Source organism: Microtus pennsylvanicus, chromosome 13 (genome assembly GCF_037038515.1).
Source record: "Microtus pennsylvanicus isolate mMicPen1 chromosome 13, mMicPen1.hap1, whole genome shotgun sequence".
Lineage (NCBI taxonomy): Eukaryota > Metazoa > Chordata > Mammalia > Rodentia > Cricetidae > Microtus > Microtus pennsylvanicus.
The window spans coordinates 32,636,814-32,925,171 of record NC_134591.1 but is presented as its reverse complement, the minus strand read 5'-3'; the positions used below and the strand labels follow the sequence as shown (position 1 = coordinate 32,925,171).

Here is a 288,358-nt window from a genome sequence, read left to right as displayed (position 1 = left end):
AGACCTGTGAATGCATTAATTCAGGAGTGCATGATTTTTAGTGGCATTCAACCCTCTTGTATTTTCATATTTCTTGTGTTTCTGTGCCACACTCTGTGTTCCCTTGGACACTCTTCTGGAGTGTGTGCAGATAGCAGTTGTGGATGTTTTGACTTTATTATATTTTGGGTTCATAATGCTTCCAGAGAGAATGAATCTGAAGCACAGAAACTGGTCCTTCAAAAGCTCATTTTTTTCTCTTGAAGACTTTCTGTTCCTATGCATGGATTCTCCATAATGTACCCCAAAGTGGATTTATTTTTACTCATCTCCATATCTGTTTCCTCCTCAAATTCAGGGCTGCCATCACTAATAACTGAGAAATTAGTTGGCATGAATTACCTGTATGAAAATAGGCATAAAGAATGAGATCAGTTGCATTTATTTCCTACACTATTTTGTATTCTGTGTTTTAGCTCTTGGTCATTGTAGTCCAAACCTAGCAGCTCCATTATTTTGCTTCCAGTACACAGAGTCAGGGAAGTCAGGGGAGTCCAGTAAGTACCAGGCTCACTTCTAGGTGTGTGTATCAAAGTGAAAAAAATATTAGAAGGGAGTTAAAGGTGGAAGAGAGTGATAATAAACATTCTTGGAATGACTGATTATATCAGACACTTTAATGGACAGCTGCAAATGTTTACCAAATTTTCACCATGATCTTTCACATAGAAAATGCTGCAATATGGTGTCTGCAAGTAGACACAGATGTGTCAAAGAAAAGATAGACAGTAGTCCACCACACATCTGTGGAATGCTTTGAGTATCTCTTGCCTTTCAGTGTTTGAATACAGGGAGACCCCATTAGCACATGTGCGTTTTCCATACTATTAACATTGTTGTTCTCATTATTATATCTGCTACAATTCATTATAACCAGAAGGAAAGAGGTATAAGTCACACCCATGTCTGTCTCATTTTAAATGTTGTTGATTTTACATTTTGTTATGCACTACAAATTTTATAGAAACATCCATCACAATTAGCTATAATTCATTAAAAATTGCAGTCTTACCATAAGGGGTTTAAACCACGGTTGGGTAATCAGGATGTGCAGTTATTTGTACAATATATATTACTGGTAATTCCCCAGAGAGAAAATAAGTCAGAACAGAGAAATGGAAAGATGAAAAAAAGTGCCTGTTATTTTAATCAGGTAAGGGATCTGTAAGGAGACTTGAGCAATGATTTCATGAAGTGAGGGACAGGGCTATAACTCTTTCAGCAACATTTTCTTTTAGACACGATGAATAAGGGCCTAAGACAGAAATGCCCTCAGTTTGGTCTCAGGAGTTGCTCTGGTGGGAGTGCCTAGAGAAACTGGGACAATCATGAAGATCTGGGGGTTCCGACTCACAGGGCTTACAGGTATATAGTTATATCTCTGACTCTGAGTCTAGAGACCACCCGTGAATATAGAAAGTCACAGGGTCAAGCATGTGGTTACATTGATAAATATTTTTTCTGGAAATTATATGCAAACTAAGCTGTAATAGCATTAATAGTATAATCAATAAAAGTGTTGAATGCGCTCCTAATATCCAGAGAGAGATGGTGTTATGTAGCAGATAACAGGCAGCGAGGCTAGAAAGAAGTGTTCTGAAGCTGAATACACTTTGCACATCAGAGTAGAACTATTTTGGAGGTAAATGAGATGGAAAAGAGAAGCTGGCCCCACAATTTCACAGTAAGAAAAAAAGGGAAACACAAGACTATAGCTTTAAACCTTGTAAAGTAACATCTTGGTGTCCCATTGACTGCGTTGTTTTTCCCAATCAGCTCTACAATATTTTCCCATGGATAATGAAATATCTTCCTGGATCACACCAAACAGTGTTCAGACACTGGGAAAAACTGAAATCGTTTGTTTCTTCTATAATTGACAATCACCGGAGAGACTGGAATCCTGATGAGCCAAGAGACTTCATTGATGCTTTCCTCACGGAAATGACAAAGGTCGGGAAGATGCTCCTGTGTCTTCTTCTTAAAGACAATGTAATGGTTTAATAGTTGTCAAGTGATCAGGCAGCAGGCTACCACAAAGTTAGTGCTTTAACATGACACAGCTTTATTCTCTTACAGTTCTCATGATATGTTCTTCCTTTCGGCACATAACATTCTTTAAAAGACTGTGGGAACTATAAGACCCTGTATTTCCAAGCTCCTAAAGCTGACAACAATTTTGGGTGTTTGCTTGCTTGCTTACATTTTTCTTTGTTTTTTTAAGACAAGTTTTCTTTATGTAGCACTGGCTGTCCTGCAACTCACTCTGTAGACCAGGCTGGTCTTGAGCACACAGAAACCCTCCAGCCTCTTCCTCTTGAGTTCTGGGATTAAAGATGAGCACCACCATACCTGACTATGAGGGCACTGATATCTTTTGCTTTGGTTCTTTTTCTGTCTTCAATTCCAAAATTGTAGCATCTCTTTTCCTCTTATCTACTTGATTGTGTTCCTCAAGCACCTTCTCTTAAAGATAGTTTCAAAATAATTGTACCCTCTCAAATTACCTACACAGCCTATTTTAGATTTTCAAGAAGCATGTAAATGTTCCAAAAATGAAGATATAGACATCTTTGTACATCATTGCTTCACATACCCTACCCCCTGTGAGTGAAAATAGTATTAATATTAACTCAGTGCTGTCATTAGAAATAAATGGTTTCCTGCCTGTAAATGGTAGATACTTACCTTTCATGCCTCTCATTGACTTTTACTCTTCTTTTGACTTTTATTCATGTAGGAATTACATACAAAGTGAAAGTAGCAATGTTAATCAGAGTTCTGTTTTTGATGATTTCTTCTAAGGCCAATCATTCACTCCCACTCAGCCCCAACTGTAAGACACAGGCAAAGTTCAACTGAATGCTAGAGTCTGGGTGGGTCATCTGCCTTTCCATAATCTCCCATCCTATCATACCCAAGCACACAGAAAGCAGTTGAATGGATTTATTTGATACATTTGCATCTTGTGACAATAATAGGCAGAAGCATTTTAAGAGGCTCATGGTTTATTTTGTCTCATATTTTCAAGGGGTGTTGTTCCATCATGAAAGAGAAAACATGAGAAAAAGATGTGGTTGTGCCTGTTTGTGTCATGGTAGATCAGGAAGCAGAAATTAGGCAGGACCCAGGGCTTTGATACAACCACAGGCTTTCTAGTGACTTATTTCCTCCAGCTGAGCCCCACCTGCCAACGTTCCAGCAACTAGGAACCTAAAAGATTACCAGCAACTAGGAACCAAGTAATCAAAACTTGAGCATATGGTGATCAGTTTAGAACCAAACTATACCACTATTTTTAATGTTCTGATCTCAGTAGACTCCTAGAAAATACACACCACTAAATCCTTCCTATGAACTTTGACTCATTAGATGATGGATTCCTTCTCTGCCCAGGGGAAATCCATTAGTAAAATTTTTCCCATGTTCTAACACAGTTCATTCTCCTGGTATAGTATCAATAGTAGCAATATTATATCTCAAGGAAAAGGGGCAAATAATTCACTACATGGAGTGCAGGTGTGAGACCATCAACATAATGAGTATTATAGAGAATGATGATTATATAGAAAGTTAGTGAAGATGGAATTTTATCCCAAAGAATAATTGATGGAATAAACAATGTTTTGCCTATGAAAGATTAGTGGGGCTATCAAATACTAAATAAACACAGATAATTTTTTCTTAGATCAACAAAAAGCATTTGTAGAGTATTTGATATGTCTGCTGTATCTCCTACAGTTTGACATGGCATGTTAAAATATGAGTATTATTCTCTTCTTATAAACTGAAGCAGATAAAGGTAATGTGAACCTCTTAGGTCACAGAGTGACTTAGTGATGTGGCTGATACTGGAAGTTAAATATGTGTGTTTCTTTATCCTGTTCTGTTATCATCCTCCTAAAGCTTTTGCATAGAAAAAGTCACAAGAAAATAGTTGTCTTGCTATTCATCCACCTGAGTACCAGAAACTTTTGCTTAGCCTCCAGCACTTGGAACAGGAAATGCTTTCTAAGGAGATCACAATAATATCATTTGAAATGTGTCCTATTGAACTCATACGTCAGGGTGACGAAGACCTGATCTGCTGGTGTCTGTATTGTTGCACTGGAAACAATAGATAGCTCGTGAAATAGCTACTGGCTGAGAAGGTCAAGGGGAATATCATTTTAAATGCCTTCTTCAAATATGATCACTAGCATCAGAAAGCATGTATTGAGAAATCACAAATCTTCTGACTAAACAAGGACACGCTGTCTTTTCCAGTACCCAGAGAAGACTACAAGTTTCAATGAAGAAAACCTCATCACGAGCACTCTAGACCTCTTCTTTGCTGGAACTGAGACAACATCCACGACCCTGCGCTGGGCTCTGCTCTACATGGCGATCTATCCAGATGTCCAAGGTGAACATGTAGTGACCTCATTGGACAAAGCAGAATTCTGGAAGCCATGTCTTAAATGGCACCAGAAGAGAACATGTTGAAGTGAGAAGAAGGGCCATAGCTGTGAGGCAATGTGCCCTGGGTAACGGGCATGTGCTCTCCATGTTCTCTCAGGACTGAGACATTTACAAAGTGCATCCATTCAGGTTCCTCTTCCAATGTCAGTAGGCCTTCCCATTTCCCCTGAATTCTGTTCAAACTCTGTTCTGGTGTTCAGTGCACTGTGATGTCACCTTTCTGCCTTTTCACTTCAACCCCACCCACCCTGGGTGGTGCCCTTCTTACACTCTATGTCCTCTCTTGGCCCTGTCCTTATTCTTCTAATTCTTGCCTCGGAGCCATGATATCAAGAGTGTTCTATCACAGTCTTTATTCATTCTAGAAGAATCTTCTCAGGTACTACCTCCTGAAGTCATTTCAGATCTCTTCATGCTTTGATAACTGGAGAATTACTGTTGTTTTCCTACAGACATGACCAGATACTCTTCCATGTCTATGCTGTATGCATTGTTCCTTTCTCCAGTGACTGGCATTCATCAGGGAGAATGTTCCATGCTATTATGTGTATGCATTCAGATTCTAGAAAAGTTTAATGATCTGAGGGTAGGAACAGTTTTCTTGTTTGTTCTGTTTTTTTCAACTATTGAGTAACAGTTTATCTATGAGGTATAAAATCAAGTTAGTTAATACAGGCCAATGGTTTTTACAGTAAGATGAAATTTGGAAAGAGAAAATCAGAGTGGTTCCCATGTGGTAAAGAAAAATTTGTTCAAAGAACTTCCCCTTCGTGTGTGTGTTTGCATGTGTGTATGCATGTGTAGGTGTGTGTGTGTGTGTGTGTGCATGTATGTATGCATGTGTGTGTGTGTGTGTGTGTGTTTGTACATGTGGAAGCCATAGCACAGCTTCAAATTATCATTCCTCAGGGACTATCCAATTTGGAGACAGGGTCTCTCATGCACCAGGAGCTTCTCAAATAACCTACACTGCTTGATCACTAATCCATGGGGATCTGTCCGCCATCAACTCTGTAGTGCCCTGGGATTAGAAGTGAGTGCCACCATATCCAACTTTTTTACAAGAATTTTAAGAATCAGACTCAGGTCTGCAAGCTTGCTTTACTGACTGAACTATCCTCCATGCCCAAGTATTTTTCTTTTTTTATTCAAAATGTATATGTGTACCTCTATTTATTTATATGCATACTGAATTTCACTTAAAATATGTATATGGCTGGAGAATAATCTTTTTAAGTATTAATACTACTGAGTTAGAATACATACTTGACTTCTAGAATAACAGCTTCAAAATATCCAAAATACCATTAGGAATCTAGGAGATTGACTTCTTAGCTGGATAACTGATTAAGCTCCATGAGCATATTGGAAGAAAGATAACAACCATTATCAATCCTTATTATGATTCTATCTGTTCATATAAATTCCAAGACATCCTTAAGATAAGGCTCAGTTATTCTCATTAATCAGATGAGGAAACTGAAATCTAAAGGATTTCATTAGCAATGTTGTGCAGCGACTTCTTGCTATCCACTGCCCATGCTGATGTTTCTCCTTGAGAAATGAGAGCCTACATATGTGCTGTGGTCTGAATGTTCGTGTGTTCTCTATGAATCCACTTGTTGCAACTTAATTACCAGTGGTATGTTGTTAGGAGGTGATTGTTCCTATGAAGGGAATAATCGCCTTTAAAAGAGGTAGCAGAGAAGCCAGAGAGACAGCACAAGAGGTAGAGGATCTTGCTACTTCACCATTGTCATGAGTGCAGTTCTCAAAACTCACATGGTACAAGATGAGAAACATACATCTCCCCCTCCACTCTTGTGCCGTGAGACACGCTCCCCTGACAGAAATATACTATTATAGAAGTATTAACTTTTTATAAAAGAAGAATCAGAGACTTATTTCTCCCTATGACATGAGGATTCAGTGAAGCTTTCTCATCAATGAGACAGAAACTTGTTCATACCAGATAAGAAACATCTTGGGGCCCTGCACTAAGCATCCTCAGGCTCTAGGACTATAAAGCATGAATGTGAATTGTTTGCAATACATTTTGGGAAAGGAACTTACTCATACCAGACTAGGTACTTCCCTGAGGTTAGCCATGTTAACACAGCTATTCCATTTAGGAAAGTTAGGATTATGTTGTAGGCTCAGAGAAATATCACTGAATTGTGGATTTGTCCTTTAAATCAATGTTTTAAAGGGTTAAGGAAACATCTATACAGCTAGGTTACTAAAATAAAATCAAAGCAAGACTGCTTCATTTTTTTTGCTTTTTTTTTTGCCTTTTTTAAATTGATTTTTATTGAGCTCTACATTTTTCTCTGCTCCCCTCCCTGCCTCACCCCTCCCATCTTCAACCCTCCCCCAAAGTCCCCATGCTCCCAATTTACTCAGGAGATATTGTCTTTTTCTACTTCCCATGTAAATTAGATCTATTAGGAAGAAATAGCCAAATTTGAAAATTAATAGGATCTCCTGTTTTCTTTCAGAAAAAGTTCAGGCTGAGATTGACAGAGTGATTGGCCAGAAGAGACAGGCAAGCCTGGCCGACCGAGAGTCCATGCCCTACACCAATGCTGTCGTCCATGAGGTGCAGAGAATGGGTAACATCATCCCTATGAATGTTCCCAGGGAAGTCTCAAAGGACACCAGTTTGAATGGATTCCACTTTCCAAAGGTAACTATGCTCTCCCAGCCTTGGATACCTCTGACAATTGTTTACCTCATCCTAAAAACCTAAACTAAATGTGACATACATTCTTTGATCAAGAGATTATTTAAATTGCCAGAAAGATAATAAACCTGCTAAAATACTAGTTTTCCTCCAAGCATCTAAACAGATATCTACATATACAGTGGGGAAAGAAGAGTACTTGCCCAAGTTTAGGCAAAGCCTGGCTTTGTTGGCTCAAGGCATCCTAGCATCTCCCCATGCTAATGTGATTGGCAGTGCTCTGCTAGATGATATCTGAGAAGCAGCTCTCAAGACGAAAGGCTTGGGCTAGAACATGCTGCTACACAGGCCTTGAAAGACTGAGTTAGAAATGAGAACGAAACTTGAGGCACTTGTGCTACCATGACAGTGAGACTGTTGCTTATAAATCAGTGAACCACAGGCTTATAATTTACATACAAATGATTTCTGTCAAATGAGGGGAAAATGCAATATTAGAAAGTGACAGAGTGTCAACAGTATCTAAGTGACATTTGTGTGCTGTTGACTCTTAAATCTTTTACAAGGTCTTATTCGCTGTTCTGAATAACTATTCATTTCATGTTTGAGATTAGAAAGTGAGGCTTAAGTAAATTAGATTTACATCAAATCTCTCTACTATTAAACATAGTGGGGAATCTGGGACCAAACCTGGTCTGATTTTTCTGATCAGCCTATGCTTCCTCCATAGGTCTTGCAGTATTTTGACATTTAAAAGATGTCCTCTAATGTTTCTCTATGAATCTTTGTTAAAACCCCTCTCTTTATAGACTGGATCCCCATCACATCTCCCAGGAGTCTCAAGATCTCTGCATAGGGTTTCCTGAAACATATACCCTCCACACCACAAAAGACGGTTCTATCCCCATTTAAGGAAATTCTGCTGCCATTTTTTGATTAACTCTGGATATGTGTTTACAGATACTAGCATAAGATGATGAAAGCATACTATAGAGTGTGTAATATAAGAGGTGACAGAGTCATCACGTTCATGGCACACTTCACTGTTAGCTGTGTAGCAGACATGGGTCTAAAATGCACTAACGTGGTTCTTGGAATCAGGAATGGACATGACAAAGTCAAGAGAGATCGATGAATGGGTAAAGTCACTGCTAGGGTGGGTGATTCAGTGTGATAAAAGGCACACTCTGGAGAGCCCAAGCACCATGCCAGGAAGCCTGATGGAATAAGCTTGCAAACACTGCTTTCTTGAGGCCCTCCTGACCCAGAGAACTGGGATCAGACTCCCACACACTGAGGGTTGAGAATGGAAAAACAGAGAAGGAAGGCTCATAATTTCCTTGCCCAGGTCCTGACAGTAAGAGGTGCCTCATTATTCTTTGGACGCTAACATGTCTTTCCCTAGACCTGTACAAACTTCTTCCCATACACTTGTATTCAGCATTAAAGAGCAACCTAATGGACTAGAATATCCCCAGAAGGCACTCACAGTCAATGCAAAGTTATCTCAACAAAGGAGAAGGTACTAAGTGGGGAGAGTCATGCATGAGAGCTCAAGAAGTATCTGCATTTACCTCCATTAAGGTCTGTTCCATATATCGAAGCATGACTCTTTACCATCATTTTTAGGGTACCATGCTTCTAACAAACCTGACTGCACTACACAGTGACCCCCAAAAGTGGGCCACTCCAGAAACTTTCAATCCAGAGCACTTTTTGGAGAATGGACAGTTTAAGAAGAGAGACTCCTTCCTGCCTTTCTCAATGGGTGAGTTTTGATGAGCAGGAGAGGGTTCAGAGCTCCACCCAGCCATTTCCTCCTCTCATCCCATAATGTTCTGTTTTAATGAAAACATCTCCAGATTGACCAGTGTGACTCCATTTTGTGTTTGGTTGAAGTCCTGCATTGCCTGGCCTTGTCCCCAATTCAGAACCCCATTTCCCTTAGCTGGGTGTTTCAACTTTCCTCATTTTTTCCCCAAACACTAAGAACAGACATGAATAATGTGCTCCCTCTTTTTTAATGTGTGTATGGAACTCCTTCATAAGATTTTTCAGTATCCCAACTTATTTTCAAAGGATGCACGACCACAGTCAAATGGAATTGATTTAAAATGTGATGCTGAGGAGAAATGCATCCTGGGAAAATTAGAGAGATCCTGTCTTAAATGCTTAAAAGAGATAAAGTGGTGTAGCTCAGTGAAGGCATACTTTCTAGAATATGCAAGACCCTAGATTCAGCAACTATCAGGGAGCAAGAGGAGAGAGAAAGAAAGAGAAAGAAAGAGAGAGAGAACAAGTAAGGAAGAGGAAAAAGAGAAAAGGGTAAGAAAGGAAAAGAGGAAATAAAAAAAGAATTTTTTCTTCTCTAGTGTCAATTCTGACACCAGCATCCATACTGGTTGGTATTGTCAAGGGACAGACTTTGTACACTTCATGTGCTACTAGTATTAGTGTGATTCACAATTACTCATAGTGCCAAGATGACCTTTAACAAGTTGGAGAGTAGGAAAAATGGAAATCAATGCCACTCAAAAAAGCTTTTGCCCAGAACCAGTCTGTGCGTCTCAGTAAACTTCTTCTTAGTCAGAACAGCTATTCTGAGGCTTTTAACTTGGCTTCCGATTTTACACTATTACTCTTGCTCTTTTCTTTCTCTCACTCAACATGTATGATTTAGGAATAAAGGATTCTAGTAACAAGTTACTCAAGGTACCTAACATAGTAACTCAGCTGGTAAATTGCTTGACTTATGAGTATAATGTCCTGATTTGATCCCCAGAAGCCCCACAGAAACCTGAGTATGTCAGCATATGCTTGTTCTCATTCTGCTCGATGGCCAGAGACAAGAGGACCCTGGCATTCACTTACTCACTGGCCTGGTTGCCCGGGACACTGCCTCCAAAATAAATACATACATAAATATATTGGATGGCACTTGAGCATAAGCTCACATTGCTGGCCACTAAAGTCTATACATATGTGCACACCTGTGTACACACAATGGGCACACATACACACAAACACATCTACACAGATGTGGGCTTAAAGATAGATTAGATACTATGTGGAAATCTGCAATGCTGTTGGGGTACATGGTGAGGATGCTCACTGAGGGAAAAAACAGTGGTGTCCTAGGGTTGTCCTGGACCGTCAGGGATTACCTGTGTAAACATACCTATTCACTAGAGAGACTGCCCTGTAAATACACATCTATAGACACATGTAGATAAATACGCCGTGTGCAGGTGTGTATGGTGTGACATGACCTAGAGCAAAGGTTTCCAGAGTTATGTGAATGCTTCCTGCCGAGGTGTTACCATCACATTAATCAATGCAAGGGAACAGGATACCTGGGAAAATGGCAATGTGAAAATACAAGTCTGGGACATATTGTTGGGCCAAGGTCCAGAAATGCCACCTTGAATGAGGCTCTAATGGCCAAATCAGGAAGGTGGTAGACATAATCAGATGGACACAAAGCTCACATTCAGCTCATTATTTGCAGTTAAAAGCTGTGGACATCAGTCCCTCCATGCACTAAAATCAGCTAAGAAAGTGACTCATTTTCTGTTTTGGTCCCACAGGAAAGAGAGCCTGCCTGGGAGAACAATTGGCCAGGTCTGAGCTATTCATTTTCTTCACTGCTCTTTTGCAAAACTTTACCTTCAAGCCCCCAGTCAATGAGAAGCTGAGCCTGAAGTTCAGAATGGGCCTCACGCATTCCCCAGTCAGTCACCATCTCTGTGCTGTCCCCAGACTGTGATGCTGGAGAAGGAAGGAGAAAAAGAGAACAGGAAGAAATGGTGGATGTCCTCAAGCTTGCGGGCCTCGCTCATATGAGAAGATAGTGGTGTCAGAGAATGAAGTGAAGAAATAGTGAAGGAATTGGACTTAGAAAACTGATTCAAATTTCGAAACAATTGACCCTTAATTTGGTGGTGGGAAAATCATTGATGAGCTCAGAGGCATATCATTTTATCTAAAAATTGCAGGGGAATGATGATTCCTCCTATAAAGAAAATGCGCTGAAAACAAATTGCTAATTAAAAATGCTAAGTGCATCATGAGTCACGTCTCAAGGGTTGTGCCTTCGATTTGTTTCCACCCTCCTTTCATAGACATGCACTTGTTTCTGGCACATTGAAATGTTAGTCTAAAGTGGTACAAAAGGACAAGAAGAATCAGAATTTACTTTCTGGTTGCATCCATAGGAAGAGGCCATGAAGACTCTCCCAAATGACAGATGTGTCTCTAATTATGTAGCTCTACCTCCAACTAGGCCTGAAAGTCAACTCTTTGAGTTTCCTCTCTTGTGACTTTTGTTTAGATCTGTACCCCATGTTTAAATTAGGTTTTTGGACATCGACTCTCTGAGTTCTTTATATATTTTGGATATGAGATCATGAGTTGGTAAGTATTTTTTTCCCATTCTGAAGGCTTCACGTGGTGCTTTCTCATTTGGTAAAATTCTATTGCTTTCCTAATACCCACATATATTCATGGTGACTCTCTAAATGTGGAAGCCAAATGATTGGAATCACTTCCTCCACTTGGTAAGAATAAATGCAGCTGGACTTAGAAATCAAGGATTATGGTGACATGTTCAATTTTTATTAATTTTATCAATATTTTACATCATATATCAGTGGTTAATATAAGGAGTTTCTGGCCTTACCCTTTCAGAGTAGATAACCTATTCCTGATGGAATTGGGAAAAAGGGAGAACAAACTCACAAATATATTGATACTAGTGTTCTCAGCTTAAGAATGAATTCCCAGACCGGGCGGTGGTGGCACATGCCTTTAATCCCAGCACTCAGGAGGCAGAGGCAGGCGAATCTTTCTGAGTTCGAAACCTGGCTGGTCTACAAGAGCTAGTACCAGGACAGACTCCAAAGCCACAGAGAAACCCTGTCTTGAAAAACAAAAAACAAAACAAAAAAATAAAACAAATACAAAAAGAATGAATGCCCAAAATAAACATTTGAAAACATGTACAGTTCTAAACACCTCTCCTCACCTCCATATCTGCACAGCACATGAATGCTGTGGGGATGGAATTATTTCTGAAACTTCCCAGCAGTGATTTCTGTGTGTTATGTGACAGGTGCTTCAGCCTTACACATCCTGCCCCTTGTGTTGTTAAGTTTCAAACTCAGGACAAATGGCTGAAGAGCCTATTTACATATCAAAGCAGACCTGGCCTCAAAGTACTTACTCTCAGATCATCCCTCAGCCCCTACATGTTACCCTGTCTCATACCCTCAGCTCTCCAGCCCTGGGTGCCCTTCCCTCAGAGACCCCTCCTAAATAATCAAGACCTTTTGTTTACCCACCCCTTTTTGTATCTTTGGCCCTTGTTTACAAACATGCCACTTGCCTACCTGCTTTCCCTTTTTCTTTCTCCCTTCCCATCCCCCTCTCCACACATGATCCAGTTCAGTCTGGTCAGGTCCAATCTGAACCCTCACAGACAATCCTCTCCGACATCTGTAATAAATATTCTCTTCCACAATATCTAGGAGGAGTCCTGTCCTTTATTCTTCATTCACCCCACCCCCATACATGCCACACACAAACTCTCTCCTCTGATAAAATTCTGCTTAATGATGAGAGCTACAGCCTACTGTGTAGTTCACAGCTTTAATTCCAACTCTGTGGAGGCAAAAGCAGGTGGATCTGTGAGTATATGAACACGTTGCCTGCATGTATGTCTGTGGATTCCAAGCAGGCCTGGTGCTCACAGAGGCCACAAGTGGGCATTCGATTTCCTAGAAAGGGAGTTACAGAAAGTTGTGAGCAGGTATGTGGGGGCTGGAAATAGAACCCAGAAGATCTGGGAAGGCTGCCTTATCACTCAAGCATCACTCCAGCTGTGGTCAATTTTCCTTTTGTCCTCTTTTTAAATTATTTTTCTTATTGACTTAATGATGCAAAGAGAAAAACATGCTCTGCCAAATCACATCTTCTGAGACATCTTTTGGGTCATCTCATCCACATGCAACAATGGCTGACAGAACTGATTGATATAGTTCAGAATCAGAAGGACAGATTTTAGAAGTAATTTGACCTGCTCATTTTAATATGGTTGGTAACAACATAAAACTTAGTGATATAGTTCCGCAGAACTAGAAGGCTATATAGGCAAAGGGTTGATATAAATGGAAAAAATCATTCACCTAAGTACTTGGCTTCTGGATTCTTCTCAAGTTGAAGCACAGCTGGGTGGTAAACATGGCCACTGAGGAGGCATTAGTTTCAACCAAGATTTCTGTTGCTCCTAGAGCTTCTTCACTGGGCATTTTTAAAAAAGGAAATTAGAAATTTACTTGATTTTTATGAATAAATCACTGTTCTCTTAAAATAAAAATACATTTGCTTAATGGCTCTGTGCTTATGACCAAGACAGGAGAGACTGGCTGATGTTAAATGCAGTTATTAAGGGCGATGGGTAAAGAATAAAGGGGAGACTGAGACTAAGGTCTTTCTTTAATGTGGGTACCAGGTTCTCAGATGAGACCAAATCTGGACATCTGGTTTGACACTGTACCTATAGGTTCAGGTCTCAAAGTGGTAGGCTGTCAGGATATGAAATAGGGTACAGGCAGTGTGAACCAAAGATGTCTAAAGTAATTGAACACTTCTATTTGATACCTCTGTTGCTAGATACTAATCAAGATATGACTTGTTGGAGAAGAACCATCTAGAGAAAAGACAAAACTTGAGCTATGTAGTTCTGACTCTGGAGCACACATGAGGAAGGAACATTGATACTTATCACCGTTGTCATTCAAATCAAATCATGTTTTGTACAGTGTGTTTTCTGCACACTCTCTTTCTCCCCCAAACTAACTCTTTATCCTTATGACCACTTCCCACACTCTACCTTCTACTAACTTATGATGTCCTAGGTATATCTCAACATTGATGTGTTTGTCTTCAAACCTTACATGTCGGGAAGCTTTGCTCCTCCAGGAAAAAGCTTTATTGGACCTTATTATTTCACATACTATTGCCTTTCCAGAATGGTGAAGAATATCCTAATTACAGTAAAACAGTTATAAAGAATGAAGAAAGTCAAAAGCATGCTATGGTTATTTGAATATAAATGGAACCCATAGCTCCATAGGGAGTGGCTCTATTAGGAAGTATGGACTTGCTGTAACAGACGTGGCTTTGGTGGAGGATGTGTGTTATCGGGGGTGGACTTAGAGGTCTCACAAGTTCAACTAGGCCCACTGTGACTCATGTCACTTCCTACTGCCTGCGGATCCAGATGTAGAACTACCACCTACCTCTCTAGCTCAGTGTTTGCCTACATGTCACCATGTTTCCTTCTGTGATGTTAATGGACTAAACCTTTGGAGAGTAAGCAGGCCCTAATTAAATGTTTTCCTTTAAAAATGTTATGGTGTCTCTTCACAGCAATAAAAGCATAACTAAGACACATAGTAAGAATTCAATCAGTGAGTGCAGTTATCTGGGACTGGTGAGTTATTGTCCTGGCTCTCACCATGCATTTTTGTTCATGAGCCTTTGAACACAGAGCTCATTCATTTATCAGAGATGCAGTGGGTGGCTGGGTGCTGGAACCAAACACAGTGCTTCTCACCATCTTGTTCTCATTCTACCCCCAAGGAATTCCTTGAAGGAAGAATAATTTAAAACTGGGGATCTAAGGTTTAAAAGTGAGCGCCTTCCCCAAGAGCCCACAGTTAGTGAACTGTAGAATCTGCATGTTTATACCACTCCAGGTCTTCAGATATATAACGACTCAGAGCCTATTGCGTCTCCATATCTGCTAATGCAGTGGCTCTCAAACTTTCAGTTGCAACCCCTTTTGAGTCACAGATCAGATATCTTACTTTCGTTGAAACACTTACATCTTTATGATTTAGTCTAGGGAAACTTTGGTGCTCACTCTTGTAGAAGGAGCTGCGGGCCGTTTCCTGTCACTTGTTTCCCAGCCACTGGCTAGCTTTACAGCCGAAATAACAACACGAAAATTGTATTCTTTTAAACACTGCCTGGCCCATTATATCTGGCCTCTTCTTGGCTAATTCTCACATCATGCTTTAACCCATAGTTAGTAATCTGTGTAGCACCACGAGCTGGTGGTTTACCATGAAAGATTCAGCATGTCTGACCTGGTGGCTGGCTCCATTGCATCTGACCTCACTACCCTACTCCCCAACATCCTGTTCCATTTATTCCACCAACTAATGTTCTGTCATATCATAGGGCCAAGGCAGTTTCTTTATTAACCAATGAAATCAACACAAAACAGAAGACCCTCCCACATCACATTCAGTTCTTAAATAATTCAGTTGGTAAAGGTATGAATGAGAGTCTATGAAGAAATATCAAATTCTAAAGGGAATTGCAATATGGTGAAGAAAAAATATTGAAACATTCCTATTACAACACTGTACCATTCCCACACACAGGTGCATGGATTCCCCTCAGTGCTATTCTCATTATTTGCACATGTACATCCCATGTCTAGCACATGCAGAGTAAACAACATTATCCTCTGGATAAAATGATATTTGATTTTTTAAAAAGTCCAAACATGCTGTAAAAAAATTCACAGTCCTTCCTCAGCACTTGTAAGGTCACATTTGTGTGTCTCATTCTCTGCCTTCGGTGGACTTAGGATGCTTCAGGTAGAGACCTTGTTTATTATTTGTCACTTACATCCTTTTTTGTGCCTTTAGGGTTACACACTAGATGCCTACTTAATTCATAATGACCTATATTAATGATTTTTATACAGTAAATTGCATTTTTAATGAATTTGAATTTCATTCAGAGGAGGAGAAAACCTTTTTCTGATATGATTTCAACATGCCCGTGTATTCGTATAGTACCAATTCACCTCCAATAAATTAAAAGGGTGGCATTCTCTCTACAAACAGTAAATCAATCATCAGTCTGTGCTGTTAGGATGGTGACAGACACATGGTGTTTTTCATGTGTCCCCCCCCCAAATCCACAGTCATCTGTCACCTTCATTATAGAGTCAAAAGCTTTATAAAATAAAGAAGAACATCATACTAACATGGCTAAAAAAGCATGATATGAATTATAATTGATCTCTGGACTTGAAATTTTCTAATCTAATAGAGGGATATTCATTGACAACTTTATCAGATGATCAGCCTTGTAGACAGTTCAATATAAGGTATGGTTTACCTATGCCCTGTGACTAAACCCAGTCAACACATTGATTTGACAAGTGTGACGTTAGTAGAGCAGTACTTTGTTCTCTCATTGCTGTCCTTAATATGCTATTTTTAGTATATCGTGCTTCAATAAATATGGATATGCATTTATCTTTATTGCATATGACTCTTTTACTTCTTGGTGGATACCCAGGTGTTGACAAGCTAGATCACACAGAAGTTCTATTTTTGGCTTTTTAAGGATCTCCTATACCTGTGACCATATAGGGTGTGTTAATTATTTACATTCATTATCACAAACAATGATTAAAGTTTCTAGAACTTCAGATACAGGAAAATCATCTAAGGGGCAAAAGTGCACCCACAACTAGATTGGTTATGAAACTATTGAGATAATTGTCCCCAAGGGATTGGCATTTCCTGCAGAAAAGTCATGCAGGGAAAAGCAGAAGGATGAAGAGGAACTTATACCACTTCTGACTATTTCACAGGAGACACTGGTCCAGACATCTATACTTAATCATAGGTGGTGTTAAAGCACGGCCTGCTTAGTTGTGAGAACTTCTTGTCTTCCAGTTAAACCTCAACCTGATGTTAGGAACAAAGATGTATTTGGATGATCACTGGACCTCTTTACTCTTCTTCCCACCATGGCTCCAATGAATGAATCTCCTTTCTCTGCGTCTCTGCTTAATTGTCAGAGGCCAGGTGACCAAGGGTAGAGTCTTAAGGTTGACAGAACTCCAGTGCTAACAAATCCACTGACAGCTCATCACCAGCATAGGCTGCTGTTGTTTTAGAGATGGCAGACTTTCTGACTTGGGCACGATGGTGTCTCAGTGTAGCTGTCATTTGTATTTCCTAGGGATAAAAATGTTGACAACTTTTCCATATATTTATTAAGCACTTGTATCTCTTCTGAGACACATTAGTTGGTTTGTTAATACTTTATATAGTCTGGTCATTAACCTCCTGTTAAATAAATAGCGGAAAAAGTTTTTTTTCTTACATTGTCCCTTTACTAATTACTTATTTTTTTGTTGCATATTCTACCAATATTTCTGCCAGTGAAAAATATATTCAAAAGAGAAACCCATGCTTTTCTCTTTAAATATCAGATTACTGTAATGATGGACCTCAGAACATTAGAAATAACCCAGGAAACTCCTACAAGGTAAGACAAATCTCTGGGAACTGGCCAGGGGAAAAACTTATCTTCCAGAAAAGGATCCTGTCTCCTGGAGAAGGATTCACAACTTGTCAGTTTAACTTCCTGAGAGATATCGATCTCAGACAAAGATGGTGAAACTACATCATGGCTAATGCTTAGTTACACACACCTCTTGCTTCATATTTAAACATTAGTTTCATTTCAGGACCTCAATAATGAGTGTGGAGTAGGAGTTGCCTCGATCACTCTGTTTCTTTTCATTGTTACCAAATTAAATAAATCTGGTATTTTCCACATTTTACTCTCCCCACTTATTGCTATTATTTATGTTTGCCTGCTTTTTGTTTTATGGACATGGTTTCTCTGTGTGCTAGCTTTGACTGTTCTGGAACTCACTTTTTGATCAGGCAGGCCTTGAATTCACAAAGATCCACCTACCTTTGATTCTCAAGTGCTGGATAAAGGCATGTGACACCACATACCTTGTTTTTTATTATAAATTGGTTTGTTTAACTGGCTTATTCAGGACATGTAGTCAACTGTAGCATGTTGGGGCACATGCCGTTCTTTACCTGTGGATTTATTTTTGTGTATTCTGTTCTGTTCTCTTCTATTATATTGTCCCAAATAATGCTTGTTTTGCTACTATGGCTAGGTAGTATAATTGCACTATGATACCTTCATTAAGTGCTCTTCTATTCAGGATTGGTTTGACTTACTGGAGCCAATTGTGCTTTCATAGGATTTTATGATTTTTCCCTATATCCATATGGGTATTATTGGAATTTATTAGAAGATCACATAGATTGATTTTGGTAATATAACAAGTTTCAAAATACTTATTATTCTAGCTCATGATCTTTTCACTGTCTAGTATTTTTTTTTAATTTCTTTCTTCCTGTCTTTGCAGCTTCTTCCCTATCATTCCATGACTGTTTTTTTTCCTAGGGGTTTGTCTGATTGCTACTGGTGTTAGTGTGGTTGGAATGATCTTCCAGCACCAGCCTTTCTATATTAAACAATTGCCTTTTGGAGACAAGCAGCCCCTTAGTCTTTCTCCTTATTCAGGTTGACCTGGTAGGCTATTGCTCTTTAACAGACTTCCTGTGGTTATGCAAAGAGCAACAAGCCTCCCTTTAAAGTGCTAACTATTAAAACTATATAGTTATATCATAACTATTATCGCCTCTCATTTAGCACATGCCTTGACCCTAAAATTCAGCTTCCTAATATTCTTTTGCTCTTTAAACTACATTTTATATTTATTTCTGGGCTATTTCATCCAACACAAAATGAGCTCAATAGTGTTTTTATATAATGTTTTTTTCTCATACTGCTTTTTGAGGCATTTTTTGTGTTACTTGTGTTTTGCTTCTATATTGGGTTCTGATTTTTTTTTATGGACTGTGTGTGTTTGCATATTTGTGTGTCTGTAGTAGTAGTAGTAGTAGTAATGGTAGTGGTGGTGGTGGTGGTGGTGAGAGGATGCATTCCTGCAATACTCCTACAATTGTCTTAAACTAATCACTTAGTTCTCCACAGACTTTGACTGACTCAAAGTTATTTTTATTGGCAAATTAACAACTTGCATTTTACCGATTATACATCACTACTGGCTGAAAGTCTCAATGAGCTGCAGGCCGTGGTAAATAGTGTGGTGGAAGTCAGTGAAAATCTCAGCATGAAAGTAAACATCGAGAAGACGGGGATACAACACATGGGAAGGGTAGACAAGGATTTTAACATTGTAATAAAGAATCAGAACCTCAAGCAAACAGTCAACTTTGTTTACTTGAGAGAAAACCTAAGCTCAAAGGAGGGAGCTATTTCAGACATCAAGAGGTAGATAGGGATAGTGAGGGCTGCATTCTAAACACTAGGAAAGGCTTGGTCAGGAAGATACATAACAACCACAAAATTACAAGTATATGAAACACCTGTCTTGAGCTGCCTTCTTTACAACCCCGAAACCCAGACAATAAAACACGCTTCAGAACAGCGGCTGAATGTGTTTCAGATGGCATGACTCAGGAGGATTCTAAGCGTCACACGAAGAGACAGGCTGTGAAATGATGACATTAAGAAAAATCTCCATCTACAAAAGGAAGTAAATTACAGGATACAGCAAGGGTACTTTGACCTTGTTATGAGAATGACTGATGGCAAATACCTAAAGACAGCAGTGTTTGGAGGAGTACATGGGGTAAAGTCAGAGAAAGGAAAGCAATTTATAAAGCAATCAAAAATGAAATAATCTGACACGGCTATTCTGATTTCAGATAAAACAGATATTAAATCCAATAGTCAGAAGTGATAATGTCATTGCATGAGGGCAACAGTTAATAAATCACAACAAGTGTAAGAAATGTTATACACAAGCACACTCTTTTACATTTCTGATACACACATAATGGAAGGAGAGGACCTATTCCTGAAAGTTGTTCTCTGACTTGTGTGCATGCACACACACTACATACAATGCCGTGACAATGTTTTAAACACACACAAGCATTCTCCAATATGTAAACACACATTCTCCAATATGTACACACCACAGTAGTATGGACCTTGTGTATCAGGCTTAGCAGAAGGAAACACCTGTTTTTAAATTTATTTATTTATTAAAGATTTCTGTCTTTCCCCGCCACCGCCTCCCATTTCCCTCCCCCTCCCCCTATCAATTCCCCCTCCCTCTTCAGCCCAAAGAGCAATCAGGGTTCCCTGCCCTGTTGAAAGTCTATAAATAATGTGCCCATGAATGCTTAAATATTGACGGGACACAAATGATGCTGATGTTGAGTGTGTTTCTTGAGATTTAAAAAAAGTTTAAAAATTTTGTTATGTTTTCTTTTTATTTTTGCCTGTTTGTTTCCTAAAGATAAAAAAAAGGCATTGAGTTAGATGGGTGGGAGGTGAGGAGGTTCTGGAAGGAGACAGAGAAGGGAAACTAACAATATAAATTTTCAAAATTAAAGGTGTAAATGCATTTAAAAATACTGAACTATATTGTCTGAAGTGCTTAAGTTGGTTTACTTTATGCTTCATATATTTCATTAGGCAACTAAAACAGTGGACATTTACAATATTTTAACACAAGCTAATACTTAAATAAGCCTTGACTTTGCCCAATGTCTGATAAAATTAGAGGTACAAAGAGTATGAAATACATTTTACTTTTGATTTGTTGAATGGTATGTATCTCTGTTTCTTTGTTTATCTCTCTCTTTCTCTCTCACTCTGTTTGTGTGTGTGTGTGTGTGTGTCCATGTATGTGAATAATTTCTAACACTTAGGTCTCAGAGATCCAGTTCAAGTTGTCAAGCCTGGAAGCAAGTGCCTTTACCACTGAGCCAACTTCCTAGCTTCTAAATTCTCTTTTAAAAATAGATTTTTTACTTATTTAATTAAAGAATACAAATATTTCAAGTCTACTTGCTGTACATATAAAGCAGAGAATATTCCTTATAAATAGCAATTTTGGTGTGGCCAACCTATTTACATATAATTCCATTCTTTTAAGATTTATTTTTCTGTAAGCCTTATCAATTTCTTTTTGTGTAAGAGACAGATAGTGAATGGCATTTATAGGTATAGCCAATATGTATTTGGTAGAATATCTGAAAACATAGGTAAAAGGCTTACTACATTTTGTCCTGCTACATCTGTCACCATAACACAGATTATTCTGTATGTTATTTTATATTTATAACATGTACATATAAAATATTAGAGATTTCACAAGAAAATTTTCAGTTGCAAACACAATATTCTTTTTAATGATGCAATGAAACAGAGAACCTAACACTGCATTTTTGTGATACTAGTTTTATCTTGGTAATATTACAAGTTGTACACTAAGTTAGATGTTAAAATATCGACTCATAACTTTATTTACAGTGAAAACAACATTCCCAATTAATAATTGTCTCATGTATTACAGACAAAATATATATTAATACAGACAAGATATATGTCCAGCTCATCTAGACAAGAGCCCAGAAATCATATGAAAGTAGCTCTACACACAGGCTGATTCTAAAATTTCTCTTTAAAATTTACACATTAAGTTTATCAAGCAGTAAACATTTTAGAAATGATATTCCTTCCATTTCTTTTGCTGAGACAGAATACTCTGACCCTCTAAAACATTGATTTAGAAAAGGATTTGTTTTGCCTTATGCTTCCAGGGATAGAGTTTGTTCTAAGAAGGCATTGCACTGGGAGTGTGAGACTCAGCCCCTATGCAACAGGGAGGCAGCCAGGCCATATTTCATCTTCACACAAGAAGCTGAGAGAAAAAACAGGAAGTGAGGTCAAGCTAAATTAACTCAAAACCACCTAGAGTTACTTACTTATTCTAGCAAGGGTTTACCTCTTAAATGACTCCAGAAGTACTCCAAAGCATTCACACACACACACAATTTTAGTTTCAGTCAGGTATGCCCAAAATAGCAATTTAAACAATATTTTCAAAAATCAATGCAGCGATGAGTTGCTAGAGTGTTGTTTGTTGTTGCAGGAACTCTAGGGGAGGATTCTTTTCACATAAAATATTTTAGGAATCATCCCAAATTTACAAAATCGAATCTGCTATAATTCATGGGTACCAAGACAAAGAAAAAAGCAATATTTTCTATGATTGCACAAATGTCAGGAGAGAGTTCCTCAATGTACTGGTGAATGGGTGTTCCTCTAACAAACTTTCCTGTCTGCCTCTTCTGCAAGGCTGATTAACTGATTAGAACTGCAAAAATCATGGAGAGGTTAAAGTGCTGCAAGCCCGGGCCAGATACAGATGAAATTTAGTGCCCTCCATGGTCACTAATAACCTACCTTTATAAATGACCTAAAGTGAAAACTTTGGGGTATATTAATTGAACAGTCTAGTGACTTAAACCAACCTGAAGGTTAAGATTATCATCACATAGCAAGAACCTCTGGACCTCTATCAGGTATTTCTATGGTTGAACATCAACATAGTTGAAGAGTCCCATGATTTATGACTTCCTTTATTCTTTTACAATAACACTTCGTGCAATTGTTAGAACATTGGAACATGGAGTTTATGGTCAGTTAAATCTGTTTTCCTGGGCCATGCTAACTCATACTTATGTCCAGAATAAATTGGATCTTACTCTTAGAGGTAAAATTTTTGTTTTGTATCAAGAGTTACAGTGGCCTAATAAGCCATTTTACACTGGATGAGAAAGATACTAATATGGGTCCCCTCTATCCAAACTGCCAGTATCATCCCTATAGGTGGATTTTGGTGAATGCTTTGTGTCGCTCCAGCCTCTCTTGATTTGGTCAACAATCAAAGACATGTAACTATTTTCAGACTCATGCCTCGTCTATAGTCCTCTAACAGTGCCTCATCATTCTTTATCTCCAAGAGGAGCAAAGTCACTGTTCCAAAGAGGAATTGTTCATGCCCTAATTTAAGATAAAACAAAATAGAGATCACCCCATGGTATTCTTAAAAATCATGAATGCCACGGCCTCCTGGGAAGCTCTCTATCTCACCTCCATTTGAATATCTTGGACCTCCCTTCAGGAGCTCTCTTTCTCTTAACCCTCATGCTTACTTCCGTTAAAAGATTTTTTAAACTATACTGCAAGTCAAAAATCTTTACTTGGCATAAATTGGGTCCTGGAAAGTCTAGGGGAACTCACCAGGCTGCTGTAGATGACAATGAACAGCTGTGTCTCTGTCCCAACTAAGGTTTGTAGATGCTCATGACAGACTGCATCTTGAAGCATTGTTAGTGAGTTTGCCTAACTACCACTCAGCTTTTCTTCCTTGCTAATCATGGCTTGAAAGTTACCTTAGGTTACCACTTAGGATTGAAAGGTACCACTGGCAGCAAGGATAGAAGTCTAGACTCATCTAAACCCCCATTCTTGAGTAGATGAAATAATATGTGACTTATCTAGGGGACATCTTCAGAAAGGTTATGCTCTCAAATGTCCTAAGCCAGTATCTGCCCTACAAGAGAGCATCCAGAGACACAATTGCGAAAGCAGTACATTCTGAATTCAAATTACGTGAGGATGGTTATGTCTCCCCTAAATTATTCAACGGCCTTTTTGCTCCATCTCTTCCCTTCATGTCTTCTCTGTTTGTAGATAGTTAATTATTAGACAAGGGAGACTCTGTCTGCTTCCACACCCCATGACTTCTGAGAAGGGGCTGACTCAGATTGTTTAAGGCTAACATAGGAGAAATCAGACTCAAGTCATTTTGATTTCTTAAGAGGCTGAAACTTCAGCTGTCTTTAGACTTTGTACTAGATGGGCATTAGGATCTTATCATGGTGGGGAACTTAGCATATGTTCCCCAGATTATCAATAGATGGAATCTTTTCTGATCTATGGGGACACTCAGGATATCTCGAGGAAAAAGTAACCACCTAAGCATTTGTAATGATTAAATGCCAGTTAAATGTGGGACAGATCATCTTTAAGTACAACAAGATAAAATACAGGTGAGAGTCGTAGTAAGCAGGGAGCCAATCCATGATGCTGTGCTTAGAGTTAGTTTTCCTTCTTTCATGTAGATATGGAGGCAGGCATGGGAAATGGACTTCAGCCCTACTACAAATCAAATAGAGATTTTTTTTTACCTAAAGTAACATTGAGGGTGATAGTTTTATCTGTAATGACGTTTTATCCTCAGAGAGTTTGTTCTAAACATAGAAACGGATGTTGCCTTAAGTCCACATAATAAACTTAACCTTTTGTTCATTTTACTCAGCCTTCCCCATGCCATAAAGAGATAAGGATATCTGAGCTTTCTGCTTGGATATTATATTGTGCACACTTGCAGTGCATGTAATTGTGTCTAGTCTGTCTATGGCATTTATTTCCACATGTTGTTTTGTGTCCCCCACAAAAACTAAGTGACAAATGCAGTGACCACTTCAATTTTTATTTGCATTGAGTACTGATATGTCTGTGCTCTCTGGCTCCTAGAGTCTCTTAGGGAAATGAAGGGGTGTGATAGGAGGTGAAGAGGAATAGATTATCTGAGGGCCCTATAAGATTAGCAGCCCTGAGCCTCAGCTCAGACTCTCATTCCTCTGAAGAGTCTACTAGGATACCAACCATGCTCTCAGCCATGGGCTCCCTGGTGGCTGCTGTCTGGGCTGCACTCCATCTCAGGACTCTGCTGCTGGCTGCGGTCACCTTCTTGTTCCTTGCTGACTACCTCAAAAACTGATGCCCCAAGAACTTTCCACCAGGGCCACGATGTCTGCCCTTTGTGGGCAACATATTCCAGTTGGACATGGGGCAACCACACATAGCAATCCAGCAGGTAGGAATGGAGAATGGTACCTGATTTTGCCCTCACGTAATCCTGAGATTCTAAATCTGGGACTTCTGAGAATAGGCCACGGGGTCAGGGATGGCTCCAAGGCTCCTGCTCACAATTGCTAATCCCAGGCCAAAGAGTTAACTTCTAAACTTGTGCTTTTAAGAAATATGAAGCTCAGTAGGGCAATAGTGGTAGATCTCTGTGAGTTTGATGCCAGCTAGTCTACAGTTCCAGGGCAGCCATGGCTATACAGAAAAATCCTGTTTGTTAGAAAGAAGAGGGGGAGAGGGAAAGAGATGGAAGGAGGGAGGGAGGGAGAGACAGAGGTAGGGACTGAGGGAGAAAGAGAGGAAGGAAGAGAGAGAAGGAGGGATGAAGAGAGGGAGAGGGGGAAGGAGGAAGGGAAAATAGAAGAGAAAGATACAAAAATTGGAGAATTTCTTATCTTTCTATGATATACTTTCAGGGTGATTCTGTTGTGGTTAGAAAACACACTGTATGATTTGGATTCTCTAAATATGTCCAGGTCTGTTTGTTGACCTAATAGTAAATTATGATAGAGACAGATATGTCCTGCTGCTTTAAGAAGTGTGTGTAAATCCCTGGCCTCAGCTTACTTCGTTAACATGCTTCTCCAAGAAAAATTAAAAAGTGGTGTGTGTGGGGGGGGTGTTGTACTTCTCTAGATTGGGATTTTTAATAGGTGTTATCTCTCTCATACTGAGCTGTAACAGGAGGAGCTATCTTACACCTGAAATAATTACACAGAAACTGTATTCATTAATACACTGTTTTGTAGCGGTTTAAATAAATGCAGACAGATTGTAAAGAAATATATATAGTTTTAATGAAGAAACAAACTCACAGAACCGAGGTTCCCGCGCAGCACAGGAAGCAGGAAAAAGGGGGCACGCAGGCTCCGCGTGCCCGATTTATCTGTCAACATTCGCCCGAGGCAAACCCGCCCCTAAGAGGCTGGCTTAACCCTACACTGTTTGAGCCATGTTTTAAAATATCTCTTATTGGCTAATTCTCACATCTTGATTTAACACATTTCTAATTATCTGTATATAACCATGAGGTCATGGCTTACCGGGAAAGATTTAGCATGTTTGACCTGGTGGTTCTGCTTTCTTCCTCCCAGAATTTAGTTCTGTCTTCTCTGCCTACTTAAGTTCTGCCCTATCAGGCCAAGGTAGTTTCTTTATTGACTAACTAATGAAACAATGCATAATCAGAAGGAACTTCTACACCACTGAGTCTTAGTTTGTCTACATCCTTGCTGACTGCTCACCTACTGATGTTATCAGTTACTAAGAAAGACTCCTAATTTATAAATTGTTATAATTACTTTGTTATTTGTTTTGTTGACATGTTTATTCATGACAATGAACCTAAGGTTCAAAGATTTGGAAATAGATACAGAAAATATCACCAATTTTCTCCCAAATAACACGTATGGTAAGAATCAGAATTCAGATTAAAGCAGGTCAGATACCTCCCAATCCAATGTCTTGAGCCCCAATGAGTCATCTTTCTTAGAAAAACTCTTTCAAATTTCTTGACTGAAATCAAGGGAGTTCACTTTATACACACTATACATGTTGTACTGATAACCTAGTTAGGATATATTTAAGCTATACTTTTTTAGTTATTCCAAAAAATTGAAAGTTATTTATATAAATTTAGTCAATAAATTCTCATACAGCTTTAAAACTCACCCTACACTAATCAAAATGAATTTAGCTTTTTTTTCATTTGTACACATCTATTACCAACAACTGTTAAAGGAAAAGGCATACACTTGTTGCCTTTTCTGGTTTTCTGTCTTACAAACAAGAAAAGACAGATTGTGCTACAACCAAATGAAGTTAGCAAGGACTCTTGATAAAGAACTAAAGAAGCACAGAGTTTATGGCTCAATCTGTAATGCGGGTACAAGATACTGGAATTAGATCAAATCAAACCGTTTGTTTGGACAGGCTCCACAAAGGTCCAAGGTTTTGTGATTGATAAGATACGGCACAGGTCAGTGAAGGTAAGAGTAGGGAAGGAGTCCACAGATACCTGGGGGAATTTTACCCTCTTTTTTGGTACTACTGGCAAGACTCGGGATAACAAAAGCAGAGCTGGGTCAACACGGGACAGATTTGTGAACACACAGATGGAAGGATATTTGAAAATGATCACATACTCTCATCCACCTTTACAACACCTTGTGTTTTATGCATTTCTCTCATTTTTTCCAAGTCCCTCTTCTTGACCTCCTAAACTCTGTCACTCACTCGCTCATGCATATTCCCCACTATACCGGCCACTAAACTCCAAGTATCATAGAGATCTAAAGGTCATATTTCTCTGCAGATGTACATAACATCTGGAAGAGTCCCTCCACAAGGCAAGAGACATTTGCTAGGCTACATTCCTTCATTAGAAATTGATTTCCTCTTTACAAAGATCATGAAAATTCTACTTATAGTAGAACAGTTATAAGAAAGGAAGTAAATCATAAAGCATACTGAGTACCCATTCAGTGAGTGCAGCTATCTGGGACTGGTGAGTTATTTTCCTGGCTCTCACCATGCATTTGTATCCCCATGCTTTGAACAAAGAGTTCATTCATTTATCAGAGACGCAGTCGATGGCTTGGTACTGGAACTGAACAGAATGTTTCTCACAGTACCACTTTCATCCTTCCCCACAGAACTCATTGAGGGGGAATAATTTTCACTCTGTCATAGCTGGGAGTCTGAGATTTGGAAGACAGCACCTCTGTCAAGAGCCCAGGTAGTGAACCATAGACCCCACATGATTACATCACTCCAGATATACAGAGATGTATCCATTGCTATCCTCAAACCTTTATTGTACAGTTCATATCCAGCAAGGTTTTGTGAAGACTGGATATTGTGATTACCTAAGGATTCCATGGTTGCTATAGCAGCCTCATACACATACATCTTAATCTTTTTCTGTACTGATGTCTTATATTTTCTGTCTCACTGGATATCAAAATGTTTCAGAAGATCACACTAAGGAACCTCTTCCGTATACAGATTCACAGAGTTCCCTTAGTGTTTGTCCAATTCATCACACATGTACATCCCATGTCTAACATGTGTTGAGTATGGCCATTTTTTTCTGATAAATCACTTTGATCTCCTAGGAAGCCCATACAATCTGCACCAACATCAAACCTATACTCACACTCCTTGATCTTTGTCAGGTCAAATGTGTCACATGTTCTCCTTTTATTAGATTTCGGGATGCTTCAAATCAGCGATTTTGTTTCTTTGATGAACCTTATATACTCATACCTTCCTTTGGTTGACATGTAGTAGATGCATAGTCAATTCAAACAAACATATTAATTAACTTTTATACAGTAATTTTTTTTTCTCATGTGGAATTTAGTTTAGTGCTGTAGAGGAAACCACAACTTCGAAATATTTCCACAGACAATGGTACATCTCCTCACTCACAGAAACCTCTCAACGTGGTCCCATTAGCTACACACATGCCTGCCAACCCAGGATACAGAGAAATAGCCACACTAAACAATAATTCTTGCTATATTTTTCAGTTTGTGAAGAAATATGGGAACGTTCTTAGCCTGAATTTTGGTAACATAACTTCTGTGGTCGTAACTGGACTCCCCTTAATCAAAAAAGTCTTTACCCACATGGAACAAGACATTTTGAAATGCCCCATCACTCCTATCCAAGAATGTATCTCTAAGAACAATGGTAAGTTTAATGAACAACATGGAGTGTGTATTATAGTATTTATGTATCGTTAAATATACCTGTATCTAACTTTCTAACACTCCCATAATCAGTCCCATCACTAATTGCCATGTTTAAAGGAAGAGGGATGCCATATTTTCTAAATGAAAGCACCCATCATAGGACTTAATGGTGTCATCCCTAATAGACATTTAAAAAAAAACACATGTCTTGAAAAAAATAATCCTAAATGTGTGGTGAGAAGAAACTACAGCATCCAGCCACAACTAGAAACACTGTGTTCTTCCTTCCCTTTTTACATGGCCATGCTCTGTCCTAGGAAAACAGGTGTAAGTCAGCTTTTTCCTGCTGCTGTTCTGCTTGTTTATTGCTTCTTATACTCCATTACTAATGTCATGCACCACAGGCACCTCCGGCCTCCTAGACAGGGTTAGACTAGAATAACATGAATACTCGGTATTGCCATTATATCAGGTTGCCTGTTTCAAAGTTGAAAGCAGAACTTCAAGTGTATTGTCATATCAAAGTGTCAGTTTAGACATTTCCTAATTATTCCTTGAGGCAACCAATCATTAATTGTACATAATGAGCTATGTTGTTCACTATAGGGAGCACATTGCTAGGCATAAGTGACTCATGGTGCATATAATAGACAAAATATCCATGTTTACATAACATATACTCCATTAAATGAAAAATGCTACGTCAATTTGCTAATTAAAATCACACAGGACTACAATGTTAAGGGGACAAGGAATTTTTTCAGTAGTAGCAATGTTCTACTGTTATTCACGGGAAAATTCTGTAAGTAAGGACACTAATTTATTAACATTGAAATACAGTCAACAGGAACAGAATACCCATGAAATAAGAAAGAAAACCAAGACCTCATGAAACAGAAAGATGTCCAGTGTGGCAAGCACAGTAAGGAAAGGATAACTAAGTAGGTACAAACTGATCACCTTGCCTAGGAAGAGCCGAGGTCTTGATTTGCATCCTAACAGCAAGAGTGATTCTGAGTAGAGATGATCACACACTGCACATTCTGAGGCTCATCTATGCTCAGGGATGGAAAACAGCTTGAAAATATCTTTGTGGGTTAAAGAAGGTGGGGCTTGGAAAATGCAGTCAAAAAAACGACAGCTGATTAGACCGTGAGAGTGACATTGAAGACACAGACTGAAGTCATTCAAGAGCAAAACCATATGACATAGCCTAGAGGGCAGGCCAGAGAATGAGTCTCACATGGGACTTCCATAGGAATGGGCGATGCAAAGAGGACAATGACAGCTGACAAGGCGACAAGGCATTTTAATGGTGCTAGCTTCTTTTGGGAGTTTCAGAAATACCAATAATATTAACTGTCCCAGGTATGCTGAGTTTCAATGCTGGTAACTTGCAAAGGCAAGTAGTCATATACATGGTTCTGGGGTGTACACCTGTAACATCAGGAGATATTCAAATTGTAGAAATGATAAGATTTCCTAAATATGCAGCAGGCAGAGAGGTAGACTAGATTTGAATAATTCCAGTTTCAAAAGTTGGCAGAAACAAGCTGGCAAAAGTTGTGGGAAATTTCTGACAAACAATTAGGTTGAAACACTGAAATGACAGGATCCCAGGGGCTACTGGCAAAATGTTTCAGGAAGGAAGTATCTCAGTTGCTGAACCAGCAGGCTGATGATGTGGAAAGGGCCACCTGATGATGTGTGGGAACTAGAGAGACGAGGGCTTATGTGTAAAGAGCTGACGATTTCTCTGAAAGTTAAGAAATTGACTTGCACACAACATTACATGTGCCATGAAAGGTGGTAGATGCTGAACAGACTGGAATGTTTGTCTCTTGTTCTTTCTCTGTGGAACACTGATGCTTCTTACCATATTGATTATTTTTTTTCACCTTTTAAAGCTTGTGTTGACAAGGAATTCTCTTAAGAGCCTTTCATACCTCTTTAACTTCTGTGCCTTGTGTTACCCTTTAGTCCATTCCTGTTATTCAACTTAACACATCTAAGTAGACTTTTGGGTCAACCTTGGAAACAAGGTCATTTGAATTTGAACACCAAAGGGTCAAAAAACTGTGCTCCCTTAAAAAGTTTGTTTTTTTTATATATTCCCCCCCTTTTTTTTTGCAGCAGTGGGAATGGACCTGTTGCTGCTTGTTAATAAACATGCAGTGTTCCTTAAAGAGTAAATTACAAACGCGGTGGTGGCACAAGACTTTAATCCCAGCACTCGGGAGGCAGAGGCAAGCGGATCTCTGTGAGTTCGAGGCCAGCATGATCTACAAGAGCTAGTTCCAGGACAGGCACCAAAGCTACAGAGAAACCCTGTCTCAAAAAACCAAAAAAAAAAAAAAAAAAGAAAAGAAATATTAGTGTGTGATGCTGCAGATCACCAGGACCTTAGCCATCTTGATTCTTGCTTTGGTGTATTCTCTCTAGACAGTTACAAAAAGCCCTTATTGTCCCATCTTTTCCATTGCACATGTCATCGAGTTCATGAAGACTTTTAGACCAGAATTTCAGTGTCATAATGTTGAATGTCTTCTTTCCAGGAGTGATCTTCTCCAGTGGCCAGACATGGAAGGAGCAAAGAAGGTTCACTCTGAGGACCCTGAGGAATTTTGGGTTGGGAAAGAAGAGCTTAGAGCAGCGCATACAGGAGGAGGCCAGCTATCTTGTGGAAGTCATAAAAGAGGAAGAAGGTGGGTATTTCACAGGGCAGGGGTGGGAGGCTGTGTCCCTCTCATTCATTGAGCACATTTTTCCTAAATATCTAAGTGCTTGCCCTTAGCAAATTGAGGATGAGGCAGTGAACATGTAGCCATGACCATGAGCTGGGAGTTCTGCGGGTAAGCACACAGATGGTCATTAGATGCACTGCTGCACCTAAGGCCTCGTCATCAGTTGGGTTTCCTGTGTATTAGCAGAATCCCTGGAACATGTCAGTCTTTATGTAGTATGCTCTGACCAGAGCCTCTTCCATGGATCTCTGCAATGTGAGTTCCTCTGTCATATCAAGTTAATTTAGTGTAGGAAATAGAAACAAATGAATAACTTTGAAGGACTCATCCCTCCCTCTCTCCACTCCCAGGACAGCCTTCAGTATCAACAATGCAGTTTCCAATATCATTTGCTCTATCACCTTTGGGGAGCGCTTTGAGTAACAGGATAGTCGGTTTCAGGAGATGCTGAGGCTACTGGGTGAGGCCTTGTGTTTGCAGGCATCACTGATGTGCCAGGTAAACATTCTTCTTTGCATGTCTGTGAAGGGTATTGCAAGTAGCATTTTGTAGCTAATATGATAACATTTGAAATATTGAGTTTGATCCAAGTACCTTTTAAGTCCTCCTCTTGACTTTAATGGTTTTTGTTAATACAAGAAACTTACTATACACAAAACACTTCTATTATTTATTTGAACTATTTTGATATTTATATTGGTCTATAGACATGCCTATGGGAATGCTGGTATCTTTTAGAGAATGGAAATTTATTGTTTACTTGGACTCTTGTTCCCATGCCACTCTCTTCCTTCCTCAGAGTCACCTTCAGAAGGAACTTTCTAGCACATCTTCTTATATTGAGATTCTTTTTTTTTTCAGTTCTGTCTTTAACATTTTTCATTTTCAAATCTATCATTAAGAAAAAAGTAAACAAAAGTTAGGTCTGTTGCAAATTTTATGATTTTTCTTCTTGTTTGTATACTGTTACTTCTTATCCTCACACTAGCAGTGCACTATCTGAATTGTTGTTGGTTTATCTATAGTTAGATAAATGAATTATACCTAGGTTTAGGGTGTTATGAATAAAAATTCCATATCAGTGTCCATGTGAAACTATCATTTGTCCTATTTTTGCCTCTGGATGTTTGAGATAACTAAAAATTCACTGTGTCCATTCCCATTAACGTGAAGCATCAGTCTAATGGTAGAAAATATAAACTTCTAGGGTTCAAATGTCACCCCCAACTTTATCCCATTTTCTATGTCTATTCCTTATAGTTACGTTCATGAATATGGAAAACAGTTGTTTGGTGAAGTTACCCACAAGGGCTGGATTTTTTTCCTAAAGGTGTTTCCTTCTACTAAGCCTGATACAGTAGTCCCACACTACTGCGGTTTGTACATATTGGATAATGTGTGTTTACATATTGGAGAATGCTGTGTGTGTTTAAAACATTTTCACTGCATTGTATGTAGTGTGTGTGCATGCACATGTGTAAGTTTGTTACATGTGTGCATGCACACAAGTCAGAGATCAACTTTCAGGAATAGGTTCTCTCCTTCCATTATGTGTGTATCAGGAATGTAAAAGAGTGTGCTTGTATATAACTTTTTTTTTACAATTGTTATGATTTATTAACTGTTGCCCTCATGCAATGACATTATCACTACTGACTATTGGATTTAATATCTGTTTTATCTAAAATCAGAATAGCCATGTCAGCTTGTTTCACTTCTCTTTGCTCTATAAATTGCTTTCCTTTCTCTGATTCTTAATTTTGTCGTTATCTTTTTTTAATTTTTTTATTGATAAAAGGAGAATAAAGAAAAGAAAAAAAACAAATTTCCACCTCCTCCCACCAGCCTCCCATTTCCCTCCCCCTCCTCCAACTCTTCTCCCCCTCCTCCCACTCTTCTCCCCCTCCTCCCACTCTTCTCCCCCTCCTCCCACCCCTCTCCCCTTCCCCCCATTCCTCTCCCCCTCCCTTTCCAGTCCAAAGAGCTGTCAGGGTTCCCTGCCCTGTGGTAAGTCCTAGGTCCTCCCCCCTCCATCCATATCTAGGAAGGTGAGCATCCAGACTGGCTAGGCTCCCACCAAGCCAGCACATTGCGTAGGATCAAAACCGCATGCCATTGTCCTTGGCGTCTCATCAGCCCTCATTGTTCTCCATGTTCCGAGAGTCCAGTTTTATCCCATGCTTTTTTTGGTAACAGTCCAGCTGGCCTTGGTGAGCTCCCAGTAGATCAGCTCCACTGTCTCAGTGGGTGGGTGCACTCCTCGTGGTCCCGACATCTTTGCTCATGTTCTCACTCCTTCTGCTCCTCATTGGGGCCTTGGGAGCTCAGTCCAGTGCTCCAGTGTGGGTCTCTGTCTCTATCTCCATCCATCGCCAGATGCAAGTTCTAGGATGATATGCAATATATTCGTCAGTATTGCTCTAGGGTAGGGTCATTTCAGGTTCCCTATCCTCAGCTGCCCAGGGAACTAACTGGGGACCTCAGCTTGGGCACCTGGGAGCCCCTCTAGGGTCAAGTCTCCTGCCCACCCTAAAGTGGGTCCCTTAACTAAGAATTGTGGTTCCGTGCTCCCCTATCCAACCTTCCTTTATCCCGATCCTCCTGTTATCTTTACCAGTAAGATTTGTTTCACAGAGACAGCACACACTTTGCTCTAGGATTTTAATTGGTCAGCTAGTCCGTGTCTCTCTTTGATAGAGCCAATTATATTTAACATGATTATTGAACTATACAAACTAACTACTGTGATTATGTTATTTTTCTTCTTGGCTAGTTTATTTATACTTTACTTTCTTTTCTATTACTACTGAAGATTGCTTGTTTTTTGTGTTAGACATGATGGATGTTTCCCTAGCACTCATCCGCTCAACCATACTTTTCATGAAATTTATTTTTTCCTATGTTCTCATCACTAGGATTCTTTTTATTCTGTGTATAATAATCCTTTAAACATCTTTAGTCTTCTTGGATTAATGCTCCTGAAATGCTTTGATTTGCACTTTTCCTGAAATATCTTTGTTTCTCTGTCAATTTTAAAAGATACCAATTTTGGGAATAGAGTTCAGAGTTGATATTTATTTACTTTCAGAGCACAAACTGTGCCATATCATTTCTTGGCTTGGGGATTGATGATGAACGATTTGATACCCTAATTTCTATGACTTTGCATGTGAGTTGATGTTATAGGATTTTTGTCTGTTTGTTTGTTTTACATCTTTAATATATCAATAAGGCTCTTTCCTCTGGTCTGTTTATTTTAAGGTCTAAAATCCTCTTGGATTTGAAAATCTATTTGTTTCTCTACGTTTGGAAAAATGTCTGCTATATATTCATTCAATTGATTCTCTATGAATGTTTATCCCAGATATTTGATTTTTATCTGTGACCCTGCGATTCTGTGATCACATAGATCTAGTTTCTGATTGTATCCCTGAGTTCTTAGACTTTGTAGTCATGCTAATTATTCCCTAGTGGGTGTTGAAATGAAGTGTGTCCTCAACATTGGGCTCCATTCCTGATAGTCTTCTCTATAACTTAGTCTGTTGCTAATGGTTTTTACTGTGTCTTTTTGAATACTGTAACTATTCATTTTCAACATTTCCACTTTTTATCAGAACTTCACTTTCCTTCTGCACATGTCTTCCATTTTGCTGATCTTTTCAACCACATTGCTGATTTAGTCATCCATTTAACTGACTTTTCCCTTTCTATTGTTGACTTTCCTCTCCAGATCCTTTATTGAATCCATCTGCTTGCATATATACTCCAAGACACTGATGAATTTTACTAGAATACTTTGGCAGGTTTGATGTAGTATTGTACTTGTTTCAGTACCTATCAATTCCTTGATTCAGGAGTTCATGATTTTTACTGGAATTCACCTGGCTCGTATTTCTATATTTCTGTGTTTATGTGTCACACTGTGTGCTCTCTTGGACACTCTTCTGGAATGTGTGCAGATAGCAGTTGTGGATGTTTTGACTTTACCATACTGTGAGTACATAATGCTTCCACAGAGAATGAATCTGAAGCATAGATAATGGTGCCCTCTTCTGGCCTGCATGCATACACACAGACAGACTATTGTATACATAATAAATAAATAAATAAATAAATAAATAAATAAATAAATAAATAAATAAATAAATTAGTAGTAATATTAAATCTGGATCATTATTAGAAATAAAGGGTTCCCTGCCTGTAAATGAGAGATACTTCCCTTTCATGCCCCTCCTTGTCTTTTATCCTTTATTTTCTCTTTATTTATGAAGAAATTGAATATAAAGAGAAAATGGCAATTAAACATTAGAGCTGTTTTTAATGTGTTTGTCTAAGGCCAATTATTCACTCCCTCTCAGCCCCAACTACAAGACACAGGCAAAGTTCAACTGAAAGTTGGAGATAACTTATAAGGTCTGGGTGTGGCGTCAGCCTTCACGTGATGTCTTATAAACACTGTCCAGCCATACTCAAGCAGACAGAAAGCAGCTGGATGAATGTATTTAATACTTCTTTATTTTGTTTCAATAACAAGCAGAAACAATTTAAGAGGCTGGAGGTTTATTTTGTCACATATTTTCAATGGGTGTTGGTCCGTCATGGAAGAGTAAAAGTGAGAAAAAGAGATGGTGGAGCCTGTTTGTGTAATGGAAGAGCAAAGAGCAGAAAATAGCCCAGACCCAGGGCTTTGATATCACCACAGGAATCCCACTTCCTACGACTGACTTCCTCCAGCTGAGTAGCACCTGCAATGTTCCATAACATCTTAAAATTGCCCTAGCAGCTAGGAAACAAATATTTAAAACTTGAGCCTGTTTAAAATCAGTTTAAAATCAAACTATAACACTATTTTTAATGCTCTCACCTCAATAGACTCCTGGTAAATACACATCGCTGGATCCTTCTTATAAGATTTGACTCATTAGATTATGGATTCCTTCTCTCTTCAGGGGCCCAATAGTAAAATTTTTCACTTGTTATAGCACATTTCATCCTCCTGGTATAGTATCAATAAAATCAACATTTTATTCCCAGAATAAAAGGCAAATTATTGACTTTATATTGCAGGTGGGAGACTATAACATTATGAGCAGCATAAAGAATGACGATTCTACAGGAAGTTAGTAAAAATAGAATTATATCCCAAAGAATAATTAATGGAATCAGCAAGATTTTTCCTATTAAAGATTAAAGGGAAGATCAAAGAATCAACAAACACAGAGAATTCACTTGATTCCTTCTGAGATCAGCAAAAACATTTGCACAGTATTTGATATGTGCCTGTGGTATCTCCTACTGATGATATGGCTTGTTAACATATGTAGATTGTTCTTTTTTTTATAAGCAGATAAATGTGATGTGAACCTCTTAGGTCAGAGAGTGACTTAGAGATGTGGCTGATGCTGAAAGCCAAATGTGTGTGTGTGTGTGTGTGTATGTGCGCACGCGCGCGTGTGTGTTTATCCTGTTCTGTGACCGTCCTACTAAATCTTTCCCAAAAACATAGTCAGAAGAAAATAGTTGTCTTGCTATTCATCCACCTGAGTACTAGAAGCTTTTGATCAGCCTCCAGCACTTAGAACAGGAAATGTTTTCTGAGGAGATCACAGTAATATCTTTTCTAATGAGTCCTATTGAACTCATACCCCAGGGTGACGAAGACCTTGTGTGCCAGTGTGAGTCCCTAGAGACACAATATTGCTCTTGATAAAGCTGTTTGCTCAGGAAGTAAAGAGGAAATCACTTTAAATGCCTGCTTCAAATGTGTTCCCTAGCATCAGAAAGCAAGCATTAGGATACTCACAAATCTTCTGTTTAAACAAATGCACAACATCCACGACCCTGCGCTGGGCTCTGCTCTACATGGCTCTCTACCCAGAAGTCCAAGATGAACGTGTAGTGGCCTCACTGGAGAGAGCAGAATTCTGGAAGCCATAGCTTAAATGGCACCAGAAGAGAACATGTTGAAGTGAGAAGAAGGGCCATAGCTGTGAGGCAATGTGCCCTGGGTAACGGGCATGTGCTCTCCATGTTCTCTCAGGACTGAGACATTTACAAAGTGCATCCATTCAGGTTCCTCTTCCATTGTCAGTAGGCCTTCCCATTTCCCCTGAATTCTGTTCAAACTCTGTTCTGGTGTTCAATGCACTGTGATGTCACCTTTCTGCCTTTTCACTTCAACCCCACCCACCCTGGGTGGTGCCCTTCTTACACTCTATGTCCTCTCTTGGCCCTGTCCTTATTCTTCTAATTCTTGCCTCGAAGCCATGATATCAAGAGTGTTCTATCACAGTCTTTATTCATTCTAGAAGAATCTCCTCAGGTACTACCTCCTGAAGTCATTTCAGATCTCTTCATGGTTTGATAACTGGAGAATTACTGTTGTTTTCCTCCAGACATGACCAGATACTCTTCCATGTCTATGCTGTATGCATTGTTCCTTTCTCCAGTGAATGGCATTCATCAGGGAGAGTGGTCCATGCTATTATGTGTATTCTTTCAGATTCTAGAAAAGTTTAATTATTATGGGATAGGTACATTTTTCCTGTCATAGAACAAAGATTTTTCATGTTTGTTTTGTTTTTCAAATTGTGGGAAACAGTTTATTCATGAGGTATAAAATCAATTTAGTAGATATGGGCCAACTATTTTGCCTTAAAAAGAAATGGAGATGGAGATAATCAGAGTGCTTCCCATAAGGTAAATAAATATTTGTTTAAAGAACTACCCGTGTTTGTGTGAGTGTGTGTGTGTGTGTGTGTGTGTGCGTGCATGCACACACATGTGGAAGCCATAGCATAGCTGCAAACATCTGCTACCATTACTCATCAGAAACCATCCACTTTTTGGACAGAATCTCTCGTGCACCTGGAACTGTTCAAACAGTCTACACTGCCTGGACACTAACTCACAGGGCTGTGTCTGCCACCACCTCCCTAGTTGTGTCCTGGTATTAGATGCCCATGTCACCATACCTAGTTTTTTTTTTACATCAATTATAAGTCTTAGGTCCTTTTGCTTACATGGCAATCACTTTACTACTTGAAATATCCTCCATCCCCAAATATTTTTCTATTTAATTCAAAATGCATATGTGTATCTCTATTTATGTATATGCTTGTGCCATGAGACACCCTCCCCTGACAGAAATATACTGTCCTAAAAATGTATTATCTCTTTATAAAGAAGTATTAGAGAGCCTTATTTCTGCCTTTGAGATGAGAACCCAGTGAAGCTTTTTAATCTATGAGACAGAAAATTGTTCCTACCAGATAAGAAACATCTTGGTGCCATGCACTTAGTATCCCCAGGCTCTAGGACTATGAAACATGAATGTGAATTGTTTATAATGCTCTTTGGGAAAGGAACTCACTCATACCAGTCTAGGTACTGCGCTAAAGTTAGCAATGCTGATCACAGCTGTTCCGTTCGGGAAAGTTATGATTATGTTGTAGGCTCAGAGAAAAAAATCACTAAATTGTTGATTTGTCCTTTAAATCAATCTTTTAAAAGGTTAATAAAATGTCCTTACAGCTAGAACACCAGACTGAAATGAAAGCAAGACAACTTATGAGGAATAACTAAATTTGAAAATTAATAAGATCTCCTGTTTTCTTTCAGAAAAAGTACAGGCTGAGATTGACAGAGTGATTGGCCAGAAGAGACAGGCTAGCCTGGCCAACCGAGAGTCCACGCCTTACACCAATGCTGTTGTCCATGAGGTGCAGAGAATGGGAAACATTGTCCTTTTGAATGTTCCCAGGGAAGTCTCAAAGGACACCAGTTTGAATGGATTTCACTTGCCAAAGGTAACTATACATTCCCAGCCTCAGATATCTATTTTTTTGGGGGGGGGGAATTTTCGAGACAGGGTTTCTCCTTAGCTTTTGGTTCCTGTCCTAGAATCAGATATCTATTTTTGACCTCATCTTAAGAACCTAACATATAGAGCCATATATTCCTTCATCAAGAGATCATTTAAATTGGGCAGAAAGATAGTATGTCTGCTAAAATACTAGTTTTCCTCCATGCATCTAAACAGATATATACATATACAGTGGGGAAAGTGGCGAAGCCTGGCTTTGTTTGATAAATGCATCCTAGCATCTTCCCTTGCTAATGTGGGCTAACACAGTCAGCAGTTCTCTGCTAGATGATAGCTGAGAGAGCAGCTCTCAAGACGAAGGACTGCAGGCTTGGGCTAGAACATGCTGCTACACAGGCCTTGAAACTATGAGTTAGAAATGTGGATGAAACTTGAGGCCCCTGTGCCACCATTATGGTGAGACTGTTGTTTCTAAAGCAGTGAACCACAGGCTTATAACTTTCATACAAATGATTACTGTCTCATGAGGGTAACCTTTCCAAAAATTCAGTATTTGAAAGGGACAGAGTGCCAATAGTTACTAAGTGATATTTGTGTACTGTTGACTCTAATCTTCAAAATGTCTAATCAACTTTTCAGAATAACTCTCCATCTCATTTTTGAGATTAGAAAGTTGTGGCCTATGGAAATTAGGTTTGTATAATATCTCTCTAATATTAAAGAAAGAGGGAAGTCCAGGAGCAAACATGTTCTGATAATTCTGATCAACATATGCTTCCTCCACAGGACTGTAGTATTTTGATATTAAAAGGATCTCCTCTGATGTCTCTCCATGAGTTCCTGTTAAATACCCTCTCTTTAAAGAGGGAATCCCCATCGCGTCTCCCAGTGCTCTCAAGATCTCTGCACAGAGTTTCCTGAATCTTTACACTCTACATGCCCCCAAGCAGTTATAGTTTCTTCTCTTCTTCTTTTGACCATGTATTATCAGATCTCAAAAGTTTCTTGGCTGTGACGAAATACACAAGGTTCAGCATGACAAGAAGGGGCAAACGGGCCAATCAGATCACATCGTGGGGGCTAGGAACTAGAGAGAAAACCTGTGAGAGGTTCTTCATCCCCATTTCCACCATTTTTATTCCATCCAGGTTGTCAGCTTGTGGGAGAGAGCTACCCACAGTCAGGGAAATTCTGCTACCATTTCTTGTTTAACTCTCGAAATGTGTTCATTATAGCATAAGCTGATGAAAGCATACTACAGAGTGTGTAATAAAATCATGGGAAGAAACACAGTATTCAGTCAGGTTCATGGCACACTTCACTGCTAGCTGTGCAGCAGATGTGGGACTCAGATAGCAAGGGGCGACCTGTCCTAAGGTGGTTCTCAGAATCAGGGATGGACATGACAAAGTCTAGAGAGATAGGAAGGATGGGTAAAGTCCCTGATAGGATATACGATTCAGTGTGAAGTAAAGGCACACTCTTGAGAGTGTGCATGGTTCCAAGGAGCTCAGTGAACTGGGATTGCCTACTCTGCTTTCTTGATGTGCTCCTAACCCTGAGGAATGGGATCAGAGTCCTCCACAGTGAGGCTTAAAAATGGAAAAGCACAGATGGAAGTCTTATCATTTCCCTTCATAGATCTGCCCATGTCCTTAAAGTAGGAGGAGGCTGATTTGGTCTTTACTCTTGCCTGCATCTTTATTCTCCTTTGGATACTAACATGTTTCTCCATAGACCAGTACAGACTTCTTTCTATAGACTTGTGTCCAGTATTAAAGAGCAACATAATGGACTAGAATATCTCCAGTATGTAATCACAGTCAATGCAAAGTTATGTCGACAAAGGAGACGGTACCAAGTGGGGAGAGTCATGCATGAGAGCTCAAGAAGTATCTACTGTTATTTCCTTGCAGGTCTGTTCTATATATCAAGCCTTGACTTTTTGCTGCCATTTCTAGGGCACCATGCTTCTAACCAACATGACTGCACTACACAGTGACCCCAAAGAGTGGACCACTTCAGAACTCTTCAATCCAGAGCACTTTTGGAGAATGGACAGTTTAAGAGAGAATCCTTTCTCCCTTTCTCAATGAGTTAGTTGTGATGAGAGGACAGAGTTCAGAGCTCCACCCAGCCATTCCCTCCTCTCATCCCATAATACTATGCTTTAATTAAAACTTCTCCAGATGGCCCAAGGTGATTCCACTTTATGTTTTGATGCAGTCCATCCCTGGACTTGGCACTGCTTAAGATCCCTCTATTTTTCAGTCTTCCATGACTTACCCGGGTATTTCAGCTTGCTTCAATTTTTTTTCTTAAAACCCTAAGAATGGAGACCTATATACAGACTCTTCACTAAGGCGGACATCTGAAAACTTCATAAGATTTTTCAGATTCTCAAGATATGATGAGGGATAGACTCTTAGAGGTAAATGGACTTGATTTGAAGTGCAATGGTGAGGAGAAATGCATCCTGGGAAAACTAGGTAGATCCTGTCTCAAATGAAATAGTTAACAGCTATATAAACAGGGATGATGCTCAGAAAAAGTATGCTTTCCAGAATATGCAAGACCCTAGACTCAGCAGTTCTAGAAAGATAAAGAGAAAGACTCAACAAGTGAGGAGGGGAAGGCACAAAAGAGAAAAGGATAGGAAATGTTGGCTTAAAGATGGATTAGAGACCTTGTAGAAATCTGCAATGCTGTTGAGATACATGGTGAGAATGTTCACTGAGGGAGAGAACAGTGGCATGCTAGGGATGTCCTGGCCATCAAAGAAGAATGGTGTGAACCCAGAAATTTGCTACAGAGACTGACGTGTAAATACATGTGTCTATTTACACAATTTGATAAATACACCAAGTTCATTGTGTATGGTGTCAGGTGACCCAGAGAATGGCTTCCAGAGTTGTGAGAATGCCTCTTGTTTAAGTCTTTCCTTAACATTAGTCAATGCAAGGAACCAAGACACCAGGGAAAATGGCAAGATTAAAATACAAGTCTGGGACAAATGTTAAGTCAAGATCAGAAAATGCCAGCTTGAATGGGGTTCTAATGGCCAAATCAGAAAGACATTAGACATAATTAGATCGACACAAAGCTCATGGTCAGCTAAGTAGTTACAGTAGGAAGTTGGGAGCATTAGTCCCTCCATGTACTAAAATCAGCTGAGAAAGTGACTCATTTTCTATTCTTGTCTCACAGGAAAGTGAGCCTGCCTGGGAGAACAATTGGCCAGGTCTGAGCTATTCATTTTCTTCACTGCTTTTTTGCAAAACTTTACCTTCAAGCCCCCAGTCAATGAGAAACTGAGCCTGAAGTTCAGAAATGGTCTCACACTCACTCCAGTCAGTCACCACCTCTGTGCTGTCCCCAGACTGTGATGCCAGAGAAGGAAAGAGAAAAAGGAAGAAATGGTAGATGTCCTGAAGCTTGTGGGCCTTGCTCAGAAGAGAAGGGTGATGTTAGAGAATGAAAGTGACTCAAAAAATAGTGAAGGAATTGAGCTAAAAACATTGAGTCAAATTTCTGAACCGTTGAAACCTAATTTGGTAGTAGGAAAATCATTTATGAGCTCAATGGTGTACCTTTTCATCTAAAAGTTGCAAGGGGAATGATGATTCCTCCTATAAGTAAAATGCACTTAAAACAAATTGCTGAATTAAAAATGCTAAGTACATCATGAGTCACGTCTCAAGAGTTGTGCCTTCAATTTGTCTCCTTCCTCCTTTCATAGACATGCATTTGTTTCTGGCACATTGAGATGTTGGTCTAAAGTGGTACAAGGAGACAATAAGTATTAGAACTGAGTATCTGGTTGCACCCACAGGAGGCCATGAAGATTCTCCCAAATAACAGATGTGTCTCTAACTATGTAACTTTACTTCCAACTAGTCCTGGAAACCAACTGTTTTAATTTCCTGTATTGAGACTTCTTTGTTTAGATCTGTACCCCTTTTGTTAATTAGGTTTTTAAATTTTTTTGACATTGAGTTTCTAGAGTTCTTTATACATCTTGGATATTGGTCTTCTATTAAATGTGGAGTTTGTAAAATCTTTTCCCATTCTGTATGCTGCAGCTTGTTGTTTCTTACTTGTTAATACTTACAATACTCATGGTGCCTATGTAAATGTGGAAGTCAAATGATAGGAATCAATTCCTCTACTTGGTAAGAACAGATGCAACTGGATTTTAAAATTAAGGATCATGATAATATACTCAATATTTATTACTGTTTATCAGTAGAATATTATTCATCATATATCAGTGGTGAATATGAGAAGCTGCAGGCCTTACCATTTAAGAGGAGATATTCTATTCTTGATAAAATTGGGAAAAAGGAATTAGAAACCCACAAATAAATCAGCATAAGTATGCATTTACTGTATAAAAAGCAGATATTAAATTCATGGGTAACTCAGAAGAGAATCACCCCAAAGATTGGAAAAATTTGGTAGCAGCAATATTAGAAGTTGATTCTCAGTTACAATGTCAAACGTGGTAGAAAGAGGAAGTTAATGCCACAGTACAATAAAATACGTATACAGGTATTTATATTTCCCAAGATCAGTTCCTAGATGAAGGTTTATTGATTTACAAAGGCTGCTTGAAATTGATGAACATGACATGATGCTATGTCATTTAGAAGCTTTAAATACTTGGGATAAGGTTGAAGAATCAGAAAAGAGATTTGAGTCATTTACTAAAATTACACAAGGTCCAAAAGAAGTCCTCGCTGATTGTTTTTTCTTTTGCAAAGATTGACTATAATTGTAAACAGAATAGTATCAGAACCAGAAGTTAGGTAACTACTAATCAAATCTTTGACTTTTGAAAATGCTAATTCACAATACAAAAGGATTATTGGCCTTTAAAGGCAAGATCAGCATCAATAAATGAATGGATTAGAAATACAGCTAATTTTGGATCTCACATTTATGATGCTACTCTGATAGGAAAAGTAATATCTAAAAGTTTTAGGTAAATTTAAGTGTCAGATGTTTTAATTGTAGTAATCGAGGTCATTTTAAAAAGGGTTGTAGGCAAGGCATTCCTAGAAACCGTATTTTTTCCAAGAGAAATTAAATACTGGAGTATACAACCTTCTGGCGTATGCAGAAGGCGTGGCAAATGTTGGTATTGCACTAATGAAATGCAAATCAACAGGGACAGGTAAAGAAACCCTTTCCCATAAGGAAACACCCTAGGGGGCCTCCTTAAGGCTCTGATATCAAATTTGATTCAGTTATTCCCTGTCAGTATTAGAGAGAGTCATTCACAGAGCAATTAAAAGATTAATTGCCTGTTTTTAAAAACCATACTGCTCTGGATGAGAGAACAATTTCAGTAGATTGAAAAACACTTAGGAGCAACCAGAAAGCATCTGAAAATAATGAAATGGTGGGCAAATTAACATCATGTTTAATTAAGACTAGAATATTAAAAATTTCCAGGGAACAAACTCAGAATAAATCAAAAACAGTGATAGATAACACGTTTGAAAAGCTTTAAAGTTTATACATAACACTAAAAATTAAGGAGAATTGGAGACCCAAACAAAACCAGGACAACTCTATGGGAATAGCTATTATAGGGAATCTCCATAGCTACGTGATGGTTCACAACTTTAAACTCAGCACTTGGGAGACACACACCTTTAATGGCAACACTGAGGAGGCAGAGGCAAGCACATAAGAATTACAGTAATTTAAATTCATAAAACATTTGCAAAAGGCAGGCTAACAATTGAAGTGCATGTCCTTTGTGATCTCAAAATAAAAACACTTAAACCTTAAATTTATATATAAAGAGAAAGGGGAATATAAGTATATTTATCCACACATGCTAAAGTATATTTCATTTCAAAATCTTTTTTGTTGAGGTATACATTTTTCTCCGTTCCTCTCCCTCCCTGCCTCTCCCCTCCCCTTTAACCCTCTACCATGGTCCCCATGCTCCCAATTTACTCCGGAGATTTGTCTTTTTTTACTTTCCATGTAGAATTGACTCATGTATGTCTCTCTTAGGGTCCTCAATGTTATCTAGGTTCTCTGGGATTGTGATTTGTAGGCTGGTTTTCTTTGCTTTATGTTTAAAAACCACTTATGAGTGAGTACATATATTTGTCTTTATGGGTCTGTGTTACCTCATTCAATATGATGTTTTCTAGATCCATTCATTTGCCTGTAAATTTCAAGATGTCATAATTTTTTATGCTGTGTAGTACTCCATTGTATAAATGTACCACATTTTTCTTATCCATTCTTCGGTTGAGGGGCATTTAGGTTGTTTTCAGGTTCTGGCTATGACAAACAATGCTGCTATGAGCATGGTTGAACACATGTTCTTGTGGCACGATTGAACATCCTTTGTCTATATACCCAAAAATGGTATTGCTGAGTCTTGAGAAAGAGTTCTTATCTCCAAAATATACAAAGAACTCAAGAAATTGGTCATCAAAAGAACAAATATTCCAATAAAAAAAATGGAGTACAGACCTAAAGAGAGAACTCTCAACAGAGGAATCTAAAATGACTGAAAGACACTTAAAAAATGCTCAACATCTTTAGACATCAGAGAAAGCAAAAACCAAAACAACTCTGAGATTCAATCTTACACCTGTCAGAATGGCCAAGATCAAAAACACTGATAATAACTTATGTTGGAGAGGTTGTGGGGTAAAGGGAAGACTCCTCTATTGCTAGTGGGAGTACAAATTGGTACAGCCCCTTTGGATATCTGTATGACAATTTATCAGAAAATTAAAAAACAACCTTCCTCATTTCAAAATTTAAAGAAAAACAATTAATTGAAAGAGACTACCTTTTCTGTTGTCAAAAGAAAATTGCCCCAGGAAAGATATAACCTGCCAAAAAGGAAACCCCCCGCTATATGTCCCCAGAGTTAGGATCATGACAAGGTTTTGATTTTATCTTTCCAGAGGAATAAAGGCATTCAACTAAGGAATACAAAAAACATTTGATAAGTGAAACATCTGAAAAAATGAAGTATGAACCATCAAGAGAAACTGTTCCAAAAAAAAGAGCAAATTGGCCAATGGTATTGCCTGTCTCCAGCTGACCTGCCTGAAATCCCCACTCGGATCCCCAGACTAGAACATTCTTCCTACTTCTGCCACCAGGTTCTGTGTAAAACGTGGACACCTTTGCGTTGACTGCTGTCCTCTACCTAGCCATGATTGCAATTAAGTTGACAATACCACCCGAAGATCAGCTTCAGAGTACAAACCACTCAGGATATCCAAATTGCTGAGTTCATATGAGACTGATACAAATATTTTACAGAAATTTGAACTCATAAATACTTATTCATAACACTACCAAGTACAACAAAGTTGGACATTGTGGAAAGGTTGACAGAAATACCTTCATTATTGTAAAAAGTTTTACTGCATTGGAGTTAAAACTTTCCCTTTTTTATGTAAACAGGGGGAAATTTTGCAGGATATTTAATCACACTGTGAAAGCAAAAATTATGTTATTACTGGAAATGCCCGTTTCTAGTTATGTTGTGATTCACCCCTGGCATGACACTTTAACCCAAGAGTTTTCTGCTTATTGTAAACAGGATTAAATAAAAACAGCATTCCATAGGTCAATAGGTGGAGCAAGCGACCAGCTGATAGGAAGTAACTATGGAGAGTAAGAGGGTGTCAGAAAGATGGATAGAGAGATGTAGAGGAAAGAGCAGAGAGGGACCATCAGTTTGGTGGTCTTTTTGGTTTGAGACAGCATAGGAGAGTGTGCTTTTTCTCAGGTATCAACTGAGAAGGAAGCAGCTGGATGCATTCTCTGCCTCTCTGAGATACCAGGTTTTTACCCCAGAATTTGACTCTCTAGTCTTTATTGATAAAATAAATAGAGACTTAGTTTTTAAAAAAAACCACACACACACACACACAAGACTGAACGTTTTATACAATTTTGGGGCCCTTGTCCTGAATATTGCTTTATACACTGTGATAGAATATTTTAAACTATACGACATTGGCAGCTATAATAAGCAAGGAGTCAAAATCTGCTTGTAAAATGCAGTCTCTCAAGTAAAAGTGTATTCTAAAATAGCATGGTTTACATGGCACAGAGTAACTTAGAAGGGTTCCACTTGACCTGAACACACAAAATACAGTAATATTTAATGAAACACAGAAATGTTAGTATCTCAATCTGAGCCCTGAATGCACGCGGTTCTCAGGACCAAGTTCTATGTTACCATAATGAACTAGAAACTTTGGGAGTGACTGTGATATCTACTGGAAATTTTTATCTATAAAGCGTGTTCCTTATTTCTCAAAGTTTGCTGAAAATGCAGAAAGAAAGAAAGAAAGAAAGAAAGAGAGAGAGAGAGAGAGAGAGAGAGAGAGAGAAGAAATAAAGGAAGGAAGGAAGGAAGGAAGGAAGGAAGGAAGGAAGGAAGGAAGAAAGAAAGAAAGAAAGAAAGAAAGAAAGAAAGAAAGAAAGAAAGAAAGAAAGAAAGAAAGAAAGAAAGAAAGAAAGAGCAGGCTCATTCCCTTTCAAGAATGATACCAGAGACTCATTAAAGAACTTTTTAAGGATAATTTCTCTCTTGCTTTTGCAGTTCCAATACCCTTCACCTCCTCATTTCTTCCCGGCATCTATTCTACAAGGCCTGTGATAATAAAGCTGGGTGTTTTCCAAATGGGATCTCCAGCTGTTGATCCTCTTCCTTTTTCCTCCAAAGAAACATAGACACAGGCATGCTGCAACAAAAAATTAAAATAAATAAGGAGCTATGACATCTCCAGAGACAGAGAAAGGCATTGCAACGCCCTGAGTTTGAAAAAAGTATGTCTGGATTACATAGCTGGACTACATGAACCATGGGGAGGTCCCGGATATGACAGACCTGAGATGAGGTCTAGCCTGGTAAAGACTGCTTCCTCTGAAAAGAGGCATCTCAGTCACAACAGAAAACTCCAGAGCTCTACTCCTACGGTCCTTCCTTTGTCCTCTTGTGTTCACTTAAGCTGAATGATCCAAATTTTGTGTGAAGAACAAAAGAAGAAACATGAGGAACATTTGTGTGAAGCACCGCGTGGGTTATGTGAATTCAAGAAGATGTTTAAATTTGCAAGCTTCTGTTTCTCTCCTCTAAAGTGTGGTGTGCGAGCAGAAATTTCACAATCTAATGGAATGAAGAAGATTCGGATGTATGAAATGTTGCCCCTGTAATACATTTGAGGACACAGGACTCAATAAGGAGTGAAACAAAGGTTGATGCATTCCTACTATGCCTGTCTCCTGAAGTTTATGAGGAGCCATAAGAAACTATGTCTATTCAGCTCAGACTTGGAGGGTACCAATAGGTCACAGAAAATGGATACAGGTTGATGAACCAATAAATTTCTTGGTGGTACTTACAAGACCATGTATGTTCCAAGGACAGCTTATCAGCAACAAATTTCCTACTGATTCTCAGGCAGCTGAACAAATGAACAGTCTCCTTCCCTTCCCACCACCTAGTAATTGTCTACCATCCATGTAACCTTTGCAAGGGGCCTTATCAACATCATGAACCTTTCTTATCTCTCCATGAGGCAATGTCAGTAGGTTCCATGCTTCAAAGATATCAAGCAGGTGATCACAACTGCTCTGTCTTGTCACTGAAATGGTTTTGTCATTTTGGAAGAAAATGCTACACAGCATCACCACCTCACTCCAAATAATGTAGTTACTCTCTACATTATTTAGATTCCTTGAGATAAAATGTTTAACAAAACTTTTGTTCTCAATATTGTTTGTTATATTTATTATTTGTTATTCTTGTATATAATTGTATTTGGTTTAGTTCTGTCTTATTTAGACAAAAGGGGGAGATGTAGGGATAAGCCCAGCCCATTAGGAGGCATGTTCGCCTCGGGCTAATGTTTGCATATAAATCTGGTGAGCATAAGCCCCACCGGTCTCTTTTTTTGTATTTCCTGCTCTTCGCTGGATCGCTGGTGTTGTAAGATATCCCTTCATTAAAATTTACTGTTTCATGTTAAACTAGCCTGGTTATTACGCCGCCTAAGCTTGGTATTCTGAAGTCTGAATAGTACATGGAACCATTTTACCCAATGAAGGAGATTCACATCCCTGTTCTAAAGAGATGGGAGGGGCACCTGTAGAAATGGCTGTACTTGGAGAGATGGCTCAGCATTTAAGAGCACCTGTTCTTGACAACCTGGGTTCAATTCCCAGCACCCATACAGCAGCTCACAAATGTTCTTAACTCCAATTTGAGCAGACCTCTTCTGAACTCAGAGGGCATCAGAAACACATATGGTACACAGACATGTGTGCCAGAAAGACACTCATATACATAAAAAATCTAATAGAATTTTAAAAGAGAGGGAGAGATGTAAATGAGCTGTCATTTGTTGTATTGATCTTAACTATCCTGAAAGGTATAAGAAGGAATCTCAAAGTAGTTCTGATTTGCATTTCACTGATGGCTAAAGTTGCTGAACAATTCTTTAGGCCTTTCTTAGCCATTTAAGTGCCCTGCATTGAGACTTCTGTTTAGATATGCACCTCATTTTTTAATTGAATTATTTGGTTTGGGGGAATTTTTTAAATTATTTTTTTCATTTTGCATACCAACCCTAGTTTCCTCTTCCTCTCCCCTTCTCTTCTCATCCCACCGCCCCCATCCACTCCTCAGATGGTATAAGGTCTCCCTTGGGGAATCAACAAAGTCTAGCATACCAAGATGAGGCAGGACCAAGCCCCTCTCTCTGCATCAAGTCTCAGCAAAGTATCTATCAGATTTCTTGAGTTATTTATGTATTTTGGATATCAGCCCTCTTTCAGATGGGAGTTGGTAAAAATGTCTTCCCCTCCTGTGAACTGAAATTCATAGTAGTTTCTTATTTGGTAAAATTATATTGCTTTCCTAACACCCATATATACTCACACAGAAGCCAAATAATAAGAATCATTTCCTCTATTTGGTAAGGGTAGATGGAACTGGACCTTGAAATCAACAATCATGACATTATATTCAATTTTTGTTATTATTTATCAATAATTTATTATATATAGATACAGTGGTGAATATGAGAAGTTGCAGGGTCTTTCCTTTCAGAATATATATTCGAGTCTTCATGGTATTGGGCAAAAGGACTACAAACACACAAATAAATTAACATTAATGCTTCCAACTTGAGAACGATTATGAAAACAAGATTTTAAAAACCCATACAGCTCTAAATAAACACCTTTCCTCACCTTCATAACTGTACAGTACAGTTCATGGGGAGGGAATTGCTTGAGAATCTTCCCAGTAGTGACCTCTCTCTGCTATGTGACAGCTGCTGCAGTTTTAGAAATCTGGCCATCCCTTCCCCCCCACACACACACACACAATCTCTCTCCTCTGATAAGATGCTGCTTACAGGTGAGACCAGCAGCCTGACGTGTGGTGCCCACCTTTAATTCCAGCACTGGGAAGGCAAAAGGCAGGTGGATCTCTGTGAGTGTGAGGGGAACCTGGCCAACATCGTAGTTTCAGGGCAATCATCACCAGTTAGTGAAGCCCTGTCTCAAAATAATAAGTAAGTAAGTAAGTAAATAGAAATGTTGGATCCCTTGCTGAAACAGCCTTTCTCTCCTCATAGCTCTCACGAATGACCAAATTGCTCTTCTTTCTCTGTGTAAGTGGCCAGAGGTATGGAACATCCACCACTTTTTAATTATTTTGCCTCCTGGCGTAGAACCTCCAAGTTTATCAGAACCTTTAAGAATGGACTGCTCTTTGTTGGAGGGTACTGACTGCTCTCTTAAGACCCAGGCCCAGAAAGACTATTATCACATGTACTCACTCATAATTGGCTTTAGACATAAAGCAAAGAAAAGTCAGTCTAAATTCACAATCCCAGAGAACCTAGACAACAATGAGGACCCTAAGGGAGACAGACATACATGGATCTGATCTACATGGGAAAAAGACAAGATCTCCTAAGTAAACTGGGAGCATGGGGACCATGGGAGAGGGTTGAAGGGAAGGGGCGAGGAAGGGAGGAAAGCAGAAAAAAATGTAGAGCTCAATAAAATTAATAATCATCATCATAATAAAAAGAATGGACTCTCTTTGCTGGTGGGTACTGACTGCTCTCTTCAGAACCTTGCCATGTTGTCAGTGACACAGATAATTCTACAAAACTCTCACCTGCTGAACAGTTAGTGTCAGGGACTCTCCCAAAGCTGCCACCTTTCCTCTAGGTGCCTAACACACACACACACACACACACACACACACACACACACACACACCATTTTGTTTTAAAATTTATGTTTTGTTTTAAAGAGAAAGCCCATGAAGTTCAGGTGGGGAGGTAGGTGAAATCAGGAAGGAGTTGAGGGAGGAAAAAGCATATGATCGAAATATATTGTCTGGAATTCTCAAATAAGCTAAAATAGTTTAAATGTGTGAAAAGTATGTATAAAAAGGACCGAAGGAAGAAAAGAGGGGGCTGAGAGCTCAGTGAGAGAGGCCCCGGGCAAATTGTCAGGGGTGCTGTCTATAGGAGTCTTCCTCTCAGGAAGGTTGCCAGCTTTGGGGAAAGCTCCTTTATAAACCAGGAGTCTGCTGGGACGTAAATCACTATTCCCAGAGCCACACAAAGGCTTCAGAAAAACAAATTTCTGAAATAGCAACCACTCTTAGGCAGCCCTTTTAAATCCCATTGGGGACCAGTGCTGAGAATACAGTGCCTGGCACCTAGGGGTGGAGGTTGAGTACCTGCAGGTAAGCAGGACTTGGGAGATGGGGCAAAGGAAAGAGAGCCAAGGCAAGGATTAGGAGGGAGTGGACTGGGTAAAAGCGCAGAGTGTCAGAGGCCTCTGTGGAAGCCTGCAGCATTAACCAGTACTGATGAACAGGGTACTGGCTCCCAGGCAGAACACAGAGATGGGGCGGGGCCAGTGGAGAGGGCAGGAACGACGCACAGGGCAGGGCTCTGGTAGGACTGAGAGGGCGTGGTTTGCAAGAAGCAGGGTGGAACTTAGCGGAGGGACTGTCTCTGCCGTCAGCACCAGGCAGAGACTCAGGGAACCGGCCCCAGCTTTTGCCATGTTTGTCACTGAGGGCTCCCTGGTGGCCGCCATCTGGGCAGCGCTCCATCCTAGGACTCTGCTGCTGGCTGCTGTCACTTTCCTGCTCCTGACCAACTTCCTAATAAACAGGCGCCCCAAGAACTGCCCTCCAGGGCCCTGGCGCCTGCCCTTTGTGGGAAACTTGCTCCAGTTGGATTTGGAACAGTCGCATCTGGCAGTTCAGCAGGTGAGAAAGAGTGAGGGTGTCTGGCTGTGCCAAGACCCAATCCGGAGCTGCAGGAACAGGGATCCGGGCACTGGGGGCGGGAGGATCTGGCTGTAGGCTGATGTTGGTTGCAGACTAACCCAGCCAGTAGAACTAGTTTCTAATCTGTGCCCTAACTTATGGCACATGATGCTTTGTTGCCAAAAAGTTGCTTTTAATATCTTTCTATAAAAGATCTCCATTGTTACCCCATTATGATCTGACAAACACACTATGTATGATTTCATTTCTCTTAAGTATGTTAAGTAGATGGATGACAGAATAGCTCATTGATAAAGAAACAGAATATGGGTTTCTTGTGCCCATTAGGAAAACACACACACACACACACACACACACACACACACACACACACAATCTCACTGCCCAATCTTTTAAGAATTCAGGCTAATAACCTTTTTATTTACTCCTTATGGGAATGTTAATTCATTTTCTCTCTGAGTGACACTGTTTTGTTCTTTCTTAAGTCTAAGAACTTTGATATAGTGGAATCTTTCTCAGGCTGCTCTTCATTGCTAGGTGTCTAGTCCCACTAACCCTTGGAATGAAATTTCTTTTTCTTCTAAACATTCCCTCTGCTGATCCTTCTTTCTTTACATTTACAGATCTCATTCCTACTATTGATGTCCTGTCCTACTGCTTTCCTTAAATATTTTATCTCATATTTTAATCCATTGTTCTAATTTTTTCTATTATTAGTCCCAGTTTTAATCCTGTTTTAGCCTTTGGGACTAGCTTATATTTAAAAATTATGTATATGAATATTTTACTCTCATGTATGTCTGTACATTGCATATGTGCCTGGTGCCCACGGAGGCCAGAAGAGGTATTTGATCCCCTGGAATAGGAGCCACAGGCCATTGTAAGCAGTCATGTGGGTGCTGGGACTAGAACCCAGATCATCTGGAAGAGCAACTTTCCTCCCCACTGATCCATCACTCCAGCCATGCCCTATCTTTCTATACTCTTTTAAAATTATTTTTTTATTGACTTAATGTTTCATATTGAAAAACATGCCCTGTCTTATGACTTATCCTAAAACATCACTTCAGTCATTTAATCCACATGAAACAATTGAAGACAGAACTGACACATTTGAGAATCATAAGGCTAAAAATTCAGAGGCCGATTGACTTGCTGATCTTCACTTAGTTGATACCAATATAAAGCTTATTACTATAATTCTACTAGAATTATACATAATCAAAGAGCTGATAAAAATGGGAAAAGGCACCAGGCAGTGGTGGCACACACCTTTAAACCCAGCACTCAGAAGGCAGATCTCTGTGAGTTTGAGGCCGGTCTAATCTACAGAACCAGAACTAGTTCCAGGATAACTAGAGCTGTTACACAGAGAAACCCTGTCTCAAAAATCCACAAAAGAAAGAAAGAGAAAAAAAGAAAGGAAAAGAAAAATGGAAAAAGTTATTTACTTCAGAACTTAGCCTCTGGATCCTTCTCAAGTTCAAGTTCAGCTACAAAATTTAGGCGGTACACACTGCCAGAGAGAAGTAATTTAGCTTAAACCAAATTTTCAGTTGTTTCCAGAACTCCTCTATTGGGAATTCAAAATGAAATTAGAAATTTACTGGATAGCCATGCATCCAATACTGATAGCTCTTAAAGTAAAATACATTCACTTATTGGTTCTGCGCTTATGACCAAGATAGGGCAGACTAATTGAGGCTGAATGAAATCATTAAGGCTTATGGATAAATAACAAAGAGATGACAGAATCTAGGCTGTCTTCAATGTGGGTGCAAGATTCTCAGATGAGCCGAAATCATGACATATGTTTTGACACTGTTTCCACGGGTTCAGCTCTTGCTCTCAAAGTTAAGGTTAGGGTGACAGTGCATAGACAGAGCAGAAGACCACAGATAACCTGAAGGAATTGAACCCTTCTGTTTGACACTACTGTTGCAGCTAGACAAGAGTTAGAGCTTGGCTCTACATAATTGAGAACACAGGTGGAAGGAGCTTTGATATTGATCTCATAGCGTCATCCAAACCAATGTTTTCTACATTAGGCCTGTGATAGGAACTCTCCTTCTCTCCTAAACAACCTCCTTGTTTTCATGGCTGCTCCTTAAGCTACCTTCCACTAAACTCTAAGGCCCTATGGACATCTCTACCTTAACGTGTTTGCCTACAATCCGATATATGAGATTACTCCACCTACAATTTATTTGCCTTTTCAGAGTGGTGAAGAAAATCCTAGCTACAGTGGAACAGTTATCCATAACTAAGTAAAGCACAAAGCATACTGAATCCCCGCTCAGTTTGTGTGGCTGTCTGGGATCAGTAGGCTCTTGTCCTGACTCTCACCATGCATTTGTATCTGCAAACCTTAGAACACGGAGCTCATTCATTTGTCGGAGATGCAGTGGGTGGCTGGGTGCCTGGAACTAAACAATGCTTCTCATAGTACAACTCTCATCTTACCCCACAGAACTCTTTGAGTAGGGAATTTTTTACTCTTTCATAACTGGGAGGTTTGAGAGTTGGAAGAGAGCACTTGTCCCAGGAACCCAGTCAGTTAACCATAAAGCCTACATGCTTCCATCACTCCAGATTTGCAGAGATGCCTCCACTCCTTTATTGCATTTTTCATATCTACTAATGATTAAACCGAGAATATTCCCTTTCCTACACTGATACTGTAATTTTCATTCAGACTTCCATGCTTCCTACAACAGACTTTTACATAGACAACTTGAACTCTCTGAGGAGCAATGACTTGAATTTCCTGCCTTCACTAGATTCCAGGTTAGAGCCCTTGCTTTTTAAAAACACTTCCAGAGAAACAATGATGCTCACTCAGTGCATATTGGTGAATGCATGAATGAAAGTGTAAGAAGACATTTCAGACTCTGAAGTGAAGTGGAGTTTGGTGAAGTGAAGATAAAGAAAAAAGTGCTAAACATTCCTTTTATATCAAGGTACCTTTTCCACACACAGGTGCATGGGCTGCCCTCAGTGTTAGTCTCATTGTTTTACACACGTACATCTCGTGTCTAGTAACTGTGTGAAGATGGCATTATCCTCTAATTAAAAGACATTTGGTTTTCTAAAAAGTCCAAGCAAGCTGTAAAAAAAACATGGGCAGACCTTCCTCAGGCCTTGTCAGGTCACAAGAGTCTTTTACTTTTTTAAAAATAAATTCTATGTTTTTATTTTTTAAAAAAAGAAAACAAACTATCTTTTTCCATTATACATACAAATTTAGGTTCCCAATCCCTCCCTCCTCCCATTCCCTCCACTAGCCTCCCAATCCACCGCCCACTCCTCAGAGACGGTAGCGCACATTGCTTTGGGGAAGATCCAAGATCCTTCCTACTATATCAAGGCTGAGCAAGGTATCCATCCCAAAGAGAATAGGTTCCCAAACAGTCAGTACAAGTAGTAGGAATAAATCCTGGTGCCACTGCCAGTGGCCCCTCAGTCTGCCCCAGTCATGCAACTGTCAATCACATTTAGAGGGACTAATTTAGTCCTATGATTGTGCCATCCCTGTCCAGCTGGTGTTCCTGGTAGCTACCTGGTTAGCTCAGGTAGACTGTTTCAGTGGGTGTATCCACTATGATCTTGGTGCTGTGCTGGTTCCTCCCTGTCCAGCTGGAGTTGGTAATATTCCATTGTCTCGGGTAAACTGTTTCAGTGGGTGTCTACATCATGGACTTGACTTCTTTACTCATATTCTTTCTTTTTCCACTCTTCAACTGGACATTTGAAGCTCAGCCCAGTGCTCTGCTGTGGGTCTCTGCCTCTGCTTCCATCAGTTGCTGGATGAAGGTTCTATGGTGACATTTAAGATATTCATCGATTTGACTACAGGAACTCTCTCCTTCATTGCTGAGGATCTTAGCTGTGGTCATTTCTGGGAATTTCTCTTGCTAGTCAGGTTTCTTGCTAGTCAATCAAAAATATCTCTTTCCTTGTTCTCATCTCTGTCCTTCCTTCATCTCAACTATCCCATTCTCTCTAGTTCTCTTCCCCCCTTTCCCTTTCCCCTTCTTTCCCCTTTCTGCCCTCCCTTTCCCCCTACCCCCATGCTCCCAATTTTGTGAGGTGACTTTGTCTATTTCAAATTTCCAGGGGGCTCTATATATGTTTTTCTTGGGGTTCATCTTGTTACTTAGCTTTTCTAGGGTAGTGGACTATAGGCTCATTATCCTTTGCTTTATAGATAGTATCCACTTATGAGTGAGTACATACCATGCTCATCTTTCTGGGTCTGGCTTACCTCACTGGAATTTTTTCTAGTTCCATTTACATACAAATTTCAAGATGTCATTGTTTTATTACCTCTGAATAGTACTCCATTTTGTAAATATACCATAATTTTTTTATCCATTCTTCAGTTGAGGGGCATGTAGGTTGTTCCTAGGTTCTAACTATTCCAGATAATGCTGCTATGAACATGGTTAAATTTTCTTTGGTATGACTGAGCATGCCACATTACCAAAAGTATTTATCAGCTTTAGGAGATCCCTGGTAGAGTTTTGGGGTTCACTTATGTATACTATCATATCATCGGCAAATAATGAAAATTTGACTTGTTCCTTTCCAATTTGAACCCCCTCATCTCCTTTTGTTGTGTTATTGCTCTACCCAGAATGTCAAGAACTAGGTTGAATAGATATGGAGAGAGTAAACAGCCTTATCTTGTTTCTGATTTTAGTGGAATCGTTTTGCATTTTTTCCATTTAATTTGGTGTTGGCTGTTGGCTTGCTGTATGTTGTTTTTATTATTTTTAGATATATTCCTTGTATCACTGAAGTCTCAAATTCCTTTATCATAAATGGGTGCTGTATTGTGTCAAATGCTTGTTCAGCATCTAATGAGATGATTATGTGCTTTTTCCTTTCAGTTTATTTATATGGTGGGTTACAATGATACATTTTCATATGGTGAACCATCCCTGCATCTCTGGGATGAAGCCAAATCGATCATGGTTGATGATTTATTTTTGCATCTATGTTTATGAGTTGGATTGTTCTGTAGTTCTCTTTCTTGGTTGAGTCTTTGTGTGGTTTTGATATCAGGGTAACTGCAGCCTCATGAAAAGAGTTTGACAATGTCCCTTCTCTTTATATTATAAGGGCCTCTTTGAGGAGTATAGATATTAGGTCTCCTTTGATGTTCTAGTAGAATTATGCACTGAAACCATTTTGGTCCTGGGCTTTTTTTTATGAGGCTTTTGATGACAACTTCGATTTCCTTGCAATTTATAGGTCTACTTAAATTATTCACCTGACCTTGATTTAAATTTGGTATGTAATACCTCTCCATAAAATTGTCCATTTCTTTTACATTTTCTAATTTTGTGAAGTACAGGTATTTGGATAACAGATGTTCAGGATTGAGACTTCATCTTGATGGATTATTTCTGTTATGAGAGTAAAGTGTGCTTCTCCATCTCTTCTGATTGATTTTAGTTTGAAGTCTATTTTGTTAGATATTAGGATAGCTACACCTTCTTGTTTTTTAGGTCCATTAGATTGGAAAAATCATTTCCCAACCATTTATTCTGAGGTAATGTCTGTCTTTGTGGTTGAGGTGTGCTTCCTGTGCACAGCAGAAGAACGAATCATGCTTTTATATCCATTCTCTTAGCTTGTATTTTGTATAGGTGAATTGAGTCCATTGATATTAAGAGATATTAATTACCAGTGATTGTTAATTCCTGTTGTTTTTTGATGGTAGTGTTTGTGCATTTCCCTTTTGGGGTTTGCTGGTATGATGTTATGTGTTGCCTGTGTTTTTTGTGTGCAGTTAGCTTCCTTGAGTTGGAGTTTTCCTTCTATTACTTTCTGTAAGGCTGGATTTGTGAGTAAGTATTGTTTAAATCTGGTTTTGTCATGGAATATCTTGTTTTCTCTGTCAATGTTAAGTGAAAGCTTTGCTGGGTATAGTAATCTGTGCTGGCATCCATGGTCTCTTAGTGTCTGCAGCACATCTGTCCAGGACCTTCTTTCTGACTTTCATGGTTTCCTTTGAGAAGTCAGGTGTAATTCTGATAGGCCTGACTTTATATGTTATTTAAGATTTTTCCTTTGCAGCTCTTAATATTCTTTCTTTATTCTGTATGTTTTTCATTTTGATTATTATATGGTGAAGGGACTGCGGGTTTTTTTTGTCCAGTCTATTTGGTGTTCTGTAAGCATCTTGTACCTTCATAGGGATATCCTTCTTTAGGTTAGGAATGATTTTTTCTATGATTTTGTTGAATATATTTTGTTGAAGTTATTCTCCTTCTTCTATCCCCATTATTCTAAGGGTTGTTTTTTTTCATGGTGTCCAAGATTTCCTGGATGTTTTGTATTAAGAAGTTGTTGGATTTAATGTTTTCTTTGACTAATGAATCTATTTCCGCTAGAGTATCTTCAACACCCACTATCTCTTGTATTCTGTTTATTATACTTGCCTCTATAGTTACTGTTTGTTTACCCAGCTTTTCCATATTTAAAATTCCCTCAGTTTGTGTTGTCTTTACTGCCTCTATATCAGTCTTCAAGTGTTGAACTGTTTGCCTCATCTTTGAGATATTTTTTTGCCTTTTCCTTCATTTCTTTAAGGGAATATTTCATTTCCTCTTTAAAGGTCTCCTTCATCCTCATAAAGTGATTTTTAAAATCTTTTTTTCTGCTGCTTTTGGGTTAGGATCATCAAGTCTTCCTGTCCTATGACCACTGGGTACCATGTTGCTTTTGGGGTTGTTGAATGAACTCTAGCATTAGTGCCTACTCATCTCTTCCTCCAATTGGTGCAGGCAGTGTCTTTGCCTCTTGATCCAATCCTTGTAGTGGCTGTCTGTGTCTTTAGGAACTGTTATTGATCTGCCCTTCACTGTTGTTCCTTGTGTCTCAGGGAACCACTGAGGTCTCTCTTGGCCTACTCTCTTGACCTGCTCTCTTTGTCTGCTATCTTGGTTTACTCTCTTGGTCCTCTATGATAGTTGCAGCTTGTGTTTCTGAGTTCCACTGAGGTCGCATGGGATAGGGAGGTTTGGGGGTGGAGTAGAACTTGTAGCTTACAGGGTCCCATCAATGAGATGGGGATGTTGGAGCAACGTACCTGAAGGAAGCTTGCCTACTGGCTGGCTAGAGAAGCTGAAGCAAGTGGTGAAGGGCTCTGGAGTTTTGCCATCGTATAGAGGACCTAGAAAGTGAGGTGTCCCACCAGGTGGGTGGTCTCTTACCTTTTGGCCCTTTCTGTGAATTTGCAGCCTATGTTTCAGAGTTCCATTGAGGTTACAGGGGGAGGGGGAATAGGAGGGTTTGGAGACAGAGTCAAGACCTTGCATATTATTTGACACGTCCATACTTTTATATTCCTTTTAGTAGTACATTATAAATGCTCATTCAGTTCATAATGTCCTTTATCAATGATTTTAATAGAGTAAATCTCAGTTATAATTGGATTTGAATTTACTTCAGAGGAGGAGAAAACCTTTTCAGAAACCAAAGAACAGTGAGTCCTTCAATTCATAGTCACATAGAGACCTCTCTTTTTTATTTTATTTTTTTTGAGACAGGGTTTCTCTGTAGCTTTTTTGGTTCCTGTCCTGGAACTAGCTCTTCTAGACCAGGCTGGCCTCAAACTCCCAGAGATACATAGAGACCTCTCAACATGAGTCCCATTAGACAAACACGTCTGCCATCCCTGACACAGACACACTTGACCATGACTATTGAAATGTTTTTCAGTTTGTGAAGAAGTACGGAGACCTAACTAGCCTGGATTTTGGTAACATCCCTTCAGTGGTCATAACTGGACTACCCTTAATCAAAGAAGCTTTCACTCACATGGAACAAAACTTTTTGAAACGCCCCATTACACCTCTCAGAAAACGTGTCTTTAATGACAATGGTAAGTTTAACTGGCAACACTATTAACTGTAGATGGTATTTTTTTTAAAAAAACACATGAATTTTGATAGAGGATGGGACACATATTAAGAGAGATTCCTGAAAGAGTTTTAGAAAGAGTGGAAAAGGAATATGATCAACCGGTATTGCACATGTATAAATTTTTTTTTAAAAGTGCATATAACATTGTTTCTAGTGCAGTGTAAGGTGTTTTATGATGTGATGAAGGTGCCTTTATATCTGTAATTTTACAACATTCCTATAAACCAAACCCTTCATGAAATGTTATCTTCAAAGTCAACTAGATGTAGTATATCCTAGATGAAAGCAACCATCAGAGGACTTGCACTGTATCCTGTAAGACAGACTTGGAGAAACCATGTGTCCTGCAGACTAACTCTAGATGCATGAATAGGTAAGGACAGCTCCTTCCACAGCCAGACAGGCTGAGCCCTCACTTCCATTTTTCCACTCCAGTCCTCTGCCCTAGGAAAATGGGTATGAGTGAGCTTCCTCCTGCTACTGCTCTTTTTGCTTAAGACTCCTTAAACTACGTCACTGAAGCCATGCCACACAGGAATCTCTAGTGTTCCAGACAGTGTGAGAATAGACTAGCATGAGTATGCAAAGTGATCATTAAATCAAGTTGTGTGTTTGAAAGTTGAAAACAGACTTCCTCTCTATTAACCTGTAAAAGTTCTGTTTTAGCCATTTCAAATTGCTCCTGGAAAAGATCAACCACTAATGGCATGACTTTGACTACATTGTCTGCTAGGAGAAGCAGAGTCATTGGCCTAATTGATTAATACTGATCTGAATAGATAAAATCATTCTTCTATAACACATAATTCATCTAACAAGAAAGTCTGAATCACTTAACTATACTGATTAAAATATTATCATGATACAATAATAAAGCATTTATCAAAGACATCCAAGTTGTCCTAAGATTCAGGAAAAGCTTTTGAAATAATGGTATTCATTGAATAGTATAAAAAAAGTACTCAATGAGATGGAATATCCTTGAAGGCACAATACAACAGGGATCTTGAAAAACTGCAAGGATCCAGTGTGGCAAGTATAGTATTTGAAGGGTATATTTAAGTGGACATAAAACTATTGAGTTTGATAAGAAAGAGCCCAGCTCTTGGTTTTCATCATAACAGCAGGAGAAGCTCTTAAATGGTTTTGGTTAGGAGGAAAAGATCTAATACTGCAGCATGTTCCTCCTCTCCCACACCCGTGTGTGTGTGTGTGTGTGTGTGTGTATGTGTGTGTGTGTGTGTGTGTGTGTGTGTGTGTGTGTGAGAGAGAGAGAGAGAGAGAGAGAGAGAGAGAGAGGAATACTCATCCTTAACTTCTTGAGTCATTTTGTCATCTTTCAAGTCTGTCTTTGCTAGAACCTCTCCTATAGTGCCTTTATTGTTCTATAAGTAATGTGTGACTTGTCTTATCCATGAGTGCATTCCTGGTATGCATTGTGACATAAATGGACATATTTCTACTAATCAATTTGGGGCTTTAGAACCAGGGAAACTTGAATGCCTGGATGTCCATCTACTTGTTCTTGATCAAAGATTACTTTAGAATTTATTATCATACCTCAGTTTTCACCAATTGAAACAGACCTTTGCTAGTTGGTAATAAACCTGCCGAGTTTCTATCAATACACAATTATATATGACAGAAGAAGTACTTACTAAATTATGTGCTGTTGCAAATCACCAGAACATGTTAGTCACTTGCACTGAGATTGCCTCTAGACAGCTATCAGTTCCCATATTGGGCTTTCTTTTCCTCTGTATACATGCCTAATACAGTTTTTCTGGTACTTTTAAGTTCAAATAGCAATGTCATAATGCTGATTGTATTTTTTCCAGGATTGATCATGTCCAATGGTCAGACATGGAAGGAGCAAAGGAGGTTTGCACTAATGACACTCAAGAACTTTGGATTGGGAAAGAAGAGCTTAGAGCAGCGCATACAGGAGGAGGCCCTCCATCTTGTGGAAGCCATAGGAGAAGAGGAAGGTGGGTCTGTCACAGGGAAGTGCAGTTGGCTGTGGCCCTTTCATTCATTGAATAGATTCTTATTGCATAAATTTTAGTCTTTTCTCTGCAGTGTGCTAGGCACTGAGAACTGATCAATGAACATTTAGTAATTCCCTTGCCCAAGGAGTTCTACAGCTAAGCACACAAATGGGTCATTAAGCAAATTGTAGCACTTAAAGTCTGGTTTTCTATGTGACTTCACAGATATTGACAAAGTCCTTAAATTGTTCTAGGCTTCTTGTAGAGCGCTAGAGCTGGAGCTTTTCCTATCCTGCTCTACTGTGCATATTTTATGTCATATAGTGTGGAATCTTTGTAAAGAAAAATAAAGAAAGAAGGAAAAGAAAGAACAAAGGGAGGGAGGGAAGGAAGGAAGAAAGGAAGGAAGGAAGGAAGGAAGGAAGGAAGGAAGGAAGGAAGGAAGGAAGACAGAGGGGGTAGGAGGAACAGAAATTACCCAATATTACCCAATATCTTTTAAAGACATATGCCCTCTCCCACCTTCAGGACAGTCTTTTGACCCTCACTTCAATATCAACAATGCAGTTTCCAATATCATTTGCTCCATCACCTTCGGGGAGCGCTTTGAGTACCATGACAGTCAGTTTCAGGAGATGCTGAAGCTACTGGATGAAGTCACGTGTTTGGAGGCATCAATGATGTGCCTGGTAAGTTTTTTGACTTCACATATTTTGGAAATAATATTGGATTGTGACTGATTCAAAAACAGATAATTTTTTTTATTTTAGTTTTAGAGATTTTTTGGAAACTAATATATTGAATTTGATACAAACCTATTTGTAATATAAGAGCTTAACATATAAAAACATTTCTAACATTTACATTGGCACATATACAAGTATTTGGAAATTTTCTTTTTTAAAAACATAGCAGTCTTATCATTGACTATGATTGTCTCCTTCGGTGCCTCTCTTCCTACCTCAGAGTCACTTTCGAGCCCACCAGGTTGTTTTAAGATTCCTCTTTGTAGGCAGTGTAGTGTCTGAATGTGTTGGCATTTTTTCTGTGGTTAGGTATTTGATCTGTTCCTAGGTTTGGGATATTAGGAATAATATATTCATGAATATTATGGTGCCAGTGTTCAAGTGAACACATCCACTCATTTGGATCATTTTTAGTGTGAATCTTTAAAAAGTTATTTATTATATTTTTAAGATTACAACATAATTATATGATTTTTTCCTTCCCTTTCTCCAAATACTTTATTTTTTCTCCAGATACTTTAAAGTAACCCTCTTTGCCCACTTTCACATTCACAGCCTCAATTTTTCATGAATTATTGATTCATATGCATATGTTCTAACATATATATCTGTAAATACATAATACAACAGGCTTAGTCTTTATAAACTTGCTTATATGTATGTTTTTAAGAATGGTCATCTGGTGTTGGATAGCCAATTGTTGGCATCTTCTCTGGGAAGATGTTTTCTCTTATTCTCAGTAGCCCTTAGTTGCCTATAGTTCCTTGTGTTGGGTTGGTATCTCTTCAGTATGTCTATTGCTATTGTCTTTTTTCAGCTCAGATATAGCTTTTCTTTCTTTTGTATCTGGTAAGAGTTCATTTGTGGTATAGAATGTATTCCATTTTAGAAAAGGTTCTATATGTATGCTTCTGTTGGAAGAATTACCCTCTAGCTATTTCTCAAGGCAGTTTTATCTACACTGTAATTTGATTTTTTCTTTACTTTTAATTTTCACTGTGGAGGAGCTATCTAGAGATGACAGAAGGTTACTTAAATCACTCTGTATTACCTCAGGACTCCTTTGACATTTTATTTTTATTATTGTTGATTGCATGAACTTAGAAGGCCTGAATTTGGTCTGAGTCATATTTAGATACAATTGTCCTGACTGAATGGTTGTTCTCTTTATTAATTTATAGTGGCGTTTTATAAGTCACTTTCAGCTATTTTGGAATTGAAATCTATTTCTCAGATACCAGGATAGCAAGAACTGTATGTTTTAAGTTTTCTTTTGCTTGATAGTTGCTTATTTTCTCTCTTATTACTCTCAGTCTGTGGGTGCTCTTGCCTGTACAGTATATCTCTTAGAAACAACTCTTCAGTTTTTGTTTATTCCTCTAGTCTATGTCCTTCCCCCCCCCCCTCTCTCGTGTGTGTGTGTATGTGTAAGTTTGTATGTTGGCCATTGACATTAAAAATTGGTATTAAACAATCCACACCAATTCCTGTAATTTTGAGGTGGTTTTCTGGTTGGTTAAATTCATATTTAGTCTTTGTGTTCTTCTCTATTACTGTTACAGGTTGACTTGTTAATTCTCTTAATCAAAACAGATTCCTGCATAGGTCTCACTAGTTCAGCCACTCTATGTACTTCTGTCTGTCCTTTGTCTGCATGATTTACATTGCTTTTGATCCTCTTCTGTGTATAATACTGCTGCAGTGACCTTCTCCTTGCTGGTTTAGTGTACTTGGGTACACAAGGGTTCCAGAGAGAATGGATCTGAAGCACAATTACTACTCCTTCAAAAGTTCCCTTTCCCTTTGCAACCTTTTGCTTCTATACATCCACATCTCTGTAATATATTTATTCTCACTTATCCTCTTCCCACGGCACTTTCTCTTCAAGTTCAGTGATGCTCTCATTAAAATTTGATGAATTGATTAGCATATCTTATAGACAAATGAAGCACAAAGAAATTGATCTGTTGTACTTAATTGTATTCTATGTTCCTTGTTTTAACTCTTAATTGTGGTAGTTACAAGTTCAGCAGCTCCTTTGCTTTCCATCTAGTAAGCAGAACCTAGGAAATCAATAAAGTTCAGCGAGTGCCCAGTCAACTTAATATAGATTATGTATCAGGGAGGGGAAATATTAGAAAGAACAGAGAGATAGGAAAGAGTGATAATAAACATTCTTGACATAAAACATTAAATGAAACACTTTGATAGATACTACAAAAGCACATGTCCATTAATTCTCACAATGGCTCTCTACATATAAAATAATGAAACATATGTCTGAAACCTGGTACAAAAGTATTCAAGCAAATGTAGACAGTAATTCACCACACCTCTGTGTAATGCTTTTTGTGTCATACCATTTGGTATGCAGAGAGAGTGACATTTCACTGCTAAAGAGTACAAAGTTAATATTACTTAATAATATTAAACACTGATATAATTTAACAATATAAATGATATTAAATATGTACATGCTTTAGTGTTATCAATAATATTGCTGGTATCAATAAATATTAGAATACTTTAATATTATTAAGAATATTAAAATTATTCATATTATTAAAACTATTATCAAACCTAAAGGTAGCAGAAGTAACAACTAGACATTTGCCTCATTTTAAGTATTGTTGATTTTACACTGTGCTATGCTATCTGTTTCCCACTAAATATTATTGAAACTTTATTCATCATCCACTTTACTTCAGTCAAGATTTCTATCTCACCATATGGAAGTTACATTAGAGACACCTGCCTACACAGCAACCCACACAGTACACATTAGCGGTAATTTTCCTGAGAAAAATAAATCCTGAAAAAGGATTAGAAAAAAGCCTATGTCTATAATCAAGTATCAGAGCTCCAAGGATGTGACTTTTGAGTATTACTTTCATGAAATGAAGGACAGGGGTCATGTTCGATTCAGAGATATTTTCTAGTCAGCGTGAATACTAACTGCTTAGACCTGAAAAAGAAATGTCATCAGTATGATCATAGCTGTGGACATGACTGGAGGGTGGAGAGAAACATGGATAATGATGAAGGCTTGAAGGCTTCCATATCTGTAGGGCTTACAGGTGCAACACACCATACCCAATTATGAGTACAGTGGATGGTTTCACAAGTCATGTGATGAAATTGGTAAATGTTCTCTCTGGGATCTATTTGCAAACTGATCTGAGAAAGCATGAATAGTAGAATAAAAAACAATTGAATAGCATGCAAAAATTCAGATAGGAGAGATGATAGTGTAGACCAGGGAGCAAGGAGCTGGGCTGGTGAAAAGTAGCCTGGTTCTTCATATATTTTATATGTCACAGGTAAACACCTGTATATGCAGTGGTGTCAAGGAAGCCAGAAACTAAAATGACCCCAAAGTTTCACTAAATGAAACAGAGGGAAGGACAAGATTCTTCAGAAATATAGAAAAATGACTCTACTCTGTCTCTAAGATATTCTTATTTTTCTTTATAAGCTCTACAATGTCTTTCCATCCATAATGAAATATCTTCCTGGATCACACCAAACAGTTTTCAGAAACTGGGAAAAACTGAAACTGTTTGTGTCTCACATGATGCACAGTCACCAGAAAGATTGGAATCCTGCTGAACCGAGAGACTTCATTGATGCTTTCCTCACAGAAATGTCAAAGGTGAGGAAGATGCTGCCTGGGTCTTCTTAAAAACAATATGGTGGTTTAGTAGTTTCTATTTGATCTTGTATCAGGTTGCCATGTGTTTAAGGGTGTAGTATTGCACTGATTCAGTACTAGATGAATCCCTATTCCTACTGGCCAGGTGAGCTTCTTCTGAGGTTTATAGAGACTCCAACACCATAGAGACTCCAGGATCAAGGTCTCAAAGGGCACTGATATCCTTTGCATGGCTCACTCTTTCCTCCACCTTCAGTATCAATCTTGTAGCATCTTTCCTCTCTCATTATCTGCTTCTATCTTTACATCTTCTCTCTCTGGTTCTTATGCTCAACCCTCCTCTCATAAGGATAATTCAGTCTAATATTCCTCTCTCAAATTAATCACATCTGCAAAGCCTATCTTAGCTGATCAAGTACCATACACACATTATAAAATGAAGATCTGGGCATCTTTGTAGGTAAATAATTAACACGCCATGTAAATATAAATTATGAATAGTATTTTAGAAATGCATGAGAGCATTATGCCAGGAATATTATTAGAAGTAAAGACTTCAAAGTCCAGAGTGTTAACCATTACAGCAGGGAAGTAGCATAGTTTTGCAAATCCTACTTGGAATCTCATACAGATGTTAAACACCTACAGTGAAGTGGATGGATACAAAATAACCCAAAAGAATCAGTAGCCCTCTGATATACAAATTAAAAGTAGTCTGAGAAGGAAGTCATGGGAAAAATATCCTTCACAATAGCTACAAATAATAAAAGATATTTGGGATAACTCTAACAAAGTAAGTGTAAAAAAAAAACTGTATGACAAGAACTTCAAGTCTCTGAGATGGAAATTAAAGAAGATATCAGAGGATGGAAAGCTCTTCCATGTTCACGGATTGGTAGGATTAACATAGTAAAAATTACTGTCCTACTAGCAATCTACAGATTCAATGCAATCCCCATCAAAATCCCAACACAATTCTTTACAGACTTTTAAAGAACCATACTCAGCTTTATATGGAAAAACAAAAAATTCAGGAGAGCTAAAACAATTGTGCAGAATCAAAGAACATCTGGAGGTATCACTATTTCTGATTTCAAGCTCTCCTATAGAGCTATCGTAATAAAAATTACATGATATTGATATAAAAAGACAGGTTAATCAATGAAGTCAAATTAAAGACCCAGGCATAAACCCACACACCCATGGACATGTAAATTTTTACAAAGAAGCCAGAATAATAAAATGGAAAGAAAGAAAGCATGATCCATAAATGGTGCTGGTCTAAGCGAATATCAGCATGTAGAAGAATGCAAATAGATCCATATCTATCACCCTGCATAAAATCCAAGTTCACATGGGTCAAAGACCTCAATATAAAACCACTGGACCTAATAGAAGAAAAAGTAGGGACTAAGCTTGAACCCACTGACAACTGTTCTGAACCAAAAGTGCAAACACTAATATCAACAATTATTAAATGGGAGATCATGAAACTGAAAAGTTTATGTAAAGCAAATGACACCATAAAAAGGACAAAATGACAGCCTACAGAATGGGAAAAGATTTTCATCAATTCTTCATATGACATAGGGTTAGTTTCCAAAAATATATAAAGAAGCTAAAAAAAACTAAATGTCAACAAATCCAATAGTCCAAATTTTAAAATGGGGTGCAAATCAAAATAGAAATTCCTCAACAGAATAATCTCAAATGGCCAAGAAGCACTTAAAGGACTGTTCAACATCCTTAGTCATCAGAGAAATGTTTATCAAAATGACTCTAAGATTTCATCTTATACCTGACAGAATGTCTAGGATCAAAAGCACAAGTGACAGTTCATGCAGGAGAGGACGTCGAAAAAGAGAAATAATCCTCCCTTACTGGTCGGGGTACAAACTTGAACAGTCCCTTTGGAAATCAATATGGTAGTTTCTCAGAAATATAGGAATCACCTTGCCTCGAGAACCAACTATTCTACTCTCTGGTATATACCAAAAGGATGTTTAATCCTATCACAAGGACACTTGTTCAACTATGTTAGTAGCATAGCAGTTTTATTTGTAAAAGCCAGAAACTAGAAACAAGATACCACTCAACCAAAGAATGGAGAAAGAAAAGACTTCATTTACACAATGAATTATTACTCAGCTGTTAAAATAACATCATGAAATCTGAAGATAGATGGAACTAGAAAAAATCAACCCAAGTGAGTAAACCCAGACCCAGAAAGACAAACATTGTATGTATTCATTCATAAGTTGATATTAACTATAAAGTAACGAATTTTGCAATCCACAGTCCCTGAGAGGGTAAGCAACAAGGAGGGCTCAAGGGGAAGTATGAATCTTCCTGGGGAGGGGAAATAGAATACATGTTACAGGTAGACTGGGGGAAGGTAGGGATCGGAAAAAGTGGTGGGGTGGGGAGGATGGAGAGAGAAAGTACTGGGAGAGACAACTGAAACTGGGAGGCATCTCAGGGATGAGACAGAAACCTACTGCAATGAAAACTCCCAGGAATATTTGAGGGTAACCATACCTAAGATTCCTAGCAATGGGAGATAAGTAACCAGGCAAGACTGCCAGTGGGTGCAATGAGACACCAACCCTCAACACAATAATATCCTAAACCTACCTGCAATATGAGCTGAATAAAAGTGGTACAGAAATTGTGGGCATGGCTAACCAGTGAGTGGTCTAGCTTAAGACCAATGCCCAGAGAAGGAGCCCACCCCTGGCCCTACATTGAGGGCTAGGGACAAGAGGCTGGATAAATCAGAGACATAGAATATAATCAAAAACAACCAGATAACAGTCAATGAAATGATTCCTAATGCTCTTCTGTTGTACTCGTAAATAAGGGCCTAACAAAATCATAATCAGAGAGACTTTATCAAGCAATTGATGGAAATAGATACAGGACCCACAGGTGAAGATTAGGCAGAACCCAGTGAATCCTGTTGGAGAGGTAGAGGAAGCTTCCGAAGGACGTATAATGACACCATAAGAAAACCAACATAATCAACTAGTGGACTTATAAGACCTCAGAGAGACCAAATTACAGGGATCCTGTAGGGGTGTGACCTAGGCCCTCTGCATAAAGTAGCTCAGTCTTCTCGTGGGGCACCTAACAGTGGGAGTAGGAACTTGTTGAACTCTTTCCTCTTACTGGATTGCCTTGTGCAATCTCAATATGAAGAGAGGTGCCTAGCCTTATAACAACTTGACATGTCATGTTTGGCTGATATCCCTTTGAGGCCTGCCCTTTCCTTTAGAAAAGGAAAAGGAGTGGATAGGGTAGGATGTGTCTAGAAAGGAAACGGAGTAGAAACTTCAGTTGGGGTATAATATATGAAAAAAATAACAAATAAAATTTTAATAAAAATCAAATAAGGGATCCACTGCTGTTTGGCATGAAGCCCTGAAAATGGAAGATATTGGCCCTTTTTGCAACTCCTGGGCCTTTACCCTTAGGTAAGAAATAATAAAAGTTTCAATTAAACTTCTTAGCTCTAATTTTTAATGAGCTAGTCTACAAGCCAGTCATCCACTCCATCTCAATCCCCACTGCAGAACACAGGCAAAGTTTAATTGAATGCCAGAGTTTAACTTCAAAGTCTGAATGGGGCCTCTGTCTCCCTCTGACCTCATTTCAAGACTCCAATTACTCAGAAATCTAGAAAGCAGCTGCTTGCATGTAGGAGTTGCTTCTTCTGCATCATTGTGAAAATACTCTCAGAAACAACTTAAGAGAGTGAAGACGTATTTTGTTTCACAATTTCAAAGAACTTAGACCCATTATTACAGGAAAAGAATGGCAGAGATGCTTAGCTCATGGTGGCAAAGGAGTGTGGTGGAGTCTGCCCATCATTATCTACCAGGAAGGAGAACCAAGGGCAGAGTGCAGGGCCTTGTTATAACCTTGGTTCTGTCCCCAGTAATGGGCCCTACCTCCTAATTCTCTTGAAGCTCTAAATTAGTCACAGAAACTAGGAGCCAAGCATTCAAAACCTGAGCCTTTAGGGGCTGATTTGCATTCAGACCATAGCATTAACTGTACTTCTGAAATCTCGGTAAGCCTCTGGCTAGTACACATCATTGCATCTGTCATAGAATCTTTGACTCACAGGATTCCAGGTTCCTCCCCTGACCAAGTGTACAATGGTAAATGGCTTCCCACCGTCTCTTTTAATTCATCTTCCTGGTGTAATATCAGTAGAAGCAACATTATATCCCTGGAGAAGGAGGCAAATTTTTTACCATATGGAGTTCAGGTTTGAGACCATCAACATTAAGAACAATATTAACAAACTTCTAGAGGAAGTTAGTAAAGACAATATGGTATTCTAAAGGACAACTGTTAGGACCTGAGAGATTTTGGCATGATTTTGAAATGAAAGATTAAATGAGAAAAAGGACAACCAGCAAACATGGAGATTTCACTTTATTATTTATGTAGGGAATAAAAATATTTGTTCAGTGTTTGCTATATTCCCATTTCATTTCTTACAATTTATCATGATAAGAGGCATTTTGTATTATTCAGGATTTTCTAGAGTAAAAGCTGATGGCTGTTTTCTCTTAGACAGACATTGTTGAATTCGGTGAACCACAGCCTGTAAGATATTCTAATGTGTATGTGAGCTTGCATGCATGCACACACACATACACATACACACACATACATATCTGTGTATATAGATATGTTTATGTGTGTATATGTATATGTGGGGGATTTATTAGAGTGTGTGGTTCTGCAAGTTCAACAATGGCTGTCGACCAACAGAAAGTATGAGAATCCAGTAGTTCTGTTCAAAAGGCTGGATTCTCAGGTGATCTTCAGGATATGCCAGAATCCTAAAGAAGTAGGCTCTAAATCCAGTGAAAGCATTGACTTCCAGTGATTTTAAGGACAACCAGGTGAAGGGAAAACGCTTCCTTTATAGTCTGCCACCAGAAGGTGTGGCTGATATAAGGCGGACCTTCCCACCTCAAAATATCTGGTTAAATGGGGGCCTTTTCACCTTAAAAGATTGAATTATATATTCCTCACAGGGGCACCCAGTCACGTGGGTTTTAGATAATTTCAGATATATCAGGCTGACCCCAAGAATAACCATCACAAGTGTTATTCTTTTTTTGTTTGTTTGTTTTTTTGATTTTTTGAGACTGGGTTTCTCCATAGTTTTTTGGTTCCTGACCTGGAACTAGCTCTTGTAGATCAGGCTGGCCTCAAACTCACAGAGATCTGCCTGCCTCTGCCTCCCGAGTGCTGGGATTAAAGGCGTGTGCCACCACCGCCCAGCTACAAGTGTTATTCTTTTGTCATGAAACTGAAGCAGAGAAAAGTAACGTAAGGTAAAGAACACTCTAGGCCATGTCATGACTTAGTCATATAAGTGATACATGAATCCAAGTACTCCTTTGTTTCCAAAAATCTTACATTTTACTAAAAGCTTTTTCAAAAGAGTAATCACAAAAAGCTATTGTCTCGGTTTTTATCCACTTAAATGTTTTTGATCAACCTCTCTCACTTGAATGACAACAATACAAACCAATGAGGTCAAATGGAATATCATTCTGAAAGATTCTTTCCAAATTTGTTTCCTAGTTTCATGACTCTGTTCTTCAGATAGTCACAAATCCTCTAACTAAAAAAATATATACACACTGACTTTTCTAGCACCCAGACAAGACTACAAGTTTCAGTGAAGAAAACCTCATCTGCAGCACTCTGGACCTCTTCTTTGCTGGAACAGAGACAACATCCACGACCCTGCGGTGGGCTCTGCTCTACATGGCTATAGACTCAGTAGTGCAAGGTGAGCGTACACTCAGTACACACAAACACACATACACATTGGGCAAAGCACAATGGTGCTTCTGGAAGCTGTTGCTTAGCTAGGCCAGAGGCTAGAATAGTGAAATGGAACCCACGGAGCAGCTATGAGGAGAGGTGTTCTTGGGAAAGGGTGTTTGTACAACTTTCAGGATTATGATAATTTATAGGTGTAGGCTTGCCTTGAAATCTATGCCTTGAAGAATCTTTAGGTCTAGGGGGAAATAGAGAAGCCAGCTTTCAATGAGGTAGGTTTCAGTAAAAAGTGACACTGTCTGATTAAAGCCCATGCAGTCCCTCCTTCCTTTTCAGCAACGCCTTCCTATTTCATCCTGAATACCATCTGGATGCCTCAGTAAGATACCTGACATCCTGTTGATGTTATCTCTGTCTGTCCAGACTGAACCACACACACTCTGCATGGTGTCTCCCTGCATTACATTTTCTCCATTGGCATTGTTCTTATTCTTGCCTATAAGCAGGGTGTTGGACTTCCTTCCTAAAAAAAGAGAGCTATCTCAGTTTTTGAGCTTTTAGAAGAATGTGCTCAGACACTACCTCTTAAAATTGTTTAAATTTTACCAAGAATTGACTGCCTGGTAAGGATCAGGTATCTTTCTCCTTTGGCAGTTACATGGCATTTCCCTGACTCTGCCTTCCTTCTCCCTGCATTCAGTTTAGTTTTAGCACCTAGCTCTATTCTGCCCTTCCGTAGGACAAAGCAGCTTCTTTGTTAACCAATGGTAATAAAACTATCCACAGCATTTGGAGGAGAATCCCACATCATCTCCTCTTTTCTGTCTAAATTAAAGGAAGGTTTTAACTTTAACATAGTAAGATTACATATAACAAAACCAGTATCAAGCAATAATTATTGTTACAATATTTAATCTATTTGTATCTGGCAAAATTTAAAAAATATTCTATCATCTAATTTATCTTTGTGAGTCTAAAATTTCATATCTAATTTATCTTTTATCACAACTAAAGAAAACTATAACTGTAACTATCTGTCTTCAAATCCATCAAAGACCCCCAAAACACATAATATTACCCAAGTAAACAAGAAGTGCACTGTAAGCAACTTCCAAAGTTCTAGAAATGACAGAGACATCTTGATACCTAGACAGTCACTCAAAGTTCTTTTGTAACTCTGCACCATCCATATTCAGCCTATAGGCTTATAGTATCTGGCAGACTTTTCCATGAAGCAGGATTTAAAAGACTGTTTTACCTATTTTGGCAGTTTGTCAGACACTTTCTTCTGTGTCCTGAAGAATGTCTGGCAGTTTCCTCTGTGAAGCAAGAACCCTAAGAACCACCCCATCTTTTGGAAAGCTCAGCAGTCACTTTTCTATGGGTCCTGCATATCCAGTTCATATAGCATAATATTAGGCAGTCCAAGCAAGAGCATTTTCTTGCCCAAATGGCTAGCTTTGTCGCCTTGAAGGCAAATTCCATAATGAGTTTCTTCAATGTCCATCAACCTCTCTGAAGTAATTGGTGGTACCGGAAGCAGACATGTCTTACTGTCATAAAAAAGTCTAAGTTCTTAAAACATTGTAAATGCCATATTCTGTAGGTCTTAGAAAGATTTGGAGAATACCTATCCATCTGAAATATATCTCTATAAATCTGAGAAATCTAACATGAATACAGTTTAATTATTAATTTTTGATTATACATTACATTTTCAAATGAGCTACATAGACACAATACCTTAAATAAGAAGATATATATATTATATATATATATATATATATATATATATATATATATATATGTGTGTGTGTGTGTGTGTGTGTGTGTGTGTGTGTGTGTATACACACACACACATATGTGTGTGTGTGTGTGTATATATATATATATACAGTGTAACAATATCAACCTTAATGTTGTAAGAATAGACCAAGATCCATACCAATGCAAGTATTCACCTTTATATTATATACCCCTATAAATTAAAACAAACATTTATAAACAATCATTTTGGGAATTTGGGCATTGTTTTCTCCAAACTGTTTTTTGCTCTTGGTTGAGCAAACTATTTATAAGGTTCATGGAGACCTTTTGCATGATCTTCGTCTATCAAACCACATTAGCCTAGAAGGATCCACAGTTTCTCATCTTCTGTGAAAACAGAAGCAGAATCTCTTTTTCAAATTAACATATCTTTAGACTCAATTTTTGAAGTCAAGATACCTTTAAAATATACATGTGGGTTTAGCTTAGCAGCCCATGCCGTGATATGTCTCTCTGTACTTAGCTCATTCCAGTCAAAAAACTAAAAGAAATCCAGGAAATTAAGATTTTAGCTGGATAGCAGTGCAATCACTATTACTACAGAAAATTGGAAGCTATATGGGGACAGCTAGAAGGTTCAATTATTTCTTATGTTAATACAATTTCAAGTAATTATTAAAACATTCTCAAACTAAGGTCTACTTATTTTTAGTGGACAGATAAGGAAAGCGAAACTGGAAGAATGTGTGCAGCTTCAGCAGCAACAAAGATCACAATAGCTTAAAATGTACCTTCCACTCTGGCACATTTCCTTAAGAAAACACAGTCTACAGTATTCAGTGAGTGAAAGCTTGTATCACTTATAAAGTTTTTCTTGAAACCTAATTACTAGTGGAGTGGGTTTAGTGGGTGTTTATCGTTGTGAACTGCATTAGTGCCTTTAAAAGAGATACCAGACTGGCCAGAGAGATGGTTCATCTGCTAAAGGTACTTTCCGCAAGCCTGACTATCTGAGTTTAATCCCCAGCAGGCAGAGAGCACAGAAGAGAACCGAGTCCTACAAGCTGTGCTATGGACTTCACTCTTGCACTTGGAAACATGTGCAAGCACACACAAATAAAAGCCATGGAATATTTTCTAATTTTACTTTTAAAAATGGGAATCAAAGAGATTCCTTTTTTCTTATGACACTAGAATACAGCAAAGCTTTGCTGTCCACGAGACAGAAAACTTCATCCTTTTTAGACAGGAAATGTCCTGATGCCTTAACTGTAGGTTTTCCAGACCATCAAACTCTGAAAATTAAGCTTTTATTTTTTACAAACCACTAGGTAAAAGAAAACAATTTGCAAAAACTTGCCCACATGGATATCGCTGTGAGCTTAGCCAAGTTGATGACAGCTATTCAGGTCAAGGTCAGTGGAAAGCTATGGCTATGTTGTAAGAACAAGAAAAGTTACAGAATTGACAGTTTTCCAACACTGGTTTCTGAGGAGTTGAGGAACATGGTGTCTCTTTGTAGACAAAACAGTAGGTGAAATGTCAGGAGATAACAGCTTAGAGACAACTTCTCTGGCTTCAGAAGAAAGCACTAAACTTTGAAACCAGCTGAGTTCCCCCCACTACCCTGTTTTTTGCAGAAAAAGTACACACTGAGATTGACAGAGTGATTGGCCATGGGAGGCAGCCAAGCACAGCTGACCGAGAGTCCATGCCCTACACCAATGCTGTCATTCATGAGGTGCAGAGGATGAGCAACATCATCCCCTTGAATGTTCCCAGGGAAGTGACAGCTGATAGCACACTGGCTGGATTCCATCTGCGTAAGGTAACTTTGCACTCCTGGCTTCCAATGCTCCTCCAGTCCATCCTTGTTATTATCTGAGTAATCTAAATCTAAAACATAGCATGCATTTCTGCCTCCAAAAAACAATTAAACAGAGACAGATATTATTCCTTTAAAAAAAACAAAAGAGCTTTCCTCCAATGTGTCTAAATGCTGTTTATGTGCATAAAGAGTAGAGAAAAGGTTTCTTGGTGGAATCTACTTTGATTTTAGCAAATAATGTAAATTTGGCTTTAGCAGCTGAAGGCTATCCTAACATATTCCAATGCTAATGTGACCTTACAGGAGTTAGTTGTTCTTGCCACGTCTGTGCTCACAGGTGTTTTCCAGCTTTGCATACTCTCCCATTGTTGAGAACTACGTATCTCACCAAGAAACCAGTCAAAAAAGAAGCAGTAAGTATAAGAAAAAAAGAGATAAGAACAGATGTTTGCCAAACATACATGTGCTGAGGGTGCTTATTATCCCCTTTTCATAGTGATTTGGTCCATACTCTAAACACTAGACAGTTGAGACTCTGAAAATTAGGATTACCCAGATCTCTATACTACAATGTCAAGCCTCAGAAGAGTTTAGATCCAGAACTACTTAGCTTATTTGTACTACCCAGGACTTGCTACCTTAGACATTGAAAGATCTCTCTTATACTTTTCTGCATGGAACCCTCTTGCGTTCCCTCTGTTCACAGACCAAGTGCACAGCCCACCTTAGAATCTCAAGATTTCTGCAGAGCACGCTCCTCACCACATCACACTCCTTCTGTTCAAGGCACAATTTTTTCTGTTCTTTCTGTTTGCTTTATACTGAAAAAAGGTCAGACACTTCTTGGCAGTGACATGTAGTAATAAGAGCGGCGGGGCTGCGTCCCCAACACCCCAGCTGCCTGCTCGGCTAGCTTTTGCCCCGAAATAACAACACACAAACTGTATTCATTTAAACACTGCTTGGCCCTTTAGCTTTTGCTCTTACTGGCTAATTCTGATATACCGATCAACCCATCTCTAATAATCTGTGAGCACTGGTCTTACCGGGAAGATTCTAGGTCGGAGCTTCATCGCGTGTGTCTGCCCGGGAGCGGGGCATGGCGTCTCTGCTGAGGCGTCTGCTCCCGAAAGGAGAGCTGTCGGGTCTGAGCTCACTTCCTCTTCCTCCCAGCGTTCTGTTCTGTTTACTCCTCCCACCTATCTTCTAACCAATGAGGACCAAGCAGTTATTTAACCAATGACCTTCCTCCATCAGTGACAAAATAAATGCCCAAGGTTTCAGTTCAACATGACAACAAGGAAGTGACTCAGAAGATCAGTCCTCATGATGGTAGTCAGGAAAAGAAAAAAAAGCCTGCAGGAGGCTAACCCCCACCCCATTTATACCACGCAATACTTGAGCATGGGGAATGGTGACACATAGTCAGGGAAAGTCACCCTGCCATTACTTAACGATCTTTAAAAATGTCCTCATGGCTAATCTCAGTGGTGATTTTTGTAATCACCTAGACAATTATCAATTGCCAGGATCCAGAATCAAGATGTCTGCCAGAGGAGGCCTCTATGGATCTGTAACACTTTGTCTTAGTGCCTTAGAATGTATTGCTCCCCTGGAGAGTTTAAGTCTACTCTGTAAACACAGATACAATTCATTCATTTAACCCCAGAGACAGGTTACCTCTTCACATGTCCTTGGAGGAAGGAGCTAGGTTCATAATTGTTAGCCCATGTCCAGTTATATTCCCATGGATGGTACATGTTGTCTCCCTAGACACATACTGGCCTGTTCTCACAGCCCTGTATTCTGTACTAAAGAGCAGACTGATAGGCCTGGAACAGCCTAAGGACACACAATCCATCATGGATCTGGACTAAGAACAGGATTTTTCATGGAACTGTCGGTGTGAAAAGTAATGGGAGCTTGGGAACCCCATCCCTTGTCTGGGTCTCTTCCAAGTATCCAGCTTTGACTGTTTGTTGTCTTCCTCAGGGGACCATGGTCCTCACCAATTTGACTGCACTGCACAGGGATCCCAAAGAATGGGCCACCCCAGACACCTTCAATCCAGAGCATTTTCTGGAGAATGGACAGTTTAAGAAGAGAGAATCCTTTCTGCCTTTCTCAATGGGTGAGTGGTAATGGGGAGGAAACAGGTCAAAATCCTGCCTCACCCCTTCCCTCCTCTTCTCCCTAGAGAACTCTACTCCCATTTGAATATCTCCATACAGCCACACTCAGTGCAGCTGTAAGGAGCTGTTGCTTGCAGGCCAGTGTTCTCAGACAGAACACAGCTGCAGGCCACTCCTGTCACTCAAACTCACCCTTGCCTCTGACTGAAATTTTCGCTTCCCTTGTTTGGTTTTCACAGCACTAGAGATCCAAACCCTGCCTTCTCTTCAAAAAGAAAACTGAATACATGATGTCTTTTCAAAGTGTAATGTCCATATTACTTTTAAGTGATAGGCTCTCAAAGGTTAATATATCAGACTCGTAATGAGATGGGGAGGAGGCATGGAGGGTGGCTACCTACTCACTACAATGAAAATAGAAACAATAATTTTAACTGTCATTTACATAACTGGATTAGGTTCTACTCAAAAGAAGAACACCTTAAACAAGTAAATCTTTAGTCTTTTAAGATATTAAGCATTCTTAAAAATTCTAGTTTGATGTATTTCTGTTGTTCCACATGATCAGGGAAACGATGTAGTGATGATCCTCTCCTGTGTTTTACCCAGCCAATTGTGAATGAATATTGTAGCCTTACAGTTGTTGAATCCATAACAAAATGCCCTAGTATATTACAGTTATTGGTTTCTATGCATTGTACATGCGCTTTCAAATAATTCTGCAGTTCCTTAGTTCGATAAATATGTACCAAGCAGGAATCAGCGAGCCCTGCAGAGAAAAGGACACAGATGTAGACAAATGTGCTGCAGCTAGAGCTCGGTGTCCACCGGGTTTCCTCACTCTGAAGCTTGTGTTTCCTACCGTGTCTGCAGGAGGTGACAAAAGCCACACAGAAGTCGCACTACGGAAATGTGGACTTCACGGATGGTGTCCAGCTCGTTCTCTTTCCCTTTACCCATGCTTCGGGGTCAGCTTTGCTGATCCTTCACATTTTACTGTAGTAGGAAAGCTGACAAAACTGCGGACCGACAAAACAGCAGACATCTCTCCCGTCTTCCTGATCACCAAACATTGCAAAGCTCTGATTTATGACTCAGAATCTCAACTATGTGTTTATATACAGCAATTATTCTTAGTTATTAAATCAGATCCTGAAAGCCTGGAAGAGACTCTTTATACAGTCCACATAAGTGCGTTATGTGCCGATTCCTAGAGCTGCGGTGAAAAGCCTGTTGGTCGATCTCCACGGCTTTCATAGGGAGATGATGCTTTAGGCAAAATGAAGGCTGCATATAGGCATTCTCTTCATATTGCAAAATCTTTCCCCATAGGTGATTTATGTCTCATTCAGTTTAAAATGTTGGTGGCACATGCCTTTAATCCCAGCACTTGGGAGGCAGAGGCAGGAAGATCTCTGTGAGGTGGAGGCCATCCTGGTCTAAAAGAGCTAGTTCTAAAACAGGCTACAAAGCTACAGAGAAACCTTGTCTCCAAAAACAAAAACCGAAACAACAACAAAAAATGTTCTCCTATCCACACTAGTTCTGAAATGAAAAGAGAAACACACAGAGACTCATTGGTACTCTGGTACTAAGAATTGTATTACTTAATTAGAGGGTTCATTAGCACATAAATTATCTCAGAAAATCACCAAAGTAGCATAGTTGTTAGTAATCCAATAGGAAAAGGCCTTTCCACTTTAGGATTCCCTGAGTTCATCGCCTATCCTATGTATTAGTGAGAATCTTGCTGTAAAACATCCAAAACTATATTATTTACAAGAAACATATTATCCTCACAAGTTTCCAGGTCAGATCACTGGCTTAGCAAATCTGGTTTGTTCTGCCATACACCTTAACCTGGGCTTTCATAAGGTGTTGCTTAAGATCCCAAGAAACAGAATTGAAGCACATGAAACTGGTAAAACGTGCTGGGACTGTCACCTCAGGACTCTAGTGAACTCTAAAGCCACCAGGCAAGTCCCAGTCACAGTAGTGGTAAAAGACCTGCAGTCTTTGGAATAGCTGTGGAGTCCCAGTAAAAATAGCAAGGATCCAAAGGAAGAGGAAACCCAAATGTTTTGCTTTCAATGTTTCTGATAGAAGTGAATGAAATTCAGTTACCTGGAGATGCCATGAGGACCGAAAGAGGCAGATCTGAAACACCCTCAAAGTTGACAAAACAACACTCTGGATTGTCTACCACAATCCTATCTTTGGCATGTAACTGCTTTCCTTCAGCATCTCTAGAAATCAAAGACAACACCCCTGTAGATATTAGCTTTTCTTCTTTTGGAAAACATAACCAACTGTATAATTATTTTTGTTATCACAGAAGATAGAAAATTAATTCATACATTCCCATGGTCTCCTGATTTATGCTCTCCTCTTTTAAAGTCAACAAATTAATAATCTTCTAATCATTAATATAATTAATTTCAATTTATATAATTATATTGATATAAGTAATATTAATGTAGTATTTACAAGTTTATAATATTAAAATAGTAATTTCCAAGGGGTGTCATAGAACATAAGGCAGGGTAAATGACGTCCACTTTTGATACTCTAGGTCAACCCTCTTATTTCACTTCATAGGTCATATTTCTGTTTGGCTTTTTCTTTTTTATTTGGTGAAATAGAAAGTGTATCAGTAGCCTTTAGCACAGACTGTCCATTTTCCCTCCCTGAAGCAGTATCTGAGATGAACAACTTCTTAAGAGGAAGCTTTGTTTGACTCACAGTTTCAGAGGTCTCAGTCAGTGGTCAATTGACCTGCACCCAAGGTATGACTGAGCATCTTTTGGAAGTACATGTATAAAGAAATTGACTGCCTCATGGTGGCCAAGAAGCAGGGAAAGGAAGCAACCAAATTTCAAATATCCAATCAGGGCATGGCTCAGATAGCCAACCTTAGGCAGACACCTACTTAACTATCCATCATTTCCCAATAGTGTCATGGGTGGCAACCAAGCTTGCTGATGAAGTCCTTGCCAACAAATGAACAATAGCTAAATTCCATACATTCAAGTTACACGGCCTAGGTGAACGCTGTCATACCATTCACATTTTTCACCTGGGTGACTGTCATCTCCAGGTTAAGAGCAGATCTGAGCACAGACAGTGCATCTTTGAAGACATGTTCCCTTTGCTGACACTATGAGAGAAGTGGTAGTGATGGCTTCAGCTTATGCACCCCCTCCCAGGTGGGGGGTGATGACTGTAAAGGAGTAGGTTTTTCCCTACAGATTATTCCAAAATTCCAATATTCCTCAGTCATTGAAATCCCCTGTCTTAGTTTGTTGTCTATTGCAGCAATGAAAATCATAACCAAAAGTAACTTGTGGAGAAAAGGGATTATTTCACTTGGGTTCCTTATCACAGTACACCGCTGAAGGAAAGCAAAATAGGCACTCAAGGCAGAAACCTAGAGGCAGAAACTGAAGCAAGGCCATGTAGGGGTTATGTTTATTGGTGTGCTCCCATGGCTTCCTCAGTGTGCTTTATTATAACACCCATGATGATGTACTCAGGGGTAGAACTTCCCATAGTTAACAGGCCCTTAGTAGAGATAAATAAGAATTGAGAGAGAGCAGTAAAGGGAAAAATGGAAAAAGAATGTTTTTCTTCGGTATCATGAGCTCTGATATCAACATGGAACAACTCTGCCAACAGTGTATTAATATTACTAGTTTTATTTACAAAGTCACAGGTACACGATGACAACATGCCCTTGGCAACTTGGAGAGGAAGAAAAATAGGTAACTAGTGGCTTCCAAGTCCAAAAAACCTAAAAGTCTAGCAATAAAAAAGGACTTAGGAAGCATCCTGTGCCTGAATATCTGAAAGTCTCCTGCAGGGATGGAGAGAGCTGGACTGTGAAGGTCATGAGCAGACACAACAACACAGTCACAGGGGCTCAGGAAGAGTCAGGCTTACCAAGAGCCAAAGGCCGACCAACTGGATGCTATCATCCCTGCTCAGGACAGATCTTTCTTCTCACTTCAATGACCCTCATGACAGGCATCTCTGAAATGACCTCACAACAAACTTGGATTTTCTAGGCATCTCTCAATCAAGATGGTCACTGGCTTTACTACTGTACTGTTGTTGTGAAGGCACACCATGATCAAGGCAACACTTATTTACTTATTTATTATTCATTTTACATTCCAACCACAGTTCTCCCTCCCACCCCCGTTCCCACTTCCCTACCCCCATCAACACTCCCCCAACTGCCCACTCCTCATCCACTCCTCCTTAAGGGCAAGGCTCCCATGGACAGACAATAAAGCCTGGCACATTAAGTTAAGGCAGGACCAAACTCCTTCCCACTACATCAAGGCGGAGCAAGACATCCCACCATAGCAAATGGGCTACAAGGGGCTGACTTCTGTACCAGGAATAGAACCTGCTCTGCCTGCCAGGATCCCCTCAAATAGACCAAGCTACAAAACTGTGTGCCACATGCAGAGGAACTTGTTTGGTCCCATGGATGCTCCACAGCTATTGGTGTAGAGTTCATGATTTTCCATGAGCTAATCTACAGAACAAGGCAGTTCTTACAAAAGAAAGCAGTAGATTACAGAATCAGTCCATGTTCAGCATGGCAAAAAGCACACAGAAATGGCCTTGCTGGAGTGCCTGAATGCTTTACATCCTGATCCACAGGGAGACAGAGAAAGAGAGAGAGACAGAGACAGAGAGGTTGGACTGATAAAGTTTTTGAAACTTCTAGGCCCATCCCAGTGACACACCTCCTCCATCAAGACCACACCTCCTAATTCTTCCCAAAAGACTTTCATTCCCTGGTGACTAAGCATTCAAATGCATGGGTCTATCGAGGACATTATCAATCCAGCCATCACAGTAATCAAGATTATCCATCACATAAGCCAAGCTTTAAATCACATGCTCAATGCTGAACAACTAATTCACAACTGCCAAGCCTTACAGATGGAAGAAAGAGACTGTTTCACAAAGCTGCCACATGAGGAAGGCTTAGCTTCTTGACAAAGAGTGCTTTAGTCACGGTCACATAGGAGAGCGCAGACAGGTTAGGTTAGTAAACCAGAGTCCAAAGTTTGCATGTCACGATATGTGGATTCTTACAGGAGAGTCTTGAGGATTTATGAGCTGTTATCCATAATATTCATGGTAGGCAACAGGAGGAGCATGTGGAGGACATAGATAATTGAAACATGTTGGCCAAAAAAAAAAAACAGATGTTGCATAAGATACAGACATCATCATAACACATTTATGCTTTCTAGGCAACTTTTGAGGTCTGCTTTTGTTTGATTTTTTCAACACCCGGTATTAAGCAAGTAACAAAGTAGAAACAGATGACCATCAGAAATTAATCAATTATTAATATCAGTAAAAGCAATGCAGTTTCTTATACATTATCCTGCAGAGAGTGTCATATGTTATCATTCCTGTGACGATGTCCTTGTTGGAAACCCCATGAGGTCAGGACAATGGAAAATGTGTCCAAATAATAATAATAGTTTTGTCTGAATGCTAGTCTAAGAATTTTTTTTGGTATGAGTGGTTTGTCCTGGATCATCAGAGATCATCCACAGAGATTACACATGTGAAGATATTCAAGAGAGATACAGATTGTAGATAAGTAGACAAAAATGTATGTATCTGTACACACACTGCGATATATATATATATATATATATATATATATATATATATATATATATATATATATATATATATATATCATGTGACATATGTGTGATGTGAGGTGACCTAAAGCAATGGTTACAGAATTATTAGAATGCCGCCTACTCAGGACTTACCATCTACAAATTATTCAATGCAAGGGACCAGGACACCCGAGAAAATAACAATATCCTGGGCTGGGGAAAGTGTGGGGCATTGTTGGGCCAAGGTCAGGAAATGCCACTTTGAATGGGGCTCTAGTGGGCAAATCAGGAAGATGTTCGACATAATCAGATGGACACAAAACTCATGGTCAGCTCAGTATTTGCAGTAGGAGGCTGGGGACACCAGTCCCTAGGTGCACCAAAGTCATATGACTTCTTCTGTTTTTGTCTCACAGGAAAGAGAGCCTGCCTGGGAGAACAATTGGCCAGGTCTGAGCTCTTTTGCAAAACTTTACCTTCAAGTCCCCAGTCAATGAGAAGCTGAGCCTAAAGTTCAGAATGGGCCTCACCCTTTCCCCAGTCAGCCACCGCCTCTGTGCTGTCCCCCGACTGTGATGCTAGGGAAGGAAAATGTAAAGAAAAGAAGAAGGGGTGAAATGCACCTCAATCTTACTCCACACACAGGAGGAGAAATGCTGAAGGCAACTGAGAAAAGATGGGAGGAGTTGGAGTAAGGAAACTAAATCAATTTCCTAGACTGCTTGACCCACAAATTGATGTTGGTCATGGAACTTATGAGTTCAGAAAGGTTTCTGAAGGAATAATGACTATTTCTATTATATGTAAAATGAAATAATTTATTACATGCTATTTAAATCATAATTCACATCATACGGGAGTGCCTTCAAGATTTTTCCTTCTTCCTGTTGTAGACATGTATGTGCTTCTGGACTGTTGAAATGGGTCATTTGAAATTAGTAACAAGAGAGCATAAGAGTTAGAACTGGGCTTCTGGGGGAGCCACAGAAATAGGACTTGAAGACTATCCTGTTTAGAAGGTCTATAGCCACCTTATCTTTCTCTGCCTCTAAGTGCTCCTGGAAATCGGGTGGAAAAGGATGGCTCAATAGACACACAAACAAGGTAAGCAAGGTAGAGGCAATTTCTATGACATATATTATTGATGAATCTTGACATCTGACCCAACACCAGGTAATACATAGTTACCAAAAAGCAAACCCTAGAAGCAAGTTTGGATGGAAAATTGTAAATATTTTTTATCTTCAGATAGATAAGGAAATCTGAGACCCTTGGGATTGTTGGGAGTTATTTGTCTGTTCCTTGATGCTGTTGATCTAGGTGAAGAAAGTATCACTTTCATCATAAAGGGAATAAGAATTAGTTTATTCTGGATCCATTTTGAGTGATCATGGCCCAGGAACACAGGTTATCACAAATTCTATGTTCCAACACAGAAGTAGTTTCATTAACTTTTACAGTTTTATAAAACAAAAATGTCAAAAGAGGTCTAAAATATTATGTAGTACATCACAGAAGTGATTACAGCAAGATGGGGAGGTTTCTCTGATTACCATCAATGCTAACTGATGACATTCTTCACTTTTAAGTTGGTTGGAAGCCAGTGGGTCTGGAAAGTCCATAAATAATAAACATTATCCATTCATTTCAGGAAGTGAACAATACGCAGAGCTTAGCAAGGAATGGCTGGATGTTGTTGGAGCTTAAAGCTTGTTCAAGATAAAGTAATTAGTCTTGGACCTGTAACATTCCAACATCTCTCAAAATACTGAACTTGGAATCGATCAGTCTCTGCAGACACAGCTTATTGTAGGAGGTTTTGTTCACAGTGTAAATACTATGAAGTTAAATGACAGGCCAGTGGGGTTCTCACCATCATATTGGTGGAGTCTGTCTTGATATGGTGTCCAGATGAGGAAGTTATAACTCTCCCTTGGTCTCATTTGTCCAGTAGATTTGGGGCTTGCTTTTCTGATATGATTTCACCATGCCCACGTACCCCGACACTACTAATTCAGCCCAATAAGTTAACAGGGTGACATCCTTTCTACAAGCAGTAAATTACTCATCATTCTGTCCTGTGAGGGTAGTGACAGACACATGGTGCTGTTCATGTGTCCACCCAAGTCCACAGCCATCCTCCATCCTCAAAATAGAATGAAAACTTGCTTGTGAAATGAAGTCTTTCTAGGCAACAAAACCATTGTTTTTTTACAAGGTATGAAGTATGAGATCAGAACACAACCTAATCAAAACACACTAAATATGATAAATATAAAAATATTGGGGCCTCTGCCTGACTCCAGAAAGCAGTGAAACTCAAGATGAAGTATCATGTCATGGAATTAATCAGAACCTTTGGGAAGGCATTCACTGTGACTCATGATGAAAATTTCCACCCATAAAATATTACTCCTTTTTTCTAAATCCATTGGCTGTTATAAAGAATAAATCTCTTTCCCATTCAACAATTACACAAACATTTTGTGAACACAATATATAACCATCATTCTTCATTTATTTTTGGACAATGGTGGACCTCTCTGCTCTTCTCTTCCACCTGATCTCTAGTGTACAAAGTTGTCTCAAAAGTAAATCTTCTCACCACCACCCTCCTACAAGGTGCCATAGACCAACCATGCTACAGTGAACATTTAAATAAGGCAAGGCCTTGAAAGTCTTAAAATACAGAAGTCAGTATATGTGCCTAAACATGGATGGATGGGTTGCTTGTACTAGGCAGAGGTCTAGTATATCACAGGTTTGAGGCAAAGCTGAATTGGTAACTCTGTAACAAAGAAGCTGAAAGGTCTTTTTCTGGGAGCCAACCTTTGTCTCCTTGAGTTCATTCATGCCTGAAGGGTCAACCTATGAACTGTGCACCAAAATAGAAATTCTCATGATGTTGAATTCCCCTCTGTCTGCTGTGATTACCACTGATTATCCAACAACAATCTTATCATGGTATGCTCAAAGAATCTCACACCTTTTGTCAAACAATCAAAACCAGTGCAGTACCTTCTGGAAACAGTATTGTAGCCACTACTCCCAGACTTTCACAGGCTTCTTCCACCATGCAGCTTTAATTCTCTATGTGCTCCTAATCTTGGCATCCAGGAGATGTGGCAAAGCACATGTACAGCTATCACCTGGTGGAGAAGCTCCATGCACCTACTCTATACCTACCCTACTCTACACATGATTTGGAAGATTTAAATTTCCCTTCTGACATTTATAGGGATTATTTAAAACATAACCCACAAGGGATACAGGATCTTCCCAGCCTCATGTCATCATTAGAAGCTGACTGACTTCCATATTACAAGAAGGTCAATATTTACTCCAGAGGTGTTTTTTTTTTTTTTTTTGATGGTTGGTCTTGAACAGATAGGCTAAAATTATTCACACAAAATTTAGAAAGGTTTGTCTGGTTAGAGGATATTAACGTCTTTGTCACTACTGAGGGAGGTCAAGAAATAAGAAAGAATTCAGGGAATAAGAGGGATTAGACCAAAAGCCTTCTTTCCATTTTTCATGAGGGTAGGATGGATGATGAAAAATCTTCAAAGGTTGCTCTGGAGTGGAAGACATTGTGTTATTAAGCTTGTGGATGACCACTTATGCTCCAAGTCAGGTTTGCCCACCCTACCTATAAAAACCAATAAAGAGTATTAAATGAAATGCACAAAAGATAAAAAGGGTATATATTCTTTTTTTTTTAATTTATTTATTTATTAAGGATTTCTGCCTCCTCCCCGCAACCGCCTCCCATTTCCCTCCCCCTCCCCCGATCAAGTCACCCTCCCTCATCTGCTCTAAGAGCAATCAGGGTTCCCTGACCTGTGGGAAGCCCAAGGACCGCCCACCTCTATCCAGGTCTCCTAAGGTGAGCATCCAAACTGCCTAGGCTCCCCCAAAGCCAGTACGTGCAGTAGGATCAAAAACCCACTGCGATTGTTCTTGAGTTCTCAGTATTCCTCATTGTCCTCTATGTTCAGCTAGTCCGGATTTATCCCATGCTTTTTCAGACCCAGGCCAGCTGGCTTTGGTGAGTTCCCGATAGAACATCCCCATTGTGTCAGTGTGTGGGTGCACCCCTCGCGGTCCTGAGTTCCTTGCTCGTGCTCCGTCTCCTTCTGCTCCTGATTTGGACTTTGAGATTTCTGTCCCGTGCACCTCTGTCTCTGTCTCCTTTCATCGCCTATCATACAACAAAAGTATATGCTCAACTATGTTCATGGCAGCATTGTTTGTAATAGCCAGAACCTGGAAACAACCTAGATGCCCTTCAACTGAAGAATGGATGAAGAAAGTATGGAATATATACATATTAGAGTATTACTCAGCAGTAAAAAACAAGGACTTCTTGAATTTTGCATACAAATGGATGGAAATAGAAAACACTGTCCTGAGTGAGGTAAGCCAGACCCAAAAAGAGGAACATGGATGTACTCACTCATATTTGGTTTCTAGCCATGAATAAAGGACATTGGGCTTATAATGCATGTTCCTAGAGAAGCTAAGTAAGAAGGTGAACCCAAAGACAAACACATAGGCATCCTCATGAATATTAACCTTCATCAGGCGATGAAAAAAGGGTATATATTCAATGTGACCATATTGGAAAGAGGGACAAAGAGATCCAGAAAAATCCCTGAGTCATCCTCAGAGACCGGTAGAGAGATTAATGTTTAGCTAGAGAGCCAAGTATGTGCAAATGCAAGCAATCCAAATCAAAGGGTGGTGAAACCCTCTATCTTCATTTTTGCCAGGTCTATTATAGAAGGAGATTTGGAAAATGTTCCAATATATTTTCCTTTAGTCACAAAGTCAGGAAGGAAAACACCCCTAGACTCTTTCATCTTGACCCAAACCTTAAAATAGAAATGCATGCTGTTTTTCTGCACTGAAATCTAGTCTAATCTCAGACTTGGGGATAAAAAGTGTCCTGTAATAAAAAATACCAGGGAAGACATTCACTCATTAAGGTTTCAGATTGTGTGCCTCCACTTGCAGATAGTCTGACTGTGGGTTTAGACTTTCAAAAGTCGGTCCTCAGACCCACACTAGTCAGAGATGATCTTGGGTTAGATCTGGATAAAAGCAACTACTTCTATCATTTTGTTCCTCCTTGATTGTGAGTGTCAACTGTTACATACTCTTGACCTTACAATGTTTAAAGCCCAATAATCACACAGATTTGACAAGTTGGACATCATTAGAGCAGTACTTTGTTCATCCTTTGCTGTCCTACATCTTCTCAGGAAAAAAAATGTAATGTCTTTGTCTTCATTTTCTTCACAAAATATAGTATAATATCTTTATTAAACCTTGGCCAAGCCTGTTTAGTAGTGAGCACTTCTTGTCTTCTACTTAAAACTTAATCTGATGTTAGGAACAAAGATGATCATTTGATCTCTTCACCATTCTTCCCAGCATACCCACATTGAATGAATCTCCTTTTTCTGCATGTCTGCTTAATTGTCCTATTTAAGACAGGTGACCAAAGCTAGAGTCTTAACGTCACCAGAGCCTGGGCCTCCAATGCTCACAAATCCAGTAACAGCTCATCACCAGCAAAGGTTGCTTTTGTTTTAGAGATGGCAGACTTTCTGACTTGGGCAAGATGGAGTCTCAGTGCCGCTGTCATTTGTATTTCCTATGGTTAAACATGTTGAAACTTTTTCAATATATTTATTAATCATTTGTATTTCTTTTTTAGAGACACATCTGCTCAGTTTATTGGGTTATTTTTTGGTTTATTAATACTTTATATAGTCTGTTAATTAACCCACTGTTAAATGAATAGCAGACAAAGGTTTTTTCCTGCACTGTCCCTTCATAGGTTACTTATCTCTTTGTTGCACATTCCACGAATATGTCTTCCAGGAATAAATATATTCAAAAGAGACACTTATGCCTCTGCCATTGAATATCGAAGTATTGAAACCATGAACCCCAAGACATTAGAATTAGCCAAAGAATGGCCTACTAGAAAAGACAAATCTGAAAACTTAAGAGTCTGTCCAGGGGAGAAATTTAGCTTCCAGAAAATGATCTCATCTCCTGGAGAAAGATTTACTACTTGTCAGTTGAACTTACTGAGGAACTTCAACCTGAGACAATGATGGGTGAAGCCATATCTTGGCTAGACACTTAGCTAGCCACATCTCTTGCCTTGTATTTAAACATTAGCTTCTGTTTAGTACCTCAATAATGGATGAAGAGTGGGAGTTACAAAGATCTCTCTGTCTCTCTTTCATTTGTGACCAAATTAAATAAATCTATTTTCTGCTTTTTACTGTTTTCTGATTGCTTTTTTACTCTTTATTTGCTTTTGATTTTAATTTTTACAGACATAATTTCTCTGGTTGACAGCCCTGACTGTCCTAGAACTCGCTTTTAAGACCAAGTTGGCCTCGAACACACAGAGATCCACCTACCTCTGCCTCCCACGTGCTAGGACTAAAAGCATGAGCCACCACTCCCACCTTGCTTTCTACTGTCAATTGCTTTGTTTAACTGACTTATCCAGGACATGAAGCCAGCCCTAGCATGTTGGTGCCTATGTCATCATTTGTCTGTAGCAGTGTGGATTTAGTTCTGTGTCCTCTATTCTGTTCTATGTTCTACATGAAGATTTTGGGGCAATACCATGTTTATTTTGCTGCTATGACTCAGTAGTATAATTGTACTATGATACCTTTATCAAGTGCTCTTATATTCAACATTGGTTTGATTTACTGGAGCTTTTTTGCTTCCACAGAATTTTGTAATTTTTCCCCATATATCCATATGGGTATTGGAATTTTCAAGGAGATCACACAGATAATTTTGATAATATACCCAATTTCAAAACACTTATTTTTCTAGATCATGAACTGTCTTTCCACTGCGTAGTAACCTCTTTAATTTCTTTCTTCTTGGCTTTGCAACTTTTTCCCTCCTTTCCGTGACTGTGTTATTCTGAGGGGCACGTCTGATTGCTTCTGGTGTTAATGTGGTGGGAATTATCTTCCTAAATTAGCTCCACCTTTCCTTGTTAAGAAATTGCCTTTGGGAGACAACCAACCTCTTAGGCTTTCTACTTACATAGGTTGACCAATTACTAGATGGTCTATTGTTCTCCAACACCCTTCCCATTATTTAAGTGTAGAGCAACAAGCCTCTCTGTTAGAGTACTAACCTTATCTATTACAGCCTCTCTCTCTCTCTCTCTCTCTCTCTCTCTCTCTCTCTCTTTCTCTTTCTCTCTCTCAGCAAATGTCTTGAATCTATCATTAAGCATCCTAATGTTCTTTTATTCTCGAAAATATTTTTTTTACTTATATCTGGGCTAGTTAATCCTTTTCATGATATATAAATGTAAGAGTTGTCAGTAATACAGTAATATCCACAGACTCAAAATTGTGCTGTTGGGAAATCTTTTCTTTCAGAAAAATAAATCCATTGATTTTAAATTTAGGTTCATACAAGTTCTTATGACAAGGGCAGATGGCAGCCAAATTCTGACAAAATATACAAATGGCCTATAACTCAGCAGTAGTTACATACTCTGGTTCCCTTTGGAACTCCTGAGCTAAACCACCACTGTATATTATACTCAGGACTACAGTCCTCTAGGCTCGTACAAGAATGGTTTCTTGCCGGGCGTTGGTGGTGCACACCTTTAATCCCAGCACTTGGGAGGCAGAGGCAGGAGGATCTCTGTGAGTTTGAGACCAGCCTGGCCGACAAAAGTAGTTCCAGGACAGGCAAGCTGTAAAGCTACAGATAAACCCTGTCTCGACAAACCAAAAAAAAAATGGTTTCTTGAGCTCTAATTATAGTAATAAATCATTTTCCTTTTTACAAGGTCCAATATTTTCCACAAATCTCCAAAAAGAAATGAATGTACTTCTTATCAAAAGTCCAAATCCAGTATCAATATTAGTTACTTTCCCATGTTGTAACAGAACTCTGTGGCCAAAGACAAATTACTCATTAAATAGTCTATTTTGGCTATATTTCTAGAGGGAGTCTCCAATATTATAGGGAAGACATAGCAGCTGGAACCAGGGCAAGAAATGGAGAAATCATAGTTTCATCAACATGAAGGAAACAAAGAGAACAAAGTGGGGTGGACCAAGGCTATAAACTTATTCAAAGTCCATCCCTAGAGACATTCTTCACTCAGCAAGTCTCCACCTCCTAAAGGTTTTATTACTTTCCCAATCACCACCACCAACCAGTATTCAAATATGTAAGCCTAAGAGAGCTAGTTCTCATCTAAAGCACCACAGATACCAGTAGTGCCCAAGTATTCTCAGCCTGCCATCCTCTGATAATATTTCTGCCCTGCATGTTTCTTCAGATATTAGATGACACAGAGTATCCTAGGGGACTCCTGATCTGCATGTAGTCCAAGAATTGACCTGCATTTGGATATCTTGGTCTCCCTTTGAGGCAGTGGCGGGGAGGAGGCAGAAATCTTTAATAAATAAATAAATAAGCTACAAAAATCAGATTTTACGACAAAGAATCCACCTTCAGTGACAGCTTTGTGCATCTATGGACTCTCTAGAAGCTACTTGGATTTTTAAACCCTGTACATAGTACCAAAGTAGTTTATTAATAAGTACAAATTGTAATTACCAAATGAAACCCAAATTCTTCTCAGCGCCTAGTGTAACTGTTATTTGAAGGGAAAAGCCACAACTCCAAAGGTCTATCTAGTTAAGCTTGCAACAGAGCAGGGCAAAGAGCTCTGACCATTAGGAGTAGGACCTGATCCAACTGGAGGGAGTGGCTAAGCCCTCTAATTACAGAGGGAGCCTTGGCCTATAAAGGCGGGGTGTCTGTGCTCTCTGTGTCTTAGGGCCTCCAAGGGATATGATGGAGTGTCATTGGAAGAGGACTGGAGTAGATTATTTGAAAGCGCTATAAGATTAGGAGCCCTGAGCCTCAGCTCAGACCCTCATTTCTCTGAAGAGTCCACTTGGATACCAACCATGCTTGCTGCCGTGGGCTCCCTGGTGACCACCATCTGGGCAGGGCTCCATCTCCGGACTCTCTTGCTGGCTATTGTCACCTTTCTGTTCCTGGCTGACTACCTCAAAAGACAGCACCCCAAGAACTACCCGCCTGGTCCGCAACGCCTGCCCTTCATAGGCAACTTACTGCAGTTGGACATGGAGCAGCCGCACATGGGGATCCAGCAGGTAGGAAGGTACAAGATTGTTTGGCTCTGAGCTTACCTAATCCTGAGCTGGTGGATCTGCAATGTCTGGGAACTGGGGGCTGTGGGCGGGCAGGCAGGGCTCCAAGGCTCATGTTTCTGGTCCCTAAGCCCAGGACAAATACCTTCTAAACATGCACTTGTAAGAAATATGCAGCTCAGCTGGGCAGTTGTGGTGGCTCTCTGTGAGTGTGAGGCCAGCCTAGTCTACAGCACGATTCCAGGACAGCCTGGCTACACAGAAAAACCCTGTCTTACAGAGAGGGGGTATGAGGGAGGGAGAGTTAAAGGGAGGGAAGGAGGGAGGGAGGGAGGGAGGGAGGGAGGGAGGGAGGGAGGGAGGGAGGGAGGGAGAGAAATAATTGGAGAATTTCTTCTCTTTCAATGACATACTTCCTAGATGATGATTCTGTTTAGATTAGAGAACACATTGTGTGATTTGAATTCTTTAAATATATCGACGTCTGTGTGATGATTTAACAGTAAATGATGATAGAGACAGATAGGCCCTGCTGCTTTAAGAAGTGTGGGAAAGTCTAGGTCTCATCTTAGTTGATTAAAATGTTTCTCAGGAAAAAAAAAAAATGGAGTGGGGGGAGGGGCGTGTTCTACTCCTCTTTACTGAAGTTTGGTTTAGGTGTTGCTCTCTCTTACTGAGCCTTAGTTTTTATACATCCTTGTGACTGCTCACTTACTGATGTTATCACTAAGAAAGCCACAAGCAAGTGTCGAATTCCCCTGGAAGAGTGACCATTTCTCCACTCAGTTCTGGAAGCTCTCCCTGATTAAATTGGGTAGTTTGTTCTGTGTAAACAGTGACATTTGAGATTGGCAGGCATTATTTGATGACTTAACCGTGGCTTTGTAATTTTCCTCCTTATCCAGAGTAAAATTGTTTTTCCTGAAATTTCTATGATCTTTTACACCCTGCAACCTCCCCTTTGGTCAGTATGTGAAAGGCTTTTTCTTCTCAGTTCTTTTATTTTTAAAGACATGTAATACTACAATTGCATTCATCTGGACTGCATATATTTGAGCAATTATTTTATTATTCAAGTATCATCTATTGGGAGAGATAGAACATGTCTGTTTACAATTTACATGTAAGCATTTAAACTCAATGTTTTATTGTTTTGTGGTTTGTCTGTTTGCTCTGCCTTCATTCTTTCATTTTTGGTTTCCTATCCTGCCACACGGGTTTCTTGGACACTCTCCGAGTAGATGCCTTTTTATTCATCTTCTCTCTCTTTACATCTCTACTATTGTCCTCCCAGCATCTGTTCTGTGTTACTCAATACACACACACAGCTATGAGAGTTTGCTAACACCATTTTCCGTGTGAAGTGCAGCGACTACAGACATGGGGGAGCCCTCTCCCCTGTATGATGCACTGCCCCAGGTGCTGTCCCCACTCACTGAGACACACATCCCACACTGCCTGCTCTGCAGTGTCAGTGCAGCTGGGACTCAAAGGCACAGGAGTCTGTTGTCTTTGCCCCTTATCATCCTCCCATAGCTGTCTTTTCTCTGACCTTTCAAGTTCATCATTTCCTTTCTGACCTCAAGCACATTCTTCTTCCAACCTTCAGAGGAGACAGTAGCAGAAGGAAACCTCTTAGCTGTGCCCCTCCTCAGAATGCCTTTCCCTTCCTCCCACGCTGTCTTTCCCCTATTGTAGACAACTAGGTTGATGATCAGAGGCACTCACAATTTCAGATGTTCTCCTACTACTTGCTGGCCTTTGTGGTTTCCCTATAAGTGTTAAACATTTTTTGTTTTGTTTTGTTTGTTGTTTGTTTGTTGTTGTTGTTTTGTCTCTCTACTTTCAAGAGATTCAGTTTCCATATTGATTGTGGTGGCTTTGTATTATTTTGGGCTTTATGCTTTTGGAATCTACATGACCTGCATTTTGCCAGACTAGGAAGTTTCCATCATTTTCCAACTGTTGTCTCATCTACATATTCCTGTTTTCAGGACATTGGTGCACAGCCATGACATCTATGGTGCTGGGTCTTGCTGTTTGCCATCGGCTTTCTCTGTGCTGTGCATGGGAGAGCTGCCTCTCCCCTCTGCACTGCTTCTCTGAAAAGCTCTGCTGTGCAGATCTCCACAGAGGCCATGGCAGCTTCTGTCCTCAAATTGATGCCTTTTCATCTTATCTTTCTTTTCTCTGTTAATATTTCCCAATATTTGGAATAATTTTATAATAGCCATTTTGAAATATTTATTTCTTCCCCTCTTTCCAACATCTGTGCCATCTCAAAGAAATTGAGTTTCTCTTGGGTCTTAGTGAATGAACTAAGCAATGTCAGACTGGACATTGTGTGTCATGTGCTGTAAACTGATGTACACACTAGGACCATGCTCTACTTGTCCAGCTAGCTTTAAGGCTCCAGGGCCTCACTTATGTGAGTAGAAACTCAAATGGAAATTTCAGAGTTTTCATTGTGAATCAGAATAACCCCAGTGTGTGCTTGGCACATTTGCCTCCTTAATCTTAGCACCATGAGCAAGAAGGAAGATGGCTGTAAACTGAAGGGCCTCATCAGTATAGTGCAGCTGCAACTCACTACAGGAGGGTAAATGCCAGCGCTCTTCCAGTAATTGTCCCATAGGGAAGGAAAGTCCTTATTGCTGCAAAAGAAGGGTGGGAAGCAGAATTCTCTCCCAGGCTTCTTTGGAGAGTCTCTTCACAGCAGTTCTCACACAGACTCAGCCCAGGAGAGACACATAGCAAGTGACAAGATGACATCCATGAATCTCACCACTGTAACAACTTGATTGCCCCCATTTGATTGTGTTCGACAATGGGACTTAGAAGCAAAAAGTTAAAACAATCTCTGGCCTTTTGAGAATTACTTTTCTTGTATTTGGCCAAAACAAAGTAAATTTTGGTGTAGGTTTACTTCTGGCAAATTCTATCATAAGTTACAAAAATAAAAAGACATGCTTTTATTTAATCTTGTCAGGGTAAAAATATTAGATCTATGTCTTGCTACACAGTCATGTGAGGTTGGGTGATATGTCTTATGTCAAAGAATTAGGTCATGGTGATCCTAAGGCTGGAAACATCATGCCAATTCAATAATTTTTCATTTATTTATTTTGTATTACCTATGGGTTTACCATTTGATATCTGTGTATAATCAAATGAGGTTAAATGATGCAACTTAGGCATAATTAAATTTTAATTCTTGCCATGAGGAAAAAACCCCACAAACTGATGCATGGCTTTCCCTTTTGTGTTTATGCTCCCTTCATTCAGCCACAATGACACGCAAACACGAATTCACATTAGCAATCATCTCTTAACATTCCATTTTCCACTGTTGAAGAAAGTGGTAATCTGATTTCTCCAGGTTGTTCAGTGGGGTAATGGCAAAATAAGTTCTTGAACCATACATGATTTGACTCAATGCAAAAACTCAGTATATATAGAGAGAATAAAATGACCTTTAATAACTAGATATATTTCTTCACCGACTCATTCACTCAAGAGACACTAAACAAATGCTTAGCATGACATGCACAACACAGGACAATCTATGGTCCAATAAGTCTTATGTTCTGTCAATCATGTGATATCATATGAAATCTAGACGGATGGGCAGCTCTGGGCCTAGCCTTTGATAGAATGATGCCACCAGTTGTGCTGTGCCTAGAAGGAATGTTTAACAAGCATCTAGTGAAGATGGGATATTTTATATCCATTAAAGTGACATCATTTAAAACAGGATGAGGAAAGTGAAGAAGGTGGCTCCTTGTTGAGCATGTGGGGACTCTACTTCCCTCCATCTCATAGACTCTTAGCTTTCTCTGTAGTAGTTCACAGAACTATTACAAGAATATTACAGAAGTAAGAGAAAGTCTTGGCAGGCTGAAGTGGGCTGTGTTATACAACATGGATATTAGCATGTGATTCAAGTTAGCTGTAACAATGGGACCCCAACATACAATTGTCCTGAATATGCCTCTTATGATCGTTGTATGTATAAAATTACTCAATAAATTCCAAATCACTGTTAAGACGTCTTCTATGAGTTGAAGCTCATTCCATTTTCTTTCTTTTCCTTTTTTTTTCATCTTTTATATATTATCAGAGCAGACTCCTGAGAACCCAGGTCAATTTTTGCACATTAGCCAGGATTCTGTGACATGAATGCTGCATGAGCCCATCAGCACTGTCTCTGGGTTCTGCCCCTCCATCTTTTTGTTGCTTCTATTGTCAGAGCCCTCTTCTAAATCACATTCTAATATTTAAATAAACAGTTATTTTGCTATTGCTTCTGTTATCATAGTATTTATACAAAAAAGCCATCAACAGATATTTTCATTTACTGTGAATTCCATGCTTGCCGGCCATCGAGGTAATCTGAATTTGATCACCTCACCCACATGGTGAGAGGCGAGAACAGACTCCCCAAAGATGTCCACTGACATACTCTTGTGCAACACCACCCTTCACATACAAAATACACAAACACACAGACACACAAACACAGACACACACACAATGAATGCAAAAATATTTTTTCCTTATTTTGTCTTACCTCCAGCAAACCCACACAGACACACTTTGGTCTTTACCCAGTGGCATACACATGTTCTGCCTGTCCTAGACTGCAGAATGAGGAGTTAGAAAATTTGCTTATTTGCTAAAATCTTTGTACTAAATTCTTCATACAGAGATACACACTATAATATCATCCACTCATTGATCCCTGTTAATGAATTTGTATTGGTGAATCTTATTCTTGAAGTTGATTAGCGTTTAGCACATTTCAAAGAAAATAATATCAAATTCATTTCAACATACAAATATGTACCATTCACAAGGAAATAAAGACTTATCAATATGATTACCATTTGCTACACATCCAGGGATGACAGACATATGTCTGAGCACACTCGCCACTAACTGTTGAAATATGTTTCAGCTTGTGAAGAAGTATGGGAATGTTATCAGCCTGGATTTTGGATTCATGTCCTCAGTGATTGTAACCAGTCTGCCTTTAATCAAAGAAGCCTTTACTCACCTGGAAGAAAATTTTATGAGTCGCCCTCAATTTCCACTGCAAAGTCTTGTCTTTACTGAAAATGGTAAGACTTTTATGTGTTGTCAGATATGCATTGTAATTTTTAAGATACATAAAAGGCTCCCATGTGCCTTATGTATCCATAAGCCAATACCTTCATGAAATGCCATCATTAATTGGTGCTGGGTACCACATTGCTTGAATGAAAGCACCCATAAGATGGTTTATAGTGTGTCCTAGTAGAGACCAGGTAAATCACATATTTGGAAAAACTAATTCTATATACTTTAATAGGAAGTAACCACAGCACACAAACACAGCCAGAAACTGTGCTCACTTTCATTTTCCCATGTCACCCATAGGAAAATGGATGTGAGTCAGCTTTTTCTTTCTACCTCATCTTGCTTATAGCTGCTTATGCTGTATCATTAAAGTAATGCAGATGTCTAGGCTCCTAGCCAACATTATAATTTGTTAGTATGACTATGCTATATTATTGTGAAATAAGTCATCAGTTGAACACAGAATTTGAAATCTATTAATCCAACAAAACAGCATCTTAGGCCCTTTCTAATTACTCTTCAGGATAAGTCTAGGTCAATTCACTGTGCTGTCTGTTGTAAGAACCAGAATGCTAAACATCTGTCTTAGGGTTACTTTACTGTGATGAAATACCATGATCAAAGACACTTGGGGAGGAGAAGGTTTATTCGGCTATGCTCTCATATACACTGTTCATCCAAAATGAAGTCAGGACAGAAACTCGGGGCAAAGACCTGGAGGCAGCAGCTGGCACAGAGGCTGTGGAGGAGTACTGCTTTCTGTCTTGCTCCTCGTGCTTTATTCAGCCTGCTTTCTTATAGAAACCAGGAGCACCACCCAGGGTTAACAGCAACCACGTGGGATGGACCCTCCCACACCAAACATTCATTAAGAAAACGCCCTACAGCCTTGCCTACAGCCCTATCTTCTTATGTAGGCATTTTCTCAATTGAGGCTCCCCCTTGTAGAACAATTTTAACTCATGTGCCATTGATACAAAACCAGTCAGCACAGTAAAAGTTAATGCCAGGGATTAAATAGTAAAGCAGTATCAATGCAGAAGGTGTTTAGTCAAAGATGTCTAACATTGTATGAGGATTCTGTAAAGTCTTCTCTGAGTAAATGATACTCATTTAATGACCTGAAAGAATAATTAGTCAAGGGGATATTATATCCTTGAATGGACGAAAAGGAGAGATGTCTTGAGGAATGGAAAGACATCCAGTGTTGCAACCATGGTATTCAAAGGACATAATTAAGCGCTCTTGGTACTTCTGACCTCCATCAGAAAGAGCACAATACTGATTTTTATTCTAACAGCAAGGAAGACTTCTCAGTGGTTTAAAACAGAGGAGATCTTAGGATATCAGATTGAGAGTGGAGCAAAGACATTAAGAAACATGTTTTAGATATGAAGGGTGGAAGATTACACACTCCAGTTGCTAAACTAGATTATGAATTAGACCAGGGTGATGGCATTAAAGCCTTACAAACACAAGTCCAGGCATGCCAAAAGGATATCAAAATGACCCCATGATCTAGATACCAGAAGATAAGGATGCTGAGAAAACTTCACTAGCAGTTTGATGGGTAAACTTGGTTGTCAACTTACCTGCATTTGAAATCAACCAAAATCATCCAAATTGGGCAAACAAATGAGGAGTCTTGCTTCTTTGGAATTCTAAAGTGAGAAGAAATACCCTAAATCTGCATCACTGGAGATCAGAACACCCATTCTAAATTTGGGCCACACCTTCTGCTGGTAGCCCACATAAAAGGACATGGAAAAAGGAAGCTTTTGCCATTTGCTTTTCTTGGGCTCCCTTTCACTGGCAAGTTCAGCTATCCTGCTGATGAAGAATTCCTTCACTGGTATGAGAATATACTTTTTTAGGATTCCAGTGTATGCAGAAGACTAGCTGAGATATCCAGACTCATAGATTGAACAATCATAGCATTATTGGCCTTTCCATTGACTACCTTATACACCAGTCTAATAAATACTGCTTTAATGTCTCTAGATCCATTCTGTCACTTCTAGTCCTTAAGAGAAGTGGTTTTCAACCTTGGGGCACCACGCCCTTGGCCATTGAACAACCCATTCAGATGCTCACTAGGTTGTTGCTATACCAAATATTTACAATATGACTCAAAACAGTAACCAAACTACAGTTGTAAACTAGCAACAAAAATAATTGTATGGTTGGGGGTCAGGACAACATGAGGAACTGTATTAAAGGGTTGCAGCATCAGAAAGTTGAGATTCACTGCTTTAGAGAACCACAACTTGTACAGATTGTGATAACAGGACTGGTTCCTGGCATTTTGCTTGATATAGATAATAAGACACACCAACACAGAAACATATGTGTGTGTATGTATGTATGGGTGTGTATACATCACACCCATACATATTAAACCCAAAGTGTAGATGCTTTGGTTCTGAGGAGAATTGGATTTCATCACCTCATTAATACCTAGTTACCTTGGTCCGTAAAATTTTTACTTTGCCCATGCATCTCTTTTTTCTGCATATTGTAAGAGATCTGGAATATTCTGGCAATAACTTTTGTGTTTTTCTAAATTATTAAAATTGAAGAATATATTAAAAATACTGACAAAACAGTGATGCTGTAAGCCACCAGGAGATGCTAGCCACTATGCTCCTTGCTTTCTGCTATTGTTTCTCTCTAGACAGCTGTCAAGTCCATTATTGGCCCTTCTTCTTTACATCATACATGTGACCAACCCGTTTGTCAGATAGTTTTAAATCAGAATCACAATGCCATAACGCTGTATTGCTTCTTTCTAGGACTGATCTTCTCCAGTGGTCAGACATGGAAGGAGCAAAGAAGATTCGCTCTGATGACTCTGAGGAACTTTGGGTTGGGAAAGAAGAGCTTAGAGCAGCGCATGCAGGAGGAAGCTCAACACCTTGTAGGGGTCATAAAAGAAGAGGAAGGTGGGCATTCCACAGGGCAGGGGTGGGAGGCTCTGGCCCTCTCATTCATTAAACAGAATCCACCTAAGTATCTAAGTGCTTGTCCTGGACTGTGCACTGTGCTGAGCACTGAGCATTGAACAGTGAACATGTAGCCATGACCTTGCCCCAGAGTTTGTAGCTAATCACACAGATGGTCATTAGATTCGCTGCTGCCTTAAGGCCTGGTCACCTGTCTGGCTTCCCAGATATGAACAGATTCTTTAGTGCATGTTAAACCTCATATCAAGCTAATCCAGAGCCTCTTACATAGCTCTCTAGTATGTATGTTTCTCTGTCATGTGGAATTAACGAACCAATATCTTCAAAAGATGCATCTTTTTCTTGATCTACCTCTAGGACAGCCTTTCAACCCTCACTTCAAGATCAACAATGCTGTTTCCAATATCATTTGCTCCATCACCTTTGGGGAGCGTTTTGAGTACCATGACAGTCAGTTTCAGAAGCTGCTGAGGTTACTGGATGAGGCCATGTATTTGAGTTCCTCAAAGATGGTCCGGGTAGGCATTCTAGTTTCTTTTATATTTGGAGAAAATTGGACTGGGGCTAATTCAAGTACAAATAGGTTTTATCTTTTTCTTTTTAGAAGTGGAAACAAACTTTTCTGGCAAAAATATTAAATTATACATACACACACACACACACACACACATATATATATAATATAATTAAAATCATTGTTAGTTCACTAGTACATCTCTGTTGAAATGCAAATGTGAAGGCTACTATGTAATTTGCTATGATGACAAAATTATTTAAGATAAGCCAGAAACAGTAAATAAGTGAGATAAAAGGAGGAGAGCAAGAAACGGAGAAAAAGATGAGAAGCAAGGTTCAAAAATGAGGAAGTGGAAAGAAATGTTATGAAGGAGAAGAGAAAAATATAAGCAGCTTAAGGGAGGCATCAAATATATTGCTCAGTAGTGAAAAAGTTGAGAAATAAAATTAAATAAATATAAGAAAAGACTCACAACTTTTGCAAATCTATAACTCCTGCCTTCAGAAATTCAGGGCTTCCTGAGTAACAATCCCTATGCTGCAGGAATATCCTACTGCATGTCACATACATACCTGGAAAATCAGAGTTTCTAAGTTCTACAGCAATGAAACACCGAAGGTTAGCGCCATGATCCATCTCATAATCTTAGACTCAGAAATATCAAATTCTGGGGTTAATTTCAGTTGATAAGCTCAATTTGTAGCCACTGCAGGTGGGAGTATCTCTTCTTATCTATGATTCCCAGCTTGTTCTCAGTTCCTGCCGCCTTCATCTTTTGACCCTTCAGTGTCTTTGATGACATTAGAATCAGAATTAGGACAGCTACTGAATGTTATATCAGTGTATGTCTTAGAGTGAAAAGAATTTGACCAGTGAGAAGTGGTCAGAGACTACCTTATGTCCACCAATGGGTCTGAAGAAAAACAACAGTCCAGATATTCCCACAGTTCCAGTAGAAGATCAAGAGGAAAAGTCTACACTATCTTGAAACAGAAAGTGACTTTATATTGTCTCCATGATCATGTTCTTCTCCCTAATTAGTTGTATAACATTTTCCCATGGATGATGAAACATCTTCCTGGAACACACCAAACAACATTAGCTTCCTGGAGACAACTGAAATCATATATATCTGATATAGTTGAAAATCACCGCAGAGACTGGAACCCTGATGAGCCAAGAGACTTCATTGATGCTTTCCTCACGGAAATGACAAAGGTGGGGAAGACAATGCCTGTATCTTCTTACAGAAATGGTGGTGTTGAATAGCTTCCAATTGATTGAGAAGCAGGCTAGCCCAAAGGTAGGGATTTAGCATAGCAGAGATTTATTCTCTCATAGTTCTAGATCGGTCCTGTAATCCTGCCAACCAGGCAGCCAACTTTGGGAACAATAGAAACATCATTGCCTTGTGTCTCCCATCTCCTAGGGGACACTGATGTTTGTTGCTGTGGTTCTCTGCTCCATCTTCAGTGCCGAGATTATATCACCATTTTTTTCTGATCTTTTTACATCTCATTTCTCCTGTTCTAACCCTGGAGGCCCCTCTCCTAAGAATAACTCAGGATAACCTTTCCTCCTGAAATGGATCATATTTTGAAGATCTATTTTTGTGCATTGAGTAGCATTCCATGGTGGCAAAGATGACAAGATGAACATCTCTGTAGATCCTTCCTTAATCTAGCTTTTTAAGGAAAACACAGGAGTGTAGTGATGAGGCAAGCAGGCCTGCTTTTAGTCCCACCCAGCTCCCACATGACTAGCTTAGCCCCAGAATAATTACACAGAAACTATATTCTTTTAAACATTGCCTGGCCCATTAGTTCCAGCCTCCTATTGGCTAATTCTCACATCAGGCTTTAACTCATATTTAGTAATCTGTGTAGCACCACGAGGTGGTGGCTTACTGGGAAAGATCCTAACCTGCGTCCATCTCGGGTCAGAAAATCATGGTATCTGCCTCATTGCCTTCTTCCCAGCATTCTGTTCTGTCTACTCGGCCCACTGAATTTTCTGCCCTATTTCTTCCCCTATTAAAGAAAGGCCAAGGCAGTTTCTTTATTAACCAATGAAAGTAACACATAGAAAAAACACTCCTACATCACAGGAGTAACGTTTTATAAATGTATGGTAATATAACTTTGGTTTGTTGGAAGTTTTTAGAAATTAAGGGTTCGCCACCCTTAATTTGGCTAGAGATTCTGGAAATGCCCAGATTCTTCCTTATAAATTGCTTCCTTGGTCCTTCTCCCATATCTGAAAAAAGATAGATGTGAAATATAAGTAGCAGTTAAATTTCAGAGCTTTATTTCATTATACATTGGTCCAGGACTGGTTACCCTCCCCAACTCAAACCACATTGCAACATACAAACTTCAGCTAAGTAAGTGGTAGAGTTTATAATTCATATAGACACACTGGACTCCATATGAACACTATTCAATAATAGACCAAGGCAAGAAGAAACTGTGAAAACATATTAGTGAATTTTGGATCCGTGTGACAACATTATATGGCAGCACAAAGAGAATAAAGCAAAAATGTTGTCCAGCCAAGTTTCAAAACATTTCAATTCATCAAAGTAAGTGGCAAAGCAGCTCAGCTTATGGGGCAGAAAGCTATGGTGGAGACTTACACATCACAGTTCATTAGGAAACTGCAAGCAAGGAAGGAACCATGGGTAGGGTGTAAATCTAGGAGCTACAATCCTTCCCATCAGCTGGATGCTGTCTTACTATTTCTAAGAACTTCCCCAAATACTACCAGTGCAAGGGACCAGTATTTAAAACATGAGCCTGTGGGGGAACATCTTGAATTCAAATCACATTGTAAAATGTAGAATCCTATTAGTCCGAGTAGGCCTCTGGCAAATACATATCACTGAATCTGTCATAGAAGCATCAATTCACTGGGTTATGGGCTCCTTTTCTGCCTCGGTCACAGTGTGTGTGTGTGTGTGTGTGTGTGTGTGTGTGTGTGTGTGTGTGTGTGTGTGTGTTTATTATCTTTTCTCTTATTTCATCTTCCTGGTATAATATTGATTTAAACAAATTTATGCCTGGAGGAGGAGGTAAATCCTTTACCATATGAATGAAGTACAGGTACTAGAACAACATTATTAAGAGCAATATTAGCAAACTGATGTTTCTAGAGGAAGTGAGAAAGGTGATGTTTGTAATAAAGAACTAGTGATGGAATCAGTGCAGTTTTGACTTTGCAAGATGATGCAGATTGGAGAATCATGAACACAGAAAATTGATATTCATCTTTCTGATATCAGCAAAGTCAGCTGTTGAATATCAAAGACAGCCTCATTCTGAATGACTTATTGTAATTCATTCTCAGTGGATCAGTGTTACAACACAGTCAAAAATCTTATTATTGAACAAATACACACTGTCTTTTCTAGCACCCCAACAAAACAACTACAAGTTTCAATGAAGAAAACCTCATCTGCAGCACTCTAGACCTCTTCCTTGCTGGAACAGAGACAACATCCACGACCCTGCGCTGGGCTCTGCTCTACATGGCGGTCTACCCAGAAATCCAAGGTGAGATGTGGTGACAGCATCTAACCAAGGCAGAATGGGTTCAGAAGACAGGATGGGGGAGTGGGAGGAGGAGGAGCGTATGTGAGGGGATGTGCACTCGGGAACCAGCACATCCTGCACATGTTCTGTGAGGACTATGATTGTTTCAAGAGTGTAGATATTGCAGTCTGTACCTTCAACAAGCTTGGAGTCCAGGAGAAAGGAGAGATGTCAATTTACATTGTAGTATGTATTAGCAAAGAGTGGATTACCATACAACATTGATTCACACCCTTCTTCCATTTTTTTCTTTTTTTCTTGATTTTTATTGAACTCTACATTTTTCTGCTCCCCTCCCTGCCTCTCCCCTCCCTCTCCATTGCTCCCCCAAGTTTCCCATGCTCCCAATTTACTCAGGAGATTCTACTTCCCATGTAGATTAGATCTACATAAGTCTCTTTCAATGTCTTCATTGTTGTCTAAGTTCTCTGGGATTGTGGTTTTCTTTGTTTATGCACCTTGACCAAATGGATAAGGAAAATGTGGTACATTTACACAATGGACAGCAAAAAAATAACAACATCTTGAATTTTGCAAAAATGGATGGAGCTAGAAAGCATTATTTTGAGTAAGGTAACCCATACACAGAAAGACAATTGTCACATGTACTCACTCATAGGAGGTTTTTAAACATAAAGCAAAGAAAACCATCCTTCCTTTTTTATTATCTAAAATGCCTTTTGAATGAAAGGTGCATTTTAAAGAAATCTTACAGCCTACTGTGTCACTGTTCAGGCTCATCTCTAAAACCAATATTCCAGAATATCAGTATAGTTTTTAAAAGCTTTTTGAATTATATTTTTAATTTGGTCTGTGTATGTGTACACTTGCATGCTCTCTTCTCCTGTGTATATGATGAGATCAAAAAGCAATTTACAGAAGTTGGCCGTTCCCATAATATGGGTTCCTAAGGACAATCACATTATCATCAGATTTCGTCATAAGTGCTAAATCATCTCATCATCAAATATATTAATTAATAGTCATTTAATTCATGTTCATTTTGTAGCATTAACAGCATTGAAGAGTTGGAAGCATCAAGGATACCAATGGGCCATGAGTAAAGTTTAGTACAGAAGTTCAGCCCTCAAGGAAAACATCTTGATGTATGAATATGGAAGCCAAAGGTTCTACAGACTTACCCATACAAATTCTCTAGAGTAGTTCAATTTGTAGACATAGAAGATAGAATGCAAGAGGAATAAACAAAGAATTATGAAGACGTAATTTTTTTTTGCAAGATCCATTGGTCCTGCCATTACTTACACAACAATAGATAAATGTGTTGTTTCAACTTCGGCACAGTAGCTGCTCCTCAATCTACTGCCTTTACAGCCAGCAGATGCAATTCAGTTACCTTCCTGCTTCTGTGTCAGTAGCCCAGCCACTCAGGGCACAGCCTGCAGGAATTCTGTTCCCACAGGCACTGGCTCTGCCACTGCTGCTAAAGGTAGCTTTAACTACATCTCTATCATTCTGTTTAGAAGTAAAACTCGAGCATATTGATATGCATAATATAGATACAGATTACATATATAATATGTATTAATATAATTGTGATATTCTGCTAGCTCAGAGAGGTTGAGTAGTAACTAGCTTACCTTCCCTCATAGCTAGTGTCTCCCAAAAGCTCATGCTTCTACTTCACCAAAATAAAAAAGCCAAACCACACAAAACTCCTCCCAAAAACTTCTGGTGCATCTCTCTATCTCTTTGAGATGCCCGCTGATGATCTACTATTACATTCCTGTCAACTAGTTGTTAACTCAGCCTCCTGACCTCAGGTTTATTTTATTTAATTAACACTAATGCAAACTTGGGATTCACAGTATCTCAAATATCCCTCAACATATGTTTAGAATTTTATCAATGCACAATTAAATATTGGCTGATGAGCTATGATTATCAGTCCACATCAAATGCTTAAGAGAGTGTTGAAAATTCAAGATGATCAAGGACTCAAATTTACCCTAACTCAAAATCATCGTAGTTTTTGAGATCTGATTTACATTATATGAAATTTATTTCCATTTAATTCTTTTATATATACAGTAGTGCCAATGTTAGACATTTATTTCTCTCTGGAGAAAGAACCATGCTGGACCTAGTAAAGGACCTAGAGTTCCAAATTCATTTCACCTTGTGGCAGTGGTTAGCTCAGATGAGGCTTGCAGACTCTGCAGTGGCTCCCATGAGAACCTCCTTTGCACCCCAGGGAGGGACCTGGAGAAGGAAGGGGACATTGTCTCTACAAGCTTTGTCCCAAAGATGAAACACCATGTCTGCTTATGTTTTAGTTCAGTCACATTTGCTCTTTAAGGATCTGGGAAATGACTTCTTTAGCTAAGAAGCCAGTAAACAGCTGAGTCTCTTCTGCTCTAAGATAGTGATGATATTGATAGGAAGCATTTACCAATTATTTTAATTATTATAGCGATGTAAACCTCAAAATGCCCTTTTGATAAGGTTTATTTCCTCTCAATTATTAGATGAAGAAACCAACGCTCATAAAATATTGCTAGTTTGACCATCAAAGCTGCCCAGAAACACATTGCAATTCACTGCCCATGACAGCAAATATCCTTGAGAAATTAGTCTGCAGATACACAGGGGTCTCAGTGCTTGTGTCCTCCCTATGGACTCATTGAAACTTAATGACCAGTGTGATGGTGTGAGGAGGTGATTACTTGTTAGGAAGGGAATTTGTGCTTAAGAACGAAGAGCAAGATGGCTTCTCTTCACATTATGGCATGATGATACAACAAAGATTCCCCAACTATGACAGAGGAAATTGATTCTTATAAGACAAGAAATCTGTTGATGACCTTATCTTAGTATTTCTAGACTCTTCATGTAGATAAAACCAAAGTGTATTGGTGAGAATCTATTCAGTAAAAAGTATTTAATTATAGAAGTCTGAATAGACACTGATAGGAGTTTAGCCATAGACATGCTGTTTAGTCACTTCAGGATATACAGAAATTCATACTTATGCTGTAGGTTTGAAGAAAGTTATAGAGTTTACATTTTCTAAATCAGGTTTTCTAAAGGGTAGAGAACTTTTATTTCCACACAATCAGGACACTACATGAAATAAAAGCATATTTGTTTTGAAAAACATCTTTAGAAGAAAACAAAAATGTTTAAAGCTTAATGGTGCCTCCTGTTTCCTTGAAGCAAAAGTCCAGGCTGAAATTGACAGAGTGATTGGCCAGGAGAAGCAGCCCAGCCTGACTGACCGAGACTCCATGCCCTACACCAATGCTGTTGTCCATGAGGTGCAGAGAATGGCAAATATCGTCCCTCTAAATGTTCCCAGGAAAGTGACAGTGGACACTAAGCTGGCGGGATTCCATCTGCCCAAGGTAAGTAGGCTAAGGAATGGAAGTTTGTTAACCTCCATCCCTCTGTGTGTCTAGTCCATACGTTATTTGAGTCTTTCCCTAGGGCTCCGTACTACACACCAATTTGACTGCACTGCACAAGGACCCCAACGAATGGGCCACCCCAGATGTCTTCAATCCAGAGCACTTTTTGGAGAATGGAGAGTTTAAGAAGAGAGAATCCTTTCTGCCTTTCTCAATGGGTGAGTTGTGATGAGCAGGAGGGGGTTCAGAGCTCCACCTTATCCCTTCTCTTCTTTCTGGAATCCATACAGTTGGGCCTCCCCATATATCTCCATTTTGCAGCTGGTTTCAGTCAGTACCCACATACACACACAGGTACAGTGTCAATCCCTCCTTGCTTCTGATGGAATTTCAACTTCCTTTGTTTTGTTTTCTACCTCACTGACAACAGAGACCTAAGGCCTGCCTCTTGCTGAAAGCAACCAAGCCGAATTCCTGCCATTGTGTACACACTTTGTGTGCCACAAGACCTTTTTAAGGGATGGCTCCTGACAATGAAGAGGGATGAATTTTGGGGTTTTTAATTGTTAGATAGCTTTAACTGGCATTTGCTTAGGTGAATAGGCTTCTATCCCATGAAAAATCCCTGAATATGTCTTATCTTTCTAAATTCAACCCCCTTTGTTAAATGTACTTAGTACGTGCATCTGCTACACCACCTAACACGCAGGATAAATGCAGTGATGACTTTTTCCCTTGTGCGTGCTGCCAGGCAAGTTATTAAAGACTTCAGTGGCAGTGGTGTGGAATCAATAACCAAACGTTCTGGTACATTCTAGACATTGGTTTATATATGTAATTTGGCACTTCTTTAATTTCATAACTGTGTTTTAAGCTTTAACCTAAAAAAAAAAGAACCTGAGAGTAGGAAGTGTGGGACAGGAGATGAAGCAGAGCTGCCCCTTGGAGCATGCGTCCAACTGCAGCCTTCCAAGCTGCAATCAATGAGCAGTGCAGAGAAAAGGACACAGACCTAGACAAATGTGCTTCTCCCAGAGCTCAGTGTCCACCAGGTTTCCTCACACAGAAGCTTATGTTTCCTAACCCTGTCTGCAGACGGTGCCTAAATGCTGCAATAAGGCACACTGAAATGCTTGATATGATCATTAAGTTTTGCCTGATTATCTAATGCAGTGTCACATCTCATGATGTGGAGGCTCGGACCAGGAGGAGACTGCATTTGCCTGCACAGCTAGTGTTGATCCAGAGCTGGTGTTTCTTGGGGCTGGGCTGCCCTGGGTTTGTTCTGACCTCTTTGTCTTCCCATCTGGCACTGTCTGTCCCTTCTCTCACTGTTCACAACTCACTTTAATAAGAAAGCTGATGAGATACAGAGACTCTGTCCATTCTTCCTGTTTATAAAAATTGTAATAGAATATATAATATAAAATTATAAAAACCAAACCTCAGACACACATTTCACTTATTCTACTTCTCTAACTCAATGAGTCAGGTCAATGAAATACTGAAAGACTAGGAATTTTTTTCCTTTTTGTATTGAAAATAAATGCCTTGTGTGATAATTCTTAGGACTATGGTGAGAAGAATGAGAATAGACAACACACCTCCCCCAGGAAGATGTTCCTCCAGGCCTAATGCTTCCCATGAACATGCCCTCCCCTCACTATAGTGCAAAACCCACTTCCCATAGAGGCCTCTTACCTCACTCAGTTTAAAGAATTCTCCCATCTATACAAGTTGTAAAATAAAGTAGCAACACAGAGAAACCCACAGGTGCTGTTATTAAGAAGGTTATTACTTACTCTAAATTACACACTTCATTTAGCTGTCCAATTGTGTCAGATAATCACCACATTATTACAGTTATTAATACTCAGGAAAAAAGGAATAAATGTTTACTTTCACCCCATAAAGAGATTCCATAAAGGAGAGAAGAGTGTCCTTTCTTTTTCAAGATCACATTTCCCAAGAACTGACGGAACAGGGTCTTATGTTCTTATTTGTAGTTTAGAGTTCTTTGTGATACATCCAGACCGTGACTTGTCCCCAGAGTTATGGGCCCATCCATTCGAAGATTTCCCTGTTCGTGTCCTTTTTATGAGTTAGCATCACAAACTGCATCATTTAATAAGAACCTGTTACTGCTCACGGGTTCCCACATGAGGTCAGTGGCTTAGAGAATCTTTGCTCCCCTGCTTTCCATCTCATGCTGTGCTCTGATTGGTGGTGATCAAGATCTCTAGAGACAGAATAGAGGACAGAGCAGTGATTAATTCAAGCTGGGAACTCCATAAGTGACACTGTAAGCATCATGACCGGGTGTTTCATATTGCATTATACATTATTATTTGATAAAAAAGAACCAAGACGTATGGAAAATGACAAAATTTAGTCTTGGAGAAGGAAAACCTATATGTTTGGAATATACTGCCTTCAAAAAGCAGGAAACATCAGCTTGAGTGATCAAGTCTGAAATGTTTGGGGTTTTTAAAACAAGTGCTGGTTAGCAATGGGCTGTAACACTTACTGGTAAACCTGAGTGATTAATATAGAGGGGGTGAGTAGCACTGGAATGTCAACATGGGACATGGGATAAGAGCACTGGTTGCTCTTCCAGAGGACCAAGGTTTAATTCCCAGTACCCACATGGCAGCTCACAACCATCTCAGGGATCTGTCCCCTTCTTCTGGGTACAATGGGCGCTACACACATGTGGTGCAGAGACATACATGCAGACAAAACATTCACATAATATAATAAAAATAAAGGTTAGTTTATTAAGAACTGAAATGTATATACATGAGAGATGTGATAGATTTTCTAATGTCAAAATCAGGAGCCAGGTGCAAAATTTGGAAGAGAAATACAAATAGGAACAAGTAGATGAAGATTAATTTATTAACAGTCTCAAAATAAGTTTGCATACAAAAATTAAAGCACTAATTATGGAAGAATGTGTTAAACTCTACCATCATATGTTCCCCAACAATAAATCTCAAAATCAATCAGCAACAGAGGCTAGAAGAGAACCCCATGCAACATAAGTGACATCTGACCAAAGAGCAGATAATCATGGCCCCAGTCTTCCCATTAGGTAAACAAGGAGCTACTTAGAAAATCATATTCTACACAGAAAGAGCAGGTGTCTCTTTCACAGTACAAGATGCCACCTTCCATAACTGAAGTAAGGTTGGAGAAAGGATGCCTTTTTAATTTTTTATTACTTTATCAATAATACCAATAAAAATTCCTACTTCCTCCCCTCCTCCCACTTCACTCCCACTCCCCCCACCCCTTTGATCCTGGAGTTCCAATTACAGTGGAATATTCCACATTCAAACACATATGAGACGTAAATAAAAAGCTGGAAACAAAGTCCCAGGACAGTTCAAGATTGATGAAGCAAAATGGAAATGCCAGTCCCTGAAGGTACTAATGCCAACTAAGAAAGTATCTCGTCTTCTGTTTCATTTCTTGCAGGAAAGCGAGCTTGCCTTGGTGAACAATTGGCCAGGTCTGAGCTTTTTATTTTCTTCACTGCTCTTGTGCAAAAATTTACTTTCAAGCCTCCAGTCAATGAGAAGCTGAGCCTGAAGTCCAGATTTGGCATCCCCGTTTCCCCAGCCAACCACCATCTCTGCGCTGTCCCTAGATTGTGAAGTCAGACAGAAAGAGAAAGGAGAACAGGAACTACCTAGCAATCCTCTGAGCCACTGGGACTGCTTGGATGTGAAGGGAGAGAAGGAAGGCTACAAGGGAAGGATGCAAAGATTAGGTTAGGGTTATTGGATCCATGTTAGATTGCTGTGTGCTCTAAATTGGTGGTGGATACGTTACTTGTAAATCTTTTCATCTAGGAGTTGCAAAGATAATGATAGTTCCTCCTTAAAAAAAGTGTTGTAATTTTGAAAGATGGGTTAGAAACAGCATGGAAATCAATAAAGTCATATCATAAAATTGTACCTTCAGTTCACTTCTTGCCTCCTTCATAAATGTGCACTTCCGATGTTCATGCAAAACATCAATACATATTTTTAATAAAAAAATATAATGGGGTATAAGAGAAGAAATCTTGCCATCTGGTAGAAAAGATAAAATGCAGAACTGAGAAATCTTACAGAGTAAAGCACTTTCTGTTGTAGGACTCCATAAGGAAACAAGACAAGGTTGCTCTATCCCCAATCTACCTGTCACATGGTATTCCTTAATACATCTATGTCTATTCATCCCAGTTAGACAGAGCACCAATCGACCACAGAAAGTCCAACTTTGTGAGTCAGTAATTGGCGGGCAGAGTGGGTAATGAAAGGAGAATGGGTGATTCAAAGGCATTTGAACCAAAGAGAGCCCTGCTTAACTGACAGGCAGCTTTACAGCTGAGGAGTCCCTTCCCTGTTTCCTGACCCAGCAACAGCTTCCTGTCTGTATAACCTGGGGAGACTAGCTGATGAGCCTTCCCAATTCCCTGAGTGATGTTAGCACCCCATCTCCCAAGGGTTATCCCAGTAGAGGGGTTTCAAAAGCTCACACCAAGACCAGTCTCTCTCTCTCTCTCTCTCTCTCTCTCTCTCTCTCTCTCTCTCTCTCTCTCTCTCCCTCCCTCCCTCCCTCCCTCCCTCCCTCCCTCCCTCTCTCTCTCTCTCTCTCTCTCTTTCGTCTCTCTCTCTCTCTCTCTCTTTCGTCTCTCTTTCTCTCTCTCTCTCTCTCTCTCTCTCTCTCTCTCTCTCTCTCTCTCTCTCTCTCGTCTCTCTTTCTCTCTTCCGGTAGATAATCATGCAAACTTCTCAGATACTTCTCAAGCACCATGTCTTTCTGCCTGCCACCATACTCCCCACCATGATAATAAAGAATTATCCCTTAGAATGTGGAAGAAAGCCCCCACTTAAGGGCTTCCCATTATAAGATTTGTGTTGGTCATGGTATCTCTTCATAGCAATAATAGCAATAGGACATTAAGGAAAAAGGGTTTATTTGCCATACAAGTCTACTGAGGTGAAACTGGGCAGAAATATAGATCCAGGAAATGATACAAAGGTTATGGAGGATTCCTGTTTAGTGGCTTGTTCATTCCTTGCTCTGCCACCATTCCTGTAGAACCCAGCATAGGGGTGACACCACCCAAAATGTACTGGGGCCTCCCACATCAATTACCAATTAAGAAAATGCCCTTTAGGCTTGCTTACAGCCTGATCATATGGAGTCCATTTCTCAATTGTCGTTCTTTCCTCCCATATGACTCTAGCTTCTGTCAAGTGTATATAAAAACTAGCCAGCACAATTAACCCTTTGACAACCTGACACACAAACACATCACTTTTAAGCTATAACCTTTCCTTTTCCATTTATCCTGAATATAACACATTAATATCAATATCACAACATAAAGTATTTTGAAATTTTTAGTATTACAAATTAAAAAACTTTAAAATTCAGTCTTTTTAAAATGCCAGTGTCTTTTAAAACTTAAGAACGTTTTAAAATTTCAAAATCCCTTAACTGTAGGTTCCTGTGAAATTAAAAATAAATTAAACACTTTCCTACTTCAAGAGGGAAGAACAAGGACAATGTCTCAATCTGAACAAAGCAAAATCAATATTCATCTGTGTAAGTAATTTAGTGTCCAATGTCTGGAATCCACTCATGATCTTCTGTGGTTTAATAGGCTTGCACACCTATTCAAAACACAGTAAACTTCTCTTCTCAACTCAGGATGACTCGAGTCCACGGCTGGTACTGTCACTAGTGGTCATCCCATGATATTGGCATCTCCAAAATCTTGAGGTCTCCTTCTGTAACTGAGCTTCAATTTAACCAGTACCTCTCCTGGAATTTCCTCATGGTGTCAAGTTTTAACTTCTCCTTATGACCCCATTAATCCTGGGCATACAACTGCTACAGATAGGGGCTATTGAGCATTTCTTGTTGGAAGACAGCCCATTGATATTGCCTAGCAGAATTATTATAAGTAGGCACTGTGATGGCAAATTTTTCTCTATCCTTTTCTTGTAAAGGTATAGTGAAGAAACAATCTTTCAAATCAATAACTATAAGAGACCATCCTTTTGGTAATAGAGAAGGCAGAGAAATTCCAGATCGTAGAAGTCCCACAGATTGAATTACCTTGTTGACAACTCTTAGATCTGTCACCATTCTCCATTTATCAGATTTCTTTTTAACAATTACAGGAGCATTGCAAGGGCTGGTTGATTCTTCAATATGGTGAGCATCTGGTTGCTCTTGTACCAGCTGTTCTAAAGCCCGCAGCTTTTTCCTGTTAATGGCCATTGCTTAACCTATATTGGTTTCTCAGTTAACCATTTTAAATGTAGGGCTGTTGGTACCTCTAAAGGTTTGCTAGTTGTTTTATGTTCTTGTACAGACTGAATGGCTGGTGACCTTTGCATATAGAACCTTATAATAACCTTCCCAGAATTATGAATTCCTGGGACAGCAGGAATGTTAATCTGGGTATTCCATTGCTGTAGCAGGTCAGGACTTCATAAATGTACTACAATATTAGCCACATATGGCTTCAGCTTCCCTCTCTGACCTTCTGGCCCAATGTAGTCAACCCATCTCATGCTTTCTTTAAATTGAGATAAGGTTCCAATGTGAATGCCAAGATTTTGGAGTAATGAATATTCAGATTGGCTTTTGTGTCTATCAAACCAACAATTACAATGCCATTTATACACACTCTTCTCTTGGGTCTTTGATCATATATAGAAGTCTGCCAGAATATACATTTCTTATTTCCTATTGGATTTTTGATTTATCCTCTATGTTTAGCCATCATCTAGAACAGTATGGTCTTTTACAGAATGCTCTGGATTTTTAATTTTCCTGGTGAGATATGTCCTCCACAGTGACTGGGAATGCATTTGCCAGCTTTGGCTTGAGGGCCTTCGAGAGGCCTCTCAAGAAGTTTCCCAATGATATCAGGTTGGTTTGTCTGTCTTTTGTTGATCTGCATTCATTGGTCCTTTGTCAAACTTTGCCCTATATTCTACATAATTGAGTCCTCCTATTCTTGTCATTCCTAGAGGAGATATTATTCCCAGGAATTCTTTGTCTACAATCCCTTCTCAGATGTTCTATTCTACCACAATTAAAGCATTTGGCATTTTGTTGTCTCCTCATTCCTTTGGAAAGTGTACAGATTGCCATCCTGGAGAGATACTCCATCTGATAACCTACCATAACTTTTTAGCAAATTTTGATTGTCACATTCAAAAGTATGAATTCTTTCAGGTAATTTCTCAGTGCCCTTAGATATGGATTAAATTTTGTCTGTCAAATTAATATTACCCTTTTTAATAGTTTTATTTTTTTCAGGTAACTTTTGATTTTTGATGGTATTAATCTTGTTAACTAGCTGTTCATTATTAGTATCTAAAGACTGTATCATTCCTAAAAGTGCCATATTCTTTCTTAATGATATAATATGAAGAAAAAAACTGAGTCCCAATACCCAATTAATTGAAGTATCTTCATAACCATATAAGCCATGCAGAATACAATCACAGTGTTAGCGTAATTGTACTAAATTTCAATTTTAATGTAGTCTGTCATATTGATTTATTAATAACCTGTTATGAGTTCCAGTGAATTGTTTTAGGTGTAATAATCTTTATTGTCCAGCTGATGTCATTGTTGCAGAGTTGTGACTGGCATCAATGCAACTGGTGTCGACAGGAACAGTCCTGAGCTGCTTTAGTCTCCAGCCTTGGTACTAGTTAAATACTGAGAAATATGCTTTTCTTAACAAATTAAAAGCAATTAAATCAATTCCATACATGGAGCAAGAAACCCATAACTCACAGGCAGGGAGCACAAACCAGAAACTAGACAGCCCAGCAGGATGGGTTCAGAGACTTTCTGGGATGTGGACCAGCTGGGCCTTTAAGGTGTCCACCCAGTAAGTGTGTAGTCCAAATCTACGTGGGCACCAGCTGAAGAAGAATGCTTAATGGAAATCTTACAGTAGCTCAAAATTGAGAATAATAGATGGTTATTTATTTTTGGGTAGGCTCACAAATCAATATTTTCTACTGGAATGGAGAACAGCAACCAAATCCAACAACCAGCAAAGAGGCTGGATGCAAGCTTTACATTGGCATAAATAGTATAAGGGGCCACACCCAAGTGGGCAGTTACTTAAAAGCTACTGGCTGTAAGATTTCCTACAGCAAGGGAAGCCAAGGAGAAGAACCAGACAGGAATATGGAGGCAGTGGCTCACGCAAAAGTCATGAATAATTGTGCTTAGTAGCTGGTTGAGCCTGACCAGAATGGGACACAAATTTTACATTAAAGAAAAAGTGCTGCAGGTGAAAAAGGAAAGTCAAGGGTGAGTTGGTAGGTCAGAGAAGCTAGAATCGGTAGGTTGTCATAAATCAGTGAGTATTTGGTGGGCATAGAATGCTGGCCAACCCACCAGGAAACTTACCTTTCTAAAAACTATACTGAGAGAGAGGAACTATCTAATGGAATCATGCAATTGTGCAGAGAATGAAGTATAAATTATAATGTCTGAGTTATAAGTTATAAGGAATATTAAGAAGATGATCAGGTTTTACACTAAAGCAGTCAGAGAACTGGGAGATCATACATAAAATTTCTTTTAGAAATAAGAAAGACAGCCCTGAGGACCTAGAGGGCTGGGTATTGGTGTGACATGACCATTACAATGTTGAATCACAGTAGCAGTACAATTACCTGAAATTCCCAGCGGAAGGTGTCATGTCTAATTTTTCTGTCAACTTGACACAAGTTAGAGTCAAATAAAATGACGGAAACTCAATTGAGACAATGCCTTCATAAAATTGGGCTGTAGGCAACACTGTAGGGTATTTTCTTAATTAGAGACTGATGGGGGATGGCCCAAGCTGGTATGTGGTACCAGCCATGGAATGGTGGTCCTGGGTACTAACAGAGAACACACTCAGCTCCCTGCAGAATGCATTAGTCCTCCAAGCAGTCACTTATTGATACCTTATATGACTTTGTTCCAACTGAGAATACAAGTATGCACTAAGTCTCACATCTTGCAATAAAGGGCTGAGAACTGTCTGCTGGAGAGTGACCACATAGCATGCATGTGTGTGTATATGGTGTGTGTCGACAATACTCTGTCTAACAGGCATGAGGCCTTTTTCAGAACGCTGCCATGCTGTCCTGGCCTTAATAGCTCCATTAATAAAGCACTCACCTGTGAGTCCGTTTCTCTAAATGATTCTTTCTTGAACTTACCACCTCTCCTCTCAATATCTAAAACCTATTACATTCCAAATCACTTCTCTGAAAACTCCAATACTACATTGTGTCTTGAATTCTGGTTCATCATCATCATAAACAGCCTCCCATTAAAAATCTTATCATGAGCATATATGTGTTGTGCAAATTATTGGATTGTATTATGTTTTAATACCTTTCTCACATCCTTCACCAGTTCTAGTTTGCTTTCTGCTACTGTGATAAACACCATGACCAGAAACAGCATAGAGGAAGAAAGGGGTGGTTTCAGCTCCCACTTGCAGATGAAAGACTCTCATTGAGGAAGTCAGGAACTCCAGCAGGAACTGGAACAGAAGCCAGTACAGAAAGCTGCTTCCTAGCTGGCTATTGTTCTCTCTGCCACTGTGCTAGCGTTGTTCTATTACTCAGACCTGTCAGTTGATCTAAAGTACTCTCTGTCTCTCACTCTGTGTCTCTCTGTGTGTGTTTTCTTTCTTAAGTATGTCTATCTTTGCTTCTGTCATTTTCTGTGTCTCAGACTCTCTCTCTCTCTCTCTCTCTCTCTCTCTCTCTCTCTCTCTCTCTCTCTCTCTCTCTCTCTCTCTCTCTCTCCTCTCCTCTCCTCTCTGGCCTGAAGCTGGTGCGTTTTGAATGGGAGGGTTGAAATGCCTACAAGTGCTGTAAAGAAAAACAGGAATCCACATGTTCCCACAATTGTACTGCAGGAGATGATGAGGGAAAGTCAAGAATGTCTTGAAACAAGAAGTGAATTTGTGTTATCATGTTATCTTCACGATCATCTTCTCCCAAATTAGCCCTACAGCATCTTTCCATAGATAAGGAATCGTGGTCTTGGACAACACAAGCATTGGAGCTACCCATGGAAAAGTGAAATCATTTGCTTCTGATATAATTTGCAAAGACCAATGAAAATGGAACCCTAATGAGACAAGAGACTGAGAGACTTCATTCATTCTTTCCTCAAAAAAATGTCCCTTTCTGACTTTTTAGTCTTTTTCCAAACTGCCCTGCACAGTGTGATCTGTTTGTATTGATTCTATGTCCTCCCCTGGCTGAAGGCGTAAGTCATAAACAATGCCACACCAGTTTGGAATTATGATTAATAGGGTGGTATTTATTTAAAGGGGAAAAAACTTACAGATCACCGTCAGCCCTCTGCGCAACCAGGAAGGGAGTCTAGTCACCTGCGGAGCAGGAAGTGAAGAGAGAGAGGAGAGGGAAGTGGCCGCTCTTTTAAAGGGAGAGAGACCACGCCCCAATGGGCTGGTATCTAAGCGGCTAGGCTGGAGGAGTGGGAGGACCTCCCGTAACACCTGGCTGTGTACTTATTCTTGCCTCTCACTCATTATACCAAATCTTCCTTTTACCAATAATGTTCTGTCTCCCAAATTCCCTTTTCTAGAACAATCTGATCAAGTACTACTTCTGTAAGACACTTTTTTTTACTACTTCATGAATATTTCTGATGAATTATTGTCACGCTCTTCTTCCATTACAGCATGACTTTGTTACTGTTCTATTGCTGTAAAGAGACCCCACAATATTGGCAACTCTTACAAAAGAAAGTATTTAATTGGGACCTTGCTTACAGTTTAGAGGGTTAGCCCATGACTACCATATGTGGCATGAGGAGAGGGCACCCAGGCTGCTTGAATGATATGTATTGGTTCACACTGATACTGCAAGACTGTTAATAAAGATTAATTTTGATAAGCAAGCATAGTTAGTGATTAGCTGATCAGAATTAGCCATATAAGTTTTGGAGTACCCAGGATACATACAGAGAGACACAGGAAGTTGAAGGGAAGGGCTTAGAAAGTTTTCCAAGACCATTTGGATCAGGAAAAGAGAGAAGAGGTCACTGCTTGCTTCCCCACGGCTTCTCTGATCATCAGGTTTTTACCCAGATATTTGACTCCTGAGTTATTATTACTAATAACATATTTAGATAAACTCTTCATCTGGCATCCAACACAAGACAAGAGATTATGAGACAGCCTCTTGCTACTGGCTTTGCGGTCACTGGAGTCACCGGCTCATGGCTTGCTCCATCATTCAGGTGGTCTTGGCACCCTCTCCTCATGCCATAAAATTTTCTCCTGCCCCTTACTGTCCTATGTCTGCTTTTCAGGAGGCTGACTCTCTCTCCCGATGGGTTACAGACTTTCCCTGGATGCCCTTGCTGGGTCAGCTCAACACCCAGTTGCACACATTCATGCTTCTACTGCTGCTGTGCTGTATACCCTCAGCCACCTTCTACACCAAGAAGCTTCAGGTGCCCTCAGCCCAGCCTGTGCAGTGCAGCAGCAGCCCGCTGAGACCCTCCAGCCTACCTTACTTAGTCTGACTGCTTTGACACCCCCTACCCCAATCAAAAAGAACTCCTAAAGCTGGCTACCCCCCAACCACCCTGACCAACCATAGCCATAGTAGTTGCTGTGGAAAAATGGAAAAGCCATTAGATATAGTGAGACACTTGGGAAATATTAAGGAAGAAACTTGGTTTTATATATACAATATTTATATAATATATATTTATTTGTGTGTTTATTAACATATTTATATATAATATCTGTATGCATGATATATTATGTTATATATCATATACATATGTTATATATGCTATATTGTTTATTTACTATATTACATGAATTTTATATAATTGTAATATGAATGTTAAATAAAATATATTTTTCTCACATTAAGAATGGGGACTATTATAATGCAGGGAGTTAGGACTCTGTATGGTTCCATAATAAGTAGTTGGAAATGGAAAAATTAAATGAAGAGATAACCAAATTAACTGGGTTAGACATAATGCAGATAAAATTATTATCAATTTGGCAATTTATATTTTATCCTTAAAAAGTGATTTGATATTTGTAAAAAAAATATGAGAAATTGACTGATAAGATACAAGCCTTAGAAAGACATACCAATGAAACTAAAAAAGTATCCACACATAGAGGAATTTCTATCAAAACTTACCTCAGTATCGCATGATGAAACTCAAGAGGAGCAGCCCAAGGTTTTGAGAAAACCAGCTTTAATTTATTCAGTTACCTTGTCATAATGATCACCAGATGGTAGGTTACCCTACATCTATGTAGAAGTTAACCAGAATCCTGTAGAAATATTATATTTGAGAAGATTCAAGGAGGCAGTCATTCCATATGGTATGCAATCACCTCATGTAGAGCAGATGGTAAATTCATAGTCAATTTGAGACACAATTTTTCCAAGACTGGAAAGATTTAGCTATAGCAATATTGGATGTTAGTCCTCAGTTATCATGGAAAACATGTTGGAAAGAGAGAGGTTGGGTCATAGAAAAATGAAATAGGACTAGAGGAATTGATATTTCCAAAGATCACCTTCTCAGATTTGCAAAGACAGTTTTGATTTGATGATCACACCTCATCTCTGTGTTCTATAGCAGCTTTTAATGCTTGTGACAGGGTTGAAGAATCAAGAATAAGGACTGAATTATTTACTTAAATTATTCAAGGCCCAAAAGAAGCCCTCACTGATTTTTAGCAAGGGATGACTTCAACTGTAAATAGAATAATATCAAATTCAAAAGCTAGACAAATATTAATGGAATCTTTGACTTTTAAAATGCTAATTCAAAATGCTGCTATGAACATAGTTGAGCACATGTCCTTGTGGTATGATTGAGCATCCTTTGTGCATATACACAAATTAGTATTGCTGAGTCTTGTGGTACGTTTTTTCCTAATTTTCTGAGAAATCATTATACTGATATCCAAAGGGGCTGTACCAGCTTGAACTCACACCAGCAATAGAGGAGTGTTCCCTTTATCTTACATCCTCTCCAGCATAAGTTGTCATCAGTGTTTTAGTTTGTTTGTTTTTTTTATTTTATTATTATTTTTTTAAATTTATTTATTTATTAAGGATTTCTGCCTCCTCCCCGCAACCGCCTCCCATTTCCCTCCCCCTCCCCCGATCAAGTCACCCTCCCTCATCTGCTCGAAGAGCAATCAGGGTTCCCTGACCTGTGGGAAGCCCAAGGACCGCCCACCTCTATCCAGGTCTCCTAAGGTGAGCATCCAAACTGCCTAGACTCCCCCAAAGCCAGTACGTGCAGTAGGATCAAAAACCCACTGAGATTGTTCTTGAGTTCTCAGTATTCCTCATTGTCCTCTATGTTCAGCTAGTCCGGATTTATCCCATGCTTTTTCAGACCCAGGCCAGCAGGCCTTGGTGAGTTCCCGATAGAACATCCCCATTGTCTCAGTGTGTGGGTGCGCAAGGAAGTCATCAGTGTTTTTCATCTTAACCATTCTGACAGGTGTAAGATGGAATCTCAGAGTTGTTATGATTTCATTTATCTGTTGGATAATTATGTTGAAAGCATTTCTTTTTTTTTTTTTTTAGTTTTTGAGACAGGGTTTCTGTGTAGCTTTGGAGCCTGTCCTGGCACTAGCTCTCCTAGACCAGGCTGGCCTCGAACTCACAGAGATCCGCCTGCCTCTGCCTCCCGAGTGCTGGGATTAAAAGCGTACCGCCCGGCTTTGAAAGCATTTCTTTAGGTGTGTTTCAGTCATTTTAGATTCATCAGTTGAGAGTTCTCTGTTTAGGTCTATACTCTATTTTTTATTGATTTGTTCTTTTGACAACCAATTTCTTATGTTCTTTGTATATTTTGGAGATCAGTCCTCTGTCTGATGTGGGATTGGTGAAGATCTTTTCCCAGTGTGTAGGCTGCTGTTCTTTCTTGTTGACCATATCCTTTACAGAAGCTTCTCAGTTACAGAGGTCCCACTGATTAATTATTTCACTCGTGTTTATGCTACTGGGGTAATATTTAGGATGTGGTTTCCTGTGCCAATGTGTTCAAGTGTATAGTAGTGTTGTTTTTTTTGTTTTGTTTTGTTTTGTTTTTACATATGAAGGTGCCCTTGTATTTGGGGCATGGATATTCAGTATTGAGATTTCATCTTGATGGATTTTTCCTGTGAGTAATATGAAATTCCATTTTTCATCTCTTTTGATTAATTTTAGTTTTAAATCTATTTTGTTAGATATTAGAATAGCTACACCAGTTTCTTTCTAAGGCCCAATTCATTGGAAACTTTTTCTTGATGCTTCACCCTGAGGGAACGTCTGTCTTTGAGGTTAAGGTGTGTTTCTTGTATGCAGCAGAAGGATGGATTCTGTTTTCCTATCCAATCTGTTAGCCTGTATCTTTTTATATGTGAGTTGAGACCACTTATATTAAGGGATATTAATGACCAGTTATTGCTGGTTCCTGTTATTTTAGTTTTCATCATGGTGATGTTATTGTGTATGTTTTTCTCTTCTTTGTGATTTGTTACTGTGAGATCATCTATTGTCTGTGTTTTTGTGGATGAGGCTAAATTTCTACTGTTGTAGTTTTCCTTCAAGCACTTTGTGAAAGGCTGGGTTTGTGGCTAGGTACTGGCTGAATATAGTTCTGTTGTGGAATATCTTGTTTTGTCCATCTATAGTGATTGAAAGTTTTGCTGGGTTTAGTAGTCTGGGCTGGCATCCGTGGTCTCATAGTGTCTGCATAATGCTTGACCAGAGCCTTTTGGCTTTCATTATTTCAGTCAAGATCTAAGGTGTAATTGTGATTGCCTGCCTTTATATATACTTGGCCTTTTCCTTTGTAGCTCTCAATATTCTTTCTTTATTCTCTACGTTTAGTGTCTTGATTATTCTGTGGTAAGGAGATATTTTTTTATCCATTCTATTTGGTGTTCTGTAAGCTTCTTCTTTGTTCATATGCATATCATTCTTTAGGTCAGTAAAGTTTTCTTCTATGATTTGGTTGTATATATTTACTATGCCTTTGAGTTGGACTGATGTGGGATTCGCCTTTGTATGCTGTGAATACCATTGGTTAATAAAGAAATTGGCAAAATTCCACAGGAATGGGACTGCACCAGCTACTTAGACGAAACTGGGCCTGAGAAAGCAAGCCCCAAAGGAGCAGCAGCTGATTTAGTCCAAGAATATTTGCAAACCAAGTCTGAGCCAGCAATCTGGTCCAGAACAGATCTGAGACAGTGAACTCCACAAGAACAGGTACAGGGGAGCAACCACAGAGCAAATGAGCCAGACACAGAGACCTCTAGGGTCCGGACATGAATCGGAGTACTTCAAAGGAAGAGACTTAAGCCAGGACCTCTGTGTGTCTCGGCATGAATCTGCCATCTCCAACGGAGTAGGCAGGAACCAGAGATCTCTGTGGGTTCAGGTGTCAGTCTGTGACCTCAGAGGAAGTAGGCCTGAGCCAGGACCTTTGTGAGTCCAGGCATTGGCCTGGAACATCAAAGGGAATAGGAAGGAACCAGAAATCTCTGTGGGTCCAAGCATGACTCTGGGACCTCTGAGGGAGTAAGCCAGAGCCAGGTCCTCTGCGGGTCTGGGCACAGCCGAGCCTGAGAACTCTGGGGGACTAGACTGGAGCCAGAATCCTTTACAGGATCAACCCCAAGCCAGAGACCTCTGCAGGAACGGATCCAGACCATGGACATTTTAAAAACTATGTCTTAGCTGACAACCTAGGCTAGAACAGGCCTGAGACAGCAAACTCCAAAGGAGTAGAACAAAGTCCAGGAGCACTGAGTATCCTTCAGGAATATAAGTGACCTCCAGGACAACTAGAACTGTGGCACTGATGTATCATGAGGAACAACCGTCTGAGCCTTGGATTCATTGACACCCAGATCATTAATCAACAGAATCACAGACAGCCCCAACTATACCTATTAGAAGCAAAGAAATGAGTAGAAAATGTAAGAACACATGCAACATCACAAAGAGCAACACAACACCAATAAAACCTAAAGACCCTACAACAGCAAGACATGAACAACCAAATATAAATGAAGCAGAAAAAAATGGTTTCATGAGACTGTTTGAAACTCTTAAAGAGGAAATGTGAAATTCTTTCAAAGAAATAGAGAAAAAGACAAACAAAAATTGGAAGACATCAGCAACCTAAATGCCCCTCAACCAAAGAATGGATAAGAAAACTGTGGTACATTTACACAATGGAGTACTGCACAACAGAAGAAAATAACGACATCTTGAATTTTTAAGACAAATGAATGGAGCTAGAAAACATCATTTTGAGTGAGGTAACCCAGACCTAAAAAGACAATTATCACATGTACTTACTCATAAGTGGTTTTTAAACATAAAGCAAAGAAAGCCAGCCTACAAATCACAATCTCAGAGAACCTAGAAAACAATGAGAACCCTAAGAGACATACATAGATCTAATCTGCATGGGTAGTATAAAAAGACAAGATCTCCTGAGTAAATTGGGAGCATGGGACCTTAGAGAGGACTGTAGAAGAGAGGAGAGGCAGGGCGGTGAGCAGAGAAAAATGTAGGGCTTAATAAAAATCTATAAAAATAAAAATAGAAGTAGACAAGGGAAAAAAGAATATTTTTTATTGCAAACACAAATATTCTTTTTAATGATACAATGAAACAGAGACCCTAAAACCTAGCACTGTACTTTAGTGATTCTACTTTTATCTTGTAATATTACAATAGGTACATCAAGCTAGATGTTAAAATATCAAATCATAACTTCATTTACAATAAAAATATTTTATTAATCATCTCATGTAATACATACAAAATACATGTCAATACAAATAACATATCCGACTTTATATAGACAAAAGCCCAGAAATCATATAAAGTGAGCTCTACTCACAGGCTGATTCTAAAATTAATCTTTCAAATTTACCTCTTAAGTTTGTCAAGCAAAAAGCATTTTAGTAATTACATTCCTTCCATTTATTTTCCTGAGATAGAATATTTTGGTCCTCTGAAATACTGACTTAGAGAAGAAAAGAATTTGTTTTGCCTGATACTTCCATAGGATAAAGTTTGTTATGCTAGTGAAGGCATTGCACCTGGAGAATGAGATTCATCCACGGGGCAATGGAAAGGCAGTCAGACCATACATCATCTTTACACAGGAAGCTGAGAGAGAAAACGGCAAGTGGGATCACATTGAATTGATACAAATCCACCTACAGTAAATTACTTGTTCTAGCAAGGGGCTGTCTCTTAAAGGACTCCTAAAGGACTCAAAGCATTCATACAGACACAGACACAGACACACTCACACACACAGAGAGAGAAATGGTTCAATCATGTATGCCAAGAATAGCAATTTTAACAATATTTTCAAAAATAATTGCAGGAATGAAGTGACTAGAGTGTTGCTGTAACTCAGGAGTGCCACGACAGGAGAAAAACAATACTTTCTATGGCTGCACAAATGTCAGTAGAGATTTCTTCAATGTGCTAGTGAGTGGGTGTTCTTATAAAGAACGTTCCTCTCTGCCACTTCTGCAAGGCTGATTAACTGATTAGAACTGCAATAGTTGTGGAGAGGTTAAAGTGTTCTAGGACCAGGGCAAGATACAGATGAACTTTAATGCCCTTCATAGTCACCAATAACCTACCTCACTCAAAATGATATTTTCTAGTTTTTTCCATTGGCCTGAAAAATTCAAGATGTTATTATCTTTTCTTCTGTGTAGTACTCCATTGTGTAAATGTACCACATTTTCCTTATTCATTTTTCCTTATCCATTTTCAGCATTTATGAGGAACTTAGAGAAACATACATAGATGTAATCTACATGGGAAGAAAAAAAAATACAAGATCTCCTGAGTAAATTAAGAACATGGGGATCTTGGGAGAGGGTTGAAGGGGAGGGGAGTGGCAGGGAGGGGAGCAGAGAAAAATGTAGAGCTCAATAAAAATCAACAACAACAATAAACCTCTAACATCAGCAGGACATTAGTCCATGGATAGATTTCATTGGAGGGTAGGTTCAAGTTGACAGAGGTAGGTCACTAAAGTGTCTTTGAAGAATATACTTGTCCCCAGTGTCTCTCCCGATCTGGGTCCTGGCGATACTCAGTGTTGCTCTCCCTGTGTAATGTTCTCCCTTGTCATAGACCAGACACAAGTGCCTATATCCTGAAACTTCTGAACTCATGTGCTGAAATAAATAAATGTCTCATGTCATGAAACATTTTTACAAATGTGATAAGAGTTTATGAGTGAAAAATGCAGTCACTGTAGCACATTCAAGACAATTATTTTTGGCCAAAGGTGAAGGGTAGTGATAACATTGCTTCCACTTAGTAAAGAAAATTCATGCTCCATACACTTTTTTAGATGGGATCTTTCTCTGTTCTTGAACTCATCAAGTATACAAGACTGTCTGTCCAGTGAGACACAGGAATCATTCTGTCTCTGCCTCCCCTGTACTCTAGGATCAGAAGTGCATATCACTATATCCAAATAGTTTTCCTGAATCCTGAGAATCAAACTCAGACCCTTATGTTAGTACGGATATCAATTCACTGACTGAAATTTCTTCATAACCAAACTTTTTCTTTAGGGATGCAAAATGTATATTATTTTTCTTATTTACTTATATATATGTTACCTACATTTTTATTCATATATTAATAAAAATTAGAGTTTATTTTGACCACCAATAGAGTCTATGACTATGTAGGAAGTATGGCAACAGGAAGCCTGAGCAGGAACTGAGATATCACATCTCAACTGCAAACAAAAGAAAAAGGAAAACCAGAAGCAGAGCAAGGAGAAAAACCCTGTGACATTCTTCCTCCAGCGAGGCTCTGTCTCAGAAAAGTTCAATGGCTTCCCAAATTACACCAACATCTAGGACTAAGTGTTTAAAACCTAGAGCCTGTGCAGCACGTTTAATCCTCCTCATTTGTGCCTTTAGCTCCTTTAGGCACATGGCTATGCTATGATGCAAAATGCATTTGGTATAACTTTGATAGTCCCTAGAGTCTTCAGCCATGTTAATACTGTTCAAAGATCCAGTGTCTTCTGCAGTTCCAGGCAATCTCTTAACTCTGATCTGCTATAACACCCTCAAATTTATATAGTTCTAGCATACAGTGGCAGATAATATATATTCCCATTCATTCCAGCAGTGAAGAATGGAGGTAGAGTAAGGAAATAAAAGCAAAGAAAGAAAGACCTAACAGGTCAAATACCAAATCCTGTAATTCCATGGCTTATGACTAGAAATTTAGTTTCATGTTTATAAATCCCTCTCTAGGGCTGGTTACACTCTCTGTCTGCAGCCTCCTTTGCAGGTGTCTCGTGGATCTACCTTCTCCAACATCTTGGGATTCTAGTGCAACCCAACCTTCACTTTCAAAACTTCCTGTATGTTCACCTTCCTAGATATGGACGGAGGGGGGAGGACCTAGGACTTACCAAAGGGCAGATAACCCTGACTTCTCTTTGGACTGGAGAGGGAGGGGGAAAGGAGTGGGGGAAGGGGGAGAAGGGTGGGAGGAGGGGGAGAAGGGTGGGAGGAGGGGGAGGGAAATGGGAGGCTGGGAGGAGGTGGAAACTTGTTTTTTTTCTCCTTTTCTCAATAAAAAAAAAAGAAAAAAGTAACCTTCCTGTAATGGCTTTTCATAGACTTCTAATGAGAACTCCACTGGTAGATGTTACCTTGCCTCAATAGCTCTTTGAATCTCCAAAGAAAGAATCATCATGCCCTCCTTCACTGTTGCATCTCCCATATCCCCAAAACATGAGGATGGCACTGGAAAGTTCAGGTGCCATTTTGTGACGATGTTTTGGCCCTTTCAATCACATTTGCAGTGATTTTGTTTTTCAGAGTCAGGAGACTTGCCCATCCGGACCTTCTCTTTCCACAAACTGGAAGCTTATCTGGGTGGCGTCTTTATGTTAGGGGATTCTTTCTATTTTTCAGAGAAGAGCAGTAGGCCTATCCTTAATTGCAGTAAACTCTTTAACCATGACTGGCTTTTGTCCACTATGGGCTTAGGGGAAAACAGTAAGCTTTTTATTTCTCTTTTTCTTACCAAAGTATATATTTTTAATTTTATTCTACACATTTGCTACTTTTAATTTTAGAATTAAGAGTAAGGAGTAATCGCCATGCCACAGCCTCCATGGTATGCCTTTTTAAAATTTTCTCTGCCAAAGATATTAGTCCATTACTTTTCAATTCAGCCTCACAAAAATTCTTAGAGAAAGGGCAGAAGGACACCAGATTCTTCATCAAAATGTCACATTAGTGGCATACAACTCAGTTGCTGGTGAAGTTCTTACATTCTTCTGAATCTCCATGATCTATGTCTACACTACTGTGCCTCAGGCTGCTAATAGAATGACCTCTTATGCTCTGCTGACAGAAGTGAACCACTCTAATCCAGTGTTGCAATATCGATCATTCAAAAACAAATAAAATAAATCCTAACATGCTCAGATTCATCTCAGCAGCAGCCCCATTTTTGTACCAATTTCTGTCTTGGTTATTCTTCTGTGACTAGATCAAATTCTGTTACCAAAAACAACTTATAGAAGGAAGTTTCTTTGGTTTATGGTTCCAAGAAAAGACTCCATAAATGTCACAGAGGCATGGCAACATATATACACAGTAAAGAACTAAAAAACAAAAAAAATTACTATCAAGTACATACAGAAAGCAGAGATAAAACTGGAAATGGGACAAGGCTATTAACATTGAAAACTGTACTCAGTGACATTTTCTTCCAACAATGCTGCATCTTCTAAAGATTTCATAGCTGCACAAACAGTGCCAGGACTTGCAAGTATTCAGGCACCTGAGTCTATGGGAAATATTTTTATTCAGTCCTCTAGTATATGCATCTTGGGTTACAATTTAAAATGCATGTCTACCTGTATATTTAAGTTTTAAAAAATTCGAATACTACTGAGGATCAGATTGGACTATAAGTGGAGACTGTTCTTTTTTTTTTTTTTCTGGTCACCCAAATCTGAATCACACAGAAACTAAATTAATTACAACAATGTGTTTCTGACGACTCAGGCATATTTCTAGCTAGCTTTTACATCTTGAATTAACCCATTCCTATTAATCTATGTAGTACCACAAGGCTGTGACCTAGTGGTAAGGATCAGGTATCTTTCTCCTTTGGCAGTTACATGGCATTTCCCTGACTCTGCCTTCCTTCTTCCTACACTCAGTTTAGTTTTCACAACTAGCTCTATTCTGCCTTTCCATAGGCCAAAGCAGCTTCTTTATTAACCAATGATAATACCCACGTGGGTATTGCTGTGAGTTTAGCCGTGTTGATAACAGCTATTCAGTTCAAGGTCACTGGAAAGCTATGGTTATGTTGTAAGAACAAGTAAAGTTACAGAGTAGACAGTTTTCCAACTCTGTATTTGAGGGGTTGATGAACATGGTGTCTCTTTGTAGACAAAACAGTAGGTGAAATGTCAGGAGATAACAGCTTGGAGACAACTTTTCTGCTTTCAGAAGGAAGCACTAAACTTTGAAACCAGCTGAGCCCCATCCCACCCCACTGACATCCTGTTTTTTGCAGAAAAAGTACACACTGAGATTGACAGTGATTGGCCATGGGAGGCAGCCAAGCACAGCTGACCGAGAGTCCATGCCCTACACCAAAGCTGTCATCCATGAGGTGCAGAGGATGAGCAACATCATCCCCTTGAATGTTCAAAGGGAAGAGGAAGCTGATAGCACAGTAGCTGGATTCCATCTGCGTAAGGTAACTTTGCACTCCTGGTTTCATTGTTCCTGTCCATCCTTCACATTATCTAAAACATAACATGTATTTCTGCCCCCCAAAAATAATTAAACAGAGACAGATATTGTTCTGAGAGAGAGAGAGAGACAGAGAGAGAGAGAGAGAGAGAGAGAGAGAGAGAGAGAGAGCTTTCCCCCAATCTGTCTAAGTGCTGTTTATGTGCATAGAGAGTAGAGAAAGGAAGGTTGTTTGGTGGAATCTACTTAGATTTTAGCAAATAACATAAACAATGCAATGTGACCTCACAAGAGTCTGTAATTCTTTGCCACGTCTGTGCTCACAGGTGTTTTCCAGCTTTGCATACTCTCCCATTGTTGAGAACTACGTATCTCACCAAGAAACCAGTCAGAAAAGAAGCATTAATTATAAGAAAAAAGAGATAAGAACAGATGTTTGCCAAACATACATGTGCTGAGGGTGCTTATTATCCCCTTTTCATAGTGATTTGGTCCATACTCTAAACACTAGACAGTTGAGACTCTGAAAATTAGGATTACCCAGATCTCTATACTACAATGTCAAGCCTCAGAAGAGTTTAGATCCAGAACTACTTAGCTTATTTGTACTACCCAGGACTTGCTACCTTAGACATTGAAAGATCTCTCTTATACTTTTCTCCATGGAACCCTCTTGCGTTCCCTCTGTTCACAGACCAAGTGCACAGCCCAGCTTAGAATCTCAGGATTTCTGCAGAGCGTGCTCCTGACCACATCACACTCCTTCTGTTCAAAGCACAATCCTTTCTGTTCTTTCTGCACACTGTTTAATGAACAAAGGTCAGACTCTTCTTGGCAGTGACAAAATAAATGCCCAAGGTTTCAGTTCAGCATGAAAACAAGGAATGACTCAGAAGATCAGTCCTCATGATGGTAGTCAGGAAAAGAAAAAAGAAAAAAACCTGCAGGAGGCTAACCCCCACCCCATTTATTCCACGCAATACCTGAGCATGGGGGATGGTGACACATAGTCAGGGAAAGTCCACCTGCTATGAGTTAATGATCTTTAGAAATGTCCTCATGGCTAGTCTCAGTGGTGTTCTTATGTAATCGTCTAGATAATTATCAATTGCCAGGATCCAAAATCAAGAGTGTCTGCCAGAGGAGGCCTCTGTGGATCTGTAACACTTTGTCTTAGTGCCTTAGAATGCATTGCTCCCCTGGAGAGTTTAAGTCTACTCTGTAAACACAGATACAATTCATTCATTTAACCCCAGAGACAGGTTACCTCTTCACATGTCCCTGGAGGAAGGAGCTAGGTTCATGATTGTTAGCCCATGTCCAGTTATATTCCCATGGATGGTATATGTTGTCTCTCTAGGCACATGCTGACCTGTTCCCACGGTTCTGTATTCTATACTAAAGAGCAGACTGATAGGCCTGGAACAACGTAAGGACACACAATCCATCATGAATCTGAACTAAGGACAGGATTTCTCGTGGAGCTGATGGTGTGAAAAGTAATGGGAGCTTGGGAACCCCATCCCTTGTCTGGGTCTCTTCCACGTATCCAGCCTTGACTCTTTGTTGTCTTCTTTATGGGACCATGTTCCTGACCAATTTGACTGCTCTGCACATGGACCCCAAAAGTGGACCACCCCAGACACTTTCAATCCAGAGCATTTTCTGGAGAATGGACAGTTTAAGAAGAGAGAATCCTTTCTGCCTTTCTCAATGGGTGAGTGGTAATGGGGAGGAAATAAGTCATAATCCTGTCACAATTATAATAAATAAGTCATAATTCCTTCCTTTTTCTTCTCCCTAGAGACCTCCACTGTCATTTGAATATCTCCATAAGGCCACACTCAGTGCAGCTGTAAGGTGCTGTTGCTTGCAGGCCAGTGTTCTCAGACAGAACACAGCTGCAAGCCACTCCTGTCACTCAAAGTCACCCTTGCTTCTGACTGAAATTTTGGCTTCCCTTGGTTGGTTTTCCTGATCTGAAAGAGCTAGTTCTAGGACAGGCTCCAAAGCTACATAGAAACCCTGACTCAAAAAACGAAAACCAAAACAACAACAAAAAATGTTCTATTCAAACTAGCTCTGAAATAAAAACAGAAACACACAGAGACTCATTGGTACTCTGGTACTAAGAATTGTATGACTTAATTAGAGGGTTCATTAGCAGACAAATTATCTTAGACAATTTCCAAGGTAGCATAGCTGTTAGTAATCCAATAGGAAAAGGACATTAGCGTCTATTTAATCAGATAAGCAAACTCCAATGAAGAAGAGTTCTTATTTAACCTGTGCACAAGGAACTGGCAGAAGAGGTCAGATTTAAGTTTCCACTCCTATTTTAGTTCTTTCCCTATCACATATCCATGGTAACTGACCTCCCAGTTATAGGCCCTTCTACATTAAGATTCCCTGGGTTCATGGCCTATGAATCTTGCTGTAAAACAAACATCCAATACTATATTATTTATAAGAAACATATTATCCTCAGAAGTTTCCAGGTCAGATCACTGGCTTAGCAAATCTGGTTTGTTCTGCCATACACCTTAACCTGGACTTTTATATGGTGTTGCTTAAGATCCCAAGAAACAGAATTGAAGCACATGAAACTGGTAAAATGTGCTGGGACTGTCACCTCAGGACTCTAGTGAATCTAAAGCCACCAGGCAAGTCCCAGTCACAGTAGTGGTAAAAGACCTGCAGTCTTTGGAATAGCTGTGGAGTCCCAGTAAAAATAGCAAGGATCCAAAGGAAGAGGAAGCCCAAATGTTTTGCTTTCAATGTTTCTGATAGAAGTGAATGAAATTCAGTTACCTGGAGATGCCATGAGGACCGAAAGAGGCAGATCTGAAACACCCTCGAAGTTGACAAAACAACACTCTGGATTGTCTACCACAATCCTATCTTTGGCATGTAACTGCTTTCCTTCAGCATCTCTAGAAATCAAAGACAACTCCCCTGTAGATATTAGCTTTTCTTTTTTTGGAAAACATAACCAACTGTATAATTATTTTTGTTATCACAGAAGATAGAAAATTAATTCATACATTCCCATGTTCTCCTTATTTATGCTCTCCTCTGTTAAGTTAATAAATTAATAGATATCTTCTAATCATTAATATAATTAATTCCAATTAATATAATTATATTGATATAAGTAATATTAATATAATATTTACAAGTTTATAATATTAAAATAGTAATTTACAAGGGGTGTCATAGAACATAAAGGCAGAGTTACTTAAGTTCACTTGTGATAGTCTTGGTTAACCCTCTTATTTCACTTAATAGGTCATAGTTCTGGACGGAGGGGGGTTGGTGAAAAAGAAAGTATATAAGTAGCCTTTAGCACAGACTGTCCATTACCTCCCTGAAGCAGTATCTGAGATGAACAACTTCTTAGGAGGAAGCTTTGTTTGACTCATCGTTTTAGAAATTTCTGTCGGTGGTAATTGAACAGCACTCAAGGTGTGACTGAGCATCTTTTGGAAGTGTGTGTATGAAGAAAGTGACTGCCTCATGGTGGCCAGGAAGCAGGGAAAGGAAGCAACCGAATTTCAAATATCCCATCATGGCATAGCTCAGATAGCCAACCTTAGGGAGACACCTACTTAATTATCTGTCATTTCCCAATAGTGTCACGGGTGACAACCAAGCTTGCTGATGAAGTCCTTGCCAACAAATGAACAAAAGCTAAACTCCATACTTTCAAGTTACACGGCCTAGGTGAACGCTGTCATACCACTCATGTTTTACAGCTGAGTAACTGTCATCTCCAGGTTAAGAGCAGATCTGAGCACAGACAGTGCATCTTTGAAGGGATGCTCTCTTCGCTGACACTATGAGAGACGTGGTAGTGATGGCTTCAGCTTATGCAGTCCCCCAGGGTGAGGATGGTGGCTGTAAAGGAGTAGGTTTTTCCCTACAGATTATTCCAAAATTCCAATCTTCCTCAGTCATCAAAATCCCCTGTCTTTGTTTGTTGTCTATTGCAGCGATAAAAATCATAACCGAAAGTAACTTGTGGAGGAAAGGGATTATTTCACTTGGGTTCCTTATGACAGTCCAGCACTGAAGGAAAACAAGGTAGGGATTCAAGGCAGAAACCTAGAGGCCAGAAACTGAAGCACAGGCCATGTGAGGGTTAGGCTTATTGGTGTGCTCCCATGCCTTATTCAGCGTGCTTTATTATAACACCCATGATGATGTACTCAAGGGTAGAACTTCCCATAGTTAACAGACCCTTAGTAGAGATAAATAAGTATTGAGAGAGAGCAGGAAAAGAAAAAATAGAAAAAGAATTTTTTTTCCTTCGGTATCATGAGCTCTGATATCAACATGGAACCACTCTGCCAACATTGTAATAATATTACTAGTTTATTTACACGGTCACAGTTACACAGTGACAACATGGCCCTTGGCAACTTGGAGAGGAAGAGAAGTACATTAACTTGTGGCTCCCAATTTTAAAAAACCTGAAAGTCTAAAGATGAGAAGGATTTGCCTGAAATTCTCCTGCCGATCTGGAGAGAGCTGGAGTGTGAAGGTCATGAGCAGACACAACAACACAGTCACAGGGGCTCAGGAAGAGTCAGGCTTACCAAGAGTCAAAGGCCGACCAACTGGATGCTATCATCCCTGCTCAGGACAGATCTTTCTTCTCACTTCAATGACCCTCATGACAGGCATCTCTGAAATGACCTCACAACAAACTTGGATTTTCTAGGCATCTCTCAATCAAGATGGTCACTGACTTTACTACTGTACTGTTGTTGTGAAGACACACCAGGATCAAGGCAGCACTTATTTACTTATTTATTATTCATTTTACATTCCAACCACAGTTCTCCCTCCCACCCCCTTCCCACTTCCCTACTCCCATCAACACCCCCCCCAACTTCCCACTCCTCATCCACTCCTACCCAAGGGCAAGGCTCCCATGGACAGACAATAAAGCCTGGCACATTAAGTTAAGGCAGGACCAAGCTCCTTCCCACTACATCAAGGCGGAGCAAGACATCCCACCATAGCAAATGGGCTACAAGGGGCTGACTTCTGTACCAGGAATAGAACCTGCTCTGCCTGCCAGGATCCCCTCAAATAGACCAAGCTACAAAACTGTGTGCCACATGCAGAGGAACTTGTTTGGTCCCATGGATGCTCCACAGCTATTGGTGTAGAGTTCATGATTTTCCATGAGCTAATCTACAGAACAAGGCAGTTCTTACAAAAGAAAGCACTTAATTAAAGAATCAGTCCATGTTCAGCATGGAAAAAAGCACACAAGCATGTCCCTAGAAGAGTGCCTGAGAGCTTTACATCCTGGTCTACAGGGAGAGAGACAGACAGAGAGAGAGAGAGACAGAGACAGAGACAGAGAGAGAGGTTGGACTGATAAAGTTTTTGAAACCTCTAGGCCCATCCCAGTGACACACCTCCTCCATCAAGCCCACACCTTCTAATTCTTCCAAAAAGACTTTCATTCCCTGGTGACTAAGCATTCAAATGCATGGGTCTATGGAGTACATTATCAATCCAGCCATCACAGTAATCAAGATTATCCATCACATAAGCCAAGCTTTAAATCACATGATCCATGCTGAACAATTAATTCACACCTGCCAAGCCATTTACAGATGGATGAAAGAGACAGTTTCACAAAACTGCCACATGAGGAAGGCATAGCTTCTTGACAAGGAGTGGATTAGTCACGGTCACGTAGGAGATCGCAGACAGGCCAGTGAGTAACCCCGAGTCCAAAGTTTGCATGTCATGGTATGTGGATTCTTACAGGAGGGTCTTGAGGATTTATGTGCTGTTGGCAATTGATGGTAGGGACCAGGAGGAGCATGTGGAGAACATAGATAAATGAAACATGTGGGCAAAAAACACAGATGTTGCATAAGATACAGACATCATCATAACACATTTATGTTTGCTATGCAACTTTTGAGGTCTGCTTTAGTTTGATTTCCTCAATACCCTGTATTAGGCAGGTAACAAAATGGAGACAGATCACCATCAGAAATTTATCAATTATTAATGTCAGTAAAACCAATGCAGTTTCTTACACATTATCCTGCAGAGAGTGTAATATATTATCATTCCTGTGATGATGTCGTTGTTGGAAACCCCATGAGGACAGTGGAAAACATGTCTAAATAATAATAGTAGTTTTGTCAGAATGCTGATCTAAGAATTTTTTTGGTATGCGAGGGTTGTCCTGAATCATCAGAAATCATCCACAGAGATTACACGTGTGATGCCAGATATTCAAGAGAGATACAGATTGTAGATAAGTAGACAAAAATATATTTATTTGTACACACACGTAGATAAATATACCATGTGATGTGTGTGATGTGAGGTGACCTAAAGCAATGGCGTACAGCGGTGTGAGAATGCCGCCTACTCAGGACTTACCATCTACAAATTATTCAATGCAAGGGACCTGGATACATGAGAAAATAACAAAAATCCTGGGCTGAGGAAAGTGTGGGACATTGTTGGGCCAAGGTCAGGAAATGCCACCTTGAATGGGGCTCTAGTGGGCAAATCATGAAGATGTTAGAGAGAATGAGCTGGACACAAGGTCCAAGGTCAGCTCAGTGTTTACAGTAGGAGGCTGGGGACACCAGTCCCTCCATTGCACCAGAATCTGCTTAATTCTGTTTTTCACTCACAGGAAAGAGAGCCTGCCTGGGAGAATAATTGGCCAGGTCTGAGCTGTTCATTTTCTTCACTGCTCCTTTGCAAAACTTTACCTTCAAGCCCCGTGTCAATGAGAAGCTGAGCCTGAAGTTCAGAATGGGCCTCCCTTTCCCCAGTCAGTCACTGCCTGTGTGCTGTCCCCAGACTGTGATGCTGGGGAAGGAACGTGTAAAGAAAAGAAGAAGGGGTGAAACTTCAAACTTACTCCACACACAAGAGGAGATAGGCTGAAGGCAACTGAGAAAAGAGGGGAAGAGTTGGAGTAAGGAAACTAAATCCAATTCCTAGACTGCTTGACCCACAAATTGATGTTGGTCATGGAACTTATGAGTTCAGAAAGGTTTCTGAAGCAATAATGACTATGTCCATTTTTAATTATATATAAAATGAAATAATTTATTAGAATGCTGTTGAAGTCCTAATTCACATCATATGAATGTGCCTTCAAGTTTCTTTCTTCCTCCTGGATGTGCTTCTGGACTGTTGAAATGGGTCAATTGGAATTTGTAACAAGAGAGCATAAGAGTTAGAACTGGGCTTCTGGGGCAGCCACAGAAATAGGACTTGAAGATTCTCCTGTTGAAAAGGTCTATAGCTACCTTATCTTGCTCTGCCTCTCCGTGGTCCTCCTGGAAGTCAGGTTAAAAGGGATGGTTCACTAGACACACAAACAAGATAAGCAGTATAGAGGCAATTTCTATGACTTATATATTATAGCTGGACCTTGACCTCTGACCCAGCACCAGGTAATACATAGGTACCAAGAAGCAAACCCCAGAAGCAAGTTTGGATGGAAAATTTAAATATTTTCTATCTTCAGATACATAAGGAAATCTGAGACCCTTGGGATTGTTGGGAGTTATTTGTCTGTTCCTTGATGCTGTTGATCTAGGTGAAGAAAGTATCACTTTCATCATAAAGGTGATAAGAATTAGTTTATTCTGGATCCATTTTGAGTGATCATGGCCCAGGAACACAGGTTATCACAAATTCTATGTTCCAACACAGAAGTAGTTTCATTAACTTTCACAGTTTTATAAAACAAAAATGTAAAAGAGGTCTAAAATATTTAAGTAGTACATCAGAGAAGTGATTACAGAAAGATGGGGGAGGTTTCTCTGATGACCATCAATGCTAACTGATGACATTCTTCCCTTTTAAGTTGGTGGAACCCAGTGGGTCTGCAAGTGCATAAATTATAAACATTATCTATTCATTTCAGGATGTAAGCAATACGCAGAGGTTAGCGAGGAATAGCTGGATGTTGCTGGAGCTTAAAGCTAGTCCAAGATAAAGTAATTAGTCTTGGACCTGTAACATTCCAACATCTCTCAAAAATATTGAACTTGTAATCAGTCAATCAGTCTCTGCAGATACAGCTTATTGTAGGAGGTTTTGTTCACAGTGCAAATACTATGAAGTTAAATGACAGGCCAGTGGGGTTCTCACCATCATATTGGTGGAGTCTGTCTTGATATGGTGAACAGGTAAAGAAGTTATAATTCTCCTTTGGTCTCATTTGTCCAATAAATTTAGGGCTTGCTTTTCCTGATCTGATTCAACATGCCCACGTACCCCGACACTACTAATTCAGCCCAATAAGTTAACAGGGTGACATCCTTTCTACAAGCAGTAAATTACTCATCAGTCTGTGCTGTGAGGGTAGTGACAGACACATGGTGCTGTTCATGTGTCCACCCAAGTCCACAGTCATCCTCCATCTTCAAAATAGTCTCACACCTTGCTTGTGAAATGAAGTCTTTCTAGTCAACAAACAACTACAGCAAAACCATTGTTTTACAAGGTATGAAGTATCAGATCAGAACACAGCCTAATTACAACACACTAAATATGATTCTTTTTTCTAAGTCCATTGGCTGTTATAAAGAATAAGTCTCTTCCCAATTCAAAAATTACACAAACATTTTGTGAACACAATATATCACCATCATTTTTCATTTATTTGTGGACAATGGTGGACCTCTCTGCTCTTCTCTTCCACCTGATCTCTAGTATACAAAGTTGTCTCAAAAGTGAATCTTCTCACCACCACCCTCCTACAAGGTGCCATAGACCAACCATGCTACAGTGAACATTTAAATAAAGTGAGACCTTAAAGTCTTAAAATAAAGAAGGCAATATGTCTGCCTGAACATGGATGGATGGGTTGCTTGTACAAGGCAGAGGTCTAGGATATCACAGGTTTGAGGCAAAGCTGAATTGGTAACTCTGTAACAAAGAAGCTGAAAGGTCTTTTTCTGGGGGGCAAACTTTGTCTCCTTGAGTTCATTCATGCCTGAAGGGTCAACCTATGAACTGTGCACCAAAACAGAAATTCTCATGATGCTGAATTCCCCTCTGTATGCTGTGATTACCACTGATTATCCAACAACAATCTTATCATGGTATGCTCAAAGAATCTCACACCTTTTGTCAAACAATCAAAACCAGTGCAGTACCTTCTAGAAACAGTATTGTAGCCACTACTCCCAGACTTTCACAGGCTTCTTCCACCATGCAGCTTTAATTCTCTATGTGCTCCTAATCTTGGCATCCAGGAGATGTGGCAAAGCACATGTACAGCTGTCACCTGGTGGAGAAGCTCCATGCACCTACTCTATACCTACCCTACTCTACTCATGATTTGGGAGATTTAAAATTCCCTTCTGACATTCATAGGAATTTTTTAAAACATAACCCACAAGGGATCCAGGATCCTCCCAGCCTCATGTCATCATTAGAAGCTGACTGACTTCCATAATACAAGAAGGTCAATATTTACTCCAGAGGTGGTTTTTTTTGTTGTTTTCTTTTGATGGTTGGTCTTGAACCGATAGGCTAAAATTATCCACACAAAATTAAGAAAGGTTTGTCTGGTTACAGGATATTAAAGTATTTGTCACTACTGAGGGAGGTCAAGAAACAAGAAGGAATTCAGTTCTCCATCAATAAGAGGGATTAGACCAAAAGCCTTCTTTCCATTATTCATGAGGGGAGAATGGATGATAAAAAATCTTCAAAGGTTGCTCTGGAGTGGAAGACATTCTGTTATGGAACTTGTGGGTCACCACCCTGACTGCTCCTTGGATTGGAAAGGGAGGGCGAGCGAGAGTGGGGGGAGCGGAGGAAAGTGGGAGGAGGGAAAGAGGTAGAAATTTTCAATAAAAAATAAATAAATTAAAAAAGAAATATAAGTGATAAGTACAGTGTGATTTCCAACTCCAGCAAAGATAGCAAAGGAGAAAGATACTCAATGTCATAGTTAACAAATATATGGTAAAATATGATTTCTTGATGCTACATTTGTGTCTACAATAAACAATAAAAATCCAAAAACTTAAAAAAAAGGTCCAAATCTAGTATCAACATTAGTTACTTTCCCATGTTGTAACAGAACTCTGTGGCCAAAGACAAATTACTCATTAAATAGTCTATTTTTATGGCTATATTTTTAGAGGGATTCTCCAGTATTTCAGGGAAGACATGGCAGCAGGGACCAGGGCAAGAAATGGAGAAATCATAGTTTCATCAACATGAAGGAAGCAAAGAGGGCAAACTGGGGTGGACCAAGGCTATAAACTTACTCAAGTTCCATCCCCAGAGACATTCTTCACTCAGCAAGTCTCTACCTCCTAAAGGTTTCATTACTTTCCCAATCACCACCACCAACCAGTATTCAAATATGTAAGCCTAAGAGAGCTAGTTCTCATCTAAAGCACCACAGATACCAGTAGTGCCCAAGTATTCTCAGCCTGCCATCCTCTGATAATATTTCTGCCCTGCAGATATTAGATGACACAGAGTATCCTAGGGGACTCCTGATCTGTGTGTAGTTTAAGAATTGAGTAGTAAGGGAGCCAAGAAAGCTGGAGAGTGGGCTCTGCCTTGCCCAACCATCCAGGTGTCTATACCATCTTACTACCTTCAATTAAGGTTGTCTCACTGTTTCTGGTCAGGTTATTGACACTGATCTCTGCTAGACAAATTTAGAATTCAGATTCCAGGTCCATCTATGGAACTTAACATTCCATGATCCTTCTGAATTGAAGCTCATATTGGTTCCAGAATTGTGGGAGTCAGAGGATGAACCCCAGCAGCTCCTAACAAGACCTTGGCCACCCTCTTCCTCAGCCAGCTATATAAACAAGACTCTATGAAAAGAAAGAAAAGGACTATTCAGTGTAGACACTTTGAGAAGAGGATCAAAAAGGTACAGTGTTCCCAGATCCATATCTTTGCTTAGGGTCCTAGCATTAGGTTCAAATTAAATATTGGTCCAGAGATGTGAGTAGGTAGATAATGATGGGATCCTACTCCTAGTCTTTGCCTTAACTTCAGTCTCTATCTAAGGTAGCTTGAAAAGTTGTCCATACAAGTGAAATCCCTTTCTGTTTTGCATTTAGCATCTACTCTTTTCCTTCCTGGAGAAGATTCAATTCCTTAGAATGCATCATGTCAGTGGTTTAATAATGAATGGAGAGTCACAAATGTCTCTTGAATTTCTTCATTCCTGCCAGGATAGTTCCATTACCCTACTCTTGGTTTTCACAGCTCAGCCTTGTGAAATATACCTCATCAACAGATAACAGTTAGAGCATATTCAGCTAGTGTTTGATTTTTATATATTAAACTTACATGCCTTTAATTCTGGTAATTTTCACATCTTACATATAGCCTAGATACACAGCTCTACATATTTCCATAGAGATTTGAAGATACATAGATAATAAAATGTACTGAATCAATTTTTAAAACATTTCTTTTTAATCATGTTATGTATCTCTGTATGGGCATGTCCATACGATTTCAGGGAACTGCAGAGGCCAAGGCATCAATATCTCTTGCAGCTGGAGGTACAGGTTATTGAGCCACCTGATATGGGTGATCAGAATCAAAGTTTGACCCTGTTTAAAAATTATCAGTGCTCTTAACCACTGAGTCACCCTCCATCCCGCAAATCACTTAAAAATACTTGCTTATTAATCATCATTTCAACCACTTGCAAAGGGAATGTTAGTTTTCTTCAATGGAGTCTCACTGGGTATATAAATCACTCTTAAGGCCAGGCTCCATAACCAGTAGTAGAAGGCTAACACAAAAATGGGCTCAGTGGTTTTCTTATGGAGTTCTTTGTCTCATAATGTTTTTTGAGGTATTTTTGTATTACTTGTGTTTTGCTTGTATATTGGTTTCTGATTCTGCTTGGCCTATTAGCTCTAACTTCTGATTGGCCAGTTCTTACATATTAATATAGCCCATTTCTATTAATTTGTGTATTGCCACAAGGCTGTGGCTTATGGGGTAAATTTCAGACGTCTGTCTGCAGCAGGGCTCCATGGTTTTTCTCTGACTCTGCTTTCTTTCTCCCAACATTCAGTTTAATTTTCCACACCTAGCTCTATTCTACTCTATTATGGGCTCAAGACAGTTTCTTTATTAACTAATGGTATTCATAGCATACAGAGGGGAATACCACATCAATTGCCTTTACCATGGAACAAACTTCTTAGCCTATAAATTCTGTTTTAAAGATAACTTTTTCCCATCTAATTAAAAGGAAACCAATGCTCTAAGTTTAATTGCTTTAAATATAAAGCAGAGAAAATTCCTTATGAACAGTACTTTTGCTTGGCAATCTAATTATATATAATTCTCTTCTTTTAAGAATTACTGTTTGTAAGCCTTTTCAATTCTTTCTATATTCCAAACAACTAGTCAATGCCATTTATAGATATAGCCATTGTGCATTCAGTAGAAGCTCATCTGAAAACTGAAAAGTAAACGAACTTCGTACATTTTGTTATGCTACATCTGTCATTTTGCACAGATTATTTTATATGTTTATATACATATACAATTCTACAGTTATTATGAGAACATTTTCTATTGCAAAAACAAATATTCCTTTTAATGATACAATGAAACACTAAAACCTAACAGTGTATTTTTGTGATACTAGTTTTAGCTTGGTAATATTATAATGGGTACACCAAGCTAGATGTTAAAATATTGACTCATAACTTTATTTACAATAAAAATATATTATTAATTTAACAATTACCTCATGTGATACAGATGAAATACATGTCAATACAGACAAGACATATGCCTATATAGAGACAAAAGCCCAGAAATCATATAAAGTGAGCTCTACTCACAGACTGATTCTAAAATCAGTCTTTCAAATTCATCTCTTGTTTGCCAAACAGAAAGCATTTTAGTAATCACATTCCTTCCATTTATTTTCCTGAGATAGAATATTTTGGTCCTCTGAAACACTGAAGTAGAGAAGAAAAGGTTTGTTTTGCCTGATACTTTCAGGGGATAGAGTTTGTTATAATGGTGAAGGCATTGCGCCAGGAGAATGAAACTCACCCACTGGGAATGGAAAGGCAGCCAGACCATAAATCATCTTCACATAGGAAGCTGAGAGAGAAAACGGAAAGTGAAGTCAAGTTAAATTAACTCAAGTGCACCTAAAGTAACCTACTTGTTCTAGGAAGGGTCCACTGCTTAAAGGACTCCTGAAGCATATACTGACACAGACACACTCATAGATACACACACACAGTCACACAGAGAGAGAGACAGAGAGACAGAGAGAGACAGGGAGAGACAGGGAGAGACAGAGAGAGAGAGACTTTCAATCAGGTATGCCAAGAATAGCAATTTTAATAATATTTTCAAAAATAAATGCAGAAATGAGGTGGTTAGAGTGCTGTTTGGTTTTTTAGGAACTCTGGGGGAAGATATTTTTCTCCAAAACAATTTTAGGAGTCATCCTGAGTTTACAAGATCTTATCTGCTGTAACTCAGGAATGCCAAGACAGGGGAAAACATACTTTCTATGATTGCACAATTGTCAACAGAGATTTCCTCAATGTGCTGGTGAATGGGTGTTCCCGTAAAGAACATTCCTCTCTGTGTCTTCTGCAAGGCTGATTAACTGATTAAAACTGCAATGATTGTGGAGAGGTTAAAATGCTGCAATCCCAGGGCCAGGTACAGATAAACTTTAATTCCCTTCATAGTCACTAATAACCTGCCTTTGAATATGACCAAGAGTGAAAACTTTGGGATATATTAATTGAACAGACTAGTGACTCACACCAACCAAAACACTAAGATTATCATCACATGACAAGAGCCTCTGAATCTCTACCAGATATTTCTGATGTTGATATTTCTATCAATGTATTTGAAGAGTCCCATGGTTTATGACGTCCTTTGTTACGATAACACTTCATGAAATTGTTACAACATGGGAACATGAAATTTATTGTTAACTGAATTTGTGTTTCTGGGCCATCGTTACTCATATTTAGAATAAACTGTATCCTACCCTTTGTGGTGAAATTTCTGTTTTGTGCCAACAGTTATGGTACCTAGATGTGGAAGCCTCCAAAATAATCTACTTTTCACTGGATGAGACAGGAACCAATATGGATCCCCTCTATCCAAACTGCCAGTATTATTTCCTTATGTGGATTTTGGTGAAAGCTTTCCTTTGCTCTAAATCCCCTTGATTTGTTCAACAGTAAAATAAATGTGGCTATTTTCAGATTCATATTTTGCCTATCGTCTTCTGATCTGGCCTCTTCATTCTTTATCTCCAAGAGGAGAAAAATCACTTTTCCAATAAAAGGTGACATTTATGGCCTAGTTTAAGACAAAAACAAAATAGAAGACATCCCAAGCTATGCTTAAAATTCACTTCTCACTGGGAAGCTCTATCACCTCCCTTTGGAGTCTTACTCTCCCTTTGAGGAGTTCTCTTTCTCTTAACCCTTATGATTAAGTTTTCATTAAATGACTTTTAAACTATACCACAAGCCAAAAATCCTAATTTGGCATGAGCTGTGTTGTGGAAAGTCTAGGGGAGCTCTCCAGGCTGCTGTAGATGACAATGTACAGCCATGTCTCTGTCCCAACTAAAGTCTGTAAAGGCTCATGCCAGACTCCAACTTGAAGGATAGCTGATGAGTTCGCCTGACCATCACTCAGTTTATCTGCCTTGCTAAGCATGGCTTATAAGTTACCTGAGGTTTCCAAATGGTGTTGAGAAAATACCACTGGAACTAAAAATAAAAATTAGACTTATCTAAACCCTATTCTTAGTAGATGAAATAAAAAGTGACTTTTCTAGTGGAGATCTGTAGAAAGGTTATGCTCCCAAATGTCCCAAGCAACTCTCTTCCCTACAAGAGAGCATCCTGAGACACAAAGGAGGCTGCTTGAGAAAGCAGTACATTATGAATTTAAGTCACACTAGGATGGTTATCTCTTCCCTAAATTATTCCAGGGACTTTCTGCTCCTTCTCTTCCCTTCATGTCTTCTCTGTTTTGAGGAAATTTAATTGCTTAGAAAAGGGAGATGCCTGCTTCCCCACCCCCATGATTTTCTGAGAAGGGGCTGACTCAGAACATTTAAAGTCAAGATAGGAGAAATCAGACTCAATGCATTTTGATTTCTTAAGAGGTTCAAACTTTAGCTGTCTATTGACTTTGTACTAGATGAACATTAGTATCCTTTCATGGTGGGGAACTTAGCATATGTTCCTCAGAATATCAGTGGATGGAATCATTTCTGATCTACGGGGACACTCAGGATGTCTAGACAGAAAAGTAGCCACCTAAGCATTGGTGATGACCCAATACCAGGTAAATATGGGACAGATCATCGTTATGTAGAACAGTACAAAATACAGGTGAGATTGGTACTAAGCATGTAGCTGATAGCTGGTTCATGATGCTATTCTTCTGTTTAGTTCCTCTTCTTTCACAGATATGCAAGAAGGCATGGGAAATGCAGTTCAGCCGACTACAAATTAAAAGAGAAAATGTTCTGTTTGCTTTATTTATTTATTAAAGATTTCTGTCTCTTCCCCATCACCGCCTCCCATTATCCTCCCCCTCCCCCAACCAAGTCCCCCTCCCTCGTCAGCCCAAAGAGCAATCAGGGTTCCCTGCCATGTGGGAAGTCCAAGGACCACCCACCTCCATCCAGGTCTAGTAAGGTGAGCATCCAAACTGCCTAGGCTTCCACAAAGCCAGTCCGTGCAGTATGATCAAAAACCCTTTGCCATTGTTCTTGAGTTCTCAGTAGTCCTCATTGTCCGCTATGTTCAGCGAGTCCAGTTTTATCCCAGGCTTTTTCAGACCCAGGCCAGCTGGCCTTGGTGAGTTCCCCATAGAACATCCCCATTGTCTCAGTGTATGGGTGCACCCCGCGCCATCCTGAGTTCCTTGCTCGTGCTCTCTCTCCTTCTGCTCCTTATTTGAACCACGGGGTTTCAGTCCGGTGCTCCAATGTGGGACTCTGTCTCTTTCTCCTTTCATTGCCTGATGAAGACTAATATCCAGGAGGGTGGCTATATGTTTTGCTTTGGGTTCACCTTCTTATTTAGCTTCTCTAGGATAGCGAATTATAGGCTCAATGTCCTTTATTTATGGCTAGAAACCAAATATGAGTGAGTACATACCATGTTCCTCTTTTTGGGTCTGGCTTCTGTTTGCTTTTTTAACCTAAAGTAGAGAGTGGTAGTTTATTCTGTAATGACACTTCATCCTCAGATGACTAGCTCTAAAATAGAAAAGAATGTTGCCTTAAGTACATATGATAAACTTGAACTTTTGATCATTTTACTCAGTCTTCTTCATATCATAAAAAGATAGGGATATTACAAACAATGCTGCTATGAACATAGTTGAGCATATACTTTTGTTGTATGATAGGGCATCTCTTGGGTATATTCCCAAGAGTGATATTGCTGGGTCCAGGAGTAGGTTGATCCCGAATTTCCTGAGAAACCACCACACTGCTTTCCAAAGTGGTTGCACATGATTGCATTCCCACCAGCAATGGATGAGTGTACCTCTTACTCCACAACCTCTCCAGCAAAGGCTATGATTGGTGGTTTTTATTTTAGCCATTCTGACAGGTGTAGGATGATATCTTAAAGTTGTCTTGATTTGCATTTCCCTGATCGCTAAGGAAGTTGAGCATGACCTTAAGTGTCTTTTGGCCATTCGAATGGAAGAATGGATAAAGAAAGTATGGAATATATACATATTAGAGTACTACTCAGCAGTAAAAAAAACAATGACTTCTTGAATTTTGCATGCAGATGGATGGAAATAGAAAACACTATCCTGAGTGAGGTAAGCCAGACCCAAAAAGTGGAATTTCGAGACAGGGTATTTATAGTCACTTTTCTTTTTAAGAGATGGTTCCTGCCAATGACGAGAGCAGAGTTTCAGTATTTTTAGTTGTTAGATAGTTTTAACTGGCATTTTGATGTGAATAGGCTTCTATACTATGAACAATCCCTGAATAGGGTTTTTCTTTCTAAAATGAACCTACTTTGTTAAATGTAGTTAGTACATGCATCTGCTGCACCACCTGACATGCAGAAAAGGAAATACAGTGATGACTTTCTCCCCTGTGCTTTCTGCCAGGCAAGTTATTGAAGACTGCATTGGTAGTGGTGTGGAATCAATAACCAAATATTCTAGATATTCACTTATATATGTAATTTGCCAATTCTTTAATTTCATAATTGTCTTCTAAGCTTTAACCTAAAAAACAAACAACCTGAGAGCAGGAAAGTGTGGGACAGAAGATGAAGCAGAGCTGCCCCCTTCCAAGCTGCAGTTATTGAGCACTACAGAGATAAGGACACAGCCCTAGACAAGTGTGCTTCTCCCAGAGCTCAGTGTCCACCAGGTTTTCTTACACAGAAGCTTGTGTTTCCTAACACTGTCTGTAGACGGTGACTAAATGCTACACAGAAGGCACACTGAAATGCTTCATATGATCATTAAATTTGCCTGATTATCTAAGGCAGTGTTGTTTCTCATGATGTGGAGGCTCGGACCAGGAGGAGACTGCATTTGCCTGCACAGCTAGTGTTGATCCAGAGCTAGTGTTTCTTGGGGCTGGGCTGCCCTGGGTTTGTTCTGACCTCTTTGTCTTTCCATCTGGCACTGTCTGTCCCTTTGCTCACTGGTCATAACTCACTTTAATAGGAGAGCTGATAAGACACAGAGACTCTGTCCATTCTTCCTGTTTATAAAAATTATAATAGAATATATAATATAAAATTATAAAAACAAAACCTCAGACACATATTTCACTTATTCTACTTCTCTAAGTCAATGAATCAGATCAATGAAATACTGAAAGGCTAGGAATTTTTTCCTTTTTGTATTTCAAATAAATGCCTTGTGTGATAATTCTTAGGACTTTGGTGAGAAGAATGAGAATAGACCCCAACATGCTTTCCCCAGGAAGATGTTCCTCCAGGCCTATTGCTTCCCCCATTATAGTGCAAAACCCACTTCCCATAGAGGCCTCTTGCCTCACTCAGTTTAAAGAATTCTCTCATCTATACCAGTTGTAAAATAAAGTAGCAACACAGAGAGACCCACAGCTGCTTTTATTAAGAATGTTATTACTTACTCTAAATTACATACTTCATTTAGCAGGCCAATTGTCTCAGATAATCACCACAGCAATACGGTTATTAATACTCAGCAAGAAATGAATAAATGTTTACTTTTGCCCCATAAGAAGATTCCATAAAGGAGAGAAAAGAGTTCTTTCCTATTCAAGATCACAGAACTGACAGATCAGGGTCTTATGCTCTTATTTGCAGTATAGTTCTCTATGCGATACATCCAGACCTTTACTTGTCCCCAAAGTTATGGCAGTTACACCCATTTACACACAGTTATATTATCCACACAGCTCCAACCTTCGCAATTCTTCGTCTTCACACTCTCCGCACGGCCAATACTTCTTCCTTCACATACATCTCTCCTGCACACACATCTCTCTTTTATACAGAGACATCTTTTCACCTCTCTCTCTCTCTCTCTCTCTCTCTCTCTCTCTCTCTCTCTCTCTCTCTCCAATACTTGTGCATACAACATACTTCTCTCACATTTCTTCTATTTCTTCCACACTTCTCTCCCTCCACATTTAGCTATATCTCTTCATACTTTTTTCTCTCTCATCCTCTCACTCTGCTCATATGCACACACACACACACACACACACACACACTTCTCTCACATCCTTCCTATTCCTCTCACACTTCTCTCTCACGCATTTAGACACATCTAACATATTTCTCTCCCACTCATGTTACAGCAAAGCCTCTGGACAAACAAGAGTCACAATTTCAGGGTTACACAGCACTTCCTGAGTAAACAACAACAACAACAAAAAAGACAGAACCATACTGATCACGCAGTTTCTTTCAAACTACGGAGGTCGTGCTGACTGTTCATGATGAGTAAAGTAAGCTCTGAGTGGTCAGGGATCCCAGAAAGATAGAGACATTGAAATTCAGGACTTAAGAAGAGCAGTCCGATTCCCTGCCCTGTGGGAAGTCCAAAGTTCTCCCCCCTCCATCCAGGTCTACGAAGGTGAGCATCCAAACAGGCTAGGCTCCCACAAAGCCAGTTCATGCAGTAGGATCAAAACCTAGTGCCATTGTCCTTGGCTTCTCATCAGCCCTCATTGTCCTCCATGTTCAGAGAGTCCAGTTTTATCCCATGCTTATTCAGTCCCAGTCCAGCTGGCCTTGGTGAACTCCCAATAGATCAGCCCCACTGTCACAGCGGATGGGTGTACCCCTCGCAGTCCTGACTTTCTTGCTCTTGTTCTCCCTCCTTCTGCTTCTCATTTGGACCTGAGGAGCTCAGTCCGGGAGGGAGGGGGAATGGAGTGGGGGGGAGGGGAGAGGAGTTGGGGGAGGGGAAGAGGAGTGAGAGGAGGGGGAGCTAAATGGGAGGCAGGGAGAAGGCAGAAATTTTTTCAACAAAAAAATAAATAAATAAAAAGAAATTCAGTACTTAGACAATAAACAGTTAGTTGCCTTAACCTTGAGGTTGCAAATCCATAGAGAAGTCCTTTGCTGAGAAAGTTCTCTCTACTAAGGTTGTTTCATGCCTTGTCCTGAAACAGCAATAAACACCTGGGAAACTGTCTTTTCCTATTCATCTCTAGGGGCTACCAGATATTGATATCCAGAAACAACCAGATTGTTTTCAATATGTCCTGAAGTTTAAAATTAGCTGTTGTTGAGACTGAGGACACTATTACTTTCCTATGTCAATCTGAGTAATGAGAAGTATCCTATATGCCCAGTAGATGGAATATTTTCATGAGATAAACATACAATCAGTGGGGAAAATACCCATAGCTGACATATGAGAAAAACTACAGACAAAATCAACCAGTCATCTACAGCCAGTGACCTCATAGTCTTTTCCAAGTGGGGCTTCCCATCAGAGAGTTATTAGGTCAATCTGTTAAATACGAGCTGTTATCATCTGCGATATGTATATCATCGCCTGTGACACCTCTCATTGCTATTGTCCCACTGAAGACCTTTGATCCTGGAGTTCTAATTTCAGTGGAACATTCCACATTCAGACACATATGAGACATAAACAGCTAGACACAAAGCCTGGTGACAGGTTAAGATTTACAGAAGGAAAATGGAAATGCCAGTCCCTGAAGGTACTAATGCCAACTAAGAAAGTATCTCGTCTTCTGTTTCATTTCCTGCAGGAAAGCGAGCTTGCCTTGGAGAACAGTTGGCCAGGTCTGAGCTCTTTATTTTTTTCACTGCTCTTGTGCAAAAATTTACTTTCAAGCCTCCAATCAATGAGAAGCTGAGCCTCAAGTCTAGATTTGGCATGACCATTTCCCCAGTCAGTCACCATCTCTGCGCTGTCCCTAGACTGTGAAGTCAGAGGCAAAAGGAGAAAAAAGAAGAACAACTGAGCAATCCTCTGAGCCACTGGGGCTGCTCTTATGTGAAGGGAGAGAAGGAAGGTGACCAGGGAAGGATGGGAAGTTTAGGCTACAGTGATGAGACTCACCCACTGGGCAATGGGAAGGCAGTCAGACCATATATCATCCTCACACAGGAAGCTGAGACAGAGAATGGGAAGTGGGGTCAAGTTCAATTTCTACAAATCCACCTACAGTAACTTATTTCTTCTGGCAAGTGTCTGTCTCTTAATGGACTCCTGAAGGACTCAAAGCATTCATATAGACACAGACACACTTACACACTCACCCACATACATACAGAGAAGAGAGAGAGAGAGAGAGAGAGAGAGAGAGAGAGAGAGAGAGAGAGAGAGAGAGAGATTCAATCAGGTATGCCAAGAATAGCAATTTTAACAATATTTTCAAAAATAAATGCAGAAACAAAGTCACTAGAGTGTTGCTATAACTCAGGAGTGCCAAGACAGGGGAAAAAAATACGTTCTATGGTTACACAAGTGTCAATAGAGATTTCGTTGATGTGTTGGTGAATGGGTGTTCCTGTAAAGAACTTTCCCCTCTGCCTCTTCTGCAAGACTAATTAACTGATTAGAACTGCAATATTTGTGGAGAGGTTAAAGTGCTCCAGGCCCAGGGCCAGATACAGATGAACTTTAGTGCCCTTCATGGTCACCAATAACCTACCTTTATATATGACCGAGAGTGAAAACTTCAGGATATATTAATTAAAAAGACTAGTGACTTACACCAATCAAAAGGGTGAGATTATCATCACATAGCAACAACCTCTGGAACTCTACCAGGTATTACTGAGGTGGGTCCAACAATGTATTTGAAGAGTCCCATGGATTATGACTTCCTTTGTTACTATAATACATAGTGAAATTGTTATGGCATTGGAACATGGAATTTAGTGTTAATTGACTCTGTGTTCCTGGGCCATTGTCACTCATACTTAAGTCCAGAATAAATTGTATCCTACCCTTTGTGGTGAAATTTCTCTTTTGTGCCAACAGTTATGGTGCCCAGATGTGGAAGCCTCTGAAATAGGCCACTTTTCACTGGATGAGACAGGCACCAATATGGATCCCCTCTATCCAAACTGCCAGTATTATCTCCTCATGTGGATTTTGGTGAATGCTTTCTGTGGCTCTAAATTCCCTTGATATGATCAACAGTAAAAGAAATGTGGCTATTTTCAAATTCATATTTTTTCCTATCATCCTCTGACCGTGCCTCTTTATTCTTTATCTCCAAGAGGAGCAAAATCACTGAGTAAAAGAGGAGATGTTTATGGCCTAGTTTAAGATAAAAACAAAATAGAGGACATCCATGCTATGATTTAACATCATCAAGGCTTCTTCCCACTGGGAAGCTCTCTCGCCTCCATTTGGACATCTTAGTCTCGCTTTGAGGAGCCCTCTTTCTCTTAACCCTTATGCTTAAATTTTCATTAAAAGACTTTTTATTATTCCACAAGCCAAAAAAAACCTAATTTGGCATTAGTTGGCTCCTGGAAAGTCTAGGGGAGCTCTCCAGGCTGCTGTAGATGACAATGTACAGCCATGTTTCTGTCCCAACTAAAGTCTGTAAAGGCTCATGCCAGACTCCATCTTGAAGGATTGTTGATTAGTTTGCCTGACCATAACTCAGTTTATCTTCCTTGCTAGGCATGGCTTACAAGTTACCTGAGGTTTCCACATAGTGTTGAAAATATACCACTGGAACCAAAGATAGAAATCTAGACTCACACATACCCTATTTCTGAGTTGATAAAATAATATGTGGCTTTTCTAGGGGAGATCTGCAGAAAGGTTATGCTCAAAAATGTCCCAAGCAACTCTCTTCCCTACAAGAGAGCATCCTGAAACACAACAGAGGCTGCTTGAGAAATTCAGCACATTCTGAATTTAAATCACACTAGGATGGTTATGCCTTCCCTAAATTATTCCAGGGCCTTTCTGTTCCTTTGCTTCCTTTAATTTTTTTTCTATGTTTTGTTGGAAGTTAATTGCTGAGTCAAAGGAGACTCTTCCTGCTTCCCCACCCCCATGATTTTCTGAGAAGGGGCTGACTCAAAAAGTTTAAGGTCAACATAGGAGAAATCAGACTCAATGCATTTTGATTTCTGAAGAATTAAAACTTCGACTGCCGTTAGACTTTGTACTAGATGAACATTAGGATCTTATCATTGTGGTAAACTTAGCATATGTCCCTCAGAATAAAAGTGGATGGAATCATTTCTGATCTATGGGAACACTCAGATGTCTGAACAAAATAGTAGCCACCTAAGCATTGGTGATGACCCAATACCAGGTGAATATAGGATAGATCATCTCTATGTAGACCAGGACAAAATATAGGTGAGATTGGTACTAAGCATGTAGCTGATAGCTGGTTCATGATGTTATTCTTCTATTGAGTTTCTCTTCTTTCATAGTTATGTAAGCAGGCATGGGAAATGGAGTTCAGCCGACTACAAATTAAAAGAGTAAATGTTCTTTGTTTGTTTCTTCGTTCGTTTTACCTAAAGTAACGTTGAGGGTGGTAGTTGTTTTCTGTAATGACACTTTACCCTCAGATGATTAGCTCTAAAAATAGAAAAGGATATTGCCTTAAGTCCACATGATAAACTTGAACTTTTGATAATTTCACTCAGCCTTCCGCGTATTATAAAGAGATAGGGATATATGAGCTTTCTACATGATTAATATACTGGTCACATCTGCATTGCATGTAATTGTGTCTAGTCTAAGATACATATTTCCACATGTTGTTTTTGTCCCACATAAAAACTGTCAAATCCTATGATCATTTCAATTTTTATTTATTTGCATTGAGTACTGATATAGACATATATATACTTATATACATGCATATATGGATATACATAGGATGCTCAATTAAACTGCACAAGTGCATATTGATAAATGTGAGTGTTTGAATTATTTTTAAAAAAACATGATGAATGTGTGCTGCCTTATATGGGTAGGCTAAAGATCTTCAAACTTATTAAAATGGTATTTGGAGTCTATTAAGTGTTTTTTAAAAACCTTAATATGTTATTTGTTTATATAAAACACCATTTATTGGAATTGTAAGACTAATGTTTCACAAAACTAAAATTCAATATTTATACACATAGATTTTGATAAGGATTTTCTTCCAGAACACGATATAATGAAAAAAATGATTAGAATTTATTTCAATTAAGTAATGGTCATGGGAAAAATAAGAATTACATGGCATACAATACTATATGTTAATCAAAATTCCTCTTAGCAATATATCTTAAAAATACTTGTTAAAATAAATTGTCTCCAAAAATTTTCTTGACATATAAATAAAAATTCCCTAATAAATGCTCTTACTGAGCTTTAATACACGTAAAACGGACAGATTTCTTTTCAAAGATCTTATTTTTAAATTTTTCTTTTGTGATTAAGATTCTGGGAGGGAGATAGATTCCCAAAAAACAGTCACATTTTAAACCAAAATATTTCAAAGTTTTTATCTCTTCCATTTCAAACTGAAGAAAAAAACCTTATTTTCAAACCAGGGGGTCATGACTTCTCATCCTGCCTAAAGCCTCAACACTGCTCAGGCAAAGTTCTGTGTCTTGAAAAGTCCAGTTTTCTGCTTGACTCATACCTTTAAGAGGATAAATATGCAATTAGGAGTTGCTTAAAGCTACAAAAATACAACCAAATGACGTAACTTTAGATGTAGCAAGTTATAGATCTAAATTAAAGCTACAAAAATCATATTTTACAACAAAGAATCCACCTTCAGTTACAGTTATGTGCATCTATGGGCTGTCTACAGCTATTTGGATTTTTAAATCCTGGATATAGTACCAAAGTAGTTCTTAAGGAAGTGCAAATTATAATTATCAAATGAAACCCAAATTCTTTTCAGCGCCTAGTGTAATTGTCATTTGAAGGGAAAAAGCCACAATTCCAAAGGTCTATCTAGTTAAACTTGCAACAGGACAGGGCTGAGAGCTCTGATCATTAGGGGTAGGTCCTGCTCCAACTGGAAGGAGTGGCTAAGCCCTCTGTTTACAGAGGAGGGTTGGGCCTATAAGGGCGGGGTATCTGTGCTCTCTGGCTTTAGGGCCTCCAAGGAATGTGGAGGGGAGTGATCGGAAGTGGACTGGAGTAGTTTATTTGAGAGTGCTGTAATATTAGGAGCCCTGAGCCTCAGCTCAGACCCTGATTCCTCTGAATTCCACTTGGATACCAACCATGATTGCTGCCGCGGGCTCCCTGGTGGCCGCCATCTGGGCAGCGCTCCATCTCCAGACTCTCTTGCTGGCTGTTGTCACCTTTCTGTTCCTGGCTGACTATTTCAAAAGCCGGCGCCCCAAGAACTACCCGCCTGGTCCGCAACGCCTGCCCTTCATAGGCAACATACTGCATTTTAATAAGAAGCAGCCACACCTGGTGGTCCAGCAGGTAGGAAGTTACAAGATTGGCTGTGAGCTGACCTAATCCTGAGCTGGTGGATCTGTGACTTCCAGGGCTGGCAGGCAGGGCTCCAAGGCTGATGTTCCTGGTGGCTAAAACCAGGACACAGAGTTAGATTCTAAATATGCACTTTTAAGAAATATGCAGCTAAGCAGGGCAGTTGTGGCTGATCTCTGTGAGTTTGAGGCCAGCAGGTCTACAGAGCGAGTTCCAGGACAGCCATGGCTACAGGAAGAAGCCTGGTCTTAGAGAAAGAAAGAGAAGGAGAGAGGGAGGGAGGGAGGGAGGGAGGGAGGGAGGGAGGGAGGGAGGGAGGGAGGGAGGGAAGGAGGGAGGGAAGGAGGGAGGGGGAGGGGGGAGGGGGGAAGGAGGGAGGGAGGGAGGGAGGGAGGGGGAGGGGGGAGGGGGGAAGGAGGGAGGGAGGGAGGGAGGGAAGGAGAGAAATAATTGGAGAATTTCTTATCCTTCTATGACATACTTCCTAGGTGATGGTGATGGTTCCATTTAGGTTAGAGAACACACTGTGTGATTTGAATTCTTTAAATCCGTCCAGGTATTTGTGATGATTTCATAGTAAATGATGATAGAGACAGATATGTCCTGCTGCTTTAAGAAGTGAGCATAAAGTCCAGGTTTCAGCTTAGTTGATTAAAGTGCTTCTCAGGAAAATAAATAAATTAATAATACTGAAGTAGGGGTGTGTGTATGTGTGTGTTTGTGTGTGTGTGTGTTCTACTCCTCTTGACTGAAGATTGGTTTAGGTGTTGCTCTCTCTTACTGAGCCTTAGTTTTTATACATCCTTGCTGACTGCTCCCTTACTGATGTTATCAGTTACTAAGAAAGCCACAAGCAAGTGTCCAGGTCCCTGGGAGAGTTCTCTACTCTCCACTCAGCTCTGGAAGCCCTCCCCTATTAAATTGGGAAGTCTTTTCTGTGTACACAGTGCACATTTAAGATTGGCAGGTCATTTGAAGACTTAACCATGTGACTTTGTAATGTCCCTCCTTATCCAGAGTAAATTTTGTTTTGCTTGAATTTTCTGTGATCTCTTATACCCTGCAGGTTTCTTTTTGGTGAGTGTGAAAGGCTTTTGCTTCTCAGTTCTTTTATTTTTACCTGCATATAATACTAGAATTGCATTCATCTGGACTGCATATATTTGAGCATTTTTTTATTATTCAAGTATCATCTATTGGGAGAGATAGAACATATCTCTTTACAATTTACATGTAAGCGGTTAAACTCAATGTTTTATTGTTTTGCGGTTTGTCTATTTGCTCTGTTTTCATTCTTTCATTTTGGTTTCCTATCCTGCCACATGGGTTTCTTGGACCCTCTCCGAGTAGATGCCTTTTTATTCATCTTCTCTCTCTTCACATCTCTACTATTGTCCTCCCAGCATCTGTTCTGTTACTCAATACACACAGGCAGCTATGAGAGTTTGCTAACAGCATTTTCCATGTGTAGTGCAGCGACTACAAACATGGGGGAGCCCTCTCCCCTGTATGATGCACTGCCCCAGGTGCTGTCCCCACTCACTGAGACCCACATCCCACACTGCCCAGCTCTGCAGTGTCAGTGCAGCTGGGACTCAAAGGCAGAGAAGTCTGTTGTTTTTGCCCCTTACTCATCCTCCCATAGCTGTCTTTTCTCTGACCTTTCAAGTTCATCAATTCCTTTCTGACCTCAAACACATTCTTCTTTCAACCTTCAGAGGAGACTGTAGCAGAAGGAAACCTCTTAGCTGTGCCCCTCCTCAGAATGCCTTTCCCTTCCTCCCACACTGTCTTTCCCCTGGGTGTACACAACTAGCTTGATGATCAGAGGGACTCACGTTTTTAGATGTTCTCCTACTGCTTGTTGGACTTTGTAGTTTCCCTGTAAGTGTTAAAGTATTTTGTTTTGTTTTTTGTTTGTTTGTTTGTTTGTTTTTGATGTTGTTTTGTCTCTCTGCTTTCAAGAGATTCAGTTCCCATATTGATTGCGCTGGTTTTGAATTATTTGGGGCTTGATGCTGTTGGAATCTGCATGGCAGGCTTGCATTTTGCTAGACTAGAAAGTTTCCACCATTTTTCAGGTGTTTTCTCATCTACACATTCCTGTTTTCAGGACATTGGTGCACAGCCATGACATCTATGGCGCTGGGTCTTGCTGTTTGCCATCGGCTTTCTCTGTGCTGTGCATGGGAGAGCTGCCTCTCCCCTCTGCACTGCTTCTCTGCCAAGCTCTGCTGTGCAGATCTCCACAGAGGCCATGGCAGCTTCTGTCCTCAAATCGATGCCTTTTCTTCTTATCTTTCTTTTCTCTGTTAAGATTTCCCACTATTTGGAATAATTTTATAATAGCCATTTTGAAATATTCATTTTCCCCCTCTGTCCAACATCTGTGCCATATAAACAAAGTTGAGATTCTCTTCGGTCTTAGTGAATGAACTAAGCAATGTCAGACTGGACATTGTTTGTCCTGTGCTGTAAACTGATACACACACTAGGGCCCTGCTCTACTTGTCCAGGTAACTTTAGAGGCTCCAGGGCCTAACTTTTGTGAGTGATGACTCAAATGGAAATTTCAGAGTTTGCATTGTGAATCTGAATAAACTTCCTGTGTGCTTTCTTCTTCTGGCTCCTTAATCTCAGCAGCATGGGCTGGCACAAAGGAAGATGGCTGCAACTTCAGGGCCACATCAGTACAGTGCAGCTGCAGCTCACTACAGGAGGGTGAACAGCAGTGATCTTCCAGTAATTGTCCCATAGGGAATGGATGTCCTTTGCTGCAAAGGAAGGGAGGGAAGCAGAATTCTCTCCCAGGCTTCCTTGGAGATTCTCTCCATAGCAGTTCAGCTGTAGAAGTCACAGTTCACAGGCTCAGCCCTGGAGAGACACATAGCAAGTGATAATATGACATCCATGGATCTCACCACTGTAACCCCTTGAGAGTCTCATTTGATGGTGTTCGACTCCAGGACATAGAATCAAAGAGTTAAAGCAATCTCGGACCTGTTGAGACTCACTTTTCTTGTTCTTTGGCAAAACAGCGTAAACTTTGGTGGGAGGCTTGCTTCTGGCAAATGCTATCATAAGTTACAAAAATAAAAAGGCATGCTTTTATTTAATCTTCCCAGGGTTAAAATATTTGCTCTATGTCTTGCTACACAATCATATGAGTTCTGGTGTCACAGAAAGAGGTCATGGTGACACTGAGGCTGGAAACATTATGCCAGTTAAATAGTTTTTCATTCCTTTATTTTGTATTTCCTATGGGTTTACCATTTGATATCTGTGTATAATCAAATGAGGTTAAATGATGCAACTTAGGCATAATTAAATTTCAATTCTTGCTATGAGGAAAAAATAAACACAAACTGATGCCTGGCTTTCCCTTTGGGGTTTGTGCCCCCTTTATTCACCCTTCATGATAAGCACACATGGAGTCACATTAGCAATCATCTGTTAGCATTCCATTTTCCACTGTCAAGGAAAGGAGAATCTGAATTCCCCAGGTTGCTCAGTGGAATAATGGCAAAACCAGTACTTGAATCCTACATAATTTTACTCAATAAAAACTAAATAAATATAAATATATATATATGTGTGTGTGTGTATGTGAGTGTGTGGACATATATATCTATATGTACACATATATTATAAAATAAAATGGCCTTTACTAACTAGATATATATCTTCACAGAATCATTCACTCAAAGGACACTAGACAAATGCTTAGCATGACAGGCACAACACAGGACAGTCTATGGTCCAATGAGTCCTATATTCTGTCAATCAATTCTGATATCATATGAAATCTAGACAGATGGGCAGCTCTGGGCCTAGCCTTTGATAGAATGATGTCACCAGTTGTGCTGTGCCTAGAAGGAATGTTTAACAAGCGTCTAGTGAAGTAAAGGGATGGACATTTTATATCCATTAAAGTGACATCATTGAAAATAGGTTGAGGACAGTGAAGAACGTGGCTCCTTGTTGAGCATGTGGGACTCTACTTCCCTCCATCTCGTAGTCTCTTAGCTTTCTCTGTAGTAGTTCACAGAACTATTACAGGAATATTATATAAATAAGAGAGAGTCTTGTCAGGCTGAAGTGGGCTGTGATACACAACTTAGATATTTGCATGTACTTCAATCTAGCTGTAACAATGGGACCCCAACATACAAAGTTCCTAATATGCCTCATATGATCTTTGTATATACAAAATTACTCAGTAAATTCCAAGACACTGTTAGGATGTCTTCTATGATTTGAAGTGCATTCCATTTTCTTTCTTTTCCTTTTATTCATCTTTTAAATATTATCAGAGCAGAACCCTGAGAACCCAGGTCTGTTTTTTCACATTAGCCAGGATTCTGTGACATGAATGCTGCATGAGCCCATCAGCACTGTCTCTGGGTTCTGCCCCTCCATCTTTTTGTTGCTTCTATTACTAGAGCCCTCTTCTAAATCACATTATAATATTTAAATAGCCACAGTTAATTTGCTATTTCTGCTGTTATCATAGCTATTTATACAAGAACGCCATCAACAGATTGTTGCCTGAGGTTTCTGTCCTGCCCTGTTACCCAACCGTTTAGTCCCAGAGAAAAATCACACAGAGAGTCTGCATTAGGTTAATAACTGATTGGCCCGTTAGCTCAATCTTTGTATTAGTGCACTATTCTTATCTATGTTAGCCACATGGTTTGGTACTTTTTTCAGTTGGGCAGGTCACATCTTGCTTCTTTGGTGTCTGCACAGGACTGCAGGAGGGAGCTTCCTTCTTCCCAGAATTCTCCTGTTCTCATTGCCCCACCTCTACTTCCTGTCTGGTTGTCTCACCTATGCTTCCTGCCTGGCTATTGGCCAATCAGCATTTATTTGTAACATAATTGACAGAATACAGAATTGTCCCACAACACTTCCTCCTCTTTTTTTAACAAAGGAATATGTCCATAGTCCATATTTTGGGAATGTGGGTGGAGTATTCCAGGCTAATTCCTGCTGTTTGGGGATGATGATAATCTTATGGAGATCTAAAGAAAATTTGGAATTATGATCAAGTCCTGACTGGAGTTTCCTGTGAGTATTGATCATCTCAGGCAGCAGTCTTGAATCTGTTCTGGATGTAGAACTCAGACATCCATGCCATCGGTTCATACCAGAGATTTCTCAGTGTTTATTTATAACATAATTAACAGAATACAGAATTGTCCCACACCAAGAGATATTTTCATTTGCTGTGAATTCCATGCTTGCAGGCCATAGAGATTGTTCAGTGGGTAAGGGCACTTGCTGAAAAACATGGTAATCTAAAAGTGATCACCTTCACTCACATGGTAAAAGGAGAGAACAGACTCCCCGAAGATATGAACTGACCTACTCATATTCAACACCACCCTTTGTACTATAGCATATGCACACACAAACAATGAATAAAATGATATAAAATATGTTTTTATTATTCTGTGCTACCTACAGCAGACTCACACAGACACACCTTGGCGTTTACCAGGTGGCATACACTGTGTTCTGCCTGTCCTAGAGTGCAAAATAAGGAGTTAGAGAATTTACTCATTTACTGAAATCTACGTACTAAAATCTTCATATAGGGATACACACTATACGTCATCCACTCATTGATTCATGTTAATGAATTTGTATTGGTAAATCTCTTTCTTGAAGTGGATTTGAGGTTAGGACATTTCAAAGAAAAGAAAAGAAAAGAAAAGCTATTTCCACATACCAAGGTGTATCACTCAAGGGAAATAAAGACATCAATATGATTACACATATGCCTGCCATCCCTGGACAGAGAGCTATGAGCACACGGATCTCTAACTATTGAAATATGTTTCAGCTTGTGAAGAAGTATGGGAATGTTATCAGTCTCGATTTTGGAGTCAAATTTTCAGTGATTGTAAGCACTCTGCCTTTAATCAAAGAAGCCTTTACTCAACTGGAAGAAAACTTTATGAGTCGCCCTATATTGCCATTTCAAAATTTTGTCTTCAATGAAAATGGTAAGACTTTCATGTGTTGTTAGATATACACTGTAATTTTTAAGATACATAAAAGGCACCTATATGCCTTATGTAGCCATCACTCTCATAAGCCAATACCTTCATGAAATGCCATCATCAATGGGCACTGGATACCACATTGCTTGAAAGAAAGCATTCATAAGATGGTTTCTAGTGTGTCCTAGTAGAGACTGGGGGAACCACTTGTTTGGAGAAACTAATTCTAGATGCTTTGAGAGGAAGTAACCACAGCACCCAAACACAGCCAGACACTGTGCTTTCATTTTCCCACATCAACCCTAGGAAAATGGATGAAAGTCAGCTTTCCCTTTCTACTGCATCTTGCTTATAGCCGCTGAAAATGTATCGTTAAAGTCATGAGGATCTCTAGGCTCCTAGCCAACATTTAAATTATTATATGAATACTTTATATTATTGTCAAATAAAGTCATAAGTTGAACACAGAATTTGAAATCTATTAATCCAACAAAACAGCATCTTAGCCCTTCCTAATTACTCTTTGGAATAATTCTAAGTCAATTCACTGTGTTGTAAGAAGCAGAGTGCTAGACATCTGTCTTAGTGTTACTTTACTGTAAGGAAATACCGTGAGCAAAGACACTTGGGGAGAAGAGGGTTTAATCAGCTATGCTTTCATATACACTATTCATCCCAAATGAAATCAGGACAAAAACTAAGGGCAAGGACCTGGAGGCAGGAGCTGGCACAGTGGCCGAGGATGAATACCGCTTTCTGTCTTGCTCCTCGTGCTTTATTCAGCCTGCTTTCTTATAGAAATCGGTACCACCACCCAGGGTTAGCAGCAACTACGTGGGATGGACCCTCCTTACCAAACATTCATTAAGAAAATACCCTACAGCTTTGCCTACAGCCCTATCTTCTTCTATTTTCTCAATTGAAGCTTCCCGCTGTAGAATAAATAGCTTGTGTCATATTGACATAAAACCAGTCAGCACAGTAAAAGTTAATGCCAGGCAATAAATAGTAAAGCAGTATCAATGCAGAAGATATTTAATCAGAGATGTATAACACTGTATGACGATTCTGGAAAATCTTCTCTGAGTAAATAATATTCATTTAATGACCTGAAAAAATAATTAGTCAAGGGGATATAATATCCTTGAAAGAACGAAAAGGAGAGATGTCTTGAGGAATGGAAAGACATTCAGTGCTCCAAGCATGGTATTTAAAGGACATAATTAAGCACTTTTGATACTTCTGAGCTACATCAGAAAGAGCACAATGCTGATTTTTGTAACAGTCAGGAAGACTTCTCAGTGGTTTCAAGCAGAGGAGATCTTAGGATATCAGGTAGAGAGTGGAGGAAAGACATTAGGAAACCTGTTTTAGATATGAAGGGTGGAAGCTTACACATTTCAGTTGCTAAACTAGACTGTGAATTAGACCAGGATGATGGCATTGAAGCCTTATAAACACAAGTCCAGGCATGCCAAAAGAATGCCAGAATGACTCCATGATCTAGACACCAGGCAAGCAGGATGCTGAGAGAACTCCACCAGAAGTTTGATGGCTGACCTTGGTTGTCAACTTACCTGCATTTGGAACCAACTAAAATCCTCAAAACAGGGAAAATAAATGAGAAGTCTTGCTTCTTTGGAATTTTTGAAGTGAGAAGATCTACCCTAAATCTGCATCACTTGAGATCAGAGGACCCATTCTAAATTTGGGCCACACCTTCTGCTGGCAGCCCACATAAAAGGACGTGGGAAAAGGAAGCTTTTGCCATTTGTTTTTTGCCCTTGCTCTCACTGGAAAGTTCAGCTATCCTGCTGATGAAGAATTATTTTACTGACATGAGAATCTATTTTTCTAGGATTTCAGTGTATGTAGAAGACTAGTTGAGACATCCAGCCTCATAGATTGAACAATCATAGCATTATTGGCCTTTCCATTAAGAGACAGCCATTTTAAGACTAGCTTGTAAGCCACTCTAATAAATACTGCTTTAATATCTCTAGATCCATTCTATCTCTCTAGTCCTTAAGAGCAGTGATTCTCAACCTTGGACAACAACCCCTTGGCAGCTGAACAACCCATTAAAAGGGGTCACTAAAACTGTTGGATATATCAGATATTTACAGTATGATTCATAATATTAAACAAACTACAGTTGTGAACTAGCAACAAAAATAATTATATGGTTGGGGTCATGACAATATGAGGAATTGTATTAAATTGTTGTAACATCAGGAAGGTTGAAAACCACTGCTTTAGGGAATGACAACTTGTACAGATTCTGGTACTGGGAGTGGTTCCTGGCCTTTAGCTTGATATAGATCACACACACACACACATACACACTCACACACACACACACACACACACACACACACACACACACATATATACATATATATATATATATATATATACATATATATATATATATATTAAACACAAAGTGTAAATTGTTTGGTTTGGGGGAGAATTTGATTTGATCACCTCATTTACTACCTAGTTACCATGTTCCTTAAAAATTTTACTTTGCCCTTGCATCTCTTTTTTCTATCCATTGTAATAGTTCTGGAATATTCTGGAAATAACATTTGGGTTTTTCTAAGAGTATTAAAATTAAACATATATTAAAAATACTTACTAAACAGTGACTTTGTAAGCCACCAGATGCTAGCAGTTATGCTCCTTGCTATGTGCTATTGTCTCTCTCTAGACAGCTGTCAAGTCCATTATTGGCCCTTCTTTTTTCCATCATACATGTGACTATTCCATTTGTCAGATAGTTTTAAATCAGAATCACAGTTCTATAACGCTGTATTGCTTCTTTCCAGGACTGATCTTCTCCAGTGGCCAAACATGGAAGGAGCAAAGAAGGTTCGCTCTGATGACTCTGAGGAACTTTGGGTTGGGAAAGAAGAGCTTAGAGCAGCGCATACAGGAGGAAGCCCAACACCTTGTGGAGGTTATAAAAGAGGAGAAAGGTGGGCATTCCACAGGGCAGGGGTGGGAGGCTGTGGCCCTCTCATTCATTAAACAGAATCCACCTAAGTATCTAAGTTCTTGTCCTGGACTGTGCACTGTGCTGAGCACTGAGCATTGAACAGTGAACATGTAGCCATGACCTTGCCCCAGAGTTTGCAGCTAATCACACAAATGGTCATTAGACTCGCTGCTGCCTTAAGGCCTGGTCACTGTCTGGCTTCCCAGATATGAACAGATTTTTATGTGTATGTTAAACCTCATATCAAACTAATCCAGAGCCTCTTACATAGCTCTCTGTTATGTATGTTTCTCTATCATGTGGAATTAACAAACCAATGTCTTTGAAAGATGTATCTTTTTCTTGATCTACTTCCAGGACAGCCTTTCAACCCTCACTTCAAGATCAACAATGCTGTTTCCAATATCATTTGCTCCATCACCTTCGGTGAGCGTTTTGAGTACCATGACAGTCAATTTCAGGAGCTGCTGAGGTTACTGGATAAGGCTGTGATTTTGAGTTCCTCAAAGATGGTCCGGGTAAGCATTCTAGTTTCTTTTATATTCAGAGAAAATTGGACTAGGGCTAATTCAAGCACTAACAGATTTTTTCTTTTCATTTCCAAGACTTTGAAGCTAAACTATAATGTCTTTGAGTTGAGTTTGTTACTAATTTGTCTGTCGATTTGGAAGTTTCCAATATGAAAACTTACTGTGTACAAAAAAATGTTTCTAATATTTGAATGAAGTACCAACATTTATGTGGTATCCCTGCATGTCCAAATGCTGCTCTTTTTAAAGGAATGGAGATATTTATTGTTGATTTTGCCTTTATCTCTCCCATGTGTCTTCATACCTCACATGCAAACCACAGGCATACTTTCTAGCTATCCTCCTCTGTACGTGTTTCTCTTTGTTAACTTGTTGTCATTGTTCATTAACTGTTTCTCAGTGGTTAGACATCCAGTTGTTTCTAAGTTAGAGTTTGTATTAATAACACTGTTGTGAATATTTTAATTGTCCATGCTGCCACATCCATTCATTTTTCTTGTGTTTTCATTTAGAAATAAATCTTTACCCCCATGTTGTTGGGTTGTCTGTCCCTGTGCTCATTCCTATACAAATATTACTCTTAGAATTGCCTTAGATGTTTCGGAATGGTCTACCAGGTTGAGCTTCATCTTTATTTGGTTCTAGGAGTTTGATTTTTTTTATCCATTGTTTTTAATGAGCCACTGCTCATTCTAGAATTTATTTTTTATTCTCTTTGTACTTCTATAGTTTCTGTAGTGTTTCTTGCTATTGATTTTTAGTTTCTTTACACTGTGGTCTATTTAGATATGGAAGATTATTTCATTCTTTTGTATTTGCTAAGTAAGACTTGGTTCTTTTTTTGCTGTATAAATAATACAATTCAAAATTTCCACCTCCTCCCCTCCTCCCATTTCCCTCCTTCTCTCCAACTCACCCCCTCTCCAGTGTACCCCTTTCCTAATAGAAGGCAGTGTACCCTACCCTGTGAGAAGTCCAAGGCCCCCCTCCAATCAGGCCTAGGAAGGTGTGCATCCAAACAGACTAGGATCCCAAAAAGCCAGTACAGGCAGTAGGATCAAATCTTAGTGCCATTGTCACTGGCTTCTCAGTCAGGCCCCATTATCAGCCACATTCAGAGAGTCCGGTTTGATCACATGCTCGTTCAGTCCCAATCCATCTGGCCTTGGTGAGCTGCCATTAGAACAGTCACATTGTCTCAGTAGGTGGACCAACCCCTCATAGTCCTGACTTCTTTGTTCATCTTCTCCCTCCTGCTGCTCTTCAACTGAACCTTGGGAGCTCAGTCCACTGCTACAATGTGTGTCTCTGTCTTATCTCCATCCATCACTGGGCGAAGGTTCTATGGTGATATTCGAGATAGTAATTAGTGTGGCTATGGGACAAGGCCAGTTCAGGCACCCTCTCCTCTACTGCCCAAGGACCTAGCTGAAGACATCCTTGTGGACACCTAGGAACCCCTCTAGAGCCAAGTCTCTTGCCAGCTCTAAAATGGCTCCCTTAATTATGATATCTTCTTCCCTGCTGCCATATCTGCCCTTCCTTCATCTCAACCATCCCACTCCCCCAAGCTCCCCAATCCGCCCCTTCTCCCTTCTCTATCCTCCTCTCCCCTTTTCTCCACCCCACCTCCACCCCCATGCTCCCAACTTTTGCGTGGAGATCTTGACTGCTTCCATTTCCAGAGGATCTATATATGTTTTTTATGGGGGGGGGAGGTTCACCTTAATATTTAGCTTCTCTAGGATCATGAACTATAGGCTCAATGTCCTTTGTTTATGGCTAGAATCCACTAAATGAGTGAGTACATACCATATTCACATTTTTGGATCTGGGTTATCTCACTCAGGATGGTGTTTTTTATTTCTCTCCATTTCCATGCAAAATTCAAGATGTCATTGTTTTTTACCTCTGAGTAGTACTCCAAAGTATATATGTGCCACACTTTCTTTATCCATTCTTCCACTGAGGGGCATCTAGGTTGTTTCCAGGTTCTGGCTGTTGCAAATAATGCTGCTATGAACATAGTTGAACAAATGCTTTTGTAGTATGATTGGGCATTTCTTGGGTATATTCCCAAGAGTGGTATTGCTGGATCTTGAGGTAGGCTGACTCCCAATTTTCTGAGAAACTGCCACACTGATTTCCAAAGTGGTTGTACAAGTTTGCATTCCCACCAGCAATGGATGAGTATTCCCCTTACTCCACATCCTCTCCAGCGTAGGTTATCATTGATGTTTTTGATTTTAGCTATTCTGATAGGGGTAAGATGGTATCTCAAAGTTGTTTTGATTTGCATTTCACTGATGGCTAAGGAAGTTTAATATGATTTTAAGTATCTTTTGGCCATTTTAACTTCTTTTGTTGAGAACTCTTTGTTCAGTACCCCATTTTATAATTGGGTTATTTAGAATTTAATGTCTAGTCTCTTGAGTTCTTTATATATTTTGGAGATCAGACCTTTGTCTGATATGGGGTTTGTGAAGATCTTCTCCCATTCAGTAGGTTGCCTTTTTGTCTTAATGACTGTGTCCTTTGCTTTACAGAAGCTTCTCAGTTTCAGGAGGTCCCATTTATTCATTGTTGTTCTTATTGTCTGTGCTACTGAGGTTATACATAGGAAGTGGTCTCCTGTGCCCATGTATTGCAGGCTATTTCCCACTTTCTCTTCTATTAAGTTCAGTGTGGTCAGATTTATATTGAGGTCTTTAATCCATTTGGACTTGAGTTTTGTGCATGGTGATAGATATGGATCTATTTTCATTCTTCTACAGGTTGGCATCCAGTTATGACAGCACCATTTGTTAAAGATGCTTTCTTTCTTCCATTGTATAATTTTAGCTCCTTTGTCAAAAATCAGGTGTTCATAGGTTTCTGGATTAATATCTGGGTCTTTGATTCATTTCTATTGGTCAACATCTCTGTTTTTATGCCAATACCAACCTGTTTTCAATACTATAACTCTGTAATAGAGTTTGAAGTCAGGGATGGTAATGCCTCCAGAAGATCCTTTACTGTATATGATTGTTTTGGCTATCCTGGGTTTTTTGTTTTTCTATATAAAGTTGATTATTGTTCTCTCAAAGTCTGTGAAGAATTTTATTGGGACTTTGATGGGGATTGCATTGAATCTATAGGTTGCCTTTGGTAGAACTGTCATTTTTACTATGTTGATCCTACCAATCCAAGAGCATGGGAGATCCTCCATTTTCTGGTATCCTCTTCAATTTCTTTCTTCAGAGCCTTAAAGTTTTTGTCAAAGAGATCTTTCACTTTCCTGGTTAGAGTTACCCCAAGATACTTTATGCTATTTGTGGCTATCATGAAGAGTGATATTTCTCTAATTTCACTCTCAGCTTCTTTATCCTTTGTCTATAGGAGGGCTACTGATTTTTTTGAGTTGATCTTGTCTCCTACCACATTACTGAAGGTATTTATCAGCTGTAGGAGTTCTTTGCTAGAGTTTTTTGGGTCACTTATGTACACTATCATATCTTCTGCAAATAGCAAAAGTTTAACTTCTTCCTTTCCAATTTGAATCCCCTTGATCTCCTTGTGTTGTCTTATTGCTATTGCTAGAACTTCATGCACTATATTGAAGAGGTATGGAGAGAGTTCACAGCCTTGTCTTGTTCCTGAATTTAGTGGAATGGCTTTGAGTTTCTCTCCATTTAATTTGATGTTAAATGTCGGCTTGCTGTATATTGCTTTCATTATATTTAGGTATGATCCTTGTATCACTAATCTCGCCAAGACCTTTATCATTAAGGGGTGTTGAATTTTGTCAAATGTTTTTTCATCATCTAATTAAATGATCATATGGGTTTTTTTTCTTTCAGTTTATTTATATGATGGATTACATTGATAAATTTGCATATGTTGAACCAGCCCTGCATCTGTGGGATGAAGCCTACTTGATCATAATGGATAATTTTTCTAATGTGTTCTTGGGTTCGGTTTGCCAGTATTTTATTGAGAATTTTTGCATCGATGTTTATGAGTGAGACTTGTCTGTAATTCTCTTTCTTGGTTGAGTCTTTGTGTAGTTTTGGTATCAGGATAACTGTCGCTTCATATAAAGAGTTTGGCAATGACTCTTCTGTTTCTATTATGTGAAACACATTAAGGAATATAGGTACCAGCTCTTCTTGGAAGTTCTGGTAGAATTCTGCATTAAAGCCATCTGGTCCTGGGCTTTTTTTTTGGGGGGGGGGGGGTTATGTCAGCTTCTATTTCCTCATGACTTATAGGTCTATTTAAATTGTTCACCTGGTCTTGATTTAATTTTGGTATATGGTACTTATCTAAAAAAAATGTCCATTTCTTTTACATTTTCCAATTTTGTTGCATATAGGCTTTTGTAGTAAGACCTAATGATTCTCTGAATTTCCTCCGTGTCTGTTATGTCCCCGTTTTCATTTCTGATCTTGTTAATTTGCATGTTCTCTCTCTGCTTTTTGATTAGTTTCGATAGAGGTTTGCCAATCATGTTGATTTTCTCAAGGAACCAGATCTTTGTTTCACTGATTTTTTTGGATTGTTTTCTCTGTTTCTATTTTGTTGATTTCAGCCATTGGTTTGATTATTTCCAGTCTTCTACTCCTCCTGGGTGAATCTGCTTCTTTTTTTTCCCTAGAGCTTTCAGGTGTGTTGTTAAGTATCCAATGTGAGCTTTCTCCATTTTCTTTATGTGGGCACTTAGTGTTATGAACTTCACTCTTAGCACTGCTTTCATAGTGTCCCATAGGTCTGGGTATGTTGTATCTTTATTTTCGTTGATTTCAAAGAAGACTTTAATTTCTTTCTTTATTTCTTTCTTGACCCAGGGGTGGTTCCATAGTTCACTCTTAAGTTTCCATGAGTTTGTAGGCTTTCTGTGGATAGACTTTAGAATTGATGTTAAATTCTAACTTTATTCCATGGTGATCTGATAAGACAGAGGTGGTTACTATAATTTTTTTTATCTGTTTATGCTTGCTTTGTTACCGAGTATGTGATCAATTTTCGAGAAGGTTTCATGAGAAGCTGAGAAGAAGGTATATTCTATCCTGTTTGGGTGAAATGTTCTATAGATGTCTGTTAAGTCTATTTGATTTATTACATCTGTTAGTTCTCTTATTTCTCTGTTAAGTTTCTGTCTGGTTGACCTGTCCATTGGTGAGAGAGGAGTGTTGAAATCTCCTACTATTAGTGTGTGGGGTTTAATATGTGATTTGAGTTCTATTAATGTTTCTTTTACGTATGTTGGTGCTTTTATATTAGGGGCATAGATATTCAGGACTAAGAGTTCATCCTGATGAATTGTTCCTGTTATGAGTATAAAGTGTCCTTCTCCATCTCTTCTGATTGATTTTAGTTTGAAATCAATTTTGTTAGATATTAGTATAGCCACACCCGCTTGTTTCTTAGGTTTATTTGATTGGAAAACCTTTTCCCAACCCTTTACTCTGAGGTAGTGTCTATCTTTGAGGTTGAGGTGTGTTTCTTGTAAATATCAGAATGTTGGATCCTGTTTTCATATCCATTCTCTTAACATGTGCCTTTTTATAGGTGAATTGAGTCCATTGATATTAAGGGATATTAATGACCAGTGGTTGATAACTTCGGTAATTTTTTTGGTGGTAGTGTTTGTGTGTTTCTCTTCTTTGAGTTGTGCTGGTGGAGGGTTGTCAGATGTCTGTGTTATTTTGGGTGTTGTTGGCTTCTTGGATTGTGGTTTTCCCTCTAGTACTTTCTGTAAGGCTGGGTTTGTGGCTACATATTGTTTAAATCTGCTTTTGACCTGGAATATCTTTAAACTATCCAACACTTTTATTTGTTGTTTGTTTTCATAAAATCTCAGTTTCCTTCTGTCTTTTGTCTTGTTCTGCCCTGTTTTCACCTTTGTGCTGCCTCTCTCCTCCCTTCCACCATTTCCTCTACTCAGCTGACTTTCACCTCTAGAGCCCTCCCTGGACTTCTCTGACTCTTTGTATTTTCTTTCAAACTCTGATCATCTTGATCAGAAAATGCTTGCACACCCAACATTTAACTTATTTCAGGGTCTTTGAGTTGAGTTATGATTTTTATAGACATCATCTTGCCCTTTTTGATAATTGCATTTATCTTAATGTACACATCTATTGATCAGGATATCTCTCCTGGATTCTTTTAATTATCTTCATATTGAGCAGCCTCTTTTCAAAGACTAGTATCATTTTAGAAGTGGAATTAAACTGTTCTAGCAACAATATTAAATTATATATATATATATATATATATATATATATATATCAATTAAAACCATTGATAGTTTACTAATACGTCTCTGTTGAAATGATATTATGAAGGCTACTGTGCAATATGCTATGATGACAAAATTATTTAAGGTAAGCTCGAAACAGTAAATAAGTGAGATAAAAGAAGGAGAGAAGGTAATGGAAAAAAGAAGAGAAGCAAGAGTGTGGAGAGAAATGTTATGAGGGAGAAGAGAAAAATACAAGCGGCTTAAGTGAGGCATCAAATGTATTGCTCAGTAGTGAAAAAGTTGAGAAATAAAATTAAATAAATGTAAGAAAAGAAGCAAAATATAAAGATACTATATTTAAAAGTCAAAATACTACTAAATGCAAGTGAATATCATGGATAATAAAAATAATTTATGGAAGAGAAATGTTATTTTCTCCAAATTAAAAAAAATTATAAATACTCTTAGATGAATTCATGAAGGGGAATAAAAACTAAAAATGTAATAATGTAACAATGTCCACTTAAAAATCTTGAAGAAGTAAAGGGAAAAAGGAGCAAAAAAGAGAAGGCAGCTGACCCAATTGCATTTTGGGTCATCAGAATTTGGAGGCTGCTGGTTACATACATGGAGGAGATGAGCTGAGCCTGTGGGCTCCTGTCTTGCCTTTGACTCATTCTCTTGCTGTGTCTGTGTTGGAGCAAGCATCTCTTGTCTCAGAACTGTCTTCACAGATCTCTTTGCCTTCTATAGGTAATGCTTTACATTTTGTCATCAGGGCACATCTTCTCACATCTCAAGACTTCCTGGATTAAAACCCCTGATGAGACTCTCAGGTGGGGATGCATCCCAAGTGTGGGTGAAGCAGGAGGACCTGCTATTAGTACTCAGGCATCTTACTGGCCTAAACTTGGAGTATAAGTCCTCAACTGTAACTACTAAGAGCAATCCTGTGCACATTCACTGTGTTCCCTTTTAAAAGGACCCAACCCACCTACCATCTCTCTCTCAATCTCTCCTCTCTTCTTTCTTCATTTCTGCCACTCCTTCCCAAAAGACATATCTCCCCCCTCCCCTCCCCTCCCACTTTTTCCCATTAACTTTCCTAAATAAAAACTTCTCCACCTGAGCTCTGTCACGTGGTGGTTTTTTTTCTCACTCACAACGTTTGCTAAATTACAGCAACTGCCTTCACATATTCAGGACCCTCTGGGTACCAATCACCATGCTGCAGGAATACACGGCTAGAAAATCAGGGTTTCTGGGTTCTACAGAAATGAATCACAGAACGTTAACTACATAATCCATCCCATAATCTTAGTCTCAGAAATATCAAATTTTATGGTTAATTTCAGTTGAAAAGCTCAATTTGTAGCAACTGCAGGTGGGGATATCTCTTCTTATCTATGATTTCCAGCTTGATCTTGCTTGTGGACACCTTCATCCTTTGACCCTTCAGTGTCTTTGATGACATTAAATCAGAATTAGGACAACTACGGAATGTTCTATCAGTGTATGTCCTAGAGTGAAAAGAATTTGACCAGTAAGAATTGATCAGAAGCTGGTATATTTTACATGGGAGTACTGAAATGCCCACCAGTGGGTCTAAAAAACAGCAGTCCAGATGTTCCCACAGTTGCAATGTAGAAGATAAAGAGGTAAAGTCTATACTTTCGTGACTTTATGTTGTCTCCATGATCATGTTCTTCTCCCTAATTAGTTCTATAACATCTTCCCGTGGATAATGAAACATCTTCCTGGATCACACCAAACAGCATTAGCTACCTGGAGACAACTGAAATCATATATTTCTGATGTAGTTGAAAATCACCGCAGAGACTGGAACCCTGATGAGCCGAGAGACTTCATTGATGCTTTCCTCACGGAAATTACAAAGGTGGGCAAGACAGTGCCTGTGCCTTCTTACCAAAAGGGTGGTGTAGAATAGCTGCCAATTGATTGAGCAGCAGGCTAGCACGAAAGTAAGATTTTAGCATAGCAGAGATTTATTCTCTCATATTTCTAGATCGGTCCTGTAATCCTGCCAGCCAGGCAACCAACTTTGGGAAATAATAGAAACGTCATTGCCTTGTGTCTCCCATCTCTTAGGGGACACTGATGTTTGTTACTGTGGTTCTCTGCTCCATCTTCAGTGCACAGATTATATCACATTTTCCTTTCTGATCCTTTTACATCTCATTTCTCTTGTTCTGACCATGGAGGCCCCTCTCATAAAGATAACTCAGGATAACCTTTCCTCCTGAAATGGATCATATCCTGAAGATCTATTTTTGTGCATTGAGAAACATGCCATGGTGGCAAAGATGACAAGATGAACATCTCTGTAGTTCATTCTTTAACCCAGATTTTGAAGTAAAACACAGGAGTAATATTTATAAATGCTTGATAACGTAACCTTGTTTGTTGGCGAGGGGGGGTTAGAAATTAAGGGTTGGCTACCATTTGGCTAGAGGTCCTGGAAATGCCCAGATTCTTCCTTATTATTTCCTTCCTTGGTCCTTCTCCCATATTTGAAAGAGACAGATGCAAAATATAAGAGCAATTAAACTTCATAGCTTTATTTTGTTATAAATTGGTCCAGGTCTGGTTACCCTCCCCCAAATCAAACCCCACTGCAACAGACAAATTTCAGCTAAGTAAGTGGTAGAGTTTATAATTCATAAAGAGCTGAGGGAAATACTTTTCCCTGGACTCCATATGAACACTATTCAATAATAGACCAAGGCAAGAAGACACTGAGAAAACATACTAGTGAACTTTGCATCAGTGTAACATTATATGGGAGCAACAAGAGAATAAAGCAAAAATGTCATCTGGCCAAGTTTCAGAACATATCAGTTCATCAAAGTGAATGGCAAAGCAGTTCATCTCATGGGGCAGAAGGGTATGGTGGAGGCTTTCACATCACAGTGCATTAGGAAACAGCAAACAAGAAAGGAACCATGGGTTGGGTGTAACTCTAGGAGCTCCCATCCCTCCCATCAGCTTGGATGCTATATTCCTATGTCTAAGAACTTCCCAGAATACTATCAGTGCAAGGAACCATTATTTAAAACATGATCTGTGGGAGAACATCTTGAATTCAAATCACACTGTAAAATGTAAGATCCTATTAATCCAAGTAGGCCACTGGCAAATTCATATCACTGAATCTGTCATAGAAGCTTCAACTCACTGGATTATGGGCTTCTCCTCTGCCTGGGTCACAATGGTAAATGTGTGTGTAATCCGTGTGTGTGTGTGTGTGTGTGTGTGTGTGTGTGTGTGTGTGTTTGTATGTGTGTTTATTATCTTTTCTCTTATTTCATCTTCCTGATATAATATTGATTTAAAAATATTTAAGCCCAGAGGAGGAGGCAAATCCTTTACCATATGAAGTACAGGCTTGAGAACAACATTATTTAGAGCTTCTAAATAATGCTTCTAAAGGAAGTGAGAAAGATGATGTTTGTCATAAAGAACTATTGATGGAATCAGTGCGGTTTTGACTTTGCAAGATGATGCAGATTGAAGAATCAGTGAACACAGAAAATGAATATTCATCTTTCTGGTATCATCAAAGTCAGCTGTTGAATATCAAAGGCAGCAGCACTCTGAATGACTTAATGCAATTTATTCTCAGTGGATCAGTGTTATGATTGAACAAATACACACTGTCTTTCTAGCACTCTGACAAAACTACTACAAGTTTTAATGAAGAGAACCTCATCTGCAGCACTCTGGATCTCTTCTTTGCTGGAACAGAGACAACATCCACAACCATGCGCTGGGCTCTGCTCTACATGGCGGTCTACCCAGAAATCCAAGGTGAGATGTGGTGACAGCATCTAACCAAGGCAGAACAGGTTCAAAAGACAGGATGGGGGAGTGGGAGGAGGAGGAGCGTATGTGAGGTGATGTGCACTCCGGAATCAGCACATCCTGCACATGTTTTGTGAGGAATATGATTGTTTCAAGAGTGCAGATATTACAGTCTGTACCTTCAACAAGCTTGGAGTTCAGGAGAAAAGAGAGATGTCAATTTACATTGTGGTATGTTTTAGCAAAGAGTGGATTGACCATACAACATTGATTCACATCCTCCTTCCTTTACTTTTCTTGATTTTTATTGAATTCTACATTTTCTCTGCTCCCCTCCCTGCCTCTCCCCTCCCCCTTCAAAGCTTTCCCAAGTTCCCCATGTTCCCAATTTACTCAGGAGATTCTGCTTCCCATGTAGATTAGATCTATTTAAGTCTCTTTTAGTGTCCTCATTGCTGTCTAAGTATTCTGGGATTGTGGTTTTCTTTGTTTTATGCCTCTTGACTTGACCAAATGGATAAGGAAAATGTGGTACATTTACACAATGGAGTACCACACAGCAAAAATAAAAATCAAGGCATCTTGAATTTTGCAGGAAAATGGATGGAGCTAGAAAACATTATTTTGGGTGAGGTAACGCAGAGACAGAAAGACAAATATCACATGTACTCACTCATAGGTGGTTTTTTAAACATGGAGCAAAGAAAACCATCCTTCCTTTTTATATTATCTAAAATGCCTTTTTGAATGAAAGGTTCATTTTTAAGAAATCTTAGAGCCTACTGAGTCACTGTTCAGGCTCGTCTTTAACACCAATATTCCAGATTATCAGTATAGTTTCTAAAAAGCTTTTTGAATTATATTTTTGATTTGGTCTATGTGTGTATACACTTGCATGCTCTCTTCTCCTGTGTACATGGTGAGATCAAAAAGCAATTTACAGAAGCTGGTCTTTCCCATAATGTGGGCTTTTAAGGTCAATCACATATCATCAAATTTGGTCATTAGCACTAAATCATCTCATCGTCAAATATATTAATGAATAGAAGTTTAATTCATGTTCATTTTATAGTGTTAACAGTACTCAACAGTTGGAAGCATTCAGGATACCAATAGGCCATGAGTAAAGTTCAGTACAGAAGTTCAGCCCTCAAGGAAAACATCTTGATGGCATGAATATGGAAGAAAAAGGTTCTACAGACATAACGATAGAAATTCTCTAGAGTAGTTAAATTTGTAGAAATGGAAGGCAGAATACAAGAGGAATAAGAGGAATAAACGAAGAATAATGAAGACGTAATTTTTTGCAAGATCCACTGGTCCTGCCATTACTTACACAACAATAAATAAATGTGTTGTTTCAACTTTGGCACAGTAGCTGCTCCTCAATCTACTGCCTTTACAGCCAGCAGCTGCAATTCAGTTACCTTCCTGCTTCTGTGTCAGCAGCCCAGCCACTCAGGGCACAGCCTGCAGGAATTCTGTTCCCACAGGCACTGGCTCTGCCACTGCTGCTAAAGGTAGCATTAACTACATCTCTATCATTCTGTTTAGAAGTAAAACTCGAGCATATTGATATGCATAATATAGATACAGATAATTAATATATATGTGTGTGTGTGTGTTTATATAATTGTGTATGAGGTGATGTCCTGCTAGCTATTGAGGTTGAGTAGCAATAGTTAACCTTCCCTTATAGCTGGTGTCTCCCAAAACACATCCTTCCACTTCACCAAAAGTAGAAACGCCAAACCACACAAAACCCCTCCCAAATACTTCTGATGCATTTCTGTATCTCTTTGAGATACCCGCTGATGATCTACTATTACATTCTGTCAACTAGTTGTTAACTCAGCCTCCTGACCTCAGGTTGATTTTATTTAATTAACACAAATGCAAACTCTGGATTCACAGTAGGTTGAAAATCCCTCAACATATGTTTAGAATTATATCAATGCACAAATAAAAAACTTAAATAAAAGCTATGATTATCAGTTCATATTATTGATCAAAATGTTTAAAAGACTGAGGCAATGCTGTTGCAAATTCAAGATGATCATGGACTCAAATTTGCCTTAACTCAAAATCATCATAGTTTTTGAGATCAGATATACATTATATGAAATTTATTTCTATTTAATTCTTTTATATATACAGTAGTGCCAATGTTAGACTTTATATCTCTCTCAGAAGAAAGAACCATGCTGGACCTAGTAAAGGACCTAGAGTTCCAAATTCATTTCACCTTGTGGCAGTGGTTACCTCAGAGGAGGCTCGCAGACTCTGCAGTGGCTCCCATAAGAACCTTCTTTGCACCCCAGGGACGGGAGAAGGAAGGGGACATTGTCTCTACAAGCTTTGTCCCAAAGATGAAACACCATGTCTGCTTATGTTTTAGTTCTGTCACATTTGCTCTGTAAGGAATCTGGGAAATGACTTCTTTAGCTAGAGAAGCAGGTAAGCACCTGAGTCTCTTCTGCTCTAAGATAGTGATGATATTGAGAGGAACCATCTACCAATTGTTTTAATTATTATACCGATGTAAATCTCAAAATGCCCTTTTGATAAGGTTTATTTAATCTCCGTAATTAGATGAAGAAACCAACGCTCAAAAATATTCCTAGTTTGACCATCAAGGCTGCCCAGAAATGCATTGCAATTCACTGCCCATGATAGCACATATCCTTGAGAAATTAGTCTGCAGATACGCAGTGGTCTCATGCTTGTGTCCTCCCTATTGAAACTTAATTACCAGTGTAATAGTGTAAGAAGGTGATTACTTGTTATGAAGGGAATTCGTGCTTAAGAAAGAAGAGCAAGGGGGCTTCTTTTCACATTATGGCATGATGATACAACAAAGATTTCCCAGTTATGACAAAGGAAATTGATCCTTATCAGACAAGAAATCTGTTGATGTCCTGATCTTAGAATGAATAGACTATGCATATAGATAAAGCCAAAGTGTACTGGTGACAATCTATTCATTAAAAAGTACTTATTTATAGAAGTCTGAAAAAATACTGATATGAGATTAGCCATAGCCATCCTGAGTAGTCACTTGAGGATATATAGAAATTCATACCTATGCTATAGGTTTTAAGAAGGTTATAGAATTTACAATTTTTTATTTCTTTTTTATTTATTTTTTCCATTCAAAAATTTACAATTCCTCCCCTCCTCCCATTCCCCTCCTGTTCCCCTACTTACCCTCCTCCCTCGCACTTCACCCTTAAGAGAGGGCAGGGATACCTGCCCTGTGTCCTCCTTAAGAGAGGGCAGGGATACCTGCCCTGTGGGAAGTCCAAGGCCCTCCCCTCTACATTCAGGCCTAGGAAGCTTTGCATCCAAATAGACTTAGGGTCCTAAAAAGCCAGTACATGCAGTAGAAACAAGTCCCAGTGCCTTTATCAATGGCTTCTCAGTCAGCCCCCTTTGTCAGCCACATTCAGGGAGTAGGTTTGATCACATGCTCATTCAGTCCTGGTCCAGCTGGATTTGGTGAGCTCCCATTAGAAGAGTCACACTGTCTCAGTGGGTGGACCAATCCCTCCCAGTCCTGACTTCCTTTCTCATTTTCTCCCTCCTACTGCTCTTCAACTGGACATTGGGAGCTCAGTACAGTGCTCCAATGTGGGTCTCTTTCTTTTTCTCCATCCGTCGCCGGACGAAGATTCTATGGTGATATTCGAGATAATCATCAGTTTTCAAAATCAGCTTTTCTTAGGGGTAGAGAACTTTTATATCCTCACAATCAGGACACTAGATGAAATAGAAGAATAGATGTTTTGAAAGACAACTTTCTCTATCTTTAGAAGTAAACAAAAATGTTTAAAGCTTAATGGAGCCTCCCATTTCCTTGAAGAAAAAGTCCAGGCTGAAATTGACAGAGTGATTGGCCAGGAGAAGCAGCCCAGCCTGACTGACCGAGACTCCATGCCCTACACCAATGCTGTTGTCCATGAAGTGCAGAGGATGGCAAATGTCGTTCCTCTAAATGTTCCCAGGGAAGTGACAGTGGACACTACACTGGCGGGATTCCACCTGCCGAAGGTAAGTAGGCTAGGAATGGAAGTTTGTTAACCACCAACCCTCTGTGTGTCTAATCCATATGTTATTTGAGCCTTTGCTGCCTTCCCAAGGGCTCCATACTCCAGACCAATTTGACTGCACTGCACATGGACCCCAACGAATGGGCCACCCCAGATGTCTTCAATCCAGAGCACTTTTTGGAGAATGGAGAGTTTAAGAAGAGAGAATCCTTTCTGCCTTTCTCAATGGGTGAGTTGTGATCAGCAGGAGGGGGTTCAGAGCTGTACATTATTCCTTCCTGTTTTCCTGCAATTTCTTTTCTGGAATCCTTACAGATAAGCCTTTCCATATATCTCCATTTTGCAGCTGGTTTCAGTCAGTACCCACATACACACACAGGTACATTAGCTAATGCTTCTGATGGAGATTTGAACTTCCTTTGTTCTGTTTTCTACCTCACTGACAACACAGTCCTAACCTGGGCCTCTTGCTGAGAGCAATAATGCTGAATTCCTGCCATTGTGTAGACATTTTGAGTGCCACAAGTTCTTTTTAAGGGATGGCTCCTGACAATGATGAGAGCTGAGTTTCAGGGTTTTTAGTTGTTAGATAGTTTTAACTGGCGTTTGCTTACGTGAATAGGCTTCTATCCCGTGAACACTTCCTGACTAGGTCTTATCTTTGTTAAATATAGTTACTACAGGCATCTACTAAATCGCCTGACATGCAGAAAAGGGTATGAAGTGATGACGTCTTTCTCCCTTGTGCTTTTTGTCAAGCAAGTTATTAAAGACTTCAGTGGCAGTGGTGTGGAATCAATAACCAAATGTTCTGGTATATTCTAGATATTGGTGTGTATATGTAATTTGACAATTCTTTAATTTCATAACTGTGTTTTAAGCTTTAACCTAAAAATAAATAAAAAGAACCTGGAGCAGGAAAGCATGGGACAGGAGATGAAGCAGAGCTGCCCCTTGGAGAATGCATCCAACTGCTGCCTTCCAAGCGGCAGTCAGTGAGCACTGCAGAGATGAGGACACAGACCTAGACAAATGTGCTTCTCCCAGAGCTCAGTGTCCACCAGGTTTTTTCACACAGAAGCTTGTATTTCCTAACCCTGTCTGCAGACGGTGCCTAAATGCTGCAATAAGGCACACTGAAATGCTTGATATGATCATTAAGTTTGGTGATTATGTAAGACAGTGTTGATTCTCATGATGTGGAGGCTCAGAACAGGAGAAGACTGCATTTGCCTGCACAGCTAGTGTTGATCCAGAGCTGGTATTTCTTGGGTCTGGGCTGCCCTGGGTTTGTTCTGACCTCTTTGTCCCTCCATCTGGGACTGTCTCACTATTCACACTCACTTTAATAGGAGAGCTAATAAGATACAGAGACTCTGTCCAGTCTTCCTGTTTATAAAAATTACAGTATATAATATAAAAGTATAAAAACAAAACCTCAGACACATATTTCACTTATTCAACTACTCTAGGTTAATGAATCAGAACAATGAAATACTGAAAGCCTAGGAATATTATCACTTTTATATTCCAAATAAAAGGCTTCTGTGATAATTCTTAGGACTATGGTGAGAAGAATGAGAATAGAACCCAAAATGCCTTCCCCAGGAAGAATATCCTCTAGGCCCATTGCTTCCCATGACCATGCCTTCTCCTCACTATATTGCAAAATCCTCTTCCCATAGAGGCCTCTTGCCTCAATCAGTTTAAAGAATTCTCCCATCTATACAAGTTGTAAAATAAAGTAATAACACAGAGAGACCCACAGGGGCTGTTATGAAGAATGTTATCACTTACTCTAAACTACACACTTCATTTCGCAGGCCAATTGTGTCAGATAATCACCACAGTAATACAGTTATTAATACTCAGGAAAAAAAAGAATAAATGTTTACTTTCACCCCATAAACAGATTCCATAAAGGAGAGAAGAGTGTCCTTTCTTTTTCAAGATCACATTTCCCAAGAACTGACGGAACAGGGTCTTCTGCTCTTATTTGTAGTTTAGAGTTCTTTGTGATACATCCAGACCATGGCTTGTCCCCAGAGTTATGGGCCCATCCGTTTGAAGATTCCCCAAGTCCATGTCCTTTCTATCAGTTAGCATCACAAACTGCATCATTTCATAAGACCATGTTACTGCTCACGGGTTCCCATATGAGGTCAGTGGCTTAGAGAATCTTTGCTGCCCTGCTTTCCACCTCATCCTGTGCTCTGATTGGTGGTGATCAAGATCTCTAGAGATAGAATAGAGGACAGAGCAGTGATTAGTCCAAGCTGGGAACTGTCGCTCCATAAGTGACACTGTAAGCCTCATGAGCAGGTGTTTCGTATTGCATTCTACATTATTATTTGATGAAAAGAACCAGGACTTATGAAAAATGACAAAATTTAGTCTTGTAGAAGGAAAACCTATATGTTTGGAATACACTGCCTTCAAAAAGCAGGAAACATCTGCTTGAGTGGTCAAGTCAGAAATGGTTTGTGGTTTTAAAACAAGTGCTGGTTAGCGATGGGTTGTAACACTTACTGGTAAACCTTAGTGATTAAATATAGAGGGGGCGAGTAGCATTGGAATGTCAACACAGGACCATGGGATAAGAGCACTGATTGCTCTTCCAGAGGACCCGGATTTCATTCCCAGTACCCAAAGGGCAGCTCACAACCTTTTCAGAAATCTGTCCCCTTCTTCTGAGTACAATGGGCTCTACACACATGTGGTGCAGAGACATATCATGCAGACAAAACATTCGCATACATAAAATAAAAATAAAGGTTAGTTTTTTAAGAACTGAAATATATATACATGAGAGATGTGATAGATTTTCTAATGTCTAAATTGGGAGCCAGATGCAAAATTTCGAAAAAATACCAATAGTAACAAGCAGATGAAGATTAATTTATTAACAGTCTCAAAATAAGTTTGCATATAAAAATTAAAGCACTGATTAATGAAGAATGTGGTACACTCTACCATCATCAAATGTTCCCCAAGAATAAAATCTCAAAAGCAATCGCCAGCAGAGGTTAGAAGAGAACCCCATGCAACATAAGTGACATCTGAACAACATGGCAGATGCTCATGGCCCCAGTCTTCCCATTAGGTAAGCAAGGAGCTACTTAGAAAACCATTCTCTAAACTCTTTTACAAAAACACTTGAAAGGTATTAAAAGTTGGGGAATCAGGCCCAGGTGAAGAGGACAAAAGAGACAGCACACCTAGGCCTAGCCTGTGACATCAATATTTCCTATGATGCTGCAGGAAAGTGGAGGGACAGACAGCTGCCTGACACAACTTCCGTTGTGTGGACATGAGTCCTGAGCTTATGTGAGAAAGGCGGGAAGAAGCATGTGCACTCTGGGCCACCACAGTTTGTCACACTGAATCTTGCTGGTCATTATCTCAGTTCTGGTCACACAGGACATTAGCATCCAGAAAACGACCACCTCTAGGGGTGAGCGATTTGCACTTGGTGCTGAGCAAATCTCCACTGCTCTTGGAGACATTTTCATTGCTGGATGTGGACCTCTCAGAGCAGAGATTCTAGAATGGAAGCTAAGCTGTTGTCGTCTATGAGACCAAAGGTCCTGCACCTGTCATTCAATGGAGCATGCCAGGTTCTGCTGTTCTTGGATGCTCTAAAAGAATGACTGAAGACTTCTGGGTGCAACTTCAGGGCTTTGCAGGAGAATTGCGAGCTGTTCTCAATTTGACAGCTGTGCCTTATATCCTCCTGTCTCAGCATCTTCATCCTTGAAAGGGATGATGGTGGCGATGGATAGATGTGTACTCAGTAAATGATGAACATGCGTGTCTGTAGGGTTCAGCAGGAATCTGATTCAATATTTGAGATAGGAGACATGTAGAAAATGAATGCAGATATGTCCTCTAGTTGTCCATCATGGACGAGCAGACCCAATTAACACCTAGACCCTTTGCAAGGGAAGCCTGTATGTCTTTGACCTTCATGTTGGCAACTCAGCTCTAACACCTTTATATATTTTGAAATCTTTTTTATTCTCTACATTTTATTTTATTTACATATGTGTAAATGTGTTCTGTGTGTACATAACATGTACGTGTGTGATGGAGCCTGTGGAGGCCTGAAAGGGGCATTGAATCTTGAGTTGCAGGTGTTTGTGTACCTCCTGATGTGGATGCAGAGATTTGAACTCCAGTACTCTGATAGAGTAGTAAATCATTAAGCTATCTCTTCCTCAAAAGTGTTATATAGCAGTTCATGATTTCGCTGCTAAGCCATTGTGTGGTATATCATATATTTTTATTAAACAAATTTGAAAGACTTGAAACTAGTCGTACATTCTCACATCAAGCTCAGGTATCTCGTTCACAGTACAGGATGCCAGCTTCCAGAACGGCACTAGGGTTGCAGAAAGAATGCATTTTTATTTTTTTATTTACTTTATCAATAATACCAATAAAAATTCCCACTTCCTCACCTCTTCCCACTTCTCTCCTGCCACCCCAAACCTTTTTGATCCAGGAATTCCAACTTCAGTGGAACATTCCACATTCAGACACATATGAGACATAAACACCTGGACACAAAGCCCAATCACAGTTCAAAATTTATAAAGGAAAATGGAAATGCCAGTCTCTGTAGTCACTGGCGCCAACTAAAAAAGTATCTCGTCTTCTGTTTCATTTCTTGCAGGAAAGCGAGCTTGCCTCGGAGAACAATTGGCCAGGTCTGAGCTCTTTATTTTCTTCACCTCTCTTGTGCAAAAATTTACTTTCAAGCCACCAGTCAATGAGAAGCTGAGCCTAAACTCTAGGATTGGCGTTCCCATTTCTCCAGTCAGCCACCATCTCTGTGCTGTCCCTAGACTGTGAAGTCAGAGACAGAAAGAGAAAGAAGAAGAACAACTGAGCCGGGCGGTGGTGGCGCACAGCTTTGATCTCAGCACTCGGGAGGCAGAGGCAGGCGGATCTCTGTGAGTTCGAGGCCAGCCTGGTCTACAAGAGCTAGTTTCAGGACAGGAACCAAAAGCTACGGAGAAACCCTGTTTTGAAAAAATCCAAAAAAAAAAAAAAGAAGAACAACAACAACAACAACTGAGCAATCCTCTGAGCCAGTGGGGCCAATCATATGTGAAGAGAGAGAAGGAAGGTGACCAGGGAAGGATGGGAAGATTAAGCTACAGTTATTGGATCCATGTCCTGAACTGCTGTGTTCTCTGAATTGGTGGTGGATACGTCACTGATAAAATTTTTAACTAAGAGTTGCAAAGAGAATGATAGTTCCTCCTGTAAAGAAAGTATTGTGAATATGAAATGTGGGATAGAAATAGCATGGAAATCATTAAAGTCATATCATAAAATTGTACCTTATTCACTTCCTGCCTCCTTCATCAATGTGCACTTGCTTCTAGATGTTAAATTGTTTCTTGTGAAACTGGTACAGAGATCTTTTCTCCGTCTCATAGCCTGTGGAGGCTTGCTGAGAACAGAACTAATAGACACCTAGTTGTGGAAGGATGTGGTAAGATCATTTTCTTAGCTGTCAGTGGACTCTCCAAAACTAAAGAGAGCACAGGGCTGCCCTAAAACTTTAAGATGTTCGTGCCCAAGATGAGACCAAATTTTACTTGTGCAAAAGACCTGCTTCTGTGCACAAAGTGAAAACATTTCCCAAAATGATACTTATATACTCAAGTTCCCCCACATTATCAGTTTATGCCAATAAATTTATGGGGTGGCTTTGGTCTATAACCTGGAATAAGTAACTTATCAGAGATTGCTCTGTAGAGTGATGAGAGACACATGGTCTTGTTCATATATTCACCCAGGCACACAGTTAATTTTTTTAATCAAAATAGAACTGAAACTTACTTGTAAAATGAAGGGTTTCAAGGAAAGGCACACATTGACAAACCTCTGTTCTGCAGTCGATGGAGGAACTTGGAGCAGGCCACAGCACAGGATGGTCTCAATGCAGAAGGTATTTTATTGACAGGACCAAGTATCATGTTACCACATGAGCCACAAATGTTGGAAGTAGTTGACCATGACTCCTCATGGAAATGTCTACCCATACATAAGTAACTTTTTTAATATTCATAGAAAATTATACCTATTTAGCATCCCTCCCATTTAAGAATTATACAAAGAGAGTTAAAAGAAGGCAGACTGTGCAGGCGGACGCTGGGGACAGGCGTGGCGGCGGACAACGCGCTGGGGCAGCAGGCGGCGGGGAATGGCGCACAACACTGAGAGCAGATCACCGCACTACAATTAAATCAAAGAGGTAGGCCTTTGGTTGGCAAGGTCCCTAGCAAAAAAGGAGCCGGGTCCTGTTCCTGAAGACCCTTCTGAGGGGTGTGAGGGATCATGGCCCCCGGCAGGAGCTAGGAAACAGAGTGAGGGCATTTTGTAAGAAGAGCCCCTGGCCAGCAGGGAAACCTGAACCAGGATTAAAAGACCCATTAGATTGCATCGATAGGAGGAGATGGGCAGGTGCCAAGGCAAAAATTCACCCAATAATCTCAAAAACAACATGAAAACACCAGAACCCAATGATCTTACAACAGAAGGACTTGAACACCCTAACACAAAAGAAGTGGGAAAAAATTGACTTTATGAAAGCAATAGAGTCCCTTAAACACCATGTGAAAAACACCCTTATAGAAATGGATGAGAAGTATAACAAAAAGTTTGAAGAAATGAGTAAATACGTACATGATACCCTAGGAAACCAAGAAAAAATGATCAAACAGGTAATGGAAACAGTTCAAGAATTGAAAACTGAACGGAAGCAAGGAAAAAAACACAAAAGGAGGACCAGTTGGATAGGGAAAATCTAGGTCAACGAGCAGAGCCTACAGAAACAAGCATAATCAATAGAATACAAGAGATAGAAGAAAGAATCTCAGATTCTGAGGACACCATAGAGAAAAAAAACGCACTGATCAAAGAAAACAGCAAAGCCAACAAATTCTCATCACAAAACATTCAGGAAATATAGGACACAATAAAAAGACCAAACCTAAGAATAATAGGAATAGAAGAAGGAGAAGAGTCACAGCTCAAAGTCCCAGAAAATATTTTTAACAAAATTATGGAAGAAAACTTTCCCAACATAAAGAAAGATACTCCTTTGAATATTCAAGAACCATACAGAACACCAAAGAGACTGAATCAAAGAAAAACATCCCCTCTCCATATAATAATCAAAACACTAAATACACAGGTTAAAAAAAGAATATTAAGAGCTGCAAAGGAAAAAGGCCAAGTAACTTATAAAGGTAAACCAATCAGAATTACACCTGACTTCTCTATGGAAACCATGAAAGCCAGAAGGTCCTGGATAGAGGTACTTCAGAAGCTAAGAGACCATGGTGCAAACCCAAACTACTATACCCAGCCAAGCTACTGTTCACTATCAATGGAGAAATCAAGACATTCCAGGATAAGAACAAATTTAAACAATACGTAGGCACAAATCCAGCCCTACAGAAAGTAATAGAAGGAAAATCGCAACCCAAGGAACCCAACATTGCCAGCACTGCCTACAGTAACTCAGGCATCTAGCGATCCTTCACCAGCACAACTCAAAGAAGGGAGACACACAAACTCTACTACCAAAAACAATAGGAATAACTGGAGTAAACAACCACTGGTCATTAATATCACTTAATATTAATGGGCTCAATTCACCTATAAAAAGGCACAGACTAAGAGATTGGATACGAAAACAGGATGCAACATTCTGCTGTTTACAAGAAACACATCTCAACCACAAAGACAGGCATCTACTCAGAGTAAAGGGTTGGGAAAAGGTGTTTCAATCAAATGGTCCTAAAAAAAAAAAGCAGGTGTGGCCATACTAATTTCTAACAAAACTGACTTCAAACTAAAATCAATCAGAAGAGATCGAGATGGACACTTTATATTCATAACAGGAACAATTCATCAGAATGAAATCTCAATCCTGAATATCTATGCCCCTAATTTAAAAGCACCCACTTATGTAAAGGAAATATTACTAGAACTCAAGGCAGACATCAAACCACACACACTAGTAGTAAGAGACTTCAATACACCTCTCTCTCCAATGGACAAGTCAATCAGACAGAAACCTAATAGAGAATTAAGAGAGTTATTGGAGGTAATGAAGCAAATGAATTTAACAGACATATATAGAACACTCCACCCGAATAGGAAAAAATATACCTTCTTCTCTGCAGCTCATGGAACCTTCTCGAAAATTGACCACATACATGGAAACAAAGGAAACCTCCACAGATACAAAACAATATCAGTGTCCACCTGTGTCTTATCAGATCACCATGGATTAAAGTTAGAAGGCAACAACAATGCTACCCCCAGAAAACCGACAAACTCAAGGAAACTGAACAGTCAACTACTGAACCACACCTGGGTCAAGGAAGAAATTGAGAAAGAAATTAAAATCTTCCTTGAATTTAATCAAAATAAAGAGACAACATACTCAAACCTATGGGACACGATGAAAGCAGTGCTAAGAGTGAAGTTCATAGCACTAAGTGCCCACTTAAAGAAAACAGAGAAAGCATACATCGAGGACTTAACAGCACACCTGAAAGCTTTAGAAAAAAAGAAGCAGAGGCACCCAGGAGGAGCAGAAGACTGGAAATAATCAAACTGAGGGCGGAAATCAACAAAATAGAAACACAGAAAACAGTCCAAAGAATCAATGAAACAAAAAGTTGGTTCTTGGAGAAAATCAACAAGATCGACAAACCCCTATCCAAACTAATTAAACAACAGAGAGAGAACACGCAAATAAATAAGATCAGTAATGAAAAGGGGGACATAACCACAGACACAGAGGAAATTCAGAGAATCATTAGATCTTACTACAAAAGCCTGTATGCCACAAAACTGGAAAATACGAAAGAAATGAACTTTTTTTAGATAAGTACCATATACCAAAGCTAAACCAAGACCAGGTGAACGATCTAAATAGACCTGTTAGTCGCAAAGAACTACAAACTGTTATCAAAAATCTCCCTTCCAAAAAAAAGCCCAGGACCAGATGGTTTCATTGCAGAATTCTACCAGAACTTCCAAGAAGACCTAATACCTATACTCCTTAATGTATTTCACAATATAGAAACAGAAGAGTCATTGCCAAATTCCTTTTATGAAGCTACAGTTACCCTGATACCAAAACCACACAAAGACCCAACCAAGAAAGAGAATTACAGGCCTATCTCACTCATGAATATCGATGCAAAAATTCTCAACAAAATACTGGCAAACTGAATCCAAGAACACATAATAAAAATTATCTATTATGATCAAATAGGATTCATCCCAGAGATGCAGGGCTGGTTCAACATACAAAAATCTATCAATGTAATCCACCATATAAATAAACTGAAAGAAAAAAACCTTATGATCATTTCATTAGATGCTGAAAAAGCATTCGACAAAATTCAACACCCCTTTATGATAAAGGTCTTAGAGAGACTAGGGATACAAGGGTCATACCTAAATATAATAAAAGCTATTTACAGAAAGCCGACAGCTAACATTAAATTAAACAGAGAAAAACTCAAAGCCATCCAACTAAAATCAGGAACACGACAAGGATGTCCACTCTCGCCATACCTCTTCAATATAGTGCTTGAAGTTCTAGCAATAGCAATAAGACGACATAAGGGGATCAAGAAGATTTGTATTGGAAAGGAAGAAGTTAAGCTTTCATTATTTGCAGATGATATGATAGTATACATAAGCAACCCCAAAAACTCTACCAAAGAACTCATACAGCTGATAAACACCTTTAGTAATGTGGCAGGATACAAGATCAACTCCAAAAAATCAGTGGCTTTCCTATACACTAAGGATAAGGAAACAGAGGGAAATCAGAGAAGCATCACCTTTCACGATAGCCACAAATAACATATAATATCTTGGGATAACTCTGACCAAGGAAGTGAAAGATCTCTATGACAAGAAGTTTAAGTCTTTGAAGAAAGAAATTGAAGAGGACACCAGAAAATGGAAGGATCTCCCCGGCTCTTGGATTGGGAGGATCAACATAGTAAAAATGGCAATTCTACCAAAAGCAATCTATAGATTCAATGCAATCCCCATCAAGATCCCATCAAAATTCTTCACAGATCTTCAGAGGACAATAATCAACTTTATATGGAAAAACAAAAAACCCAGGATAGCCAAAACAATCTTATACAATAAAGGATCGTCTGGAGGCATTACCATCCCTGACTTCAAACTCTATTACAGAGCTACAGTATTAAAAACAGCTTGGTATTGGCATAAAAACAGAGAAGTCGACCAATGGAATAGAATAGAAGACACTGACATTAACCCCCAAACATATGAACACCTGATTTTCGATAAAGGAGCTAAAAGTATACAATGGAAAAAAGAGAGCATCTTCAACAAATTGTGCTGGCAAAACTGGATGTCAACCTCTAGAAGAATGAAAATAGACCCGTATCTATGACCATGCACAAAACTCAAGTCCAAATGGATTAAAGACCTCAATATAAGTCCGAACACACTGAATCTGATAGAAGAGAAAGTGGGAAGTACTCTACAACACATGAGCACAGGAGACCACTTCCTACGTATAACCCCAGCAGCACAGACATTAAGTGCCTCATTGAATAAATGGGACTTCCTGAGACTGAGAAGCTTCTGTAAAGCAAAGGACACTGTCACTAAGACAAAAAGGCAACCCACTGAGTGGGAGAAGATCTTCACCAACCCCGCAACTGACAAAGGTCTGATCTACAAAATATATAAAGAACTCAAGACACTAGACCGTAAAAATCTAATCAACCCAATTATAAAATGGGGCACTGAGCTGAACAGAGAATTCTCAACAGAAGAAGTTCAAATGGCCAAAAGACACTTAAGGTCATGCTCAACTTCCTTAGCTATCAGGGAAATGCAAATCAAGACAACTTTAAGATACCATCTTAGACCTGTCAGAATGGCTAAAATAAAAAACACCAATGATAGCCTTTGCTGGAGAGGTTGTGGAGAAAGGGGTACACTCATCCATTGTTGGTGAAAATGCAAATTTGTGCAACCACTTTTGAAAGCAGTGTTGTGGTTTCTCAGGAAATTCGGGATCAACCTACCCCTGGACCCAGCAATACCACTCTTGGGCATATACCCAAGAGTGGCCTTATCATACAACAAAAGTATATTCTCTACTATGTTCATAGCAGCATTGTTTGTAATAGCCAGAACCTGGAAACAACCTAGATGCCCTTCAATGGAAGAATGGATGAATAAAGTATGGAATGTATACATATTAGAGCACTCAGCAGTAAAAAACAAGGACTTCTTGAATTTTGCATACAAATGGATGGAAATAGAAAATACTATCCTGAGTGAGGTAAGCCAGACCCAAAAAGAAAAACATGGGATGTACTAACTCATATTTGGTTTCTAGCCATAAACAAAGGACATTGAGCCTATAATTAGTGGTCATAGAGAAGCTAAATAAGGAGAACCCAAAGAAAAACATATAGGCATCCTCCTAAATATTAACCTTCATCAGGCGATGAAAGGAGACCGAGACAGAGACCCAATTTGGAGCACCGGACAGAAATCTCAAGGTCCAAATCAGGAGCAGAAGGAGAGAGAGTACGAGCATGGAACTCAGAACCGTGAGGGGTGCACCCACACACTGAGACAATGGGGATGTTCTATTGGGAACTCACCAAGGCCAGCTGGCCTGGGTCTGAAAAAACCTGGGATAGAACCGGACTCGCTGAACATAGCCGACAATGAGGACTACTGAGAACTCAAGAACAATGGCAGTGGGTTTTTGATCCTACTGCACGTACTGGCTTTGTGTGAGCCTAGGCAGTTTGGATGCTCACCTTACTAGACCTGGATGGAGCTGGGTGGTCCTTGGACTTCCCACTGGGCAGGGAACCCTGATAGCTCTATGGGCTGACAAGGAAGGGGAACCTGATTGGGGGAGGGGGAGGGAAATGGGAGGAGGTGGTGGAGAAGAGACAGAAATCTTTAATAAATAATAAACGGGAAAAAAAAGAATTATACAAAGAGCTTGTGGTTTCCCCTTACAACTGCCATTCCTCCCTGATTCCGGATACTCCAGTTCTCCTTCCCTTTTCATGATGCTCTAACATGACAAGAACATTAAATCTTTTTTTTTAACTTTCTCTTGTATTTATTGTTGTGAGCCTAGCCTTTAATGACTGAGCCATCCCTCCAGCCCCCACGAACACTTTCTCTTGTATTTATTTATTTTTTTTGTTTATTTTTAAAATTAATTTATTTATTAAGGATTTCTGCCTCCTCCCCGCAACCGCCTCCCATTTCCTTCCCCCTCCCCCGATCAAGTCACCCTCCCTCATCTGCTCGAAGAGCACTTAGGGTTCTCTGACCTGTGGGAAGCCCAAGGACCGCTCACCTCTATCCAGGTCTCCTAAGGTGAGCATCCAAACTGCCCAGGCTCCCCCAAAGCCAGCACGTGCAGTAGGATCATAGGCATCCTCATGAATATTAACCTTCGTCAGGCGATGAAAGGAGACAGAGACAGAGGAGCACGGGACAGAAATCTCAAGGTCCAAATCAGGAGCAGAAGGAGACGGAGCACGAGCAAGGAACTCAGGACCGCGAGGGGTGCACCCACACACTGAGACAATGGGGATGTTCTATCGGGAATTCACCAAGGCCATCTGGCCTGGGTCTGAAAAAGCATGGGATAAATCTGGACTAGCTGAACATAGAGGACAATGAGGAATACTGAGAACTCAAGAACATTAAATCTTTGAAGAAAGAAATTGAAGAAGATACCCGAAAGTGGAAAGATCTCCCCTGCTCTTGGGTAGGTAGAATTAACATAGCAAAAATTGTAGCAATCTACAATGCAATGCTCATCAAAATCCCAGCAAAATACTTCACAGACCTTGAAAGAATGGTACTCAACTTCATATGGAAAATGCAAAAATCCCAGGATACCCAAAACAATCCTACACAATAAAGGAACCTCTGGAGGCATCACAATCTCTGACTTGAAACTCTACTACAGCGCTACAGTACTGACAACAGCCAGGTATTGGCATAAAGACAGTTATGGGGACCAATGGAACTGAATCGAATTATTAATCCACACACCTTCAAATTTACCTATTTTTGACAAAGAAGCAAAAATTATCAAATGGAAAAAAAGCGTATTTAACAAATGGTGCTGGCATAACTAGATATTAACACAGAGAAAAATGAAAATACATCCATATCTATCACCATATACAAAACTCAAGTCCAGTGGATCAAAGACCTCAACATAAAGCCAGCCACACTGAACTTTATAGAAGAGAAAGTGGGAAGTACACTTGAACACATTGGCACAGGAGAGCAGCTCCTAAATATAACCCCAGTAGCACAGACACTAAGAGAAACAATTAATAAATTGAACTTCTGGAAACAGTAAAGCTTCAGAAAATCAAAGGACACAGTCAGCAAGAGAAAATGACAGCCTACAGAATGGGGAAAGATCTTCAATACCCCCACATCAGATAGAGGTCTGATCTCCAAAATATACAAAGGACTCAAGAAATTGGTCATCAAAAGAAGACACAATCCATTTTTTTTTTAAAAAAAGTGGAATACAAACCTAAACAGAGAACTCTCAACAGAGGAATCTAAAATAGCTGAAAGACCCTTAAGGAAATGTTCAACATCCTTAGTGATCAGAGAAATACAAATCAAAACAACTCTGAGAATGCATCTTACACCTGTAAGAAAGGCCAAGATCAAAAACACTGATGACAACTTATGCTGGAGAGGTTGTGAGGTAAAGGGAACACTTCTGCATTGCTGGTGGAAATGTGAGCTGGTACAACCCCTTTTGATGTCAGTGTGGTGATTTCTCAGAAAATTAGGAAACAACTTCCTCAAGACCCAGTAATAGCACTTTTAGGCCTATAGTCAAAGGATGCTCAATCTTGCAACAAGGACATGTGCCGAAATATGTTCATAGCAGCATTGTTTGTCATAGCCAAAACCAGGAAACAACCTAAATGCCCCTAGACCAAAGGATGTAGAAGAAAAATGTGGTACATTTACACAACGGAGTACTATACAGAAGAAGAAAACAACAACATCTTGAATTTTTACAGACAAATGGATGGAGCTAGAAAACATCATTTTGAGTAAGGTAACCTAGACCCAGAAAGACAATTATCACATGTACTTACTTATGAATTGTTTTTAAGCGTAAAGCAAAGAAAACCAGCCCACAAAAGACAATCACAGAGAATCTAGACAACAATGAGGACCCTAAGAGAGACATACATAGACCTAATCTACACGGATAGTAGAAAAAGACAAGATCTCCTGAGTAAATTGGAAGCATGGGACCTTGGGGAAAGTTGAAGAGGAGGGGAGAGGCAGGGAGGGCAGCAGAGAAAAATGTAGATCTCAATAAAAATCAATAAAAAATAAAAATTAATAAAAATAGAAGTAGACAAAAAAGAACATTTTCTATTGCAAACAAAAATAATCTTTTAATGATACAATGAAACAGAAACCTTAAAACCTAACACTGTACTTTAGTGATACTAGTTTTAGGTTGGTAATATTATGATAGGTACATCAGGCTAGATGTTAAAATATCGACTCATAACTTTATTTACAATAAAAATATTTTATTAATTTTAAAAATTACCTCATGTAATACAGACAAAATACATATCAATACAGACAACATATATGACTTTTTACAGACAAAAGCCCAGAAATCATAGAAAGTAAGCTCTACCCACAGGCTGATTCTAAAATTAATCTTTGAAATTCACCTCTTAAGTTTGCCAAGCAGAAAGCATTGAATAATTACATTCCTTCCATTTATTTTCCTGAGATAGAATATTTTGGTCCTCTGAAACACTGACTTAGAAAAGAAAACGATTTGTTTTGCCTGATACTTCCAGGGGATAGAGTTTGTTATAATGGTGAAGGCATTGCACCAGGAGAATGAGACTCATCTAGGGGGTGATGGGAAGGCAGTCAGACCAAACATCATCTTCACACAGGAAGCTGAGAGAGAAAATGGGAAGTGGGGTCACGTTGGATTTATACAAATCCACCTACAGTAACTTACTTGTTCTAGCAAGGGGCTGTCTCTTTAAAGTACTCCAGAAGGAGTCAAAGCATTCATACAGACACACTCACCCACACACACACACACACACACACACACACACACACACACACACACGGGGGGGGGGTGATCATGTATGCCAAGAATAGCAATTTTAACAATATTTTCAAAAATAAATGCATAAACGAAGTAACTAGAGTGTTGCTGTAACTCAGGAGTGCCAAGACAGGGAAAACAATACTTTCTATGGTTACACAAATGTCAGTGGAGATTTCGAAGGTCAACATAGGAGAAATCAAACTCAATGCATTTTGATTACTTAGAGGCTAAAACTTTGGCTGTCTTTAGACTTTGTACTATGTGAAGATTAGGATCTTATCATGGTGGGGAACTTAGCATATGTTCCTCAGAATATCAGTGGATGGGATCATTTCTGATCTACGGGGACACTCAGATGTCTTGACAGAAAAGCAGTCACCTAAGCATTGGTGATGACCCAAAACCAGGTAAATATGGGACAGATCATCTTTATATAGACCAGGACAAATTACAGATGAGCTTAGTACTAAACATGTCGCTGATAGCTGGTCTATGATGAATTCTTCTGTTTAGTTCCACTTCTTTCATAGTTGTGTTAGCAGGCATGGGAAATGGAGTTCAGCCGACGACAAATTAAAAGAGTAAATGTTCTTTGTAACATTGAGGGTGGTAGTTTTTCTGTAATGACACTTCATTCTTAGATGGCTAGCTCTAAAAATAGAAAAGGATATTGCCTTAAGTCCACATGATAAACTTGAACTTTCGATCATTTTGATCAGCCTTCCACATATTATAAAGAGATAGGGATATATGAGCTTTCTACTTGGTTAATATAGTAGGCACACCTGCATTTCATGTAATTGTGTCTATTCTAAGATACATACTTCCACATGTTGTTTTTGTCCCACATAAAAACTGATAAATCCTGTGATCATTTCAATTTTATTTATTTGCATTGAGTACTGATATAGACATATATACTTATATACTGGTATATATGGATATACATAGGATGCTCAATTAAACTGCACAAATGCATATTTATAAATGTGAAGGTTTGAACTATTTTTAAAAGACTTGATGAATGTGTGCTGCCTTATATGGGTAGGCTAAATATCTTCAAACTTATTAAAATGGTATTTGGGGCCTATTAAGTGTTTTTAAATTTTTTAATATGTTATTTGTGTATATAAAAAAACATTCATTGAAATTGAAGGACTAATGTTTCACAAAACTAAAATTTAATATTAATACACATAGATTTTGATAAAGATTTTCTTCCAGAACACGATAGAATGAAAAAAATTGATTAGAATTTATTTCCATTAAATAATGGTCATGGGAAAAATAAAAATTACATGGCATACAATACTTTATGTTAATCAAAATTCACCTCGGCAATATATCTTAAAAATACTTATTAAAGTAAATTATCTCCAAAAGTATTCTTAACATATACATAAAATTCTAATAAATGCTCTTACTGAGCTGTAATACACATAAAAGAGACAGATTTTATTTCAAAGATCTTACTTTTAAATTTTTCTTTTCGTGATTAGGATTTTGGGAGGATGATAGAATCACAACAGTCAGTCACATTCTAAACCTAAATATTTCAAAGTTCTTATCTATTCCAATTTAAACTGTAGGAAAAACATTATTTTAAAACCAGTCTGTCAATGACTTCTCACCTTACCTAAAGTCTCATCACTGCTCAGGCAAAGTTCTGAGTCTTTAAAAATAAAGATTTCTGCTTAATATTGGCTCGTACTTTTAAGAGGATAAATTTGCAATTAGCAGTTGCTTAGAGCTACGAAAATAAAACCAAATGGTGTAACTATAGAACTAGCAGGTTACAGATCTAAATCAAAGCTACAAAAATCATATTTTACAACGAAGAATCCACCTTCAGTTACAGCTATGTGCATCTATGGACTGTTTACAGCTACTTGGGATTTTATATCCTGTACATAGTAGCAAAGTAGTTTACAAGAAAGTGCAAATTATCATTACCAAATGAAACCCAAATTCTTTTCTGCGCTTAGTGTAACTTTCATTTGAAGGGAAAAAGCCACAACTCCAAAGGACTATTTAGTTAAGCTTGCAACAGGGCAGGGCTGAGAGCTCTGACCATTAGGGGTAGGTCCTGCTCCAACTGGAAGGAGTGGCTAAACCCTCTGATTACAGAGAGAGGGTTGGACCTTTAAGGGCGGGGTGTCTGTGCTCTCTGGCTTTAGGGCCTCCAAGGAATGTGGAGGGGAGTGATCGGAAGTGGACTGAGTAGATTACTTGAGAGCGCTGTAAGATTAGGAGCCCTGAGCCTCAGCTCAGACCGATTCCTCTGAATTTCACTTAGATACCAACCATGTTCGCTGCCGCGGGCTCCCTGGTGGCCGCCATCTGGGCAGCGCTCCATCTCCGGACTCTCTTGCTGGCTGTTGTCACCTTTCTGTTCCTGGCTGACTACTTCAAAAGCCGGCGCCCCAAGAACTACCCGCCTGGTCCGCAACGCCTGCCCTTCATAGGCAACATACTGCAGTTGGACACGGAAAAGCCGCACCTGGGGATCCAGCAGGTAGGAAGGTACAAGATTGTGTGGCTGTGAGCTGACCTAATCCTGAGCTAGTGGATCTGGCACTTCCTGGAACTAGGAGAGCAGGGCCAGGCAGGCAGGGTTCCAAGGTTCCTGTTCCTTGTGGCTAAGCTCAGGACACATAGTTAGATTCTAAACATGCACTTTTAAGAGATATGCAGCTAAGCAGCGCAGTTGTGGCAGATCTCTGTGAGTTTGAGGCCAGCCTGGTATACAGCGCAGAGTTCCAGCACAGCCATGGCTACACAGAGAAGCCCTGTCTTAGGGTGAGGTATGGAGGGAAGGACTGAGGGACAAAGGGACAGATGGACAGAAGGGGGGGGAGACAGACAGGACAGAGAGAGAGAGAGAGAGAGAGAGAGAGAGAGAGAGAGAGAGAGAGAGAGAGAGAGAGAGAGAGAGAGAGAGAGAGAGAATGAATATTTGGAGAATTTATTATCCTTCTATGACATACTTCCTAGGTTATGGTTCCATTTAGGTTAGAGAAAACAAAGCAGTGTGTGATTTTAATTCATTAAATAGTCTGTATTTAATAGTAAATGATAATAGAGACAGATATGTCCTGCTGCTTTAAGAATTGATTGTAAAGTCCTGGTCTCAGCTTAGTTGATTAAAGTGCTTCTCAAGAAGAAAAAAAAGATGAAGTGGAGGGACATCTTCTACTCCTCTTGACTGAAGTTTGGTTTAGCTGTTAGCTCTCTCTTACTGAGCCTTAGTTTTTATACATTCTTACTGACTGCTCACCTACTGATGTTATCAGTTACTAAGAAAGCCACAAGCAAGTGTCCAGGTCCCCTGGGAGAGTTTCTCCACTGTCCATGCAGTTCTGGAAGCTCTCCCCCATTAAACTGGGAAGTTTGTTTTGTGTAAACAGTAACATTTAAGATTGGCAGGTGCCATTTGATGACTTAACCATGTGGTTTTGTAATGTCCCTCCTTATCCAGAGTAAATTTGTTTTTCCTGAATTTTCTCTAATCTCTTACATGCTGCAACCTCCCCTTTGGTAAGTATGTGAAGGGCGTTTGCTTTTTAGTTCTTTTATTTTTATCTACACATAATACTAAAATTGCATCCATCTGGACTGCCTATATGTGGGAAATTTATTATTCAAGTCTCATCATTAATTGGGAGAGATAGAACATGTCTGTTTACAATTTACATGTAATCATTGAAACTCAGTGTTTTATTGTTTTGTGGTTTGTCTATTTGCTCTGCCTTCATTCTTTCATTTTGGTTTCCTATCCTGCCACACGGGTTTCTTGGATACTCTCCAAGGAGATGCCTTTTTATTCATCTTCTCTCTCTTCACATCTCTACTATTGTCCTCCCAGCATCTGCTCTGTTACTCAATACACACACGCAGCTCATGAGAGTTTGCTAACACCATTTTCCGTGTGAAGTGCAGCGACTACAGACATGGGGGAGCCCTCTCCCCTGTATGATGCACTGCCCCAGGTGCTGTCCCCACTCACTGAGACCCACATCCCACACTGCCTGCTCTGCAGTGTCAGTGCAGCTGGGACTCAAAGGCACAGCAGTCTGTTGTTTTTGCCCCTTACTCATCCTCCCATAGCTGTCTTTTCTCTGACCTTTCAAGTTCATCATTTCCTTTCTGACCTCAAGCACATTCTTCTTCCAACCTTCAGAGGAGACTGTAGCAGAAGGAAACCTCTTAGCTGTGCCCCTCCTCAGAATGCCTTTCCCCTGCTTCCCACACTCTCTTTCCCCTGGGTGTACACAACTAGCTTGATGATCAGAGGGACTCACATTTTTAGATTAGTACAGACTCCTTGCTGGACTTTGTGGTTTCCCTATAACTATTAAAGTTTTGTTATGATTTTGTTTGTTTGTTTGTTTGCTTGCTTTGTTGATCTGTCTCTCTGCTTTCAAGAGATTCAGTTTCCATATTGATTGTGGTGGTTTTGGATTATTTGGAGCTTGATGCTTTTGGAATCTACATGACCTGCATTTTGCCAGACTAGAAAGTTTCCACCATTTTTCAGGTGTTTTCTCATCTACACATTCCTGTTTTCAGGACATTGGTGCACAGCCATGACATCTATGGCGCTGGGTCTTGCTGTTTGCCATCGGCTTTCTCTGTGCTGTGCATGGGAGAGCTGCCTCTCCCCTCGGCACTGCTTCTCTGCCAAGCTCTGCTGTGCAGATCTCCACAGAGGCCATGGCAGCTTCTGTCCTCAAATCATGCCTTTTCTTCTTATCTTTCTTTTCTCTGTTAAGATTTCCCACTATTTGGAATAATTTTATAATAGCCATTTTGAAATATTTATTTCTTCCTCTCTTTCCAACATCTGTGCCATCTCAACAAAGCTCAGGTTCTCTTGGGTCTTAGTGAATGAACTAAGCAATGTCAGAGTGGACATTGTGTGTCGTGTGCTGTAAACTGACGCACACACTAACTCCATGCTCTACTTGTCCAGGTAGCATTAAGGCTCCAGGGCCTCACTTTTGTGAGTGATGACTCAAATGGAAATTTCAGCGTTTGCATTGTGAATCAGAATAACCCTAGTGTGTGCTTGACACCTCTGACTCCTAAACTCAGCAGCATGGGCTGGCAAGAAGGAAGATGTCTGCAACTTCAGGGCCACATCAGTACAGTGCAGCTGCAACTCACTACAGGAGGGTGAACACCAGTGATCGTCCAGTAATTGTCCCATAGGGAAGGAATGTCCTTTGCTGCAAAGGAAGGGAGGGAAGCAGAATTCTCTCCCAGGCTTCTTTGGAGATTCCCTTCACAGTAGTTCATCTGTAGAAGTCACAGTTCCCCTCACAGGCTCAGCTCAAAAGACAGATAGCAAGTGACAAGATGGCATACATGAACCCCACCACTGTAACAACTTGATGGCCCATTTGATGTTGTTCGACTCTGGGACATAGATGCAAAAAGTTTAAAAAAAAAATCTTGGGCCTGATGAGACTCACTTTTCTTGTTCTTTGGAAAAACAAAGTAAACTTTGGTGGGATGTTTGCTTTTGGCAAATGCTATCATAAGTTACAAAAATAAAAAGACGTGCTTTTATTTTATCTTCTCAGGGTTAAAATATTTGCTCTGTCTTGCTACACAGTCATATCAGGTTGGGTGATAAGTCTGGTGTCACAGAAATAGGTCTTGGTGACACTGAGGCTGGAAACATCATGCCAGTTCAATAATTTTTCATTCCTTTAGTTTGTATTTCCTATGGATTTACATTTTGATCTGTGTATAATCAAATGACTTTAAATAAATATTAAATAAAAATAAATTTATACAACTTAGATATAATTATTTTAATTGTTGCTATGAGTAAATAATTCCTACAAGCTGATGCATGGCTTTCCCTTTGGGGTTTGTGCCCCCTTCATTCACCTTCCATGATAAGCACACATGAAGTCACGTTAGCAATCATCTGTTAGCATTCCATTTTCCACTGTCGAGGAAAGGGGAATCTGATTTCCCCAGGTTGCTCAGTGGGATAATGGCAAACAAGTTCTTTTTTTTTTTTATTTATTTTTTACTGGAAAAAAAAATTTCTGCCTCCTCCCAGCCTCCCATTTCCCTCCCCCTCTTCCCACTCTTCCCCCCTCTCTCTCCAATCCAAAGAGCAGTCAGGTTCCGTGCCCTGTGGAAAGTCCAAAGGACTCTCCCCTCCATCCAGGTCTAGGAAGGTGAGCATCCAAACTGGCTAGGCTCCCACAAAGCCAGAATATGAAGTAGGATCAAAACCCAGTGCCATTGTCCTTGGCTTCTCAGCAGCCCTCATTGTCTGCCATGTTCAAAGAGTCCGGTTTTATCCCATGCTTTTTCAGTCACGGTCCAGCTGGCCTTGGTGAGCTCCCAATAGATCAGCTTCACCGTCTCAGTGGGTGGGTGCACCCCTCACGGTCCTGACTTCCTTGCTCATGTTCTCCCACCCTCTGCTCCTCATTTGGACCTTGGGAGCTCAGGCCGGTGCTCCAGTGTGGGTTTCTGTCTCTATCTCCATCCATCGCCAAATGAAGGTTCTATGGTGATATGCAAGATATTCATCAGTATGGCTATAGGATAGGGTCATTTCAGGTTCCCTCTCCTCAGCTGCCCAAGGAACTAACTGGGGACATCGCCCTGGGCCCCTGGGAGCAAACAAGTTCTTGAACATACATGATTTGACTCAATACAAAAACTCAATACATATATCCTATAGAATAAAATGACCTTTAATTACTAGATGTGTTTCCTCACAGACTCATTCACTCAAGAGACACTAAACAAATGCTTGCCATGACAGGCACAACACAGGACAATCTATGGTCCAATGAGTCCTACAGATTCTGCTAATCAATTGTGATATCATATGAAATCTAGATGGATGGGCAGCTCTGGGCCTAGCCTTTGATAGAATGATGTCACCAGTTGTGCTGTGCTTACAAGGAATGTTTAACAGTCGTCTAGTGAAGTAAAGGGATGGACATTTTAGATCAGTTTAGGTGACATCAAAACAGGATGATGACAGTGAAGAAGGTGGCTCCTTGTTGAGCATGTGGGGACTCTACTTCCTTCCACCTCATAGTCTCTTAGCTTTCTCTGTAGTAGTTCACAGAACTATTACAGGAATATTATATAAATAAGAGAAAGTCTTGTCAGCCTGAAGTGGGCTGTGGTATACAACTTAGATATTAGCACTTACTTCAAGCTAGCTGTGACAATGGGACCCCAACATACAATGGTCCTGAATATGCCTCTTATGATCACTGTATGTATAAAATTACTCAATATATTCCAAGTCACTGTTAAGATGTCTTCTATGAGTTGAAGCTCATTCCATTTTCTTTCTTTTCCTTTTATTCATTTTTAAATATTATCAGAGCAGACTCCTGAGAACCCAGGTCAATTTTTGCACATTAGCCAGGATTCTGTGACATGAATGCTGCATGAGCCCATCATCACTGTCTCTTGGTTCTGCCCCTCCATCTTTTTGTTGCTTTCATTACCAGAGCACTCTTCTAAATTACATTCTAATATTTAAATATCCACAGTTATTTTGCTATTGCTTCTGTTATTATAGCTATTTATACAAAAAAGCCAGCAACAGATATTTTCAATTACTGTGAATCCCATGCATGCAGGCCATCGAGGTTGTTCAGTGGGTTAGGGCACTTGCTGAAATACTTGGCAATCTGAATTTGATCTCCTGGACAAATATGGTAAGAGGAGAGAACAGACTCCCCAAAGATGTCCACTGACACACACACACAAAACCAATGAATAAAATGATGTAAAAATATTTTTTCCTTATTCTGTGCTACCTACTCTGTGCATGCTACAAAGTATGCTCACACAGTGAGTCACAAAGTGGCATACATTGTTTCTGCCTGTTCTGACTGCAGAATACCAGAGTTAGAGAATTTGCTTATTTACTGAAATCTATGTACTAATATATTCATACAGAGATACACACTATAACATCATCCACTCATTGATTCATATTAATGAATCTGTATGGTGAATCTCATTCTTGAAGTTGATTTCAGTTTAGGACAGTTCAAAGAAAAGAAAATCAAGACCATTTATACAAACCAAGGTGTATCATTTACAGGGAAATAAAGACCTATCATCATGATTACCATTTGCTACACATATGTCTGCCATCCCTGGACACAGAGTTATGAGTACATTTGCCTCTAACTATTGAAATATGTTACAGCTTGTGAAGAAGTATGGGGATGTTATGAGTCTGGATTTTGGGATCATGTCTTCAGTGATTGTAAGCAGCCTGCCTTTAATCAAAGAAGCCTTTACTCAACTGGAAGAAAACTTTATGAGTCGCCCTAAATTTCCTATGCAAAACCATGTCTTTAACGAAAATGGTAAGATTTTCATTTGTTATTAGATATGCACTGTAATTTTTTTCCTTCAAAAATTTACACTTCCTCCCCTCCTCCCATTCACATCCTGTTCCCCCACTCACCCTCCTCACTCCCCCTCCCTCCTTAAGAGAGGGCAGGGAATCCTGCCCTGTGGGAAGTCCAAGGCCCTCTGCCCTCCATCCAGGCCTTTGCATCTCAAGATTAGGATTCCTAAATGCCAGTACATGCAGTACAAATAAGTCCCAGTGCCTTTATCAATGGCTTCTCAGTCAGCCCCCATTGTCAGGCACATTCAGAGCATTCTGTTTCATCGCATGTTCATTCAGTCGTGGTCCAACTGGATTTGGTGGGATCCCATTAAAACAGGCACACTGTCTCAGTGGGTGGACCAACCCCGCGCGGTCCAGACTTCCTTGCTCATCTTCTTCCTCCATCTGCTCTTCAACTGAACCTTGGGAGCTCAGTTCGTTGCTCTGATGAGGGTCTCTAACTCTTTCTCCATACATAGCCAGATGAGGATTCTATGGTGATATTTGAGATAAACATTAGTGTGATAGTGGGGCAAGGCCAGTTCAGGCACCCTCTGCTCTGCCGCCAAAGGACATACCTGGGGACATCCCCACAGTGTTTCCTTTCTACTTCATCTTGCTTATATCTGCTTATACTGTATCATTAAAGTCATGAGGATCTCTAGGCTCCTAGCCAACATTACAATTTGTTAGTATGAATACCTTATATTATTGTCAAATAAAGTCATAAATTGAACACAGAATTTAAAATCTTTTAATCGAACAAAACAGCATCTTAGGCCCTTTCTAATTACTGTTTGGAATAATTATAGATCAATTCACTGTGTTGTCTGTTGTAAGAAGCAGAGTGCTAGACATCTGTCTTAGAATTGCTTTACTGTGATGAAATACCATGATCAGAGACACTTGGGGAGGAGAGGGTTTTTCGGCTTATGCGTTCATATACACTATTCATTCCAAATGAAATCAGGACAGAAACATGGGGCAAGGACCCGAAAGCAGGAGCTGGCACAGAGGCCATGGAGGAGTACTGCTTTCTTTCTTGCTCCTCATGCTTTATTCAGCCTGCTTTCTTAAAGAAAACAGGACCACCAGCCCAGGGTTAGCAGCATCCACGTGGGATGGACCCTCGCACACCAAATATTTATTAAGAAAATGCCCTAAAGCCTTGCCCACAGCCCTATCTTATGTAGGCATTTTCTCAATAGAGGCTCCCCCCTGTAGAACAATTTTAGCTTATGTCACATTAATATAAAGGCAGTCAGCACAGTAAAACTTAATACCAGGGATTAAATAGTAAAGCAGTATCAATGCAGAAGGTGTTTAATCAAAGATTTCTAACATTGTGTGAGGATTCTGGAAAATCTTCTATGAGTAAATGATATCCATTTAATGACCTGAAAGAATAATTAGTCAAGAGGATATAATATCCTTGAAAGAACAAAAAGGAGAGATGTCTTGAGAAATGGAAAGACATCCAGTGTTGCAAGCATGGTATTTAAAGGACATAATTAAGCTCTCTTGATACTTCTGAGCTACATCAGAAAGAGCACAAGCAGTGTTTGCTAAATGCTGATTTTTATTCTAGCAGCCAGGAAGACTTCTTAGTGGTTTCAAGCAGAGTAGTTCTTAGGATATCAGGTAGAGAGAGAAGGAAAGACATTAAGAAACTTGTTTTAGATATGAAGGGTGGAAGCTTACACTCTCCAGTTGCTAAACTAAACTGTGAATTAGACCAGGGTGATGGCATTGAAGCCTTATAAACACAAGTCCAGGCATGCCAAGAGGATGCCAAAATGACTCCATGATCTAGATGCCAGGAAATCAGGATACTGAGATACTCCACCAGAAGTTTGATGGCTAACCTTGGTTGTCAACTTATCTTCATTTGTAACCAACTAAAATCCTCAAAACTGGGTAAACAAATGAGGAGTCTTATGCCTTTGGAATTTTTGAGGTGAGAAGACCTATCCTAAATATGCATCATTGGAGATCAGAAGACCCACCCTAGATTTGGGCCACACCTTCTGGTTGCAGCCCATATAAAAGGATATGGAAAAAGGAAGCTTTTGCCTTTTGTTTTCTTGCCCATCTTCTCACTGGCAAGTTCAGCTATCCTGCTGATGAAAAATTCCTTCACTGGTATGAGAATCTACTTTTCTAGGATTCCAGTGTATCCAGAAAGCTATCTGAGACATCCAGCCTCATAGATTAAACAATCATAGCATTATTGGCCTTTCCATTTAGGGTCAGCCATTTTTAGACTAGCTTATTCGGCACTCTGATAAATACTGCTTTAATATCTCTAGATCCATTCTATCACTTCTAGTCCTTAGAGCAGTGGGACAACACCCTCTTGGGGATTGAACAACCCATTCACAGGGGTCACTAAGACTGTTGGGAATATCAGATACTTACAGTATGATTCATAACAGTATACAAACTATTGTTGTGAACTAGCAAAAAAAAAAACAAAAGTACATGACAACACAAGGAACTGTATTAATGGTTACAGCATCAGGAAGGTTGAGAACCACTGCTTTAGAGAACCAAAACTAGTACAGATTGTTGTACCGGTAATGGTTTCGGGCATTTTGCTTGACATAAATGAAAAGACATATATATGCATATTAAACACAAAGTGTAGATGGTTTGGTTCTGGGGATAATTAGATTTGATCACCTCATTAATACCTAGTTATCATGTTCCTTATAATTTTACTTTACCTTTGCATCTCATTTTTCTATCCATTGTAATAAATCTGAAGTCTTCTGGTAATTACTTTTGGGTTTTTCTAAGAATATTAAAATTAAAGAATATATTAAAATTACTTACTAAACAGCAACATTGTAAGCCACCAGATGCTAGCCACTATGCTCCTTGCATTGTGCTATTGTCTCTAGACAGCTGTCAAGTCTGTTATTGGCCCTTCTTCTTTACATCATACATGTGACCATCCCGTTTGTCAGATAGTTTTAAATCAGAATCACAGTGCTATAACGCTGCATTGCTTCTTTCCAGGACTGATCTTCTCCAGTGGTCAGACATGGAAGGAGCAAAGAAGGTTCGCTCTGATGACTCTGAGGAACTTTGGGTTGGGAAAGAAGAGCTTAGAGCAGCGCATACAGGAGGAGGCCCATCACCTTGTGGAGGTTATAAAAGAGGAGAAAGGTGGGCATTCCACAGGGTGGGGGTGGGAGGCTGTGGCCCTCTCATTCATTAAACAGAATCCACCTAAGTACTAAGTGCTTGTCCTGGACTGTGCACTGTGCTGAGCACGGAGCATTGAACATGTAGCCATGACTTTGCCCCAAAATTCGCAGCTAATCACACAAATGGTCACTAGACTCGCTGCTGCCTTAAGGCCTGGTTGTTAGTCTTGTTTTCCAGATATAATCAGATTCTTTAGTGTATGTTAAACCTCATATCAAGCTAATCCAGAGCCTCTTACATAGCTCTCTGTTATGTATGTTTCTCTGTCATGTGGAATTAGAAAACCAATATCTTTAAAAGATGCATCTTTTTTCTTGATCTACCTCCAGGACAGCCTTTCGACCCTCACTTCAAGATCAACAATGCTGTTTCCAATATCATTTGCTCCATCACCTTTGGGGAGCGTTTTGAGTACCATGACAGTCAGTTTCAGGAGCTGCTGAGGTTACTGGATAAGGCTGCGATTTTGACTTCTTCAAAGATGGTCCGGGTAAGCATTCTAGGTTCTTTTTGAGGGGGAGAAAATTGGACTAGGGCTAATTCGAGTACAAATAGGTTCTTTCTTTTGATTTCCAGGAATATTTGAACCTAAAATGTCTTTGAGTTGAGTTTGTTACTAATTTAACTCTTGATTTGGATGCTTTCAATAAGAAAACTTACTGTGTACAAAAAATGTTTCTAATATTTGAATGAAGTACCAACATTTATGTGGGATCTATGCTTGCCCAAATGCTGCTCTTTTTAAAGGAATGGAGATATTTATTGTTGATTTTGCCTTTTTCTCTCCCATGTGTCTTCATACCTCACATGCAAACCACAGGCATACTTTCTAGCTATCCTCCTCTGTACGTGTTTCTCCTTGTTAACTTGTTGTCATTGTTCATTAACTGTTTCTCAGTGGTAGACATCCAGTTGTGTCTAAGTTAGAGTTTGTATTAATAACACTGTTGTGAATATTTTAATTGTCCATGCTGCCACATCCATTCATTTTTCTTGTGTTTTCACTAAGACATAAACCTTTACCCCCATATTGTTAGGTTGTCTGTCCCTGTGCTCATTCCTATATAAATGTTCCTTTTAGACTTCTCTTAGATGTCTCAGAAATGATCTGGTAGGTTGAGCTTTCATCTTTATTTGGTTCTAGAGTGTTGACAATTTTCTCAATGTTTTTTCAATGAGCCGCTGTTCATTCAAAAATTTATTTTTTAGTCTCCTTGCTATTTTTTGTTTTATTACACTGTGGTATGTTTAGATATGGAAGATTATTTCATTCTTGTGTATTTGCTAAGACTTGGTTATTTATTTTAGAGAAAATTCCAGGTGCAGCTAAGAAGAAAATATTTTTGGTTTTATTTAGATGAAATGCTCTTAAGATGTCTGTTAAGTCCATTTAATTTATGGTACAGTTGAGCTCTGAAGCTTCTCTGTTGGTTTTTGCTTGGGATTGCCTATGCTGGAATGATAGTGGAATACTCACATTTCCATGATTATTTCATGAGACTCTGTCTAAACTTTATATTCATTGTTAATTGTTTTATGGAATTTGGAGTCCCAAATTATGATGCATGCTTATTTACAATTGTTCTAACTAATGAATTGTTCCTTTTATGAATGTGTTATGGCCTTCTTTATCTCCTCTAGCTAATTTTGAATAACTTGTTTCTAGTTTCTGTTTGCTTGCTGGATTTACTAAGGTATTATGGAGAGAGGTTAAGTAGTCATGGTAATTATGTCAGTGGTTTGTTTGTTTTGTTTTGTTTTTTCTGGTTGCTTGGATTCCTTGGTTTTTACTTTACTTCGATTACTAATAAGGATTTGCTTGTTTACTGTGCTAGACATGATGGATTCCTTCCTGGCCCTTCTTTATCCAGCTGTTCTCAGACCATTTATTCTTCCCTGTGTTCTCATGATTGAGTCTCATCTTTCTTCCTTCTCTGTGTTCAGCCCTCACTTAAGTATCTTCTTCATGGCTGTCTTGATGATCTATTCAGTCACTGCATGTCAGTGGGAATATTTCCATTAGAAATTAATTATTTAAATTTAATTACTGTCCATATTGCAATGTGTACATGTTGGTGTGGATGTTGGGCTTGTACAAGCAGCACCTTTACTAACTGAACCATCTCCTGGGATAAACCACTTACAACATTAAATATTGCTTCTTTGATTTATGATTTTGATTTACTATGTTGTTTCTATTTAGTCATGTTTAATTGAGGATCTAAATAACTCTTGCATTTGAATGTCTTTTTGCTTTTCTAACTTTGGAAACTTTCTGTTATAAATTCATTTAATTTGTTTTCCCTCCCTTTACTCTTAGTTCAGCTTCTGAAATAAAATCCTGCACATATCTAGGTCTCTTGATTATATCACAGTTCTTCATTCTGCCTGTGGTCATTATTTCCATTTTTTGTTGCTTATCTTGGAGTGCAGCTTCTCATCAGCAATTCTCCCTTCTGGATCTTCTCTGTGGTGGAGACTGTTGGTGTTTTCTGCTTTGGTTTTTTATTTGTCTTCTTTTGATTTGTCTTGTTTTGCTCTTGGTTCAGCTTTAAAATGTCCAACACTTTTATTTCTTGTTTGTTTTGATAAAATCTCAGTTTCCTTGCTGTATTTTTTTCTGTTCTGCCCAATTTTTATCTTTATGCTGATTCTCTCCTATTTCCCCTGTTTCCTCCACTCGGCTGACTTTCACCTCTAGAACCCACACTGGACTCCTTTGCTTCATTGTAGCTCCTTTCAATCTCTCATCATCTTGATCAGAAAATGCTTGAACACCCAACATTTGACATATTCCAGGATCTTGGGAGGCATAAAAATATACACTATCTTGAAACAGAAAGTGACATTATATTGTCTCCATGATCTTCTCCCTAATTAGCTCTATAACATCTTCCCGTGGATAATGAAACATCTTCCTGGATCACACCAAACAACACTGGCTACCTGGAGACAACTGAAATCATATATTTCTGATATAGTTGAAAATCACCGCAGAGACTGGAACCCTGATGAGCCAAGAGACTTCATTGATGCTTTCCTCACGGAAATGACAAAGGTGGGGAAGACAGTCTCTGTGTCTTCTTACAGAAAGGGTGGGGTAAAATAGCTTCCAATTGATTGAGCAGCAGGCTAGCACAAAGGTAGGGATTTGGCATAGCAGAGATTTATTCTCTCATAGTTCTAGATTGGTCCTGTAATCCTGCCAGACAGACAGTCAACTTTGGGAAACAATAGAAATGTCATTGTCTTGTTTCTCCCATCTCCTAGTGGACATTGCTATTTGTTTCTGTGGTTCCAAGCTTCATCTTCGGTGCCAAGATTATATCACTTTTTCCTTTCTGATCCTTTTACAGCTCATTTCTCCTGTTCTAACCATGGAGGCCCTTCTCATAAAGATAACTCAGGATAACCTTTCCTCCTGAAATGGATCATATCCTGAAGATCTATTTTTGTGCATTGAGAAACATGCCATGGTGGCAAAGATGACAAGATGAACATATCTGTAGAGATTTTGAAGTATAACACAGGAGTAATATTTTATAAATACATGATAACATAATTTCGTTTGTTGGGGTCTTTAGAAATAAAGGGTTGGCTACCATTTGGCTAGTGGTTCTGGAAATGCCCAGATTCTTCCTTATTTTTTCCTTCTTTGGTCCTTCTCCCATATCTGAAGGAGATAGATGCAAAAATATAAGTAGCAGTTAAACTTCAGAGCTTTCTTTTGTTATGAGTTGGTCCAGTGCTGGTTACCCTTCCCAACTCAAACCCCACTGCAACAGACAAACTTCAGCTATGTAAGTGGTAGAGTTTATAATTCATATAGAGCTGAGGCTTTCCCTGGACTCCATATGAACACTATTCAATAATAGACTAAGGCAAGAAGACACTGAGCAAACATATTAGTGAGCTGTGGATTAGTGTGACAACATTATATGGGAGCAACAACTGAATAAAGAAACATGTCATCTGGCCAAGCTTCAGAACATTTCAGTTCATCAAGGTGAATGGCAAAGCAGCTAAGCTCTTGGTGCAAAGGGCTATGGTGGAGGTTTTCACATCACAGTGCTTTAGGAAACAGAAAACAAGAAAGGAACCATGGGTTTGGTGTAACGCTAGGTGTTACCCACTCCTCCCTTCAGCTAGATGATATTTTTCTACTTTTAAGAATTTCCCCAAATACTACCAGTGCAAGGAACCAGTATTTAAAACATGAACCTCTGGGGAAGCATGTTGGATTCAAACCATACTGAAAAATGTAAGGTCTTGATCCTCTTGGTCCGAACAGGCCTCTGGCAAATACTTATCACTAAATCTGTCATAGAAGCTTCAACTTACTTGATCATGGGTTCCTCTTCTGCCTGGGTCACAATGGTAAATGTGTATGTGTGTGTTTATTATCTTTTCTCTTATTTCAACTTCCTGATATAATTGATTTAAAAATTTTAAGCCCAGAGGAGGAGGCAAATCCTTTACCATATGAAGTACAGGCTTGAGAACGACATTATTTAGAGCAGTATTAACAAACTGATGCTTCTAGAGGAAGTGAGAAAGATGATGTTTGTCATAAAGAACTATTGATGGAATCAGTGCGGTTTTGACCTTGCAAGATGATGCAGATTGGAGAATCAGTGAACACAGAAAACGGATATTCATCTTTCTGGTACCAGCGAAGCCAACTGTTGAATATCAAGACAGCATCACTCTGAATGATTTAATGCAATTCATTCTCAGTGGATCGGTGTTATGAGACAATCAAAAGTTCTCTGACTGAACACATACACACTGTCTTTTCTAGCACCCTGACAAAACTACTACAAGTTTCAATGAAGAAAGCCTCGTCTGCAGCACTCTGGATCTCTTCCTTGCTGGAACAGAGACAACATCCACGACCCTGCGCTGGGCTCTGCTCTACATGGCTCTCTACCCAGACGTCCAAAGTGAGATGTGGTGACAGCATCTAACCAAGGCAGAATGGGTTCAGAAGACAGGATGGGGGAGTGGAAAGTCGCATGTGTGAGGCGATGTGAGACTCTGAAGGTAGACAAAAACCAAAGTGTACTGGTAATAAACTATCCAGTAAAAAAGTATTTATTTATAAAAGTCTGAATAGACACTGATATGAGCTTAGCATAGACATACTGATTACCTCTTCAGGATATGGAAACTCATACCTATGCTGTAGACTTGAATAAAGTTATAGAGTTTACAGTTTTCTAAATCAGATTTTCTAGGGGGTAGAGAACTTTATTTCCTCAAAATCATGAGATTAGATGAGATAAAAGCATATACATTTTGAAAGACAGCTTTCTCTGTCTTTAGAAGAAAACATTAAACTTTAAAACTTAATGGAGCCTCCCGTTTCCTTGAAGAAAAAGTCCAGGCTGAAATTGACAGAGTGATTGGCCAGGAGAAGCAGCCCAGCTTGACTGACCGAGACTCCATGCCCTACACCAATGCTGTTGTCCATGAGGTGCAGAGGATGGGAAATATCATCCCTCTAAATGTTCCCAGGGAAGTGACAGTGGACACCACGCTGGCTGGATTCCATCTTCCGAAGGTAAGTAGGCTAAGAAATGGAAGTTTGCTAATCACCAACCCTCTGTGCGTCTAGTCCATATGTTACTTGAGTTTTTGCTGCCTTCCCTAGGGCACCATACTTCATACCAATTTGAGTGCACTGCACCTGGACCCCAATGAATGGGCCACCCCAGATATCTTCAATCCAGAGCACTTTTTGGAGAATGGAGAGTTTAAGAAGAGAGAATCCTTTCTGCCTTTCTCAATGGGTGAGTTGTGATGAGCAGGAGGGGGTTCAGAGCTCCACCTTATCCCTCTCTTCTTTCTGGAATCCTTACAGATGAGCCTTTCCATGTACCTCCATTTTGCAGATGGTTTCAGTCAGTACCCAAATACACACACATACAGTGTCAATCCGTCCTTGTTTCTGATGGACATTTGAACTTCCTTTGTTCTGTTCTCTACCTCAATGACAACACAGTCCTACTCCATGCCTTTTTGAGACCAACAAAGCTGAATTCCCGCCATTGTGTAGACATTTTGAGTTCTTTTTAAGGGATGGCTTCTTACAATGAAGAGAGTTGAGTTTGGGTGTTTTTAGTTGTTAGATAGTTTTAACTGGCATTTGCTTAATGTGAATAGGCTTCTAGCCCATGAACAATCCCTGAATAGGTCTTATCTTTCTAAATTGGATCCAAGTTGTTAAATGTCCTTAGTACATGTTTCTGCTGCACCTGACACGCAGGAAAGGAAGTGCAGTGATGACTCTTTCTCCCTTGTGCTTTCTGCCAGGCAAGTGATTAAAGACTTCAGTGGCAGTGGTGTGGAATCAATAACCAAACGTTCTGGCATATTATAGATATTGACTTCTATATGTAATTTGGCCACTCTTTAATTTCATATCTGTGTTCTAACCTTTAACCAACAAAAACAAACAACCTGAAAGCAGGAAAGTGTGGGACAGAAGATGAAGCAGAGCTGCCCCTTGAAGCATGCGTCCCATTGCAGCCTTCCAAGCTGGAATCAATGAGCACTGCAGAGAAAAGGACACAGACCTAGACAAATGTGCTTCTCCCAGAGCTCAGTGTCCACCAGGTTTCCTCACACAGAAGCTTGTGTTTCCTAACACTGTCTGTAGAAGGTGACTAAATGCTGCAATAAGGCACACTGAAATGCTTGATATGATCATTAAGTTTGCCTGATTATCTAAGGCAGTGTCACATCTCATGATGCGGAGGCTTGGACCAGTAGGAGACTGCATTTGCCTGCACAGCTAGTGTTGATCCAGAGCTGGTGTTTCTTGGGGCTGGGCTGCCCTTGGTTTGTTCTGACCTCTTTGTCTTTCCATCTGGCACTGTCTGACCCTTTGCTCACTGTTCATAACTCATTTTAATAGGAAATCTGATAAGACTCTGTCCAGTCTTCCTGTTTATAAAACATGATAAATAATTGAATCCTTCACTTATTCTACTCTTCTAAGTTAACCCTCTCACACCTTCAGATATGTCTCTCACATTTCTCTCCTGCTCCCCTTACAGCAAACCCTCTGGACAAACATGAGTCACATTTTCAGGGTTACACAGCACTTCCTGAGTAAGCAATAAAAAACAGAGCCATACTGATCACGCAGTTTCTCTCAGGCTATGAAGGTCGTTCTGGCTGTGCATGGTGAGTAAAGTAAGCTCTGAGTAGTCAGGGTTCCCAGACAGAAAAGGACATTGAAATTCAGGCTTTAAACAAAAAACAGTTGCTTTAACCTTGAGGTGGAAAATCCATAGAGAAGTCCCTTGCTGAGAATGTTCTCTCTCTACAGTTGTTTCATGCCTGATTTTGAACCAGCAATAAACACCTGGGAAATTGTCCTTGCATATTCGTCTCTAGGGGCTACCAGATATTGATATCCAGAAACAACCAGATTGTTTTCAATATGTCCTGAAGTTTAAAATTAGCTGTTGTTAAGACTGAGGACACTTTTACACTCCTATGTCAGTCTGAGTAATGAGAAGTATCCTATATGCTTAGTAGGTGGAATATATTCATGAGATAAACATACAATCAGTGGGGAAAATACCGATAGCTGACACATGAGAAAAACTAAAGACAAATACAACCAGTCATCTACAGCCAGTGACCTCATAGTCTTTTCCAAGTGGGGCTTCCCATCAGAGAGTTATTAGGTCAATCTGTTAAATACGAGCTGTATCATCTGCGATATGTATTACTTCGCCTGTGACACCTCTCATTGCTATTGTCCCACTGAAGACCTTTTATCCTGGAGTTCCAATTTCAGTGGAACATTCCACATTCAGACACATATGAGACATAAACTGCTGGACACAAAACCCTGTGACAGTTCAAGATTTACAGAAGGAAAATGGAAATGCCAGTCCCTGAAGGTACTAATGCCAAATAAGAAAGTATCTCGTCTTCTGTTTCATTTCCTGCAGGAAAGCGAGCTTGCCTCGGAGAACAATTGGCCAGGTCTGAGCTCTTTATTTTCTTCACTGCTCTTGTGCAAAACTTTACTTTCAAGCCACCAGTCAATGAGAAGCTGAGCCTGAAGTCTAGATTTGGCATCACCGTTTCCCCAGTCAGTCACCATCTCTGCGCTGTCCCTAGACTGTGAAGTCAGAGACAGAAAGAGAAAGGAGAACAGGAACTACCTAGCAATCCTCTGAGCCACTGGGGATGTTCATATGTGAAGGGAGAGAAGGAAGGTAAACAGGAAAGGATGGGAAGATTAGGCTACAGTTATTGGATCAATATCCTAAACCGCTGTGTCCTGTAAATTGGTGGTGGATATGTCACTTATAAATCTTTTCATGTAAGAGTTGCAAAGAGAATGATAGTTCCTCCTGTAAAGAAAGTGTTGTAAATATGAAAGGTGGGTTAGAGACTGCATGGAAATCATTAAAGTCATATCATAAATTGTACCTTCAGTTTGCTTCCTGCCTCCTTCATAAATGTACACTGGCTTCTAGATGTTAAATTGTTTCTTATGAAACTGGTACAGAGATCTTTTCTCCATCTCATAGCCTGTGGAGGCTTGCTGAGAACAGAACTTATGTACACTTCTTTCTGGAATGGTGTGCTTTGAGGTCATTTTCTTAGCTGTCAGTGGACTCTCCAAAACTAAAGAGAGTACAGGGTTCTCCTAAAAATTTAAGGTACCTAAGATGAGACCAAATTTTACTTAGGAAATAGACCTGCTTCTGTGCACAAAGTGGATACATATTTCCCAAAATGATTCTTATTATACTCAAGTGCCAGTTTATGCCATTCAATTTATAGGCTGGCTTCGGTCTACAATCTGGAATATGTAATTTACCAGATATTGCTCCATGGAGTGGTGAGAGACATATGTTCTTGTTCATATGTTCACCTAGGCACACAGTTAATTTTTTTACTCAAAATAGAATTGAAAATTACTTGTGAAATGAAGGGTATCAGGCAAAGGCACACTGAAAAACCTCTGTTCTGCACTGTGGATGGATTCTTAAAAGAAATCCCATACTAGCTCAGAACTGTGAAATAGATGGTTATTTATTTAGGGGTAGACTCACAAATCAGAATCCTCTGTTGAACAGGGATCAGAAAACTAATCCCGTAACCAGAACAAAAAGGCTGAAAAGGGGTCCGGATGCGTGCTCTACATTGGCATAGATAGTATACGAGGCCATGCCCCAGTGGGCCTGTAACCACTAGCTGTAAGACTTCCTATAGCACCTCCCCATTTTGTTTAAATAATAGAGTTCTAAGTTTAATATAAAATTATAGTGGGAGGAGGGGGAGAAGAATGGGAGGAGGGGGAGGGAAATGGGAGGCTGGGAGGAGGTGGAAATTTGTTTTTTTTTCTTTCTTTTCTTTATTCTTTTTTTATCAATAAAAAAAACTAAAAAAATAAAAAATAAAATTATATACAATAAGAACAAATATATTCAATAATTATCCTATCCTAACTAGTTTAAATCTTGTATAATAAATAAATTGGTCACGTCATGAGAGGAAAGAAACTACAGCTATCTAGTCTTCAATCCCATCAAAGATCTGAGAAGGGAAATGATATTACTTGAGTAAGCAGGAAGCATGATCAAGTAACTTCCAAAAATGTGCAACAAATGACAGAGACCACCCATAGTCTCATTTGCAACATTGACGCAACCAACTTTGGCTAAGGCCTAGAATCACTGGCATACCATTTTCAGAGGAAAGAAATTTTTCAAAACTGTATTATCCTGTCTTGGCAAGATTTGACAATCCTGCTTATCCATTTCCGGATAGCATGTATCTTGTCAGTGATTTAGGTATGGGCATTTCTTTGCCCAAAGGCCAGTTTTGCCAAGAAGAAAACAAACTCCAAGTGGATTGTCATTGGTGCTCAACATTCTCTCAGGAGTATATAGGTGCTGCCAGGAGCAATTGTGTCTCACGTCAACAGAACCCTAAGTTTGTTAAAGGTCATATTCTACAGCTCTTTGAAGTAGTTGAAGATTACCTATCTATGCAGAATATAATCTCTATAAGAACCTGATTAGTCTAACTATAAGTATGGCAAACATAGATGACTATTGATCTATAATCCTTAATACCTATATAACTTAAAGACTAAGACTTCATATTAGAATATTATAAACAATTGTGTAACAAATGAGAACAAGGACCTCAAAATGTAAACAATGCATAAGTATCTTGATCAGAGGTAGAAATGTACATTGCAATATGATAAATATATATGAATCTAAAAATGTTTTAAGCAGAGGTAGAAGCATGCATGCATACAATATTCAATGTAATTTAACTTTGTATCAATATATAAGAATCTATACCAATATAATTGCCTTAAATAATTACAAGTATTCACTTTATTACTCATTATTATTAGTAGTAGTAGTAGTAGTAGTAGTAGTATGAGTAAGCTCATGCTAATCTATTATGCCACGCAATTCCCCCCTGTGTTTCAAAGAGAACTCTGAGCCTATGAAACTCCCCCCAACCCCAACCCTATACCAATTATAATCAACCCCTAACTGATGTTCCTAACTTTGTTGAAAGAGGGGATGTGGTCTTCTAGAATTACTTCCAGCTGCCATGGGGGTAATGTTCTTTTTATGAGATCCTGAGAAATTAAAATGATGGTTAAGTTCCAAGATTACTGACTTCTATTATTGCAAATAGTCTCTGAGTATTTGGTACTGGTTTTCTGAGCTTCCTATTTGGAGGTCTGGCCAGAACGTGGGGGGGGGTGCACCATTTCAGCTAACCAAGTTGGAACTATCTTGAGCAGCTGGGACCCAAAACAGGTCTTGTAGTAGTGCTATCTGCATCATGATGTCATATCAACCAGGTGGAGTCGGTTTTGTGAGGCCCATCTTCTTCCTGGAAGCTTCAAAGATCACTGCAGGATAATTCATTGTTCATTGTGAAAAAATAAAACATTATTTTATAGATAAATACAGACATATATATTCAATGAAAGGTACAATAGAAACAAAAATATATATGAAGAAAAGTAAAATTTTCTATCAATTCTTTTTATGTCTGTCTCATACCAAATGGCTCTTGACATGATTCAGAAACTCTTAATTTTTATTTTAACAACATGGTTGGATTTAGAGAGAGACAGAGCCAGTGTTCAACTCAAAAGCCACTCTATATATTCATTAATATATATATACATACATATAAATGTATATGATTTAACATTTATACTTATGAATCATATTTGATTTTCTTGATGATCCTTATTGGGTAATTATTTTTCCATCTGTTATCATCCTTACCATCTGTGTGGTTGTCACCATTGTGGATGAGCTGTCATTTCTCTTTTTCAAGGGGTTTCTCCTTTTCAAAGTGAATCTTTATTAATTTTGATGGTATCCATACTTTTTCTTCTCATGTGGAAACAAGAGCAAAACCCCTTCCCCAATGTAGCACATCTCCTGGCTTCCATTTGAGGTCAACACATCCTTCAAATAAACCAGTTGATTTGAATCAGAAGACTTTTCTATTATCCAATGTCTCTCTGCTGCTGTTGTCCCCTTCTTATTAGCTTTAAGAAAATTCAAGGTCAATAAAGCATTATGTAATCTATTTTGGGGGGGTATTTTCCACTCCTTTCTGTTGGTTTAATATCCTTTATAGTTTGATTTGATCTTTCTATAACTGCTTGACCTGTAGGATTGTGTGGTAAACCTGTAATATGCCTAATATTATAATAAGCAAAAATATGTTTCATTTTTCTAGAGACGTATGCTGGATCATTATCTGTCTTTATTTGGGCAATTTTCTTACTGTTCTATTGCTGTAAGGAGACCTCACAACAGAAGCAACTCTTACAAAATAATGTATTGAGTTGGGACCTGGCTTACACTTTACAGGGTTAGCCCGTGACCTGCATATGTGGCTTGAGGAGAAGGTACTGGGGCCGCTTGAATGACAGGTATTTGTTCACACTGATACTCTGAGATTGCTAATAAAGATAAATTTGAATAAGGGAGCAGAGTTAGTGATTAGCTGACCAGAATTAGCCATAAAATTTTGGAGTACCCAGAATACATATAGAGAGACACAAGAAGTAATAGCGAAGGGCTTAGAATTGATTGATCACCTCCCCAGTGCTGGAACAGCAAGTGCTTGCTGCAACATCTGACATTTTTACATAGGTATTACAAATGCAACTCAAGCCCTAATACTTGTAAAGAAATCAATGGATTTGAATAAGTCATCCCTCAAACATGGCTTAGTTATTTATTTATAGAAAACACACAGACATGCAGGAGATAAATGCATATGTATATATATATATATATATATATATATATATATGCACACTATACATATAGTATGTATATATACATGTTATACATTACATATGCATATACAGGTCCTAATTTAAAACACATTTCCAAAGCCGGGCGGTGGTGGCCCACGACTTTAATCCCAGCACTCGGGAGGCAGAGGCAGGCGGATCTCTGTGAGTTTGAGGCCAGCCTGGTCTAGAAGAGCTGGTTCCAGGACAGGAACCAAAAGCTACGGAGAAACCCTGTCTCAAAAATAAAAAAAAAACACACATTTACATAGAAAGGTCATTTTTTCAGGAAAGTTTAAAACCAATTGAGTTAAAGATTAGGATTGACTTCTAGAGCCAGCTCCAAAATAGCAACAGATTCAAAGAATATGTTTAAAAAATTTTTGTGTTTGTGTTTTTCAAATAACTTTGTGGTTCCTTATTTCCATAAATAAGTTCTGAGTCTATGTTATGTGTCTCATATTGAACTTTAGAGCAGGAAAGCATGGGACAGGAGATGAAGCAGAGCTGCCCCTATGAGCATGCGTCCAACTGCAGACTTTCCAAGCTGCAGTCAGCGAGCACTGCAGAGAAAAGGACACAGACCTAGACAAATGTGCTTCTCCCAGAGCTCAGTGTCCACCAGGTTTCCTCACACTGAATCTGTTGTTTTCCTCACACTGTCTACACGAAGTGACTAACAGTTGCACAGAAGCCACGCTGGAATGCTTGACATGATCATCAATTTCCCTTGGTTATCTGAGACGATGTCACTTCCATGACACTGAGGCTCAGGAAGGGAGGAGCCTGAATTTGCCCTCATATGAGTGGTGATCCATAGTCAGTGCTTCTCGGGACTGGGCTGCTCTGGGTACATCTGACAGGGACCAGTTCTGACCTCTTTGTCTTTCCACCAGGGCTTGTGTGTCAAATTTATTCACTGTTCACAACTCACTTTAATAGGAAGATGTTAAGAAAGAGAGAGAGACTGTCCTGTCTTCTTGTTTATAAAAGACCTTGAAATTTTTTTTTAATTATAGCAAAAATTCTCAGCTAGGTATGTTCTTTACTCTAATGATTCTTGGTTGCTGAATCCGGTCCTGAAAGCCTAGAAAGATGACCCTTGCTATGTTCCACATAAGGGCTCATGAGCTGTGTTGTTAGAGTGTGGAGAGAGGAACATGGGCAGATCCCCACGGCTTCCACAGGATGACGTTCCTCCACACCCACTTCTGCCCATGTACATGCCTTCTCGTCAGAGGGAAAAATCATCTTCCCATAGCGGCTTCATGGCTCATCCAGTTTAAACTATTCTCCCATCTGTACTAGCTGTAAAACAAAGGTGGCAACACACAGTCTCCCTGGCACTAAGATATTAGGAATGTTTCTGCTTACTCTTAATTACAGACTTCATTGGCAGGCAAATTTTCTCAGATAATCATCACAGAACTTCAATTGTTAGTAATTAAGGAAAAAACAAATTAGTGTCTGCTTTCACCCCATAAGAAAATTCCAGCTAAGGAAAGAGTTCTTTGTTATTCAAGATCACATGCCCAGAGATTTGGCAAAACAGGGCTCAAGGCTTAATTTTGTACTTAAACCCCCAGTTATAGGAACTTCTTAAAGACTTACTAAATTAATATCCTTTAAATCAGTTAGAATCTTGCTGTATAACGATCACAACAGACCGTATTACTTAGCAAGAATCCATTATTGCTCAAAGGTTTCCAGGTCAGGTCGTTGGCACTTCTTGGCTAACTTGCCTTAGATGAAAAGAAAGTCAGTTTATCAACTGCTGATGCAGGATGTCCTTTGTGATTTTTTTGTCCTCCAGAAAAGCAGCTGAAATTTTTAATTCTGGTGAAAATGCCCCAAGAAGAACAGAAACACACAGGCCTGGTGAGGTCCACATGAGGAACCATTATACTGTGAATTCCTGTGCACTCTGGTGGCCTTTACAAGTCCCAAGGCAAGATCCAGGGAAGGGGAATTACTACAGACTTTAGAATGACATTGAAGTCACAGTAGAATCCAAGGAAAGGGAATAGTAGACTAGCTTTATTCTCACTGTTGCTTTCTGTTAAAAGACAACAATAAAATCCAATTGCCGAGGTAGCCTAACAAGACCAGTAAAACTGAGAACCTTGTAATTTATTTAAGAAAATGTGAAAAAAAGGGGGGGGCTGAAGAGATGGCTCAGTGGTTAAGACTGTTCTTTCAGAGGTCCTAAGTTCAATTCCCAGCAAGCACATGGTGGCTCCCTACCATCTATAATGAGATCTGGTGCCCTCTTCTGGGGTGTAGGGACACATGCAGGCAGAACACTGTACATAATAAAGAAATAAATCTAAAGAAAAAGAAAAAGGAAAATGTGCAAAGGAAACACATTCCTACACGAAAATATAAAAACATTATTCAAAATTACCTTAAATTACATAAGAAAGATGAAAGCATGGGCTGCGAGGTGTGCTATAGTGCACTTTGGGTTGACATGGCATAGTCACTTGGGGAATAGGACAGTGGAATTAATCATCAGGATTGGCATCAGTGATGATCAATGTGAGCCCAGATATTAAGTAGAAAGAGTTACAAGTGTTATGTATAGAGATGAATTATAGATGCAAATGTTCATGCAAATGTGGGTATACATTTGTATAAGCACACTGTATAAATTTATTTATATATTCCCAAACTTGCCCACTGAGGAGACTTAGATTTCCAGCACCCAGAGAGCTACCAGTGTACCTCATCCCAGGCCTTATCTTCTATATCATTAATCCCTAAAGGAAGGAGGACTTCTAGAAAAGTGACAAATCCCAGGAAGTTCAGGCAGCCTCTGCTGAATGCCTCTACTGTCCTGATCAGGACTGTCTGTGGCACTAAACTAGCAGTGATAAACAGCAGACTATGATATTGTAATCAGAAACAGGAATTCAAAAGTTCATATCAATATCCTTTGTAACGAATCTTTCTCTGTCCCAACAGCCAGCTCTGAAATAACATGGAGACCTGTTAATTATGAAAGCTTGGCCTTAGCTTAGACTTGTCACACTGGATCTTATAACTTAAATTATCCCATGTAAATTGCTTTATGTTTTGACTTGTGAATTTTTACCTTTCTTTTTTTCTGTATGACTGACTCCCTCCATGTCTTGTTGGTGTCTGATATACACCTAGATTCATCTCCTACTTCCTTTCTCTCTGCCCAAAAGTTCCTCCTGTAACTCCTACCTCGCTATTGACCATTCTTCTCATTATTAAACCAACCATAGTAATATACCTTCACACAGTGTAAAATATTCCACAATAATACATGTAAATAAATATGAGGGGGAGCAAGCATTTGAATGTTAACCTATGTGGGAGGTTCATAAAATTTTAAAAACCACAAATTAGCAAGCAGATACAGTAAAAAAATTGTAATAGAAAACCTAATAAAAATTGTTAAATAAGCTTAATGAAGGTTTGTTTGTTAATGATCTCAAAATTAACACTGTCTCTTGGGACACCAGCCCCTCAGACCCCTTTAAGGTTTAGCTAAGGCACTGTCACTTATGAGGGAAAAGTAATTAAGGGAATCTGAGAAGAAAAGATCAAGTCACAAATGATTTTTCCTCAACATGTCTCTTTGTTGTTCTCTCGTTCTTGTCCTCTATATTCTAATTCTTCTGTTCTGTCTATAATTTTTAGTTCTAATTATGTATTTCTATTCTAATTCCAAATCTCTGCTACATTCTTTCTTCTTCTTCCCTTCTTCTTCTTCTTCTTCTTCTTCTTCTTCTTCTTCTTCTTCTTCTTCTTCTTCTTCTTCTTCTTCTTCTTCTTCTTCTTCTTCTTCTTCCTCTTCTTCTTCTTCTTCCTCTTCTTCTTCTTCTTCTTCTTCTTCTTCATTTTTCTATTTCTGCTAATTTCTGGGACACTTCTGCTCCAACTTCTACTTCAGCCTCAGCTAACTCTCTTTGTCCTTACCCAGCTATGTAAAGCCACAAAATCTTGCAGGCATTCATCTGAAGGTCACATACCATTACTTAAGCAAATCATAAAAAACAAAGTCATTCCAGCAACTCACGGTGCAATAAATCCAGATAGTAAGGAAAGAGAACTTTCTTTCAGTTAATTCCCTGACTAGTGGGAGGCAAATTGCAGCTATAAAAGGAAAGGTCTCTTTGGTTGTCTTATCTATAGAGGTAGCATTATAGAACTAAACTACTAAGAGAAATAAGGAGATCATGTGTCACATACTATACTTTCGAGTGTACAAAACATTTAAACATTTTGTGATTATTGGTCATAAAGGCCAGGCATATGCAGACTGAGACTTGTTTGTTTACAAATGTGTCCTCAGAGAGAGTGCAGTAGCATGAGCTGTAGATGCAAGGGGCAGATGGGTCCAAACAGCACTTGCCAAGTCACTGTGACATTAAAAACATCTTCGAACTTAAGTTATTTATTCTGTCCAGCATGTAACACTAAAATAGAAAGAGAAGCATGTAAATCTATTCTGAGGATATAAAGTTAATTTAGTTTATATTTTGTAGCTAGTCCCGGTCAGTCAGAAAATTTTATCCCGCCTGAGCAAAGACCATAAAACTGAAGTTAACAGTCTATGTAGAGTTAATTATTGCCCTTGGTACTGCAATTAGGTTACTTTGCACTATTTAGTATGGCTCAACAAATCATACAGCTGGCTACATGTCCTAATAAATAAAATTGCGTCCTTTTGGTAATGGTGTCAGGGACCAGCCTCAATAAAAACACCTCTTGCCAGGGTAGGAGTGTGAGGATTTAGAAATATAAGTAGAGAATACAAAGACACAAGGAAAATAATAATATAGAAAACATAAAATAGTACTGGAAGAGAGTTTCAGTGAATACTGAAATCCCTGTATTTAATTTTCCATACATTTTTATAACTAAATAGCACAGGGGGGAAGAAGACAAAAGAAACACAAAGGGCAACTAGAACAGTTACTTGCTTCAACACCTTGAAATATCAAGTCATTAGCATTCTGTTATTTAGGCAAGGAACCCACCCTAGACCTAGACAGAGTATCCTGAAGGCCGCCACTCCCAAGGTCAAACCTCCAATTTCAAAAGAAGGAGCATTTCCTGACCAGCGGTCAGAGTGGAGTGGATCTACCTGTATGGACCATCTTAATGTCAAAAGAACCAAGTAACCACAACCTGATTCAGGACGTGTAGCCCTGATTGTTGTTAACAACAGAGCAACTTTAAACACTGACCTTCACACAAGGTGGAAATAGGCTCACATTTCTGGGCCTCCATGTAACAGCTTACCTTAAAATCCAATCAACAAGGCATCTGGTTGTGGGAAACAGGTTTTTAAACTACGTAGCTGTTTTCAGACATAGCTAGGGGATGTTTTCAAAACATCCCAAATGTTTAGGGGAAATTGAGCCAAATAAATGTTTAAATAGTGCTAGACTGTGGGAAACATATCCCAAATTTGTAACAGATGGGAGTAAACTATAAGAGAAATTTACAGCAAGAAACAAGCCAGTTCATTCATATGGCATTGACTCCAATACACCTTGTAGTTTGTTTATTCATTCACCAGAATCCTTGATCCTGATGGGTTGATCTCATGAAAAGATAAATGAGTAATTACTGCATAATTCCACGGCTCTCAGCACAAAATAATTGTACTAACAAGAAATATATAGGAAGAACTTGGTAGACATCAGCCTCACCAAATGTTGCACATATGAAAACCTAAAGACCAAGTGCCATTAAACAAGTGTGATGAGACCATGGTATATCATTGGCATGCTCACAAAAATGAAGAAGCTCATAGTCCTAATCTGTCCATGGGGAAGATAGACACATACAAACAGACCTTTTATAATGTATAAAAACCATAAGCTTTGAACATTATGTAGAGGTTGATAAATTACACCCAGTGTGAAAGGAATTAAAGAAACAGCACACACACACACACACACACACAAGCCCTTACCAAACGACACATCACACATACACACAAACCATACCACACACACACACACACACACACACATACACACACACAAACCCACAACACATACAAACCCACATATAACACAAATACACACAAGTTCTGAGAGCATCTCCTAAACTGAATGGAATCTGGAACTTCTGGAAGGTGGCAAATCTATCACTGCTCATTCTTTTTGATGGTTATGTTAGTGAATTCTATGTTTGGAAAAACCACATTTGTTATGATCTGTCTTGTCCGTTTAAAAGACAAGCCCCTCCCATACCCCACCCTGCTGTTCCCAAGGCAAGTGGATCTAGCTTCTGCTTCCAGCTGAGCTCCTTCCTTTCTTTCCATTTCTCTCTTGAAGAGGTAGTTGCTGCTGTGGCTCCTCTCCTCTCCACCCCCCTATTCTCTCTCTCTCTCTCTCTCTCTCTCTCTCTCTCTCTCTCTCTCTCTCTCTTCTCCATCTCTCTGCTCACCCTCTTCTTCCCTTCCCTCTTCCCTTCCTCTCCATAACCCACTAAATAAATATCCAACCTCACTCTGCATGGGTTGCCTATCCATCTCTGTCTCTCACCCACCTTGGCTCCTCATGGGACCATCTGACCTGCCAAGGTCTCTCACCCACCATGGGGCTCCCTGCCTTTGACCTGCTGCCCCTCATGGCCCACAGGCCACTCAGGGAACCACAGAATTTTATCTTTATCATAACATTTGGTGCTATGACTTGAGGAATGGAGCTGTTTTATTTAAACCATAACATTTCCATAACAACATTACATTTTCATGAGGAGCACTTACTTTCTAAATAGTAAAGGAGCTTCAAAGTCAATATAATGCCTTTTCAGATATTCTGTAGATTTTTATGTCATTTAAAAATGAAAAGAACAGCCGGGCGGTGGTGGCGCACGCCTTTAATCCCAGCACTTGGGAGGCAGAGGCAGGCGGATCTCTGTGAGTTCGAGACCAGCCTGGTCTACAAGAGCTAGTTCCAGGACAGGCTCCAAAACCACAGAGAAACCCTGTCTTGAAAAATCAAAAAAAAAAAAAAAATGAAAAGAACATTTTCTCAAAGTATCATAACAAAGAATTAAAATATACAGAAAGCTATTTAACAAAGATACCAATTTTTTTAAAAAATTCTCTTAAATTTCCTTTTTTTATAATGAAGCATATCACCTGAACATGTTGTACTATACAAATAAGGTGCTTTTTAAATTTGCTACACAAAAAAGACAATTTTTTCCTTATTCAACATTTTTCTGTAGCTCAATCTGTATGTAAAGAGTTTTTATATATTAAAAGAGTATACATTTCCATTAATATTTAGAATGACTCTATAACTTAGTCAGCCATGTGGGTGGAAAGTTAAATAAGTTTGTTGCAAGATATTTGATCACACTGTGAACCTCCAGATTAAGTATTTACTAGAAAAACCTGTTCTAGTTGTGGTGTGGCTCAGACCTAGCACACTAAGGACTTCCATGTGGAGTCAACAAAGCCTAGCATATTAAGTTGAGGCAGGTTCAAGCCCCTTCCCCACTGCATCACCAGTCCCTAGGTGCAACAAAAGTCAGCTGACAAAGTGACTTCTGTTTTTGTCCTTCAGTAAAGAGAGCTTGCCTGGGAGAAAAATTGGCCAGGTCTGAGATGCTCATATTCTTCACTTTTCTTATGCAAAAATTTACCTTCAAGTCCCCAGTCAATGAGAAGCTGAGCCTGATGTTCAGAATGGGCCTCACTCTTACACCAGTCAGTCACCACATCTGTACTGTACCCAGACAATGATTATGGAGAAAGAAACAGTAAAGAGAAGAAGGAGGAGTGACATCACCTCAAATTCACTGATGCCTATGTGCACAATAGGATGAAGGCAACTGAGGAAAGATGGATGGAATTGGAGTAAGGAAATTGAATCAAATTCCTAGTCTGCTGAACCTCCAAGTTGACACTGGTTATGGGACTGATGAGCTCATAAAGGTTACTAAAGTAATAATGACTGTTAGGATTCAGGCATTATGCTGGCCTGCCCTGTCTTCTGGCAGGATGTACTCAGGCAGTGCCCTGGCCAGACAAAGATCTTAGTTTGTATGCAGTTCTAGAGGTCCCTTTAAGAGACAAGCTCTAGGGAGCTGGAGAGATAGCTCAGAGGTTAAGAGCATGGCTGCTTTTCCAGAGGTCCTGAGTTCAATTCCCAGCACCCACATGGTGGCTCACAGCCATTGGTAATGAGATATGGTACTTTCTTCTGGTGTGCAGACATACATGCAAACAGACCACTGTATACATAATAAGTAAACTTTTAAAACAGCTCTGAAGCCAGATACCTTGGGGGCTCACGGAGACACAAATAGTTACAGTACAGAACAGACCAAGAACAGATCCCAAAGACATAGATAGCAACTGCAAGGATTGTAACAAGAGGCAAAGGCGCTGCCACCACCAACTGGAGGAAGAGATGGCTAGGCATCAATACAAGAATTCATTCAACAACCTAAAAAGCAACAAGGTAAAAAACACCAAAACCCAGTGGTCATTCAACAGGAAGGCTAGACCATCCTATCCCAGAAGAAGCAGATGAAAAAAATAATTTTAAACATAATTTTATGAGGATGATGGAGACCTTTAATGAGAAAATAAAAATTTCCTTAAATAAATGGAGGAAAAGGCAAACAAAAAATTGAAAGAAATCAATAAATATTTTAAAGAAACTTCCCCAAAAGGAAAAACAATCAAAAGCTGAAGAAAACAGTTTAAACATTTTAAGACTTGAAGACTGAAGTAGAGGCAATAAAGAAAACACACACCAAGAAAATTCTGGAAATGGAAAATCTGGGTAAATGAATGGGAACAACAGAGGCACGCATAACCAATACAATACAAAGGATGGAAAAGAGAATTACAAGTGTTGAAGATACTATAGAGGACATAGATTCATTGGTCAAAAAACCTGTTAAATCCAACAAATTCTTAACACAAAATATCCAGAAAATCTGGGAAACCATGAGGGACCAAACCTAAGAATCATAGGGATAGGAGAAGGAGGAAAAACTACAGCTCAAAGGCATAGAAAATATATTCAACAAAATCATAGAAGAAAACTTTCCTAATCTAAAGAAGGATATACCTATGAAAGTATAAGAAGCTTACAGAACACCAAATAGACTGGACCCAAAAAAAAGCCCCTTTGCAATATAATAAAGAAAACACAAAACATACAGACTAAAGAAAGAATACTAGAGCACCAAAGGAAAAATGTCAAGTTACATATAAAGGCAAACCTATTAGAATTATGCCTGACTTCTCAGTGGAAACAATGAAAGCCAGAAGGTCCTGGACAGATGAGCTGCAGACGCTTAGAGACCACAGATGCAAGCCCAGACTATTATAACCCAGCAAGGCTTTCAATCATCATCGATGGAGAAAGCAAGATATTTCATTAAAAAACCAGATTTAACCACTACCTATCCACAAATCGAGCCATACAGAAAATACTAGAAGGAAAACTCCAACCCAAGAAAACTAACTGTACCCACAAAAACACAGGCAACAGATAACGTCACACCAGCAAACCCCAAAGACAGAAACACACAAACACTATGAACAAAATAATAATAATAATAATAACAAGAATTAACGATCACTGATCATTAATATCTCTTAATTTCACTGGACTAAATTCACCTATAAAAAGACACTGGCCAAGAGAATGGATATGAAAGCAGGATTCATCCTTCTGCTGTATACAAGAAACACACCTCAACCTCAAAAATAGACATCACCTGAGAGTAAAGGGTAGTGAAAAGATTCTCCAATCAAATGGACCTAAGAAACAAGCAGATGTAGCTGTTCTAATATCTAATAAAACAGACTTGAAACTAAAATAAATCAGAAGATATGGAGAAGGACACTTTATACTTATCACAGGAACAAATTGTCAAGCTGAAGTATCAATCCTGAACATCTATGCCAAAAATACAAGAACACCCACATATGTAAAAGAAACATTACTAAAAACTTAAATCACACATCAAACCCACACATTAATAATAGGAGACTTCAACACTCCACTCTCCTCAATGGACAGGTCAACCAGAAAGAAACTTAACAGAGATATAAGAGAACTAACAGATGTCATGACTCAAATGGACTTAACAGACATCTACAGAACATTTCACCCAAACACAAAAGAATATACCTTTTTTGCAGTGCCTCATGGAACTTTCTCTAAAATTAACCACATACTCAGTAACAAAGCAAACCTTAACAGATACAAAAGCATTGAAACAACCCCCTGTATCTTATTGAATCACCATGGTTTAAAGTTAGAATTTAACAACAACACTAATTGTAGAAAGGCTACGAATTCATGGAAATTGAACAGTGCTCAATTGAAACACCACTGGGTCATTGAAGAAATAAAGAAATAAATTAAAACTTCCTAGAATTCAACAAAAATTAAAGGCACAATGTACCCAAACCTATGGGGCACTATGAAAGCAGTGCTAAGAGGAAAGTTCATAGCACTAAGTTGCCACATAAAGGAAGTGGAAAAATCTCATACTAGCAACTTAACAGCACACCTGAAAGCTCTAGAACAAAAAGAAGCAAAGTCACCCAGGAGGACTAGATGACAGGAAATAATCAAATTGAGGACTGTAATCAATAAAATAGAAGCAAAACAATAAAAAGAATCAATTAAACAAAGACCTGGTTCTTAGAGAAACTCAACAAGATAGACAAGTCCATATCCAAACTAATCAAAAGGCAGAGAGAAAACATCCAAATTAACAAAATAAGAAATGAAAATGGAGACATAACAACAGACACTGAGGAAAACCAGAGAATCATTAGATAATTCTGTATTTCACAAAATCAGGAAATGGACAATTTTCTGGATAGTTACCACATACCAAAATTAAATCAAGGCCAGGTGAACAATTTAAATAGACCTATAACCTGCAAGGAAATTGAAGCAGCCATGAAAATCCTTCCAACCAAGATAACTTCAGGGCCAAATGGTTTTAATGCAGAATTCTACCAGAACTTCAAGAAGGGCTAAAACCTATACTCCTCAAAATGTTCCACATAGTAGAAACAGAAGGAACATTGTCAAACCCTGTGTATGAGGCTACAGTTACCCTGATAATGAAACCACACAAAGACTTAACCAAGAAAGATAATTATAAATCAATCTCTCTCATAAACATTGATGCAAAAATACTAAATAAAATACTGGCAAACTGAATTCAAGAACACATCCAAAAAATTATTCACCATGATCAAGTCAGCTTCATCCCAGAGATGCAGGGATGGTTCAGCGTAGAGAAATTTTTAAATGTAAACCATCATATAAACAAATTGAAAAAAATACATGATCATCCTTCTCAATAGATGTTGAAAAAGTCTTCAACAAAATAAAAAATCCATGATATAGATCTTGGATAGAGCAGGGTTATAAGGAACATACCTAAACATAATAAAGGCAATACACAACAAGCCAACAGACAGAATTTAACTAAATGAAGAAAAACTCAAAGTGATCCCACTGAAATCAGGAACAAGACAAGGTTGTCCACTCTCTCCATATCTATTCAATATAGTACTTGAGGGCCTAGCTAGAGAATAAAACGACCTAAAGAAGGATATACCTATACAAGACACATACAGAACACCAAACAGACTGTATTTTTAAAAAAAAGTCTCCTTGCCACATAATAATCAAAACACTAAACATACAGAATAAAAAAGAATATTAAGAACTGCAAAGGAAAAAGGCCAAGTAACATATAAAGGCAGACCTACCAGCATTAAACCTGATTTCTCATTGGAGACAATGAAAGCCAGAAGGTTATGGCCTAGCATTATGCAGACATTAAGAGACCACTGATGCCAGCCCAGACTACTATACCCAGCAAAACTTTCAATCACCATAGACAAAGAAAACAAGCTATTTCATGACAGAATCAGATTTAGCCAATACCTTAAGTCCCAGCAGTTCCACTTTTTAGGTATATACCCAAAGGATGTTCAATCGTACAGCAAGGACATGTCCTCAACTATGTTCATAGCAGCATTATTTGTCATAGCCAGTACCTCGAAGCAATTTAAATGCCTCTCAACAAAAGAATTGATAAGGAAGATGTGGTACATTTACACAGTGGAGTACTACATAGTAGAAAAGATGGCATCTTGAAATTTGCAGGCAAATGGATGGATCTAGAAAACATCATATTGAGTGAGGTAATCCAGACCCAGAAAGACAAATATTGTTGTATTAGGAGCGGCGGGGCTGCGTCCCCGGCACCTGGCCGCCCCCACGGCTAGCTTTACCCGAAATAATTACACGGAAACTGTATTCTTTTAAACACCGCTTGGCCCATTTCTATCTTGCCTCTTATAGGCTAGCTCTCGCACCTGGACTAGCCCATTTCTAATAATCTGCTGTAGCTCATGAGCTGGCTTACCAGTAATGATCTTAACCTGCATCTGCCTGGAGTAGGAGAACCATGGCGACTCTCTGACTCAGCTTCTTTCTCCCAGCCTTCCATTCTGTTTACTCCGCCTACCTAAGGGTTGGCCTATCAAATGGGTCTAGGCAGTTTCTTTATTAATAAGAAATCACTCCCACATCAAAATATAATATGTAAACACACATAAGTGGCTTTTAGACAAGAAGCAAAGAAAAACTAGCCTATAATTAACAATTTCAAAGAATCTAGACAGCAAAAGGGACCCTAAGAGAGACATACATGGATCTAATCTACATGGGAAGTAGAAAAAGATAAGATCTCCTGAGTAAATAGGAAGCATAGGGAACATGGAAGAGGAAATAAGGGGATGGACGTAGGGGAAGAGGGAGAGAGAAGAAAAATATATAGCTCAATAAAAACAATTAAAAAGGAACATATCAAAACATAATAAAAAGCAAAAAACAGCAAGCTGACAACCAACATCAAATTAAATGGAGAGAAACTCAAAGTGATTCCACTAAAATCAGGAACAAGACAAGGCTGTCCACCAATTCAGTATCTGTTTGACATAGTTCTTGAAGGTTTGACTAAAACAATAAGACAACAAAAGGAGATCAAGGGGATACTAATTGGAAAGGAAGAAGTTAAACTTTTGCTTTTTGCAGATGATATGATAGTGTACAAATGTAATCCCAAAAACTCTACCAGGGAACTCCTACAGCTGATGAATACCTTCAGTAATATGGCGCAGTACAAGATAAACTCAAAACAATCAGTAGTCCTCCTATATACAAATGATAAAGAAGCTGAGAAAGAAATCAGTGAAACATCACCCTTCACAAATAACATAAAATATCTTGGAGTAACCCTCACCAAAGAGTAAAAGACCAGTTTTACCAGAACTTTCAGTCTTTGAAGAAAGAAATTGAAGAAGATACCAGAAAATGAAAAGATCTTCCAAGCTCTTGGATAGGTAGGATCAACATAGTAAAAATGGCAATGCTAACAAAAGCAATCTATTGATTCCCCATCAAAATCTCAACACAATTCTTCACAGACCTTGAACAAAAAATACTCAACTTCATATGGAAAAATAAAAACCCAAGATAGCCAAAACATTCCTGTCTGTTGTCTTTGCTATGGGCGACCACATTACCAACTGCCCCTGAGCAACTCAGCCCCAGGTGGCAACTGGGACTTGGATGGGGAGGCGCTGTGGACTCATGTGGTTCCACTCCTAATCAAGTGCCACAGCAGTCTACCCCCCCCCCCCACAGGGATCCTGCTCGCCTCTAACAGCTTCCTCACACCTACAACAAATCTTTTCCTTTCATTCAGTGCTGGCAGCTGGGTCTGCAACATGGAAATCAGAAATGGAAAAGCCAAGCGCCCTCACTCTTACTATTCATATGGGTTTTCAGCAAACTTTATCACGGGATGTGTGTGGATGCATTTGAAACTTAAATTCAGCTGCTGTATGTGCACATTCAGCTAGAGTTTAGAAAAATGCTTTAAATAGTCACAGTGGTTTCTTAATGCTAAAGAACTCTGTTCAATGTGTCTCCTTCTACTAAGGAAACAATAAGTCTCAAATATTTTAAATTGGTATAAACTTTTAAATAATGTTAAATATATAGTTAGATCTGTCCCAATATACACTCTGTGTGATTCAAACAACCTTTAAAATATATTCTACATAATAAACAAAAAGTTAAGGTTATAAAGACCTATTTCAGATTAACAAAAGCTAACCTAGAAATTTCCTATAAGCTCTTCTTCATTATTGTCAGTTTTACTGTTAAGTTCCTATTAAAAACAATATTCTTTTTCTTTGTCCTTGGCAAATATAAATCTCACCTGTTAAGTTAAATCCAGTTACAGTCAAGCTGGAACACTCTGGGCAAAATGTTCCTCCACAATCTCTCAACTTGTATCTCCAGGGAGATCCTATACTGTAGTCGGAACACATATACACCCAATAGAGTCCTCAAATGCTAAGAGATCTTAGAAATATGGCATTTAAATGTTTAATTAAAAAGGATTTTTGTAACAGAGAGACATGTTGGCTCCTGGCAACAACCTCTCCTTCCTCCAAAGAAGATGAGAGGGCAAAGAACTTCTATCTGTAACTCACTTCATCAAAAGAAAGCACTAGGCACTGAGATAAACCGCCTTTCACCTCAACTCCTGCAAACCTCTTCAGACTGAGGGCAGCAGAACTCTGAAAAATTAACTGACTCATTGCCAGGGCTGATCTCCCTACAAACTCCTAATCCATAGGATCTCCCGAAGCCTGTCAGGCCCCGCGCTTCCAGCCAGAAGATGAATATTGTCCTAAGAATTCCCTTCAATGACCATGGAGGTCCCCCTGGTGGCTGCTTAGGCATCCAGTCAAGTAAGTTCTCTGTTATTTTTTTAATTTATTTATTTATTAAAGATTTCTGTCTCTTCCCCGCCACCACCTTCCATTTCTCTCCCCCTCCCCCTGTTATTTTTATACTTCTCAAAAACTATGGTTCAGTTTGAAGGCTGAGAAGTTTGCCAGTTTTAAAAAAGACAACCTCACAAAACAGATTTTAGCCTAACTTCGTATCATGTTTAAATAAAAGGTGTTTTCACATACAAAGATCAAGATGTGAGGATCTAAGAATTTTTAGAGTCTGATAAGGTGGGTTTTAAGGCATGGAAGGCATATTAAGGTGTGTACATGCAAGTTACAAAGGTCTGCGGATAAGAATGTTTCAGAGTACAAGGAAGTGACTTAAGGTGCATACAGGCAAGTTAAAAAAAAAAGACTAAGGCGAAAGATTTATACGATCTGAAGAGAAACCAGAGCCTCTGTGTAACTTTGGGACTGAATGGCTGCCAGACTGAGTGGGACAGATACCTCTGTCAACAGCCCTGGACTTACTGGTGGTTATGACACTGTCCTGCCAATATTAGCTGCTCCTTTGAGTGGCACTTGGATAGGAGGGTGGGCCTAATTCTGGTTGTAAATTGGGGTTGTCTCCATTGTAATAGGAAAGGAGCTTAATTAGAGGTCAGTCATGATGAACAAGTATTAGCCTCCTAGCATCCTAAATACTGCTGGTCTCTAAGGTGCCTGGTTAGCATACTACTTATCTTTGGGAGTATTTTAGAGACAGTGCTCCTTTAGCTAAATTGAATTATGTGTTATTTAGTACGTTATCTAAGCAAATCTATTAGTAAATCTATTTGAGCATCAATTCTACTACATCAGGTCTCTTCTACACCAATATAAGTTTCTTAATTTAGACATTTGTCATATTCTCAGTAAATGTGGCAAACTAACAAATTTTATTATTACAGCCAAAAATTATGAGTATAAGTTTACAGAAAATGGAGAGTAAGAATAACACAGTGATCTCAATGTAAGTATTTATTTTTTTCAGAAAATGAAACATCTCATTGTAAATAGTGATTATAGATTGTGAACAATATGAACACCATGATTTAAAGGTACTAACAATTTTTACATATAGTTTTCCTATGGTAATACGTTGTCACAGTTCTGACTTCATCCTCTGATACTAGTGACATCCGGGAATCACAAGAGTTGGCTTTTATTTCTAAATAAAATGATGAGTCTTCTCAGGATACACCAATCCCTGTGGTCAGTGTGCCATTGGTGTGGTCCATGAGGACCTGTGTTTGTGATCCTTGTGTGATAATTAAATAAAATTCAAAATGCTCAAAAAAAAAAGACTAAGAAGCTTAAGTAACGACAAATGCGATTTTAGGTGTCTGAAAGAATAAAAAATGTTCTGCATTTCTCTTTCATTATGCTACTGCTATATTAGGACTTCAAGTGTTAACATTAATCAATAAAATTTGCTATTAATCTAGCCCTGGATACTATAACTATCGTAACTGTTAGATTCAAGATTTTAAATTATCTTTGGTCGTTTTCTAACTATAGACCTAAAGGATACTTTCCATAGTACAGAAAACATTTTCACCATTATTTCTGCCATGTATATACTGCCATTTCTACAAAACAAATTTCAGTACAAATTATAAACAGTGGAAATGCTAATAGGTTTAAAGCTTACGTTTTCACAAACTCAAAGAATTCTTGTAAGTTTCAGGGAGTCGACCTGGTGGACTCACTTTGAATAAGTCAGAACCCTCCCTCAATTACAAGGCTCTATGAATCCAAGTCTCCCCACTTCACTGTCGTCCTGACATGGTCCCCAATCACCAGAACCTAAAGAAAAAAAGATTTGTTCTACACTTAACCTTGTCCTCTACTCTGCCAGAACCCTCCCAGGTTCAAGAGACACTGAACAGTCCCATATAGCCTGGATAGCAGTTGAGGCAGCCAGATACTCCAGGACATGGTCAGCAACCCAGCTTTCTCAGGCCCAGATTTCAATGCCCACAAATTAGCAAGAAACAGTTTTGAGAGCCTGACTCCCTTATCCCTGTTCCACCTGCAATCCCCTTTAATTTTCCTACCTTCTATCATAAAGAAAAGATTGGAATGTTAGGACTCAGGCATTATTCTACCCTGCCCTTGTCATCTGGCAAGTCCAGTGCCCTGGTTTGTACACAGTTGCAAACATCCCTTTAAGAGAGACAAGCTCTGCTTACTTCTGTTCTCTCTTTCCCACTGTTCTTCTGAAGGGGCAAACAGACCTTTTCCTGCTTCTTCTGTTTTCTCTCTCTCTCTCTCTCTCTCTCTCTCTCTCTCTCTCTCTCTCTCTCTCTCTCTCTCTTTCTCTTCCCATCCCATTTCCTTTATCTCAGTAAACTCCACACTCAAACTCTGTCTGCATGGCATATTTGTCTCCCTCAGTCTTTACTCTCCATGGTACCCGCCAAGGTCTCTCTAGTGCCTTTTTACAACAATGATTATTTCTATTATTTAATTATATGTAAAATGAAATAATTATTAAAGTGCTATTTAAGTCATAACCAAGACCAAGAGTGTACCTTCAAGTTTTTTCCTTCCTGCTGTTGTAGACACAGATTTTCTTCTGGACTGTTGAAATGGTTCATTTGTAAATGGTCCCTAGAATGCATAAGAATTAGAACTGGACTTCTGGGGGCAGCCACAGAAACATGACTTGAAGACTCTTCTGTTTGCTTTCTTTTGCTCTGCCTCTGAGTATTCCTCTTGGAAGTCAGGTAGAAAAGGATGATTTACTGGTCTCACACAAAACAAGGCAAACAGCAGTGAAGTACTCTATAGGATTTATATACTATAGCTGGATCATAACCTCTGACCTAGCACCAGGAAATACCAAAAAGCAAATCCAGGAAACAAGTTTTGGTGGAAAATGTTGGACATTTTCTGTCTTCAGATACATGAGCCAACCTGAGGTCCTTGGGATTGTTGGGAGTTCTCTGTCTGTTGGTGCTTGATGCTGTTGAACTGGGTATAAAAATCATGGCTCTCATCTTAAAGGTGATAAGAAATGGTTTATTCTGGATCCATTTTGAGTGATCGTGGCCCAGGAACACAGATTTAGATTACCACAGATTCCATGATCAAATTCAGAAGCAGTTGTATCAAGTTTTAAGATTTTACAAAACAAAAATGTCACATGTCAGTGCAAGTTTAAAATATTTTGGTGGCACATCAGAGAAGTGATTATAGCAAGATGGAGGAGGATTCTCTATAGGCCTTAGATGCTTTTTGATGACATCTTAGCTTTTAAGTTGGTGGAAACCAGTGGCTCTGAAAAATTTATAAATTCCAAACATTTTCTCTATTCATCAGGATGTGTTGGTTTGACTTGCTGGATCTTTTATGATTTTTCCCTATAACAATGTGGGTATTATTGGAATTTTCAAGGAGATTACACAGATTGATTCTGGTAATATAACCAATTTCAAAGTACTGATTATTCTAGTTCATCAACATGAAGGATCTTTCTATTGTCTAGTTTCTTCTTTAATTTCTTCCTTCTTGACTTTGAAGCATCTTTACTCCATTCCATAACTGACTTATTCCTAGGGACAGGTCTGTTGTTTCTGGTGTTATAGTGGTTGGAATTATTTCCCTAAAATTAGTATCAGCCTTCCTTGTTAAGCAATTGCCTTTTGGGGACAAACAACCTCTTGGACTTTCTCCTTACACAGGTTGGTTGCTTACTAGGTGGGCTATTGTTCTTCAACACCCTTCCTGTTGTTACAGTAGAGAGCAATGGCTCTCTTTAAGAGTGCAAACCATCTTAACTATTACAGCCTCTCTTTCAGCACATGCCTTAACCTAACATTCAGCCTCCTAATGTTCTTTTGCTCTCCAAATTATTTTTTGTACTTATTTCTGGACTACTTCATCCTTTTCATGGTAGACCTATATAAGAGTTATCAGTAATATCCACAGACTTATTATCATGCTGCTTTGAAATAGTTTCTGTCAGAGAAATGAATGAATGCATTGCTTTTAAATTTAGCATCACACAAGTTCTTATGACAAGGACATATGGCAGTCAGACTCTTTCAAAAAATATCACACAATAGCCTCTACCCCAGTAGTTACAGACACTGCTTCTCTTTGAAACCTCATGGGCTGCAGCCTCACTGTATATTATACTTAGTGCTACAGTCCTCTAGGCTACCGCTAGAATGGGCATATGCATGTGAGTTCATGGAACTGCAGAGGCCAAGGCATCAATATCTCTTGCAGCTGGAGGTACAGGTGGTTGAGCCACCTGATATTGGCAATCAGAACTAAAGTTTAGCCCTCTGTAAAAATAATCAATGCTCTTGACCACTTAGTAGCCCTCCATCCCCCAAATTACTTTGAAATACTTGCTTATTTATCATCATTTCAACCACTTGCAAAGGGAAACTCAGTTTTCTTCAATGGAGTCTCACTGGGTATATAAATCACTCTTAAGGCCAGGCTCCACACCCAGTAGTAGATGGCCAACACAAAAATGGGCTCAATGTATTTTTATAGGACTTTTAGTCTCATAATGCTTTACTGAGGCTTTTGTCGTTGTTGTTGTTGTTGTTGTTGTTGTTACTAATGTTTTGCTTGTATATTGGTGTCTGATTGTGTTTTTATGGAGTGTGTGTATTTCTTGAGCTTTGATGAAATTTAAAAATTCTGACTTGTTTTCTTTTTATATTTCCACTTGTTTCATAAAGATTTTTAAAAAGGCATGGGTTCAGATGGGTTGGAGGTTGGGAGGACCTAGGAGGAGACAGACGGGGGAAACTACCACCAGGGTGTGTTTTATGAATTTTCAATATAAAACATGTGAATGTGTTTAAAATTACTGAACGGTATCTTCTGAAGTGCTTAAGATGGTTTACTTCATGATTCATATATACATCATAAAGCACCTAAAAATGATCATTTATAATACTTTAATATAAGTTAATACTTAAATAAGCCTTGACTCTGTCCAATATCTGATAAAATTAGCATTACACATAGAGTATTAAATAGATTTTGTTATTTTTAATTTGTTGAATGGTATGTATATAGGTGTGTGTGTGTGTGTGTGTGTGTGTGTGTGTGTGTGTGCGTGCATGTGCTCGTGTATGTAAATAACTTCTACCACTGAGATCTCAGTAATCCAGTTCAGGTTGTCAAACTTGGAAGCAAGTGCCTTTACCATAGAGCCAACATCCTAACCTCTAAATTCTCTTTTAAAGATAACCCTTCTCAGCCAGGTGGGGGTGAAACATGCCTTTAACCCCAGCCCTCAGGGAGGCAGAGATGAGTGAATCTCTTTGAGGTCAAGGCCAGCATGATCTACAGTGTGAGTTCCAGGACAGCCAGAGATACACAGAGAAATCTTGTCTTGAAAGAAAAAAAGATAACTCTTTTCCTATCTAATTAAAAGAAAACCAATATTCTAAGTCTAATTGCTTTAAATATAAAGCATAAAAAATCTTTATAAAAAGCACTTTTATTATGGTCAACCTAATTACATATAATCCTTTTAAGATTTAGTTTTCTGCAATCTGAAATGAGAAACACATACTTATAAGATTGCATAAAACGATCAAGTGGTTATTCTCTTGGAGACATAGTTTAAGTCAAACATCTAAAAGTAAATCAGTATCATCTATTATACAAATAAAGAAAAAAGTTCAGCCAGGGGGAAAAAAGATTTTGTTTTCTATAGTTTCTATTTTTCAGACAAATAGTGAATAGCATTTATAGATATAGCTATTGTACATTCAGTAGAAGTTTATCTGAAAACTGAAAAATGAGCAATCTTTCTATATTTTGTCATGTTATATCTGTCACCATTACGGAGATTATTTTGTATGTTATTATATGTGTGTGTGTGTTTGTGTGTGTGTATGTATGTATGTATGTATATACACATACATATACAATTCTATGGGTATTACAAGAACATTTTCTGTTGCAAACACAAATATTCTTTTTAGAGATACAAGGAAACGAGACCCTAAAACCTAACACTGTACTTTTGTGATCCTAGTTTTATTTCTGTAATCTTACAATTTTTATACCAAGATAAATGTTAAAATATTGACTCATAAATTTATTTACAACAAAATATATTATCAATTAAACAATTATCTCATATAATACAGATAAAACACATATCAATACAGACAAGATGTATGTTCACCTCATATAGCCAAAAGCCCAGAAATCACATAAAGGTAGTGTAGAAGTTAGCTCAATTTGGGAAATAACCAGGCTAGCTAAATGTGGGCCCATATTTCGATATGGCACAAAAGCCATTAGCCCAGTCCGAGCTGACCACGTAGCTCTGCAGACAAGCTGTCTCTGCCCCTAACAAAGGCCAGGATGCCTGCTCCTAGCTTCTTTTGTTAAGATGTGGATTACCTGAGAAGAGATGTTTGACTGAAGCTGATGACTTAAGAGCTCAGATATTTGGTGCTTCTTTCCTTTGTAATTTGGAAGGATGTCTTATAGAGATGCTAATTCAGGGCCTACCTGACTGCTAGATGCGGATGTGATTTGGGCCCGAGGCACTTGGCTGCCTAAGGAATGGTGTAATGTGTTTTCCCCCTTCCCCGCTCAATTTGGTGTGGGTATATAAAAGGTTTGGACAATAAACGGCAAAGCTGGCCATTTTCCATGATGACGGTGTAAGCTGTGTCGATTCTTTTCCTCGCGACTCCGTTCCAGCCGGTTTGAGGAATTAGGGAATTTATGTTGGACCCTCACGGGCCACGACAGCTAAAAGATAAAACAATTATATTTTTAATTATTATAAGGGGAAAACTCATAAAACAGGAATGAGAAGTCCAAGCTCAGCTGCCCCGCAAGGGAATCACACAGAGAGAGGGCAGCTGGGCTGTGTGCCTTTTTTCTCCAGGTCCCAGAAAGCCACACCCTAACTTGGACCCACCTCTTAAAGATAATTGGTTGGCAAAGATTCCCCATCACTTCCCCCTTTTGTCTAAACAAGAGCAATCCAAACCTAATACAAAACTATACATAATAGGAACAGATATCAAGTATAAAATTACAACCAACATAAACAATATTAAGTGAGGAACACATGATAAATGTTTTAATAGACATTCTATTTCAAAGAATCTAAGTCTTAACATCAGAAATAGGCTTGGCTAAACCATAAGAGGATGATAATTCTGACTATCTAATCTTCAACCCCACTGAAGGCATGAGAATGGAGGTGATATTACTTGAGTAGGCAGGAAGTACAATCAAGTAGCTTCCAAAGTGAACAGTATATGGCAGAGACAATTGGCTACCTGAGCAATCACCTAAAGTCTCATTTGCAATGTTGTAGCAACCAACTTTGGCTAAGGCCTAGAGTAACTGGAAGACCATTTTCAGAGGCAGAAAAGATTTTAAGTACATCTTACCCTGTCTTGGCAAGGTTTGGCGGTCTTTTTCCTTGTGTCCTCTTTGTCCAGTCTGGATACCATGTACTTCATCAGTGATTGAGGCATGGACAGTTTCTTTCCCAAAGACCAATTGTGCCAAGAAGGAAACAAACTCCAAGTAGAATGTCTTTGGCTCTCAACATTCTCTCTGGAATAGATTGGTGCTGTTAGGAGCAATCATGTCTCACTTGAACAGAACCCTAAGTTATTTAAATGCCATGTTCTATAGATCCCTGAAGTGACTGAAGATTACCTATATAGGCAGAATACAATCTCTATGTATCTAAAGAACCTAATTAATCTGACTATATGTATAACAAACATGAACAATTATTGACCTAAAATATTTAATACTTGTATAACTTAAAGACTAAGACTTCATATCAGAATTTTAAATAATCTGTAAACAAATGTGCAGGAAATGAGGACAGTGACCTCAAAATGTAAACAATGTATAAGTATCTTAATCAAAGATAGGAATGATATATATAATGCAATGCAAAAAATATAATTTAGACATAATTTTTATAGCATGCATATTACCTTCCTGGAGAGACATTCTATCAGTCAGTCTATCATAACCATTCAACAGAGTCTGATTAATACATTCAACAGTATGATTCTCTCAGGCAATGTCTTAGTATCCTCTGTCATTGACTGGGTTTTGTTTGTCAAATTGGTTGTATCCTTATCCAGAGTGTTGAATTTTCTTTTTAGTTGGTCATTATTGGACTGTATCATTTCTAAAAGTGGCTCATTCTTGGTCGTATTATCAAATCATGTTTTTAAGGAGAAAATATGAAGGACAAAGCTAATCCCCAGAATCAAATAGAGGGATGTAGGAGAAAAATTATATAAACCTTGCATAACATCATACATGGTATAGGTAAAAAAAAAGCAATTGAATTCTAGGATTGTTAAATTGTCTATCATCTTGGCCTTTTAAATTATAAATTTATAATTTATATTTTAAGTTATAAATCTTACCTGTGGTTGAGTCTGAGCTGGAGTAAGTGCAATAACCGTTACCTGCCAGTAGGTGTTGCAGCACACTTGTAGCCATGTGGCCGGCTTGAATATGATTTTAGCATTAAATACTGAAAGAAATGCTCAAATTAAAAACATTTAGTGTAAATCACAGACCATACACTCCATGGAAGGCCCTGACTGGTCAGCAGCCTCAAGAGCACAAAGAGAACAAGAAAACAATGCTGAACAGATACAACCAAAGAAGCCTGTGTCCTGTCTGAGCTTCCTTGAGTGCCAGAAAAACTGGACCCAAACCAACCACGCAGTTGAGGGTGGCAAAGATGCTTGAGGACTTGAAGAAGCACTGAGGTAAATAATGAGAAAATATGAAGGACTGCAGCTAGCGGCTACTCAGGGCTGCTGTGCAGGAATTCTATACCCGAATGAATGGCATGGAGCATAATGGTGACTGACTAGAGCTGCTGGAGACCCAAGCCCCACGTTGGGCACCAACTATAGAAGTTAGCTCAATTTGGTAAAAAAACAGGCTAGCTAAAAGATAAAACAATTATATTTCTATTTATTATTAGGAGAAAACTCACGAAACAAGAAGTCCAAGCATAGCTGTGCTACAAGAGAATCACACAGAGAGAGCACACTTGGGCCATGCGCCATTTTTCTCCAGGTCCCAGAAAGCCACACCCTAACTTGGACCCACCTTTTAAAGATAATTGGTTGGCAAAGATTCTCCATCAAGGTAGCTCTACATACAGGCTGATTCGAAAATTAATCTTTCAAATTTATATATTAGTTTGTCAAGCAGAAAATATTTTAGTAATTATATTACTTCCATTTCTTTTGCTGAGATAGACTATTTGACCCTTGTTGAGGACTGGCCTCAACAAAAAACACTTCCTGCCGGGTTAGAGGCATGGGAAAAGCACAAACCACAAGACAGTATTGGAAGGGAGTTTCAGGGATAATTCAAATCCTGAAATCACAGCCTTTATTTTTCCACAGCTTTTATATGAATGTAAACTGGGGTAGTAGATAACAAAAGACTTCATAACATTCTGTTGCCTAGGCAACGGGATGACTTATCATGTTTATTTGGTCAAAGCTTGGCCACTAGGAAGAAAACACCTCCTGTAGCGCCTGCACTATGCGGATGGTACATGCTCAGAGAACTAGGCTGGAGATTTAAAAACACATGCATGTACAGACAGACAGAGACACCGGGACACAGGTCATTCTTGATACAAGAATGCCAACTTTATTGTGCTCAGTAGCAGCTTATATAGGGCTCTGGTAACTCCCCAGCTCTTGGGATCTTTCAGCCATGGCCCACTAGAAATCACTCCCCTGTCATCAGGATATCAAGCTCAGAGCAGCTGCAGGCTGCTCAGAACACAGGAAAACAAGTTGTTTATAAGAAATTCAGGGTCTGGTGGTTCACAGCCCCTAACAACCTCCTTCCCAGGTGAACTCATAGTTACAATGAAGGAACCAAATCACATTAGCATATCCTGACCACCTGTCGGGATGGCACCAAGTTTACTTAACTTCAAAAGAGCCAGGAGACCACCTCATGTGTTGGAAGGTATAAATTGTGCTGGTTAGTCTCTCAAATTCTCTGACCAACAGACAATAGTGAGAAATGGGCCTACATTTCTCAGCTCCTCCAATTTTTCCCTTTCTATTAATTTTAATAAATCCTGTGTTTCTGCAACATGTCTGCCTTAGGTGAAGACTTCCTCAATTTCCCAGACTTACCCATCCTCAGAACAGGAATTCTAATCATGCAAGTCCCTATCTTAGGTGCCTGAGAGGAAGAAAATTCAAACCTGTATCTGACTGCTGATGTCTGTGAACAAAAGAGATTAAGGGATAAAAATCCCTCTGGGCTCTGTTTCTCAGAGCCAAAGTTTTTTGTCAAGAGAGTTCATCTGCAATTAGATAATGTTTTAAGAATTTCATGCTCCTAATAGCTATAGTCTCCTAATTAAAGGAAAGGAGGATCACCTAGATTGGGAAAGTAAAACAGTCAAATATTCAGGCTGTATTTCTTATCTGGCTCCAAGGGAAACAGGATTCAGACTGCAGCAAATTGTAGTCAGAATTTCAACAGCAGCAGCAGGGCCTCAATGGCAATTGGGTACCCAGTGTCCAGAAGCAGCCCAGTGTGCTGCAACACAGAAGGGCGGCAGCAGACAGAGGTTGGCCATGTGCATCTTAAGCTTGGTCTTGTGGATCAGGCACTCCTCTCCATGGCGGCAGAGAAGGCAGGACCATGAGCTCTCTCATTCAGACTCCTCTGTGGAGGCATTTGCAGCTACGATGTCATCAGCTCTGCCATTCCTTTACTGTATATGCAGTCATCTCATCCAGCTTTATTTTCTTTCTGTGGAAAAAAAAAACCACATCCTCGACCCAAAATTAATATAAGGTTGGGTTTTTTTATAATCCAGTGCAACTGGTTTGTCACCTTGCCTTAGCAAAGATCACCTTGGTGCCATCATGCCAAAATCTGTCTGCAGCAGACTGTTCATGTACATCCATAAAAGGTGTATAACTTAAGGCATTATGTGGTGATTTTTAATTCTCTTGTTTTTATCTTTTTAAGTTGTTTTAAGGAGCTATGGACATGGTCCACAATTACTTTTCACCATTAACCATATGTGCAGTTCCTCTATTGAAACAGCCATCCGTAAAATTCAGCATAACATCCTTTAAGGAATCTTTTGCTATAACATTATGAAAAATAAATGAACAGAGTTGTGTGAATTTCAGTAATGATTAGCTGGTAAAAGATTATTAATCTGGCCTTTAAATTGAGCAAATGCAATTGCCCAAGAATCACTATTTTAAAATTATCAATTAATCTGTTACTTAGTTTAAGAAATGTTGACCATAACTGATTCCTTGCCAAAATATCTCCTAGATGCCACACTGTTCTTCTACACTAAGTAAGCTAGTGCTTCAAAATAGGAGTTTAATATCCTAACTGGCAAAAAAGGAAGGTGCAGCCATAAAAAGCAGACTGTTTTGCCCATAAGCTGCTGTAGGATAAGTTTTATAAGTAATATACATGCTTACCAAGGCTGAATCATAATTAAGATAAGGTACTTGCTGTTTTGAATACCATACTTTACCTGCTTGAGTACCTGTCTGGCAGCCTACTGGAATCTGGATCACTGCTTCCTTTAAGAATTCTTACTTAGTGGCTCAAAGCCTCTCATAGGAAATTTTAAATAAGGTTTTTAGCAAGATATCTTTCTAATCCAAGTTGCAAGTCTGCCTAGCTGACAGGAAAATAGAAAAAAGGAAAGAATATTCAAGAAATGGTGCTGGCCTACCTGGATATCAACATGTAGAAGAATGAAAATAGATCCATAGCTATTGCCATGCATAAAACTCAAATCCAAATGGATCAAAGACCTCAATAGAAAACCAAGCACACTGAACCTCATAGAAAATAGGAACTACACTTGAATGCATTGGCCAGGGGCCACTTCCTAAATATGAACAAGTGGCACAGACACTGAGAGAAACAAATAATAGATGGGACTTCCTGAAACTGAAAAGCTTCTATAAAGGAAAGGACACAGTCAACAAAACTAAATGTCAGCCTATAGAATGGGAAAAGATCTTCACCTATTCTGTACTGAACAGAGGGCTGATCTCCAAAATATGGTCATCAAAAAAAACAAATAATTGAAAAAAAAGTATAGGGTATAGACCTAAACAGAGACCCCTGAACAGATGATTCTAAAATGACGAAAAGACTCTTAAGAAATGCTCACCATCCTTAGCTATTAGAGAAATGCAAATCAAAACAACTCTTCATCTTACACCTGTAAGAATGGCCAAGATCAAAAACACTGATGACAACTTATGCTGCAGAGGATGTGGGGTAAAGTGAACACTCCAACACCGGTGGGAGTATAAACTGGTACAGCCACCCTGGATACCAGTATGGCGATTTCTCAGAAAATTAGGCAGCAATCTACCTCAAGACTCAGCAATATCACCTTTGCGTATATATGCAAAAGATGCTCAACCATACCACAAGGACTTGTGCTCAACCATGCCCACAGACAATGACGGGCCTGAAGCTGCAATTTTCTGCCTCTACCTATTTTGTAACTCTTAGCTGAAGCCGGTGGGGGGCAAGCCATGCTCCCTCCACTGCTTGGCAGGCCTGCCTGGGACAAGCTGGTCAGCCCCTCAATCAATCAGGCTGCCGATTCGATTATTATCCTTGCTTTATTTTTTTATCTTGTAATCATAATTTTAAGAGCATCTTTGAATTCTCTCCTCTGTTAAAAGCTCTAAAATTATCCATATAGGTTCCTTGGCTCACCAGCCAATTAGCTTCTATGCATTTTCAACTGATGGGCTCTGGTCACTGACGGTGGGAGGTAAAGATAGTTCTTTAAACGTCTTTGTCTCCTGCTTCCCCATCTCAGCGGTAACCTAGGAGATCTCTAGACAAAATGCTGCTCAAAGGCTTCACTCTTCCTATCCATTCTGCAGCGTTAGAAACTGCAGCTCCGTGACCATAGCATTGCCACATTCTGGGGAAGATGGATCTCACCTTGGCTTCCCGAATTCTGAATTCCGGTGCAATCCGAAGGCAGCCGCAGCACCGCCATTGCAGCCGGCCATATTGCGGTGGCATCGCGGTGGCATCGCGGCAGAATCGCGGCGGCGGGAATATGTTATATAAAAACTCGAAATTTCTCTGCCTTGTTTCTGCGCCATTTTAGCTTCTCTAGCGATCAAAATACATTCAAGCAACAGTGCTGATAAATGAACATTATTTCTTTGTCCCATAGTTACAATTATGTACAGTTTTACTTCCAATTTTTTTCTTTCCCACTTCTTTTTCTTTTATTTTATTGATATTTATTGAGCTCTACATTTTTCTCTGCCCCCCTCCCAGCCTCTTCCCTCCTCCCTTCAATCCTCCCCCAAGATCCCCATGTTCCCATTTACTCAGGAAATCTTGTTTTTTTCTACTTTCTACTTTCCATGTAGATTAGATCTATGTAAGTCTCTCTTAGTGTCCGCATTGTTGTCTAAGTTCTCTGGGATTGTGGTTTGTAGGCTGGTTTTCTTTGCTTTATGTTTAAAAACCACCTATGAGTGAGTACATGTGATAATTGTCTTTCTGGGTCTGGGTTACCTCACTCAAAACGATGTTTTCTAGCTCCATCCATTTTCCTGCAAAATTTTAGCTGTAGTTATTTTTTTCTGCTGTGTGGTACTCCATTGTGTAAATGTACCACATTTTCCATATCCATTCTTTGGTTGAAGGGCATTTAGGTTTTTTCCAGGTTCTGGCTATGACAAATAATGCTGCTATGAACATAGTTGAGCACATGTCCTTGTGGCACAATTGAGCATCCTTTGGATAGATACCCAAAAGTGGTATTACTGGGACTTGAGGAAGGTTGTTTCCTAATTTTCTGAGAAATCACCATACAAATATCCAAAGGGACTGTACCAACTTACACTCCCACCAGCAATGTAGGAGTGTTCCCTTTACCCCACAACCTCTCCAGCATAAGTTGTCATCAGTGTTTTTTATCTTGGCCATTCTTACAGGTAAAAGATGGAATCTCAGAGTTGTTTTGGTTTGCATTTCTCTGATGACTAAGGATATTGAGAGTTTCCTTAAGTATCTTTCAGCCATTTAAGATTCCTCTGTTGAGAGTTCTCTGTTTAGGTCTATACTCTATTTTTTTATATTGGATTATCCATTCTTTTGATGACCAATTTCTTGAGTTCTCTGTATATTTTGGAGATCATACCTCTGTCTGATGTGGGGTTGGTGAAGATCTTTTTCCATTTTGTTTTGTTGGCCATGTTCTTTGCTTTACAGAAGCTTTTCAGTTTCAGGAGGTCCCATTTATTGTGTTTCTCTCAGTGTCTGTGCTGCTGGGGTTCTATTTAGGAACTGCTCTCCTGTCCAATGCGTTCAAGTATACTTCCCAATTTCTCTTCTATGAGGTTCAGTGTGGCTGGCTTTATGTTGAGGTCTTTTGGTTTTATTTATTTATTTATTTATTTATTTATTTATTTATTTATTAAGGATTTCTTCCTCCTCCCCGCCACCACCTCCCATTTCCCTCCCCCTCCCCCGATCAAGTCCCCCTCCCTCATCTGCTCGAAGAGCAATCAGGGTTCCCTGACCTGTGGGAAGCCCAAGAACCACCCACCTCTATCCAGGTCTAGTAAGGTGAGCATCCAATCTGCCTAGGCTCCCCCAAAGCCAGTACATGCAGTAGGATCAAAAATGAGGAATATTATGTTGAGGTCTTTAAACCATTTGGACTTGAGTTTGTGCATGGTGATAGATATGGATCTATTTATTCTTCTACATGTTGATGATATTCAGTTATACCGGCACCACTTGTTAAATATGCTTTTTTTGCTTTGATTTTTTTGCTTCTTTGTCAAAGATCAGGTGTTCAAAGATGTGTGGATTGATATCTGGGTTTTCTTTTCGGTTCCATTGGTCCTCCTGTCTGTTCTTATGCCAATACCAGGCTGTTTTCAGTACCGTAGCTATGTAGTAGAGTTTGAAATCAGGGATTGTGATGTTTCCCGAACTTCTTTTATTGTACAGGATTGCTTTGGCTATCCTGGGTTTTTTGCTTTTCCATATAAAGTTGAGCACCGTTTTAAAATTTTACTACTTATTTCTGAGCATTCATTACTCACCTCTCCTCCTAATGTGCAATTTTCTCACAGGTTCCTTTTTATGCCTGGTCACTTCTGTGCATTTTGGGGTTTACCAGTCAGCCCCATGTTAGGGAAATAAAACGTGAGGAATTATGGGATCTGAAAAATGCAGGCCCATTTCCCACCTTATCTGACAGTCAGAGAGTCTGGGGAATAAAAAGGCTTAATCACACTTCCTGCATAGGAGATGGCAGACTGCCCCATTTTTTTGAAGTTTAGTAAACACGGTGCCATCCTGACAGGTGTTCAGAATATGCTAATGTGATTCTGCTCCTTTCATGGTAACTATGAAGTCACCTGGGGAGGAGGTGTTTTCAGCCTATGTGACCAAGTGTTGGCCTAGTAAACATGACTTGAGTCAACCTGCTACCTAGGCAACAGAAAGTTAATGAAGCCTTTTGTTACCTGCTCCCCCAGTTTACCTTTCATATAAAAGCTGTGGGGGAAAAAAATGCAGGTGATTGTCGGGATTTGAATGATCCCTGAAAATCCTGTTATTGTCTTCTGGCTGGTGTTTTTCTCACCTACCCTGGCAAGAAGTGGCTTTTGTTGAGGCTGGTCCTCAACAGAACCTCCAAAACCTTTACTTAGAAAAGGGTTTAACGCTGATCGGGGGAGGGGGAGGGAAATGGGAGGTGGTGGCAGGGAAGAGACAGAAATCTTTAATAAATAAATAAACGGAAAAAAAAGAAAAGGGTTTAACGAATGTTTCCAATGGAGAGAGTTTGTTATAATGGTGAAGGAATTGTACCAGAAGTATAAGGCTCACCCACTAGGCAATGGGAAGGCAGCCAGACCATACTTCATCTTCACAAAAGAAGCAGACAGAGAAAACATGAGGTGGGGTCAAGCTAAATTAACTCAAATCCACCTAGAGTAACTTACTTCTCTTAGCAAGGGTCCACCTCTTAAAGGAGTTGAATAACTCCAACCATTCATTCATACACACACACACACACACACACGCAAACTCACACATACACTTTAAATCAGGTGTGCCAAGAATAGCACTTTTGGAACATAGTGGTTTTTTGGAATTTAGTGTTAACTGAATCCATGTTCCTGGGCCATGGTCACTCATACTTAAGTCCAGAATAAACTGCATCCTACCCTTTGTGGTGAAATTTCTGCTTTGTGCCAACAGTTATGGTGCCCAGATGTGGAAGCCTCGGAAACAATTTTTCACTGGATGAAACAGGTACCAATATGGATCCCGTTTATCCAAACTGCCAGTATTATCTCCTCATGTGGATTTTAGTGAATGCTTTCTGGGCTCTAATTTTTTTTTATTTGGTCGACAGTAAAAGAAATGCGGCTATTTTCAGATTCATATTTACCTATCATCCTTTGACCATGCCTCTTCATTCTTTATCTCCAAGAGGAGCAAAATCATTGTTCCAAAGAGATGTTTATGGCCTAGTTTAAGATAACAGCAAAGTAGAGAACATCCCTCGCTAAGCTTAAAAATTGTCAAGGCTGCTTCCAATGGGAAGCTCTCTCACCTCCATTGGGACATCTTAGTCTCCCTTTGAGGAGCTCTCTTTCTCTTAAACATCTTGCTTAAGTTTTTATTTGAAGATCTTTTTTACTATACCACAAGACAAAAGTCCTGATTTGGCATGAGTTGGGTACTAGAAAGTCTAGAGAAGCTCTCCAGGTGGCTATAGATAATGACAATGTACAACCATGTCTCTGTCACAACTAAGGTTTGTAGCTGTTCATGCCAGAATCTGTCCTGAAGCTCTGTTGGGGAGTTTGCCTGACCACCACTCAGCTTTTCTTTCTTGCTAAGCATGGCTTGAAAGTTACCTTAGGTTCCCACTTATTGTTGTAAAGTACCACCGGCATCAAAGACAGATGTCTAGACTCATCCAAATCCTATTCCTGAGTAGATGTAATAAAACATGCCTTTTCTAGGGGACATCTTCATAAAGTTTATTGTCCCAAATATACCAAGCCACTCTTGGCCTACAAGAGAACGACCCGAGACACAACGGAGGCTGCTTGAGAAAGCAGCACATTCCGAATTCAAATCACATTAGGATGGTTGTGTTTCCCCTAAATTACTCAAGGGACTTTCTGCACCTTGACTTCCCTTCATGTTCTCTCTGTTTTTGTGGAAAGTTAATTGCTTAGATAAGGGAGACTCTACCTGCTTTCCCATTCCCATGACTTTCTGAGAAGGGGCTCACTCAAACGTTTAAGGCCAACATAGGAGAAATCAGACTCAATGCATTTTGATTTCTTAAGAGACTGAAACTTCGACTGTCTATAGACTTTGGACTGGATGAACATTAGGATCTTTTCATGGTAGGAAACTTAGCATATGTTCCTTAGAATATCAGTGGATGGAATCATTTCTGGTCTATGGGGATACTAAGGATGTCTAGACAGAAAAATAGCCACCTAAATATTGGTGATGCCAGGTAAATGTGGGACAGATCCTCTTTATGTAGACCAGGACAAAATACAGGTGAGATTGGTACTAAGCAGGGAGCTGATAGCTGGTCCATGATGCTATACTTCCAATTAGTTCCTCTTCTTTCATGTAGATACACAAGCAGGTATGGGAAATGTAGTTCAGCCCCACTACAAATTAGAAGAGTAAATGTTCTTTTTATTTTTTTTAATATAAAGTAGCATTCGGGTGGTAGCTTGCTTTATTAATGGTGACATTTCGTCACCATCACATCAGTTCTAAAATTAGAAAAGAATGTTGACTTAAGTACAAATGATAAACTTGACCTTTTGATCATTTTACTCAGCCATCCTCATATCTTAAAGTGATAGGAATATATGAGCTTTATACTTGGTAATTATACTGAACATATCTGCATTGCATGTAATTGTGTCTAGTCTACGATAAATATGTTCACATGTTGTTTTCGTTCCACATAAAGACTAACAAATCCTGGCCATTTCAATTTTTTATTTATTTGCATTGAGTGCTGCTATAGGCGCATATATATATATATATGTATATATACTGATATACATGTATATATGCATATATGTAGGATGCTCAATTAAACTGCACAAGTGCGTAATTATAAATGTGAGTGTGTGAGTTATTTTTAAAAGACTTGATGAATGTGCACTGCCTTATACAGGTAGGCTAAATATCTTCAAACTTATTAAAATGGTATTTGTGGTCTATTAAGTGTTTTATAAAAACCTTAATATGATATTTGCTTATATAAAACACCATTCATTGGAATTGTAGGACTAATGTTTCCTTAAGTTATAAAATTTAATGTTACACACATAGATTTGAATAGGATTTTCTTCCAAAACAGGCTATAATGAAAAAATCATTTAAATTTTTATTTCAATTAACTAATGATCATGAGAAAAATAAGAACTATATGGTATAAAATGCTTTATGTTAATCAGAATGCCTCTTAGGAATATATCTTAGAAATTCTTATTAAAATGTCTTCAAAAAATCCTTAACACACACACACACACATATGGTAAGGGAGGCTCTTACTGAACTGTAATACATGTAAAAAGGACAAATTTCTTTACAAAGATCTATTTTAAAATTTTCTTTTTCATGATTAGGATTTCGGGAGGAAGATGGAATCCCCAAAAAACCAGTCACATTCAAAACCTAAGTATTTCAAAGTGCTTATCTCTTCCAATTTAAACTGGAGGAAAAACATTATTTTAAAACCAGGCTGTCAATGACTTCTCACCTTGCCTAAAGCCTTATCACTGCTCAGGCAAAGTTCTGTGTCTTTAAAAATAAAGGTTTCTGCTTAATATTGGCTCATACTTTTAAGAGGATAAATTTGCAATTAGTAATTGCTTAGAGCTAAGAAAATAAAACCAGATGGTGTGACCTTAAATAGAAGCTACAAAATAGATCTAAATAGAAGCTACAAAAACCCGATTTTAGAACTAGTAATCCACCTTCAGTTACAGCTATGTGTATCTATGTATTTTCTACAGGTACTTGCTTTTTATATCATGTACATAATACCAACACAGTTCATAAGTAAGTGCAAGTTATAAAGACCAAATTAAACCCAAATTCTTTTTTAGCTCGTAGTGTGACTGTCATTTGAAGGGAAAAGCCACAACTCCAAATGTCTGTCTTGTCTGGTTAAGCTTGTAAGGGGGCAGGGCTGAGAGCTCTGAGCAGAAGGGATAGGGCCATGTGCTAATTGGAAGGCGTGGCTAAGACCTCTGCTCAGTGAGGGAAGCCGGGGCTGTGAGTGCGGGGGCGTCTGTGCTCTCTGGGTCCTACAGCCTCCAAGTTGAACTGAGGGGTGTGATTGGTAGGAGGCAGGAACAGATTTAGCTGAGATCTCTATAAAACGAGGAGCCCTGAGCCTCAGCTCAGACCCTCATTCCTCTGAAGAGTCTCCTGGGATAACAACCATGCTTGCAGCCGTGGTCTCCCTTGTGGCCGCCATCTGGGCAGCGCTCCATCTCAGGACCCTGCTGCTGGCTGCTGTCACCTTCTTGTTCCTGGCTGACTACCTCAAAAGCAGGCGCCCAAAAAACTATCCACCGGGGCCACGACGTCTGCCCTTTGTGGGCAACATGTTGCAATTGGACTTGGAGCAACCACATCTGGCAGTGCAGCAGGTAGGAAGGGACAATGTTGCCTGGGGGTGCAGTGACATAATCCTAATGCTAGACTGGCCACATCCGGGAACATGGGTGGGGGTGGGGTGGGCCTAGCTTAAAGGCTTATGCTCACGGTCGCGAATTTTAAGGCAAATAATTAACTTCTAAACATGCTCTTTTAAGAAATATGCAGATCAACAGGGCAGTGGTGGCGAATCTCTATAAATTTGATGCCTGACTAGACTACAGACCGAGTTTCAAGGCAGCCATGGCTACACAGAGAAACAGAGAGAGAGAGAGAGAGAGAGAGAGAGAGAGAGAGAGAGAGGGAGGGAGGGAGGGAGGGAGGGAGGGAGGGAGGGAGGGAGAGAGAGAGAGAGACAGAGAGAGAGACAGAGACAGAGAGACAGAGACAGAGAGACAGAGAGAGAGATAGAGAGAGGGAGAAAGAGAGATTGACTGAAGACTGAAGCTATTTAGGTGTTAGCTCTCTTTTCCTAAGCCTTAGGCTTTTTTACACCCTCGCTTACTACTGATGCTGTCAGTTACTAAGAAAGCCACAATCAAGTCTCTATCTAGCTCCGCCAGGAGAGTGCCCATTTCTTCACTCAGTTCTTCAAGCTCTCCCATTAAGTTGGGAAATCTGTTCTGTATACACAGTGCATATTTACGATTGCCAGGCCGTTTGAATCCTTAGCCATGTGACCATGTAATATCCCTCTTTATCCAGAGTAAATTTGTTTTGCCTGAATTTTCTCTGATGTCTTAAACACTGCAAGCCCCCTTTTGGTCAGTATGTGAAAGGCATATGCCTTTCAGTTCTTTTATTTTTACCTACGCATGATACTAGAATTGCATTCGTCTGGATTGCGTATACTTGGGCATGTTTTTATTATTCAAGTTTCATCATTAATTGGGACACATCTGTTTACAACTTATATATAAGCATTATACATAATGTTTAATTTTTGTGGTTGTCTATTTGCTGTTTCCATTCTTTTATTTTTGGTTTTGATCTTCCAAGACTAGGAAGTTTCCACCATTTTTCAGGTGTTTTCTCATCTACACATTCCTGTTTTCAGGACATTGGTGCACAGCCATGACATCTATGGTGCTGGGTCTTGCTGTTTGCCATCGGCTTCCTCTGTGCTGTGCATGGGAGAGCTGCCTCTCCCCTCGGCACTGCTTTTCTGCCAAGCTCTGCTGTGCAGATCTCCACAGAGGCCATGGCAGCTTTCTCTCCTCAAATCATGCCTTTTCTTCTTATCTTTCTTTTCTCTGTTAAGATTTGGAATAATTTTGTAATAGCCTGTTGGAAATATTTTTTTCCATCTTACCAACATCTGTGCCATCTCAACAAAACTGAGGTTCTCTTGGGTCTTAGTGAATGAACGAAGCAATGTCAGACTGGGCATTTTGTGTAGTGTGCTGTAAGACTGATGCACACATTAGGTCCATATTTTACTTGTAAAGGTAGCTTTAGAGGCTCAGAGTACTCACTTTTGTGAATGGCATTTCAAATGGAAATTTCAGAATAAATTTTATGAATCAGAAGAACCACAGTTTGTGCTTGCCACGTCAGCCTCCTCGATCTCAGCAGCATGAACTGGCAAGAAGGAAGATGGCTGCAAATTTCAGGGCCCCATCAGTATAGTGCAGCTGCAACTCACTACAGGAGAATGAACACCAGTGATCTTCCCATAATTGTCTCATAGGGAAGGGATGTATTTATTGCTGCAAAAGAAGGGTGGGAAGCAGAATTCTCTCCATAGCAATTCAGCTGGAGAAGTCACAGTTCACCTCACAGGCTCAGCCCAAGAGACACATAGCAAGTGACAAGATGTCATAGATGAATTCCACCACTGTAACCCTCTGTAGGGTCCTATCGTAATGGTGCTTGACTTTATAAGCAAAAATGTTAAAAAGATTTCTAACCTGTTGAGCCTCATTTTTCTCATATTTTGGCAAAAGAGAGTAAACTTTGGTTGGAGTTTTGCTTCTGGCAAATGATAGCATATGTTGCAATAGTAAAAAGAAATGTTTGTATTTTATCTTGTCAGGGTTAAAATATTTGCTCTATGTCATGCTACACAGTCATATGAGGTTGGGTGATATGTCTGGTGTCACAGCAATAGAGCATGGTGACACTGAAGCTGGAAACATTATGCCAGTTCAATAATTTTTTATTTCTTTATTTTGTATTTCCTATAGGTTTACATCTTGATATCTTGTTATAAACAAGTGAAGTTAAATGATATAATTTAGGAATGCTTAAATTTTAATCTTGCTTTTTAAAATAATTCACAAACTGATGCAAGCCTTTCCCTTTGGGGTTTGTGCCCCCTTCATTCAGACTCCATGATAAGCACACATGGAGCAATTAGCAATCACCTCTTAGCATTCCATTTTCAGCTGTCAGGGAAAGGGGGAATCTGATTTCCCCAGGTTGCTCATTGGGATAATGACAAAATAAGGGCTTGAACATATATGATTTAACTCAATACAATAACTTAAAACATATATTCTAATAGAATATACTGGCCTTTAATAACTAGATATATTTATTCACAGACTCATTCACTCAAGAAACACTAAACACATGCTTAGCATGACAGGCACAAGACAGGACAGTCTATGGTCCAATGAGTCCTACAGATTCTGCTAATCAATTCTGATATCATATGAAATCTAGATGGATGGGCAGCTTTGGGCCTAGCCTTTGGTAGAATGATGTCACCAGTTGTGCTGTGCCTAGAAAGAATGTTTAACAAGCGTCTAGTGAAGTAAAGGGATGGACATTTTAGATCAGTTTAAGTGACATCATTGCAAACAGGATAAGGACAGTGAAGAAGCTGGGCTCCTTGTAGAGCACGTAGGAGCTGTACTTCCTGCCACATCATAGTCTCTTAGCTTTCTCTGTAGGAGTTCACAGAATTCTTATAAGAACATTACATAAATAAGAGAAAGTCTTGTCAGACTGAAGTAGGCTGTGATACACAACTTAGATATTAGCATATACTTCAAGCCAGCTGTAACAATGGGACCCCAACATACAATGGCCCTCAGCATTCCTCATATGATCATTGTATGTATAAAATTACTCAATATATTCCAAGTCACTGTTCAGATATCTCCTATGAGTTGAAGCTCATTCTGTTTTCTTTCTTTTCCTTTTATTCATCTTTTACATATTATCAGAGCAGACCCCTGAGAACCCAGGTAGATTTTTTTCACATCAGCCAGGATTCTGTGACATGAATGCTGCATGAGCCCATCAGCACTGTCTCTGGGTTCTGCTCCTCCATCTTTTTGTTGCTTCCATTACCAGAGCCCTCTTCTAAATCACATTCTAATATTTAAAGAGCCACAGTTAATTTGCTATTGCTTCTGTTACCATAGCTATTTAAACAAAAAGCCAGCAACAGATATTTTCAATTACTGTGAATTTCATGCATGCAGGTCATAGAGGTTGTTCAGTGGGTAAGGGCACTGGCTGAAATATTTGGTAACCTGAATTTGATCACCTGGACAAACATGGTAAGAGGAGAGAACAGACTCCCCAATGATGTCCATTGACATACTCATGTACAACACTACCCTTCACATACAACATATGCACACACACACACACACACACGCACACACACACAAAAATAACAATGAATAAAATGATGTAAAAAATTTTTTTCTTATTCTGTGATACCTACAGCAGACTCACACAGACACACCTGGGTCTTTACCAGGTGGCATACAGTTTCTGCCTGTCCTAGACTGCAAAATGCCAGAGTTAGAGAATTTGCTTATTTATTGAAATCTATGTACCAAAAATCTTCATATAGGGATACACTCCATAACATCATCCGCTCATTTATTCCTGTTAATGAATTTGTATTGGTAAATCTCATTCTTAAAGTTGATTTGAGTTTAGGACATTTCAAAGAAAAGAAAATCAAAACCATTTCCACATACCAAGGTGTATCATTCACAGGGAAAAAAAGACTTATCAATATGATTACAATTTGCTACACATATGCCTTCCATCCCTGGACAGAGAGATATGAACACACCCACCTCTAACTATTGAAATATGTTTCAGCTTGTGAAGAAGTATGGGAATGTTATGAGTCTGGATTTTGGGATCATGTCTTCAGTGATTATAACCAGCCTGCCTTTAATCAAAGAAGCCTTTACTCAACTGGAAGAAAACTTTATGAGTCGCCCTAAATTTCCTATTCACAAACATATTTTTAAGGAAAATGGTAAGTCTTCTATGTGTTGTCAGATATGCATTGTAATATTTATGATATATTAAAGGCATCTCTATGCCTTACTTATACAACACTCCCATAAGCCAATACCTTTATGAAATGCCACCATTAATGGGAGCTGGATACCACATTTCCTAAATGAAAGCACCCTTAAGATGGTTTATAGTGTGTCCTAGTAGAGACCGGGTAAAATCACGTTTGGAAAAACTAACTCTAGATGCTTTGATTGGAAGTAACCACAGCCCCCAAACACAGCCAAGCACTGTGCTCCCTTTCATTTTCCCACATCAACCCTAGGAAAATGGATGTAAGTCAGATTTTCTTTTCTATTGCATCTTGCTTGTAGCTTCTAAGCTCCAGACCAAGATTATAATTTATTAGTATAAATACTTTATATTGTCATCAAATAAAGTCATAAGTTGAACACAGAATTTGAAATCTATTAATCCAACAAAACAGCGTTTTATGTGCTAATTACTCTTTGAAATAATTATCAGTACCCTGTGATATTTGCTTTGAGAAGCATAGTACTAGACATCTGTCTTAGAGTTACTTTACAGTGATGAAATACCATGATTAAAGAGACTTTGGGATGAAAAGGTTTATTTGGCTTATGCTCCTATATATGGCTGTTCATCATCAAAGCAAGTCAGGACAGAAACTCGAGGCAAGAACCTGGAAGCAGAAGCTGATGCAGAGGCCATGGAGGAATACTGCTTTCTGTCTTGGTCCTCGTGGATTATTCAGCCTGCTTTCTTATAGAAACCAGGACCACCAGCCCAGGATTTGCACTAACCACATGAGATGGACCCTCACACGCCAAACATTAGTTTAAAAAAGTCCTACAGGCTTGCCTACAGCCCTATCTTATGTAGGCATTTTCTCAATTGAGACTCCCCCTTCTACAATGAATTTAGCTTGAGTCACATTGACATAAAACCAGCCAACACAATGTAAGTTAATGCCAGGGATTAAAATAGTAAAGCAGTATTAATGCAGAAGGCTTTTAATCAGAGATATCTAAGATTGTATGAGGATTCTGGGAAATCTTCTCTAAGTAAATGACATTTATTTAATGAAGTGAAAAATACTTAGTCAAGGGGATATAATATCCTTGAAAAGACAAAAAGGAGAGATGTCTTGAGGAATGGAAAGACATCCAATGTAGCAAGCATGGTATTTAAAGGACATAATTAACCGCTCTTGATACTTCTGAGTTCCATCAGAAAGAGCACAGGCAGTGTTTGCTAAATGTTGATTTTTATTCTAACAGCCAGGAAAACTTCTGAGTGGTTTTGAGCAGAGGAGATCTTACAATATCAGGTAGAGAATGGAGGAAAGACATTAACAAGTGTAGTTTGGACACTTTTATAAAACATAATACAAATATCTGATATTTCCAATGGTCTTAGGTGACCCCTTTGAAATGTTTGTTCCCCCCCCAAGAGGGTGGTGACCCACAAGTTAAGAACCATTTCTCTAAAGGACCAGAAGTACTAGAATGGATCTAGAGATATTAAAGAGAAACTTGTTTTAGATATGAAGAGTGGGAGCTTACACACTTCAGATGCAAAACCACACTGTGAGTTAGCCCAGGGCAATGGCATTGAAGCCTTATAAACAGGCATGCTAGAGAAAAACCAACATGACTCCATGATCTAGCTGCCAGGAGAGCAGGATGCTGAGAAAACTCCACCAGCAGTTTGGTGGCTAACCTTGGTTGTAACTTAGCTGCATTTGGAATCAATTAAAATCCTAGAAACTGGGCAAACAAATGAGGAGTTTTGATTCATTGGAATTTTTGAGGGAAGAAGACCTACCCTAAACCATCATGTAGACTTGGGAGACAGAAGAGAAAAAGAGTATAGACATATAAAAAGAAAAATCATTTTAAAAATAAAGCAAAGTCTTTAAAGAGACAGTGTCATAGATTAAAGAAGTAAAGAAAATTAAGCCACAAAAAGATGGAATATACACAGAGATATAGAGAGACACTTAAAAGAAATCCCACACTAGCTAAGAATTGAGGAAATAGATGGTTGTTTATTTAGGAGTAGACTCACAAATCAGAATTTTCTGCTTGAACAGAGATCAGAAACCAAAATCGGCAACCAGAACAGAGAGGCCAGAAAAGAGAGCCAACATATGACTTATATAATAGAAGAGGCCACACCCCAATGGGCGAGTAACCACTGACTGTAAGACTTCCTACGGCACCTCCCCCTTTTGTTTACATAAGAGAGTTCTAAGCCTAAAACAAAATTATTTACAATAAGAACAAATATATTCAATAATTATCTTATCCTAACTTGTATAATAAATAACTTGGTCAAGTCATGAGAAGAAAGTAACTACAACTATCTAGTCTTCAACCCCGTTGAAGTCGGAGAAAGAAAATAATATTACTTGAGTAAACAGGAAGTGCATTCAAGTAACTTCCAAAATGTGCAACAAATGACAGAGACAACTGGTTACCTGGCAATCCCCCAAAGTCTCATTTGCAACATTGAAGCAATCAACTTTGTCTAAGGCCTAGAATAACTGATGTACCATTTTCAGAGGTAGGAAATTTTTCAAAACCTTATCCTGTCTTGGCAGGATTTGACAGTCCTGCTTATCCATTTCTGGATATCATGTATCTTGTCAGTGGTTGAGGCATAGGTGTTTCTTTGCCCAAAGGCAAGTTTTGCCAAGAAGAAAACAAGCTCCAAGTGGAGTGTCTTCAGTGCTCAACATCCTCTCAGGAATAGATCGGTGCTGCCAGGAGCAATTGTGTCTCACTTCAACAGAACCCTAAATTAGTTAAATTCCAAGGGATGGTTGATTCTTCAATATGGTGAGCATCTAGTTGCTCTTATACCAGCTGTTCTAAAGTCTGCAACTTATCTTCAGCTAGAGGCCATTGCTTAACCCATATTGGTTTCTCAGTTAACCATTTTAAAGGTAGGTCTGTTGGTTCATCTAAAGGTTTGCTAGTTGCTTAATTTTCTTGTACAGCCTGAATGGCTGGTGACCTTTGTGTATAGTACCTTCTAATATTCTTCCCAGAATTAAGTTCCTGGGAAGCAGGAATGTTAATCTGGGTATTCCATTGTTGCACTAGGTCACAACCCCATAAATGTACTGCAATATTAGCCACATATGGCCTCAGCTTCCCTTTCTGACTTTCTAGCCCAATACAGTCAACCCATCTCATGCTTGAGATATGGTTCCAATTCCTAGAAATTGATTATCTGTCTCTTGAAGAGGCCAATTTGGACACCAAGATTCCGGAGTAATCATACTCACATCCACACCTGTGTCTATCAAACCAACAATTATAATGCCATTTATATACACTCTTAGCTTTGGTCTTTGATCATTTACTGAAGCCTGCCAGAATATACATTTCCTATTTCTTTTGGAATTTTTGACTTATCTTCCATGTTTATGGCATCATCTAGAACAGTATGGTTTTTTACAGAAGGCTCTGGATTTTTTAATTTTTTTGGCGAGACATGCCCTCCACAGTTACTGAGAATGCCTGGGCCACTTTTGGCTTCAGGGCGTACAAGAGGCCCTTCAAGGAGTTTCCTGATGGTATTGGGTTGCCTTGTCTGTCCATCATTGATCTGCATTCTTTGATCCAATGTCGGTATTTGCCATACCGCCTACAAATATCTGAAGGCTAAGTCCTCCTATTCTTGCCATTCCCAGAGGAGAAGAGGAGATATTATTGATAGGAATTGCTTGTCTACAATCCCTTCTCGGAAGTCCTATTCTACCACAATTAAAACATTTGACATTTTGATGTCTCCTCATTTCTTTGGAAATTGCTTCTCCTACCCAAGATTCAGTATTATAGTCAAATGTCTCAATGTTCATTGTATGCAGGATCTATTCATCTATAGGTGCTTATATAACCTTTAGGCCCAAGTATCTTCTTGCATTCTAAGTTGGCATTTTCAAAAATCAGATATTCAATAAGTACTCATCTAGCACCTGGAGCTGTTACTCCTATTTGTACAGCCTTAGTTAATCTTTGTAAGAAGTCAGTAAAGAGTTCTCTCTGGCCCTGTTTAACCCTGGTATATGATTCAATTCATTTTCCTAGTTCTTGTATTCTGTCCAAAGCATTTAAGGCTGCTTGGTGGCATAGGGACAAGATTTGTTCATCGTAAAGAGCTTGAACCCGTGGGTAAGCATAAAGGCCTTCACCAAGAATTTGATCTTGTGAAGTCTTAAGGCCTTTTGCTTTTCCCTGTTGTTCCAAAATTTTTGCTTCTTCTCTGAAATAAATTTTAAACATTAATTGAGGTCCATCATCCAGGACTGCTGAAACTAATTGTCATGTGGGGTGGCTTTAATGCTAGAAGATCATGACTTTAGCATCTCCTTAACAAATGATGAATGCCAGCCACAAGTTACAACAGCTTGCTAAATTTCTTTTAGATCATTCATTTCTACAGGTATTCATCCACCTTTTTGGGATCCTTTTGAGCCTTTCGAAGTTGATGCTTTTTCAGAGTAAAATACGGGGTATGAAGCTAAGACCCTGGGTAAATACTCTCTGACAGCTACTGGTGATGTTGAATCCTGCTCTTGTGCCTCCTTTCTCTGTTCATCAGCTCCAATAAATTCCTCAATTATTTCAAATCTTTTTATTATTATTCTTTGTAAAGCCTGAATTTCCTGGCCTGTGTATATTTCTAGTGATTTCATTGAGGCACCTAGCCTCTGGTCTTCATTCTGCACATGTGATTCCAAGGTCTAAAGTTTCTCCTTTAAAGATAACATCTCATTCTTGGACATTACTTGAATAGTATGCAGATTGCCATCCTGGAGAGACAGCCTATCTGCTGAACTTAACATAATTTATTAATAAATTATGATTATCAAATTCAATAGTATGAATTCTTTCAGATAACTTCTTAGTACCCTTAGTATGTATTCAATTTTGTCTATAAAATTAATGTTATCCTTTTTAATAGTATTAATTTTTTTGAGGCAACTTTTGATCTTTGATGGTATTAATCCTGTCAACAAGCTGTTCATTATTAGTCTCTAAAGATTGTATCATTCCTAAAAGTGCCATATTCTTTCTTAATGATAGAATATGAAGAAGAAAACTGAATCCCAATATTCGATAAATTGAAGTATCACCATAGCCATATAAACCTCACAGAATACAATCCATAGTATTTGCAAAAAAAAAAAAATACTAAAAGTTTCAATATTAACGCAATCTGTCACATTGATTTATTAATTACCTGTTGTGAGATCTGGCAAATTGTTTTAGGTGTAATAATCTTTATTGTCTAGTAGATATCGTGGTTGCAGATTTACGGTGGCAACAGGAACAGTCTTGAGCTGCTATAGTTTCTGAGCTGCTTTAGTTTCTAGCCTTGGTACTGGTTAAATACTGAGAAATATGCTTTGCTTGACAAATTAAAAGCAATTAAACCAATTCCATACGCGGAGCAAGAAACCCAGAACTCATGGGCAGGGAGCAGAAACGGGAAGCTGCACAACTCGTCACCCCGCCAGGAACCACGCCAGGGAAGGCGGCAGTCGTGCACGTGCTTGGGAAAATTCTCAAGTTGCCACACACAATAAACTCTGCTGCAGTGGGGATTCTACAAAAACTGCTTATGTAAAAGCAAGCCAAGCAGGCAGATTTGGGAGACTGTCTGGGCTGTGGACCAGCTAGGCCATCAGTGCATCCACCCAGGAGGCGTGGAGTCCAATTGCACATGGGTGCCAAATTTGAAAGGATGCTTAAAAGAAATCCCACACTAGCTCAGAATTGAGAAAATAGATGGTTATTTATTTAGGAGTAGACTCACAGATCAGAATCCTCTGCTTGAACAGAGATCAGAAACCAAAATTCACAACAGGAACAGAGAGGTTGGAAGAGTATGGACACATACTCTACATCAGCTTACATAGTATAAGAGGCCACGCCCCAATGGGCGGGTAACCATTGGCTGTAAGACTTTCTACAGCACAGAGAGTCTGGATTATGTATATTATTGTGTTTTCTTTGAATTTTTTAACTGCAAAGAGACATTTGATACTAGAGCCTAATAAGTTAAGCCAACATAAAGGTACCTTGATTTTACACTTTGGTTCTAGGGATATGTTGTTTTGGAAAAGAGGTTCTGCTTTTGTTTCCATAGAAGATGAGAACCTGTGGGTTCCTTTCAGTCTAATGTGGTTTGTGAAACAAGACCCCCTGAAAGTCTCCATGAACCCTAAAAATACTTTGTCCAACAAACAGAAGGAAGCAGTTTGGAGAAAACAATGTCCAAATTCCCAAAATGATTGTTTATAAATATTTGTTTTTATTTAGAGGGGGATATGATATAGAGATGAATACTTTGCATTGGTATTCATTTAAGGTCGATTTTGTTACACTGTGTATATGTATTTCTGCTCTTGTTTAAGGTATTACATTTTTGTTCAGCTCATTTAAAAATGAAATATATAATTAAGAAATACAGATTAATATGTAGTCATCTACAATAATCAAACTTTTAGTCAGGTTAGCTTTTCTAGATATACAGAGATATAGTTCAGTTAGATATATAACTTTCAACACTTCAAGACCTATAGAATACGGCATTTAAAAGGTTTTAAGAACTTAAACTTTTCTCAACAGTGAGACATGTCTGCTTCTGGCAGTATCAATTGCTTCAGAGAGATTAATGGGCATTGAAGAAATGTATTATTTAATTTGCCTTTAGTGTGACAAAGCTAGCCATTTGGGTAAGAAACTGTTCTTTCCTGGACTACTTGATGGTATGCTGTATGAACTGAACATTCAGGACCCACAGAAAAGTGACTGCTGAGCTTTCCAAAAGATGGAATGATCCTTTAGGGTTCCTGCTTCACAAAAGAAACTGCAAGACATTCTGCAAGACACAGAAAAAAAGCAACTGATGAAAATTGTCATTAGAAGGCAGAACAGATCTTCAAATTCCCTGCTTCACTGAAAAGTCTGCCAGATATTATGGGCCTGTAGGCTAAAGATGATAACCCAACATTACAGAAGCACTTTGGCAGACTGTCCATTCAGAGAGATGTCTCTGTCAATTCTAGAGTTTTGGAAGTTGCTTTCAATGCCCCTCTCATTTACTTAGGTAATATTATATTCTTCTGGGGTCTATGAAGAGTTGAATACACATAGTTATTATCTTCCTTAGTTATGATAAAAGATAAATTAGATATAAAACTTTAAATTCAACTGGGTGGTTGAGGCACATGCCTTTAATCCCAGCACTCAGGAGGCAAAGACAGGTGGATCTCTGTGAGTTCAAGGCAAACCTGGTCTATAAGAGCTAGTTCCAGAACTGGCTCCAAAACTACAAAAAAAAACCTGTCTCGAAAAAGCAATAATAATAATAAGAAGAATAAGAATAATAATAATAAGAAGAAGAAGAAGAAGAAGATAGAATAGACAATAGAGTATTTTCTTTAATTAGTCAAATGTAGATGAACTAAATATTATAACTATAGTTCTTGCTTGACAACTGTTTTGTATATATAATTATGCTGTGTACCTAGTTCCCTTAAAAAATGTACTTTATCCTTGCATCTCATTTTTCTACCCATTGTAATAGATCTGGAATGTTCTGATAATAAGTCTTTCGATTTCCTAAGAGTATTAAAGTAAAGAATATATTAGAAATATTGACTAAACTGTGGTGTTGCAAGTCACCAGGAGATGCTAGCCACTACGCTCCTTGTTTTGTGATATTCTCTCTCCTTAGACAGCAGTCAAGTCCATTATTGGCTCTTCTCCTTTCCATCTGTTGGCCATTCTGTTTGTTAATTTTAAACTAGAATCACAATGTCGTAAGGCTGAATTGCTTGTTTCCAGGATTGGTCTTCGCCAGTGGCCAAACATGGAAGGAGCAGAGAAGGTTTGCCCTGATGACCCTGAAGAATTTTGGAGTGGGAAAGAAGAGCATAGAGCATCGCATACAGGAAGAAGCTCGACACCTTGTAGGGGCCATGAAAGAGGAGAAAGGTGGGCATTCCACAGGGCAGGTGTGGGTGGCTGTGGCCCTTTCATGCATTGGGCAGATTCTTCCTGAATGTCTAAGTGCTTGGGTTGGCCTCTGCACTATGCTGAGTATTGAGGATAGAGCAGTGAACACGTAGCCATGACCTTACCCCTGGAGTTCTGAAACTAAGTACACAAACACTCATGAGACACACTGCTGCACCTAAGGCCTGGTCATCAGTCTGACTTCACAGATACTGACAGATTTTTTGGTATATGTTAATCTCATAGCAAACTAACCCAGAGCCTCTTACATGGCTCTCTGTTATGAATCTTTCTCTGTCATATGAAATTAACAAACCAGTATCTTTGAAAGATGCCTTTTTTTCTTTATTCATCTTCAGGGCAGCCTTTTGACCCTCACTTGAAGATCCACAATGCTGTTTCCAATGTCATTTGTGCCATCACCTTTGGTGAGCGTTTTGATTACCATGACGAGCAGTTTCACGACCTGCTGAGGTTACTGGAAGAGGCCATGTATTTGGGTTCCTCAATAATGGTCCATGTAAGTATTCTGGTTTCCTTTATTTTGGGAGAAAATTAGACTGGGGCTAATTCAAGTACAAGTAGGTTCTTTCTTTTGGTTCCCGGCACTTTTTGAAGCTAAAACATAATGTCTTTTAATTGAGTTTAGTACAAATTAATCTGCTGATTTAGAAGTATTTAATAAGAAAACTTACTGTGTACAAAATGCTTCTGATATTTTAATGAAGTCCCAACATTTATTTGGTAGCCATGCATGTCCAAATGCTTCTCTTTTTTAAGTATGAAGATCTTATTGCTGACTTTGACTTTATTTCTCTCTTGCCACTTCACACCTCACATGCAAACTACAAGCATACTTTCTAACTATAATCCTGTGTACGCGTTTCTCTTTATTAACCCGTTGTCATTGTTTATTAATCTTTTCTCAGTGGTTAGACATCCAGTTGTTTCTAAGCTAAAGTTTGTATTAATAACACTGTCGTGAATATTTTAATTGTTCATGCTGCCACATCCACTTGTTTTTCTTGTGTTTTTATTTAGACATAAATCTTTACCCCCCATGTTGTTGGGTTGTCTGTCCCTGTGCTCATTCCTATACAAATGTTCCTCTTAGAATTGCCTTGCCTCTCTCAGAAATGATCTGGTAGGTTGAACTTTCATCTTTATTTGGTTCTAGGAGCTTGACAGTTTTTTCCATATTTTTTCAATGAGGTATGGCCATTCAACAATTTATTAATCTATGTGTTTATATAGTTTCTGTAGTGTTTCTTGCTATTGATTTTTAAATTTTTTATTACACTATCGTCTATTTGGATATAACAAATTATTTCATTCTTTTGTATTTGCTAAGATTTGGGTCTTACTGTAGAGGAAAATTCCAGGTACAGCTAAGAAACAAATATTCTTGGTTTCATTAGGATGGTATACTCTTTAGATGTCTGTTAAGTGTATTTGATTCATGCAGTTTAGCTCTGAGGTTTCTCTGTTGGATTTTGGTTGGGATAACCTAGGCAGGAATGGGAGTGGAGTACTGACATTACCATAATTATTTCATGAGAATCTGTCTGAACTTCAGGTTCATTGTTATTTGTCTTATGAAATTAGGAGTCACAAATTACGATGCATGCTTATTTACAATTGTTCTAACTGATGAATTGTTCCTCTTATGAACAGGTAGTGGCTTTCTTTATCTCCTCTAGCTAATTTTGTTTTAACATCAGAATAGCTTGTTTCCAGTTTCTGTTTGCTTCCTATATTATTTCAGGTTATTATGGAGAGAGGTTGATTAGTCATGGTAACTCCATCAGTTTTATTATTTTTTTTCTGGCTGCTTAGATTATTTGGTTTTCTACTTTCCATCAACTACTACTAAGCATTTGCTTCTTTACTGTGCTAGACATGATGGATTCCTTCCTGGCCCTTCTTTATCCAGCTGTTCTCAGACCATTTATTCTTCCCTGTGCTCTCGTGATTGAGACTCATCTTTCTTCCTTCTCTGTGTTCAGCTCTCACTTAAGTGTCTTCTTCAGGGCTGTCATGATGGTCATTTCAGTCACTGCATGTCAGTGAGAATATTTCCATTAGAACTTAATTTTTGAAATTTAATTACATCTCTGTTGGGAGTGAGCATGTGGGTGTCAGGCTTGTGCAGCCAACACTTTTACTAACGGAGCCATCTCCTTTAAAATGTAAATATTGCTGCTTTCCTTTACAGTTTTGATGGAGATGTTCTGATTTACTCATGTTTATTTGAAAATCTAAATGACTCTTGTGTTTGAACGTCTTTTCATTTCTCTGTCTTGGGAAACTTTCTCCTGTAATTCATTGAATTCCTTTTCCATCCCTTTACTTTTTTGCTCAGCTTCTGAAATAAAGTCCTGCGCATTCCTAGGTCTCTTGATCATATGACAGTTCTTCATTCTGCCTGTGGTTATTATTTCTGTTCTTTGTTGCTGCTCTTGGAGTGCAGCTTCTCATCAGCAATTCTCCCTTCCAGATCTTCTCTTGGGTGGAGACTGTTGTTGGTGTTTTCCACTGTGGTTTTTTGTTTGTTTTATCTCATTTTGTCTTGTTTTTGTTTTTGATTCAACTTTAAAATTGCCTTCTATTTGTTTGTTGTTTGTTTTTAAAAATCTCAGTTTTCTTGCTGTATTTTTTTCTGTTCTGCCCAGTTTTCATCTCTATGCTGCCTCTCTCCTCCCTTCCCCTGTTTCCTCCACTCGCTGACTTTCACCTCTAGAGCCCACACTGGATTCCTCTGCCTCTTTGTATTTCCTTTCAATCTCTGATCATCTTGATCAGAAAATGCTTGGACACCCAACATTTGACATATTTCAGGGTCTTCGAAATACGTGTTATTTGAGTTATAATTTTTGAGGCATCATCTTTCCCTTTTTGTTTCATGCATTTGTTTTAATGTTCACATCTATTGATAGGGATATCTCTTCTGGATTCTTTGAAAGGATCTTCATATTGAGCAGCCTGTTCTCAAAGGCAAGTATCATTTTGCAAGTAGAAGCAAACTCCTCCAGCAGCAATATTAAACTATACAGATCTAAAAACACACTTAAAATTGTTGATAGTTCATTATCATGTCTCTGATGAAATGATAATCGGAAGGCTCCTTGTAATTTTCTAGGAAGACAAAATTATTGAAGCTAAGTGTGGAAAGAGTAAATAAGTGGGATAAAGGGAGGAGATCAGGAAATGGAGAAAAAGAAGACAGGCAAGGTTCAGTAATAAGGAGTGGAAAGAAATGTTATGAGGGAGAAGAGAAAAAAACAAGCAACTTAAGGGGGTATCAAAAAATATTACTCAGTAATGAAAAAAGTTGAGAAGTAAAATAAGATAAATATAAAAAATAAGTAAAATATAAAGGTATTACTTTAAAAACTCACTAAATTCAAAATACTGCTAAATGCAAGGAAATATCATAGGTTATAGAAATGATTTGTGGATGATAAATGTTATAGATAAATGGTGTTAGATGAATTCATGAAAAAGAATAAAAACTAAAAATGTAATAATAACAGTTAAGGAAAAACAGTGTCCACTTAAAAAATTTGCAAATGTAAAAGAAAAAATGTCAAAAGAGAAACCATAAAGAAGAGACAACTGACCCAACTGCATTCTGGGTCATAAAATTTGGAGGCCGCTGGTTACACGCATGGAGAAGATGAGCTGAACCTGTGGGCTCCTGTTTTGCCTTTAGCTTATTACATGCACGGAGGAGGTGAGATGAGCCCATGGGCTCTTGTTTTGCCTTGGAGCATATTGTTGCTGAGTCTGGTCTGAAGCAAGCATCTCCTATATTCAGAATTGTCTTCACAGATGCTCTTGTTCTGTAGGTAACAATTCTGCAGGCCAGAATTACCTTAACATTGTACGATTAGGGCACATATTCTCACACCATCAAGACTTCCTAGATTAAAACCCCTGCTAAGACTCTCAGGTGGGAATGTATCCCACATGTCTGGGAAGCAAGAGGACCTGCTATTAGTACTCAGGCGTCTGTACTGGACTGACATTGGGGTATATGTCCTCAGCTGTAACCACTAAGAGCACCTCCTGTGCACATTCACCTTGTTCCCACCTCCCATCTCTCTCTGTGTATGTCTCTCCCTCTCCCTCCCGCTTTACTTTTTTCTGCCACTCCTGTCCTCAGAAGTCAGTCTCCGCTCTCCCCTTCCCCCTTTCCCCATTTATTTTGCCCCAATTAAAAAATAAATAAATAAAACCTCTCCACCTGGGCTCTTTCACATGGTGCCTTTCTCTTGCATGCCACTTTTTCTAAATTAGAACACCGTCTTTCACTCCTTCAGGGATCCCTGAGCATCAATCACTATGCTGCAGCGGGAATACCCCTTTACATGTCACATCCACCCCTGTAATGTCAGAATTTCTCCATTCTACAGCAATGAACCACAGAAGGTCAGACTCAGAAATATCAAATTTCAGGTGAATTTCAGTTGGTAAGTTCAAATTGTAGCCACTGCAGGTGGGGCTATCTCCCCGACCTTACATGCTTCCCAGTCTGATCTCAGATTCCAACGTCTTCATCCTTTGACCCTTCATTGTCTTTGATGACATTAGAATCAAAATTGGGACAGCTACTGAATGCTATGCCAATGTGTGTCCTAGATAGGAAAGAATTGGACCAGTGAGAAGCGGTCTGAACCTGGTATACTTTGCTTGGGAGTACTGAAATGCCCACAAGTGGGTATGAAGAAAAACAGTAGTCCAGATGTTCCAGTGTAGGAGATTAAGAGGTAAAAGACTGTCTTGAAATGCAAAGTGATTTTATGTTGTCTCCATGATCATTTTCTTCTCCCTAATTAGCTCTATAACATCTTCCCATGGTTAATGAGATACATTCCCGGATCACACCAAACAACACTGGCTACCTGGAGAGAACTGAAGTCATATGTTTCTAATATAATTGACAAACACCGCCGAAACTGGAACCCTGATGAGCCAAAAGACTTCATTGATGCTTTCCTCAAGGAAATGACAAAGGTGGGGAAGACGGTTCCTGGGTCTTCTTATAGAAAGGGTGGCGTAGAATAGCTTCCAATTGATTGAGCAGCAGGCTAGCACAAAAGTAGTATTTTAGTATAGCAGAGATTTATTCTCTCATAGTTCTAGATCGTTCCTGTAATCCTGCCAGCCAGGCAACCAACTTTGAGAAACAAGAGAAACGTCATTGCCTTATGTCTCCCATCTCCTAGGGGACATTGATGTTTGTTGCTGTGGTTCCCTGCTCCATCTTCAATGCCGAGATTATATCATCTCTTTCCTTTCTGATCCTTTTACAACTCATTTCTCCTGTTCTAACCCTGGAGGCCCCTCTCATAAGAATAACTCAGGATAACCTTTCCTCCTGAAATGAATCATATCCTCAAGATCTATTTTTGTGCATCAGGTAACATGTCATGGTTGCAAAGATGACAAGATAAACATCTTTGTAGATCATTACTTAACACACCCTTAGAAGTAAAACATAGGAATCACATTTTATAAATGCATGGTAATGTAATGTTGGGTTGTTTGGGTCTTTAGAATAAAGGATTTGCTACAATTTGTCTTGCAGTCCTAGAAATACCTAGATTTTTTCATATTATTTATGTCCTTGGTCCTTCTCCCATATCCGAAGGAGTTAGATGAAAAATAAATATAGCAATTAAATGTTAGAGCTTTATTTTATTGTGAGTTGGTCCAGGCCTGGTTACCCTCCCTAACTGGGACACCACTGAAACAGACTAACTTCAGCTAAGTAAATCATAGAATTTAACTTTCTTATATGGGTGAGACACATACCTTTCTCTGGACTCCATATGAGTACTATTCAATAATAGAACAAGGCAAGAAGACACTGAGGGAACATATTAGCTAGTTTTGCATCATTGTAGCAACAATATGTGGAAGCAACTACTGAATAAAGCAAAAATGTCATCTGGCCAAGTTTCAGAACATTTCAGTTCATCAAAGTGAGTGGCAAAGCAGCTCAGTTCATGAGGCAGAAGGGTATGGTGGAGGCTTTCACATCACTGTTCATTAGGAAACAGCAAGCAAGAAAGGAGCTATGGGTTGGGTGTAACTCTAGGAGCTATCATCACTCCCGTAAGCTAGATGCTATCTTCCTATTTCTAAGAACTTCCCCAAATACTATCAGTGCAAGGAACCAGTATTTAAAACATGAGTGTGTGGGGGAGCATGTTGGATTTAAACCATACTGTAAAATGTAAGTTTTTATCCTATTGATCCTAGCAGGCCTCTGGCAAATACATATCACTGAATTTGTCATGGAAGCTTCAACTCTCTGGATTATGGGCTCCTTCTCTTGCTGGGGCACAATGGTAAATGTGTGTGTGTATGTGTGTGTGTGTTTATTATCTTTTCTCTTATTTCATCTTCCTAGCATAATATTGATAGAAGCGATATTTAAGCCCAGAGGAGAAGGCAAATCCTTTACCATATGAAGTACAGGTACGAGAACAACATTATTAAGAGCAGTATTAACAAACTGATGCTTCTAGAGGAAGTGAGAAAGGTGATGTTTTGTCATAAAGAAGTAGTGATAGATTCAGTGCAATTTGATTTTGCAACATGATGCAGATTGGAGAATCAGTGAACATAGAAAATTCATGTTTCTGGTATCAGCAAAGTCACCTGTAGAATCAGAATCACTCTGAATGACTTAATGCAATTGATTCCTCAGGGTGAGGACCAGTGTTATGAGACAAACAAAAATCTTATGATTGAAAAAATACACACTGTCTTTTCTAGCACACCGACAAAACTACTACAAGTTTCAATGAAGAAAACCTCATCTGCAGCACTCTGGATCTCTTCCTTGCTGGAACTGAGACAACATCCACAACCATGCGCTGGGCTCTGCTCTACATGGCGGTCTACCCAGAAATCCAAGGTGAGATGTGGTGACAGCATCTAACCAAGGCAGAATGGGTTCAGAAGACAGGATGGGGAAGTGGGAGAAGGAGGAGCGTATGTGAGGGGATGTGCACTCGGGAAACAGCACATCCTGCACATGTTCTGTGAGGACTATACTGATCCCAGGAGTGCAGATATTCCAGTCTGTACCTTCAACAATCTTGAAGCTCAGAAGAAAGAGAGAAGTCAGTTCACATTGTGGTATGCTCCACAGAGTGTGAATTTACCATACAACATTTATTCACACCCTTTCACACCCTCCTTCCTTTGTAACAATTCTTTCCAGTTTGAGTACTGTCCTAATTATTTATCCTGGTATCTAATGTCTTGTCATGTGTGCCCCTCTGCCAGTCCAGGGATATTCCTGTCTCTGCCTCACAAGTGTTAGGACAACAAACAATACAGACTACCATACCTGGCTTTCTTAACTCTGTTCTGTAATTCCAACTTGTTCTCATGCTTGTATGGTAACCAATATACTCTAACTTATATATATATATATACACACACACACACAAATTATATTAATACATATTAAATATATCATCTGTATCTATGTTATGCATATCTGGGTTACTATCTAAAATGCCTTTCTTCATGAAAGTTCCATTTTTAAGATTCTTAAAGCTTATTGATTTATGTTTCAGGCTAGCCTTCTGAAACAAAGATTCTAGAATATATTACTATATTTCTAAAAGCTCTTCATATACATATATATATATATATATAGTCTGCATATTTGCACACTTGTATGCTGTCTTTTCCTGTGTATATATGAAGACTAAAGAATAATTTATGGAAGTTGATCTTTCCCAAGCTCAATCGCACATCATCCGGTTTGGCCATAAGTGCTAAGCCATCTCCCAAATCCAGTATATTAATTGATAGAAGTTTAATTTGTGTTCATTTTAAAGTATTAACAGTAGTCAATAGTTGAAGCATCCAGGACACTCATGGGCCATGAGTAAAGTTCAGTCCTTGAGGAAAAACATCTTGATGCATGCATGAATATGGAAGACAAAAGTCCTGTACATTAAACTATACAAATTCTCTAGAACAGTTCAATTTGTAGACATGGAAGGTGGAATATAAGAGGGATAAAGCAAGGATTGTGAAGAGATAGCTTGCTCTGCAAGATCAACATTTCCTGCCATTACTTGTACAACAATAGATAAATGTGTTGTTTCAACTTCGGCACAGTGGCTGCCCCTCAATCTACTGCCTTTACAGCCAGCAGCTGCAATTCAGTTACCTTCCTGCTTCTATGTCAGTAGCCCAGCCACTCAGGGCACAGCCTGCAGGAATTCTGTTCCCACAGGCACTGGCTCTGCCACTGCTGCTAAATGTAGCATTAACTACATCTCTATCATTCTATTTAGAAGTAAAATTCCAGAGTCAAAGACTGAGGTGAAAACCTGCAAGCACAGAGAGTATCAGCTAGCTAACCTTCTCTCATAGCTGGTGTCTCCCAAAAGCACATCCCTCTATCCACCAAAACAAACTCTCAAAACCCCTCTGAACTACTTCCGGTGCATCTGTCTATCTCTTTAAGATGCACTCTGATCATCTATTATTACTTTCTGTGAACTAGTTGCTAACTCAGCTCCCAACCTAAGGTTAATTTTATTTAATTAATGCAAATGCAAACTTGGGATTCACAGTATGATCGAATATCCCTCAACATATATTTAATCTTATATCAATAGAAATTAAAAACTGCAAAAAGAGCTATGATTAGCAGCCCACATCACTAATCAAAATGCTTAAGAGACGGAGGCAGGAAGGTTGAAAATTAAAGGTGATCATGAACATGAATTTGCCATAACTCAAAATCATCAGAGTTTTTGAAATCTGATTTATATAAATTTTATTCCCATTTAATTCTTTTATATGTACAGTACTGCCAACATTAGACATTTATATTTCTCTCTTGAGAGAAAGAGCCATGACGGACCTTGTAAAAGACCTGAATCCCAAATTCTTTTACATTGTGGCAGTAGTGGTGAGCTCAGATGAGGCTCGCAGACTCTGCAGTGGCTCCCATGAGAACCTCCTTTGCACCCAGGGAGGGAACTGAAGAAGGAAGGGGACATTGTCTCTACAAGCTTTGTCCCAAAGATGAAACACCATGTCTGCTTATGTTTTAGTTCTGTCACATTTGCTCTGTAAGGAATCTGGGAAATGACTTCTTTAGCTGGAGAAGCAGGTAAGCAGCTGAGTCTCTACTGCTCTAAGATAGTGAAGATACTGAGAGGAAGCATCTACCATATGCTATCATCATTATACCCATTTACATAAATTTTAAAATCTCCTTGTGATAAAACTGATTTTTTTTTCTCAATAATCAGTTGAAGAAACCAACACTCATAAACTATTTCTAGTTCGATCATCAACACTGCCCAGAAACGCATTGCAATTCACTGCCCATGACAGCAAATATCCTTGAGAAATTAGTCTGTAGATACGCTGTGGTCTCAATGTTTGTGTCCTCCCTATGGACTCATTGAAACTTAATTACCAGTGTGATGGTGTGAGGAGGTGATTTCCTGTAATGAAGGGAATTCGTGCTTTAGAAAGAGGAGCTAGACCTGTTCTTTCTACCTTGTGGCATGATGATACAACAAAGATTTCCCAACTCTGATAAAGAAAATTGGTCCTTACCAGACAAGAACTCTGTTGATGTCCTTATTTTAGGATTCACAGTCTCTGCAAGGAGAAAAAAAGTGTACTGGTGATAATCTATTCAGTAAAAAGTATTTATTTTTAGAAGTCTGAATAGATACTGATATGAGCTTAGCCATGGCCACCCTGATTATTACTTCAGGATATATGGAAATATATATATTATATAAATATAAATAGTTATGCTGTAGGCTTGAAGAAAGTTATAGAGTTTACAGTTTCCTAAATCAGACTTCCTAAGGGATAGGGAATTTTTAATTCATCACAATCAGGACACTAGATGAAATAAAAGCAAATAAGTTGGGGAGATGGCTTTTTCTATCTTTGGAAGAAAGCATTAAAGTTTAAAACTTAATGGAGCCTCCTGTTTCCTTGAAGAAAAAGTCCAGGCTGAAATTGACAAAGTGATTGGCCCGAAGAAGCAGCCCAGCCTGAATGACCGAGACTCCATGCCCTACACCAATGCTGTTGTCCATGAAGTGCAGAGGATGGGAAATATCATCCCTCTGAATCTTCCCAGGGAAGTGACAGTTGACACCATGCTGGCTGGATTCCATCTTCCGAAGGTAAGTAGACTGAGGCTTGGAAGTCTGTTAACCACCAACCCTCTGTGTGCCTAGTCCATATGTTATTTGAGCCTTTGCTGCCTTCCCTAGGGCTCCATACTCCAGACCAATTTGACTGCACTGCACATGGACCCCAACGAATGGGCCACCCCAGATGTCTTCAATCCAGAGCACTTTTTGGAGAATGGAGAGTTTAAGAAGAGAGAATCTTTTCTGCCTTTCTCAATGGGTGAGTTGTGATGAGCAGGAGGGGGTTCAGAGCTCCACCTTATCCCTTCTCTTCTTTCTGGAATCCTTACAGATGGGCCTTCCCATATATCTCCATTTTGCAGCTGGTTTCAGTCAGTACCCACATACACACACACACACACACACACACACACACACACACACACAGTGTCAATCCCTCCTTGCTTCTGATGGAGAGTTCAACTTTCTGTTTCCTACCTCACTGACAACAAAGACCTAATCTGTGCCTCTTGCTGAGAACAAGAAAGCTGAATTCCTGCCATTATGTAGACATTTTGAGTGTAGCAGTTCTTTTTAAGGGATGCCTCCTTACATAGAAGAGAGTTGGATTTTAATGTTCTTAGTTGTTAGATAGTTTTAACTGGCATTTGCTTCAGTAAATAGGCTTCTATCCCATGAACCCTCCCTGAGTAGGTCTTTTTTTTTAAATTGGAATGCCTTTGTTAAATGTTGTTAGTGCATGCATCTGCTGCACTACCTGACATGCAGGAAAGGGTATGCAGTGATGACTCTTTCTAAAGACTGTTGTGGTAGTTGTGTGGAATCCATTATCAAATGTTCTGGTATATTCTAGATATTGACATATATATATATATATATATATATATATATATATATATATATTGCATATGTTTTGTCAAGTAATTAGCAATTCTTTAATTTCATAACTGTGTTCTAAGCATTAACCTATAAAAACAAGCAACCTGAGAGCAGGAAAGTGTGGGACAAGAGATGAAGCAGAGCTGCCCCTTGGAGCATGCATCCCACTGCTACCTTCCAAGCTGCAGTCAGTGAGCACTGCAGAGGAAAGGACACAGACCTAGACAAATGTGCTTCTCCCAGAGCTCAGTGTCCACCAGGTTTCCTCACACAGAAGCTGTTGTTTCCTAACACTGTCTGTAGAAGGTGACTAAATGCTGCAATAAGGCACACTGAAATGCTTGATATGATCATTAAGTTTGCAGATTATCTAAGACAGTGTTGCTTCTCGTGATGCAGAGGTTCAGACCAGGAGGATACTGCATTTGCCTGCACAGCAAGTGTTGATCCAGAGCCGGTGTTTCTTGGGGCTGGGCTGCCTTGGGTTTGTTCTGACCTCTTTGTCTTTCCATCTGGGACTGTCTGTCCCTTTGCTCATTGTTCACAACTCACATTAATAGGAGAGCTGATAAAATATAGAGACTCTGTCCCTTCTTCCTATTTATAAAAATTATAATATATAATATAATTAAAATTGTAAAGACAAAACCTCAGATACATATTTCACTCATTCATCTTTTCTGTGTTAATGAATCAGATCCATAAAATATGGTCCTTTTTACATTTCAATTTAATGCCCTGTGTGATAATTCCTAAGACTATGGTGAGAAGAATGAGAGTAGATCATCATCATGGCTTCTACGGGAAGATGGTTTTTTTTTTCATATTGACAGAGATTTCTGTCCCTGCCTGGTCCCCCAGACCTTCAGTCCCAAAGAAATACATAGAGCCTCCATTAATTATAAACTGTTGGCCTATTAGCTCAGGCTTTTTATTAACTAACTCTTACATCCTAAGTTAACCTGTAATTCTTGTCTGTGTTAGCCATGTGATTTGGTACCTTTTGTCAGTGAGGCATTCTCACCTTGCTTCCTCTGCATTTGGAGATGACTGTAGACTGAGCCTTTCCTCTTCCCAGAATTCTACTATTCTCTTCACCCCACTTATACTTCCTGCCTGGCTACTGGCCATTCAGCATTTTATTAAACCAATGCAAGTGACAAATCTTTACAGGGTACAAGACCATTGTTCTACAGTACTTCCAGGCCCATTGCTGCACATAAACAAGCCTTCTCCTCACTATAATGCAAAATTCTCTTCCCATAGAGGCCTCTTGCCTTACCCAGTTTAAAGAATTCTTCCATCTATACCAGTTGTAAAATAAAAGTAACAACCAACAGAGACCACATCTACAGTTATTTAAAATGTTGACATTTAGTCTAAACTACACATGTCATTTAACAGGCCAATTGTGTCAGATAATCACCACAAATACAGTTATTAATACTCGGGAAGAAAAGGAATAAATGAGCCGGGCGGTGGTGGCGCACGCCTTTAATCCCAGCACTCGGGAGGCAGAGGCAGGCGGATCTCTGTGAGTTCGAGACCAGCCTGGTCTACAAAGCTAGTTCCAGGACAGGCTCCAAAGCCACAGAGAAACCCTGTCTCGAAAATCCAAAAAAAAGAAGAGAAGAAAAAAAAAAAGAAAAGGAATAAATGTTTCCTTTCACCCCATAAGCAGATTCCAAAGAAGAGAGATACACAGGGAGTGAGTTCTTTCTTATTCAGGATCACAGGTCCCAAGAACTAATAGAGCAGGGTCTTATTTTTTTATTTGTAGTTTAGTTCTTTTTGTAGTACATCCAGAGTGTAACTTTCCACCAAAGTTATGGGCCCATCCATTTGAAGATTTCCCAAGTCCATGTTCTTTCTATCAGTTAGCATCACAAACTGCATCATTTAATAAGAACCTGTTACTGCTCACGGGTTCCCACATGAGGTCAGTGGCTTAGAGAATCTTTACTCTCCTGCTTTACATCTCATCTTGTGCTCTGATTGGTGGTGATCAAGATCAAGACAGAATAGAGGACAGAGCAGTGATTAGTCCTAGCTAGGAACTGTCACTCCATAAGTGACACTGTAAGCCTCATGATCAGGTGTTTCATATTGCATTCTACATATTATTATTTGGTGAAAAGAACCAGGACTTATGGAAAATGACAAAATTTAGTCTTGGAGAAGGAAAATCTATATGTTTGGAATACACTGTTATTCAGAAATCAGGAAACATCAGCTTGAATGGTCAAGTCTGGAATGTTTGCTGGTTAGCAATGGGTTGTAACACTTACTGATAAACATGTGTGATTAAATATAGAGGGGCAAGTAATATTAGAATGTCAAAAGAGGGCCTAGAGAGGTGACTGGGTTAAAAGCACTAAACACTCTTCCAGAAGACCCAGTCTGCCCATAGGGTAAATAAAAAATGCTTAGAAAAACATCTTCCATGATCATTAAGAAAAAAATATTGAAAGTTATAAAAAAAAAGTTGAGTAATCAGGTCCATGTGAAGAGGACAAAAGAGACACCACAGTTAAGCCTAGCATGTGGGTGTCATGGGCACAGCTGGCAAGCCTAATGGGATCTGTTCACCATCCGTATCATAAGGTCTCTAAGTAGAAGGACAATGTAACCAGAATCCTAAGATAGGAAATGATTTGGAGCATGAGTCCCACAAATGTTTTCTCTGGAAATTAAGCAAAATATAATGAATTAAGACAAATGACTAATTTTATGTTTCCTATGATGATTCAGGGGAGTGGAGGAACAGACAGCTGCCTGACACATCTTCATATTTCTGCACTCAGGCCAACACTTTGTCACACTGAGTCTTGCTGATCATTATCTCAGTTCTGGTCACACAGGACATTAGTGTCCAGAAAATGACCACTTCTAGGGGTGGAGCAATTTACACTTGGTGCTGAGCAAATCTCCATTGCTGCTGGAGACATTTTCTTTGCAGGATGTGGACCTCTCAGAGCAGAGATTCTAAAAGGCAAGCTAAGCGATTGTCCTCTATGAGATGACAGGCCCTGCTTAGGGACCATGCAAGGCTCTGCTAGTTTTGGATGCTTTAAGAGAATGACTGAAGACTTCTGGGTACTACTGTAGGGCTTTGTATGAGGATCACTGGCCACTCTCAATTTGATACCTTAGATCCTCACGTCTCAGTATCTTCATCCTTGAAAGGGATGATGGCCAGGTTTGGATGTGTACTTACTAAATGATGGACATGCCTGTCTGTAGAGTTGAGCAGGAATCTGACTCAATGTTTGAGACAAGAGACAAGTACAAAATTAAGGCAGAGATGTCAAGCCTTTATCTGTTTCTAGTTGCCTATCTATCATGGATGAGCAAACCCAATTAACAAGCTAGAACATTGGAAGGGATAGGTTGCATTGTTGTTCAGTCACTTCATAATGGGGAAGGGTTGAAACATTTGCTGTCCAGTCTCTGTGTAATGGGAAAATGTCTCAAGCCCTGGATAGAGTAGCCTGTTAGCCTGAATCATCTCATCTAGGCACCTCAAAATTGTCTTGAGCTGTTTGTAGTCCAAAGCCGATCTTTAAGTGGTGCTATCAGCTGAATGGCATCATATGAAATGGGGGTGGTCTTTAGTAGGGCCACATCTTCCTGGAGCCTTCAGTAATTACTATAGGAAAATTTATTGTTCACTCTGGAAAAGTTAAACATCATTCATATCAAAAGAGAAAGGATTGAATTTTGATAAATGTATATTCAAAGAAAGGTATCAGAGACAAAAATAGGTATGGGGAGAAGTAGAAATTTTGAAAGCAGAGTTTTGATAACTTTAGTCCCTAGATTTTTATTTTCCCTCTGTCCCATACCAGCTGGCTCTCCGCATATGAGACCAAAACTCTGAATTTTTCTTCTAAAAACATGCTTAGGTTTAGAGCCACAGTCTAAAAGCAAATGTAGTTTTGATTTTTAAGTGAGTCAGGGCTACCTTTATATTGAGACGTAAGGAGATATGTATGTTTAGGTAGTGAGATTTTACCCTGCAGAGAATATTGGTATCATAAGTCTTTTGGATCTCGAGTTGCAGATGTTTGTGCACCTCCTGATATGGATGTTAAAATCTGATCTCCAGTACTTTGAAAGTAACCTTAAACATTAAGCTCTTCCTCAAAAGGGTTACAAAGCAGTTCATGGTTTTGCGGCTCAGCCATTGTGTGGTATATCATATATGTTTATTAAACGAATTTGAAAAACCTTGAGACTAGTCATGCATTCTCTCATCGAGTTAAGGCATCTCTTTCACAGTCCAGGAACCCAGCTCTCAGAACATCACTAGGGTTGCAGAAAGGATGCTTTTAAAGTAGCGAGGGTTATGTCTTTTGGAAAAGGCTTACACATTCTGAAGGTAACTCTCTTTATTACTGCAACTTGAAAATTTCTGAGTGCTAAACTTTTTCTATCTGAGGGTAACAGGGAAACACACACTTTCTAATGGTAACCTCAGAAAAAAGGAACAAACACACACTTCCTGATAGTAGCCTTCTCTTTTACTTCATCGTGAACAATCTCTCTTTCTTGGCATTTTCTCTGCATAGCTGAATCTTTCTTTTTACATATATATCTCTCTCTGCACATCCATACATCCCTGAATAAAGTTACATCTCTTCACACAGTTACATCTCGCTCCCCAGTTACATCTACCTTCTACACAGACACACATCTCTATGCAGTTACACCTAGTTTCACACAGTTGTATTCTCCCTTTAGATACAACCTTCACACTTCGTAAGTACACAGTTACATCTCTTTCCACACAGTTGCATTCTCCACAGAGCCATATACCTCTTCCTTCACATACACCTCTCCTTTATACAGCTACATCTTCCATATCCATCCATTCACTCAGCTACATCTCTTCACCTCTCTCTCACTGAGTATTCAACTACATCTCCCTTTCATCATACACACACACATACACACACACACACACACACACACACACACACACACGCACTTCTCTTACATCCCTATTTCTCCCACACTTCTCTCTCACACATTTATATACATCTCTCATATGTCTCTCCTACTCCCCTTACAGCAAATGCTCTGGACAAATATGAGTCACATTTTCAGGGTTACATAGCACTTTTTGAGTAAACAATAAAAAACAGAGCCAGATGATCACACATTTTCTCTCTGGCTAGGGAGGTAGCACTGACTGGGCCTGGTTAGTAAAGTAAGCACATAGCTCTGGGTGATCAAACAGAAAGGGACATTAAAATTCAGGACTTAAAGAATAAAGAGTCAGTTGGCTAAACCTTAAGGTTGCAAATAAATAGAGAAGTCCTTTGCTGAAAAAGTTATGTCTACTAAAATTCCTTTATGCCTGACCTGGAATCAGCAGTAAAGACTTGGGAAATTGTCCTTTTATGTTCATCTAGAGGCAACTAGATATTCATCTGGGGACAACCAGTTTGCTTTAAATGTGTTATGAAGTCTAAAATTAGCTGTTATTGTGAGAAGACACTATTACTTTCCTATGCCAGTCTGAGTAATGAAAAGTATCCTAGTAATAGTTCTATTTATCATGATGATACAGATTCAGATTAAGCCTAAATCATTTTCCTGACCATCCACAGCTACATGTATGCCTGGTAGATAGAATATTTTTCATGAGATAAACACACAAGCAGTGGGGAAAATACCCATAGCTGGCACATGAGAAAAACTACAGCCAGAAACAACCAGTCATCTACAGCCAGTGATTCCATGGTTTTTTCCAAGTGGGGGTCCCCATCAGAGAGTTATTCTTGTGGTAGTTCAATCTCTTAAATACTAGCTGTCATCATCTGCGATAGGAATATTATATCACCTGTGACACCTCTAATTGCTATTGTATCACATGAAAACCTGTGATCCTGACACATGTGAAACCAAAATAAACAGCCAGACACAAAGCCCAGTGACTGTTCAGAATATCCAGGATGAAAATGACAAAACCAGTCCCTGAAGGCACCAATGGCAGCTGATAAAGTACCTCATCTTCTGTTTTATTTCTGCAGGAAAGCGAGCCTGCCTTGGAGAACAACTGGCAAGATCTGAGCTCTTTATTTTATTCACTGCTCTTGTGCAGAAATTTACCTTCAAGCCCCCAGTCAATGAGAAGCTGAGCCTGAACTTCAGAATGGGTGTCACCGTTTCCCCAGTCAGCTACCAGCTCCGCGCTGTCCCTAGATTCTAATTTCAGAGGCAGAAAGAGAAAGGAGAAAGGAATAACTGTGCTATTCTCTGAGCCACTGGGGCCACTCCTATGTGAAGGGAAAGAAGGAAGGTGACCAGGGAAGGATGGGAAGATTAGGCTACAGTTATTGGATCCATGTCCTGGACTGCTGTGCCCTCTGAATTGGTCATATATACATCACTTATAAATCTTTTCATCTAGGAGTTACAAAGAGAATGATGGCTCCTCCTGTAAAGAAAGTGTTGTAAATATGAAAGGTGGGTTAGAGACAGCATGGAAATCATTAAAGTCATATCATAAAATTGTACCTTCAGTTCGCTTCCCGCCTCCTTCATAAATGTGCAATTGTTTCTAGATGTTAAATTGTTTCTTGTGAAACTGGTACAGAGATCTTTCCTCCATCTCGTAGCCTGTGAACTCTTGCTGTGAATAAAACTGATAAGCAACTATGTCTGTAAGACTGTGCTATGATGTCATTTCCCTGACTCTAAGTGGAGTCTCCCAAACTAAAGAGAGCACAAGCCTCTTCTGAACATTCAAGGTGTTCAAGCCCAAGATGAGAGCAAATTTTACTTGGGCAAACGTTGTGCTTCTGAGCACAAGGTGAACACATATTTCCCAATATGATTCCTAGATATCCATGTGCCCCACAGTACCAGCTTATACCAATAAATGGATAGGGTGGCTTTCTTTCTGTGCTCTGGCATCAGTCCCTCAACAGTCATTGCTCTATGAGTGGTGGAAGAGAGATGGTCTCATTCATATGTTCACCCAGCTACACAGTTAATTCTCTATTCAAAATGAAGCTGAGGAGCTGGAGAGATGGCTCGGAGGTTAAGAGCACTGCCTGCTCTTCCAAAGCTCCTGAGTTCAATTCCCAGCAAGCACATGGTGGCTCATAACCATCTGTGATGGGGACTGGTGCCCTCTTCTGGGCTGCAGGCATACACACAGACAGAATATTGTATACATAATAAATAAATATTTTTAAAAAATGAAGCTGAAACTTACTTGTAAAATGAAGGGTATCAGGGAAATGTGCATGTTGAAAAACCTCTGTTCTGCGCTGCACCGAGTAACTGAGAGCACGGCAGAACTCAGCAAGACCTCAACACACCACATAAGTTATTGACAAAGCCAAGTATCATGTTTCCACAATAAGCCAGCAATGTTCAGAGAAGTTGACTATGGCTCCTCATAGAAATGTCTACCAATGAATCATGTATCCTAGTTCTAATTGTTGATAGAAAATTAAATGAATTCATTCTCCCACCAAGATTTTGATGTTGAACCTTACAACCACGATTCCTCCCTGATTCCGGATGCTCCAGTGTTCCTTCTTCTTTTCATGATTCTCTAATATTCTCTCCCATCTTTACTTCTACCTGACACCTCATGTACAAACCCTATGGCAGGAAAGGAGGTTATTTTATTAAACACATCTTAAGAAAATGACTCTTCTCTTAATATGTCCTACAAAGAGACATAGAAGTAGATGTGCTGGGCTGGAGAGATGGCTCAGTGGTTGCCTGCTCTTCCAAAGGTCCTGAGTTCAATTCCCAGCAACCGCATGGTGTCTCACAACCATCTGTAATGAGGTCTGGTGCCCTCTTCTGGTCTTCAGAAATACATGCAGGCAGAATATTATATAAATAATAAATAATTTTTTTTTTTGGTTTTTCGAAACAGGTTTCTCTGTAGCTTTGGAGCCTGAGCCGGAACTAGCTCTTGTAGACCATGCTGGCCTGGAACTCCCAGAGATACGCCTGCCTCTGCCTCCCGAGTGCAATATTTTTAAAAATAAAAGAAGTAGATGCGCTACCGTGAACATTTAAAATAAGACAGGACTTTGTGAGAGAGGAAGCAACATAGTCAGAACAGAAAAGACCAGAATGTTCAGTCTTTATCTCTTTTCCAGTCCCAAGCTTCCTGGCCCTGCTATTGTGCTAAGCATTAAAGGGGAAAGTAAAAAAAAAAAATAGGATACTGGGCTTGAGGACAGCAACATGGGTCATGTGACTTCATGAAGACATTGAAACCTGTAATCTTGAGTTTTCTCCCTTTAAAATAGGGTCCAAGGGACTGGAAGGATGGTTCAGGGATAAAAGATATTTGCTGCTCTTCCAGGAGACTCAGTTCTGATACCCAGTACTCAACTGCAACCATTTGTAAACACAGCTTCCAGGGAATCTGATTCCCTCTTCTGGTCTCCACAGGTACCATTCATATACATGGTACACAGATGTTCAGGCAAAACACCAATACACACTTTTTAATAAAAATAAAATAAAATGGAGTATAAGAGAAGAAATATTGCCATCTGGTGGAAATAATAAAATGCAGAACTGAGAAATCTTACAGAGTAAAGCACTTTCTGTTGTAGGACTCCATAAGGAAACAAGACAAGGTTGCTCTATCCCCAATCTGCCTGTCACATCGCATTCCTTGAAACATCTACATCTATTCATCCCAGTTAGACAGAGCACCAATCGACCACAGAAAGTCCAGATTGGTGCTGTTGTTCTTAAAATGTGGGGGGGGGGGGGGGCGGGCTCATGGAGCAGCAGGTCCGCGGTGGGCTAATGGTCATGGAGCAGCAGGTCCGCGGTGGGCTAATGGAGCAGCTGCCAGCCGAGGCCCAGGCCAAGCCCGTGGTGGGTCCGGGAAGCAAGCAGCTGCAGTTTTCCATCAGCAGGGGGCCACACGACCACGACAGATTCCGGACAGCAGCGGGCGCGTGTAAGTAGACCCATAGACACAGAAAATAGCCATAAAACATTTATGGCGGGGGGAGAGAAAGAGAGAGAGAGAGAGAGAGAGAGAGAGAGAGAGAGAGAGAGAGAGAGAGAGAGAGAGAGAGAGAGAGAGAGAGAGAGAGAGAGAGAGAGAGAGAGAGAGAGAGAGAGACTGCTCTTGTTCTCTTGTTTTTGGCTTTTGAAACACCAAATCCCACTCAGGTGACACATTTCCTCTGAAGTTTAATAGGCTTGTACGCCTATTAAAAGCACAGGAAACTTTTCTTCTAGGCTTAGACTGGCTCAGGTCCACAGCTGCTCCTGTCCCTGGAAGTTTTCCCATGGTACTGGCATATCCAAAATATTGAGGCCTCCTGTAAGTGAGCTGCAATTTGATCAATACCTCTCCTGAACTTTCTTCATGGTGCCAAGCTTCAACTCTTCTGTATGACCGCATTAACTCTGGGCTCTCAGCTGCCACTGAGGCTGCACTTTAACCAGTAGCCTCTCCTGACACCTTACTGATCCAAGACTCGGCTGCTCTCCATGAGCAATGTGTAAGAATGGACATGCTTCAGGCCAAGCATGTTATCCTATACCATTAGTCCTTGCATTCAGAAGAGGCAGGCAGATCTCTGTGCAGTTGGACAAGTCTGTTATATAGAGAGAGCTCCAAGTTAATCAGAGATAAATTGTGGCACCCTATGTCAAATATATGTGTGTATGTATGCATATGTGTGTGCTTGTGTGCATGCATTCATGTGTGTGTGGGTGTGTGCCTGTGGGCATGCAAACGTGCATGTATGCATGTATGCTTGTGTATGTGAGTACATGCAAGTGTGCTTGCATGCGTGATCACATGCATGTGAGTATGTGTGTGTGTGTGTGTGTATGTGGGGGGAACACAATACTTTGTATAACAGACCAGAGGCTCTTCTCAGGATGCAACCATGTGATCCTGACATTAATAACTCCTTTAATAAAGCCCTCACCTATGAGTCAGTTTGTCTAAATGATTCTTTCTTGAATTTGCCTCCTCTTTTCTCAATCTCTAAAATCTATTACATTCTAAATCACTTTTCTGAAAACTCCATTACATTGTGTCTTGAATTCTGTTTCATCATCATCATCAATAGCCCCATAAAAAATCTTATTATGAGCATATATATATATATATATATATATATTGAAAAATATTAGATCGTATTATGTTTTCAAACACAAACCACATAACTTTCTCACATCCTTCACCAGTTCTAGTTTGCTTTCTGCTACTGTGACAAACACCATGACCAGAAGCAGCATAGGGGAAGAAAGGGGTGGTTTCAGCTCCCACTTGCAGATGACAGGCTCTCATTGAGGAAGTCAGGAACTCCAGCAGGAACTGGAACAGAAGCCAGTACAGAAAGCTGCTTCCTAGCTGGCTATTGTTCTCTCTGCCACTGTGCTAGCGTTGTTCTATTACTCAGGCCTGTCAGTTGATCTAAAGTACTCTCTGTCTCTCACTCTGTGTCTCTCTCTCTCTCTCTCTCTGTGTGTGTGTGTGTGTGTGTGTGTGTGTGTTTCTTTTCTCTGGTCTGAAGCTGGTGCATTTTGACTAGGAGTGTTGAAATGCCTACAAGTGTGTAGGTATAAAGAAAAACAGGAGAATCCACATGTTCCCACAATTCTACTTCAGGAGATGAAGACGCAAAGTCAAGACTGTCTTGAAACAGGAAGTGATTTTATGTTGTCTCCATGATCATCTTCTTCCTAATTAGTCCTACAACATCTCTCCATGGATTAGGAAACGTTGTCCCAGACAACACCAAAAAATGATAGTTACCCGTGGAAAAAGTGAATTCATATGTTTCTGATATAATTGACAATCACCACAGAGACTGGAACCCGGATGAGACAAGAGACTGAGAGACTTCATTGATGCTTTCCTCAAGGAAACAACGAAGGCGTGGAAGATGCTGCTGTGTCTTCTTACAGAAAAAAAACGTGATGTAGAATAATGTCCAGTTGACCATGCAGAATGAGATTAGTGATTAATCACAGCTAAATACCATAATAAATAAATAAATAATGAATACTATAAACAATAAATAAATATAAAAATAATGAATACCATAAATAATAAATAAATACCATAGGATTTATTCTCTCACAGTTTTTAGTGATGCTATATTACTATTAGCCAGGCAAGCTTCTTTGGGGGACTATAGAAACTCCATTCCCATACCTCTCCCATTTTCTAGAAGAAACTGATAATCTTTGTTCATAATTCCATCTTCAATGTCAAGGCTGAAGCATCTCTCTCTGCTATTTGCTTCTATTGCTACATTTCATTTCTCTGCTTCTTATCTTTTATGGCTGTCATGAAAGAATAATTCAGGGTAGTATTCCCTCTTGAATTCATCACAACTGCACAGTCTCTTCTTGTTTATCATGTAACATGTACAGACTCCAGGGTTAAGGATATGGGCATCTTTGTAGATCATTACTTAACACATGCCAGGGTAGAAACATGCCCCTTTCTGACTATTTAGTCTTTTTCCCAACTGCCCTGCATAGTGTGACCTGTTTGTATTGACTCTATGTCCTCTCCTGGCTCTGTCCTTATTCTTGCCTCTCAGTCATGATACCAATTCTTCCTTTTACCAATAATGTTCTGTCTCCCAAATCTCCCTCTCCTAGAACAATCTGATCAAGTACTACTTCTGTAAGACATTATTTTTTCACTACTCCATGAATATTGACTGTTGAATCATTGTCACAGTCTTCTTCCATTACAGCGTGACTTTGTTACTGTTCTATTGCTGTAAAGAGACTCCACATCATGGGCAACTCTTACAAAATAAAGTATTTAGTTGGGACCTTGCTTACAGTTTAGAGGTTTAGCCCATGACTGTGGCAGGTATTTGTTCACACTGACACTCTGAGATTGTTAATAAAGATGAACCTTGAATAAGGGAGCCGTGTTAGTGACTAGTTGAATAGAATTAGCCATAAAGGTTTTGGAGTACCCAGGAAGTAGTAGGGAGGGGCTGAGAAAGATGGATCATGTATCAGAAAAGG

The 288,358-nt window shown here is 39.3% G+C and overlaps 6 protein-coding genes and 1 pseudogene across 11 annotated transcripts in view; all 7 read left to right on the top strand.

The window, feature by feature from the left end:
• The window catches only part of LOC142834077 (cytochrome P450 2J4-like), a 23,329-nt gene extending 12,300 nt beyond the window's left edge, over positions 1–11,029 (top strand). Inside the window, exons 5-9 of the mRNA XM_075946138.1 lie at positions 1,816–1,992; positions 4,306–4,444; positions 6,999–7,186; positions 8,813–8,951; positions 10,771–11,029. Coding sequence (XP_075802253.1) covers positions 1,816–1,992; positions 4,306–4,444; positions 6,999–7,186; positions 8,813–8,951; positions 10,771–10,949 — 822 coding nt within the window. The 3' untranslated portion in view covers positions 10,950–11,029. The remainder of the gene's footprint in view (positions 1–1,815; positions 1,993–4,305; positions 4,445–6,998; positions 7,187–8,812; positions 8,952–10,770) is intronic.
• Positions 11,030–24,647: 13,618 nt separating this feature from the next.
• LOC142833566 (cytochrome P450 2J4-like) lies at positions 24,648–42,560 on the top strand (annotated as a pseudogene).
• A 9,657-nt stretch (positions 42,561–52,217) lies between these two features.
• Positions 52,218–84,713, top strand: LOC142833842 (cytochrome P450 2J3-like). The gene is given in 10 exon segments (XM_075945682.1): positions 52,218–52,483; positions 60,236–60,398; positions 62,278–62,427; positions 62,956–63,116; positions 66,649–66,825; positions 72,508–72,646; positions 76,047–76,234; positions 78,227–78,365; positions 84,443–84,487; positions 84,490–84,713. Coding segments are annotated over 10 exon segments (1,485 nt in total). The 5' UTR covers positions 52,218–52,273; the 3' UTR covers positions 84,603–84,713.
• Positions 84,714–92,867: 8,154 nt separating this feature from the next.
• On the top strand, positions 92,868–112,439 carry LOC142833434 (cytochrome P450 2J4-like). 2 transcript variants are annotated; one of them, XM_075944829.1, is made up of 9 exons: positions 92,869–93,226; positions 98,181–98,343; positions 101,134–101,283; positions 101,662–101,822; positions 102,863–103,039; positions 105,231–105,372; positions 108,589–108,776; positions 108,859–108,997; positions 112,260–112,439. In XM_075944829.1, the coding sequence occupies exons 1-9, from the start codon at positions 93,017–93,019 to the stop codon at positions 112,436–112,438; spliced, it is 1,509 nt and encodes a 502-aa protein (XP_075800944.1). In that variant the 5' UTR covers positions 92,869–93,016; the 3' UTR covers position 112,439. The 2 variants fall into 2 exon arrangements, with proteins under 2 accessions (XP_075800945.1, XP_075800944.1); XM_075944830.1 differs by lacking the exon at positions 108,859–108,997 and having other exon boundaries at positions 92,868–93,226.
• Positions 112,440–155,287: 42,848 nt separating this feature from the next.
• LOC142833983 (cytochrome P450 2J3-like) lies at positions 155,288–185,044 on the top strand. 2 transcript variants are annotated; one of them, XM_075945910.1, is made up of 9 exons: positions 155,288–155,616; positions 161,474–161,636; positions 164,465–164,614; positions 164,992–165,152; positions 173,111–173,287; positions 175,077–175,218; positions 179,075–179,262; positions 179,352–179,490; positions 183,937–184,621. In XM_075945910.1, exons 1-9 carry the CDS (start codon positions 155,407–155,409, stop codon positions 184,113–184,115), a joined length of 1,509 nt encoding a protein of 502 aa, XP_075802025.1. In that variant the 5' UTR covers positions 155,288–155,406; the 3' UTR covers positions 184,116–184,621. The 2 variants fall into 2 exon arrangements, with proteins under 2 accessions (XP_075802025.1, XP_075802026.1); XM_075945911.1 differs by lacking the exon at positions 179,352–179,490 and having other exon boundaries at positions 183,937–185,044.
• Positions 185,045–196,642: 11,598 nt separating this feature from the next.
• On the top strand, positions 196,643–282,696 carry LOC142834439 (cytochrome P450 2J3-like). 3 transcript variants are annotated; one of them, XR_012907582.1, is made up of 10 exons: positions 196,649–196,993; positions 202,691–202,853; positions 205,904–206,053; positions 206,425–206,585; positions 208,977–209,153; positions 210,897–211,038; positions 211,471–211,658; positions 211,749–211,887; positions 214,066–214,335; positions 282,651–282,696. XR_012907582.1 is itself a non-coding variant. In XM_075947045.1 (9 exons), exons 1-9 carry the CDS (start codon positions 196,784–196,786, stop codon positions 214,242–214,244), a joined length of 1,509 nt encoding a protein of 502 aa, XP_075803160.1. In that variant the 5' UTR covers positions 196,650–196,783; the 3' UTR covers positions 214,245–214,557. The 3 variants fall into 3 exon arrangements, 2 of the variants coding, with proteins under 2 accessions (XP_075803161.1, XP_075803160.1); XM_075947045.1 differs by lacking the exon at positions 282,651–282,696 and having other exon boundaries at positions 196,650–196,993; positions 214,066–214,557; XM_075947046.1 differs by lacking the exons at positions 211,749–211,887; positions 282,651–282,696 and having other exon boundaries at positions 196,643–196,993; positions 214,066–214,318.
• LOC142834440 (cytochrome P450 2J3-like) lies at positions 252,596–283,018 on the top strand. Of its 2 annotated transcripts, XM_075947047.1 has the most exons (9): positions 252,596–253,013; positions 257,092–257,254; positions 265,125–265,274; positions 265,655–265,815; positions 270,135–270,311; positions 272,082–272,223; positions 275,307–275,494; positions 275,585–275,723; positions 282,382–283,018. In XM_075947047.1, the coding sequence occupies exons 1-9, from the start codon at positions 252,804–252,806 to the stop codon at positions 282,558–282,560; spliced, it is 1,509 nt and encodes a 502-aa protein (XP_075803162.1). In that variant the 5' UTR covers positions 252,596–252,803; the 3' UTR covers positions 282,561–283,018. The 2 variants fall into 2 exon arrangements, with proteins under 2 accessions (XP_075803162.1, XP_075803163.1); XM_075947048.1 differs by lacking the exon at positions 275,585–275,723 and having other exon boundaries at positions 282,382–282,620.
• Positions 283,019–288,358: the final 5,340 nt, after the last annotated feature.

Bases quoted from the DNA above. Each gene is read 5' to 3' on its own strand.
- LOC142834440 (XM_075947047.1), top strand. From the start codon at position 252,804: ATGCTTGCAGCCGTGGTCTCCCTTGTGGCCGCCATCTGGGCAGCGCTC. The intron at 272,224-275,306 runs GTGAGATGTGGT...GTTTCCTTGAAG, and splicing joins GGTCTACCCAGAAATCCAAG to AAAAAGTCCAGGCTGAAATT. The intron at 275,724-282,381 runs GTGAGTTGTGAT...TTATTTCTGCAG, and splicing joins TTTTCTGCCTTTCTCAATGG to GAAAGCGAGCCTGCCTTGGA.
- LOC142833983 (XM_075945910.1), top strand. From the start codon at position 155,407: ATGATTGCTGCCGCGGGCTCCCTGGTGGCCGCCATCTGGGCAGCGCTC. The intron at 175,219-179,074 runs GTGAGATGTGGT...ATTTCCTTGAAG, and splicing joins GGTCTACCCAGAAATCCAAG to AAAAAGTCCAGGCTGAAATT. The intron at 179,491-183,936 runs GTGAGTTGTGAT...CATTTCTTGCAG, and splicing joins CTTTCTGCCTTTCTCAATGG to GAAAGCGAGCTTGCCTCGGA.
- LOC142833434 (XM_075944829.1), top strand. From the start codon at position 93,017: ATGCTTGCTGCCGTGGGCTCCCTGGTGACCACCATCTGGGCAGGGCTC. The intron at 105,373-108,588 runs GTGAGATGTGGT...GTTTCCTTGAAG, and splicing joins GGTCTACCCAGAAATCCAAG to CAAAAGTCCAGGCTGAAATT. The intron at 108,998-112,259 runs GTGAGTTGTGAT...CATTTCTTGCAG, and splicing joins CTTTCTGCCTTTCTCAATGG to GAAAGCGAGCTTGCCTTGGT.
- LOC142834439 (XM_075947045.1), top strand. From the start codon at position 196,784: ATGTTCGCTGCCGCGGGCTCCCTGGTGGCCGCCATCTGGGCAGCGCTC. The intron at 196,994-202,690 runs GTAGGAAGGTAC...AATATGTTACAG, and splicing joins CGCACCTGGGGATCCAGCAG to CTTGTGAAGAAGTATGGGGA. The intron at 211,659-211,748 runs GTAAGTAGGCTA...TGCCTTCCCTAG, and splicing joins CTGGATTCCATCTTCCGAAG to GGCACCATACTTCATACCAA.